The sequence below is a fragment of the Saccoglossus kowalevskii genome, chromosome 7, assembly GCF_978046115.1.
Source record: "Saccoglossus kowalevskii chromosome 7, keSacKowa6.1, whole genome shotgun sequence".
In the NCBI taxonomy this organism is placed as follows: domain Eukaryota; kingdom Metazoa; phylum Hemichordata; class Enteropneusta; family Harrimaniidae; genus Saccoglossus; species Saccoglossus kowalevskii.
This window is the reverse complement of record NC_140647.1, coordinates 14,838,858-15,081,230: the sequence shown is the minus strand read 5'-3', so window position 1 is coordinate 15,081,230 and position 242,373 is coordinate 14,838,858. Positions and strand designations below refer to the sequence as shown.

The 242,373-nt window shown below is 36.1% G+C and overlaps 7 protein-coding genes across 11 annotated transcripts; 4 read left to right on the top strand and 3 right to left on the bottom strand.

Moving 5' to 3' along the window:
• Positions 1-1,472: 1,472 nt before the first annotated feature.
• Positions 1,473-4,287, bottom strand: LOC102807485 (uncharacterized). The gene is made up of 3 exons (XM_006818457.3): positions 4,075-4,287; positions 2,687-2,808; positions 1,473-1,914 (listed from the first exon to the last, which is right to left on the bottom strand). Exons 1-3 carry the CDS (start codon positions 4,165-4,167, stop codon positions 1,512-1,514), a joined length of 618 nt encoding a protein of 205 aa, XP_006818520.1. The 5' UTR covers positions 4,168-4,287; the 3' UTR covers positions 1,473-1,511.
• Positions 4,288-4,666: 379 nt separating this feature from the next.
• LOC100371115 (uncharacterized) lies at positions 4,667-62,498 on the top strand. 4 transcript variants are annotated; one of them, XM_085501149.1, is made up of 11 exons: positions 4,667-5,275; positions 28,717-28,899; positions 42,921-43,029; positions 43,586-43,693; positions 44,252-44,483; positions 44,661-44,749; positions 45,833-46,724; positions 49,574-49,819; positions 54,114-54,278; positions 54,791-57,018; positions 57,976-62,498. In XM_085501149.1, exons 1-11 carry the CDS (start codon positions 5,244-5,246, stop codon positions 57,997-57,999), a joined length of 4,308 nt encoding a protein of 1,435 aa, XP_085357275.1. In that variant the 5' UTR covers positions 4,667-5,243; the 3' UTR covers positions 58,000-62,498. The 4 variants fall into 4 exon arrangements, with proteins under 4 accessions (XP_085357275.1, XP_077866729.2, XP_085357278.1 ...); XM_078010603.2 differs by having other exon boundaries at positions 45,809-46,724; XM_085501152.1 differs by lacking the exon at positions 49,574-49,819 and having other exon boundaries at positions 45,809-46,724.
• A 20,176-nt stretch (positions 62,499-82,674) lies between these two features.
• Positions 82,675-103,816, top strand: LOC144355212 (uncharacterized). Of its 2 annotated transcripts, none has more exons than XM_085501666.1 (4): positions 82,675-82,840; positions 90,459-90,630; positions 91,250-91,365; positions 103,222-103,816. In XM_085501666.1, the coding sequence occupies exons 1-4, from the start codon at positions 82,774-82,776 to the stop codon at positions 103,575-103,577; spliced, it is 711 nt and encodes a 236-aa protein (XP_085357792.1). In that variant the 5' UTR covers positions 82,675-82,773; the 3' UTR covers positions 103,578-103,816. The 2 variants fall into 2 exon arrangements, with proteins under 2 accessions (XP_085357792.1, XP_085357791.1); XM_085501665.1 differs by having other exon boundaries at positions 90,453-90,630.
• A 54,187-nt stretch (positions 103,817-158,003) lies between these two features.
• On the top strand, positions 158,004-182,371 carry bambi (BMP and activin membrane-bound inhibitor homolog). The gene is given in 3 exon segments (NM_001164893.1): positions 158,004-158,522; positions 165,953-166,246; positions 181,728-182,371. Coding segments are annotated over 3 exon segments (792 nt in total). The 5' UTR covers positions 158,004-158,437; the 3' UTR covers positions 182,141-182,371.
• A 13,550-nt stretch (positions 182,372-195,921) lies between these two features.
• Positions 195,922-210,436, bottom strand: LOC102807109 (mitogen-activated protein kinase kinase kinase 20-like). The gene is made up of 16 exons (XM_085501148.1): positions 210,327-210,436; positions 208,712-208,887; positions 207,969-208,056; positions 207,406-207,504; positions 205,813-205,907; positions 205,307-205,444; positions 204,562-204,648; positions 202,938-203,067; positions 202,325-202,376; positions 201,810-202,021; positions 201,080-201,282; positions 200,734-200,835; positions 199,667-199,858; positions 198,714-199,005; positions 197,373-198,359; positions 195,922-197,133 (listed from the first exon to the last, which is right to left on the bottom strand). Exons 2-15 carry the CDS (start codon positions 208,859-208,861, stop codon positions 197,374-197,376), a joined length of 2,826 nt encoding a protein of 941 aa, XP_085357274.1. The 5' UTR covers positions 208,862-208,887; positions 210,327-210,436; the 3' UTR covers positions 195,922-197,133; position 197,373.
• A 364-nt stretch (positions 210,437-210,800) lies between these two features.
• LOC100370963 (RING finger protein nhl-1-like) lies at positions 210,801-219,490 on the top strand. Its single transcript, XM_002736310.3, has 2 exons — positions 210,801-210,922; positions 216,786-219,490. Exon 2 carries the CDS (start codon positions 216,828-216,830, stop codon positions 219,441-219,443), a length of 2,616 nt encoding a protein of 871 aa, XP_002736356.2. The 5' UTR covers positions 210,801-210,922; positions 216,786-216,827; the 3' UTR covers positions 219,444-219,490.
• A 7,242-nt stretch (positions 219,491-226,732) lies between these two features.
• On the bottom strand, positions 226,733-240,028 carry LOC100378095 (kelch-like protein 12). Its single transcript, XM_006824234.2, has 6 exons — positions 239,801-240,028; positions 236,675-237,712; positions 232,775-233,140; positions 232,106-232,221; positions 229,753-229,862; positions 226,733-229,219 (listed from the first exon to the last, which is right to left on the bottom strand). Exons 2-6 carry the CDS (start codon positions 237,645-237,647, stop codon positions 228,982-228,984), a joined length of 1,803 nt encoding a protein of 600 aa, XP_006824297.1. The 5' UTR covers positions 237,648-237,712; positions 239,801-240,028; the 3' UTR covers positions 226,733-228,981.
• Positions 240,029-242,373: the final 2,345 nt, after the last annotated feature.

Below are 242,373 nucleotides of genomic sequence, written 5' to 3'. Positions count from 1 at the left end.
GGAGCTAATTTAGCCGCCATGTATCCTTTCTAATCCAAGATGGAGCTAATTTCGCTGTCTTGTATCCTTTCTAATCAAAGAAGGGGCTAATTTAGCTGTCTTGTATCCTTTCTAATCCAAGATAGAGCTAATTTAGCTGTCTTGTATCCTTTCTAATCCAAGACGGAGCTAATTTAGCCGCCATGTATCCTTTCTAATCCAAGATGGAGCTAATTTCGCTGTCTTGTATCCTTTCTAATCAAAGAAGGGGCTAATTTAGCTATCCTGTATCCTTTCTAATCCAAGATAGAGCTAATTTAGCTGTCTTGTATCCTTTCTAATCCAAGATGGAGCTAATTTAGCCGTCATGTATCCTTTCTAATCAAAGAGGGAGCTAATTTAGCTGTCTTGTTTTCTTTCTTATTCAAGATGGAGCTAATTTAGCTGTCTTGTCTCCTTTCTAATCCAAGATGGAGCTAATTTAGCCGCCATGTATCCTTTCTAATCAAAGAGGGAGCTAATTTAGCTGTCTTGTATCGTTTATAATCCAAGATAGAGCTAATTTAGCTGTCTTGTATCCTTTCTAATCAAAGAGGGAGATAATTTAGCTGTCTTGTATCCTTTCTAATCCAAGACGGGGCTAATTTAGCCGCCATGTATCCTTTCTAATCAAAGAGGGAGCTAATTTAGCTGTCTTGTATCCTTTCTAATCAAAGAGGGAGCTAATTTAGCTGTCTTGTATCCTTTCTAATCAAAGAGGGAGCTAATTTAGCTGTCTTGTATCCTTTCTAATCAAAGAGGGAGCTAATTTAGCTGTCTTGTCTCCTTTCTTATTCAAGATGGAGCTAATTTAGCTGTCTTGTCTCCTTTCTAATCCAAGATGGAGCTAATTTAGCCGTCTTGTATCCTTTCTAATCAAAGAGGGAGCTAATTTAGCTGTCTTGTATCCTTTCTTATCTAAGATGGAGCTAATTCAGCAGTCTGATATCCACCATAATCCTAGATTGAGCTAATTTAGCAGTTTGACATCCTTCCTAGTCCACGAGGGGGCTAATTCAGCTGTTTTGTATCCTTCCTAGTCTAATTTAGCAAACTGTAATCCTCCCTAATCCATGCTTGAGCTAATCTATCTGTCTGATAACCTCTCTAATCCATAATGGAGCTAATTTAGCTGTCGGATATTCTCCCTAATCCATGGTTGAGCTAATTTAGCTGTCTGTGTCTGATACCTTCCCTAATCCAAGATGGAGCTAATTTAGGTGTCCGATATCCTCCCTAGTCCAAAATTGAGCTAATTTAGATGTCTAGTATCCTCCCTAATCCAAGCCAATTTCAGTAGTTGGATATCCTCATTAATCTAAGATGGGGCTACAGTAATTTAGCAGTCTGTAATCCTCCCTAAATCAAAGATGAGGCTAATGTAGCAGTCTGATATCCTCCCTATTTGCAGATGGAGCTAATTTAGCTGTCTGCTAATTCAAAATTACAAATAATCAGATAAAAACACCTTCTTTCCTTTATTTCACAAATGATTATATCATATCATCATCAAACATTTTCCTATAAAATTTACAACATTTTTCATAAATATCCTCAATTCTTGAACTCTCTGTGGCAACAGTTTCTTTTGACAATTCAAGAAATCCTATTTTTGTAATTTTTCCATCTTTCAAAAATTGTAGTTTGTTTATTGTGCCTAGTTGCTGGTCTTGATCAGCAGATAAATCACTGGTACTGAGTGCTCCTGCTTCATTCATTTTTGTTTCTTCAACATTTTGTTCTGATTCCATGGTTACGCTCTCAACCTTAGAATGTATGCCTGTCCTATTTTCTTTGAGTTCCATTTCTAGTTTTGTAATTCTTTCTAAGAGTATGTTTAGTTCTTTTGCATCTGTGGACATCTCACTCTGAATTGATTTGTGTGTCTGAAGAGCACTGGAAATAACATAAAATAAAACCATAAAATGTAAAAAAAACAATCTTAATAAAATTCATTCAAGACAACCATGAATATTAATCATCCCAGTTTGCATATAATTAACATATTTCATTTGTATCTTTATCAAAATACATTCATGCAAGTTTTTTAATGAACCAATTTCCAACGCTTCTGTGACAAAATAAATTTTATATTATATTTCACCAGAAAAAACATTTTTTTCAGCAAAATAAAATCATGCTTTCTAATTCTTATTGCAGCTTTCCAACATAAAGTATCTGGGATGCCACAACCACATAGAATTACAATATAACATCTGTCTTTTTTTTAATATCCAAACACAAAATCTGGTGCAAAATTCTTGATACTACATTGAATTGTTTCTTCAGAGCACATTAAATCATATCACCAAAACAATTTCTGCATTTTCAACACTAGAGGGCAGTGTCATGACTGCAATCTTAAATTACCATTCAACTGGACATTAAAATTTCATCCAGAGTAAAACTAATCTACAGTAATCTGTATCTGTAGAAGCGGCCAGATACAAAGGCATTTATCAGTCTCATCTACCAGACCAAGATAAAAATTTCTGGTTTACTTGCTATGTGCTGAAATCAACATGAGCATATAAAATTGTCATGGAAATGAATGTTTTTATTCAACAAAAAGGGTATGAAAAATAAGTTTTGACTCATAAACATGTGATTGGCCACCATTGCTAAAATCCAGCAATACACATGCTATCCCACATACATGTGTGTTTACCTCACAATGCCTTTAAGATATGTAATTTTCATTATTTTTGGGAGACTTTCAGCATAACCCTTATTGAAGCCTCGTTGTAGGGTTTCCTCTTCACCTTTTGTTATACCATCTCGGTAACCCTCCTAGTTAAAGAAGAATAAATCAGCATCTTTACAATTCAGTTCTCTGTCTGGCATTAGATAGAAATATATTTGTTAGATGCACTCGTAGAGCCTATACAGAAAAGGATTTTCTTTGCATATAGCTGTAGTTCTGTAGTTTTCTTGGTTGCACAGTAGTTTGCTGAATTTCTATTTCGTTCAACGATCTCCTTTTGATAGATGAAGAAACCCAGACGATGACAACAAACAAAAGAACAGCAAAACCAAGAGAAATACAGAAAGGCAACTATCAGTAGATATCATCACGGATATCTGCATACCTTTATCTTCATAAATTCTTGCTGTTAAGCGCACTAAGCGAGCTCTATAGATAACATGTGTATATATCAAAGAATTGGAAGAAATCAATATAGCCTATTAGCTTGTAAATGGTGCATTTTCGGTTCACATGCTTCAACATTTGATGGAGTGTGTAAATATTGTCGCCACGGAGTGCCTTGGGTCACCTTAACTCAACCCAGTTTTTATTTGACTGCAATGCAATATCACAACTGGGCTGTCTTGAGGCAGTTTTGATTGTCAAAATCTTTAGGTGAAAAGTTGTTTTTGAAATTTTCTCCAACATAAAATGCAAAAGGGTGTGTTTTTAAAAAGAAATTCATACACTCAGGCTGTACATGAGCTTTGCTTGCATACATTGTAACAACGAACTTCTACATTATACGATGCAACTTCCTTTGGGAGCCCTTCAGTTACTACAGGTCACCTGTACCACCATGTAGCTCAGGCACACCGATGCAGTAAAGCGAATACACTCCTGGTTACATGTCAAGTCTGTTTTTATTATAAACTGCCTAGCTGCGCTCGCTTGCCAGGCATTGCCTGCTACATACTAGTAATACATTTTTCTTCCCCTGAGGTCGACTTTAAAAAAAGTATAGCAGTGAAGGCAAGACTTCCTTAGGGCCTCCTCACCCATAACTATAACCCTAACTCTGCCCCTCCCCCCATTTTAATTGCATATGCCTCTCTTCAGGATATGTATAGTTATGGGGGGCATATGCAGTTAAATTGGGGGGGTGGAGTTATGGAACTCCTTCCGAAGTGAAAATCAACGTATCCTTCACATATTTTAATGTGTGAATATTTCATCTTGATTTTCCTTCTCCATCTAATTCGATTGCCCTCACAGGCACGCACGTGTACAACTATACACCGTATCTCAAGGTGTTGAGGGACGGTGAACTATACATGCCGGTTGACTGCGATTGCTCTGTTCCTATGTACCTTCAATCTTGCTTCTTTCATCCGTTGCCATTCATTTGTAGCACAGTCTCTGAACTCAAAATCATCTGAATCGGACGATGAAGAACTTAACATTATCTATGTTCAAATGAAAGCTTAAATCACTGAGAGAATACTGATCTGAAATATAAATGATAAAACCAGAGACAAAAATAAACATCGATTTGGTTTCAGGGCGCAGCCATCTTTGACCTCGTGCAAGAGCTTTTTTTTTTAGACAGTGAGACACATATTTCTATATAAAATAAACACTATTTTAGAGAACTGTGCAAAATTCACTAGAGAAAAAATAATAATTGATTTACATATGATATCTTATTAAAGTCATGTTGTATCTGCTAAAACACGTTTTAAACTTAATTGACTGATTAACAGTTTCGAGTGTGCCCAAGTGATCGTTCAATACCGTAAATTGAGTATATAATTGCAGTTTTCTAATAGTTCATGTTAACAAAACAATATATTATTTTGAATTGTTATATTTAATAATAAACAGCTCAAAAAGGATTATTGTTCACTGAAAATCTAAAGGGAACGCGAAACGTTTAGTCACGTGACATTTGGGCGTAATGGCGACCTTCGAACTGTGAGTTCATTGTGGTAGACACCGGGGAGAAAAAAATCTCTCGTAATTTTACATGAATCTTTTTTCCCCCGAGTTCTGTTTACGGATCATATAGTACACCAACGTATGGGTAGTAAGTAGACAACTGAAAGCGTCAACCACTTCACGTCGTTAGAGTATTTTCGCTGGTTTCCGCTGCGACCGGTAGCTACTTTCGAGATCCAACTTCGTTGTGTTGGCTTCTCACTACCAACTTGTTTATGTAGGCAACTCCCCGGCACGGCTCACATGTTTATTTCTCGCGACGGGGAACTTTGGCCGATAATATAGAGCACGTGATGGACCTAGACTAGCTTTGGGAATATATTTTCCACGTCTTACTTGCATATTGGTAGTGGTTTCAGGAAAGATTTTCTTTAGATAGGAAGTTGTTTATTTGCGTTTATGTGGCAGCCCATCGTTCAAAATGACAACTCGCTGCTGAAAATTGCAACCCAACGACCGACGTTATATGTCTGCGATTCCGCTGTTGGACGGACCACACTTATGAAGTCTGTTAAACGTGTCCTTCTACTGTCGTCGAACGATGGATGGTGAAGTGAAATCATCAGCTCCGATGTAAGTGAACGTTTCATAATGTTTTTTTATCCTCCGATCGAATACAGCCGATTGAAATTCCGTCCGGTTTGTGTGGTAAACGGCAGTTGTCCGAACACATGTGAACCGAGACCACCATGTGTTGCCAGTGTTTTTCATCATCCATGGCATTGGCATACCTGCATGATTACATGTTATAATTATTCACATATTATCATTATATACAACTACTAGTATCACTTCTACTATAGACAGTCACTGAAAGAACCAGGGGTCTATGCTTCCACTCATCTATTTTTTGTTCTGTTTATTTTGAAATACAAGATTTAAAAATTAGACCGTATATCTGTTATATTTATGTGGCCGTATTTGTTTACAAGCCTGACCATACTTTATTATTTCTCAGGTAGATTTTTCATGTACCTCATTGTGTTGGTTATTGTGCATGTACACAAAGCAGCGTCCATTGTTAAACATTTCGACAGTGATACAGCCCAACATAGCCTTGAGATAGGGAATGGGTGTGTCAACCCACCCTACCTCTTGTATAAAAAAAACTACAAATAAAGTAAATATCGTTTCTGTCACAGTTAGTACCTTGAAATCATAATTTATATCATCCTGTATTACATGTGTAAATAGACGCCATCCAAAGCAATGATACCCTAAGGTCATTCAATCCATCTCCATTTTATTTCCCTATTATAAACTTGTCTTCAATTTTGTCAAACACATTTTCTCCGCATGAAACCGTAATTAAACCAATATTTATAAGTGGAAAAGTAATAACTGTTGGGTGCTGGTAGTATAATATCTTTGTCTGAGGTTAGCTAAGTTCAAGGATGTTGATGCAAAGAAGTTCAGTGCTGAAAATCTGACCATCAAATAATAAAATATAGCTTCAACATTTTAAATAAATTCAACCTAATTAAATTTTTCCAAGATAACCTAACCTTCAATTGAAAAAAAAAATCATTCTATCGATGAATTTTATAATATGTTGTATTTTAATCTCCATTGGGATTTAAAATAATCCTGAGGCGGTTTCCAACTTCTTTGCGGTAACTATTAAAACTTTAAGCATTATTTTTGTAACCAGACTCTGCATGACCTCACCGACCTACTACTCCGTACTTCTCTCTGTATGTTGCATCAGTTTAGAAGCATATGGTGGTAAAGTTTTGCAGTGTTTAAGAATGTGTGTATATGTTTGTATTACTGAAATCCCACAGGTGGTTGAATATAGTCACATCCTTGTTTAGTGTCCTGCATGCCACCACTATTCCACATAACTTTTCATGCTGCATAACCACAAAATTTACATGCTTGAATTAAACCAAACAGTATCCCGCTGTACCAAGATCCCTTTGTGTATTTAGCCAGTGGGTCAATGCAATAACAGATCGCAGGTCAGATCAGTAAATAATATCCTATTCTCTGAGGTCAAACAGAATGCAAAATAATTGTATTCCACTCTATCCATTTTCTTGTAACGCGCATTTGTCAATTGAGCTCCATAAAAATAATCTGGGTGATAACTCGTTCACTACAGATTGTAAATGTCTAATTGATTGAACAGTATGTAACCGCAGGGAGAATGCAAATGATCATATTCCATGAACTGCCTACATGTATTTGGTTGTTGAATACTGATACACCATAAAACAGAAGTAGGCATTGCTAGCATGCATGTACTGTAAAATGACTAATTTTCACTGGGTTTAAATTTCACTGATTTAGCATTTCAGGCATATTCAGTGGGTTTTAAATTCATGGTTTTATTATTTAGATAATGTATATACTAAATTTTACATATTACCGGTTTTAATTTAGCGCATTTTCCAGTAAGCGAAATAAGCAAAATTAAAACCCAGTGAATACCTTTTTTACAGTACCATAATGCCAACATGTGTCGACAATATCATCTCATCGTGAATGACGCGAGATCTATGCCAAACTCAAATTCAACTTGAAAACAGCTGTTGTGATTGAAATGAAAAGCAGGTTCTCTTCAGTTTGAATAATAAATGTAGTTTTCAAGTCAATTCACTTTATAGCATTCACTTTTCTAATATTAAATGTACTTTTCTACTTAGCCAATTTATAATCGTGCCATATAAGCTTTATCTGTCAATGTGTAGAGTGCTTAGTGTTTGGACGATATGATGTAGTAAAAGAATTATTATGCACTCAAAAAAATAATACAATACCCGGTAGGATCATTTCTATGACTCAATATAAAAGTAGACATTTGAAAGGAGCATAAAAAGTAATCGATTATGTTGCCTAATTGACATCTGGGAAAAAAAACAATTAAATATTAGGTCCACCATGAATTCTGTAAGCATAATGGCATTATCCTTTGAACATTAAACAAGTCTTTAAAAAAAAATTGTGTCAATGTCTAGAAGCGTTATATGAATTTGGTGGGAAGTGGTTAAAAGGACAGGGGGAGCAATAGATTTACATCTTAGAATATAGATTTAATTACAGCTTGGTATATAATAAGTTCTGTATAATCTACAAAAATAAGGTTTCATATTTAGGTATAGAATAATGGAATTACTTTTAGTTGTCAGCATCGTTAATACTTGGCATGTTTCTTATATCCACCTTACATTACTATTATGTGTCGTGTTACTACTAGTATATGATTTGATGTCTCTTGTTCACATTTCAATATTCATGCTGTGGCATCTTATTCTGGATATTGTTATGTGTTACCCAATTATGTTTGAGGATAGTTTTCAGAAGGTTCTTGGAAGATTAATCTGTATTCAGTATTTGTATGTGATAATTATAAAGTATGATTGATCTATTTCACTGAAATTGTTACACAGAGTCATGTTTGAGATGTGCCTCATACATTGTATACAATGCTGTAAAATATTGGTGTAAATTTGCTGATGTGAAATTTGAATGTAATGCGACTTTAAAACCACAATGGTCGTCACAAACACCTGTTTGAATTTTGTGTAAACAAACAATGTATTTTACATGCGTTGTCTAGTTTCCTATGGTCTCATATCAAACAAGCTGCGATGTGACGACCACCGCCTAATATTTACTATTCCTGTAAATAATGAATACTGGAAAAGCTTTCCCCTTCAAGCTCATGTAGTTGAGTGATTAAATCAAAGATATTCAGTGACTGAATTAAAATTGATTATACTTGACAAGACAGTGTTCCGGAACATAATCATAGCATTGAGGCGAGCGACTGTGACTTTAAGAAGCCAACCTATGATTTTATTGGATGATTCTATTTTCCTTCTCAAAGAATTCAACTTTGTGCTGTGTTCATTGTAGATTCTATAGAAAGTGGACAAAACTTGAGATACACCTACATTGTATAGTATTCATTGTCTTCAGATGAGGGAAGAATTTCAAGGACAGCTTAGTATCTCTCCTGTTTGTGTGACTTCCTGTCTTACATTGATATCTGATAGCATAGGTTAGTATCTTGAAAGATATTTTGAGTATTTTTCAGGCGTGAAGATTCACCTTATAAATCGTGTTTTTGATAACAACGAGAGCATTTTGCGTGGGCTCAACATCAATTTCGCCATTCTACCCTCTTGATTTCATTGTGATTGTCAACTTCGTGTCACTTATTCCCACACCACCTATGTTTACATTGTGTTGAGTCCCTTCACTGTTGGCATATAGTATGTGTTGACATAATATCCCCATCTCAGTGACAATGTTGTATTATATATATATATACCGGTATATAACTAAACACTGCAGGTAATGATTCGTAATTATAATACATGTGTACATACTGTGTGTAAGTAACCATGATACGGTTTAAAATATGCTTTCACATTAGTTTCATATACACTAACTCAATTACATGCATTTGCTTTTCTACTAATTTCCGTCATATTTGTTTTTTTGTTTTATTCCTGTTTCATTTGAGAATCATAATTCTATCCAACACGTACTCTCTCGTACTACATTCCTGTTTTGACACGCTACTATTGTTTTGAGACCATTTGCGGAGTGACAACCAAAGACAAGTTGTAGTGACACTGTTGTTCATATTCATTGTACTTTTTTTAGGTTGACCTCAATATGTTTATTGTGCAGAATACAAGGCTTCTTTTCTTCCACAGAAACTGTCTACTGTGGTGTCTCTTAAAAAAACAAGCCCCCATCTGACCTAGCCTAATAAAGATAACGATGATTTGTGTAAAGGAACAAATTGTCTAAATTCATGGGAATGTTTGTGTAGCTTCTCTATCTTAAATGTAAGGGATTCCTTAGTTACTTGTACAGTTACAGTACTTGTATATTACTTCAATAACTGCATGGGTGTATTGGTATTTTAGCAAGGTCCTTTTATGCTAATCGTGTTTGTTTTTTTCTTTTGTGTGCCTATAGCAACAACTTGTTGCCAATGTTTGAAATGCTCAGCTTATAACTTGAAATGATTGTTATGACCATTGTGTTATTTGCTCTAGAACGACTATCTCTTATTGCCCTATTTTAATGGCATTACACATTATAACCCATATTGGCAAAATTTTACATTTAATTCACAGGCAGGGCTTGAAATTAAGGTTAGTCGACAAGTAAAATTGTCATTCAGAACACTGAATAGTAACTTGCTAGCCTTAATTAACAGACTACTGGTAATAAAGTCAATATTTATAGGCAAAATATACTTCAGAATAGTGAGTTTAAAAGTTAACATCAAGCCTTGACAGGTTTTCTTGATAAATGCAAACAAAATCAAAGCACCAAGATATTATCATACAGATATATTTAATTGACAATGACGACCACAGCAAGGTTCTTTGCATGTGCGTGACTTGTTGCAACTAACATCAATAGCCACCTCCACCCAATGTCTTATGCAAAGATTTGATTTCGTCACTAAACAAACAATCTCTTCGCCTCTCCTTCTGTTGTAGAATCATTTCTTTAGAACTTCTTGCTTCTTGTTTTTTTTCTTCTTGAACTGTGATTCACTTATAAATGCACATGCACTGTTGTGATTGTTGATACCTCACACCCAATCACCACCGGATCATTGCACATTTCGTATTAATCGTAGACATCAACCCTACAACATGTCAGTTTCTTTCAGAGTTCATTTCACTCTAAGCTTGCCAGCTATTTTATTGTTGTTCATCATAATTTATTAATACTTTGCACAAGGTTCCCGTGTACTGTATAGTATTTTAAAGACTGACAGAGCATTGAATAACATTTGTGTCTTCTTAAGACCACCTATGTATTTTCACTGTGTATTTTCTTAATTGGTCTATACATGTTCGCATGAAATAAAGGACAGTGTCATTGTTTTCTTTTTCCTCCCAATCACAATGCATTCAAATACGGCATTATGACAGCAAGATAATACGTAACTATGTCTCAGTATAGCACCTTATCAATACGCCAGGGATTGCACCACTATAACATTTTCGTGTAAACAATAAATTGAAAATTCATTCATGCATCTCTACCACAAAATTATGGGACATTTGCTTGTCCCAGGTTGAAGGTTTGATGGAGAGTGCTTGACTTGTTATTGGGGGGTCAGAATTTGGAGGTAAGTCAGGTATTCAATTACCATATGATTGACCTTAGGATGTACTCCATTCATTTTTTGTAGCTGCAGCTATCTGTTACTCTGTTCAGATTTTTATTAGGCTGGACATGCATACGATATGGGTGCAGTTGTGAATATGTTTAGGCTTCAACTTTGCAGTATGTATAATCAGGGGTCAGAATGCCTGGCCCAGATAGGCGTAGTTTAGTTTGGACAGGTAAATGTATAGTCATCTTTGTGGACAGATGAATTAAAATTTACTACTAGTAACTGGCTAAAAAACTGGTACCCATGAAATATTTTTATTCCAAGTAATTACATCGCTTGCTGTCTACCTTTTTCCCCCCATTGATTTGGTATATGTCTATGGAGGCTTTCACCAGACAGTTTGTTTTGCCTTGCTAGGGACTGTGGGTACAGCACTTTTATCAAACCTCTCCAATAGATAATAGTCAATTTTTAGCTCCGCTGTCGACTTTGTCGAGCGGAGCTTATCATATGAGTGATTGTTCGTTGTCGTCGTCGTCGTCCGTGTCAATGTTTTACTTTTTCGACTTCTTCTTGAAAACTACAAGCCTGAATGCTTTGATACTTGGTGTATATGTACCTTGGGTAGACCTCTCTCAGATTTGTTCATTTCATGATGATATCTTCAATTCTCTAATTTTGATGTTTATTTTTGTCATTTTTGGTGAAAAGTGATATTTTTGACTTCTTGTTGAAAACCGCAAGTCCGATTGCTTTTATATTACATAGATATGTACTACATGTGGACGTCTGTCAGATTTGTCCCATTGCTTTTTATATATATATAGTTCATTTCTAATGATATCTTCAGTTCTTTAATTGTAATGTGCATTGTTAACAGCGGAGCTATCTCAGCCGAGAGGCTGCTTGTTTAATTTTAACCTCTGCTAATAATGTACTTTGTAGTATCTAATTTTTAATGTCATAAATCACAAAAGTATTGCAACATAGATTTTGTAACAGGATTGGACTTTATGGATTGACCTGTGTGTGTCTATATCTATATATCAGACAGGCCTTACATCATACATCCTGGGAGATGTGCAATTCCATTAATTTTACATTCAGATTAAAGATGGCCGATTGGTGGCCATTTTAATGTTAAAAATGCATAAAAATCATTTCTGCCATTCCTGAACCATATCATGTTTGTATATGAATGGATTTTGTTCAAACTTGGTACATTTAATGGGTATTATAGGACCTTGATGCATGTCAATTTGTTTTTCATATTGAACTCTAAATGAAAAAATTGGCGGCATTTTCGTTTTAATGAATGCTGTTTCAGAGCCGAGATCAAGTTCAAACTTTATATGTACATAATACATCATGTCACATATATGCGCATGTATTCATTTGATGATCAGATTCAATGTTAAAACTTTATTATAATCAAACATTTGTGTCATTCCGGAACTGGGTCTTTGATGGATTGTGTTTTACGGTAACTTTGTAATGGAATTCAGATTGGCCAACTAGCAGCTGTTTTGTTTTAATGAATGCTGTTTCAGAGTCTTGGACTGACATGCCTTGACAGATCATGTTCAAATTTTATATATACATTTTAGATTTTATTAGACATACATACATGTATGTACATTTAATCGTTTGATGATCAGATTCAAGATGGTGAAATGGTAGCCATTTTAATGTTATACATGCATCAACATCGAAATGGCTGTTCACTATTGAACAGTGGAGACTCAGGTCATGTCATATGGCATGGCTTGTTCTGTTTCAGATAGTGTGTTTTTACTTCTCAGATAACTCAGGAAAGCAACCATCATTTTCAGTCATCAGAGATGACATGTCACTCTGTATATTATACAAATGCGCTGACTGTTATTGTGTATATAATTACAACATCCTCTTCACATTGGATGCAAAAACTGTTTTACATATTAACCATTGTGGTTATAATGCTTGGGAGATAATAAAATGATTGACACATGTCTGCGTACTGAATACAGACTTTGGCAGTCAGTATGAGGAGTTGAATGAAAAATAAAACGATTCTTAACTGGGAAATTTACCGTTTTTATTGTGGGCAAACGTAATACCTAAAATGTACACGTGCACTGCGTGTTAACTAAAATGTGATCCAATTTCTTCTTGTAAAAAAAGTTAAAATAATCTTACATTATTAACAACATGTCTTAACAATTTTATTATACTGAGTGAATTAAAGACGGAATTACGTTTAAAAGTGAATCACGTAGTAGCTCACATTATATCGTTTGTATAGTAGTAATTTACTTCTCTAACAGGACAGATTAAACTATATTGTCAGTCGAAGTAAAATACTCATTTGAACGTCAGTGAGTTGACAGAATCGAAGGCGTTCATGTCTGTATTGAAATTACAATGTAAACAGTGAATACATGTTGTCAAATACACGTGTCTGTTGCACTTTTATGTTTTATTGGTTAAAACAAGAAAGCAGGTCATCTTGTCGACTGGATATCTGAACTTATATTGACTTAATACACAGTAGTGGAACAAATGAGACTGTCGTTCTATTTCATGGGAATGATTTATTCCTTTTTGGTTGTGTTTTATTTCTGTGCCTGTTTTGACTTATAACGCATGTGAAACTAAGAGGTACTGGTTCAGCTGTGAAATATGGCTCTCTTCTTCGATTTTATTATCATAACAGACTGGACATTTTAGTTGGGGTGTCTGATTGAAAACACGTACAGAAAGATGTTATTTACTGTCAATTGTTGTTCAGTTTTTATAGACATTGCATTTTCCTTGACCTAATTGATCCCAACACACTCAATGCTTAGCATGTCTTGTTATTCCTGGGGTTGGGCTACATCACTAAACGTTCCATGTTGCTAAGATGCGCATCTCTGTACCATGTATTTCTATGGGCTCTGTGTGAGCTGCTGTGAAACACCGGTCAAAGAGCCAGAGAAAACAGCGCAATCATAAGAACATCATAATCTCAACCTTGAAGTAATCCTGAACAGCCAAATTTATATATATGTTGCACATGCAGGGATAATCTTGTTACATGAACACTGTTCAGGAGTCTCAGCAACAAGCCCTAAGTATGGTTTTAGTCCCTGTTTCGGACAAAGTCAGAAATTAGGGACTTTTAATTTGGAATCCGTCCATCTGTCCATCTATCCATCCATCAGTCCGGAGTCATATCTCAGACATTCATTTACCGATCTCATTCAAACTTTACACAAAGACAATACATCATATTTTGTAGGAATGTTTTTTTTTTTTTGTTTTTTTTGAAGATTGCAATAAAAATGGCTGACTGGTGTTCATTTTGGACGTAAAATTTGCTATATTTTGATTTTTTATGATAGTCTTTAACTTTTGTTTTCATTGGTTGTGGTTTCCAAGCAGTGAAAGGCCTGAATATTCTCTCCCATAGTCTGTCACAAGGTGTGTGGTTTGAATCTATTCACATTGCTTAAAAAAATGGAAATATTCAATTTATAAATTATATACACAGTTGATCTTTGGAATGTAATAAAAAAAAAAAATTTGCATTACCAGTAATCCTTTGCGAGCCGAATTCTACTTTTGGCATCTTCCACAAAATTAAATTTAAAAAATTTGTTTGTAGCCAATAGAAAATAATGTTGATTTCTTCCAAAATTATCTCAAAATTTAAAAAAATTTCCTTTTTTTTATAAATACATAAAAATAGACAAAATGTTGCACAAAATGTTGACGCTCAATTTCTGAACTACTGTGGAATACTTTATTTTCGCTGGAATTAATTTTCGCTGAAAATTCTTTTTGGGCATTTTGTATGGAATTTATTTTCACTGATTTTTGATGAGTTTAATGTAAAATATAGGAAAAAAAGTATATTCGCTGGATTTTATTTTCACGGAACCATCCCTTCAGTGAAAATAGCGAAAATAAATTCCAAGCAAAAATAAAGTATTCTACAGTAATGTGTAATCTTTGTAATTCCTGTAATGGTAAATTATACATGTACTGCAAAGGGGTTAATTGTTCACTGGGTTTTAATTTTGCTGACTGGAAAATTCGCTAAATTAAAACCCAAATAATATGTAAAATTTAGCAAAGAACACATTATCTAAATGATAAAACCGTGAATTTAAAACCCAATGAATATGCCTGAAATAATAAATCAACGAAATTTAAACCCAGTGAAAATTAGTCATTTTACAGTACTTCACTTTGCAGAACAATTGCATTACTAGTATTTAATTTATAGACTCCTTAAATGCATACTTTCTGGGAATCATTTATTATGTAAAATATCTAATGCATGTACAACATGTGTGTTATTTTAGTCAATAACAGTTCGATAGTAGATATATGTTTTTAAATGTATCAAAAGACTTTTCAAGAGATCAGGTTACACTAACATTATTAGACCAAAGCACTTGCATAATTTATTTTATATTTACTGAATTATATTCCTACTACTTGTAATGTAACCAGCACTAAATGTCCTTGGGCAATGGAAAAAATATTGGTTTGTGGTTCTGAGATGTTTGGTAGTGATGCAATTTTTTTTTTTTCCCTGTGAATTTTTTTTGTTATTTACAATATTCTGACAAAGAAGCCCACCTTACAAACTGACATGTGCAATGATCAATTAAAAGAAAATATTTCAAATATCTTCGTCTAAGAAAAATCCGTAATTTTTTTTTCACCTTTGTATACCCCTCCCATATAAGGCCTCCTCCATTAATATCTGTTTTACTCTTGAAATAATACATGCGGTGCATTTCTTATCATCCCAATAGACACCTAGCCTTACTGGCTCATATCACAATTATCTTTCTGCCTCTGACAAGAGTGCTTCATATATCAAAAAAAAGGAATCAGAATAACGATTCCCTTTTCTTTAATGACATACTTCATTCTATCTGTTAACCTATGAATCATCTCGGTGTATATTACAGTAACTACAGTATGTATTTTATTACAAGTACACTGCCTCCTATTCTTGTAATAATTATAATTGTTGTGACTGACATTTAGGTTAAATTCTTGTCTTTTTTTTCGTTCAAAAGTGCACTATTCTTTTGGTATTTGAGAATATGCTAATAAAATACATGTTAATACAGATACTGTACTTACTCAAGTTACTGTATGTATGTGAACACACACACACACAGTAGACTGACGTAATTCTGAGATCATTATATGACCATGCCTGGTACTCTATATTGATCAACACAAGGCCCAGAGTCATTTCTGGTAATCTTGTTGCAGACAAAAACATATTCTAATCAATTCATTGTTTTTTCCCTCTATGACTTATTATAGTTATTATCATTAATTCACCAAATTTGTATACTAGATGCTATATGATAGGCTATCAACTTTGTTCAACAAGAATGTTTTTTCTGATTGGTTTGTCATGTCAGACACTTGTTAGTCTAGCCAATCAGGGACTCTCTTGTGAGTCACCTGACATGGTTGATGGTTTGTTTAATTTACATACAGCAATGTAGTATATACCAGTACATTCATTTGTGCCAGTGTTCTATACAACATTATCAATTTACCATCCTTTATAATTGACACATTACTTTTGGAAACAGTTTGTATAACGCTTATCAGCTGTCATCAAAAATGCAATACACAAATTGTTGATGTCTAAGTGGTTAAATGTTAACCTCCATTTTTTTTCCTATGACTTAAAAACAATAGATTTATACAAGTTTTCAACCTTGTGATATGTCTGGATACGTTTGTGTGTGGGCTTCTAAGATACTCAACAATGTCACTTGAGTATTGAGCAGATACGCTGATAGGAAGTATCATAAATAGTACTGGAAACTGACATTTACTGACGTATATTGTAAATTAGGTATATAACTCATTATTATTTTATTACATACATCTTTTGGTGACAGCTTTAAAATAAATCAAATACTGTAAAACCATTTAATTTCACTGGCATTTAATTTTGCTATTTTAATGCTTCGAGCAATTTTACTGGATTTTAAATTCATCAATTTAGCCAATCAGTTCTACTGTTACTTCACATATTTAAGTGGTTTTATTTATTATAAGTGGATTTTATTTATTGGCGAAAATAGCGAAATGATAAATCAGCAAATAATTAATGTGTTTACAGTACTATGCCCAATAAATCCTAGAAAAACCTTCTTCTTGACTTTTTTTTAAAATTCAAATCATTGAAAAGTTGTGTCAAATGGCTATTGGAGAAGTTCCTTATAACTTTCTTCAAGAGAATAATTTACAATGTACTTGAAATAACTTGATGTTAAGTTAGGAATGTGACTAATCACCATGGGATCTTAAATATATCACCACTTGATAGTGATCTATCAACATTTTGAATTCCCTGTGATAACTTAGTTGACATTACTACATGTATTCACTTGAACAGAAAGGCACTTAGGGATGAACCATTTGATAATTGGGAGGGTATTGTGGATGTCAAGTCACACTGCAATGGTTTGTGGATAAGTTAAAATTGAGAAAGAATATTGTATTTGTTCTGTCAGGAATGCATCTCCAATAGAAGTGCACATGAGCTACCTGTACCTGTAAAAGTGGTATTTTTTATATGCTGGATCATTAAAATATGATTGTAGGCACAACTCTGTAATTTACCTAAGTGGATGCTCTACAAATATAGCATATTGTATTTAGTTCTTTAATAACTACTTTATGGTATTCACATGATGCATGTCATGTACAATGAAGAGATTAAGTTTGACTGTGTTAAAGGGGAACCTTCCAAGCCCAGGGATTGCACCAAAGACTCATGGGACACTATTGTTTATGTTATTTACAAAGTTAATCTATCTTTTGTTATCCATTGTAATATTAATCCAGAAAGTAAATTTGTTGTGAGATTAGGCTTAACTGAAAGTGCATGCCCCTTTAAGATGATTGAATTGTCTACATAGATGTGAGTTTGATGTTATTGTTTGTTATTCAACATAAGTGTCCTGTATGTTTGCTATTAAGCAGGTACATGTATGACGTACAGTATTTTTTGTAAGGTACCTAATAATACAAACTATTGATGCATCATTGAATTTGATTTGATTTGATTTTTCTGTATTGATTAATATTTCTATTGCTATATACTGAAAGAAATGTATATTTCTAAAGATGCAATAAACAATTATTATTATTATTGATTGAAAGTAGTTGTAAAAATAAAAAAAACGAAGTTTTTCTGACTGTTTATGAATTAATTACATGTTTTTGATGACATTTGTAGATGAAAAGAAGCTTTAAATTTAATAATAACTGAAGGAAGATTATTCATAGCAGAGAATTATATCTTACTCAGTTTGTACTGTAGATTATATGTGTAGAATCTTCAATGTCAGATCAGAATGTCTGGAAAGCCAGCAGTAACTTCAATGTCCGGAAATGTCAACAAAAGCCGGGACGAGTTCCTTTTGTGAACCAATGACTAGACATATTCTTATAACTGGTTTATGACGCATGATTGTGGTACATAACTTTTTATTGATCTTGAAGTACAATAACAAGTGGTTGGAATGGTCTTGACCCTTTCAATGTATCCAAGCCCAGTCCTTGTATGTGATTGAGGGACTGTGATCCAAGCTATGCAAGTTTGGAACCATACTACTGTAGGTAAATAAATTAGCAAGCCAAGATACTTGTATTAATTTTAATATTTATTTATTAACACCTACTCGCTCCCGGAGAGAATGGCAATGGTTACAGATAATAATAAAAGTATACACAATTAATACACTAAAAAAAAGAAGAAATAAAATTAAACGAATCTACAAAATCAGAATATTAATGAAAAAAAAATGATATAAAAAATTGTTGTAATGCACTTACATACTAAATGACAGAATTGTTTTATTGCCTAATTAAGTAATATTTATCAATCCATTATACAATGATACAATTTTTGGTCTAAGCTTCTATTAGAACAAATATGGTGCACTTTTATTGAAGATGCGCTTCTAGTAGAACAAATACAGTGTGCACACTTGGGGAGCAAATTCTGGATCATTTATTGATAACTGAAAACAATTGTTATATTTAATAATTGAGGTTCATTATGGGTTAACTGCCCTCAGCTTTTCTCCAATCAGCATTTGTTTACTGTGAGCTGAAGAATAAGTTGTTTCTGGCCATGTGTTCAAATAAATGTTGAGGTGACACATTTTTTTTTTCTTTTTAAATTGCTGAATATCTTTTCTTTCTTATATTTTTATAAGATTTTTAATCATTTTGACGAGCGACTGATGCAACGTACCCCAAACTAATGTGTCGCCCAATGACCAGAACGACCGAATACAGTGTTTTTCTGTATACATGTACAAATATTGAATTATATATTCTAAAGGTACTAGTAATCGATATCCAATCATACACTTCAACTAATCTGAATGGTTGCATTGTTAGGCGTGTATGTGACTGATAGTGGCAAGAACATTCATTATTTTTGTATTGTTATCCAAATATTTGCATATTCTGTACCTGATGACCGGACTTAGTGATTTTGCATGTATCACAGCAACTTGTTAAAATAGTCAACCGCTTTGCGCGACCTCCTGACCCGAGGTCATATGCATGATGATGAAACATGTAGACCAGTGGCGAACATGGAGAATACTGGAGTCAGTGATAAAATGTTATCTGGCACCAGTGTTTTTATTTTTGATTTATTCTTTTCTTGAGAACCAGTTTGTTAAGAGATGGACCAATAGAAACTGGGGGGGGGGGCAAATTATTTAAACAAAAATTAGGAAAGGAAAAGGTATTCTTGATAAAGAGAAATAAGCTAGAGACATCTAGAAAAAATACCTGCCGAAAATGTGAGTAGGAAAATAAATTTGATTCAACCTCCCTTTATGTGCACGGTAGCTAATCAATCGGGGAACTTCGGGAACCACAAACAAGTTTATTGGTGAGCCAGTATTAAAAGCCATCAAGTTATTTGTGCAAAATTAGATCTATGCATGTTAAAGAGCGTTGGTTGTCGTGTCGCACCACACGTGTGCAAGATATGGGTCTCGTATAAACAAAGATGACGACTTTGACTGTTGCGCATACCAACGAGTACAAACTGAGCGGTTACCAAGCTTTAATTAGGTAATCTTTTTTGTTAATTGGAAGGTATGAAAGAAGTCGTCGGCGGTAATTAGTGCAAGTGACGCCAGGTCAAAACTCATAAACTTATAAACCCAAAATGACAGTTAAAAACCATCTGTTTGACATCACTAGTTCACGGGTATTTTGAGGCAGATATTCAAATGTAACCGTTATTGGACATGATCGAATTAATTGCCACACTTTATTTGGTGTAATGTGCTCTTCATTGATAGAGTGTGGTACAAGAAGGCATGACAATAGCAAATTGCAGCCTCTCATTTTTAAATATTTATAAAATTTGTAAACCCATCCATGGTAATTTGAACTGATCATAACCACCCCTCCAATTAAAAGTCGTCATCCAATGTGTAGTACGAATTTTGCATAAATAATCAATGTGTTACAGACATTGTATACATGTATATAACTATCAGTCGCATATTGAACACGATACGGAGTGACAACATGGGTTGATAATGCCTCATATGGTCTGATTCCTAACCGTCCCATTTACAAAATTATCAGTGCCTTGCAAAGCAACCATGCAAACCCATTAATAGTTTTTTGTGAATACCATTTATGTCTGTGTTAGCTGATGAAACTCTCTCTCATAATACATATGGTGCCCATGATATTATACTGTGTAGTATCTCATCAAGTCTGGTATGACTAAATATAATCTTATCTTCATGTTTGAATCAAAGCACATGGCATAATGTCATTTCAACCTTGTACTTATTAAACCAGTAGAGGTGTGATAATACTACATTGCAGTCTCTGTGGAATACACTGATAAGGTATATATCAGAAATACTGATTACCGGTAGTCTGAATTAAAACTAGGGGCGATAATCAGTTACTGTCTGTCTTATCAATAGTGTTTATTCTAAATGAGCAGCGATTATATTAGGCTACAAATATTTTGAATATGGCAATAATTCTCATTCTAAGTGCTTTGTATATGAAATTTCACAAGATTGCATGCAGCCCATACAATACAGCTAGTGTACAATACTACATGTATTTATAAGACCAAGGTGTTCATCTACCTATGGTAAAAATAAGATCTAGTATACAATAAATTTGGTTTATAAGCACTCAAATTGGAGATGCGTTTCTAATAGAACAAAGTCGGTATTAAGTCTCTCACTGTTATGAATTTATTGGAAAAATCACTGGTCATTCCTCTCTACCATTAAAATCTCATATCAGCGTAAAGTCCAGGCACCAATCCTGGCAGCGTTAATCCCAAAGATCCAAATCTCCTTTCCAACATACTGGTAGAAGTCATTTTAATAACAGCAGATTATGTATACCAGCCATCCCAATATCATTTTATAGCACAGAGATAACTTGGTAACTTTATCCACTGAAACAAAAACTGATAATTAATTGTATTGCAATTTATTATTACAACAATTATTGATACATGTTTTATTATCAAGCAACTGAATAAAAATCTGCCAAATTAAGTGTGTGCATGCAATGCCTAGATAGTATGACGTCAATGTATATTTATACCCAGACAGTGTATTTTTATCTCGCTGTCAGCTTTATCTCTGTACTTTTGTTGTAATAAAGCCCACATTTCTCAAAGCACATAGAATTAACAGAGCTGACTGCACCCTGACATTTGGATCAATGCAATGTATCCATTGAAGCCACTCAAGATGAGATGGATGTGTTCGATGTATTGGTCAGGTAACTATAGTAAATGCAGTAGTCAGTGAAACATTGCTGTGTTAATAATAGACACTATGGAAACGGATTTGTGGTCGTGCTATACTCTGAACTTTTTTATCCCTTACTAAGATTGTGTAAATTATCATATCATATTTGCTGTTAGTAGCAAAAATTGCACTTACATAAATGATAATTGTATCAATAATATTGAAAATGTATTTTAAAATCGTATGTATATATAGTACAGTTTTTGGTTTATGTTTATTTAGTACAGTTTATACTATATTTACTCTATTAGTAGCACATATGCTTGAATAAATGTGTTTTTGGGTCACTTTATGTTCTCTTTAGAGTGCTTTTAATAGAGCAAATACAATATATGATTCTGGATAATACAAGAGTTGGTGTACATTTGTGTTTTATAAACGCATGTTTGGTCAGCACACTTGTTTTCATTGTGCCTATTCCCAGGGATAGCCTACATCAAAGCATGTTCTGAACATTGATGGTGGTAACTGCAAATACGCATTCATGTAATTTAAGAATGTATGAACAACATTTAATATCTTTAATGCGCTCGTTTTGAAAATAGCTGATTGCCACATATAAATTTGAAATGCAATTAAATTCTGAGATTTGTTTACAGTCTCAACAATGGCTAAGTCGCAAGTGCGATATATTCATTCTATAAGGTTGTAATAAAGAATTATCTTATCTTATCTTATCTTATATTAATCTGAGGTCTGTTGTCTGAATTCAAGGTTTATTTTAGTTTTAACACTTTATACATGTACTTGTATGCATGTATGATAAAGAAGTTATTCCCCACCAACAAAAATATTGCGTTATACATGTATCACTCTTTTTCATATTTGATGTTTGCCTGCGGTGACTTGTGAGAATATAGAACATAACAATATTACGATCAAGATTTTCAAACACGCCGTGGAATATTAATTACATTTCTATGTACATTGATTGATGAGTGTAATGAAGTGAATATTTAAACTAAAACATCAACTATGTGAAATTACTAATAAATGTATTCTCTTCAACTTTCAAAGTACATTTATTGCTCTTGAAACTGCAATTACATGTAAATTTCGAATGTTGGCAGGGCCATCCATTTTGTGCATATTGAATTAAAAGCAATTTAATGAGCGGTGTGGAATTTCATCCAATGATTACATTAATTATCTACTTTCTATTCTTGAAATTGCGATTTGCTTAGTGTTTTTTTTCTTCCAATTGTAAGTTTAAAAAATGGAAAGCCTGTTATCATAATTGTTATTTGTACGACTAAAATCAGATTCTGACAAAATTAGTGTTTTTTATATTACTTTATATTAGTGCCCTAGCTACAAGTGCAAATATAAAGTTGACCCCCCCCCCCTCTATGTAGCCACCCACACATGATTTGGAATAGTGAAAAATGAATTAAAACAGTTAAACTTTTAAATGCACTACTGACATTTGTTGATTTGTTTTTCTTCTGTGATAAACCTGCCTTAAGCTGATCTTTTAGCAAATTGCGTATATAAATTGGGTATTTTTTTATGACTTCCTCAAATTGTGTGTTTGTTGACTGAGGTACTGTATGAAACTGTATATATCTTTGCATACCTATTAGGTATTTGAACACAAATATGCAAAAGATTTAGAGGTTTTAGGGGAAGTGGGGGTGACAAAAGTCCGCTCAAATGTTTAATGAAGACTGGTGGTCACAGAAAGTTCCGTGAAATTTGACCAGTGCCATTATATAAATCATTAGATATTTTGTTATAAAAAATAAACTATTAAACACCTAAATTTAATATCCTATTTTTTGCTCTAATCAATAGACCATACATGTAAACACATGTCATTTAAGAGCAAAAGTTGATTCTCTTTGTAGACGTTTGTCATACAGGGAGCTTTTTCTCCAAGATAGCTGATGACAATGTTTTTCTATGTCAAAGTAACTGCATGCCCGCTGTAAGTGCAAATGTAATTGATTAGTAAGAACCTTACTGATCAATTAGCAGTAACTCTCAACACTTACTTGGTGAGTAATTTTACTATAATGCAATTTGTTTTAATATTAATTGTGGCTCATTGCTTCAAATAGTAATTCTTATTGGGAGTCTTCTTTACTCAGTCCATGAGAGTCTACGCAGTCATCAGACATGATTGAATTTCATGTAAACAAATGACGTATTTTAGATGTGTTGCATGGGACCCATAACGAACACAATGCAAGAAGTGACTGGCTTTTTTATTCTGCTTTGTTACTGGTTATACAGTATCTCAAAGAGGAAAAGTCCAATTCTTGATAAAATCATCATTAGTTTTTAGTAATCAACTACCGGGTATTGTGAATAACAAAGTGTATAATTCGCTCATGTTTCTGCTTGTCACTTCCTTTTTTCTCCTTAATTGTTGTCATGGTCTGTAGTCATGTTTTATCAAAACCTTGCTCCACATTTTCCACAATATCACTTGTACAATATATATGATTGTTTTAAAATCAGGGAGAACAACCTGAAAAAAGTACTACCAGCTGCCTCAAAATGAATAAAAACATTTACTTTCATTTATTATATTTTATTAATACCTTTGTTTTATACTCTTTTAATCTCATTTAAATTTTTTTTTTTCATTGCTATACCTTTATTGTATTCTTCAATCAAAGTCCCATAGAGGATACGATAACAATAAAGATGATTATTATTACAATCACTGCCAAATGATAGCTTCTGTAAACCATTTTCAATTTTCACCTTTTTCACTGTCTGATATTTTAACTATTCATTCTGATGATATTTTTGTGGAAGTCAACTTGTCTTAGATTAAAAAATTCACTGCTACAAAATTGTTCCCTTCCTGAATCAAAATCAAAACTTATGTCTCTTGAAAATTTGATTTTGCCATCGCTTTCTTATCAAGTCACATGTAGCTGTCATGCAACTTTCAAAAATGAAAATCACAAAAGTTTAAATAAAAGCAAGATTGTTGAACGTTGAATTCATGCTATAAGATATTTATTATTCTAGTGATAAAGTTTGTTGTAACCCTTCCACCCTGTAATTTAAGATCCATTGTTGTGTTGATAGAGGGTGTAGTCACATAAAAGTCTGTCATGTGAGAAGCACATGGTTCGTGACAGGTGACATCATTCATTGAACTGATCTTAACAGGTGCTTTTCTATTGCTGGCAATGATTAAATTGGTTTACTACTTTTGGTGGGTTTTTATGAACACATGGTCGCCTGTTTTCTGATTGAAAATAAATTATGAGTATCTCTTTGTCTATAGATTTGAAATATGATGGGTGTTTTTATGCAAGCTATGACTTTTCATGTACCAAATCTTTTTTTGAATACTGAATGTAAGTTGGGGGTGCACATCATCCCTATAACCACTGTTATACTTACACATGCACACATGTCACAAATCAATGAGATGATGATGTCATTGTTAAGGGATGCCTACTAACCAGGCATTCTGCATCCAGCTCTATTTTTAAAATGAATCTGGTTTTTAGCAGGAGCATTACTCAGCTTTTCACAAAATGGACATCACTTTGAAGCACACTGGGTGGGTGGGTGGGGGATGGGGGCTGTAGGTGTATCGCATTGTTTTTGGAAAGCTGATTGACCAGTGAAAAAGTAAAATGTTTCCGATCAAAGCATTTTCTGAAATTCTATGCATGCACACATGTGAGCGCAGCGCAGGCAAAATAATCTTAAAAACCTATGACACACACCCAGTGATTAGAAACATGAATAGTTTTTTTTCTGGATCTAATTAATGATTTTGTTCACTGTCATTCCTCCTTGAGAAAGGTTGATAGAACTAACTCCCTATGCATTATATTTCACATCCTAAGACTTGTTTGTCATTGACTGGCAGTGGGAGTAAAATCCTGGGTATTAAAAAAAAATGCAATTTTCAATTTAAATTACAGATTAACACAGTCTAAAAATAGATACACTTTCATTGCCGATTCTGCTGTAATGATTTTTTGCTTCAATTAATTATTTTTTGAGCTTCTCTTCGATTTTTCCTTTTATCTTTTTATTCTTTGATGTGATAATTTGAAGTCATGTTTAGACATGCTGAAAAAATAAAAAAAATACTCCATCATGTCATCAGTGTTTATATTAGAATATTAAAATTAAAAATGATGTAATCTGGTGATGAACAGTAATTACGATACATGAATCAGATCACAATGCGTGTGCATTATTTAATAGTAGATACATCCAGCACTGAAAACAATTTAGTGTTCTATAAAACGCTTCATCTGCATTCGTTCAAAACATAGTTACGCTGTACACTTGCTCCAATATTCAAAATTGTTCTTGTTTGAGGTAAATCAGGGGATTGTCGTCACATTCAATTCATTTATTTTTCTTGGTTTACGTGACGGTAATAGAATCCTGTTACAAAACTTTAGGTTAAAATTGTGTATATCTGTTACCTTTCTTTTAAATTATTACAAGCAGTACAAGCTGGAAGAATAATAATGTTATCCTGAGAATACCACAAAGTACACGCTCAGGCAGTACAGGATCACATCAACGTTCTCAATGATTTGGTTGATACAATCGCCATACCGCCTTTGCGCATACCACCTTAGTATTAAACACGATGTAATCTTCTTTAGTTGAAATAGTGTTTTAGTGATGATTTCTCATATTGTTACATCTCATCATTTACAGATTGTAAATGTATCAGTATTTACTATCAGCAGTGAAATTACTATATTAAGGTAGAGATGCAGGTTGGGTGACTATATTTTTAATTGGCTCTAATTACTGTAATTACACAAGCAAAATATAACTAAATGTCAAAGTTATTTTTCATTCAGTATATGTGTATCTACAATGGTAAAATCTTTGTAATATTAAATCACAGTGTTAAAATCCACGTGGTTTGTATATAATCCTGGCAGCATTATATATAGCCATATATCTCCAGGTTTCATAATCTATCGGTATTACCAGTATATTGCCGACTACTTTGATAATGATGTACTGTTACAGTATTTCTCTACAAATCCTTAGTTTCACAATTTATTTTGCAGGACTGAAACAAAATTGATAGGCATCATAAAAAAGTTTGAATACTTGGTGTATTTCACATTTACATAATGCAGCTGTCCTATTTTGCATACAGTATTAATGGCAAGTTTTAGCTCTGTCACGCCCCCTCCCAAGAGAAATTTCCTGATGTATGCTTCAAGTGAGCATTTCATCGTGCTGTGTTGGTAATGTAATATAGCATTATCATAAAAATTCACAGTGCTGCATGTTTTATAGAAGTGTTATGCATCAGTAAAGCTAACCTGTCTCAACCCCAGCTATGCTGAAATCATGATTCATTGTAATGCATAATTTAAGATAACTCAGTTTGATGTTATCTTTTTAACTGGCTTGCCTGAATTGTATTATAGTGTTTCAAGGCAAGTGAATTACGATTCACTTGTCTGAATAGCAATTTTACCTGTTCTCGCTATAAGACTACCTTTAGTATCAAGTCCTAGATAAACTTGTTTGTTGATACTTGGCAGCAATTTGTATTTTTGAAGCCAAAAGTATTTAACCATCAACATAAGAGACTTTCATTTATAACTTTATTGGTAGACTGCTTTTCCAGCATGTGTGTATGTATTACAGGAAGTATAACACTTTCCACAGCGGGTGTCAAAATAAAGTAATCAGGAAATCTCCTATACCCCTGTGAGTTTCATTTCTACATTGCAATAATCTTAGGAACATTGCCAGTGGTGTTTGTCTTAAGACTTCTGTATTTTTAATTCCAACAACTCGGTGCTACTGGGCATAACCATTTCATGAGGAGATGCATGCTACAGGGAGATAACGAGGAGTTGTTGCAATTTATGAGGTATACCGTATTTTATGAGCACAGGTACCGGTAGCTAGACACTCAAAACTTAATGGTCTCTCGGTAGTGAAACACTGTCAATTTTGAATGTAAGTGGGAGCAAGATGACAACTTTTAGCATTTCAAGTATAATATTTGTCGCAGATTTTGCGAAAAAAAGTAGATAAAGATATCTGCTTGATACGCAGTGGGTACGGTTATAAACGCTGCCAAGTGCGAATGACGCATGTTCTTCTGTATTTTTTGAAGTTGAATATTGTAAAATACTTTATCTGGAATTAATCTTTGCTGAAAAGACATGTTAGATATCTTGTATGAAGTTTATTTTCATCTATTTTTGATGCGTTGAATGTAAAAGGGTATTTTTGCTGGAGTTTATTTTCACCGATTCATTATTTTAGCGTAAATAGTGAAATTGAATTATATTACTCATCAGTGGTCAACGATAAAATAGTAAAAAAAACACTGCTGTCATGGTTTCTAGAAATATTGCAATGTTGCTGTACAGCTAACTTCGGGGTAATCGGTATGCACACTTAATGGCATGGCAGTTATTGGGTTAACACTATTTACCCACTATTTTCCAGGGAAATCACTGTAAATCTTACTAGGTGCTTTGTTAGCTATATTTGTAAACTGTTTAAGTTTCAAGACCCATTTTATTTATGGCATTAATCTGCTCACGGGAATGGATTTACATTCTGTTAAAAATACTCATTCCTGAATTTTTTCATTTGAGCATTAATCAGTACACTTTTATTAGATTACTGTAATTGATCTTCAATATTGAATTCTGATCAAATTGGTATCAAATTCATTAATTTGTCATCTTGCTATATTGCTTAATAATTTAAATCAATATTTTCTTCTTTATTGTGTACTTATTTCTTTTTTTAATCTAATGGCGGGTGCATGATTGTTTAAAGGTTGACTGATGTATCAAAATTTCATTTTTTTTTTTTTTTTTGCCCTTTATTTTTTAAAATTTCAGTGTGTGGCAATACCAGTCACCACCTGTTGCTCTGTATGCTCTGAACACTGCCATCCAGGTCACCATGCATTCAACCTGTGATCTGTCACCTTACCCAACTGTAACTTTTACCCATCTAGATGTATGTAAACTCCCTGTGGCGTATTCCAACACTGTACCAATATTGTGCATTTGGCAATACTCAATCATTAAGTGACCTGTTTTCACTAATGTGTTGCGGTTGTTTTATTTCAGGCCGCCAAAGAGGCAAAAAGCTCCGCATGTTAAAGAGAGCTTAACCGGCAGTAATGGTTCGGCTCCCACCATTACTGAGGATACTATGGAAGATAATGAGAGACCCATAATTATTGATGGGAAAATTGATCTTACTGTTACACTGCCCGGTGAGAAAACAATAAATGCTAATGTTGATGCAAGGTGAGTTTTAGTGTTTTTTTTGTTAATTTGGTATTTATCTTATCATTTGGAAGCTCTTCTCTAGGAGAGGCCCATGCATGCATGTATTTCGGAATGTTTGTTTTGTTTGAATTGGAACTGTGCACCCACATACACATGCAGCATGGCTCAAAATTAAGAGTACAGATCAATCTGTTCCTGGGGACTATATTAAAAATATTATTGATGGAAAAATTAATTCAAGGCATCTTTTTCAAATGTGTTGTCATCATGAAGAGGTCAATAGAGAAGACATTTGCATGAAACAAAAATCACCAAACACCCAACTTTTAAAATGTAATTCATGTCATGCTTATTTCATGAGCTAAAATACAGAATACTTATTATCTTGCATTTTCACAAACTTAGTTAAACAAGCAGCCTGTCGGCTGAGATAGCTCCGCTGTTAGCAATGCACATGGCAATTAAAGAACAGAAGATATCATTAGAAAATGAACAAATCTGAGAGAGGTCCACATGTAGTACCTATATGTATAATATATCAAAGCAATTGGACTTGCGGTTTTCAACAAGAAGTCGAAAATATCACTTTTTACCAAAAATTACAAAAATATTCATCAAAATTAGAGAATTAAAGATATCATCATGAAATGAACAAATCTGAGAGAGGTCCACATGTAGTTCCTATATATGTAATATCAAAGCAATTGGACTTGCGGTTTTCAACAAGAAGTCGAAAATATCACTTTTTACCAAAAATTACAAAAATATTCACCAAAATTAGAGAATTGAAGATATCATTACAAAATGAACAAATCTGAGAGAGGTCGACATGTAGTACCTATATATGTAATATCAAAGCAATTGGACTTGCGGTTTTCAACAAGAAGTCGAAAATATCACTTTTTACCAAAAATGACAAAAATATTCACCAAAATTAGAGAATTAAAGATATCATTACAAAATGAACAAATCTGAGAGAGGTCCACATGTAGTACCTATATATGTAATATCAAAGCAATTGCACTTGCGGTTTTCAACAAGAAGTCGAAAATATCACTTTTTACTAAAAATGACAAAAATATTCACCAAAATTAGAAAATTGAAGATATCATCATGAAATGAACAAATCTGAGAGAGGTCTACCCAAGGTACATATACACCAAGTATCAAAGCATTCAGGCTTGTAGTTTTCAAGAAGAAGTCGAAAAAATAAAACATTGACACGGACGACGACGACGGACGACGACGATGACGGACGACGACGGACAATCACTCATATGATAAGCTCCGCTCGACAAAGTCGACAGCGGAGCTAAAAAGTTCATTTTCATATTGGAGAGAACTTAAAATGTTTCAAAACTAGTAATTTGTAGGTCATTGGTCGCTGATGAATCAAACAGATTTGATGCATTCAAAATACAGAAAGACAATAAATCCTTTTTGATATACAGTCAAACCTGTTTATAGTGGCCACCCAGGGGACATCATTCAAATGGTCTTTATATGGAGGACGGATTTGTTTTTATTTATGATTTGCCAACCATACATTAACCATAAATAACATTTAAAATAAAGAAATAATAAGATGGTACTGTTACAACAACTACAAATTTATTTGAGTCAAGTTGAAATTAAAAAATTTGTTATGAACAAAAATGCTAATCATTATTTTTGTCTCTAAACAAAAGCAAATCTGCCAAAATACTGGTGAAAAGGTTGTCACATGATAAGACAGGTGATCTTTATACTCAAGCTCATACGTTATGCCTTGGGACTGCCTAAAAGTGATCACTATAGGCAGATGGTGTTTATATTAAGTTAAGAGGGTTACTAACACAGGTTTCACTGTGGGTGTCCTTCCAAACATTGATACTGCGCTGTGTTTGTTTTGACATATAATGTGGACCAGTTCTTCAGATTTTACTGCCCATGTGATACTAAGAAACCGCTTTGGTCTCTGGTTATGATAACTATGTTGCTGATATGGGCACATGTGATTCTAATTATTAAAAAGCAATACACAAGAAGATCAGTATTTTACCTGAGAATAACAATTTAAAAAAATCTTTTACCTGTGTAAATCCCATCCAACATAACTGTCAATTTAATTTAACAAATACTGAAATATTAAAATACATCTACATTGTATATTTAGTTCTGGTAATTTAAACAAATTGTTGATTTATTTTGAACCAGAAAAATCTGTCAGATTTAAACAAGTTATACAAGATGATATATAAAATTAGAATAACATTTTTTTTATGTTGCGTAGTTTATTGTCACATGTAGGAGGAAGTCATCTTATTTTTGTTTCGTTACTGGGATTGATGTACCATGCAATGGTGACCCATGCTAACGTCACATGTTTGTCTTGTTTTACATGAATGCACTTGGCTTCGTTTACAGTAAATACAGCTGCACCTCTTACAAGACATTGAAATTAAAAGTGCTATCTGCACTGCAAAATGTATATGTAATTGTCTTTCAGGCAATAATAATTACCTGTGATTGGACAAGACATGTGGATTTTACCTGTGACAGGTGGTTACAGAGATTGTCTGTCCACCTGTACCAGACATGTGGATTTTACCTGTGGCAGGTGGTTACAGTGATTGTCTGTCCACCTGTTCCAGACATGTGGATTTTACCTGTGACAGGTGGTTACAGAGATTGTCTGTCCACCTGTACCAGACATGTGGATTTTACCTGTGGCAGGTGGTTACAGTGATTGTCTGTCCACCTGTTCCAGACATGTGGATTTTACCTGTGACAGGTGGTTACAGTGATTGTCTGTCCACCTGTTCCAGACAGGTGGATTTTACCTGTGACAGGTAGTTACAGAGATTGTCTATCCACCTGTACTAGACAGGTGGATTTTACCTGTGACAGGTAGTTACAGAGAGTGTCTATCCACCTGTACCAGACATGTGGATTTTACCTGTGACAGGTGGTTACAGTGATTGTCTGTCCATCTGTTCCAGACAGGTGGATTTTACCTGTGACAGGTAGTTACAGAGATTGTCTATCCACCTGTACCAGACATGTGGATTTTACCTGTGACAGGTGGTTACAGTGATTGTCTGTCCGCCTGTTCCAGACAGGTGGATTTTACCTGTGACAGGTGGTTACAGATATTGTCTGTCCACCTGTACCAGACATGTGGATTTTACCTGTGACAGGTGGTTACAGAGATTGTCTGTCCACCTGTACCAGACATGTGGATTTTACCTGTGACAGGTGGTTACAGTGATTGTCTGTCCACCTGTTCCAGACAGGTGGATTTTACCTGTGACAGGTAGTTACAGAGATTGTCTATCCACCTGTACCAGACATGTGGATTTTACCTGTGACAGGTGGTTACAGTGATTGTCTGTCCACCTGTTCCAGACAGGTGGATTTTACCTGTGACAGGTGGTTACAGAGATTGTCTGTCCACCTGTACCAGACATGTGGATTTTACCTGTGACAGGTGGTTACAGTGATCGTCTGTCCACCTGTACCAGACACGTGGATTTTACCTGTGACAGGTGGTTACAGAGATTGTCTATCCACCTGTACCAGACATGTGGATTTTACCTGTGACAGGTGGTTACAGTGATTGTCTGTCCACCTGTTCCAGACAGGTGAATTTTACCTGTGACAGGTGGTTACAGAGATTGTCTGTCCACCTGTACCAGACATGTGGATTTTACCTGTGACAGGTGGTTACAGTGATTGTCTGTCCACCTGTTCTAGACAGGTGGATTTTATCTGTGACAGGTGGTTACAGAGATTGTCTGTCCACCTGTACCAGACATGTGGATTTTACCTGTGACAGGTGGTTACAGAGATTGTCTGTCCACCTGTTCCAAACAGGTGGATTTTACCTGTGACAGGTGGTTACAGAGATTGTCTATCCACCTGTTCCAGACAGGTGGATTTTACCTGTGACAGGTGGTTACAGAGATTGTCTGTCCACCTGTACCAGACATGTGGATTTTACCTGTGACAGGTGGTTACAGTGATCGTCTGTCCACCTGTACCAGACACGTGGATTTTACCTGTGACAGGTGGTTACAGAGATTGTCTATCCACCTGTACCAGACATGTGGATTTTACCTGTGACAGGTGGTTACAGTGATTGTCTGTCCACCTGTTCCAGACAGGTGAATTTTACCTGTGACAGGTGGTTACAGAGATTGTCTGTCCACCTGTACCAGACATGTGGATTTTACCTGTGACAGGTGGTTACAGTGATTGTCTGTCCACCTGTTCTAGACAGGTGGATTATATCTGTGACAGGTGGTTACAGAGATTGTCTGTCCACCTGTACCAGACATGTGGATTTTACCTGTGACAGGTGGTTACAGAGATTGTCTGTCCACCTGTTCCAAACAGGTGGATTTTACCTGTGACAGGTGGTTACAGAGATTGTCTATCCACCTGTTCCAGACAGGTGGATTTTACCTGTGACAGGTGGTTACAGAGATTGTCTGTCCACCTGTTCCAGACAGGTGGATTTTACCTGTGACAGGTGGTTACAGAGATTGTCTGTCCACCTGTTCCAGACAGGTGGATTTTACCTGTGACAGGTGGTTACAGAGATTGTCTGTCCACCTGTTCCAGACAGGTGGATTTTACCTGTGACAGGTGGTTACAGAGATTGTCAGTCCAACTGTACCAGACATGTGGATTTTACCTGTGACAGGTGGTTACAGAGATTGTCTGTCCACCTGTTCCAGACAGGTGGATTTTACCTGTGACAGGTGGTTACAGAGATTGTCTGTCCACCTGTTCCAGACAGGTGGATTTTACCTGCGACAGGTGGTTACAGAGATTGTCTGTCCACCTGTACCAGACATGTGGATTTTACCTGCGATAGGTGGTTACAGAGATTGTCTGTCCACCTGTACCAGACATGTGGATTTTACCTGCGATAGGTGGTTACAGAGATTGTCTGTCTACCTGTAACAGACAGGTGGATTTTACCAGTGACAGGTGGTTACAGAGATTGTCTGTCTACCTGTTTCAGACATGTGGATTTTACCAGTGACAGGTGGTTACAGAGATTGTCTGTCTACCTGTTTCAGACATGTGGATTTTACCTGTGACAGGTGGTTACAGAGATTGTCTGTCCACCTGTTCCAGACAGGTGGATTTTACCTGTGACAGGTGGTTACAGAGATTGTCTGTCTACCTGTACCAGACAGGTGGATTTTACCAGTGACAGGTGGTTACAGTGATTGTCTGTCTACCTGTTTCAGACATGTGGATTTTACCTGCGATAGGTGGTTACAGAGATTGTCCGTCCACCTGTACCAGACAGGTGGATTTTACCTGCGATTGGTGGTTACAGAGATTGTCTGTCTACCTGTACCAGACAGGTGGATTTTACCAGTGACAGGTGGTTACAGAGATTGTCTGTCTACCTGTTTCAGACATGTGGATTTTACCTATGACAGGTGGTTACAGAGATTGTCTGTCCACCTGTTCCAGACAGGTGGATTTTATCTGTGACAGGTGGTTACAGAGATTATCTGTCCACCTGTACCAGACAGGTGGATTTTACCTGTGACAGGTGGTTACAGAGATTGTCTGTCCACCTGTACCAGACATGTGGATTTTACCTGCGATAGGTGGTTACAGAGATTGTCTGTCTACCTGTACCAGACAGGTGGATTTTACCAGTGACAGGTGGTTACAGAGATTGTCTGTCCACCTGTACCAGACATGTGGATTTTACCTGTGACAGGTGGTTACAGAGATTGTCTGTCTACCTGTTTCAGACATGTGGATTTTACCTGTGACAGGTGGTTACAGAGATTGTCTGTCCACCTGTTCCAGACAGGTGGATTTTACCTGTGACAGGTGGTTACAGAGATTGTTTGTCCACCTGTACCAGACATGTGGATTTTACCTGTAACAGGTAGTTACAGAGATTGTCATCTTCTTGCTGTTTTAGGATGTGCATAACCTGTATAATTTTATTTCACTCGTGTGTCATTTTTACTCGGTATTCAAAATTTCAATAATTACACCCTTTAATACAATTATTATTCACAATTCATCACATAATTAATTTGTAATTTTCATGAAATATCAAATAATTTCATATGACATATAAATTTGTGTACTTGTACCTCCCACCATTAATCCATTCTGTGAAACTCATTGGATATGTCTGTAATGCGTATTTTTGGTGAATACAATTCAAGGTTTCTTTTCTTAAAATTATTTAGAAAACTGAATTATTACCAAGGCATGAAAATGTATTTTTGTGTAAAAAAATATTTCTTTATTCTAGGTGATCAATCCAAACTACTTAACAAACCTTTAGGCAACTTGTTATGCAAAGGAATGTGTTTTTCTTTATTCTATTTCTTTTACTTCCTCTTTAAACAATAGAATTTAAAGGTGAACTGGGAGAGAGGGGCACTGGATGTTTGAAGTGGTTCTCTTGAATTGACCACATTTTCAGGCATCTTGGTATATGCTTTTTGTGTATGTTGTATTGATTACAACTTATAAAAATGAGGCTCAAAAAATCAGAAGTTACATAATTTTGCAATTTGCTGATATGACAGAGTGATGGCGCTCCCTTTCCTCCTGAGTTTTTAAGGAGTGCATGTACCGACAATATTGTATGGTGTATCATTAACTATGTGTGCATTAAAATCCACATAGTTGACCTGCATAGCCATCACAAACACAATTGACTGTACTGGTTTTATGGGTTACTAGGTCTATGTAATTGTTCTGTTTTTTAGTGTGAAGAACTCCATTTTGCCAGCGTTTTCCACTTTAAATAAGCCACCTTTCTACCACAGAATGAGTAAATTCCTATTGCAAATTGGGAATCCCTGAGATGGAACTTAAAAAGGCAGCAATTTTAGGTCAAGTTGTATATATGAATATATTTAGAATGTATCTATTTGAAGTTCACTTGTTATGTTTGTAGTATAAATCTACCAATGTGATTACTGCATATGTGATTGCGTACCGTGCAACAATTTCAATTCTGACCATAGCAACTTTGACCCTTGTTGACCTTACACATACATGCAAATATCCATGTACCTCGCCTTATTGACCAAAACAGGATCATAAATAACACATCGTCAGAACTTTTCCGATCGCGAAAGTATGGAGCCAGTCAGTTTTGTAAGTATAATGTTGCTAATCTTGTGCAAACTTTTAACAGTGATGAAATGTGTGAAGCACTGTTTAAACTTTGTTTGTGAAATCGTATACGTGTACCTTTTTCTCTAGGCATGCAGTGACGCATCATAAACATATTACTTGTGCTTGGAGTGCTTATTATTTGCTATTTATAGGGACCAGCTAAAGGTTTAAATGCCAGTTGTACTTAGGCTTGCCTTTGTTTCGTCTTTCAAAGTTCCTAGGTGAGGTAAATACTAAAGAAAGATATAGTTACAAAGTTACACACTGTGGTTGTTGTGTTCGTCTTAGTTGAACCCTGACCACTTTGTCTTCATCAAGTTCGGTCGCAACCTGACCCTATAAGTTTCAAACTTTCCCAAAGTAAAAATATTAGGGAATTATTGAAATTCAATGAGAAGTTAAAAATTGGTGTAAATATTTGTCTTGTTGGGTCACTGTCAAATGCTCGGTTTGTTTGAGTCTGTGAAATTCCACCATTTTAGAATTAACTCGTAAAACCTATACAGACTAATAAACTAGCTCCTCAGTCTGGTTTTCTTTGGAGACTACTCGCAGCAAGGTTCATGTTGTTGTATATTTACACTTTGCTATCGTCTTGGTAATATAAAAAAAATCTGGATCTATATAGATCTCTATATAACCTTTTATTTTAATACTTGAAATTTATTTTCGTACAATTTTATAATGCTCAGCTGTTTTATCTGTATCTTATCACAAATCAGTAAAAAATACTTTACACATTAACAACACCAGATTGTCGCTTTTAACAAAAAATAAAACACCATTGAACACAATTCTTTTCCCGCCAGACATATCTGAAAAAGTGTGTTTATTTCTCTAGTTAATTTCATGAACATGAAAAACATATGTCAGCCACGTGGTTTCATATATTCAATTACTCATATCCAGATTTTGCAATCATGAACTGATTAGATTAGGGATCATAGAATACAAAATTACCAGTATAGTTCAAATTTGTCATTACTTATTAACCTCCCAGCTAGTCATTAATTAATAGTTGTAAACACACAGCAGTAGTTGCTAATGGTGCATCATGTTTTTTTGTGTGTGGGTAAAACCCTAAATTGAAGGACCATGACATCTTGGGTAGACCTCTCTCAGATTTGTTCATTTCGTAAATTGTGAAGAACTTTTTTGATAAAAATGTTACTATCATATTCAATACTGTGGATAAGATCATAATAATTTCAGATTTATGTTTATCTTACAGAATTATTGTTTTATATGCTAATCTTAACTATGTTATTATAATTATCTCCTACATCACCCCATGCCTGCGATTCACTTCGCACACAGCATTTCTTTGTTAATATACTGTGGTACAGATTGCTTGTGAAATGACATCTTTAAAAGAAGAACTATATCAACTGATAGGGTACTTTGTTTTTTGTGTGTCAGTGTAGAGGTGAAACCATGAAATAAAATCGTAAGGACCATAAGCTGGGTTTTTTTTTATGCTGAGCCACAGTGATCTTTATTCTTATTCAAAAATCAAATATATACCAGGTAGCTGGAAAAGAATTGTTGTTCAAAAAAAAATGTTATATACCAGGCTGCCTAGTTTCTGTTTTCATGTTCATAACCAGCTGTCTAGGTGCTGTTTACAGGTTCATAGCCTGCTGTCTAGGTGTTGTTTATACGTTCATAGCCCTGCTATCTAGGTGTTGTTTACAGGTTCATAGCCCTGCTGTCTAGGTGTTGTTTATAGGTTCATAGCCCTGCTGTCTAGGTGTTGTTTATAGGTTCATAGCCCTGCTGTCTAGGTGTTGTTTACAGGTTCATAGCCCTGCTGTCTAGGTGTTGTTTACAGGTTCATAGTCAGCTGTCTAGGTGCTGTTATCCTGTGCATGCTCATTTAGTACCACAAAGATTGTTTTAAACAAATTTAAGAAGAAAAATGGTCCCAAAATGTAGCATATGGCCCCTGTAATGTTTTTCCCATCTACTAGTAAGTACTACATACATACATGTACATTGGTGACATGTGATTCAGCTTTTCAATCCCGATAAAGTTTACTTGGTGATATACATTGAAAAGTTGTATATTATTATTGACATGAATCCTAATAAATTGCAAAAAAATATAATTGTAATATTTTTCATTATATACAATGGAGGTCTTCTCCCATAATGCATTGCATATATGTGTATTAAGATGCTCTGTAGTGCAAAATATGAATTTCAATTGAATTGGTTTAACATGCACTTGGCTTTCTCCATGTCATTGATGCTGATGTAACTCAAGATCTGTTTGCTATTCTCCAGTTTCTCCAGTGTTGTCGTTTGGCAGTTTGATAACTTATTGGATGCACCTCAGTAGTTCTGCTTATGTACAGTGAATCCATGTGTGTGTGTTAACTTACTATTTGCATTACCTACATATTGAAAACCTATTATTGCAACTTTCTTCCTTACACTATAGTGACATTGCAATGTTTCCACATGATTGCATCTAGAGTAGACATGTTAATGTTATGGGTATTGTACACAGCTGCGCTATTTAAAACATGTTATTGTGATTTATTTTAGCTGTCAGTTGCATTGACACTTTCAGAAACTGTTGAAATAAAAGACAATTGAGGAAATGATCTTCTTGTCCCAATTTTGGTGCTGTCTACCCATTATTGTGAAACAATTGATTAAAGGAATAAAAACATCTCCTTGGTGTTGTCAATTTATGATCACGGAATATACAACTTCTCAAAATATACTTGGTACTGTAAAATCTGTATTAGAAGCTGCGGCTTCTATTAAAATGGTACAATGCAACAGAAGGGATGCGGCTTCAATTAGAGCATCTACACATATGAGAAATTGTGAATGTTTGGTACTCAATTGCTCAAAAAGAATGGGTGAGACTTATATTAGAGATGCGGCTTCTACCGGTAATACAAATTTTACGGTAGTTTTCCTAATTATGGAGTCGTAGCTGTATGTAAACCACATGGACACATATTGTTTTCATTTTAGGACAAACCTTCCTAAAATATGTATTATATTATACATGCATGTATGCCCATTACTTGAATACCGTAAAAGGGAAAATATTAATTTTAGTGAATTTGATATTGTAGGTATTACCACTAATTTTTTTGAATTCACTGGTTTGTGAAGAAAACAATAAATGTTATATTCACTGGGTTTTTATTGAGCAGATTTAGTTGTCAGTGAATGTAAAACCTAGCTAATGAATAAGGCTTTTATACACAGTATATCATTGTGTTTATCTGACACACCCATTTGGAGTCGTATTAATTGTGTTATTTGCCACCCACTGTATGAATAGCAGTTACTGTTACTAAATAAATATTATTTGAACATGTTATAATATACTGCAAAATTAAATTAAAATTATTTATGACATTATGAATTTTATTGATATTCAACCATGTATATGCTTCAGTTTTGTCCCAAATATTTTGCTTTTGAAAAGTTACAAAATATTCATAAATCATAGAAAACATATTTTTATAATTCACTCCAAAAAAACTATGGCAAAATATAATTTGTGAAATTTTGGTATCTGCATTGTATGATATCTCTCAGGGATAGCAACCAAGGATATAACTACTGTTAGCTACTTTAATTTTATGCAAGAACATTTTTTTGCAAATTGCACAAGTCGGTGAAAATCATAGAATGTTGCAGTAGTAAAAATTACTCTGGTGTCCTACAACACATTGTATGGTCAGTGAGTTTGGGGAAAATTTGTCCTCATGAATCAAATCTTGAAATTGCAAAAATTTCTAGCTGTGAAATGGTTTACAGTATCTCTGTAAGGTAACAACCAAACTTGTCAAAAATGAAGAAAAATGGGCTTACAAATCTCCCTCTCTCTCTCTCTTCTGCATCAAGAGCTCTCTGAGTATTATGTAGCACCCATAAAATGTCTTTTGATTTTGTTGTCATCCATTCTGTAGATAACCCTGTATGCTAGAAGATCTTTAATATATTCCATTCAATGACTAGATTAGGAATGCTATCATGGTTAATTCAAGATCTAGGAATTTGGTGTGTTAACAGTCAGTCTCCCTGCTGCCATAAATAGAATTGCATGCATTTTGGTAGAATCATCTGTAGGGTATTGCTCAAGTTGTAGACTCAACGCCTTTTCAAAACATAGCATATGGGTTTCATTGCTTATGTGCCTAGTAGCACAGGGAAGTGTATCAATGACTCTTCTCCTTAATAATTACTAAGGAGTTGACCATTATATTTGTAAGAGAGGGCAGGGTAAATTTGGAAGTCATAATCCCGAGTGAAACTTTTTGATCATGGAAAAAATATCTCAAAGGAAAAATATTAACACTTGCAATCTTCTGACTGAACAGGGGCTGGAGTGTTGCGCAGACATTCACCCTGTGATGAAAAAATAGCATGTGATTGAATATTTTGTATACCCAGTGGTGTCAAATGCTCCTTTATGTCCCTGTTATATATGTCAGCACTAACATGGTAAATCTCCTTCATAAACTTGAGGTCTGACTTTGAGATTCTCAAATTACACTCATAACCCATTATAGTTGTAATTAAAACCAAGCACCAAGTCTGTTGTGTCCTCTTAAGCTAAAAATATCACCACTTTAACTCTTACAAGTATGGAATTGAACATATACAGTGTGTTATGTCTGTGAAATTGTCAAAAGTTCTTGCTACTTTTGTGTTTTGTCAAATTAAACACATGTACTTGTGAATCCTGCTGACCATGATTGGCTGTGACTTGACACTGGTAACTAACAATCTGTCATGTCCATTTCCACTGTCAGTGTTAAAATTTAGTGGTATTTAGCAATGCCACGTTATTAATCATGGGAACTTATGGTTTAGTCTCTGTGCATCCATCTGTCTGTACTTGTACCTGTATCTCAGATATCACTAGACCAATTTTCAAATTCTACTCATAGCTATTACAGTACCTTATCTAGGACATATGTATGTGCCTTGATTTTGTGACCTAATCAGGGATGGCCAACTGCTGGCCATTCTTTATCTAAAAATGCACTAAAATTGACTTTTTGTGGGCGATGTGTTTCAAACTTGGTGTGAAAGTTCCACATGTTAAGTGTCTGATGTAAGTGTATGACTAATTTTCACTGGGTTTAAATTTCGCTGATTTAGCATTTCAGGCATATTCAGTGGGTTTTAAATTCACGGTTTTATCATTTAGATAATGTGTTCTATGATAAATTTTACATATTCACTGGGTTTTAATTTAGCGCATTTTCCAGTCAGCGAAATAAGCAAAATTAAAACCCAGTGAATAATTAACCCCTTTACAGTATTTTGATTTAAAATGGCTGACTGGCAGCCATTTTTTTTAAATGCACTAAAATGCATTTTTGTAGAACGCACTACCATACATTGATTTTTCAGTCATACCTTAAAAAACAATTCAACTATTTTACTTGTATATCATGCACTTTATATATCATGTGCAAATGCAGTCATCTGATCAAAAATTACTGCTGGCACCATCATGGTTTTAAAATACAGTAAAAAAGAGGTTTTTAAAATGTCTAAACCAGATCTCAGACATGTACTCAAGTAAAAACTCATTGAAGGTCTGCAGGAACTGTGCCATGCATGGCTTGTCCTCCAATTACTTATCATGAACTCCAAGCTAATAATAAAGTGATTCAATGACCAATTATAACTACCAGTATGTTTAGAGCTTTAATTCCACTATTGACATCAATTAATAATAGTTTTGCAACAAAACATTTTCTCATAGAGTAGCGTTGCTAGTCCGACAATGTCCACTGGTTCACAATCTGTTTTCTGTTCTAAGTATGTTTCATGCAGCAGCTCTTTCTCACAGTATATTTCACCAAAGGTGCACATAATTAATAAAGTATTGAAAACATATTCTACGTCTGAATATTCAACAGTGGCCAATAATAGCAAAAATTTAGCTTGTCAGACATTTGAGAAGTCCCGCTATTGGTTAAAATGTCACGTAGAATGATACACATGGTAAATGTACTCTGTGGAAATTCTATTTTTTAGAACCGTGTTGTATTTTCTGATAACACAACACCCTTACTTTCAGGTTCAGTAACAATCTGAACTGACATGTGTTACAGGATATGTGAATGAGCATGCATAGTTTTTTTCTCCCAAGGGAAAATCCTAGTTAATGCTGTATGTGAGAAATGCAAATGCCTGAATAAGGTATACGCACTTCGGCATTTTTAGGATTTTTTAGCATTCTAAAGTATAAAATAAAAGTGTTGTTTTCAGCGAGACTATAGAAAGGTTTGCATGGGTAGCTGTGAGAACTCTTGATGACAGAGAGATAAATAGGTACAATTCACTAAGGTGAAAAGCTTACTAGTATCTACTTGGTTGTCCATTAAATTTCAGTTTTCACTTGCATTACTTTTCCAGTTAATGTTGGGAGAAATCATTAACCATTAAGCCTCACAAAAAAATAAAATTATTTCTGGTCAAATTATTTTTTTAAAAATTGGGTGATAAGTCTTTTTGATGGGTTCATAAATTCGTCAATTGAGGTTACTGTGAAGTTGCAAAATAAGTGAAGAAGAAAAGATCAGTCACTGACCAGAAACATCATTTTTATTTTTAGGCCTTTCTGTGTGTCAACTTTCACCGAATTGACTTGAACGTACAATCAAAGAATATGCAGAAGAGAAAACAGAATGTTTGTGCATTGTGTATGAACCCATAAGTGTAACAACCAAAATGAAATGATTATATAGATGACTGCGGTTAAATTTCATTAAAGCCATTGTGTTCTCTCTCTCATGACCTACTTTATTTTCAATGTGTTAACAATACCTAGTAGGTATTTCACTAGCGTACACATAATTGTTTACCTCTGTTATGTTTCATTCCAGTATGGCTATGATGGACCTGTTGGTTCACATAGCTGCTAAGAATAGACTCAGTCCTGCAGGGCATGTGATCAAAGTACCTTCCCCTTATCCAGGTGACGATCCAATACAGGTATGCTAATTTGTTTATTTCTACGTGTCCTCAAGTTAAAATGTTGTTCAACAATATTCACACTGAATTGAATTTTGTTATTTTTGAATATATTTAAAACACAACAGGTTGGCACACTATTCAATATATGTCCTATTCAAGTTTTCCTATCATGTGTGTGAAAACATTGTTTGTCCAAATTCAAACTTCAAGAATTGATTTATGACAATTTAAATTCGTCTAATTCTATTCTATTCTATTCTATTCTATTCTATTCTATTCTATTCTATTCTATTCTATTCTATTCTATTCTATTCTATTCTATTCTATTCTCTATTCTATTCTCTATTCTATTCTATTCTATTCTCTATTCTCTATTCTATTCTATTCTATTCTATTCTATTCTATTCTATTCTATTCTATTCTCTATTCTATTCTCTATTCTATTCTCTATTCTATTCTATTCTATTCTATTCTATTCTATTCTATTCTATTCTATTCTATTCTATTCTATTCTATTCTATTCTATTCTATTCTATTCTATTGTGATTCCATTGTTTTATTTTGTTTCCTGTAGTTCAAGCCCAACACTCTGATAGGAGATTTAGGTGTCACTGAAATACAAATTGTACCAAAACGTGCTCCCGAACCTAAAGTACCAGTCAAAAAAGTGGCCAAGTTTGAGGTGAGTTTATATAACTATTTGAAAGAAGAATATGTTTAATAATATCACAAAAATGTTTCAATACCCTACAGTGCTAAATGTGCAAATGAGAAGTATTTATATATTGAATATGCAAATGAGAAGTATTTATACACTTATTATGCAAATTATAAGTACTTGTATACTAAATATGCAAATCAGATGTTCTTGTACACTCAATATGAAAATAAAATGTAATTATCATTTATACATTAAATATGTAACTTGTATATACTGAATAGTCAATTTAGTTGTACCTATTTCTCAAATATGCAAATAAATATAATATTATGCAAATAAGATGAAAGATGAAAATACCGTTTTCATTTGTGAATCGTATATCTACAGAAATTGTATACAAGTATGCTCAGATATCTCTTTCTGAATCTACAAATACAAATGTATATAATCATAATTTTTGTTTTCCCATGCGTGTTTTTTCAACATGGGCTGTTATCACGTGGTATAAGTATGATGTATCCTATTTAATGTCAATCCAATAACAATTCACAATCTGTATTTCATCTTTTTCATTTTCAGAAAACTGTCCGTTTGACTGTATACCTTTCTAAGTCTAATAAATTCCTAGTACGAGTAAATCCTGATAAACCTTTGGTTGAGTTACTGCCTCAAATTTGTGAAGAACACGGAACAGTGTCAACATTTTTTACGTTAAGACTTCTACATAAACCAGATGAAGAAATGGATCTATCAAAAACTTTATCAGATTATAAATTACCTCAAAATGAATTGTCTTTAGTTGATCTTAGAGGTACGTTTGTTTTCATATCATTGCCGTATTTAGGTACGTTAGTTTCAACATCCTCACTGTATTTCTTTATGCGTCTTTTACTGTGAAGCTGGAGTCATCCATCTGTTTTCCCAACATGTTTTCTTTATAAAATACTTTCATCTCACTGTTATACTTTTTCTTCTATTGCTGAAAAAGGACCTCAGCCAGTAGTAGCAGATATGCCTAAGGAGAAGAAGAAGAAATCGATATTTGGTTTCAAGTCTACTACAAAGAAAAAACAGAAGGTAACTATAAAAAGTTAAAAGGAAAGTTGAGGCAAACACAGCATGATGTGTCCAGGTGGAAAAGCCTCAGAAATGCAGGGGAATGCAATTACATCTTTTCTATATTTAAATTTATCTACCATTTTGATTTTCCAGCAAGGAATTATGAATAAAGTATGACATCTCAACATCTGTTGCAAAAAGTTAAGAAATTATAGATAAAATCAATTTCATCTATGATGGTGGATGAAATATACTGATGAAAATATCTAGAGAATAAAAAGTGATACAAAATAATTGTAAATTGCATTCTCCTGCATTTATAAGGCTGTTTTATCTGGGCACACTATGTTGTTAGCCTTGACTTACACTTTAAAGTACTACTGTGGAATACTTTATTTTCGCTGGAATTAATTTTCGCTAAAAAGGCTGAGTTTAATGTGAAATATAGGAAAAAAAGTATATTCGCTGGATTTTATTTTCACGGAATCATCCCTTCAGCGAAAATAGCGAAAATAAATTCCAAGCGAAAATAAAGTATTCTACAGTATTTACTTTCTGTGTGTCAGTAAACATGTTCACTTCAACATCTCACCCTTCTCCGTCACAGTTAACTTAGAATTGTTTACATGCAACCATTGTAATTTATACATCACTGATTAAAGAACACCACATTCCTCGTACTGATCATTGTACCACACATGTACACTGCACAGCTAGTCGGCATGATCCCTGTTTACATTGGTGTGCAAGCATGTCTAGTACTCGCATTATAGTTTCAAAATAAATAATTCCAAAATGTTATTCATTTCATAATTCCATTGGAAAGATTCACTATCTCAACATTGAGTATTTACCAGTTATTACATAGTGTGATTGTGTTGCCATAACTACGATTGTCATGTGCTATAGCATATCATGTTTGCATGTACATTTCTCATAGTGATTGTACTAGGTCCATGTATTGTGTTGTAACAGTGGTTCATAGCTTAGTTAACAGCTTAATGCACATAGTCACCCAGAAATAATATATATATATATCCATCTTAAATGTAGAATTCAAGCCATACTTTGTAATAGTCTTCTATTTGTTGTTATCAACAGGGAGACACGGACACAGAAAGCGTCAAGTCGGGACCGACTCAGCAACCGCCATCAAGTGGTTTAACTGTAACACAAGTCAGAGCATCACCAGCACCATCACCAAAACCTCTTCGTCCCCCGCCTCCATTGGCTGGTGCCGTGGCACTGCCTATCATTGATGGATCGCATTTAAGGAAACAACAAACTGCACCACAGCATCAAAATGCTGCACCTCCTCCAGCACCCCCTCAGCCACCAGCTAGGAAGAGACCAGCACCAAGGCCTCCCAGTGTTACACCACGCCAAAGTGTCAAGGAACCACCGGTTGAAATTCAAGTTCAACCAGTACATGTAGACACTATTCAAAAAACTACTGACAATGGTTTGCTAGAAAATAGAATAGTGATTGGTGAAGAATCACACGAGTTGATATTAGATAACACATCTGCAACACCTGCGTCATTGTCGTCTCATAGTTCACTGCCTTCATCACCAAGTCATGGACCCAACACAAGCAATAACATTGCACCAGTGAATGTTCCTGTCCACAATGAATCTGGTACGTTGAAGAAGCGTAAAGCACCACCACCGCCTAAACCACCTCAGCCTGTTACGAAAAGTGGATCACCCCCTGTGGCTGCCAAAAGGGTGCCTCCTCAGCCACCGATGAGGCATCAACGACAGACGTCAACAGGCAGTACGGTTAGTGCTGGGAGCGACTCCAGTGGTGGAAACCGCATAGACAGTTCACCTTCTGCAACGCCACCGACGACAATAGAAAGACCCACTAGACCTGTACGGCGTGATCACAGCCCGACAAGGCTGAAAGCAGTGCCGCCACCACCACCTGTTCAACCGACAGTGATACTTGACCCAAGTCTTCTTGCTAACAAAACTGAAGCGCACACTGAAGGTAGTGATATGAACTTTTATGACAATATTCATAACATTACACAATCATTTTCATCAACATATCTGTGATAACTCCCCCATCATAGATGCTTAAAATACAGGGTATGTTAACAATAACCTCAGTAATTAAGACAAAGTGGCATTAAGACAAAGATATCAGTTTGGTCATGAAGACATCAATTAATTGTCCATACTTTTGTTCAGTGTTTTATTCTTATATATATTTTATATGTAACTACGTTGCATTTTGTGTTACATGACTTCTCTGGAAAGAATTGCTGCCCTTGTTTTCTTGACATGGAAACATCAGATGTTCAGAGAGTAATTGATATCTTTGTTCAGTGCCACTTGATAAGTTACAAGGCTCTAAAACTGACCATAATTTACAATTGTTACATTTTCATATCCATATCCATTGTATTGAGTGTATTAATTCCCGGTGAGGCATTTGTAGGTACAATGTTGTATGCAGCACTGTATCAAAAGTACACAGATAAGGAGTAGGGGGTGGGGGGTCACACAATATGATTGCCTCTCTAAAGCTTGTCCATACATGTGTACTTAGATTCCTGTAGTTCTTATACATGGAAGATACAGAGTGTATAGAATACAGAGTGTACGTGGGTGGGTTCCGCAATACATTTAGATGATGATATTCGCTGTATTCAACTCCACTGGCAAACTACATGTTTGTTAGATTTGTTCAAGCCTCTGAAAGACAAAATAGGTTAAAAACTCAATTCTATTATCACCAGAGTGTCTGTGAAGAACTATCCTGTGTCCATTCGAGTAAAAAAATTGTCATAATGTCAAAAACAATCAAGAAAAATATGATTTTCCAAGATTAATCTGTAGATCTGTTTGAATAACCGATAGATAAATACCTGTCTATTTAAATTTCATAACATCCTAAAGTTTTAATTTCGTATCTAGTTATTCCAAATATTACCATGCCAACCCCCTCCCCTCTACGTTTGGACACAAATATGAGATGATTTGCCAAACCCTGGACACAGCATGAATAGTTTAACATGGTGTCAAGGTTTCATTTATACAGGGTCTTTCTACTTGGTGGCTTTTCAAAACACATATGGGTGGCCACTCTAGACCATATCTAACCTGGTAGCAAGGAATTTAGGGTATTTCTACTGGTGCCTCTGTGTAAATCTGTGAGGTGTCTTGTCTAGCATGTTTCAATGAGAGTATTTTGGGGTGAATCGGTGGGTGTTTATACTGCTTTGCTTTCATGCTTGATTATCTGGTGTGGTTTATGTTATTATTATAATTTTTACAAATATTTACAATCATATATTTTATGTTCATGGTCTTGTTTTGTATATATTTTGCTGTGAAAATTGTATAACTCTATATCATATATAAAAAACTACATACATGTAGCTTTGCATTTTCAGTCTGAGAACTGATATGCATATGGCTCTGTTTCTTCAATTGCTTTAAATTTGAATTGTGCATTTGAACCAATCACAAAGACCCTTTCATGGGGCCAGGTCAGTATAAAAACTCATCCTGATTGGCTTGATTTGGATGCATATTAACATATTGAAGAAAAAAACAGACAACAATGCATAATCATAAACGAAGCCATACTTATGTCAGTTTTCAGTCAGATTTCATTTTTTTAATACATTATTTTGTTTTTAATAATGACAATTGTTTGTACCAACACATCACCTACATTGTTATTACTTTGGACACTACTTAATATATAATATTGCAATAAACTGTCAGTATAAATATTATACAAAGTCGGCTCTTGCACACTTTCAACTTAATTTTTTACTTACTGCAAATCTCATTTTGATTAGCTAACATTTACATATAAAGCGCTTAGTGTACAATATCAATATGACTAATATTATCAATAACAAACTAAGTCCAATACAACCATTATGTTCATTATTGTATGGCACATGAATCAATTTCTCACTATAATTACCCAAACCCCATAGACGACAGTTAACATACACAACACATGTAAGGCAACACTTGTTGCGACTAAGACTTTCCTCTAATTGTGCCAGTCTGTCATTTTAAAACCAGTTTATTTTTGCAAAAATTCCTCCCAATACGCTTTGACTTGGTTATTCTAGTATCATATTCAATAAAAAAAAAAATGACATTTGTGGGTACTAAATTGTAACCCAGCATCTTGATACAAATTATAAATGTGGTGTGAAACTTATAAATACAACTCCATAATTCTACAATCCATATCCATCATTTTATTTCTGATAACGAATATATTGAAAAAAGTTAAAAATACATTTCTATACTTTTCAAGAAACCAGAGCAGCACCTAAGGTGTGCTCCCAAGTTAACATACAGTGATCATTTGGATGAATAATCAAATTGATGTGGATCCACAGCTAGGTGACAGATCTATTTAACAAAATATTCTCATTTTATCTAAAAACTGTGGTTGGTTGTTGTACTTAGTAAATATCCTGCATGTGCCATACTAACAATGTAAGGTGTCATGTTTGTTTGTTTCACAGCCAAATAATTAGATTTCACTGTTAATTTGTTTTTTAAATTAATAAATGCCATTATATGTGCACAAAAAGCATAAAATAAATGTTCATTCGCTATTTTTTTCATTTAAATCAGTATGCGCTTTCAGAAAGCTCAATGGCATTTTTCTACCATCATTGGTTGAGTCGCTTAGCTATTGATCTGGGATAAAAACTGAATCTTTATGTTTCTTCTTTTTCTTTAGTTTGTTTGTTGTTTAGTATTTTTAATGCATGTTGCATGGGTTGTGTTATGTCCACTGCATTTGGCATGTCACTCTGTCTCATCAAACGTATATTTGTCCACACAAATTTCTAGGTGTAGCTTACCGTAAAAGATCATCCAAACCAACAAAACCGCCACGACCCCTGACTTACGCAGGTGAGGTGCTCGTTGAGAACACAAAAAGTAGACGACCCTGTTCCTTCATTGCACCCCCTCCTCCAGAAGAGCCCCCATCCCCAGAGACCGTACCTGAAGACATAGACAAACTCATCCAGGAGGGTCGGCTCTCTGTGGCCATCGTAAGGGATGATACAGGTGCCGATACGGAAGACAGTTCTGGTAAGAATACATTATACGAATAATGCACATGTGGTCTTTGTTCACTGTGTACCTGGCACCTGCACCTCCAGTGAATCGCACATCTCTCATCGTACGTAACATGTCCTCATCCCACACCCCCATGAGTATAGCGTATTGAATACAACGCCCCTTCCCATCTCCCAATGGTATAAATTATACCATACATGTACCTCCTCTATATCACCAGATATGATCATTATCAGGATTGAATATTTGTTTACTATCACTGTCATATTGACACCAAAACAGCTGCTACATTGTCAGCGAAATTTCTGACTTAGAACTAGAACCGGGTAGATCAAACCATTTTTACAAGAGTGTACCATCTGGCTAAATTCATATAGTGTACAAGTAACAGAAATTCTATTCTACTACCTTATGCCACTCACTAGCGACTGTGTCCTGATATACAAGACTTTGTCAGTACATAAATTTTCTATTTGTCATAAAGCAATTTATACGAATTGGTGAAAAGTTAGCCATCTTCTGTTTGTTCCATGTAATGATTTTGGGATAAATACAGCAATCCAGACAATTTAGCTGACAGTGTTGATGTTCTGATGTCAGAAACAATATGGTGATGACAGTTGTACATTTTCAGCACAAAAAGTGGTATAGGTCAGAGGTCAAGCAGTGACTTTATAATACACGTATTCAATGAATATTATTGGTGGTTGCATTCATTTACATTTTCGATGCATGCGTGTGTGCAGTGACTGGGTGACATGATCCAGTCATTTGCATCCAAAGATAAAATAATGATGTTGTTTACTACTGGGATTAAATATTCACGTATGTGTGATGTACGACGTGTTGGCAAAGTTTTACAACTTTGTAGCCAAAACTGGAGTATGTTTGATTATGCAAATATCCAATACGTCACCGACAGTGCCTGGTGGCGAACTCCAAAAGTGAAAGCAATAGTTGCGCTGACCTTTTCTTTCTAACCTCTGTTAAAAGATGTATAATAATGAGGTTATTAACAAAATACCAAAATTTATGTCTCCTGTGACTATTTGATTTGTATACCATTGATCAGGTGATAAGATCCAAGGGTTCACAAGGAGTGCAATATAAACACAAGTGCAGAAACAAAATTTATTTAGTGCTCAGCCATAAATTATGTCATATACAGTAGTGTGTAAATTCATGACATTCTTGATTGATTTCGCTATTTGTTTGTTTGAGGACTCAATTTCACAAAAGTCACTATGGTCATGGAGGTACATGTATAAACAGACTCTGTTTATACCGCAATGCTATGATTATCTAGGACCCTGGTTAAAAGTCATTGCAACTCACTAAGACCACATGGAAGTCGACTCAAAAGTACCCAAGTGAAATGTTAACCACTTCAAAAATGTTCTTAACTTGAAAAATAAACATTGATCTTGTGGTATTACTGTAAGTGACAGTAGATTGTTAGGACTCTGCTTTACAGATTTAAATAATGGTATTGCCTACTCTTAACTCTCAAAACGTTTTCTTCTACTTCTGAAGTTGAAAAGTGGCACTTGTGAAATCACTCAAATTTAGCATTGATTTTATATGTTGTATGCTTTGCACATTCACATCAAACTCAAACTTGATGCAGGGTCCATAGCGTTGGGAAAATATTTTGAAAGTCTTTTTTTGAGGTCTGGAAAGTTGTCTTTAAATTACAGGAAAAATAAAAAAATCTTTGAAAAGTCTTTAAATTTCTTCATAGTTATTAATTTATTTTAGAAAGGCCCATTTTCTCCAGAGAACTACCATATCCTCAGAACTTTGATGAGCTTTGATGATGATGTTGGCCTGAATTAGGGGTCAATGTCTTAGGGAAAAATGCAAGAAAGTTTGGGAAAAGGTCTGGAAAAATCTTGGAAATCATTTGGCTCGTGTTGCTATGGACCCTGTGATGGTAACCGCTAATGACCAAATATGCTTAGCTTAGTTTTGTTGTCATTCTTGCAAGCAAGTATACGATAAACATCTTTATACAGAGATTTCAGAGTGCCTATTCAGTTTTATTGTTGATTTTGTTTTGTAGGCATCCAGGCTGGCTTTTAAAAGTTAGGAAATATTCATAAAATACAAGAAACATATTTTTTTTATTCATATGCACAAAGCGGGTCGAAATGTCTTTTGTGATGTCCTGATATTCACTTGTACATTTCAAGATATGCAAGGAAATCAGCGCAGCACATATGAATGATTATAATACCGTCATCTTTCATGGAATCGTCATAGGTGCCCGCTAATTAAGTAATGTAGTATGCAGAGAGCCAGAACTCCTCTATTATATTTTGGAAGTGAAACCTGACCCGGCTAAAACAGATTGAGCAAATCACAGCTGTGTGTTATAAACCACTGAAAAATACAATCACCTGTATGGTCAGTGACTACTAGAGGCTTCATCCCTAATTTACATAAATACTACATTTAGAATCACGTCTGCAATAGATGGAAGGTACAAAATGTACATTTATTGTATGTTGGATCATAGACGCCATGGAGCCTTCGGCTGGATCATTAAAATGACTTAATTTAATCATAGACGACCCTCTGACATTTACTTATGCAGCACATGTGCCACTAACAGAGAAAATATTGTCATTTGCATTGAACATTACATAAGTTACATCTTGGATTACACAAGATTTATGGTAGCTATTAAAATTAGCTGAATTATCCAGATAGAAAAATTAACTGAAATAAAGTTTGTTGAATTAAGTGATATTAAGTTAGCTTGGCTACTTCAATTTATAAACTTAATAAGGTTGGCTAAATTATGAGGTTAAATAAATTCATGTAATTAACTAAATGGGTTTAGCTTAATTAGCTATAATAAGTTTATCTATAGAATAAGCTGAAATAAGCTGATAAATTGGAAATTACATATGTTTCGCTAAATTAGCTGAAATAACAGCTAATTTTGATGGAACAACAGCCAAAGTAAACAAGATAAATCTAGCTAAATTAACAGAGATAGCAAAGTTGCCTGAAACTGCAAAGTTGACTAAATTAATCGAAACAACAGATTTAACTAAATTAACTGGTTATAAAAGTTTGCTATATTCATAGTAAAATAACATGGTTAAACTGATACATCAATGTGACAGCCTACTATCTATGACTCCATGTGGTATGATTCCACTGTACACTTGTGATCCATGGTATTGTCACAGTTACTAACAGTGGTACTATGAACCTTTGCCCCCTGAAGCGGTTTGTTGACATAGTTGAAAAGATTTTATTGACTCCCAGACCCTGCCATTCAGTTGATAGTATTCTAATACAGTAGAATACTTTATTTTCGTTATTTTCGCTGAAGGAATGATTCAGTGAAAATAAAATCCAGCGAATATACCTTTTTTCCTATATTTCACATTCAACTCGTCAAAAATCAGTGAAATTAAATTCCATGAAAAACTAAATCCAGCTAAAATAAAGTATTTTACATTACTATCTAAACTCTAGTAACCTCTACCCCAGCAGCACATTGTCAACACATGTGTTGAAATACCAATAATTGCACTACAGAAATTCCACCAGCAATATGTCAGAATACCAGTAGTAATTATTGGTGGTATAGCTCAACCCTTGGCTTTGGGGCTCCACCCTCTGAAAATAACAAAAAAAAAAGTATGCTGTATGTGGTGCTACTTTACCCTAAAAAAGTAAGGGTAAGTTCATTGGGCATTATTTTAATCGAAAGCTGTCCGATAGTACAGCATTCAGTTGTATTGATGGAGTGTTGGATGGATGGGAGTGAATAATTCCATATTGACAAACATACAATGTAATGTAATTTTTGTGTACTATTTAACTTTGTTAGTTCAATAACTTTAGGTCTGGGTTTTAATCGATTACTCCCTACATTGCTGTGTCCCAAATTGACTAGCCTGGGTACCTGACTATTATTACATGACATCACTGTGTGTGATCAGCTTTATAACACATAGGGGAGGGGGGCATACAACTGTCATCCATTGTTTGGGGAAATTATCATATTTAGATTAGCAGGCCATATTTATTTATCAGTTACTCACTGACAGCAGATGCAAAATATTGGTTGCCATTCAAGACGTTGATAGGTAACCAGTGGAATGTTAGTTAGGTACACGTTTTGTTCCTTGGAGCGGTTTCAGTCCATGATGACGAAAGACTACCCTGTCATATGATAAATTTCCAAAACTTCTAGATCCACTTTATTTTCACCACCATCCATCAATACAACTCAAAATGAATGTAAAACAAGCGTCAATTATATTGTGGTAACTCTCGTCCACAGAATCTGAAAAGAGTGCCTCATTGTCCCTGTCATCTGGCAGTACTCAGAGTGCTATCAGCAGCTCGCGTAGTGATGAACACACTGAAGATCAAGACAGTACTAACAAAGAAAAATCACAGATCACCGAGATGCTGGATCACATGATTAATGCAGAGGAAATAATAAGTATGTCATCCAAGTAAATACTGAATCTGGGATTTGGGAATGATAGGGCGCCCTCTACCTATGACTATAATGTTTAGCCTCATTCTGGTATTGGAAAAAATTAAATGTCTACATATATGTCTATGTGCAATTGCTGTTACTTGGTCTAGAACAAATGAGGTGTGCCTTGATGTACAAATGAAATATTTAATAGTGTCACTTTGGGATTGGTAATTAGGGTGCCCTCAAAATATTGAATAAGTGCCCTCCATGTACTAATTAAATATTCGATATCACTTTGTGAATGTAAAGCCTGTATAAAAGATTTGAATATTGTCTTGTGTTACTTTGGTGTTGGAAAAATAATGTGCCATCTACTAACAAATTGGAGTTGAAAATAGAAACAGAGTGAATTGCCACACTATATATTTGTATGTTATAAAAATAAAATGTCGTTTATATATGCTTTAGCTTTTATTTAACAGGATTTGTCTTGCATATAACTAAATATATTTTTATTTTCTTGATTGCAGAAGTTACTGGATCTACTGACGACATTGAGGCTGATGATGACAGCAGAGATGATTCAGGTATAGTGGAAGCATCCCCACCTCTGGTCTCTCCACGAAAGTTGAAACAACAAAGCACCGACGACAGCGAAGATGATGAACTGACGGAAGAAGAAGCCAGAATAATTGCTAATCTGGAGCTGGAAGATGACGAGGATGAAGAAGTGATCGAAAAAGATAAGAAAAGTACAAATGAAGGCGAGTCATCTGCAACTGAATCTGAGGATATTGCTCTGAAGTCAATGATGATGAAACTTAGTATAGAAGACATTTCAAATGATACTACGAATTACTCGCCCACCACTGAACACGAAGAAGAGTTTATGCTAGAGGAGAAGTTAATTTCACAAATTGCTTACAAAGTAGATCGACATCCCCTGCCAGATTCCCATGGTATCAAGGTGCAGAGAAGTGAGGAGTTGGTCAAGGAGAGAGACATAACTACACCGGAACCTGAATCAACAGAGAGTCAGCTCGGTGAAGAGATGGAGCAAAAGGAGGAGAAAGAGAAGATGGTACCAAAAGATGATGTGATCACAATCACTAAGAATGTAGAAGTTGAGAAAAAGTTAGATAAAACAGAAATCAAGCCTGTGGAAGAAGAGGAAATTAAGACCAAAGATGATGCAGTGCCTGTAGTAACTACTACTGCAAGTACGACTGCTGGAACAGCACAATCAGAAGGCCAATCTAACCAACTACAAGAACAATTTGCCTTGTTACAGCAACAGTATGCGGCCTTGCAGCAGCAAATGATTACCAGTCAACAAGCCGTATTGCAGCAACAACAGCAACAAATTGCTTCTGTCAGTCAGCTACCCCCCCAGGCAACTGCAACTATGTCGGCTCCAATGATGATGCAGCAGCCAGCTGTGATGATGCAGCCAGTCATGACTCCACAACAGCAGCAGTATCAGCAGCAGATGTTGATGCAGCAACAAATGATGCAGTATATGGGTATGCAGCAACCGATGATAGTACCTGTTGCTTCAACTCCACAGATGATGACCTACCCTCAGCCCATTGTCCAGCAACCAGTTATGATACCTCCTCAGTCTTCACAGCAACTTGTTGTTGGATCACCTCCAAGGGTGGTGCAGCAAATGATGGTTGGATCACCGCCTCATGCGATAGGTTCTCCTCCTCAGGCAACCCAACAGCCTGTGATAGGATCACCCCCGCAGGCAACCCAACACCCTGTGATAGAATCATCCCCGCAGACTGCACAACCCATTGTAGTTTCGTCTTCTCATTCCAAAACTACTGGGTTTGAACCAGAGGCGGATTTTGTTGAAGTAGAGTCAGAGATAAAATTCCAGGAGAAAGAAATTAGTGAAACACCAAAACAAAGGCGTGAATTTGGTATGAACCTTGATTCTCAGGGCAACATCATCAGAAACCCAAGACACACTGTACACACTTTAGATGATTTGGATATCAGTAATACGTGGTTCGGTTCTCGTAATAGATCATCATCAAATCCACCAGAGGTCGACGATGCCAAGGATTCCTTGGTTAATAGACCACGTGCTGGTACCATTGAGACATCGTCCCCTGATGCACCAAAGACAAATACACACACAGAGCGAAAGATAGTTATTATTAATGCAGCAAAAAAAATGGAAGAGGAAAAACCAAAAGATGTGTTAACAATTCAACAAACAAAACTTAAAGAGCCCGATAGGCCAAAAGTGATTATTCAACCTGCAAAACCAAAAGAGGAGGAAAAACCAAAAGTCATTATCCAACAAGCAAAATATAAAGACGAGCCCAAAAAGGGCTTCATCATTGACAGTAAACCATTACCAAAACAGACTTTTAGCAGACCCGCAGAACCAAAGAAGAAAATTGTACTTGTGGAAAATACTGCAGCAGAACCAACTGTTAAACCTAAAGATGTTAAACCAACCAGAGACATTTTAATCATTGAAAACAGTACTACATCTGCTCCAGCACCTGCTGCTGCTGCCACTACTACTGCAACAGTCACAGCATCGACAACGACACCTCATAATCCAGACACGGAACAAAGTCGGCCCGGATATAGCAAATTTGCAGCTCATGCAGCGATACCTAAAGCCAAAGTGCCTCGCTCTGGACATTCTGAAGTTCAAATTAGACATTTGTATTCACCCAGAGAAGATGAATTGTTAGCAACTAGAGAAAGCACCAGTGTATCAAAACTGAGATCGGTAAGTTGGGTCTTTTTATTTTATACAAAAAGTGTACTGCATTAGTTATGGTGGAAAGGTTGAAATCATTTTCTTCGGTGCAACAAATATGAAAACGACTACAAACTTAGGGAGACAATTCTATATTCAGATGAAGTTTGTTTGTTGTACAGAATATATTATATATTTTAGACCCCCCAAGTTGTCAGTGAATATGCAGAAATCATTATAGAATGGTACATTTAATTTATTTTAATTAATTCCCAATTTGTTTTCACTATTATGCTATTTTAATCTTTCAGTGAGATAAAATAAATATATAAACTACGATCTGTATTTGATAATTTTGCATAAAACATTAGAATTGATTGTTTCATAAAAAGCTGTATTCTTATTTGCTCCATAATTTTTGGGGGTAAAACTACTTCACCAACATTGAACATGTTCCAGATTAATGTCACATACATTGTGTACATTGGATATACAAGTCTTGGAGGTTGATATGATCCCTATACTGTCCACATGCATGTATTGTGTACATTGGATATACAAGTCTTGGAGGTTGATATGATCCCTATACTGTCCACATGCATGTATTGTGTACATTGGATATACAAGTCTTGGAGGTTGATATGATCCCTATACTGTCCACATGCATGTATTGTGTACATTGGATATACAAGTCTTGGAGGTTGATAATGATCCCTATACTGTCCACATGCATGTATTGTGTACATTGGATATACAAGTCTTGGAGGTTGATATGATCCCTATACTGTCCACGTGCATGTATTGTGTACATTGGATATACAAGTCTTGGAGGTTGATATGATCCCTATACTGTCCACGTGCATGTATTGTGTACATTGGATATACAAGTCTTGGAGGTTGATATGATCCCTATACTGTCCACGTGCATGTATTGTGCTGTATCCTTGTAATAATCAGATATCATCTTTCATTTGTCTCTCATTTCAGATGTTTGGTGGCAACAAGTCATGAAGTTTGCTTTATTTAAGATAACTGTAATCAACTTCGTGTTCAAAAGTGTTAATATTTCTTTCACAAACCACTGAAGGAAAAAATGCAATGAGAGATTCAATAATTTGAAGAATAGACTTTAAAATTGATACTGCATGGCTGACTTAGTTTATGGATTACTCTTCTGCAACTAAATTGATCGAGGAACTGATGTGCCTGAAATAAAATACAACACAGATCTGTGTATGTGCACTAAAGCGCCAATGGATATTTACAGAAACATACTGGATTTACAACAGAAGCAGAAACATGCACCTTACAGAGTGCATCATGGGACATGGAAATATTGCTTTGTTACCTAACAGAGTGCATCATGGGACAAGGAAATATTGCTTTGTTACCTAACAGAGTGCATCATGGGACATGGAAATATTGCTTTGTTACCTAACAGAGTGCATCATGGGACAAGGAAATATTGCTTTGTTACATAACAGAGTGCATCATGGGACATGGAAATATTGCTTTGTTACCTAACAGAGTGCATCATGGGACATGGAAATGTTGCTTTGTTACCTAACAGAGTGCATCATGGGACAAGGAAATATTGCTTTGTTACCTAACAGTGCATCATGGGACATGGAAATATTGCTTTGTTACCTAGCAGAGTGCATCATGGGACATGGAAATATTGCTTTGTTACCTAGCAGAGTGCATCATGGGACATGGAAATATTGCTTTGTTACCTGACAGAGTGCATCATGGGACATGGAAATATTGCTTTGTTACCTAACAGAGTGCATCATGGGACATGGAAATATTGCTTTGTTACCTAACAGAGTGCATCATGGGACATGGAAATATTGCCTTGTTACCTAACAGAGTGCATCATGGGACATGGAATCATTGCTTTGGTGCCTAACATAGTGCATCATGGGACATGGAAATATTGCCTTGTTACCTAACATAGTGCATCATGGGACATGGAAATATTGCTTTGTTACCAGACAGACTGAATCATGTGACTTAGAAATATAACCAAGACACATCTACATCTGTGCTCGTCACTGGGCTTCCCAATTAACTTTTTTTTTCAGTTCATTTAGCAAACATTTTATGAATAATAATTTAAATAATGAGTACCCTTATTGCAATTATTCAGGAACATTACATTATTATATTTATCGACAATATATAGAATCTTCAGCCATGGATGATATGAATAACAATCATGTAAAATTATGATAACTGTATCTGGGTTTAAATTGGGATAATGTGCCAAACTTGAGTTTTGGGGTGACCTTGCTTCGTCAGACTGTACAACTGTGTACATCACAGTCTAATACTGTCAAAATTTATTGTAGTGGAAAATAATATTTGAAATCTCATTTTGTTTCGCAGAGTATTCACATAATATAAAAGAATCGTAATAATAGAATCTATGTGGCCTTCCATTAATGCCTAGGTACAATGCTTGTAATATCTTATTACCTATTCAGATTTATGCAGTTATCACACTATGGAAAGACATATGCGACCATTACAGTACTACATTTTTCGTGGTCAATTTAAACGTAGTGTACAGGGTATTTTACCCAAGATTGCTTATCAAATTTTTGGTTAATGAATAAGAATTTATTACAAGTTTTGTTTCTAGTGGAATGACACATTTATTCTACCTTTCACTTCAGGATAGGATGTGATTTTCAACTACTAGTATATAGTTAACAAAACATATTTAGCTGAGCTGCTTTGACACAATCTGAGATAAAAACGTTGTCTAGATTTAATCTACCACAGCATGTGTTGATTTCACAATGGGTCTATGAATAGTCCAGTATCACCATGTAACAGTACCGGTAGTAAATGTCTCGCTTTTTTGTCTAACATCGTTACCATGTCAACAACTGACCATCCAAATCAAACCTAGCCACTTACAAATTAGTAGTCACAGTTTGTAGATTCTGTATCTGCAATAGTTTTCCTGAAAACAGCAGCAGCAGCAGCAGCTGTATTTCCTCACTGAATTGTCATTTATGCAAGACAAAGCATTATGTGAGATAATTTCACTGATACAATTCTTATGGCAATGATTCAGTTATCTACAGTATCAAAGCAGCTTTTGACAGATCTCCCATAAATATCCAGAATTTACTTTGAATTTCATTTCTTAATATGAATATAAATTAAACAGAAAAAGGACACAGCTCTTTTTACACAAATCTTCAAATATTAGGAACCTCCTCTGGTCACCTTGGCAACTAAATGTGCAATTTGTTTAATGGGTAAGGTAGGACACAGTACGGCACAGCAGGGAACGGAAAGGTTTAACATTCAACGATTCATTTCACATTCCCAAAACATTTCTAGTTTTTTGTAATTAACACTATTTACTAACATTCCATTAATATATCATTCGAACTTGACAAATATTTGAAGTTGGGTCAAATTTTAATGAGTTTGATGGCAGTCTGCTGATTAGATATCACAAACAGATTACAAACAAAAGAAATTGCTTTTTTGACCACTAGATGGAGTTTCTGTTTTTGTACTTTTGGTTATATGTGGTGCACTTCCATACATTGACTAGTACATATTCGGGAAGGGGGTGTTTAAAAATTTGTATTTACGTGTACTTAAATATGCAATCCAGGAAATTGTATTTTTTGACAGATGCATTGAAAGCCAATCATGCCAAATTAAGGATTTCTAGACAGAAGAAATTGCTGTACCCAATGAAGTATAGTTAACCACAATTCAACTATAGCTCCTAGATAATGTAAGATCTAAGATTCAACACATTTTATTAAATTATGATGTCAAAAATTTGAAAAGGGCTACAGTATATAATTTTTGGTAAAACATTAGGTTGCTATATAGTGTATTACCCGGGCTGGTTATATTATTGTAACATTTCCATTTTGTTTACTGAACTATGACCTTCTAATTTGTCTTTACACAGGAAAAAGGGACATGAACACAAAATATATTGTAGGCGTGTTTGATGTTTCTCTCTGTGAAGGGCACATGACCTGCCTCATTCATTGATTGGTGTATGGGTCATGGGGGCATATGCGGCTGGGTTAGTTTAATGGGATTATATGTTGGGGGGTCGTGGGGGGGTCAGGGATTATGTTGTCATTAGTGTTAATCTTTAAACTATGCATCTTTGTATCTTTCATCACTTCAGTACTAATTTGCACAGTTTTTTTGTTTTCTTTTTTTCCCATGTTTAACTATTGTGATGTGTGTTTTTGTATAAGGGCATTACATGTAACAATCAGCTGATTAAGTACAGTTCTGTAATTGGTAGTTGTTTACTTCTATTCTGTGGTGCTATTGTCAATGCAGTAACCATTCTAGATTGCCAGCTTACTGAATTCTGGTCAGCTCTTCCATACACTGGTACTTGTCCTAAGATTCATGTTTGAATGAATGACTTGACAGTGATTATATATAGCTTTATATGTATCTGGCAGTAACCACTTGTGTCTGCTGACATTAATTTATCAAAAAATATTGTGGGATTATATATAATGGCAGCCTGGTTAACTCTGTGAATACACTTTGACGGTGTTGGACAACTCGGCATTTTTCTCCAGTCGTTGGTTCTAGGTTGCCCTTACAACTTTTTGCCTATTCACTGTAATAACAATTGTCACAAGATTAAGTGACCATAAAGTTTTCCTTATTTGTGTTTGAAAGTAGAAGATTGCTAGACAAAACACTGTCTGCCAGATGATGGTAGTGGGTGTGTGAAAAGAAGCTTAATACACTGTAAAATTCATTTTAACTGTGATTATTAGCTTGAGGAAATCTCAGCTTTCAGCATTTACTGTTTACAATGAATAATTTATCTACTTTTTCAGAACCGTTGTAATTGCTTAAATTAATTTCCTTTCAAAATGTAACACAAGACCATAATAGAGAGTTGCACTTAACGCAGCTTGTAAGACGACCAAGGTTTTCAGCAACTCTTACCGTAATCGTGATGAGTAATTGTTGTTGAGCAACATGAATAAAAAAAAAACATAGAATCTGAAGGGAACACTGAAGTAACTTTATTTTACAATGGCCCAAGCTAAACATTGTTTAAAAAAGAAATTGTAATTGTAAAATAGTCCTTTTATTGTGTGCTATCAAATTAAAGGTTCCCTTCTCCGTGCAATTTGTGCTTGCCTTCGTACTGTATCCAAGGTAAGAAGACCTTTATAAGTGTGTCAATCTGTTCCACAGTTCAGACATGTACAAATCTAAATATCTGTTGAATATATTTAAAATGATGAAGTAATTAATAACACTAAGTAATATTCAAAGCATTGTAATATATTATGCTTTTCAGAGGTTTTTGGTTGTATTGTTTTTTTTTCTGTGATGCTTGCATAAATTTTAAGCTTGTATGCATTATCACATTTTTTTTTTGAATGATTGAAAATTATTTTTGTTATCCATATGCAATTTGTATTCCTGATTTACAAAAAAAATAAGAATTTTGGAAAATAAACTGGATGTGTCTCCTGTAATGTTTGTCGTGTATGCATGATGTCATTGTCGTTAAAGTACCGGTGCAATGCCCACCCTCACGTTTCCCATTTTAGTTCTGTGTCCCACTGAAATGGGCAGTTATTGATTTTTTTAAAATACACAAAAATAAAGTTGCCGTAGACTGAGTTTAAAACATATTTTTTCACTTAAAAATAATAATTCATGCTTAGAAACATAAAAATTAATAATATTTATGTATCAATGGATAATTTTAGGCGTGAAAATAGCCATTTCACAGGCACTTTAAAGCAAAGCAAACTTAGAAAGCAACCCTGTGTGAAGTCATGTGAAGTTGAAATTGTATTTATTTAAAATGAAAAGTTTTAGATTTGCCCTTTTAAAAAAAAACTATTGGTTTATTATGGTACTGCATTGATTCAAATTATAATATTGACAGAAAACCCTAGAAATATTAAAACCAAAGGAATTGTTCATCTTTGGTTTGTAGTCATGTTTATGGGCAGGGCACCTATGTACCAAGCTTCATTGAAATATGAGTGGTAATTGAGATATTAGAAAATTTGCCTAAATTATGCAATGATTGAATAATGTAAACAAATCTTGGAATTATCCCTATCCGATACAAGAACTCTAGAGAGTGTCATGCCGCCCTCTCTGATAGTAATCTCATTTTCGTTTATTTATGTCACCGTTGATGGCGCTACATGCACGTTTCTGGTAGGTCCGAGACCCGGGGGGTCACTCAATATTAAAACCTTACACCACGTGCGTTCTTGCTAAAAAATAATAGGCCCCTAGGGCTGGCAGCACAATGACAAACCAGTAGTTTAAGCTGGACTATAGGGACGACCATGAGGGCGCTGTTCATACTCGGATGCGATGACGTCATACGGGGTGGGATGACGTCACAATGGGAGGCCGTGCATAGCTTAGCATAAATAATGACGTCACAATGGGAATTCGTGCATAAATTAACATAAATGAGGACCAATGCCGTAAAGGGGATCATTTGAATGAGGATGACGTCACAATGGGATATTGTGCATACATTTGCATACATAAAATTGATGTGAATACGAGGTCGTGTCGAGGTCATCGTGAATAACATTTGCATAAATTACCATAATTTTTTTAATTATTTTTTAATTTTTTTTTTATTTAATTATTATTTTTTAATTGAATGTTTTTTTAATTTTTAATTGGACGAGCGTGGACGAAAGATTTTTCAGAATGTATCGTAGAGGGCGCTCACACACACACACACACACACACACACACACACACTAATAAATACACGTCATTTTGAAAACTAACAGAGTTTATTACATTTATTGCACAAAAGAAGTAAACAAGAATGAAATGACATGGAGTATATATTTATGGCATGGAGTTTTTATTTTTAATTTTTTTTTAACGTAACAAAAAAAACATACGATGCGAGTAAGGAAAATAGTTGCGTAGTATATAAATGTTTAGCGTGATTAAATATTTCTTAATACCTCGAAAAATACGTAGATACATGTAAATGTGTGGCGTGGTTAAATTTATATTTAACGCCACGAAAAATACGAGTACATAAACGATTCGATTAAAAACACGGAAGAGTAAAAAGTCAACAGTGAACAATCAAAAATAATTAATTCTATATATAAATATGTTGTTCATTGTTTATATTTCTTACATATTTGCTTTTTCTTTCGAGTAAATTATTTTTAACGGCACGAAAAAAATATGAGTACATAAACGATTCGATTAAAACACAGAAAAGAGAAGCGTCAATAATAGTAAACAGTGAAAAATAAATAATAATTCATTCTATATATACATATGTTGTTTATTTTTTACATTTCTTACTTCCTTTCAATGAGGCAAGCAGTCTGTACACTTTTTTTTTTCTTATTCCATCCCTCTAATCAGAATCGCTCATCTGTCATAGAAGAAAAAAGAGAGAGAGAGAATAATATTAAAAACCGATAGTTACATAAAGAGGGTTATGTGTTGGAAATTATGAGTCACCTCGTAAAATTGCGGTCATAAACCGCTAAAATGCAAAGTATGCAAAATCGGTTGATCGACATACAGTTTGGTTTTCCAAAAAAATGGCGGACTGTGCTACTATGAGTTAAAATATATGTTTACCTGATTGTTTCACAGAATAACTTTGACATACAGTTTGGTTTTCCAAAAAAATGGCGGACTGTGCTACTATGAGTTAAAATATATGTTTACCTGATCGTTTCACAGAATAACTTTGACAAACATAATCATCACACGGAATGAGTTTACGCTGTAACGTAGCAATTTTCGTTTTCCCTTGGCGAAGAAGATCTACGCAACAAGTCATACAGAACGTATTGGCCACACAAGGCTTGAAAGTATTCGATGATTGTAGATTCACGTACGAGAAATCTTTTAAATTCCGTGACATGACTACCGTACGAGTAAAAATAGTCATCGGTGTTTAAGCGATGTGTATTACTCCAAAGCACACTCGTGAATGCCAGTTTGAACTAAATCACACGATTAAGTTTAAGGCATAGGGGTTATTTATAACTCGCTCGTCACAAGTGTTCCCAACGTGAAATAGACCTCCCACGTAGATGATAAACAACAGATGTTGGTGTATTTGTATATTTATGTTATCTAAAACATGAACACTCGCAAGCAGGGATATTGAATAGAGTTTCAAGTTTAAAGCGTCACCCATATGCATGAATTTCGACCTGCGTGTATTGAATCGCGCCTGGACATAACAAACATCGAGCAAACAAACCTAATCTCGTTTATGGCGATTAGTTGTATACTGTTCCGTTCGTGGCAGTGTGAATTACTACAGAGTTGAAATTCACCATGAATGAAAGTCGAAATACTCACATATTTCTAACATCAGTAACTTATAACAGGACTTGACATTCTGTTGACCCCAGGCGCTATCAGTCAATTCACTTATTCTTATCGATTAGACTTTGCTAAAATACTACCGTCCTTTTCGACACATAACAAAAACACATGGCCCACAGTGGAGGGATTTGATCTCCCAAATAAATGAAATAAAACACGTACGTATGGATATTGTTGAAGCGTTTAATCCCATCGTTTTTTTCTTCAGATTTGATAACGTCAGACCCCTGCCAAAATAATCTCGTAAATAAAATGACGCGTTCCCCATGCCAATGTTACGATTATACTCCAAATTATACAATAAAAACTGGGTCAACTTGATTCAGTCAACATGAATCTGACCCAGGCAGTATGATGGTTCCAGTCCGTCACCAATTCACTTGTCTGAAAAGGCACACCCCAAGAGTGTATGACGCCTTGTCTCAATTCAGACCGAATCAAAGACTGTGCACGCCGTCGATCTATATTTGTGATCGGTGTAGATGAGAAACATTCCACCACTCTGATCGTTTCTATATCATCGGTAATTCAGTGTACCGCTCGAATGTAATGCATCAATCAATAGTTTATTTTTGAAGGTTTATTTTACAATGACTGGAAAACCGACCGAAATCGCGAAATTTTAGGATTCAATCTTTACTCAGTCAACCATCAAAACTATTCAGTTCATTCTCTCTTCACTAATGAAATGGCAGTAATCAGCAAACTATCATTCATCGTTTTTTAAACATCATTTCGTGTATCCACGATTTCGAAATACTAGAAGAGGCAAGAACGAACGTTACATTTGAATGGTCTAATGACAAGGGGCTGACCCCGCGCGAACGTGCAACAGAATGTATTAAATACATTGACCCATTTGAAAGACAGAGTCAACCTCAAAACATTGAGAGCCATAGCCGATGCTTCAAACAGCGAGTTTCTCTTTAAATGGTTCAAAACCAAATTAAACGAAGCACTATGATTCGTCACAAATTACGCTGACATCCTTAGCAGCCTGGCAAAAGAAATCACTCAACTAACCTCACCACCAGATTCAAATTTCCACGATCAACGACAAAAAAGAAACATTATAGGCGATCTCCTGTTCGAGGTAACGAGCTTGGCTTGGCTACAAAGAGACAATTGTAGTTACTAGCTCGCCAAATTGACCACTTTGAAACGAGACATTTAGGCGATCATCATCATCAAGACATCGGCTCAGATACTGTACGCCTCGGCAAAACAGCCAATTGACGAATTCGTAGACTCAAATTCCAACAAGAACAATCCTGACATAATACTTAAACTACGTTCCTTGCAAGAACGTGTAGACGTCAACACAACATTTCTGGAGACCCACGAGATGAAGGACACAATTTTAGTGTATCTGTTAATTACTGTTGATAGAACACATTTTATGAATGAATTGGTTTTCCGATTTGAAAAACATTGAGTACGTATTCATGCGTTAATTAATAATGTTCAACACATTGAATTTGTGTCTCACCCAAAAAAAAAAAAAAAAAAAAAAAATCAGAACAGCATTACTAGACATCTCCATATTTCTAAGACAAAATTAACCAAATTTTGAAATTATACATATTTTAATACCAAACTTGCTATTTTTACCATCAAACTACTGAATCACTGTACGGATAATTACGTATACCATTGACAAATTCAGACTCCGCTTATAAATTATACTCGATTATGTCTTTACCAATCATTACCCCGCCCATCATTCATGATTCGATTGACCACGTTCTGAATAATTCGTACACACAGATAAACGGATTTTTGCGATATACATGTACTTCTTGTTTTCAATACAAAACTTACTGCTTATTTGATCCCTCAATCAAAAGCTGTTTTACTTGGGATTGACGTTTCCACGTTTCCACGTTGAACTGATGTGACGACATGTCGGTTCATCAACGTTTTTCAGAAAGGGTGACTGTCGAAAAGTAGGACACCACTAATTTAAAATAAACAGTTATATTGGAGAGAATGAGATGAAATGTTATTATTATCATTGTAGATTCAATAAGCAAACTGGAAGCGGGTCAAGAAATCGTAAATGATTCATATTATAGAGATGGTGCGTAGTTCTTTCTTTGACGGTAAACACGTACGCATTGCATACAGAGTATTTTCAATGGCGAACATCGACCAGTAATAATGCCATACACTTTGTATGCTAATTCATGTTTAATAAAATGCGCTAAGTTTTGATTATTGCCAAGATGTACAGGGAGCACTCGCTTATCCATTAGGCAGATTCCATTATACAATTATAATATCCTGACCGTATTGTTTACACTCTCGTAAATCGACTGTTTGACGTGACTGGGGCACCGGTGGACGAGGAATGCGAAAAACAATATCTTCTCAATTGTAATCTATACAAGAAGAAAAAAAAAAAAAAATCATGATCAAAATATTAAATACAATAAAATCAACTTTAGGACAGATGATGAACACTTAACAGGTATACTAAAAAGTTAAAATGACAAAACAATCATTGAGCTAAGAACATTCGTCCACATCTGTTTCAGGGCACGATAAGAAAAAAAAATCCTAAAATGCCAAATTCCTAAACCAACCACCACATATTTTTTTTTTTTTGTGATTTTTGTGATTTTATTATTGTTACACTTTGCTGGTTGTTTGTTACTTCGTTGTATTTCCAACCAAGATCCCGCGCTTGAATACGGTTTCAATTTTAATTGTTATTGTGCAAATTAAGTGGTTGAATATTGACATCATGGTCAGTTTACCACCTCAGTTATCACATCGTGCTTTGTAAATATTTGACAAGCTCAGTGGTCACAGATAGTGTTGCTAACACAACACACGCACGCACTCTTTCGAAGGGGGAACTAGCCATGTTGTGTACGGCCGCAGTGAGTTGAATTGAAAAGCCCGCATCAAGTTGTGTACGTAGAGTAATAGATTATTATACATTATATTAGACATAATCATAATCGCAATCAAGAAGCAGATCTTTCCTCGCCGATAAAATAGCTACGTATTGCTGACCCGTATTTACCATGTTGTTAGCACAATTTGATTCATGGCATTATTCAATACAGGAGTTATGAAACGCGATCAGACCCCCATTACAACAATATTACGCCTCATGCGTTACTTCAATAATAACACCCAGCTGATTTGAAGACTATATAGTTGTGTCTTCAATTATTATTTCAAAGGCGAATATCTTTCACGTACACACTATAAACATTACAAACGGTAACATCGGTGTAAAAGTATTTATTTCGAGAGCAAGCCAACACTGTTCATAATGAAAGAATCGACAAAAATGGCAAAATAAAACAAATATCTAATCATTCGAACTACAACGTGCATACATACATACAGTATTCTGAGAATCGTCGAATGATATTATGCCATATTGCAAATGATACTATTATCAATGAAAGTGTTGACGAAATGTAACGTGCACGCACGCATTCCTCGTCCACCGGTGCCCCAGTCACGTCAAACAGTCGATTTACGAGAGTGTAAACAATACGGTCAGGATATTATAATTGTATAATGGAATCTGCCTAATGGATAAGCGAGTGCTCCCTGTACATCTTGGCAATAATCAAAACTTAGCGCATTTTATTAAACATGAATTAGCATACAAAGTGTATGGCATTATTACTGGTCGATGTTCGCCATTGAAAATACTCTGTATGCAATGCGTACGTGTTTACCGTCAAAGAAAGAACTACGCACCATCTCTATAATATGAATCATTTACGATTTCTTGACCCGCTTCCAGTTTGCTTATTGAATCTACAATGATAATAATAACATTTCATCTCATTCTCTCCAATATAACTGTTTATTTTAAATTAGTGGTGTCCTACTTTTCGACAGTCACCCTTTCTGAAAAACGTTGATGAACCGACATGTCGTCACATCAGTTCAACGTGGAAACGTGGAAACGTCAATCCCAAGTAAAACAGCTTTTGATTGAGGGATCAAATAAGCAGTAAGTTTTGTATTGAAAACAAGAAGTACATGTATATCGCAAAAATCCGTTTATCTGTGTGTACGAATTATTCAGAACGTGGTCAATCGAATCATGAATGATGGGCGGGGTAATGATTGGTAAAGACATAATCGAGTATAATTTATAAGCGGAGTCTGAATTTGTCAATGGTATACGTAATTATCCGTACAGTGATTCAGTAGTTTGATGGTAAAAATAGCAAGTTTGGTATTAAAATATGTATAATTTCAAAATTTGGTTAATTTTGTCTTAGAAATATGGAGATGTCTAGTAATGCTGTTCTGATTTTTTTTTTTTTTTTTTTTTTTTGGGTGAGACACAAATTCAATGTGTTGAACATTATTAATTAACGCATGAATACGTACTCAATGTTTTTCAAATCGGAAAACCAATTCATTCATAAAATGTGTTCTATCAACAGTAATTAACAGATACACTAAAATTGTGTCCTTCATCTCGTGGGTCTCCAGAAATGTTGTGTTGACGTCTACACGTTCTTGCAAGGAACGTAGTTTAAGTATTATGTCAGGATTGTTCTTGTTGGAATTTGAGTCTACGAATTCGTCAATTGGCTGTTTTGCCGAGGCGTACAGTATCTGAGCCGATGTCTTGATGATGATGATCGCCTAAATGTCTCGTTTCAAAGTGGTCAATTTGGCGAGCTAGTAACTACAATTGTCTCTTTGTAGCCAAGCCAAGCTCGTTACCTCGAACAGGAGATCGCCTATAATGTTTCTTTTTTGTCGTTGATCGTGGAAATTTGAATCTGGTGGTGAGGTTAGTTGAGTGATTTCTTTTGCCAGGCTGCTAAGGATGTCAGCGTAATTTGTGACGAATCATAGTGCTTCGTTTAATTTGGTTTTGAACCATTTAAAGAGAAACTCGCTGTTTGAAGCATCGGCTATGGCTCTCAATGTTTTGAGGTTGACTCTGTCTTTCAAATGGGTCAATGTATTTAATACATTCTGTTGCACGTTCGCGCGGGGTCAGCCCCTTGTCATTAGACCATTCAAATGTAACGTTCGTTCTTGCCTCTTCTAGTATTTCGAAATCGTGGATACACGAAATGATGTTTAAAAAACGATGAATGATAGTTTGCTGATTACTGCCATTTCATTAGTGAAGAGAGAATGAACTGAATAGTTTTGATGGTTGACTGAGTAAAGATTGAATCCTAAAATTTCGCGATTTCGGTCGGTTTTCCAGTCATTGTAAAATAAACCTTCAAAAATAAACTATTGATTGATGCATTACATTCGAGCGGTACACTGAATTACCGATGATATAGAAACGATCAGAGTGGTGGAATGTTTCTCATCTACACCGATCACAAATATAGATCGACGGCGTGCACAGTCTTTGATTCGGTCTGAATTGAGACAAGGCGTCATACACTCTTGGGGTGTGCCTTTTCAGACAAGTGAATTGGTGACGGACTGGAACCATCATACTGCCTGGGTCAGATTCATGTTGACTGAATCAAGTTGACCCAGTTTTTATTGTATAATTTGGAGTATAATCGTAACATTGGCATGGGGAACGCGTCATTTTATTTACGAGATTATTTTGGCAGGGGTCTGACGTTATCAAATCTGAAGAAAAAAACGATGGGATTAAACGCTTCAACAATATCCATACGTACGTGTTTTATTTCATTTATTTGGGAGATCAAATCCCTCCGCTGTGGGCCATGTGTTTTTGTTATGTGTCGAAAAGGACGGTAGTATTTTAGCAAAGTCTAATCGATAAGAATAAGTGAATTGACTGATAGCGCCTGGGGTCAACAGAATGTCAAGTCCTGTTATAAGTTACTGATGTTAGAAATATGTGAGTATTTCGACTTTCATTCATGGTGAATTTCAACTCTGTAGTAATTCACACTGCCACGAACGGAACAGTATACAACTAATCGCCATAAACGAGATTAGGTTTGTTTGCTCGATGTTTGTTATGTCCAGGCGCGATTCAATACACGCAGGTCGAAATTCATGCATATGGGTGACGCTTTAAACTTGAAACTCTATTCAATATCCCTGCTTGCGAGTGTTCATGTTTTAGATAACATAAATATACAAATACACCAACATCTGTTGTTTATCATCTACGTGGGAGGTCTATTTCACGTTGGGAACACTTGTGACGAGCGAGTTATAAATAACCCCTATGCCTTAAACTTAATCGTGTGATTTAGTTCAAACTGGCATTCACGAGTGTGCTTTGGAGTAATACACATCGCTTAAACACCGATGACTATTTTTACTCGTACGGTAGTCATGTCACGGAATTTAAAAGATTTCTCGTACGTGAATCTACAATCATCGAATACTTTCAAGCCTTGTGTGGCCAATACGTTCTGTATGACTTGTTGCGTAGATCTTCTTCGCCAAGGGAAAACGAAAATTGCTACGTTACAGCGTAAACTCATTCCGTGTGATGATTATGTTTGTCAAAGTTATTCTGTGAAACGATCAGGTAAACATATATTTTAACTCATAGTAGCACAGTCCGCCATTTTTTTGGAAAACCAAACTGTATGTCAAAGTTATTCTGTGAAACAATCAGGTAAACATATATTTTAACTCATAGTAGCACAGTCCGCCATTTTTTTGGAAAACCAAACTGTAGGTCGATCAACCGATTTTGCATACTTTGCATTTTAGCGGTTTATGACCGCAATTTTACGAGGTGACTCATAATTTCCAACACATAACCCTCTTTATGTAACTATCGGTTTTTAATATTATTCTCTCTCTCTCTTTTTTCTTCTATGACAGATGAGCGATTCTGATTAGAGGGATGGAATAAGAAAAAAAAAGTGTACAGACTGCTTGCCTCATTGAAAGGAAGTAAGAAATGTAAAAAATAAACAACATATGTATATATAGAATGAATTATTATTTATTTTTCACTGTTTACTATTATTGACGCTTCTCTTTTCTGTGTTTTAATCGAATCGTTTATGTACTCATATTTTTTTCGTGCCGTTAAAAATAATTTACTCGAAAGAAAAAGCAAATATGTAAGAAATATAAACAATGAACAACATATTTATATATAGAATTAATTATTTTTGATTGTTCACTGTTGACTTTTTACTCTTCCGTGTTTTTAATCGAATCGTTTATGTACTCGTATTTTTCGTGGCGTTAAATATAAATTTAACCACGCCACACATTTACATGTATCTACGTATTTTTCGAGGTATTAAGAAATATTTAATCACGCTAAACATTTATATACTACGCAACTATTTTCCTTACTCGCATCGTATGTTTTTTTTGTTACGTTAAAAAAAAATTAAAAATAAAAACTCCATGCCATAAATATATACTCCATGTCATTTCATTCTTGTTTACTTCTTTTGTGCAATAAATGTAATAAACTCTGTTAGTTTTCAAAATGACGTGTATTTATTAGTGTGTGTGTGTGTGTGTGTGTGTGTGTGTGTGTGTGAGCGCCCTCTACGATACATTCTGAAAAATCTTTCGTCCACGCTCGTCCAATTAAAAATTAAAAAAACATTCAATTAAAAAATAATAATTAAATAAAAAAAAAATTAAAAAATAATTAAAAAAATTATGGTAATTTATGCAAATGTTATTCACGATGACCTCGACACGACCTCGTATTCACATCAATTTTATGTATGCAAATGTATGCACAATATCCCATTGTGACGTCATCCTCATTCAAATGATCCCCTTTACGGCATTGGTCCTCATTTATGTTAATTTATGCACGAATTCCCATTGTGACGTCATTATTTATGCTAAGCTATGCACGGCCTCCCATTGTGACGTCATCCCACCCCGTATGACGTCATCGCATCCGAGTATGAACAGCGCCCTCATGGTCGTCCCTATAGTCCAGCTTAAACTACTCAAACCATACCCCCTATTGCGGACGCAATGTAAATGTAGTACCTCCTAAAGCAGACATATTGAAGAAAAATCACCCCCTATTTCAGACATGTATTGAGAACATCCTACCCCCTATTGCGAAGATTCTCTGCCGTTTTTTTGCACTGAAGTGGAGTGTGATCAACTTAAACAAGTTACTGTGTATGCAACTCCTGTTGGTGTCATTCGTTGTTTGATGAAGAAAGATCAGAACTATTGACATGATTGTGAATATGATCATTTATTTGATAGTTTAATACACAATGCACACAACTTTTACAGGATTCTTATTCCATCAGATACCATTACGCAATTTTATGTTCAACTCCGAGTGACTTTGGCATGATACAGGGCAGAAAACCCAGAGAAAGGCAGGAGCTGAATGCGAATGAGGCCGAGGCGCGAAAGGAGTTTCGGAAGTGTGGATGACTCGGGATGACTTTCCGTATGCGGTTTATTGTAATCGACGAAACGAAATCATGAAATGGGATGAAACACACATAATGAAAATTAAACTGTAGTCAGTGAAAATGGGTTTTATACGCACAATATTTACAAAATATTTGCCGAAAATAATAATATTTAATACGCATATGGCTCGTTTCGCTAATTGCAGATAATCGAAAATCTGTAATAAGCGAAACAAGGGTCGGACAAGTACAATATTCACAACTGTCGGACGAAACTTGACCTTTCAGTAGTGTATATAACTAGATAAAACATTTGCCGAAAATAACGGGATTTTAATGAGTGAATGGTTCGTTTCGCTAATTATAGATAATTGTTTTATACATTACTGAAAGGTAAAAATACTGCTAAAGTTTCGTTCGATAGTTGTGATTATTGTACCTGTAAGACCCTTGTCTCGCCGCGTGATTGGAGATTTCCGATTATCTGTAATTAGCGAAACGAACCGTTTACTAATTAAAATCCCGTTGTGTTCGACTGAAAGGTAAATATATTGATAGATTTTTGAACAGATTTCTTATTGATGTCATGAATTATAGAAGAGATTATGTAAATTAGATTTATTTCCTGTATTTACTTTAAGTGAAAAAGTTTCTAAAAATTTTAATTATGTGCTTTTTCCAATAATTTGATTGTAAATTTAATTTTGTAAATATTGTGCATATAAAACCCATTTTCACTGAATACAGTTTAATATTTATTATGTGTTTTATTCCGTTTCGTTTCGTTACTTCGAATACAATAAACCTCCGTATGCTTGTGTTGTAAGTGGCGGGAATGTCCCGGTGGGAAAGGTCAGGCGGGCGTTTGCGGCCTGGTCGGGGCTATGGGTCCGCCAATTCGGGGCTATGGGTGGTGTATGGGAGTGGTTGTTGCAAGAGAGGGCCTACAGCGGGCTCAGCAACCCTGTGAGTTTATTTCTGGGGGCCTATTGCAGACATTAGAATTTTAAAGGGGCCTATTTGCTTCCCGCGCGAGCCCGCTTTAGAAGGTGAAAAACACCCCGCTTTCCCGCTAAATTTGGAACGCACATGGGGGTAGTAACAGCATATAGCAGGCCCGTAGTTTGGAGGGGGTTCGGGGGGTTCGGTCGAACCCCCTAAATTTTGGAAGTGAATAGATTTGTGATCGTAGATTAGAACATAATAAAACAAACAGTATTTTTTTAAATAATTATCATTGTTTAAATCACTTGACTCAGTGAGGTAACTATCAGACTCGGTCGAAATTGCATAGTAATGAGCATTTAGGTGGAAACGAGCTTTAAATGTCAATCGTGAAGTTACGCCGTCTCAGCTCAACAGCAGCCAATCAAAACAGGTTGTTACAAGAGAACTGGTGATGGTTGTAGAACCATAACTGCCTCAGCTCAAAGACTGTTATGTAATACAAGGGAATGTAAAGGGAAATGTATTGTAGTGTTACCTCTGTGTAATTTACAATATATCTGCATTAACCTTCACTGTGAAGGACAATATGGGAGTAGAAGCAAGGCTACGCAAATTTGAGAAATAGTAGTTAGTTAGAATTACCAGACATTGTGGGATATAAAGAAGTGGCATATTAACCCAACAAACATACTCGCACATATCCATACATGTCTTATTGTGTGGGGGAAAGCTGTCATGTACACTTATTCATAATAACTGGAAATGGTTTCACAACAGAAAACAAGTGTTATTGCTGTAAATAATTATGAACAATAAAAACTGAAATTTAGAAAAACTATGAACAAAAAATAATGATAGTCTGTGATTTTCTGCACAATTTCCAGGAAATTATTAACCGAACCATAACATTTATAAAAAGCACAGTGCTGAGATTCACTTCGAGTATATCAGAAATATAATCTTACAATTGCATACGAGTCGTCAAAACGTACAGTTTGGTGACATAATTCAAATTTTGTATAGTTCAATATGTATACAACCACCCATGTACTAGTACATTTTGACAATAAACCCCTCTTTCACATTGTGCAAATACAAACAAGACATTAAACCTTCCTGACAGTAACATGTAAGCGTTGTATTAACCCGAATGAAAAGTCTTGAGTCACGGCGAATACTTCTATCGAGTCGCCCATTTAAAAACCGCTTCAACTAGCCAAGGCCAATCAATAATCTGCGGGGTTATTAATTAATTAAATAATATTAATTTTATTAACACTTGCACATTCCCCGGAGGGATTGGCAATGGCTATAAATGTTTAAGAAAGAATAAAAGGTTAGAAAAATTAAATAAATAATATAATATAAAAACATACAAAAAACTAAGCTAATACATTACTGTAACAGAGAAAGAAAATATTAAGACTAAATTATTATACAATAAAAAGATAAAAAAAATGCAAAACTTAACTGTGAACGAAAATTATCACTGGGGCTGCCGTCTTATTTCAAAACACGTCTTTAGGCACCTTGCTACAGGGAGTGTTAGACCACTATTGTTTAGCAAGGCTATGAATTGTGTCTTTGGTGAAAAATTTGGTTTTTGCCATTTCAAATAAGACATTTTTATCGGAGGTACAACTTTTGCATGACATCATTAGGTGATATTCATTTTCTACTTGATTCTGATCACAAAGGTTACATAATCTATGAGCAAGGGGTATTCTGTTGTGTCTGTCAGTCACAATATTTTGCAGGGTAACAAGGTAGGTTTCAAAAGCAAAATTGTTTTTTAATTCCCTGTATGTTCTTAATTTATTTATTTTTCATTTTGGTTTGATTAATTGTCGTTTTGTAATTCACTTTTTCAAGTTGATATAAATGATGTTTATATATTTTTATTAATTTGTCCTAATTGCCTTGTTGTTAGAATTTCGTTGTTGTCAACCAGGTTATACTGGTTGATGTTAATCAAAGGGGGGTCTACCATTTACTATTAATTTCTTAATATTAATAATTTACTATTAAACTCAAAAACATCGTAATGTTATTACTTCTACACCAGGCAACACCAATTAAAACCAACATCGATTTAGAATTACTGTGGTCAATGACATTGACATTTTTTGCTTTTCCATAAAGCAGCAGTTTCCTATTTTTAATAATCAAAACTACCCTTGATACCCTGGAGAAGTATGCCCATTGTTTCACAACAACGACTGTCCCAAGAGATTTTCGTCTTCTCAATTTCTCAAGATAAACGTCCCAGGGTTGTTTTGTTTACTAGGAGGAAATGTCCTTTGACAGCATTGCTTGAATTAATTTCCATTGCACAAAAAGCAGCAAAAACTCTTACTGAAGCACAGAATTGGCATGATTTTTCCCGGCCATTCACGCAAACTGCAAATCAAGACTTTTACCGCATCCATAGTTGTTGACAGCCGATGGATGATGATGGATATATTGTGACGTATTTTGACCCCCGGATTCTGACCTTGCATTCTTGCCACATTTACTTTCATACCCGTTCAATTTCCTTTCATTATTTCATCCAGATTCCATGATATTTTATATTTAAAACCAACCTTATAAATAACCTCGCTCCACAGTCACTTGGGGGCTGAAAATCAATAAATACTATTTTTTTTTTAAAAAATCATCCGCTATACGTATATAAATAAACAAGTTGTGAAACACGGCACCTAGTAAATCGACACCCTGTCGGTTTCAAATGTCGATTTCTTACCTTAAAATGCGAAACAAAAAGTGCAGAGGGGGTCAGGTGTTACGTTAATAACCATTGTTCATAATCGCTAACTTGGTTTTATTCAAAACTGCACAAATCGCGAGTTTTCTGGTGATATCTGACAATTTCATGATCGAAAATGGCCAGCAGCCAGAATCAAGGGGGATTCGCACAGAGTTCTGGGTAAAACAATGTACAAACAATGTAGCGATGTTGGACGAATGTGGAAGGCTGCCATTATACTGTGGTTATTTCAAGCGTTGTCTCTTATATTGGTTAAAATTAAATAACAAATAGCTGGAACCCCAAAACATGTTATATCATGCTTAAACGATTAGACAAGACCGACAGACTTACTTACTTGGCCCGGGGAAACCCACATAAAATCACCTGTTCAAATATGGTTTCGGCATTGCCTGGTTTGGAAAACAAGTTGCAGATACTGCAAATTTCTTAGGGATATTTACTTAAAAAATAAAAAAAATATTGTTGTCAGCAAGAATGGCATGCCTCAATTTCACAATCATCCAGGCTGTGTACTTTTGGAAAAATTAAAGTAGTATTATAACCTGGGAGATTTATTGGCAAGCAATTATAGACTAAAATATATACTGACGAGTTTTCGCTGTTTTGGCCATGAACATAATGTTGAATTAGGCAGACACACAAAAATACAGTTAGATCAATAAATTTTTAGTTTTTGCAGTGATACGTTTGAATTTAGCATGGTGGAAAATGAAATTCACTTTGTTTTTATATGTCCATTTTATAATGATCTAAGGGCTGATCTTTTGTCAATAATTTTATGCAATTATACAAATATTGACAGTCTGGGTTTACTTCGTCGCTACACAAACTGCCACACCATATATCAACTAGCTCTGTATTTTTTAAAAGTTTTCAAGCGACGAGATGAATATGAATTCAGGTTAACTTAGTACCATATGTTTACATGGATGTTGTATTGTGTTTAAAACGTGCTATGCACTTTTCTACCCTTTACATTTTGTACGTTGTGGTGAGGCCCTGTACAGAAATAAAATTACATATTTGACTAATACTAAAATGAATAATTGTAGACAGATTTCGACATGAAATTGTGTCACTTGTATGTGCGTTAACATCTGTGAAGAGCGAAAAAGCTCATGAGTAGCATTCTACGTTAAAATGCTTGGACAATAATGCTAAGATACGTACTGTCTTGTCTTTTTTGTGTACAACATTTTGCCGTAATGGATCAAGGGTGTGGGTGTGTTTGTCTGTGGGTGGGGAATGGCCTAGGATTCCTTCTCTAAAATGGTAAAATAGTTCAAAAATGTTATGTGGAATAACTTACCAACGTAACACAAAGTAAACCAATTGAATTTAAAACCGAGAATATAAAAATGTATGTAACAGAGCTCAAACACACTTTTTGAATATTATAAAATTCACCCGTTTCACATCAAATATATCATTTATTGTTGTTTTCGAACCCCCTATTCAAAAGTGCTGGCTACGGGCCTGATATAGAGTGACCCCCCGGGGGTCCGAGATAGCCCAGGTGGTATCACTACCGGAGTAAATGCTTATACTCGCCAGCGTTCCTGTTTTCATGGAGAGGTGGGGCATTTTTTTTGTCCGTTAACTCAGAAATAGGAGACCATTTTCCAGAAATTGTTATCCAAACCTTCCATTGTCCCTCGAAATTCCAAGTTTCATGTTCAGAATATTCAATCTTAGAAATAATATACTGTCCAACTCCTAGACTTTCAAACAAGATTGTTATCACCCGCATTTTCTCCCAGATTTCTTATAAATGTTCTGCGAGACTTTTTTGTGAAAATCAGGACTGAGCGTGGATACCCATAGAGTGCCACTGCGGGGTACAACACATGTATCGAATAAAATTCGAGTATACTGGCTGTTCTAGGATATGAAGTTCAACCCATCATCAGGAGATGACGATGCGATTTTATTGATGCTCGAAGATTTCCGGTCATCAGATTAGAAGCAGAAACCAGAACAATACATATGAAATTGTCTGGGTGATAGATCAATAATATGACATGTATCAATCTGATCAAGGCACATAACAACCCTGTCCTAGGGTTCTCACAGAATTGACGATATATAATGTCAGTAACAATTACAATATATTATTATTATTATTATTATTATTATTATTATTATTATTATTATTATTATTATTATTATTATTATTATTATTATTATTATTATTTGTTTATTTCAGATCACAAAAAATCCATAGCAAAAAAATACAAGTCAAAAAATCTTCTTCTTCCATAATTTCCATATTAAATGAATTGAAATGTACAATGGGGTTAGATGAAAGGTGCAGTCTACTCATAAAGCTAAATGTCTTTTTCCGAAGAATTTCATCAAAAGATCTAATATAAACATTAACAAACAATGCTCTATTACTCTGTACAACAGAATGTGAATACCCAGATAATTTACGAAACACATGTGAGTGTGCTCTCCTAATACAGTTAAAACTACAAAGTGTAAAATTAGACCACAAAAATGCACAATATGTAATATCACAAAATACAGAAAATAAATGATATTTAACAGCTAAGGACGCAAATTTAAAATCGCGAATAATCGCGTTGCCTCTCACATAAAAGAGACGAGATTTGGCCTGAATGTCAACATTGTCATTAAGGTCACTAATGATCAAGTGTCCCAGATATTTATATACAGTGACGTAATCAAGTAGTCTACCACTTAAATAAATTGACACATTCCTTAACCTTCGAAAACGAGGCTGAATTAACGTACATACGGTTTTTTCTCATTAAAAAAGATAGAGTTAAGTTTGCCATACCGTCCACAAGTATCAACTAGTAATTGTTGACCATACGCTCCTGTACTGAATACTACAATATCGTCAGCATAAAATAAATGATTAATTCTCTGACTCCCTATTAAACAACCAAATAGAAGGGAGGATAGTTCATTACTGAGGTTATCAAGATAAACTGTAAAAAATATAGGTGAAGAGATCCCACCCTGTTTCACACAGTTTGTCGAATGAAAAACATCAGAAAAACAATTATTCCATCTAACAACAAATGTTTGGTGCTTGTATCAAAAAATTAAAACTTTCATTAAATAAATCTTAACACCCCTAAGTAATAACTTTTCAAAAAGAATTTCATGACGAACATAATCGAATGCTTTTGAGGCATCCATAAACGTAACAAAAACAGGTGTATTCAATCTCTTATAATATGACAAAACTTCATTTAAAACGAAAATAGACATGTAAGTACCATGATCTGGCTTAAACCCAAACTGATAATTACTAGTAGAAAGGCAATCAATGCATCTTTTGAGCCAAACTTTCTCTCTAACAATTTTGATGACACAGTTGCAACAGCAACCGGACGAAAATTAGACTGGTCACATATATCGCCCCCAGGATCTTTTAGAATGGGGACTAAAACAGTACACATAAGCTGATTAGGTACAAAACCATGGATCAAAATTGCAGAAAAACAAAGGGAAAGCAAAACATAAACCCTAGGGGGTGTATATTTAAAAAACTCGATACTAACACCATCAATACCTTGAGAAGCTCCTGATTTTAACTCTTTTATCATATTCGAAATTTCTTTCGGGGAAACTATAACATATCTGTAGTAAAATCAGAAGTGGGGATTTCAATATTAAAATCCGCACCTGTCTTAGTAAGTAAGTAAAGACTTGTAATGACGTTGCCTTCAATTTGATAAGAATGGTTACCAAGTTTCTACTTAGTGACCATAATTTGGAAATAGAATAAGACAGGAGAAAATTCCCAAGAATTAAGGCAAACTACAGATTGTGTAAAAAATGCAACACATGTACTGTAGAACATGAAGAACATTTCATCCTTGACGGTTGCTTCTTCACTCAAGAAACAAATACCCTCTTAGAAGACTGTAAATTAAAAATGTGTAATATAGCAAACCGAAATTTAATATTCACTTGCAGGAAATAAAAACGGCATTTTACGTTTTTACAGGAAATAAAATAAAAGTTCCATTTACAGTAAAATAGAGGTTTTTACACTTTACAGATAAAGCAAATTCCTAATTACATTTTATAATATTTTTGATAATTTGTGTTTAAGAATCAAAATTGAAAATTGTGTACGAATTACGACATTTAATTCGGAAAATGTTTTATACGTTACAAAAAATAATATCTTCGTACAAATTACGGACGAATAAAATAGCTGATTACATTTTACACCTTGCCCATGTCTACAAATTTACGTTTTTTATTTATTTAAATTACATTATTACGATAATAAAAACAATTGATTACAGCTTACGAAAATACCCCTTGCCGACCCTCATGATAGTCATAGCTGTAGATAGCAACCAATAAATGGACTTTTAACATACTATGCTTTTATTTCATAATGTTGCTTACATAATCCCAATAAAAATGCATGGTGATCGACCTACTTGAAAATGAAAATGATAAATTTTAAGCCATTTTCCATTCAGTTGGTTCATAGTAAAAACATGTCGCCTTATCTCAAAATTTGGTTTTGTTAAAAAAATTATATGTAAGATGGTTTCTCATGGTTGTCTCGAATTGATAGGAAGTTCTGATTCAGTATCCAGTTATAGTTAAACTTTAAGAAGTATAGAATGAATCTGTATTGAAATAGTTACACAAGGCCCATTCTGTGCATATTTTCACACAAAATATTTTGTACCAGATGAAAAAGCTCGCAAGCTGGCAACTTGTTTCTAAATCAACAGAAAGAAAAAGATGTTTTCGCTATTTGAATATCCGCGTGCTACATTTTCGTTTTCATGATATTTATATCAGTCATATACTAGCAATGAATATATTGTACGCACAACGGTGTAAAAACAAATTGTTTTCTAATACTCGACGATGGTGGCGCTACACCCACTGGATTTTTAATTTATTGTCATGCACATCTAAACAGTTTATTGGTAAGTATAATAAATAAATCGTTGTTTGTTGTTGTGTGTCAGTTTATTTCACCGTGTCTGAATGGCCGCGATTGTTTTATTGCTTTTAATTTTTAATAACACAAATTGTGTCGTAGCTTGTGTCACCTTACTGTAATTTATACAAGGAATAAAATTGGGACATCACTCCAACAATATTTAAATATAATCTTTTTACTAGTAATCACGCTGGACTAGTTTAGAAGGAACTAGCCGCTTTTTAGACATCGGCCACCCCTATTGTTAAAATGGTTTGGCCAACTAATTGGTGTAAATAATCAGCCTATGATACCAAAACCCAAGATGGTTGCTAGCAGGTAGGGGTTTGTGTTCAACAAGCAGAGATAATTTCTTGTAAAAACGGGTTAAATTTCGCCACCAGCAAGTGGTTTGTGGCAAAATGTGTGCGAATAGAAGTGGCTGCCTTTTGTTGGTCCTTGGAGCGGTGTTTGCAGTGCAAGTAAACGGTGAGTACCCCCGATTCATTGGTCGTCTGCTCTAGTATGAGCGGTCGACAGTGCGTGCGGTCACGGTCCGTATTCGCCCTTAAACTTGCTGAGCTTGTTTCAGAATAACCGCAATTCATCATGTGTCCAAAACAGTGTGACGTTTCACTTGAATACTTGTGTTGTTAATAACCTTACTCCTTTCTAAAACAAAACGGGAGACAAAATAGGTTTATCGTACATGGCCTTGGATGCAACACTATAGTTCGTTGAGAGAATAGCCGTCCACGGCCTGGAAAGTTTTTGTTTCTGTCTCAATGTATTGGGGTCTAAACGCGTTTGTAAAACTACAAGTTTATTTTTACACCAACGTGGCAGAAATGATGCTAGTATTTTTTAGCGTACTGACAGCATCTCTGAAATTTCAACAGTTTCAAGGGATGAGCCAATGTCAGGTCGTGTTAGAATCAACAACCACAACCGGCACGGTACGCATGATTTTCCTATCAAAACATAACACGGAATTGAAAATATAAACATGACGCCCACAACACTCGGGGGGGGGGGGGGGGACAGTATAGCTGTTTATCGCACATTTTTATGTACAGTTTTCTTTTATGTGGACATAAAAATGATTAAACCCTGCTGTAAATACCAGCAGAGTAGACAGGAGTGAGTTCTCATTCATTCATTTTTTAAGTGACTGTTTTACACAATAGTGGTTCTTTAAGGCTTTGTGAACTTTGGTAGTTCAGTACATCATCTAAATGCATTGCCAGCACTTGCCATTATGAAGGAGTTTGAAGTGTTGAAGTATAAAAGTAGCTTTCAGGCTGCCAAGAATGCGTTCAACCAAGCATAGACTGGCGCTGCATGATATGCCGTCTACATATTTCTGTTTTTAAAACTGACTCCATCCGATATTCTGTGGAAGTCTTTTGACTCAAAGTGTTTTTTTTCTATGAAAGAAATGTTTAATTGAGGTGGCTTGCTATGAGGTCCCTGTAGTTAGAATTGTTTTTTACTCTGATCACAGTGTGCATAGTCCCAAGAGGGAAATTAAAAAAGGAGCATTGTCCAAGGTAGAAATGGCTGGTTGGCTTTGCAAATAAACTATACAGTGTGGTAATGCAATTGTTGGAGGCCATGTCAATTCAGAAGGGAATTGTTAAGTAGCTAGGATTTCAGTGTGAAACATATTTACATTGTAGAGTGAAATCTTATTTGTAAGTATAATTTTATTTTTTATCATAGTGGGTTAATCTTTTCAAGTTCACCACCAGACTTTTTTGCCAAAATTTTTCTGCACTTTTTGCTTATAATTCTTCAATATTTTTGGAAATAAACCCAAACAGACACAATTTGAATCAATTTTCAGTTTTTACTCAAAAGTTTTGGCTATGTTTGTTCCAATCTGCAAATAGAAAGTGCATACAGGACTACTTTTGTGAATTTGTGGTTAAGAGAGAGAACTGGCAAGCATTATTTTATTTGAGACTTATTCAACATTTTGTAACTAAAAGTTGTACCGGGGGATAATTGTAAACGAAATAAAAATGTCTTTAAAAATAAAAATATCTACTGTATTGTGGTTTCTCACATCAGCTATGAACTATCCAGTGCACTTCTGACCAAGCAGCCTGCATGTGAGTATTGTGACTGGCATTCACAGTATGTGTTGTACCTAGTGTATGTACCTAAACGATAAACCAACAAAAAATTGTGCTGCAAAATGTTCTTTATTTGCCCCACAGCACAATCTATGATAAAAGTGACTACATCTGCTCTAGATGTATTGCAGTCTAGTTTTGGTTTCAACATTTGACTCATCTTTAGATGTATCATACATTTTGAGTCTGACTTTGTAGTTTGTGTAGTAGTCTGGTTGATTAATTTTCATCGGTTAACTTTGGTTAATTTTAGTATTTGAGTCTGGTTAGTTTCATCAGTTTGCTCTGGTTAGTGCCAGTATTTAAGTCTGGTTAGTTTTCATTAGTTATCAGTAACTCTGGTTAGTGTCAGTTTTTGAGTCTGGTTAAAGGGCAGTGGTCGTCATGCAGTAGGGATTACAATTTGTATTTTTCATCAGATAGGGTCCATATTAAATAGAATGGGACGACCACTGCCCTTTTAATCCAGAATTGGCATCAGGCTTACTTTCACCATAAAGTATGCCTCTAAGCATGGTTTTGTTAGTTCCATCGTTCAACTTATGGGGTTTGATTGTCTTAATCTGTTTAACTAATTTAACTTTATTTGTTCAGTATGCATAGCACAAACAGTTGAGCCTCAAGCAACATATGGTATGGTGTCGCTCCATTGGTTTTATACAATAACACTTTTTTTAGCAGTCAGTTTCAGGCAGTGCCCTTTGCAGAGAAAAAGTAAATTGCTTGCTTGCTTTTTACGAACAATTATGGAATCTGGCTAGAATTTTTGTTTATGAACATGCGTTATTGGAAGAATTATTAGAATTAGCTTAAACAGTTGAATCAAATTCACTGATAATTTATTCATTAAGAAGATGCTGAAGCATTCTTTAATGGATTACAAGATTAGTCAGGTTAGATTTAGATTTAGTTTTTAAAGGCCCACCCCATTTCACGAATGAAATCAGATTGCACATAACACAGACATACATTGTAATCACCTTGGCTAAGAGGTTAAAAACGTTAAACACTTAGTACCGTCTGTAAAGAAACAAATACGAGCTAAATCTGATCTATTTTTAATACCTGATCTAGATCCTTACCATGGGCCAACAAAGTGTGCATGAACGCTGGTGTTATTTTTTGTGAATCTGTTTATACTGGCATGAAAATGATGGATTTTACAATGGTGTAAACTGTCTGATCAGACAGCATTAAGACTTTAATGTGTGAGAACACACACATAGTGGTCTTTAACACTTTCTATTAGACTATTAGGCTCATGTATCCATTATACATGGATTTCATGGACATTTGACCCATTTTTTGTGAGTACAGTAGTTTGGTGACCATATCTGAGTTTGTAAACAACAGTATAATATAAAACTACATTGTGAAAATTAAAAAATCCGATTATCTTGTTTTAATAGTACATCTGTTTCAATAACAATTCAGTCTTAATACAAGCAGTTTATGTTTATATTTAGACATTTTTGGAATGTGTATTATAAGAGAAAGATTGTTTGACTTTAAAGCACGTTCATGTTAAAAATAGTTTCTAGTTGATATTTTAAAATCATTAAACAACATTCTTTACCATAACGTTTGTGCGACTTTGTTTCAGCCGACCATTCCTGTCATTTGCCAAGATACCTGATCCTTTTACTGTGAGATTGTTTATTGTACTTTTTAACATATTGTGTATGTTACATTGATGGAATCTGGATGTTGGACTTCGACCAGTGAGCTGGAATGGTCTGTTTTTTTTCAGTAGAATGAATACATGTTTTCAAAATAACATTCTGTCATTAATTAATTATGCAACTTTTTAAGACAAAGCGTTTTCTGAAATTAGCTGTGTGTGATATCTTGCCGGTTTATGTTAATGAAGGGATTAACTCAAATCTTGTTAGTTTCATGTACCAACACTTTTACATGTTAATGTCAGAAAGTTTTACATTATGTTTGCCATTATGTTGATCTTTTCCTGCCAATATTTTGATTTTTTTGATTATGATTTTTTTGTTCATTTTGGTTCAAATGAACATAATTACAGTTATTATTCAATTTTTTTGTGAAAGATGTACCATTCTCAGCATTTTTGCAATTTTGTACAATTTTTTAAAATATTATAAATTATTAGAAAATAGTATGAAAACTCAAATAGCAGCCATTTTGAAATAGAAATAAGTGAAATCAGGGACATTTGTTAAACATGAAAAAAAAGATCAATAATAACCCTCTGAGCAACTGGCCATGATTCATTCATTCAATATAAATAGCTGAAATAGAAATTCTCAGTTGACACATTTATCATACTGCCCTATAATAAGTTCCTTGACACAAACACAGAAAATAGGCGTAAATTGATATATAATTTAAAGGTACTAAATCAATTTACACGTATCCTGTCATGTAGCTAAGGTAATGCAGATTTACTGTTTAATTCATTTAGTCCTAACCATGTTGTGGAATGTGTCACTGTTGGCCATAATGCACTACTATTTCATGGCCATATTACTTGAGATTGTTGCTCCTCTATTTAACTATTATTTACACTGCCTAATGTCCCTATCAGAGGGCTGTGGTGAAAAATAGTGAACCTTACAAAACATTTGATTTGTTCTTAAAACTCAAAGTGTTGTATATTTGGATGAAATTGTGTGTTTTTTCAGTGATTACAGACTGCGCATGATAAACTCAACTCTCAGTCCCTAGTACAAGTAATCAGCATTGATTGTATAGGGGTGCATAATAGTCATGACCTTAATAGTCTTACCATATTTTTATTACACACAGGTGCTATTGCTCTAGGCTAGAAAAATAGGGTTAGAGAAGGCTCAGGGGTCTATATAGTGCAAGGGATTTGGTTAATTTTTGGTGTAAATTTACCAGTGTTGTATTCAAAATGGCAGCATGTATATCAAATTCCTTGTCAATGTTCTGCACTAATGGCATTAGGCAAAGGCGTGAACTTCATTCACTCAATTCCAAGGCCTTAGACAGGCTAATGATGAAGCCAATATCTACGTATTTTGAATGGCTTTAAGGCAGTCAAGAAGAGGGTGCATGTACCACTACTGATATATAATGGTGACATGACAGATGAAGTGTGTGTTCTGTATGTAGAATAATTTGTTTGTCTTTTTTTATTATTACCTATTTAATTAGAGTTTTTAAATTTTGGCATATGAGCTGCATACCTATTTTTTTTCAATGTAAAATATGTTACAAAATAAGAACATGTACTACTGGTAGGAAAATGCAATTAACTGGAAATTTTTAAAAATATCATTTGTCATCAATCTACGTGCTGTTTGCATACATGTAGCATCCTAATTTATTCCATTTAGTACCATAAAGGTCATTTTGACTCCGTGTTACATGAGTTAGAAAATACAAAACAATGCAGCCCATAGCACTTTAACACCTATTCAGCAAAACTGTATGTGCATGAAAAACAAATTGGTTGATTAAATACCATATTTTCTCCATTTGCGTACCTATTTTAAATAAATGACTTGTGTCGCTATGATCAAAATAAATTTCATTATAATGGTCAACCAACATACACATGTACATTCTATTACATTTTTGGTTCATGAACATTCTATTAATGAATACATTATGCCAAAAATGTTAGTTTTTGTATAAAAAATTAATTAAATAAATAATCTATGTACGTTTCTGATATTAAATGAAGATAATGAAGATAAGGTTGATGAAGAACTGATATAAATTCTTACAAAATTTGTGAGTATCGTAAGTGAAATATTAAAAATGTTATTGCAAAACAATTTCACCGGAGTCCAATGGAGTCACAGATTTTTTAAAAATTTAAAAAAGAAATGTAATTGTAAATGCCATTAAATCATCAAATCACAGCATGACTTGAGTATGAGTACTTATACATGACACTGCATCCTGAATATAATATCTTCATCTAATTAGGATGAAGCCAGTGTCAATTTGGGTCTGTAAATCAGATTTTGTAATGTTGACATTAATAGTTTCATCATCTAAAGCTAAGAACAAATATTCATGTTTCTCATCACACACGTCAGATAAAATTGCGTCACAGCTTTTTTTAGAATTTTTGGAAAAAAATCTAAGAAATTTTCAGTTCTCGTAAAAATTCTAAATAAAAACATTACTTTAATGGCAATATAAAAATAAAATGCCAGGCACATTCATTGATTTTGGAAAACAAATTGATCGGAATCTTTATTCTGTGGTAAGTTCAGTCACATAAGTGTGTTTATAAGCTGTGAACAAAGTAGCTTCTTGGAGATACTTGGATAAATGAATTATATTATTTGTCACTGAATTTATTGAACCTTCTGAAACCTAGAAAAAAAGTTACTAATAGCTAAAATGGAGTACCAGTAGTCCCGCAGGTTTATGATAGTGCAAAGGTAGGTGTGGTAAATTCAGTTGACTGGGGAAGCAAGCTTAGATAAACAAACTAAACAGTTTTAAATGACTTGAATGACAACATTGATTAATGGGGCATTCTATACAGGAGTCCACTCTGCAAATGAAACATTAAAAATTAACTATTAGTTGACATTTGGAGTATATCAAAAACAGCTACTTAAAGTCAACATAGTTTTCACACTAAATTTAAACACATACCTACAAAATACAGTCTGTATCAATAAACTGTAAAAACTGAATACTGTAGATTACTTTATTTTCACACTGAATTTATATGTTTTCTGAAAGAATGAATCAATGAAAATAAAGTAAAGTCTTTTTTACTTATTTTTTAAATTCAACTCATCAAAAATCGGTGAAAATAATCTTATACAAAGAAGCTAAAACATCTTTTTAGAAAAATTATTTCAGAGTAATATATAAAACTTTATACATATACTGCTTTCTTATTCCAGATATTAATGATCATCTAAAGCATAAATTTTCTATTTTTAAAATGATACTTCCCAATGCACATATATTTTTTTTACCAACTCGAAATGGGGTCAATTTGTTTTGTAATTTTCAATGAATACAATCGTATTTTTGGATCTAACAGACAAAACTGTGATATTACTTCTAGTTTTTGATCAAAAAATTTGTAAGATTTGTTAACTTTTTCTGTGGAATACAGCAGAAGTCAATAAATAAAACTTTTCTGTGGATGGTGCCTGAAGTTAACTCAGTGGGTTAAATCAGAGAATGATGCCTGTTGAGGAATCAAAACATATGACATGTTACGGCCAAGCTTCATGTCACGTCGCCCACCGTACATGACCCTAAGCCCTTCTAATACTAATTCCATTACAACCATATAAAGAAATCATAGCAACCTTGTCAGTGCACTATTTTTTCATATAATCAATTTACCGGTATATCCAAATTGTGCAAAAATTAAGCTGGCTTCCTTAAAAATTTCATTAAACTATAAACAAATGTGTAGTTTAAGTATATATGTGTATATAAATATAAATTCCTTTTGAAATATACATGTACATTGTACTTGGCAAAATTGGCCTTACCAGGGTATATGCACAGTAACCTGCAGCGTTTAAATGTCAAAACTAACATTTCCTGCTCGATCCATTGAAATGCGACCCTAAGGTGTAAGTTTGGGTTGCGAATAATTTAATGTTTTAATGTGTCAATTTTACTATTTAATTGCTGTATGATCTCAAAATTCCGTTCATTGCATGCTAGATCATTGAACTATGACTTATAATGTGAGGAAGGAATGGTTTATTTTAGAATAATGGGGAGGAGGTTTTGGAAGAATCAAGAAAATCACAAATTTGTCAGTGGAAAAATGTGGCCGAAAATGGGCTTGCAGTTGCATTTTTCGATAGTTGTTTGTATCGTCCAAACACAAAGCTCACAAATGTGTTTCTAAGCATGATGTTTTCTTGGGGCAAAGCCTTAGCCATGAGTTATGTGTGACGAGCTGTTTTAAAATAGCCTCATTCCAAATTTTATATTAATTATTTAATCCATTAATACCTTTGTTGCAGATATAGGTGGACAAACTATACAGTGTGCATGTACAACAGTAGAATGTATGTTATTGAATACCAAAGTATGCAACACATCACAGCTTTGTTATTCCCAATTCTTGGAGACATCGGATAGTATTAATCCTATGACACGAGGATGTATAAACAGTGCGTCTACTTTGCTGTGTGAAAATAGGTAAGGTTCTGATGCTGTAAATTGAAAAAGTAATGAAATTAAAAATTTTTCTTAACAAATTCATCCATAATTTTCATTAAGTCGAGATACAGCTAATTAAGACACAGGAAACTTTGTATATACCGGGGTATTATAGTTTGATGAGAGATTTGAAGGATGATGCATTTTAAAAATCTGTCATCACAATTTGTTCTCACATTAAGCAATACTGTTGTAATTACAAATGTCACCAACAAGTCACAGTGAATTGCTAAATGCTTTCATGATATGTAACATTTGTATATATTATTGTTTGATGAAAGATATGAGGGATTTGAATGATGATGCATTCAAACAATCTGTCATGACACTTTATTCTCATGTACTCTTCAAAATTTTCATCAAGTTGTCATCTAAATATTACAATTTTTAACTGAGTGTTGTCCTTGAAATGCCAAAAAACACACACATATAAATCCACACTGTGGGGTGGGGGGGGGGGGTATCAGAAAAAATATAATAATAGTATTTTCAATACCTATCTGAAAATACAATTAGAAGAACATTTTTTTTATTTATACTGATATATTTATAAATATAATTTATATGATAAATATTTAATTTATTTATTTCATTTTAGAAAACCAGAGACACTGGAATCCTCATGGCCGGTATTACATTGTTGTAGTGAGCCAATGTGCAATGAGGGTGTAATTCCACCGGTGCCGTCATGGCATCCAAATACTATTGAACAAGGTAAGTTATTTCAATTTCATTTAATCTATGAAATACATTTTTGTGGATTAATTGCCATGGTGAAAAACACTATGCTAACAAAAGTCAGATTTAAACTATTAAAACATCTGAATCTGGTATGTGTTTACATTAAATATCAGAAATATAGGGTTCAGTGATTTTTATTTGTAATTCCTCTGTGTGGCGCATAAATACCTGTATGTTTTAGCATTACAATAACTGGAATAGCATTACAAAAACTGAACTCTGCCTACTTGTAGTCATAGTGCTTTGATAATATTCAGCCTCAGTTTGAGGAGTTACCGGTATATGTGCTAGAATATAATGTATGCAACACTACTCCTAACTACAATGGTAGTAATATTTCATTACCCATTCAAATTTATGCAAAAATCGTGAATATTATGGGCTGTCATAAAAAGAATCAGTTCAAATGCTCTTATGATTGACAGTGTTATCATTACTAGTTATTTGAGTATAGAACATATGACCTGACATTGTACTCCTTGTTTTCTCATTTTAGAAAAGGGTCATTTATGTAATAAAAAAATTACCATTTAATAATTGTGCTTATTTTTCAACAGATAAGTTGAAGTTAATAATCAGCTAATTTAATGTAACTAAATTAAAATAACTTTTACTTGTAAGTTGTAATTTTAAACCTGATATAATGTAACCACTTTGCTTTTAGGAATTTTTCATTAGGCACAACCATGAATATTGTAGCATTGAACATTTTGTTACAAATTTTTAAAACAGCAAGTCACAAAGTCTAGTGCAAAATGTTGTCCCTGCAGATGTCCTCAAAGTATCATATACCATATACTCCAGTTATTATTGGTAGTAGGTTCGGTCAACAACATGATTGGTTGAAGTCTAGTGTGACCATTTGCAAACCAAAATGTAAAAATGCTTCAGATTATTCACTTTAGCCGTTACACCTCCCTGCTTTGTATGTTAATCTGGCAAATGAGGGTCCAAACCTGGGCCAGTACATATGTACAAGTTTGTTATGATTTGATGAAAATTCCTGAAAATCTTAACTCAGTGTGAAGTTGTAAACAGATAGCATGCTCTACCAGCCTTATATTATAATCTCCTTAATTATCAGAGTGCCTTTGACATTCAATCTCTGGCAGCTGCTGTGTAGTTATCTTTGCTCAGTTGGTTGATTGGTTGGTTGTAGACGGATCTGCTTTGGAGAAGTCCTCACTGTTTTGAGAAGGTTTGCATTGTTGAAACATGTAAGCTACCCAATTAGTGTCTTACCTTATACAGCATCATCTTGGAATCACCATCGCCTTGTAATCTGATGGAATTTTATTAAAATTATGTCAGTATCTGTTAGTGAAAGGTTTAACACAGTGAATAATTCTCTACTTTTGTGTATGTGGCATTTAGATCACAAGCTAAAAAAGTTGAATTAAAAATTATTGTTGTCGCCATAGCAATCAATGTTTACGCAGAGAGTGAATGAAATTTTGATTTTGATTTTAACTCATACTCAAGTCATAGCAGTTGACCATATTGTTGTCATGCGACTGGTCGGGGGTTGGTTTCAGAATTATTTTCAAAATGATATCATTGACAACACACATCACTATTTGATAAACTTTGGGACAAATAACCTCAATACATTCTCAATTCTCAAAGTAATTAAAATTCATAGCAATACACTGATAAACACCTAAAATGGTTCATTGCTCTTCATTGCCAATGACGCCAGTAGCTGAAATAACCAATTACATTGCTGAAATAGTCCTATCCATTCTGACCTATTAAACCGGCTTAATAAAGAAAACATGTTTGACAACACTTGGTAGGTGGGCATAAGATATTCTTGGCAATATGTCATGTTCAAACCTATCTTCTCCCCAATTAGAAGGCTAGAAATAGACCATGTATATACTACGCTAGGTCAATCTAATCATGCAACTAAATTCAACTAACCACAATTGTCAAATAATGTATGTCAATTTAGCTGCTAAGTAGTTTTTCACACATATCCTTAATTGATTGGTTTCCATAAAAGTGGGTCAGTGGATAGAGGCAACCATTGGCTCAGTATTCAATAGAAGTTATATCTCAAAATGGGTCACAGTTTTTATTTTGTACATCAATGTATTCTTTATACAGTATAATTTATCTCAAGTTGCCCATTATTTCATTAAACTGCTACATTCTATGATACATTTTCACTGTGTTCAAGGCTGTTTTGGGGATAATTGGCAAATTTCCTGTTACTTGGTTTTCTAGGATACAATAACATATTTTTTTCCTGAGGTATCCTCTTAATAACCTCATCATTTTCTGGAAATTTGTAATTTAATAGCATTCTGTAATATAACATGTCAGTTCAGAAATGGGACCAAGTTCAGGTCATGTCCATTTGTAACACATTATCAAAAATATGTGATTTGTTTTGTACTATGCTGCACTGATTATCAAGTTTGTTTAGATCACTATAAAAACAGTTCCATATTGATATTGAAAGCAATTGTACTTCATGCATGAAATGAAATGAATCAATCCTAGTCTATTAAAGGTCATTTTCACATTATTTCTCAGGAACTGAAGCACTAGCTACATTATTTCGATGGACCACATGCCTGTTAATTATTTTGTTGATGTCACATTTTTTGAATGGGATGACAAGAGACAAAAAAGACTCAGTATTTTCTTTAAAAAATGTATGAAAACACTTTTTCTGTTGTGGGTATTGTCACATTTGATACCAGAGCTAGAGGAAAAAATGCTTTTCCAAAGCTACTATGCTTATTTTGTATGCATTCGAGATATTGATAAATTCATTAATGCACACTTACGGTAAGTGAGTCATGTGACTATACTGACTTGAACATGAACTGGCACTAAACAAGCCTAATAGGTCAGGATTTCCAAAGTAGCCAAAGTGGTTGAAGCCTGCTTATATGTAAATTTAAAGACAGTACACACATATGAACATACATGTAGTCATTTTAGATCTATTCAAAGCAAGAATAAGGTACAATGATGACTTGTGATTTGGAATTTATGAATTTCCAAAATGAAATACAATAGTTTTGATAACACCAGGGAATTACACCGCATGCATTACATGTTTATCTATCACTAATCTGTCAGTCAATTATGAAATTAAATCAGCAGTCATCAGATTATTATTATGTATACTGACATATCGACCTTATTTGACCTGACCTGACCCGACCCGACCAAACCTGTTTCATGTTAGAAAAAGTGATTTATTACAAGCAATAATTATCAGTATATTTGGTGATCAAATAACACCTGTCTAAACTCTCAATTCTTACAAATAGGTGTTTACACATGTCTGCGAAAGTTTCACTATTAATTATTATTATACATCTGTCATCGTAACGCCATACGTTACAGCGTGCCGTAATTTTGCGGTATTTTACGAGGTATTTTCATCCTACCATATTAGGAAATGCTAATTCCAAATAATAATAAAAACAAACATGGCTGCCACAAGGGTTTGACCGGACTCCATACAAAGAAGTTCGCTGATTTCGGCATTCCCATGATGTATCCTTGGCAGGAAAAGACAGTACGCTGTCGCATCGACCTCCGCTGCGCGACAGTCGATACTGTTGCTGTACTGTCTTTGTGCATACTTTGGGGTATCTTCGTAATAACCTTATATTATCTCTATAATTTTGCAGTATCAAATTGAGTATTTGCATCCTACCTTATTAGAGAATGTGAATTCCAAATAATGACTAATCACATTATACATGTATTTCCAAAATGATAGGCATGTTTCAAAACAAAGTTTGTAGTTTTAATCTCCACTAATTTTCATAACCTTGCTCAGTTTTGGATTTCATATAAGAAGAGGTAGGAAAGTATGATAATAAATTTATTGAAACTTTGAAAAGTAGTAATATGAGTTTATTACGAGGATACCTCAAAGTATGCACGACTATGTACTGTCTGAGTGCATACTTTGAGGTATCCTTGTAATAACCTTATTATTATACATCTTTTTTTTCCAAAATGTTTAGAACAGAATCAGCCTACTTCTTTGTGTGAAGTCCGGTCAAACCCTGGTGGCAATCATGTTTGACGACACTTAATCATTTCATTACCTAATATGGTAGGATGAAAATACCCTGTAAAATAACGGAAAATTACGGCACGCTGTAACTTATGGTGTTTAGGTGACAGATGTGTAATAATAATAATTACAAGAATATAGTTTTTAAGTTTGCACATAGACAGTATGCAGTTGATACTTCTACTGTACATGTATGCACTCATTGTTCAAATTCGTCATGTAAATAACTGTACTGGTATCATACTTCATATTATGACCTTTATAATGTTGATACCAAGGAATGATGTTTAGGGCAGTTTGAACACAACTAAAGATGCCATTTAAAAAAAATTAACATTAAAAGTAAAGGAATGTATCTACAATACATGGAATATATGGTAATTTTCTCTGAAATGTAATCCATGCATATTAATTACCTAATTTGCATGATAATTAGCTGATTTTTAGCTGTTCCATGACTGTTCCACTGATATCTAAAGAACCACTTATTGGATTTTGATGAAACTTTTTAGGGTAATATCAGTAGATATTAATTACCTAATTTGCATAATTAATTAAATTTCAGCTTTTGATATTTCAAGTAGTAATCATCACATTTCAATGAAACTTGGTACATAGATGTCATAGGACACTGCTCAGACCTGATAGTTTTTAGGGTAATATGAGTACATATTAATTACCTAATTTGCATAATTAATTAATTTTCACCTTTTGATATTTCAAGTAGTAATCATCACATTTCAATGACACTTGGTACATAGATGTCATAGGACACTGCACAGACCTGATAGTTTTTAGGTTAATATGAGTACATATTAATTACCTAATTTGCATAATTAATTAAATTTCAGCTTTTGATATTTCAAGTAGTAATCATCACATTTCAATGAAATTTAGTACATAGATGTCACCGGACACTGCACAGACCGTATAGTTTTTAGGGTAATATGAGTACATATTAATTACCTAATTTGCATAATTAATTATTTTTCAGCTTTTGATATTTCAAGTAGTAATCATCACATTTCAATGAAACTTGGTACATAGATATCATAGGACACTGCACAGACCTGATAGTTTTTAGGGTAATATCAGTAGATATTAATTACCTAATTTGCATAATTAATTAAATTTCAGCTTTTGAGATTTCAAGTAGTAATCATCACATTTCAATGAAACTTGGTACATAGATATCATAGGACACTGCACAGACCTGATAGTTTTTAGGGTAATATGAGTACATATTAATTACCTAATTTGCATAATTAATTAATTTTCACCTTTTGATATTTCAAGTAGTAATCATCACATTTCAATGACACTTGGTACATAGATGTCATAGAACACTGCACAGACCTGATAGTTTTTAGGTTAATATGAGTACATATTAATTACCTAATTTGCATAATTAATTAATTTTCAGCTTTTGATATTTCAAGTAGTAATCATCACATTTCAATGAAACTTAGTACATAGATGTCATCGGACACTGCACAGACCGTATAGTTTTTAGGATAATATGAGTATATATTAATTACCTAATTTGCATAATTAATTAATTTTCAGCTTTTGATATTTCAAGTAGTAATCATCAAATTTCAATGACACTTGATACATACATGTCATAGGACACTGCACAGACCTGATAGTTTTTAGGGTAATATCAGTAGATATTAATTACCTAATTTGCATAATTAATTAATTTTCAGCTTTTGATATTTCAAGTAGTAATCATCACATTTCAATGACACTTGGTACTTAAGATTTTAATGAAACTTTTAAAGAGAACTATGCAGAGACGCAATTAGTTTTTGGTAAATATTTATGCTTATTAATCACCTAATTAACATAATTAATTAACACTGATATCTCAATTACTGATCATCACATTTGAATACAATTTGGTACATAAATGCTCTAGGACAATAGACAGGCCTGATTAATTTTGGGTTAAAATTTGTTCATATTAATTCTCTAGTTAGCATAATAATTCATAATTTTTTTTTCTGTTCTGTTCATATTAGTTACCTGATTTACATAATTAGTTTTCAGCTTTTCCATTAATATCTCTTGTACAAGTAATTTTGAATTAATTTTTAATGTGTCTTCAATACTCTCAGCACACAGGAGTTCTTTCTAAGCTTTGTTTGATTTTAGTTTGTAACTATTACATTGGGCTTCATATTACTAATTGCAACAATATACATTGTACATGTATTTCACTTTCAACTCACTTCACTGAGTAACATATCTAGATATACTAAAACACATCTTCATGAGAAACTGTTGCAAAAACTAAAAGATTCAAAAATTACACATATTTTTGAAAGTGTGAGTAAATCTTATTTCAATTAATTTGATTCTTCTCAAAAAATTCCTTGACAAACATAAAATCCATCAAACAATTCGATGGAATATTGAATGAAAGTTAACTGTTATGGAATGCAGACTGAACAACAGATGTGTTCAATATGTCACATTTATCACATAAGCTGTCAGATAGGTTTTAATGTAATTATCTGAAATCGTTTTTCTCAAAACTTGAAATGCATAACAGGAATGTTGACACATATCGTCTGAACAATGTGATCAATAATGTAGGCAGATTTTTAGTCCCCGTTCGGATAACGGGGACTTATAATTCAGTCTCCATCCGTGCGTCCGTCCGGAGTCATATCTCAGAATCCCTTGGAACGATTCCGTTCATTCTTTGCATGTGCCTAGTACTGTATGTGGGACATATGCACATGCAGTGGTTTAGCGATTCAATTCAAAATGGCCAACTGGCAGCCATCTTGTTTTTTGAAAATGTTGTATTTTGGACATGCTTTGTCAGTTTTCATTCAAACTTGGTACATAGATTATACATGTTAGGATACATGTCCATGACGATTTATTTCGCAATTGGATCAAAGATGGTCGACTGGCAGGCATGCAGTATCTTGAACATGCTCTGTCAGTTTTTATTCAAATTTAGCACATACATGTACTTTATACATGTTAGGATGCATATCCATGACAATTTGTTTCAAAATCTGGTCAAGGATGGCCGATTGACAGTCATTAGACTTTTTGGCCTTACTACACTATATTTTCACAATTTATGTACCATTTTCATTCGTATTTGGCACATACATCATACATATCAGTGTGTTTCATAATCAGATCAAAGATGACCGAATAACAGCTGTTTTTATTTTTGGCCATATTACTACTACATGGAACACGTGCTTTGATGTAAATAAACAATCTGTTGTATACGCCACTTGGAACTCAAGTTTTGAAGGACAGGCTCGCGACAACCCCTCCGCTTTAATATGATGAGCACAAAGAGAACTTTCGAAAATTTAACGGGGACTGTGTCATTTTCAATGGCTTGTTGTATTATATGCTGTGAAAATTATAGTGTAACCTTGGTAATATGATACCTCGGCCTCATTGGTAATTGCCAATGTACATTTATAATAGTTGTGCAACTTTTGACTAGATTAAACATTATTCTGTGTCATTAATTTTTGCTTTTCAACAGTTTGCTTTTTCATTGTGATCTTACCAGTCAGTTCACATAATCTCAAAGCCATTACACATGCATGTGCAGTTTATTTGTTATTGTAGCTTTTTGTATGTATTTAAAAAAGCATCAACTGGTCTGATATAGTTTCACTCAGGGGAACTTTATTCATACTGAAATTACAATGTTATCACAAAATCAATTTGAGTCACCTGTGGCCTGATGGTACAAAATATGCAGATTTTTCAGAATGAGGTAATAAGTTTTGTGACAAGTAGCTTGTGAGCCAATCACAGAATAGCTTTAATCAAACCATGACCTTTGCATCGTTGACCTTGTGGTCACACCAAAATCATTTACAAGATCATGCCAAAATCATTGACCACAATACCACACCAAAATCATTTACAAAATCATGCCAAAATCATTGACCACAATACCACACCAAAATCATTTACAAGATCTTGCCAAAATCATTGACCACAATACCACACCAAAATCATTTACTAGATCTTGCCAAAATCATTGACCACAATACCACACCAAAATCATTTACTAGATCTTGCCAAAATCATTGACCACAATACCACACCAAATTCATTTACTAGATCTTGCCAAAATCATTGACCACAATACCACACCAAAATCATTTACAAGATCTTGCCAAAATCATTGACCACAATACCACACCAAAATCATTTACTAGATCTTGCCAAAATCATTGACCACAATACCACACCAAAATCATGTACAAGATCTTGCCAAAATCATTGACCACAATACCACACCAAAATCATTTACTAGATCTTGCCAAAATCATTGACCACAATACCACACCAAAATCATTTACTAGATCTTGCCAAAATCATTGACCACAATACCACACCAAAATCATTTACTAGATCTTGCCAAAATCATTGACCACAATACCACACCAAAATTATTTACTAGATCTTGCCAAAATCATTGACTACAAGGTCTTGCCAAAATCATTGACCACAATACCACACCAAAATTATTTACAAGATCATGCCAAAATCATTGACCACAATACCACACCAAAATCATTTACAAGATCTTGCCAAAAATCATTGACCACAATACCACACCAAAATCATTTACTAGATCTTGCCAAAATCATTGACCACAATACTACACCAAAATCATTTACTAGATCATGCCAAAATCATTGACCACAATACCACACCAAAATCATTTACTAGATCTTGCCAAAATCATTCACCACAATACCACACCAAAATCATTTACTAGATCTTGCCAAAATCATTGACCACAATACCAAACCAAAATCATTTACAAGATCTTGCCAAAATCATTGACTACAAGTCCAAACCAAAATCATTTACAAGATCTTGCCAAATCATTGACTACAAGTCCAAACCAAAATCATTTACAAGATCTTGCCAAAATCATTGACCACAATACCACACCAAAATCATGTACAAGATCTTGCCAAAATCATTGACCACAATACCACACCAAAATCATTTACTAGATCTTGCCAAAATCATTGACCACAATACCACACCAAAATCATTTACTAGATCTTGCCAAAATCATTGACCACAATACCACACCAAAATCATTTACTAGATCTTGCCAAAATCATTGACCACAATACCACACCAAAATTATTTACTAGATCTTGCCAAAATCATTGACTACAAGGTCTTGCCAAAATCATTGACCACAATACCACACCAAAATTATTTACAAGATCATGCCAAAATCATTGACCACAATACCACACCAAAATCATTTACAAGATCTTGCCAAAATCATTGACCACAATACCACACCAAAATTATTTACTAGATCTTGCCAAAATCATTGACTACAAGGTCTTGCCAAAATCATTGACCACAATACCACACCAAAATCATTTACTAGATCTTGCCAAAATCATTGACCACAATACTACACCAAAATCATTTACTAGATCATGCCAAAATCATTGACCACAATACCACACCAAAATCATTTACTAGATCTTGCCAAAATCATTGACCACAATACCACACCAAAATCATTTACTAGATCTTGCCAAAATCATTGACCACAATACCAAACCAAAATCATTTACAAGATCTTGCCAAAATCATTGACTACAAGTCCAAACCAAAATCATTTACAAGATCTTGCCAAATCATTGACTACAAGTCCAAACCAAAATCATTTACAAGATCTTGCCAAAATCATTGACCACAATACCACACCAAAATCATGTACAAGATCTTGCCAAAATCATTGACCACAATACCACACCAAAATCATTTACTAGATCTTGCCAAAATCATTGACCACAATACCACACCAAAATCATTTACTAGATCTTGCCAAAATCATTGACCACAATACCACACCAAAATCATTTACTAGATCTTGCCAAAATCATTGACCACAATACCACACCAAAATTATTTACTAGATCTTGCCAAAATCATTGACTACAAGGTCTTGCCAAAATCATTGACCACAATACCACACCAAAATTATTTACAAGATCATGCCAAAATCATTGACCACAATACCACACCAAAATCATTTACAAGATCTTGCCAAAAATCATTGACCACAATACCACACCAAAATCATTTACTAGATCTTGCCAAAATCATTGACCACAATACTACACCAAAATCATTTACTAGATCATGCCAAAATCATTGACCACAATACCACACCAAAATCATTTACTAGATCTTGCCAAAATCATTGACCACAATACCACACCAAAATCATTTACTAGATCTTGCCAAAATCATTGACCACAATACCAAACCAAAATCATTTACAAGATCTTGCCAAAATCATTGACTACAAGTCCAAACCAAAATCATTTACAAGATCTTGCCAAATCATTGACTACAAGTCCAAACCAAAATCATTTACAAGATCTTGCCAAAATCATTGACCACAATACCACACCAAAATCATTTACAAGATCTTGCCAAAATCATTGACTACAAGTCCAAACCAAAATCATTTACAAGATCTTGCCAAATCATTGACTACAAGTCCAAACCAAAATCATTTACAAGATCTTGCCAAATCATTGACTACACGTCCAAACCAAAATCATTTACTAGATCATGCCAAAATCATTGACTCCAAGTCCAAACCAAAATCATTTACAAAATCTTGCCAAATCATTGACTACACGTCCAAACCAAAATCATTTACAAGATCTTGCCAAAATCATTGACTACAAGTCCAAACCAAAATCATTTACAAGATCATGCCAAAATCATTGACTACAAGTCCAAACCAAAATCATTTACAAGATCTTGCCAAAATCATTGACTACAAGTCCAAACCAAAATCATTTACAAGATCATGCCAAAATCATTAACTACAAGTCCAAACCAAAATCATTTACAAGATCATGCCAAAATCATTGACTACAAGTCCAAACCAAAATCAATTACAAGATCATGCCAAAATCATTGATACAAGTAGTCCTGTAGCTTTCAGATGGGACTAACACAGCCATGTCATTTAATATAACTGTTTAAAGCAGCCTCATATGTTCTTTGCAAATATTTTTTGTATTTTGTAGTCTATGTGAAACTAAACCAAAATTACTTTAAGTTGAGTGAACAGATGGTATTATGTTATTTCACATAGCATATATTTATGTTAGTTTATACATGCAAATTTCTTGAAATGAATAACAATACTTTTCCAGCTGTCTAGGTACAGTTTACATAATATACATGTAGCATGAAAATACTAACATTTCCCCTTGTGTCTATTAATTTGATAACACAAAGTTTATTTTAGCTCAGTTTCACATGTATCATAGCCTTTTGATAGGGCAGAATCAACAAGTCATTCACTCCAACAATGTTATGAAATTCTTATGTTAAGCTTATTTATAGTATCAGTATTAAGACAAACCAACAAGTACTGTAAAATCTGTATTAGAAACCGCAGCTTCTATTAAACCATCTTGCCAAAATCATTGACTAAAATTAAAATGGTACAATGCAACAGAGGGGATGCGGCTTCTATTAGAGCTTATGAGAAATGCTGAAATTTTGGTTCTCAAATATTCAAAAATAAAGGGTGCGACTTCTATTAGAGATGCGACTTTTAATACAGATTTTACAGTATGTGTCTAAATGGAGGGAGGTAGATTTTGCTTCATAATAACAACATTTGATGTTTTTTTAAATTTGTTCATTTTAAAAAATTAACTTACAGCATTGTGCAGATTATTATTTGGATCACTTTGTTTTTACAGAAAGAGACCCAGAAGACAGAACATCCGAGTCACAAATCAATATATTTAGAGCTGAAAATGAAGTAGAAAACACAGATGATGAAACAGGAACTGAAGATAACAAAGATGAAAGCGGATGGATAACGGATCCACTGTATATCGCTATTGCTATTGCGGGATTGTGTTTAGTTGTACTTATAGTTGTACTTGGACTGTTTTTTATCCAGCAGAAAAGGATGCAATATCAAGCTGCCAATATCCAGGAAGAAGAGTTCTATAGCGAGAAAACAAGCCACTCAGGGTTACATCGCATGATGCATAGTAAAGAGTGTGCAGGAGATCCCTACATTTGTGAGAAATTTTTCAACTCTGTTTAAGTGCAAAAAAAAAAAAAATTATTTTCCTGGAAGAAATTTAATTTCAGGATTGTTTATGTGCAATGTAATAATCATGCATCTATTTTAACAGTTTATATTCCAAACCCCTTAGAGTGGATTTCCAAGGGAAGTGAACTTCAGTGATGTCACTATGCTTTACACATTGCTCTAAAATTGAAAGAGTCAAACGTGAGTTCTTTCATGAAAAAATATGATAAATATATATTTAATAATTATAATATTAATCCAGTCATTTTTTATCAGTGATTTTTTTTTTTAATTTATTGAAACACTTCGATGTACTGCCCTCAGAAATAACTTTAAACTGACAGATTGTAGAATTGTTTGTGATTTGGTAATTTGACCACACCAAAGTATTACTACAAATGACTTGTGTGTTCACAGTGAATTTTGTGGTTTAACATAATACGTATTCTTACCCTTTAAAAAATACAGAAAGGGGATTACTCTATTTATATAGAAAAATTAAAAGTTCTTGCCAAAAATGTTCATGCCTGAGTTCTGGTGGGTGCCAAAATAAACATCTTGAAATGACCAAGCACAATCTTTTCCATATTTTTTCTCTGACAAATTTTGATAAAGAACTGCAGACGATGTTAAATTCTGTCTTTTAAGTTGAATATTAAGAAATAATTAGGTAAAATATGTAAAAAAATTAAACTGCCGCACCAAATTTTGGTTGGGAAAATGATGAACAGGTCTAGTAGTCACAAGATGAATATATTGATTTGGATTACTGAATAAAAAAGGTATACTGAATGTATTGCTCTTATAAAATACATTTTCATTTAAGTTTTGTAATCAAAGCCCAAATAATATGATATGTTATTTCACCAACATTGCCTTAAGACTCCATAGCAGATGCCCTTTTCTTTTTTGACATAAACTAGGAGTCATAAACTAGGATCATAAATCAGGCATAAATCTTAATACAGTTTCATTTTAATTTAATATTGATATATTATTTACTAACATGCTGCATATTTGTGTGAAATGTAATGTCCTATACACATAATACGGATATTCATTGTATATTCAATATCAATCAGAGTTTACTAACGTAATTAGTGGCACTATTATCTAATACTAAAATCATACAAGGTTTACAAATAATATTTTTGATTTAAGAATTTGTTTTAAACCTTGCTTGCATGTGTGAGATACAGTAATACTATTAGATTATATATGTGAAGCATCAGTGTTATTTTGTTTATTTACTGCATTAAATTACTCACCAGTAGTAGACGTTCATCTTGAAACACTCAGTACAGTGGTGACATTGGTCAAACAGAATACTGCACTGAATGATGTTCAAGGACAATCATTATTATATATATCTTTTGAGTGCAAAATATGTAACAAATATTATTTTGCACAGTATTACCTCTGCACAGTATAACTGGTGACTTATTTGCATACATTCCCCGAACAAACAATTTCAAATTTTGCTGAGATATGCTGAGAGGTAATACTGGCATATGTTCAATGTGTTTCAGGTCAAATGGCATCCAATAACACTTGTCTCACAGGTCAAATGACATCCAGTAACACTTGTCTCACAGGTCAAATGACACCCAGTAACACTTGTCTCACAGGTCAAATGGCATCCAATAACACTTGTCTCACAGGTCAAATAGCATCCAATAACACTTGTCTCACAGGTCAAATGGCATCCAATAACACTTGTCTCACAGGTCAAATGACATCCAATAATACTTGTCTCACAGGTCAAATGGCATCCAGTAACACTTGTCTCACAGGTCAAATGGCATCCAGTAACACTTGTCTCACAGGTCAAATAGCATCCAATAACACTTGTCTCACAGGTCAAATGGCATCCAGTAACACTTGTCTCACAGGTCAAATAGCATCCAATAACACTTGTCTCACAGGTCAAATAGCATCCAATAACACTTGTCTCACAGGTCAAATGGCATCCAATAACACTTGTCTCACAGGTCAAATGACATCCAATAATACTTGTCTCACAGGTCAAATGGCATCCAGTAACACTTGTCTCACAGGTCAAATGGCATCCAGTAACACTTGTCTCACAGGTCAAATAGCATCCAATAACACTTGTCTCACAGGTCAAATGGCATCCAGTAACACTTGTCTCACAGGTCAAATAGCATCCAATAACACTTGTCTCACAGGTCAAATAGCATCCAATAACACTTGTCTCACAGGTCAAATGGCATCCAATAACACTTGTCTCACAGGTCAAATGACATCCAATAACACTTGTCTCACAGGTCAAATGGCATCCAGTAACACTTGTCTCACAGGTCAAATGACACCCAGTAACACTTGTCTCACAGGTCAAATGGCATCCAATAACACTTGTCTCACAGGTCAAATGGCATTCAATAACACTTGTCTCACAGGTCAAATGACATCCAAAAACACTTGTCTCACAGGTCAAATGGCATCCAATAACACTTGTCTCACAGGTCAAATGGCATTCAATAACACTTGTCTCACAGGTCAAATGACATCCAGTAACACTTGTCTCACAGGTCAAATGACACCCAGTAACACTTGTCTCACAGGTCAAATGGCATCCAATAACACTTGTCTCACAGGTCAAATGGCATCCAATAACACTTGTCTCACAGGTCAAATGGCATCCAATAACACTTGTCTCACAGGTCAAATGGCATCCAATAACACTTGTCTCACAGGTCAAATGACATCCAATATCACTTGTCTCACAGGTCAAATGACATCCAATATACACTTGTCTCACAGGTCAAATGACATCCAATAACACTTGTCTCACAGGTCAAATGACATCCAAAAACACTTGTCTCACAGGTCAAATGGCATCCAATAACACTTGTCTCACAGGTCAAATGGCATTCAATAACACTTGTCTCACAGGTCAAATGACATCCAGTAACACTTGTCTCACAGGTCAAATGACACCCAGTAACACTTGTCTCACAGGTCAAATGGCATCCAATAACACTTGTCTCACAGGTCAAATGGCATCCAATAACACTTGTCTCACAGGTCAAATAGCATCCAATAACACTTGTCTCACAGGTCAAATGGCATCCAATAACACTTGTCTCACAGGTCAAATGACATCCAATAATACTTGTCTCACAGGTCAAATGACACCCAGTAACACTTGTCTCACAGGTCAAATGGCATCCAGTAACACTTGTCTCACAGGTCAAATGACACCCAGTAACACTTGTCTCACAGGTCAAATGGCATCCAATAACACTTGTCTCACAGGTCAAATGGCATCCAATAACACTTGTCTCACAGGTCAAATGACATCCAATATACACTTGTCTCACAGGTCAAATGACATCCAATAACACTTGTCTCACAGGTCAAATGACATCCAAAAACACTTGTCTCACAGGTCAAATGACATCCAGTAACACTTGTCTCACAGGTCAAATGACACCCAGTAACACTTGTCTCACAGGTCAAATGACATCCAATAACACTTGTCTCACAGGTCAAATGGCATCCAATAACACTTGTCTCACAGGTCAAATGGCATCCAATAACACTTGTCTCACAGGTCAAATGACATCCAATATCACTTGTCTCACAGGTCAAATGACACCCAGTAACACTTGTCTCACAGGTCAAATGACACCCAGTAACACTTGTCTCACAGGTCAAATGACATCCAATAACACTTGTCGCACAGGTCAAATGACATCCAATATACACTTGTCTCACAGGTCAAATGACAGCCAATATACACTTGTCTCACAGGTCAAATGACATCCAATAACACTTGTCTCACAGGTCAAATGACATCCAATAACACTTGTCTCACAGGTCAAATGGCATCCAATAACACTTGTCTCACAGGTCAAATGACATCTAGTAACACTTGTCTCACAGGTCAAATGACATCCAGTAACACTTGTCTCACAGGTCAAATGACATCCAATAACACTTGTCGCACAGGTCAAATGACATCCAATATACACTTGTCTCACAGGTCAAATGACAGCCAATATACACTTGTCTCACAGGTCAAATGACATCCAATAACACTTGTCTCACAGGTCAAATGACATCCAATAACACTTGTCTCACAGGTCAAATGGCATCCAATAACACTTGTCTCACAGGTCAAATGACATCTAGTAACACTTGTCTCACAGGTCAAATGACATCCAGTAACACTTGTCTCACAGGTCAAATGACATCCAGTAACATTTCGGTCATAAAATTGCATTCAGTAATACCAAAGTCTGGTGGGTGTAGTTGAATCCACAAACAGTTAGGTTAATGGTTTAAGTTATTATAGGAGCAAAATTCATATACCGTATTTGCTCTTTTTAGTAATGCATACATTAATACGTATATGACGAGATGCATCTATGAACAAAATTCATATTTTAATGATCCATTGTACAATAAATGCATTTTTGAGTTTATGTGCGCATTTATTAAAGATGCACCTCTAATAATGCACATATGGTACATATGTTCTATTAGAGGTGTGCTTCTAATAGAACAAATACGGTCGACATGTAAGTGAAATTAGGTGTAGTGTCCTTATAACCACATTCTATATATAACATTCATTTGTGACTAAGATGCTTTTAACCCTGAAGCAAATACTGTATTTATGTTCTGTATACACATGCACATCAGTTTCAGCTTATTTATCAGAATATTTATTGCATTAACAGCTTGGAGATAAAATATCCAGTTAAATGTTGGGTCAATAAACATGGCTGTACGTGATTTCCATATACCCTATGACGATAGGGTCATGTATGCGATGGGGGGATGTATGCAATATTGTACATTCAAAGAAGATTTTGAAATATCACCCTAGAAACACAAGGTTATTATTTGCCACAATTTGGGCATGGAGTATTCATTAGTAGGTATTGCCCGTGTTCCAATTTCTGTGTAGAAAACTCTACCTAAACCTCAACTGTGACTTAAAATATGCCCACAATTAAGTTGATTTTCAGGCAATTTGTCAATTTCTTGCATGATAATACTTTAAAGAGGAATCACCATAAATATTACACATTGTTGCATATGTGGGTGTGGCGTAATTAAAACAAAAAAGGCATATCAGTTTCTTAGTCAGGGAGGCAGTTGTTATACTGTATATTGCATGAATTACATAAGCCAAAGATCAAATGTTTTAACACACTGAGCAGAGGAATAAAACATTTCAAAAACTGGCAGGAATGTGAAAACTCAAAAAACAGATTGTGTTCCTGCCACACATTGTGAATAATTTAAGAAAATACCATCAAAACAAAATTCCTGACACACACACTACAGGATTTTGTGTGTGTGTTCATATGTAAAAGGTCTATTATTCAGTTACTGTAAAATACTTTATTTTCACTTGAAATTAATTTTCGCTATTTTGGCTGAAGGAATGATTTTACATTCAACTCGTCAAAAATCAGTGAAAATAAATTCCATACAAAACACCGAAAAAGTCATTTCAGCGAAAATTAATTGCAGCTAAAATAAAGTATTTCACAGTACTATACATGCTGTGAATGGCAGGAAAATTCCAACAAAATCTTTTTCTCTATTTGTTTAGTTGCCCCATATATATTAATTTGTTACTGCAAAGGTAAATATTTGGTATTTTACGAATTAAAAATACAATATTGGCCAAATTGCAAGTTTATACTACTTTGAATGTATCTTTCTAATAGAAATTCAAGAGTTTGTCAGGTTTTGCTGATTATGTGTATTCATTCAAATCACAAGTATATTTGATACTATCAAGGATCCAGCATTTACTAACAATGAGCCTACTTAGTTCATCTTAGATTATGCTGGATATACCCATCAGAAAATGGAATAGTTCATTGATGATTTTTGTCTCAGAGCAGTTGATCTATTCCTTCACATTGCATGATATATGATTTATAATACTGTCATTTTGTCACTTGTGGACTGTTCTAGAATATGATTTCCTAATTATTGCCCTCGCTTGGAAAGCATGAGTTTCAACCATGTGTCTTCAAAAATATTGAAATCATTGTTTTACCTCACAAAATCTTGTCGATTTTATAATTCAGACCTAAAAACCTTAACTGAAATATGCTATCATCACAGATGCAGATTATGCACATGACTGGAAATTTTTGAGTGATCAAATTACATAATATGACTTTTTCTGCTTGTACAAGCCTTAGAAATGATGTAAAATTCTGATGTCACTGAAAACGAGGGGTTTTTAAGATATTCGTCATGATGACACTATGATCCGAGATGTAAACTCTGTAGTTTAAGCTTTCAGCATTTTATAATAAGTAAAGCTATTTTCAATTGCCAGCCTGATTTAATTTTTTTGGAAAGCTTTGACACATCAAATGATGTGGTGATGCATTTTTTCTGTGTTTTATTTAAGATCAATACCACAAGATATATGTCCAATATATAGCGTTATATAGCATGCTTTCTAATGCATGCATTAAAAGTTGATTTGCATCAACAAAATGAAAACAAAACATTTCCCCATTCTATCATATGTGGTGCGCTTTAACAAAATTGCAAACAATTTGTTTTTGACCTGACCACACTTATATGCTTATTGCCTATCAATAATTCTCACATAGTTGCTTATAATGTTCACTGTATACTTGTTGGGCACATAACATGTACATGTTTATTAAGATGATTACTGGCATCTGATCATACATCCTTCAACCTTTCTTTCATCTAGTGTATAGCGCCCTCTAACGGTTATTCGAAAATTCTTCTGTTTTGTTGTTACACAAAATGTATAAAACTTCAGATTTTTTAGAAAATGCTGATTATTTAACCTGGTGATGATTATTGTCTTCCTATGGTTTTTAATTCATCACAGGTCAATTAATTTCATAAATATCATCACAGATCAGTTAATTCCATAAAAATCTTATACATGTACATTACAAATTTTCTCCTGTCGCTTCTTGAATGTCGAAAGGTGAGGAAACATGGGTTAGTGGTCCTACTACTGGTTCCTACTACTGTTATAGCTGAATTTCATATCCTACCTTCTATATGATAAATTGCCAAAACATACAACATCTAAGACTATACACAGTGACAGGCAAATTTGAAGCTTCACAGTAGTTCAGTCAAATTTCTTGTAAAATGCTGTACCTTGAGGAGATGACTGTGGTAATTTAAAGTATATGTCAAGTAAATTTAACCTCATACTCGGCACAACAAACGCATTCCCTTTATCTTCATAAATATTTATAAATTTCACAAACTGAAACAAGAAGTTTATATTGGCCGATTGAATAACTCCGAACATTTCCAAATGATGACATGGTGCACTGTGCTTATTGATTATCTGGTTTGATTTTCAACTGCCATTTGTGAATTGTGAAATTTTTGAATATCAATAATGATAAAGGAATGTCTTAGTTGCACCAAGATTACACTGTCAGCTCAGGTAAGGCATGTTTATACTTGTTTTACTTATAAACATACTTATGAAAATTTATAAACTCTTCTGTTTCCATTTGAAATCTGTATCATACTGCTTGTGCAACTGCCATTTGAGTTTATGAATATTTATGTTTATATAAGTTTTCAAAGTACAAGTCTTATCTGATTTTGGTATATATTGGAGTCAATGAACTGGTGTTTATACAAAAATATGTACTTACAAATATTTATAAAACTAACAGTAATTTAAAATCAGTAATGTTCACATTCAAACAAGACATTGGCTGATCAGGCAATCCTTTGGCTTTGTTGATTTCTGTGTAGTTTGTGAAATCAATGTTGTGAACATAAAATAAGTTATAGATTTGAGTAGCGTCCTGCTGTTGTCATCATTCAAGGAGCAGACTCATGAGATGTCTTTGGCAGGTTTCATTAGGAACTAATGTTGTCCTTTCCATATACTAGTATATATCACCATGAACAATCAGGCCCTTACTGAATAATACTACCTCTACAATCTGGGAAATATATAAACAAAATTATTATGTATTTACAATATTATATTTACATGTATGTAATGTATTTTTAGGCCAACTATTTTTCATAGTCAAGACTGAATGTATTTTTGCTAGTGTAACTCTATTATGTAATTAAAATGTTTCACAAAGTTGATCAGAGTATAGTACTGTATTATCATACAATACAACAGTAATATTGGAATATGTTAGTATTCCTGTAAGAATACTATTGGAATATGTTAGTATTCCTATAAGAATACTATTGGAATATGTTAGTATTCCTGTAAGAATACTATTGGAATATGTTAGTATTCCTGTAAGAATACTATTGGAATATGTTAGTATTCCTGTAAGAATACTATTGGAATATGTAAGTATTCCTGTAAGAATACTATTGGAATATGTTAGTATTCCTATAAGAATACTATTGGAATATGTTAGTATTCCTGTAAGAATACTATTGGAATATGTTAGTATTCCTGTAAGAATACTATTGGAATATGTTAGTATTCCTATAAGAATACTATTGGAATATGTTAGTATTCCTGTAAGAATACTATTGGAATATGTTAGTATTCCTGTAAGAATACTATTGGAATATGTTAGTATTCCTGTAAGAATACTATTGGAATATGTTAGTATTCCTATAAGAATACTATTGGAATATGTTAGTATTCCTGTAAGAATACTATTGGAATATGTTAGTATTCCTGTAAGAATACTATTGGAATATGTTAGTATTCCTGTAAGAATACTATTGGAATATGTAAGTATTCCTGTAAGAATAATATTGGAATATGTTAGTATTCCTGTAAGAATACTATTGGAATATGTTAGTATTCCTGTAAGAATACTATTGGAATATGTTAGTATTCCTGTAAGAATACTATTGGAATATGTTAGTATTCCTGTAAGAATACTATTGGAATATGTTAGTATTCCTGTAAGAATGCTATTGGAATATGTTAGTATTCCTGTAAGAATACTATTAGAATATGTTAGTATTCCTATAAGAATACTATTGGAATATGTTAGTATTCCTGTAAGAATACTATTGGAATATGTTAGTATTCCTGTAAGAATACTATTGGAATGTTAGTATTCCTGTAAGAATACTATTGGAATATGTAAGTATTCCTGTAAGAATACTATTGGAATATGTTAGTATTCCTATAAGAATACTATTGGAATATGTTAGTTTCCTGTAAGAATACTATTGGAATATGTTAGTATTCCTGTAAGAATACTATTGGAATATGTTAGTATTCCTATAAGAATACTATTGGAATATGTTAGTATTCCTGTAAGAATACTATTGGAATATGTTAGTATTCCTGTAAGAATACTATTGGAATATGTTAGTATTCCTGTAAGAATACTATTGGAATATGTTAGTATTCCTATAAGAATACTATTGGAATATGTTAGTATTCCTGTAAGAATACTATTGGAATATGTTAGTATTCCTGTAAGAATACTATTGGAATATGTTAGTATTCCTATAAGAATACTATTGGAATATGTTAGTATTCCTGTAAGAATACTATTGGAATATGTTAGTATTCCTGTAAGAATACTATTGGAATATGTTAGTATTCCTGTAGGGAGTGGCCTATTATCCCATGAAACATACTCACGCATATCCGTACATATCACCCTGTCTTAATGTGTGTATGTGTGTGGGGGGGGGGGGACCATGTACACAATCATAATAATTGGAAATGGTTTCAGAACGGGAAACTGTTTTATTACTGTAAATAATTATGAACATTAAAACCTGCAATTTAGAAAAACTGTGGACAATAAATAAATAATGAAAATCTGTGATTTGCTGTACAGTTTCTAGAAAATTATTACAAGTCTCAGAAGTATTTGGACAGCCAATTTGCAAACTCACTAGCGAATTGGCAAACTGCTTGAGATGCTGAATTGTTCGAGTTACGGACATCGAGTTACGAAAACATCGTGTTACAGAAATGACCACGCCCATATTTGTGAACCACGCCCAAATTGTAACTCGATATTCAAACATTATTATTAACAGAACTTCGAGTTACGGGCAACATACATTTTGGTTTGTGTTGCACGTCCACATTCAGTAACTTTCAAATTTTGTAACTTTAATTAGCAGTTACTCAAATTCGAGTTGGTAACTCATGTGCGTGTCTGTAATGTCGCAACAATGTTGCTGTTATTACTGCAACAAAACGCGCCAAAATCGAGTAATGTGAAGATTTGAAAATATGTTTGCCTGATTTCACACGTTGAACTAGTGACACGGAAGACATTCGTGGGTTTTTCAATTTACAATGAATCGTTACATAATAAAAGAGAGAGAGTCTGAGATGATGAAAATATGGAATGACGCCGATGAGGAAGTATCACGACTCTGGCCTCTGTAAATTTGTGAAGATGTACAGGGACTAAGCCCAAAAGTTGAAACAAGCAATCTCATTGCGTGGTAAAAAATGAAAGACAGTATCTGGATGAACAATAACTACAATCTACGTTGCTTACTGTTAATTACAATTCGAGTTAAAAAATTAGAAAGTTAAACAAAACAAAAAATATATGTTGCCCGTTACTCGAAGTTTGATTAACTGTTATTTAAAGTTCGAAATGTATGGTGCCCGTAACTCGAAGTTCTGTTAACTGTTAATTGAAAGCGTGGTGGTCGTATTTTACACGCGTTGTATACGTCGCTATGAGTCCCATATCGAACAGGACGCAACACGACTGTCACACTTGAACATCGAGTTACAATTTGGACGTGGTTTCACAAAAGTGGGCGTGGTTTCAAAAACATGGGCGTGGTCATTTCTGTAACTCATTGTTTTCGTAACTCGCTGTTCGTAATCGATGTCCTGATGGCTACCTTCAAAACGACGAATGAGGTCGAATATTATTAGCGGTTGGATGTGAAAATTTATGTTCTCCTTCTTTGTAGGAAACTGTTTTTCAACTTGTCTCTTTATTCAAACTGCGTAAAAGCATTTCATATCACCTAAGCAATATGGACTCGCCCCGAGTAGACGCGACCACAAATCGGCGCCAGCGAGATTCGAAAGCCAAGCAGTTAGCCAATTCGCTAGCGAGTTTGCAAATTGGATGCCCCAATACTTCTGAGATTTGCTGTAACAGAACCATAACATTTACAAAATAAACGTTTTGTTTACTAGAAGGAAATGTTCTTTGGCAGCATTTCCTGTGTTAATTTTGAACAAAAAAAGCAGCAGATACTGTTACTGAAGCACATAATTTGCATGTTTTTTTCCCGGCCATTCACGCAAACTGCAAATAAAGTCTTTTACTGCATCCATAGTTGTTGTCACTTTGCAGCCGCAATGATGAATGCATTGTGACGTATTTTGACCCCCGGAATTTGACCTTGCATTCTAGCTACATTTACCTCCCTTTCATACCAGTTCAATTTCCTTTCAGATTCCATGACATTTAAAACCAACCCTTATTTCACAGTCACTCTAGTTTTCACTTTTCTAAAATTATTTTATTGATCAAAAGAATTTTCACTCCCATCATGCAATCTCCCATAGTACTTCCGCAGACACAGAGGCGATCGCCAGCATATCTACAAATAACCTCGCTCCCAGGAGCTGAGGAATATAAGTGTGGGAGCATGTTTCAGTTGCTTTTTTGCAAAGAATATGGTTGCATGTCCCAGTCCCAGTGAAAATATCCGATTGGTATGCTGAACAAATTGCCACATTTATAAAAACAACAGAAATTGTATTGAGGGCGCCGTTAAATGTTAAAGAAGACAAATAATGTGCTACCCAATTTAATACTATAGTATTGCTGTAACTAGCCTTATAATACTTACCCCCCGGTTTGAATAACAGACCCTCACGACAAACTTAAACATGAAAAGAGGTAATAACCCGAGTTTGCTTTCGACATGTTTAGAGATTAAAGTATCCAAAATGGAAATACAATCAGTGGTGCGATGGTTTTGCTTGAAAGCAGTTTATGATAATTAGTCAATCTGCTATTTAAAGACAATTGTAAAAACTATTACACAACGCTATACCACGATAATTATTAGAATCTAGCGGATTACCCATTTGAAAATTGGGATAATAAAACTACAATTCCACAATCATTATGTAGGAAAATTACCTTTCTTTTTCTTCGTAATACAACTTAATAAAAAGGATGCACCCTTTTTAAACATTTCGTTTAGAATCATGTCACAACCAGATGCTTTGCCTGACTTGGGAAGCTTAATGTGAAACAACATTTCACCATGTCACTAAAATCCTTATCAAGATCCACCTTACCTAAGACACTGTAAACATACATGGTTAATTCTTTATCACCAGTATTAATATTTGAATTTAGGGATTTCAAATGGTTAAGCCACGTCAAACCACTTTTTATTTTTAGGTTTAATAGTTCACTTTTTAATTCTAAGATAGATAAACTTATAAGATTTTCTAGAAGCTTCAGTCGGAATACTGTAAAACATGTCTTTTTTGCGAGCATGTCTTTTTAGCGAATTTAGCAAAAGAACTGATTCGCTAATTCAAGATGTTGCTAATGACTTTATTTTAAATTCAAAATGGCCAAGATTTGGGTATTCGTATAAAGTAATCCGGAACATAAACATCTGGGCGCTTCCTAATTACACTTGACAGGTTTTCTTTGTTTTTATGGAGGTGATAACTGCGCATTTGTTTTGGCACGCGACAGACAAGTTTTGTGAAAACAGGAAATCAACAATGACAAGAGAGATTTGCTAAATCAACATTTCGCTATTACGTCATTTGACCACAATTCGCTAAAATTACATGTCGCTTTTTAAACATCTTTTACAATGTTATTGAATTTATTAACAGCTTTGTTGATATCTTTAAAGTTATAATTTTGAAAAATATTAATTTTTTCTCTAATTGAATTACTTCAAATGTCCCAAATGAAGGACAAATCACCTTTTCATCCTAGATAAATTACCTCCGGTAAATGAGACAAATTGTCACTGCTATAAACAGCAGCACGTTGGAACTTCACAGCAAGAGAAAGTGAAATTGGATGATGATCTGAAAGGTGATTCAGAAGCCTAACTTTGAAATATTGAATACAATAAAACAGTGAAGAACTCATAACTCCATAATCTATAAGACTCTCTCTAAATTGATGACTAGTGAATTTACCCAGATAACCTTACAACTTTAAATTAGTCAACTAGATCAACTAGAGCCGCGCCATCACTGTAAACATGAGAATCCATATTATTCCTCTTATAGTGATAATCAATAGACATGGACATTGGCACTGGAATATATTTATTACTATAATTCTCAATAAATCAGTAATCCCCTAATTAAAATGTATCAAAATTGATGATGTCACTTTCTAATTGTTCATTAATATCCAAACCAGAAAGTGACGATTTACTGTAAATACTTGACCCTTGATACCATGAATGTTCCATGATGCAAGCTACCGGTAAAAAGCTACTGGTAGTTCATATATTCAGTTACTTCCCCCTTGCCAAGAAATTACTGCTTTTTTTGTTGCCAGTCAGATGCACTAACCCATCTATGATTGACTTGTCTCGAAGTTAATATAAACCAGTTGTATGGTTCTTTTCCTCTGAGCTCATGACATCTGAATGAAAATGCTTGATGTTTACAATATTATATTGTAGTAGTGACTGTTGTATATTCGACACCTCTTTAATCATCCATCTTCTCTTTAATATTTACTATGCTGTGGTCTTCGGTAACTTCGGTTTTGAAGCCATTCATATCTCCGCTTTCGATTATCTAGTCTAGATTTGAATTCCTTTGATTTATTCAGCTGACATCGTCTTCAACTTGCCAATGAAATTTGCAGCAAGAGCACTTGTTCCTTCGTCATTTAGATGGAGTCCTTGTGAGATTTCTTGAATTGAACAGTGTGTGGTGATACAAGAATTCAACTTTAGATTCTTCATTACAGAATGATTCTATCTGGTTGTTGATGATATTGACAAGATAGAAGATATAATAATCACTTCTTTGGCATTGTTAATGAGAGATTTCTTCTTCTACATCATTGCCATTACGTCATTTACTTCCTTCATGAACAAAAAAAAAAGATGATTTGGTAAACCTGATTTTGATCAGTGAATTGCCAATTATAATAATATCATCCTTCTTATCACATGGTAGAACTGTACCGGTAGCTCCCTTGTTATTAAACATTAGAATGGTTAGAAGTTTGAACAGGTCCTTCATCACCTATTCATCCTCTACTGGTAATACACTGTGTGTATTACTGGAGAACCATAGGGTCACTTTCACTTGCAGGTCTTGACTTCAAACGTGAAATAGATTCGTTTTCTGGAACAGTGTCAGTGTGTAAATTAGCATTCTTTACTGCTAAGAGCTCAGCAGTTACTAGGTCATAGCTGAATTGCGTTTCTCTTTCTTCTAGTTGCGTATTCATCTTGATAAATATCTATCTTTTTCTTTTTATGTCTTGGCTTCTTCTGACAAGTTTCATCATATTTCATCATGATATCATATTTTCTCTGTAATTCACTTAGACACTTCTCTGTAATATTACCTTTATCCAGATCATCGATGATCTGAGAGTATTTACTGTCCAGGCCATTTATAGTGCTTTCCACTACTAACATTTTAGACCAGAGCACAATTAGTGTTTATAGTGTTGTGCCATAGGGTGTTTTCTTCAAGGATTGTGAGTTCTTCACTGCTGACATCAGATCACAGGCAGTAGAATTTGCCAATGAAGGTGATTCGTTTATATTAATAGAAGATGTAACACTTCACTACCAGAAAGACCATCAGACTGTGTCAATGGTTTCTCATTCTCAGATGTGTCAGACTGTTTAAATAAGTCATTAACTCTGCCTCTCAGTTCTGTAAAATCAGAACTTTTCCAATCTAAAATCCATTTGGACCGAACAAGAACACCACCACTAATGGCACTATTGAATCTAAAACTTTGTCATTATTCACGTCTATTCTAGCCATTTTACTTTATGTTCTTTGCTCCCAGTGAATGACCTCTCTTTGTTCTGTGCAACAGTTGGTTTATATCTTGATCTTGAAAATTCTTCTACCTCAGACTACTATAGTAGTCTCAACTTCTACTGATTCACTGACTAGGTGATTTTCCGAACAACTGCGAGATCTCGCGAGATGCATGAAAGACGCGCGTCGAACGTCTGCTGCAAAAATCGAACGATTTGATTTTGAACTAGAATTTCTTTATTTCGCAGCTTACATTGACCGGCCGATCTTCGACAGAGGAATATTGCTACTCTTACTTAATCAAAATTGCCTATCATCAAATGTGGACAGCACATTATTAAGCATGGAAGTGTCCCCGAAATACTTTCGCGTTTGTCGAATCCCACGCGATGTTTGACGCGACTACGACGCTATGACCTTTGTTTGTCCTGTTTTTACGTTCGATTTCACGCATAACGCGTGATTCTCGCAGTGAACGGAAAATGGTCTACTTTTACCAACCATGTCCCGAGTTACTGAACTTCTATCGCATTACTCATGCCGCAAATAGAGGGCGCAATTTTAAAATGTCAACTGAATGATAAAAAAAAGCTGCTCCGAAACAGCGCCACCATTAGTGTGATAGGTCACAAAATTATATTGTCCTGGCGTTATCGTGTGGTGGCTTTAAAACAGTATCACTACGATCTTTGTTAGCGCAATAAATTTAGGACTTTTAACTGTTTCGCAAAGCTGATAGAAAATATTGTAATATACTGTACAATGTTGACCGTGAAAACATAAACAGCATCGTCGCAGTTAGAACCCATCTTAATCCCTGTATATGTGAATGTGTGAAACTGTCGACGCAATTCATGTGATAGAATAATGAAATATCAGTAACAATTAATATTTTACATTATTCCGCAAAAGTCAATTCAATGTACTTTCCCGCATTTGAGTGAAACATTGTATTGTGACCACTCCTCATTGTGTAAATGAAATCTTGTTACGGGGATTGTTAAAATCTCCAGGGAATGCCTCTCATGCACCATGTGACAAGCCGGACATCTTGTTTACACGCGACAAAACATGTACTATTCGAGGTAGGGTGTAAATTAAGCAGGCTGATATTCGGAGGGGATTTCAAAAAATCGGTTAATGTAACAGGGCTGATAATAAATTTTCAAATGACATTCAAGCTAAATAATAATGCAATTAACTCACGCGTGGGGCTGAAATCGATAAAATGCCTTGTTTTAAAACCAAAATTGGTGACGTGTGTCGATTTTGTGGTGCGATTCTAACATCTGGGATGTGTATTTTTAGAATCACTTTTACCTGGAAGCTGTATAACGTGTTACGATCGTATAGCATATTCATGTGACAGTAACAAAGAAGCGATCGAGAAAATAACTGCACCGTCTGTTGTTTTTTCAATATCACTTACAACAAATACTCTGAATACTGAGAATCGTTTGTTTGTTTGTATTGTCGTATTCGATATACACACTCACACAGTTCTTGAATGGTAATAACAAGTTTGTTCATTTAATATTGATTTATTTGTTATTTATCTTGATCTCGTCATTTTTGTTGAGCCGTATACGGTATATATCTAGGTTAAACCGAATTATCCGCACAGCCGTCGATAAATAATTCCAGTATACGACATAAGCCCGGCATTGCCCTGGATGCAATAAATGAGTACTGTGTTAGATTTCTCTTTCTACTAAAACAAATTCTCATTGGAAAGCCATAAGTCGCCATCTTTAAAACGTACAATATCGCATTGCATCTTTTTGCTCAATTTCGTGATTTTGTGTTGTTTTCATTCGCCGTACCTGTTTCAACCTGTACGCTGTATTGCATTCAATTAACCCGAATGAACAACTAATAATCGTCTTTGAAGTAATTGTTTCCCCGATATTGTAGGCATATCTGTGCATTCAGCGGCCCGATTCATTCAATTTGTATTTCGGCGTTCCCTGATAATAAAAAAATCGGAAATTGACATCGGAAAGTGAACAAAAGCAAGAGAGGGGAAATTAGAAATCGTTATTTCTTAATATACCAATAAGCGAGCACATATTTTTGTCCATTGTATACATTTTTTGACAAATCAATTCGTACAAACCGTGAGTATATTTTTATTGTTCCTTTCCAGAGCCTGGCGACGTGAGATGTCTGGTGCGTTAATTGCATTCGATGTGAAGGGCAGAAAATTGGTGAATTATTTTTTGAGAGTCGATAATTGATATTGACAAGGTCGGCCAATCGATGGCTAACGTTGGCAATTGCGAATGGGTTGTACATTTTCAATGGGTCTCGGCGACACTGTGTCTTGTACTGAGGACTCCTCAAAGCAGCACTCACAATGACACAGACTCTCGCAACTGACATGCATCCTTTGTCAGCCTGATGCAACATAATTCTGTTTTTAAAAGCCCTCACAATCGGGCGAAAACCGCACGCATCACCTGGGGAACGACTATACGTACCGGCAGAATGAGGAATGGATTGGAATCATTGTTGGCCTATCACTTCATTGTTTTCTCAGTGATATAGATTAGAGAAATGTCACGATGACAACAACAAAAAACAAAACAAAAACGACAGACCAATATGATTGAGAGAAATGTGAGTTTTGTGTGAATGATTAATCGAGTAAAAGTTGAAGCATAATCTATTGTTGTTATCCAATATACGATATTTAAAACGACATATGTTATGATTCGCATAAAACCGATTGCCATACATCGTTGATTTTGTTAATATAGAAAAATATGCAATAGATATTGAATAAGATGAATCAGTTTACTCGTCGATGTGCCTGTCGGGTAGTCTGACTTCAATCCGTATTGATTCATATTTACGATCGCGTCTTTGTGATTTATTCACAGTGTCAAGGTTTATAAGATATCACATCAATTCCTGGCTGTATTTATTTCTTTGATTATCATATTGTCATTTTTTTTATATCGTTATGGCAACCAATGCTGGCAAAGGAGTATCAAAATGGCCAAGGGGTCCCTTTTTACATGATATTATTATCCGAAAAGTCGATTTTCAATTTGGTTAAAGATTCCTGTCGGCGATTTTCTCCCAATTTCGATCTGACACAAATCGCGTCGATGAGGTGTTTTTTTGAGAAATGTTCCCTTTTTTAGCCAGATCATTATTCACATACACCTTAAATATAAGAAGAAACTTGTTTTCTTTGTAATGATTATAATTTATACTGATAGGAACCCGATTTTGACAACGTATCGCGGGATTACCTCTTACTGGGGTGTTTGCATATAACACCGATTGTAGTTACCACCGTACTACGATCATGGCCAACGATGGTCATTTCGGTTGCATTTCACGAGGGCACTGTTATACGAATAATCAAGCCATCAGCATTCCCTGGAAAAGACGACCCCGTCTGTATATCCTAGGCCACGTCACATCACGTTCCCGTCTTACCATCTCTTGTCTGTCAATTCGGGTTATTTCATCCCCATGGCGACGAGTCGGATCATCATCACTGAAGTATATTACGACTGGTGTCCATCGACAAGTCTAATTACGATTTTCCTTCGATAATTGTGGTTATTATTCGTATTTAATCGTTCTCTCTACTCCAGCCTCAATTTTTCATCATTTTCCTGTCTATGCGGAAGACAACCAGTCGCCTTGGAGATTTTAGCGATGCGGATCTGTAATGAGATGTTTCAGACAGAATTCCCGATTGCAGCATATCGGCGGCAGTCATCGTGGCTGCTGTATTTGCATCTGCCAACGGTAAAATGAACATTAGATGTGACTGTCGTTATGCCCCCGTTTAGCAGATGATAAACGGCATCCTAAATCAGTGACGTATTTTAGATAATTGTTTAAAACGAGCTGTTTATATAATAATAGCATCTACATGATACCTGCGTATTTTAGTGTCTATACGAACGCAGTTCCTCGTCGTAATTTCTCGGGGTCAAGCAGTGGGAATAAATTACATGTAAGTGGAAATTGCGTGGACGATGCGTGTCGTTTCACCAACGTTATAGGACTTTCTTGAACACAACTTGTAATGACGATCACCGACCTTTATCGCAAAAAGCAAAAAATAAATAAATAAATAAATAAATAAATAAATAAATAAATAAATAAATAAATAAATAAATAAATAAATAAATAAATAAATAAATAAATAAATAAATAAATAAATAAATAAATAAATAAATAAATAAATAAATATACGCTTACGCTTGCTACATTGTCACCATGTTGGTGATATAGCTGTGTTTCGTCCTCCGGTAAAAGAAATTTAATTTAATTAAACTTGCTTGGTTTAATTGCCTTTATTTAAAAGATCGTATTATGAAAATTGATAACAAAAGTAAAAATGGTCGTGAATGTTGCCTTTTGTGTTGTAACGAAATTAGGCGAGGACACCAGATGTTTTTGTTCAACTAGCTACTTGCAACGACCCCGTTCTTCCATACAAGCCATATTGTCACAGTAACAATATTGTATACAGTTTGGTTACCATGGGAATATATATCGACGACGACATGCATACTAAAACTGACTGTTGTTTGTCTGAATTGAATTTTTCATCGTAATACGATGACATTTCTTTTCGAAATATAGATCTCATACGACGAGTTTTTGAATTGACTTTTTACTGTGTTCACTGTGACGTCGGTGTTTATTGTGATGTCAGTGTTCACTGTGATTTCGGTGCTAACTGTGATGTCATGTCATGCATTCACTGTGATGTCAGGTCAGTATTTAGCTGTTCAATAATTAGCCCGGAAAAGAGCGTTAAAGGGCCGTGGTCGTCGTGCCACGCAAGCGCGGGATAAGGGACTCGTATGAACACCGGTGGCGACTTTGACTGTTGCGCAGACCAAAGAGTACAAACGGACACGTTGCCAAACCTTTAATTAGGTAATTTGTTAGTGATTGGGAGGTATCGATGGAGTTACTGGCGGAAATTAGAGCACGTTGCACCCAGATCAAAACTGATTTTCATTGAAAAAACGCATTGGATTGTGGGAAAATCAATGTTTATCGACACAAATGTCGCACATGCGCAGCGTGACGACCATCCCCTTTTAAGCACCAGGATTAACCTGGGTAACCCGGTGTATCCAATACACGCATCATATACTGGCATGACTTATCGAAGTCATTACAAAACTTCAGATACATATTTTTGAGAAAAATAAATAAAATAAAGTGTCAAAAATAAATATTGAACAGCATATATAGTTGAACAGAAACAGGACATGGAATTATCATTTTTTACCGTAATTGTTGTTCAGTATACCTATAACTGAGACAAGGTCTCGTCATTATGTCCCATCTTGCATGAGTACCTCCAACGCACGCCGACGTGCCGATAAGCTCACCTCATTCGCAGCATTAGGTTTCCCGAATATATCACGTGACAAGCCCACATGGTACAAAGTAACATCAATATTCAATTGTCGCGAACAGCGCTTCTCTTTGATCTCGTGTTTTGTCCGCGATCAACAATTGTCCACGTTAAGCAGCTGTCAATATCATATTAATATTGAACATTGGAAGCGACAGTGCGACGCCACGACACAAACTAATCATAAAAAGCACGGAGTACTCTTCTCACCAGCCCTGTATATTTAATGTATATGATAATACAGTCTTTCCTTCACATTGTCGCTACCAATATCATAACAATACCAAAGCGTCTCCAACGCCGATAGGTAAAATGAGCCTAATCATTGATTATTTTCCTTTAGAAATTATAAAAGAGGCCAGAAAAGATAAAATGATTCTTTTGAATTCATTTTTTTACAGCATCGCAAGTATCACGTTCAAGGCTGAGTAATTCCATAATGGCCCTTTGATTATTGTCGTGCGCAAGCTGTGAAGCCGATTTCCCGACGTGTCACCAAGAAGAGATCCACATGCGTTCTCAATTTTCGCCCGGCGGTGTGTTATTAACGCCTTCACATCGGCGCCACCTCACACCTTGTTAGAATTTGTGCCAGTGGAACGCAGTCACTGAATTCTATAGTGATTATCAGGGTTGCACAGACTTGCTGTAAATTTGGGGAAGAACATATGGACGAATGAATCATGAAATTAATAGGAGATATGTTTGTTCGGTAACAAGGTCTCAATATAATTCAATGTTCAATATTCGATGTTTATTCGCAGCAAATATTAAACAGTTCGACCATAATAGATTTTCCACATTATAAAACAAAACAAAACATTTTTTGTCTATGTTATCTTTCGTATCGTCTAAACATTAGAAAGCTTGTTCTGACTACACTGTAAAAGTGTTTTAAGAAGACATATTTTTGTCCCCATTTTAAAAACATTTTAAGTGTTTTATAATTAAACACATTAATAAGTGTTTTTTTTGAAATCGCAAATGTGTTATTTTACAACACTACTGTTTTAAAATAACGCAGTTTGGAAGAAAAGTGTTTTTGTTACTCTTATGTACCTGTATACATGTTATATGCGTAAACACGTATAGTATATTGTCTGGTGTTTTAGATTAAAACATTGCATGTGTGTTTGTTTTAGGAAGAGCTTCAAGATGAAACAAATTGGTAAGTTTTCAGTTACTCTCATGGACACAAATGTGTCTTATATATTAACACTTTGTAAAACATTTATAGTCTGGTCTTTTGGGGTTGAAACATCGTTGGTGATTTCGTTTATATCACAAGTGAAATTTAAACCACCACCAGCGTTCTTCCAAACGCAGAGCATTTCATTCTTTAAATCATGGGGTACTTTGTCACGTGTCTCAATTTCCTATTGTACTCATAGGTTGGTAAGATCATACAAGAGTACATACAATTAATTATTCCACAACCTGGTGCTTAGGATGGTGGTGACATGTTGCTAACTCATGAAGAATTTGAATTTAATAAAGTCGCAACATCCTAAAAAATAAAACTGCCGTCAACTTGTCATCTCATTATGCGTAAGTTAGGCCAATGGCATATACCATAATGTTTACTTACGAGTCACCAGTTCGAGTCCCAGGCTATAGTTTAATGCTCTTCACTCAATTTTGTTAGTATTGCTTGCATACAGTTGGTTACATTAATACATACAAGTTTTATCAATAAACACTTTAATTACACGTCAAAAAACTCGGTGTTTTATTTTGGAAAAGTGTATTTTTGTGTGTTTACAAGTTTCATTAAAGAGTGTTTTAATTACTCCGAAAAGTTGCACTTATCATACTATCCGATTAAACAGAATTTAAACAAAACAATTTGTTATTACCTTATCTGTTATCTCAATTTTCTGAACGGTTGGAATAACGCATTTTTTTTATCTTTTATGTTATGTAATGTTGTTGATAATTCCTCTTATAATATGTTATAACTTCCAGATCGCGTTTCAAAAATCTGTAAATGAATTCCCGAGAACATCGAGAGGCCTCAAATTGTACTCTTTTTACCTTTTCCGTCTCTGTTTACTTATATTTCATCCCTATATTCATTCGCTCCATTTCTAGTTCAGCTTCATGGTAGTCGAGGTTGTTTAAAGCGGGAGGGTCGTCACCTGCGCACGCGCGTGAAAAACGCAAAGGCTCATGGGTAGACGTTTGTTTGTAAACAATGACACGCTATGGCCATATGACGCTTGCGCAGGTGACGACTCCCCCGCTTTAATTTTATTGTCATCTGTTTGTCCATTTTCCGCAGATGACAGTATATCACTTGTATGGTAATCTTTCTAGACCTTAAGTCTGCGGATGATTATTGCGACAATTCAGCGGTGATGCGTCTGATTATTTTTTCAACAACTCCTTGTCATTTTATATGACATTATGACGTCAGTTGATTCACTTACTGTTCGTATTTATGTAGAAGAGGACGAAATCAAATATTCACACAATCAGCATGACCCTTGACCCCTAAAAATAAACTTTATTGATATCAAAATATTATTTTGATTACGATGAAATAAATCAGGTCAATTATTAAATAGAATTAATATAACAAATTTGTTATTATATAAAAAACCCAGAAATAACACTGATACAGTACCAGTAACGACACAGTCCATGCAGTAATTGTAATTGGCTGGCTTGTTGTTGCAGCTGCTGCATGTTAATACAGTGCTTTCCTCGGACAGGGTAGTCACTTAGGCGGCGCATTAATAATCACAAATTTGTCATCAGAAAAAAAATAACAAATCCAAACCCGTTAGCTAATATTTCACATCATTCAATGTGGAACATTCAAGTAGTAGCATTAGTGTTTATTATATAGTAACAAGAATCGTTTGAAAAGAGAGATTGCTCAACTGTTCATCATACAAAAAAAATAATACTCCATACAGTTAATCAGAAACTTAATATAGAGTGTTTTTGATTTGCATTATTTACTGAGAATAAACTTTATAGTGTGCCACAGTCACTTACTCGATCTCTATTACATAACGTACATACTTCCATTAGTCAAATTGTTCTGCTTTATGCCTCCAATGTATTTCATCCATTCAGTTCATTCCAGTCAATGAATCTGTTGAAAGTACGCTATTACTGCGTTTTAGTCATCAGGTGTTATCAGCGTACGTACCTATTCATGGTGTCCACTAACACGGCTACTACGTCGTGTAGTAAAAGGCACGTAACAATAAGATTTAATCGCAATTTCCATAGAGTATAATGAGCTTAAAAATGTTCTCAGAAATTAAGCTTCGTCTTCTCCTTCGCTTCTGTGGATTACATGACATATTAAATTCAACAAATTTACATAATAAGCGAGCATATCCATATTTTGTATGTTGTTTTTGTACTAACGTTGTTTATGTAATATTAGTGTTTGTAAACTTCGTTGAGATGATATTGTTAGTTTTTTGTTTGTGTGTACTATTATGATTTGTGTGCCTTCGCTTTCAGTGTTTTGTTGTTGTTAATGTACTATTGTTTATGTGTAATGGTTTCGTTAGTGTATCATCGCTGCTAGACTTGTACAGTTTGGGTGATTTATTTCTTTTTAAAATTTAAATTAAATAAAAAATATCGCGAAATCCTCTGGTTTCGCGTTCACCCAAAATTTCGCAAAACTCTTTTTTTTCCAAGTTTGTTATTATTATAATTTAACTGAAAAAAATCACCACAGCTGGGCCAGTCTACATCGCCGTGTATACTATCGTAACGTTCGTTGGAATTTATCTTATATTTCAAAGACAGACGTTCTTTATTTCATTTTTTTTAGAATGTTCTGTGATCTATTCAGTATAATTGTTATATAATTAGTTTCATTTGTGAACAGATGTATCCTCATGTTTTTTCATATAATCGTATTTAGACCGACTGAATGTAGCGTTGTTTACGGATGTTATTAATGTATGATGAAATTTGTAATCCCGACTTTCAGCGTGTCGAGAACAATACGCCTTGTGGCAAACAGTAAACATGAACGAGTTGGTCATTATTGCCCAACTCAAACATTGCTGAGTCTCGCAGCGTGAACCTGACCTTGTCTAATTAGTTCTCTGAGTATCGAAGGATAATTAATAAATCATCCTTTTCTAATAATTAACAAAAAACATTCTACAGCGTTCACCAGAGATCGTGGTTTAATGAGATTCCTTCCAAATACTGCAACGGCCTTCTGGAAATAAACAAGCTGACACACGTTGACATTCATTAATGAGATACTAGTAGTTCTGAAGATAGACGGTACTAAAGATTGTAGCATGGCGCCAATGTGGTTATTCTCGTGATAGCACTCGTTTGTAATAATATGCTTTTTGTTTCCAATAAAGCGAATTCCCCCCCCCCTCTCCCAGTCATCAAGATCAAAATAAATAAATGAATCATGTACAGTCAGATTTGATAAATGACTCCTTCACATTATTTTTTTTATAGAAATCTATGTCGAGATTCGTCTGTTATTTTTTTTTAGCTTTACGAAGTTTATTATATATATATTGCTGTAACGTAAGTGGGGAAACGAAACAGTATTTGAATATGAACATATTAAATAACAAAATATGTTTTCCTTCTTGGCACAGCGGGATTATTACATCGTTATTGCGTTGATATAGCGATTTTGATTGATGAGAAGAGCGTGAGTTCAATGTTGACGGTTACATAGTTCTGAAGTAGCTGGGATTTGTGACGAATTGTTTGAACTCAAGCGACATATTAGCCAAATGGTTTGCGCTAAGTCGGCCACTAAACGCACGTGTGTATACGTTCCACTATTAATGGTATGATGTCAATAATATATTTCAATTTGTATGACTTTATTTGTTATATCTTGAATATATTAACCACTTTTTTCGGAAGAGACAATACATATTTCAATTGTGGTGATATATTTTCGTTTCTTAATGTTGTCTTGTCACAAGACTGAGTATAGTTCGACCCACAGTCCCTCTATGACCAGGCGACGTGTATACTTTTGTTTGATATATCTCGAAAAATACAAACGTGTTGATTTTTGGAATGACAATACATATTTGGAGATTTTATTTTCACTCCTAGCTTTGTCTTGTCACCAATATACATCTACTCTATAACATTTGTATTGTTCTATTTCTATTTTATATCTAAAAAAATAAGAGAATAATATTACTCAATAGATATTTCCTTTGTAGCGATGCATTTAACAGTGTTTCTTGGCGTGCAAATGGTTAGTAAGTATAGAGAAATACGTACTTCGTGGTTGTGTTTTATTTCATAAAACAAGCATAACAAGTGTCTGTATGATAAGATTTATTAAAGTGCCAGCATAAAAGAAGAAAAGAACTAAATATTAAAATACATTTGTCATATACACTGTAAGAATAATGGCGTAATACATTTAGACTGGAACAGCATTTGACTTCATTGAAGTGTCGTCACGTGGCGCCTGGAACATCCCTTACGTTCCATCCATGTTGCCATCGGTCATTCCGGCAATTTGCCCTAACCATGGAACTATGTCGCAACACTATTTTTTCGAGGGTTGAAAAAAACAAGAAGTAATCAAAACACAACATTGAAAATGATGAAAACTCACCGAAAAATACGCTAACTCCGACCTGTTGCACGACTTCCGGCAGACTGAAGGTCACCCTTGCAGACCGACTTGTTTGCGCATGCGTAGTGAGCGAAATATTTTACTGCGCAGATATGAAATTTTTTTTTCAAGTTTTTCGTTTCCGGCAAAGCGGTTGATATCGGCGTATCGGCGGCAACTAACATGGAGTTTGACTAATGTTGTGGAAACAAAAGAGAAAGCACCGTAAGATAAACTAAGACAAAGGTTTTTTTAATCCTCTTAGTTTCGTTGTTCTTCCTGGGGTTTATAGTTCCATGCCCTAACTGACGTTCGTATTTTTCCCGGTTATTTGTATTAAAAAACAAAAACAAACAAAAAAGCACCGCTGTAATCATTATTAACCATACGTGCCCGATCTTTCCAATTTTGGCTGATTACTTATGTTTCGCCTTGTTACTTCTTACCAATTTTTCGTTTATTAGATTGTTTTCGTCGGTGACAGCTCTGAAAAGCGCACCTTGTAATCCCTGTAAATATTTATATTGGCGGTGTTTTTAATTTCGGCTTTATTACACATTTGTGTACGTATTTTCATTTCCCACGTGTTCAGAGACCAGTCATATGGAAGATCTGTGCACTTTTCAGATGCACATAATGTGTTCTTTGCGAAAATTAAATAATGTCGTTATTTTTTGACTAGATATTGGAATCCCCGTCTGATAGATCATCCATAGTCTTCACTGGGAAATGAGCGAACATACGGAGTTGACTGGAGACCATTCCCCGTGTACCCTTCATCTAGTATGCTATTTCTTAAAAGTAGGGCTTTCCAGTAATAACAAATCCAAATACGATCTCCAGCATGGTACAGACTTGTATGAAACTATACAAAACAGGGCCTCCACGTAATTTATTGGCTGGTAACGATTTTAATTCGTCAACCTGTACACGTGTACGGTCACGAAATTATCGCCTTTTGTTTTGCGTAATTTCGACTTTAATTGTTCTCCATTATGTGTTGATTTTTCGAGACAGCGTATTCTTCCCATAGACTTCGTGTCTTGGGAGAACGCAATTTACACGCCAGGGAAAGACATTCTTTTGTTGTTTTATCTTTGGACTATCGGCGTATTAATCAAAACATTCAATAGAAATCCGGCGTTCTATTGTTATTTGTAAATGACTATCAGTCTGGTGGGCGGGGATAATGGCTGGAGATACTTCATTGTTCGTATCATCGCATCAATGAACGACATACGAGGCATTTTAGGGGTTGACCGCTGGAAAGTCGGAAGATGGTAAAATTGTAAAAAAAAAAAATGCACAGAGAACATTTTGAAAAAATCTACTATAACGGAGAAATGCAGGGGAAATATATTGATAAAAATGGCTCATAATCTTGAAAAGAAAAAGAAAAATAACAAAATTACCACAACATCGTCTTGGGAAATGTTGCTCAAAACTGTCTAAAAGGAAATAATTTGCGCAGTAATTCTACATTCCTATCCATGGCATTTGCCATCCAAAGTTTCTAATGGTCAACCCATTATCTGATAGTTACCGGACCCAGAGAACAAACAACTTGACGGTCACGGGTGTTTTCCTGGTTGGCTGGTTGGGCGGTTACTCTTTACTCATTTAAAATACAACTGAGGAACTGGTGGCAGAACTAGTTTTTTTTTGTAATTATTATATCCATATGATGCCTGATGACTATTTGTACAATCACTTTTTTCCAAATTGATTTATACATCATTAGTCAGTAACATTGCATTTGCTGTCTGTGTGTCTGTTTATTCTGTTACAAATTGGAATCTAGACTCCTAGTTTTCAAGTGCGTTAGCCCGTTAAGCGAGTAATGTTCTATCCGTCACCGCCCACGATAAGACAATTGCTATTTTCGAGAACAATTATCTCTGTGACAGTCTTTGAAATCATTCTAAGTGCGGTAATTTTTTCGTCGAAATTATATTTATTCGTGTACATTTAGTCATCCATATTCAGAATTGTACAAATCAGGCAAATACCAATATTCACATTCAATCACAGTCACCGCTGGCCGTGATTTTAAATCGACGTGCTTCACGTCGCAAACTTTGCCACCATAAAATCTCTTTTAGACAAAACCGCAGGTAAATCCGAGCAGGATAAGTGTCGGTTTAGTATCCAAAGTTTACCCATGGGGGGCAATATCGTTCACACGCGTCAATTAATATAAATAGGAATACAAGTATACGATCATTATTATTTTTGAACGTGCCGTGGATGACGGTGACGAGACTTACGGTGTACCGTGCTCTCTAAGGCGTGAATACCAATTATGATTAATGTGTTGGTTCATTGACCCCTAACAATTTCCCATACAGTCAGTATCACCGAAAATCACCGTATTGTAATCATGAAATCGCACGTTCATCTTTATGATTAATTTCATCCTGGTGATTTCAATGAAATAGTACAACCTAGTTTAGGTTATCCATCGATATATGCGATAATAATATTATACTCGTTATAAACACGAAAAAAAACTGTTTTCTATTGTGTATGAACTAATAATACAAGAACATTCCATAATGTGCACGCTCGTTTCAGTTCAACGCTCAAAAGTATTATTTAACGAGTAATTGTACATAGGCTCCCCAGTCCCTCGCTGTTCATGCAAGCATTTCCCACAATGCAATGTGATAATGACATCATTGTTACCATGATAAAATCCGCGCTCACGGTTTCTCGTTGAATGTCGATTTCTTTTCGCGAGAATCGTAACGAAGAATGCTGTATACGTATCGGTCCGATTTTTAAAAATTAAACATAAACAACTTCCGGCTGGGAACCCTTCAGTGAAAATGCAGCAATCCAGATTGCACCCCGTGTAACACATTTTCCCATTTACGTCGGTCTCCAACTGTCACTGACGCAATATAACCTATCTGTCGATAGCTCGACTGTGCGTGCAGTCGATAAAAAAAATAATTGTCATGTGTTGTTCATTGTACGTCTCTGCATATGGTACACTTAAGGCGGGTCTCAATATATTTCCGTTCGATCATTACTGAAATCGATAACAACCAAGAATGAGCATTCGTTTAATGCATATTAAATATCTTGGTACGAGTCATTCGTAACACATTAATACAATATTACACAACGAAATAACGTAAGTTACGAACGAACAATTTGAACGAACGAACATGGTTGCTCTCTAATAAGCATAATTTTTCCCGCTAAAATGACTGTTTTGAATGTATGCAAAGTGAGGAATACTCAAATGTTTCGGCCCGGGACTAACTGGTACATCGACTATGCGATCCCAGGCAACTAGCATCGATATTTAAGGATTTTTTTCAAAGAATATCGTAAAAATGCGTAGTATATTGTCACGTGATACATTATCGCGCGATTGCATTCCATATTGCACACACCAAGATTCGAGGAGAGAGGAATTAACGTGAAATCGAACGATATGCAAGTGCATTCGTATCACATTGAGCTGACCCTCCTTAACGCGACTGTTGCCATGTAGTCTCATCCCATCACGTCCTATACAATATTCACAACGCGAACTTAATAACATTAGGACAATATGTCTGCAAACCGTTACATTTTTTTCTACTTTATACGCCATATTTCGCGTTTAATTTGTATCACACCAATGCGTTCCCTTGTTATTCATTTCGTCCAGCCGCGTAATTAGAATTTTTTTATAAACATGTTGTGCAGAATTGTCAGTGAGAATTCTTATTTATACCGCTACATTAGTTCAGTTGTTCGCATTTTCATCACGTGGTCGTCATATGAGTTTCAACCCTGCCAGTGAATATGAATATGTGCAGCTGCGAGTTGGTCTGACGAACTTTTCAAGCCGACATTTCACTCACGTATTTACATTTTACACGCACATATTTTTTTTTACCCCATTTTTCAAGTTTCAATACATGTTATAGAAAAATGAAGCATGATGATGACGGTCAAAGTGTAATGATCATGATGTCTTGTAAGTGCGATAATGATCATGCGTAAGTGCGATAATGATGACGTATATGTGCAATAATGATGACGTATAAGTGTAATTGTGATGACGTATAAGTGCAATAATGCTGACGTGTATGCACAGTCGTGATGACGCGCAAGTGCAATAATGAATTGCTATATGGGTAATTATCTGAAAATATAGTCTCGGTTTGTTTCCCTTCAAAAATCGACAATCAGGTAATTAGAAATAATACAGAAAATACATATTTCGGCTGTGAATTGTTAATTCAACAAAATGTTCGGTGTTAATGCTGCCATGTACAATTACCACGTGTCTATTAGCGCAGACTTGTGTGTGTTAGTGGCGTTGTTGTTGGTGGTGGTGGTGGTGGGGGGGGGGGCTCGGTGCCACGCTACTATTGCCTGTATCATTTGACGTGTGACTGACTTCAACAACATTATAGGTCAGTGAGTGGTCAACTAAATGACGTATCGCAACCTCACCTTACTCTTTTTAAACAGGGCAATTCATTGGCACCCACAATGCAACGTAACGTTGACGTGGATCACCGAGAACGTATATCATGCGGTTCCATCGTGAAAACGCACGTCCTCTATGGCGTCGCAATGAAAACGTAAATTTGGCTTCCAGCAGACTGCTCAGTATTTCACAAGAAAAAGGTTTTATTTGAATACTTGGAAGCTGTGTGATTCGACTGGCTATAATTCTTTTGTCTATTGCCCATCGTCACAAATGTGGTTAGTATATTTGTCACAAAAAAACTGATAACATAATGGCTCCATGCCGTTCTATTGGGCCCAGACTCGCGCGTCTAGACTCCTGACAAATACCGCGGAAGGATCACAGAATCAGAAAGAGAAAGGACACTATTTCGTTTTGTATACCAAACTTCGTGCTGAGTATTTCAGGATGAAAAGTTATTCAGAAATCGATAGAAAGCTGGCAACACAGGCACAGCAGTATCGATAAATATGGAAATCAAAAGAAATATTTTTGTCGCTGCCATTCATATTCAAACGCAATTGTTATAGATTGTATTCAAAACTGACGTCACAACGAATCCTTCCTCAAATAAAAGTTAATTAACAATAGCGGATACGAACAGAAGAAAAAAAAGAAACAAATAGCTATTACTAGCGGAACCATGTTTCATTTCAGTGACTTCAATGGTCTATTAATGAAACATATACTTGTGCAATTATTACGATTAATGGTGAATATATTGTACAAATATAACAGTTATTACGGAAAATGGAATTGGAAAAATACAATATTGATCAAAGTCTCGGGGATAGTGTTCATATCAATCTTCAATTAATTCATTTCTCCACGAGCGTCATTCTGACATTATTAGACTATTTCATAGTATAAAAGGCTTTCCTCTACATTGGCTTGTTTGCGACCAAATTATCCGTGGCGACGATAGTTACACCTGCTCCTGGGTCATGTGACAATCACGTGGAAGCCCGGTGGCGTCACGACTAGATTCGTTGTAGTATTTTATATGATTTATTCTCACGAAGACGATTTTTTAAAAGTACAAAATATATTTAAGAAATCGGAATTTGATGACATAATGGAGTAAACAATCTTGTAAGTCAACTTGGAAAGAAGAAGGGGTTGTATTTGTTTTCCAACAACGGTGTCGGGTAATTAGTCTGTTTACCCACGCTTTTGGCACGTCAAAATGGCCACCTTCAGGGTGACAGTGTGACGTATGGTGAAAATACAAAACCATGGATTCTCCGGTGCTCCATCTTTTTATTTGCATTGAATTACTGGCTTCTTTCTAATTAGCCGCGAACTACGCTCAACATTCAAAAACGGTGACGTCAACTCATACAAATTTGCTTATTTATTTATTATCAAATATATTACTGGTGTTTACTATTAATTTGACGCGCATTACTGGTACGTACTATTAATTCAAGTGTATTACTGGTACGTACTGTCAATTTAAGTGTATTACTGGTACGTACTGTCAATCCAAGTGTATTACTGGTACGTACTATTAATTCAAGTGTATTGCTGGTACGTACGATTAATTCAAATATATTACAGGTACGTACTATTAATTCAAGTGTATTACTGGTACGTACTATTAATTCAAGTGTATTACTGGTACGTACTATTAATTCAAGTGTATTACTGGTACGTACTCGTAATTCAAGTGTATTGCTGGTACGTACTATTAATTCAAATGTATTACAGTTATGTACTATTAATTCAAGTGTATTACTGGTACGTACTATTATTTCAAGTGTATTACTGGTACACACTATTATTTCAAGTGTATTACCGGTGCGTACTATTAATTCAAGTGTATTACTGGTACGTACTATTAATTCAAGTGTATTACTGGTACGAACTATTAATGCAAGTGAATATGGTACAGAATAAACGTTTTAAAAATTATACAGCCATACTCCATAGTTTCCTTGTTTGTTGCAACGCAGTGCTTCAGTAGGCAGGCTAAATATTATTGAGTTCGATAGACGTTTACGTATTGATCAATTTGATACGCATTTCAGGGCGACCTGAGGGCAGAATATTTTGCCCAAATATTAGTATCACGTTTGAGTACTTTATAAATATATTAAAATCGGTACAGACGCAGCTTGCTATATCGAACACAAATAGGCGTTAGTATTACTGGTGCGTGTTTTGTTTTGACATTTTTAGACGTGGGTCGTGCCTTGAGCCCAATCGTAATTTTCGTGATCATTCCATTATTTCGCACTTTTGCAATTTTCAGGAATTTCCTCATTTCTTTTTTTCATTTTCGAAAAAAATCAATAAGACTTGTGAGCAAGTCTAACCCCGGCCGTTTGATCTAATATATGTATGTACTGTCCGACATATTATGCGTGCTGCTTTTTGTCCATGGCAATACTCGTTGTATATTAGTATTTCACACGCCATCAACGCAGCCGTTCTTTAGCGGAATGAGTTTATGTACACTAAACGTACACTTATTATTGATCTGATCATTGCATTATTGTTTTTTTTTTCGGAATCATACTGCCACAAACCTTTAAATTTGAACACACCGTTAAAACACAGTGACCACTTCGTGTAATTGTTAGTATTAAAACGCACTAAATATACTTTGCAAAGACGTGATCTGATACTCTGTAGTGAATATTTGCAATACTAATGCGGGAATCAATTCTTATAAAATATAAGTACTTGAGTAAAATAAATATATTCATATATCACCAAGTTGAATATAAGAACATAGGTTAACATTGGTAATCGAGTATGAAATGAAAAATGTGAAATTATTAAGGTACACCTAACAATCACTCACAAAACTGCAGTTGAACCTGACCTATCGACAAATGTCAAGGATGATGATGATTATCGTAAACGTCAAATAGGTTAGTCACGTGGTGTTTTGCCCGAGCCTTCTTGGCGTCGGCGGCATCCGAACTGCTTTCCATTCTAGTCAACGATTTTTTTAATGCATCGCTTCTTGTATTATATTCAGTGCTTTCGACAGACGTCACATATAGTGACTTGTTTCTATTCCAGGAAAACAATTCCAAATGTCCTGGTGCCCTTTGGGGATATTTCGGAAATTGATTGCCGAGCTGGTTCAGTGACGTCACTCACAGGGGCGGCCCCCGCGGAGCCGGGACCGTGTGGCGGATACACAGAGGGCGGCCTCCGGTCATAATTCCATTTCATTTTCATCACGCTTTGCCATCTTCACTTTTCCTTATGACGTATACGATGCATAGGTGCCACTATGTCGCTGCACATCCTGAGAACCAATTTGTGATCCTGTTTTGCATTGTGCTCATCGCTGGCTCTCAGCCGCGGGCGTAGCAGTGGTTCTGATGGAAAAGTGTCTTTTACCCAGCTCAAATTGTTATTTGTGGAGACAAATCCATTCCTCGTTGGCATTCTGCATTCTAAAAAATCCTCTCGATCTTTTATTTAAAGGCATTAATAAAAATGGTATAGTGGAGTGATTAAATCGACATGCATTATTTATTCTGTACACTTCATCGCTTCTAGGGGTTCGTGTTTTTCTCAAATACTCTCTCTCTCTCTCTCTCTCTTTCGCCTTCAATCTACACTCCCGACCATACAACAATTCGTAGTGTCCTATTATCACGTACACATTTTGCTATCATCGTGAACAAGGCAATACTCACTAGACACAATCTCACATTGCGATCATTATCTGGAAAAATTACTGTCAAAATGATTGTGGCATGTATTTTATTTTATTTCTACACGACGAGTTTTATCAACCATAATTTGAAGTAAATTGTGGCGGACAATCGGTTTTATCAAGCGAGAACACACACACGCTGTCCGCATCTTATCAGTATGTGAGAATGCATACAATTCAATGCATCGAATCTTTTATATTTAAATAAATATCATGTTTATATAACGCCGAGGTAGTGAAATGTTCAGACATATAGCTAATATATAAGTGACCGTGGCGGAATTCCAAAGTAGCGTTTCAGTGGTGGCGTTATATTACAATTACACACTCCATGGTATATCAGGTTACGAAGAACGCCGTGGGGGAGAGGATTTCTGCAACAGTGCGACATAATTTGGTTCTTTCTGTTCTGCCGTCTGTCCGTCCGTCTGTCTGTTTGATTTATGTGGCTCAAATTCAAGCATGCAACCGGCTGATGCAACGCGCACTAAATACTCTCATGCAGAAGCGATGTCATTTGCACACAACAAACCCGTGGCTTTGCATTCGAATAATGGAATAGCGACGAAACAATCTTGTGTTATACATTTAATTGGGCAAATGTCATTGATGGATTTTTTACAGACAACAAAGCAATTTGTTTTTAGGAAAATTGACATTGTTGGAACATTTTTCATAGTAAGATACAATATCATGTATATTTATTATAAATACGGTTGTGTGATATTGGTAGATATGCATTGAAGTGTGATTTATCATAACATGAAGACGCTGTTCTTGTTCCATACATCTGAATTTTGTTTGATGAAACAATTCTCTACGTAAATGCACTGGTTGTTTTGGTACTACAATAACAATCACTGCACGCGCATTAGTGTCTTTGATTTTTCATCTTACGAATACTGTTGCGTATCTTCCGAGCGCAACATGTTCAGTTTCTGATAAAATCTGAGTTGGACTACAGTATGGAGTATCCTATACTATTAACAAAATGCATGTTTTCATTCATACTGCATCTTTAAAGCATTATTTCATAAAACGACATTTTATTATGTTTTCAAATGTTGTTTTAGTTTCAAGTGTTAGTGTGTTTTAAACATTTTTTTTTTTTGCTTTTTTTTTAAAAACTATTTGCGAAGTCATTCAGAATTATTTTCTTTCCGATTCCGCTAGTGTACATTCTGAGTGTTAGTATAATGTGATCTTGTATGTTTCGTAATCTCACAAAGCTATTTAGTGTGACTGATACCGATATATGTAGAAGTGTGTTCATCACAGTGATTCATGTTGTGCACACCACAGTCCCTCTATCAGAGGGACTGTGTGCACACGTATGTAAATGTAGAGGAACTTGTTTTCATTGGAATCTTGTCGGTACACCGTAACTTATATTTGTTCGGGGTGCAGTCAATCCCAAATGTAAATATTATCCTAAAACAATCACGTGACGTACACATGGTGATACAGCGATATGATAATTTCAGAGCAACATCACTCACATGATTCAATTACACTAACTCGTTACTATGCCGACTGAGCATATCGCTAAGAAATGTAATCAATCAGAGGATCATCGAAAACCTGAAAACCATCGGTGCCGGCAACTACAAATTCGCGTATACTGGCATGTGCAAACGTTATTGTAAAATTAGCATATGATTCGTCGTGGATAATTACAATTTCTTCATCTTTTTAGCATTCGGACACGGTCATGTGATAAAAAGATATCACCCGATATTACTTATTCGTTGCGCCATGCGTTACCCCCAATGAAATCCCTCGTATTAACTTCTAGGAACAAGCGATATAATGTGATATCAACCTCACATCTAATACCTATCACTCCGTGTCACGAGACCACCAAACGGGAATATAGCAGTTGTATAACCTCGGACAGTCTATGGCATAAGTAAATACCAAGCTACACAAATGCTCAGATTTATCGCGCGTTGTGCAAAGCTATATATTACCTGAGTGCCCTTTGTCCAATATTTCACTGCTAGATCTAGGGTTCGAATTGAGAAAACGATCCACATACTAGTAATCAATTATTCAGAGTACGCCCACGGCAGTCACCTATGAATGTGACCGCCAATTCTCGTTTTTTTCCAATTCCACAAGCCTCTCAGAATTGAGTTCTTCGAAATACCATAGTCGTTCGATATTTTTTTGTAGTAGTATTAGTATTATACCAATGGAATCAAAATAAATATGTTGGTGTTTTGATATCGTCGCGCTGTCGCAACATTAGGCCAGGCTGTCGTTGATTCGCACGCTTTACCAACCATTAGTACATTTTAAAACATGTGTCACCATTTGTGTTCAATATGTCGCTGATAATCTGCAGTTTAGTTTGCAGTTTTGATTGTTGTAAAAATGACTAAATGCAAATATGTTGCCCGGCAGTATGAAATCCTTTAAAAAATCAATTTTCTTTATTACCATTATTTGGATTTATAATAGAGGAAGCTGGTTGGCTTCGTTATGTAATAGTCGATGCGCCCGCAACATCTGAGAGTGCGTCTTTTAAAGGTCACAGTTTTCCAAGCACTGGTTCAGTCATGGACTATTTTCATTGTCGAACAGTGAGTATGGTAGCTGTGACACTTCCAAAGACGTCATAATGAAATGACACAGATGTGTACCATTTTGTTCGAAATGGGATTACGTAATACATTATAATAATTAAAAAGTAAAGTGTGTGGCCTTTGTAGTCAGTCGTTTCTCTGCCCACAATGCAATTCAAATACTAATAATGAATACGTCGTAATTACGGTAGTTGTGGCTATCTAATTATTAGCAAATTACCCGTTCCAGTGTATTATCGGCGCTGATTGTTCTCTTGAAATGAATTACTTTCTCTTTTGTTTGCGGTTTGTTTGATATCTGCATTTACTTACAATAGAGGGTTTTGACCACATTTATGCACTTAATTCCTATTTCCATGGGGACAGAATGATGTGCGATTGTTTTTTTTTCTTTTATTCGGTACACGATTATGTTTTGAATTTTCATTCAGAGCAACACAGCGTAAAAGCCAACTATTCACCGGAGAATTCTTATTAAGATGTCTTCCTAATCAGTCATGTTTTAGTTGACAGTTTGAGACGCAGTTTGTTTGTTTGTACGTCTGTTTACTCTAAACTAGTTCTTCATCACACTCGAATGCGTTCACTTATTTTATCATATTTCCAGCATTATCAAAATAATATTCAAGTTCTGAAAAGAATATAAAAATAAACCAGTCATGAAAAAAAAGATCAATTTTACTGATCGAAAGAGTGGAATTTTAAAAATTGAACGTTTTTTTATTATTTTTAACTGGGATTTGACATGAAATTGAACAAAAATAAAGTGAACGAATTGTTAATATAACTGCATTCATTGCATTTCTCGCGTTTATGTATTACCAGATAGTTCGTTGGTCGATTCAACTTCAACGTCTGTAAAAGTCAAAATAGACTCCCCAGCGAACCTTTGTTTTGTAAATAGAGGAGTGATATATTTTTAAATGAATAAAACGTCAGACACACAATAATGCAGCATTTACATCGCCAAGTCTTCTCAAGTGCTCTGATAATGAATAGAAAGTAAATTTAGCAATTTATTTTTCTCAATTAGTTTCAGTGATATAGAATGCAACAAAATTGACGTTGGGTACGTACATTTAATAGGCTTCGAAATGAAGAGGTTAATTCCATCTCTAGGGGTTATTTTAATTCAATGACATCCTATTGCACTTGTCACTCATGTACAAGGGTATGCACTTCTGAATGTCAACCACTCAGAATTTTTGTTCTTTTTTTATTTGTTACTTTTTGTTACGTTTTGTACAGGTTTCTATATAAATTGATAGATCAATATTCAACTTCATATGAATACCGATATCAAAACAAAAACGGAGAACACTCTGACTCGCACGCAGGGGCTCTGTGTGGCAAATGAAAGGACTATAAATACACTTAATGTTGGTGAGATGTATTCACTTCGAAATTGAAGCAGACATGAACTTCAACTCTAGTGGTGAAAATATTAAAATAAAGGGGTAAAACTGATGCATGTCATTTGCAAAATCGGTTGTTTGTTTTTTGCAGTGGTTTACTCAGTTCAAAATTCTGAGGCCCTGTTTATATAATTGATAAGTTAAGGCTATACTGTCATATGGTGTGGCATTTTTAGTCAAGGTCCGGGAAACTGGAATTGAAGGCCCGTTCTGTCATTGTGACGCCATTGTAAAGACCTCTCCGTCACCCGACCTATGGTTCCGCCGATCTAAGTACTTAAGAGACTGGGACACTATTTGAGAAGAGAAAGCAAGTCAATATTTCTATATTATATAAATCTTAGGAAGCATGGAATAACAGATAAAGGCGTCCACAATTTCTGAATTTAGGCTCGGAAACTTATCTGACTGTTTATGTTTGTTACGTCATTATCTTATAGACAAACTAAAATTAATGTAATTCATTCAAATTAATTTATTTTCTTTATTTTTTCTACCTTTAAAATGTATAAATCGGAATTTATGGGTTGTTTGATTGACTGTTTGCTAGTTTATTTATTTATTTATTTATTTATTTATTTATTTATTTATTTATTTATTTATTTATTTATTTATTTATTTATTTATTTATTTATTTATTTATTTGCAATACCACATACGAGAAGGACCGATATACGTTGTTAGGTATTAGATTCGTATTACATATTTATGTATTCGCTGAATCATATCGCGGTTGTTTTGAGTGAGGAAAAACAAATGTAATATTTATAACGCAGAAGCGTCATTATGCAATGGGGAAATTACAAACACATATTGAGGCCAACTCGGAGGCTCTCATTTTTGAAAACATTATAGGCACATATACTTCATCACAGCAGTGACGTAATATTTAAATAAAATCTCGATCTTGTGATTTCCATGCCGAAACTGAATACTAGCATGAGATAAAGATTTGCTTTAATATTAATAAGGGGTATACATTACATTTATTTTATTAATTATACCTCGAAATGTGCATCGAGATTTAGGCCGGCTACACGCATAGATGTCCACATACCTCGAAATTCAAGTAGGGATCTAGGCTATACGCAGAGGTAGATGTTTCACATACCTCGAAATGCACGTACGGATCTAGACTATACGCAGAGGTAGATGTTTCACATACCTCGAAATGCAAGTACGGATCTAGACTATACGCAGAGGTAGATGTTTCACATACTTCGAAATGCAAGTACGGATCTAGACTATACGCAGAGGTAGATGTTTCACATACCTCGAAATGCGCGCAGGGATCTAGGCTATACGCAGAGGTAGATGTTTCACATACCTCGAAATGCACGTACAGATCTAGACTATACGCAGAGGTAGATGTTTCACATACCTCGAAATGCGCGCAGGGATCTAGGCTATACGCAGAGGTAGATGTTTCACATACCTCGAAATGCACGTACAGATCTAGACTATACGCAGAGGTGGATTTTTCACATGCCTCGAAATTTGCGTAGGGATCTAGGCTATAGGCAGAGGTAGATGTTTCACATACCTCGGAATGCGCGTAGGGATCTAGGCTATACGCAGAGGTAGATGTCTCACATACCTCGAAATGCGCGTAGGGATCTAGGCTATACGCAGAGGTAGATGTCTCACATACCTTGAAATGCGCGTAGGGATCTAGGCTATACGTATGTTTCACATACTTCGAAATGCAAGCACGGATCTAGATTATACGCAGAGGTAGATGTCTCACATACCTCGAAATACGCGTACGGATCTAGGCTATACGCAGAGGTGGATTTTTCACATACCTCGAAATGCGCGTAGGGATCTAGGCTATACGCAGAGGTGGATTTTTCACATGCCTCGAAATATGCGTAGGGATCTAGGCTATAGGCAGAGGTAGATGTTCCACATACCTGGGAATGCGCGTACGGATCTAGACTATACGCAGAGGTAGATGTCTCACATACCTCGAAATACGCGTACGGATCTAGGCTATACGCAGAGGTGGATTTTTCACATACCTCGAAATGCGCGTAGGGATTTACGCTATACGAAGAGGTGGATTTTTCACATGCCTCGAAATACGCGTAGGGATCTAGGCTATACGCAGAGGTAGATGTTTCACATGCCTCAAAATGCAAGTACGGATCTAGATTATACGCAGAGGTAGATGTCTCACAAACCTCGAAATGCGCGCAGGGATCTAGGCTATACGCAGAGGTAGATGTTTCACATACCCCGAAATGCAAGTACGGATCTAGATTATACGCAGAGGTAGATGTCTTACATACATCGAAATACGCGTATGGATCTAGGCTATACGCAGAGTTGGATTTTTCACATACCTCGAAATGCGCGTAGGGATCTAGGCTATACGCAGAGTTGGATTTTTCACATACCTTGAAATGCGCGTAGGGATCTAGGCTATACGCAGAGGTAGATGTCTCACATACCTTGAAATGCGCGTAGCAATCTAGGCTATACGCAGAGGTAGATGTTTCACATACCTCGAAATGCGCGTAGGGATCTAGGCTATACGCAGAGGTAGATGCTTCACATACCTCAAAATGCGCGTAGGGATCTAGACTATACGCAGAGGTAGATGTTTCACATACCTCGAAATGCACGTAGGGATCTAGGCTATACGCAGAGGTAGATGTTTCACATACCTCGAAATACAAGTACGGATCTAGATTATACGCAGAGGTGGATGTCTCACAAACCTCGAAATGCACGTAGGGATCTAGGCTATACGCAGAGGTAGATGTTTCACATACCCCGAAATGCAAGTACGGATCTAGATTATACGCAGAGGTAGATGTCTCACATACATCGAAATACGCGTATGGATCTAGGCTATACGCAGAGTTGGATTTTTCACATACCTCGAAATGCGCGTAGGGATCTAGGCTATACGCAGAGGTAGATGTTTCACATACCCCGAAATGCAAGTACGGATCTAGATTATACGCAGAGGTAGATATCTCACAAACCTCGAAATGCGCGTAGGGATCTAGGCTATACGCAGAGGTAGATGTTTCACATACCCCGAAATGCAAGTACGGATCTAGATTATACGCAGAGGTAGATGTCTCACATACATCGAAATACGCGTATGGATATAGCCTATACGCAGAGTTGAATTTTCACATACCTCGAAATGCAAGTACGGATCTAGATTATATGCAGAGTTGGATTTTTCACATACCTCGAAATGCGTGTAGGGATCTAGGCTATACGCAGAGGTAGATGTCTCACATACCTCGAAATGCGCGTAGGGATCTAGGCTATACGCAGAGGTAGATGTTTCACATACCTCGAAATGCGCGTAGGGATCTAGGCTATACGCAGAGGTAGATGCTTCACATACCTCAAAATGCGCGTACGGATCTAGACTATACGCAGAGATAGATGTCTCACATACCTCGAAATGTGCGTAGGAATCTAGGCTATACGCAGAGATAGATGTCTCACATACCTCGAAATGCACGTAGGAATCTAGGCTATACGCAGAGGTAGATGCTTCACATACCTCAAAATGCGCGTACGGATCTAGACTATACGCAGAGGTAGATGTCTCACATACCTCGAAATGCGCGCAGGGATCTAGGCTATACGCAGAGGTAGATGTTTCACATACCTTGAAATGCGCGTACGGATCTAGACTATACGCAGAGGTAGATGTTTCACATACCTCGAAATGCGCGCAGGGATCTAGGCTATACGCAGAGGTAGATGTTTCACATACCTCGAAATGCACGTACAGATCTAGACTATACGCAGAGGTGGATTTTTCACATGCCTCGAAATTTGCGTAGGGATCTAGGCTATAGGCAGAGGTAGATGTTTCACATACCTCGGAATGCGCGTAGGGATCTAGGCTATACGCAGAGGTAGATGTCTCACATACCTCGAAATGCGCATAGGGATCTAGGCTATACGCAGAGGTAGATGTCTCACATACCTTGAAATGCGCGTAGGGATCTAGGCTATACGTATGTTTCACATACTTCGAAATGCAAGCACGGATCTAGATTATACACAGAGGTAGATGTCTCACATACCTCGAAATGCGCGTAGGGATCTAGGCTATACGCAGAGGTGGATTTTTCACATGCCTCGAAATATGCGTAGGGATCTAGGCTATAGGCAGAGGTAGATGTTTCACATACCTGGGAATGCGCGTACGGATCTAGACTATACGCAGAGGTAGATGTCTCACATACCTCGAAATACGCGTACGGATCTAGGCTATACGCAGAGGTGGATTTTTCACATACCTCGAAATGCGCGTAGGGATTTACGCTATACGAAGAGGTGGATTTTTCACATGCCTCGAAATACGCGTAGGGATCTAGGCTATATGCAGAGGTAGATGTTTCACATGCCTCAAAATGCAAGTACGGATCTAGATTATACGCAGAGGTAGATGTCTCACAAACCTCGAAATGCACGCAGGGATCTAGGCTATACGCAGAGGTAGATGTTTCACATACCCCGAAATGCAAGTACGGATCTAGATTATACGCAGAGGTAGATGTCTTACATACATCGAAATACGCGTATGGATCTAGGCTATACGCAGAGTTGGATTTTTCACATACCTCGAAATGCGCGTAGGGATCTAGGCTATACGCAGAGTTGGATTTTTCACATACCTTGAAATGCGCGTAGGGATCTAGGCTATACGCAGAGGTAGATGTCTCACATACCTTGAAATGCGCGTAGCAATCTAGGCTATACGCAGAGGTAGATGTTTCACATACCTCGAAATGCGCGTAGGGATCTAGGCTATACGCAGAGGTAGATGCTTCACATACCTCAAAATGCGCGTAGGGATCTAGACTATACGCAGAGGTAGATGTTTCACATACCTCGAAATGCACGTAGGGATCTAGGCTATACGCAGAGGTAGATGTTTCACATACCTCGAAATACAAGTACGGATCTAGATTATACGCAGAGGTGGATGTCTCACAAACCTCGAAATGCACGTAGGGATCTAGGCTATACGCAGAGGTAGATGTTTCACATGCCTCAAAATGCAAGTACGGATCTAGATTATACGCAGAGGTAGATGTCTCACAAACCTCGAAATGCACGCAGGGATCTAGGCTATACGCAGAGGTAGATGTTTCACATACCCCGAAATGCAAGTACGGATCTAGATTATACGCAGAGGTAGATGTCTTACATACATCGAAATACGCGTATGGATCTAGGCTATACGCAGAGTTGGATTTTTCACATACCTCGAAATGCGCGTAGGGATCTAGGCTATACGCAGAGTTGGATTTTTCACATACCTTGAAATGCGCGTAGGGATCTAGGCTATACGCAGAGGTAGATGTCTCACATACCTTGAAATGCGCGTAGCAATCTAGGCTATACGCAGAGGTAGATGTTTCACATACCTCGAAATGCGCGTAGGGATCTAGGCTATACGCAGAGGTAGATGCTTCACATACCTCAAAATGCGCGTAGGGATCTAAACTATACGCAGAGGTAGATGTTTCACATACCTCGAAATGCACGTAGGGATCTAGGCTATACGCAGAGGTAGATGTTTCACATACCTCGAAATACAAGTACGGATCTAGATTATACGCAGAGGTGGATGTCTCACAAACCTCGAAATGCACGTAGGGATCTAGGCTATACGCAGAGGTAGATGTTTCACATACCCCGAAATGCAAGTACGGATCTAGATTATACGCAGAGGTAGATGTCTCACATACATCGAAATACGCGTATGGATCTAGGCTATACGCAGAGTTGGATTTTTCACATACCTCGAAATGCGCGTAGGGATCTAGGCTATACGCAGAGGTAGATTTTTCACATACCTCGAAATGCGTGTAGGGATCTAGGCTATACGCAGAGGTAGATGTCTCACATACCTCGAAATGCGCGTAGGGATCTAGGCTATACGCAGAGGTAGATGTTTCACATACCTCGAAATGCGCGTAGGGATCTAGGCTATACGCAGAGGTAGATGCTTCACATACCTCAAAATGCGCGTACGGATCTAGACTATACGCAGAGATAGATGTCTCATATACCTCGAAATGTGCGTAGGAATCTAGGCTATACGCAGAGATAGATGTCTCACATACCTCGAAATGCACGTAGGAATCTAGGCTATACGCAGAGGTAGATGCTTCACATACCTCAAAATGCGCGTACGGATCTAGACTATACGCAGAGGTAGATGTCTCACATACCTCGAAATGTGCACAGGGATCTGACTATACACAGAGGTAGATGTCTCACAAACCTTGAAATGCGCGTACGGATCTAGATTATACGCAGAGATAGATGTCTCACAAACTTCGAAATGCGCGTACGGATCTGACTATACGCAGAGGTTGATGTCTCACATACCTCGAAATGCGCGTACTGATCTGACTATACGCAGAGGTAGATGTCTCACAAACCTCGAAATGCGCGTACCGATATAGATTATACGCAGAGGTAGATGTCTCACATACCTCGAAATGCGCGTACGGATCTAGATTATACGCAGAGGTGGATTTTTCATATCCCTCGAAATACGCGTAGGGATCTAAGCTATACGCAGAGGTGGATTTTTCACGTCCCTCAAAATGCGCGTAGGGATCTAGGCTATACGCAGAGGTGGATTTTTCACATACCTCGAAATACGCGTAGGGATCTAGGCTATACACAGAGGTAAATGTTTCACATACCTCAAAATACGCGTGGGGATCTAGGCTATATGCAGAGGTGGACTTTTCACATACCTCGAAATGCGCGTAGGGATCTAGGCTATATGTAGAGGTAGATGTTTCACATACCTCCAAATGCGCGTACGGATCTAGATTATACGCAGAGGTGGATTTTTCACATTCCTCGAAATACGCGTAGGGATCTAGGCTATACGCAGAGGTGGATTTTTCACATACCTCGAAATGCGTGTAGGGATCTAGGCTATACGCAGAGGTGGATTTTTCACATACCTTGAAATACGCATAGGGATCTAGGCTATACGCAGAGGTAAATGTTTCACATACCTCGAAATACGCGTGGGGATCTAGGCTATACGCAGAGGTGGACTTTTCACATACCTCGAAATGCGTGTAGGGATCTAGGCTATACACAGAGGTAAATGTTTCACATACCTCAAAATACGCGTGGGGATCTAGGCTATATGCAGAGGTGGACTTTTCACATACCTCGAAATGCGCGTAGGGATCTAGGCTATATGTAGAGGTAGATGTTTCACATACCTCCAAATGCGCGTACGGATCTAGATTATACGCAGAGGTGGATTTTTCACATTCCTCGAAATACGCGTAGGGATCTAGGCTATACGCAGAGGTGGATTTTTCACATACCTCGAAATGCGTGTAGGGATCTAGGCTATACGCAGAGGTGGATTTTTCACATACCTTGAAATACGCATAGGGATCTAGGCTATACGCAGAGGTAAATGTTTCACATACCTCGAAATACGCGTGGGGATCTAGGCTATACGCAGAGGTGGACTTTTCACATACCTCGAAATGCGTGTAGGGATCTAGGCTATACGCAGAGGTAGATTTTTCACATACCTCGAAATGCACGTAGGGATCTAGACTATACACAGAGGTAGATGTTTCACATACCTCAAAATGCGCGTACGGATCTAGACAATACGTGAGGTAAATGTTTCACATACCTCGAAATGGGCGTAGGGATCTAGGCTATACGCAGAGGTAGATGTTTCACATATCTCGAAATGCACGTAGGGATCTAGACTATACGTGAGGTATATATTTAACATACCTCCAAATGCGCGTAAGGATCTAGACTATACGCAGAGGTAGATGTTTCACATACCTCCAAATGCGCGTAAGGATCTAGATTATACCTAGAGGTCGATGTTTCACATACCTAGAAATGCGCGTAGGGATCTAGGCTATACACAGAGGTAGATGTTTCACATACCTCGAAATGCGCGTACGGATCTAGGCTATACGCAGAGGTAGATGTTTCACATACCTCAAAATGTGCGTTGGGATCTAGGCTATACGCAGAGGTAGATGTTTCACATACCTCGAAATGCGCGTACGGATCTAGACTATACGTAGATGTAAATGTTTCACATACCTCGAAATGCGTGTACGGATCTAGACTATACGTAGATGTAAATGTTTCACATACCTCGAAATGCGCATATAGAGATCTAGGCTATACAAGAGGTATATGTTTAACATACCTCCAAATGCGCGTAAGGATCTAGATTATACGCAGAGGTAGATGTTTCACATACCTCGAAATGCATGTACGGATCTAGGCTATACGCAGAGGTAGATGTTTCACATACCTCGAAATGCGCATTCGGATCTAGGCTATACGCAGAGGTAGATGTTGCACATACCTCGAAATGCGCGTACGGATCTAGGCTATACGCAGAGGTAGATGTTTCACATACCTCGAAATGCATGTACGGATCTAGGCTATACACAGAGGTAGATGTTTCACATACCTTGAAATGCACGTACAGATCTAGGCTATACGCAGAGGTAGATGTTTCTCATACCTCGGAATGCGCGTACGGATCTAAGCTATACGCAAAGGTAGATGTCTCACAAACTTCGAAATGCGCGTAGTGATCTGACTATACGCAGAGGTAGATGTCTCACATACCTCGAAATGCGCGTAGGGATCTAGGCTATATGCAGAGGTAGATGTCTCACAAACCTCAAAATACGCATACGGATCTATGCTATACGCAGAGGTAGATGTCTCACATACCTCGAAATGCGCGTACTGATCTGACTATACGCAGAGGTAGATGTCTCACATACCTTGAAATACGCATACGGATCTAGGCTATACGCAGAGGTAGATGTCTCACATACCTCGAAATGCGCGTACTGATCTGACTATACGCAGAGGTAGATGTCTTACATACCTTGAAATGCGCGTACGGATCTATGCTATACGCAGAGGTAGATGTCTCACATACCTCGAAATGCGCGTACGGATCTAGACTATATGCAGAGGTAGATGTTTCACATAACTCGAAATGTGCGTACGGATCTAGGCTATACGCAGAGGTAGATGTTTCACATACCTCGAAATGCGCGTAAGGATCTAGACTATACGCAGAGGTAGATGTTTCACATACCTCGAAATGCGCGTAAGGATCTAGACTATACACAGAGGTAGATGTCTCACATACCTCGAAATGCGCGTAGTGATCTAGGCTATACGCAAAGGTAGATATTTCACATACCTCGAAATGAGCGTACGGATCTAGGCTATACGCAGAGGTGGGTTTTTCACATACCTCGAAATGCGCGTAAGGTACTAGACTATACGCAGAGGTGGATGTCTCACATACCTCGAAATGCGCGTTAGGATCTAGACTATACACAGAGGTAGATGTCTCACATACCTCGAAATGCGCGTAGGAATCTAGGCTATACGCAAAGGTAGATGTTTCACATACCTCGAAATGCGCGTACGGATCTAGGCTATACGCAGAGGTAGATGTCTCACATACCTCGAAATGCGCGTACTGATCTGACTATACGCAGAGGTAGATGTCTCACATACCTCGAAATGCGCGTAAGGATCTAGACTATACACAGAGGTAGATGTTTCACATACCTCGAAATGCGCATAGGGATCTAGGCTAAACGTAGAGGTAGATGTTTCACATACCTCGAAATGCGCGTAGAGATATTGACTATACGTAGAGGTAGATGTTTCACATACCTCGAAATGCGTGTAGGGATCTAGACTATACGTAGAGGTAGATGTTTCACATACCTCGAAATGCGTGTAGGGATCTTGACTATACGTAGAGGTAGATGTTTCACATACCTCGAAATGCGCGCAGGGATCTAGGCTATACGCAGAGGTAGATGTTTCACATACCTCGGAATGCGCGTAAGGATCTAGACTATACACAAAGGCAGATGTCTCACATACCTCTAAATGCGCGTAGGGATCTAGGCTATACGCAGAGTTGGATTTTTCACATACCTCGAAATGCGCGTAAGGATCTAGACTATACGCAGAGGTAGATGTCTCACATACCTCGAAATGCGCGTAAGGATCTAGACTATACACAGAGGTAGGATGTCTCACATACCTCGAAATGCGCGTAGGGATCTAGGCTATACGCAAAGGTAGTTGTTTCACATTCCTCGAAATACGCGTACGAATCTAGACTTTACGCAGAGGTAGATGTTTCACATACCCCGAAATACGCGTACGGATCTAGGATATACGCAGAGGTAGATGTTTCACATACTAGTACCTCGAAATGCGCGTACGGATCTAGGACTATGCGTAGAGATGTTTCACATAACTCAAAATGTGCGTAGGGATCTAGGCTATACGAAGAGGCAGATGTTTCACATACCTCGAAATGTGCGTAGGGATCTATGCTATACGCAGGGGTAGATGTCTCAAATACCAAGTTTCCTCTTACAATTTCTTTTTACCGTGGAACGTATTAACAATACATGCTTTAAACATATAGCGACGGCGTTGTCACGGTACAATCCGCACCCTCCGCGAGATACTTACGCATAGCGCCTGTGTATGCGTTCAACGAGAGAAACCCAAGCACGGGATTCCGATTCTATTACAATTTACTTATTACGACACAGTTCATTTTGAAGTTGTTGTTTTTTATTACACACCTATATAATCACAATCATGTCACGCGTGCTGCGTGGCAGTCTTCGTCGCCGCGATATCGAATAAATAACGCGCCTCGAACGTATTCTAAGTTTATAATGGAATGGCACACCAATCATTTCGAGTGCATCTGCCAGGTGATAACACTTGGCAACATACCAATTTCAAATTTTCACAGGCCAGACCGAAATATGAAAAGAGCGTTGAAAAGCTCTCATATATATACTATATTCTGATTGGTTCTGACGACAGCTCCTCTTTCTTAATAGATAGACTGTTTTGACGAAACAGCCTGAGACCCACGTTACGTTGTACCGTTGTACAAGGTCGTCATTTATTTAAAATAAATTAATACACGACCTATATTTTCGATATTATTTTAGGAAAAGAATATATGATATATAAATTATTTAATCTCTTCGTCACTAAATGATTCATATTTGTGACTCACATTTGTTTTTATGCGGTCCATACTTATTGTATCAAATTAAATTTACAGTAACTTCGTGTTATGTCCAGTCATGTTGTCATGTTCAAAAGTACATTAAACGTCCAAATTTATAGCATATCACTGCAAAGTATAGGGTTAAATATGTAGTCTGCGTTATCTGGGTGTGAATGATGAGTGCTCCTCCGAAACACACAAAACAAACGAATAAAAACGTTACTTTTGTTAACCAGTCGCGTCTGAGATCTTGATCCAGATACGTGACTTAACTGTTCAAAATATCATTCGAAGCTATGAGTGGACGGCAATAAAAAGTTCTGGGTTTTTATATGTTAAAATAAAAATCTGTTAAAATAACAAGAACGGTGTCGCTATTTCGGACTTTCGAGCGTTAAAGTACTTCCGACATAATGAAAGGAAACGGAACAAAGAGCCTGAATAGAATATGGAAATATCCGCGTTGAATTGCTACTTCAGAGAAAATAAGGTCGTAATTTATTGATTTCAAGTGAAACTGCAAATTTCCCAAACGTTAATCGAGATATGTAAAACAACCCGATGGTGGCAGATAAGCGAGCCGACAACCTATTAAGGCATTAGATGGGTTTTTCACAGTTCTATTCTCGCTGTCAATTTCAATATGGCGTCAGAAGAGTGACAGCATACTGGATGTGACGTAAAATGGAACAAGCAATTTCAACAAAAGGTGGATGACAGCGCGGTAAATTGCCGCAAGGAGAACAACGTCGATTTTTTGGGCCTAATGAGGTTTCCCAGTGAAAGAAGCCACAGCCGCGATGCTAGTAGCGAACACAGCCGACTGCTGTCAGGATCCTGGCGTCTCAATTATCCACTTGCCATGTGTTCTCCCAATTTACAATGATACTGGAACTAAAAACCGTTCTTTATACAAAGCATTCCCGCTGTGTCAGAGAAAATTGCTCGAAATTTGACTTCGAATTGTGTTTAAATTAGTCCAATTTGAGGTGGGATTTTTGGCCGAATCGCGAGTAAAGTGTTTTTCATAGGCGATTAATTGGTTTGTGGTGTTTTTTTGTTGTTGTAGATGTAATAGCGTATAGCGATTAGGCGTCTCGGACATGCTGCATACATGCCATATATCAACGTTCCCTGTCTAAATGAGTTTGTAAATCAAACCTTTGATAGAAATCAGACCTTACACGCTCTCTCTCTCTCTCCCTGCCTGCCTTGGCATTTAACAACTATGTATGGAAACTCCATCTCGGCTTTTAAGCGAGGGTGAAATGTATGAATCTCCTTGTACCCAAGTCCATTAGTTCATTTTTTTTCCTGTTTTTTTAAAAAAATGAGGACAATAGTATAGTGTTCCGTTGCCATTGTTGTGTGGTTCTCGCAACCATGTTGTGACGTGAGTAATACAATATAATCTGCAGACAATGGGTCGGGAAAGTAACCCGTAAAATAGGAGCACGTATGGGGAAAATGTTACCAGGGGACTGAATAATCGCGTCGTCTGTGTCATTTTTTTTATTATATTATTATGTCGATAAAAATGTGCACAAGTAGAGTATAATTTGCTAGCGGGCTGCTTAGAATTCTTGAAGATACTAGTATTGAAACATCTGAAGAGCGCCACCACTCGCATCTGCCAGTTCAATTCGATCGGTGATATGGGGACTTGGGGGAGAATATGGATATTTGCGTGCGAGAGTAAGACTCATTGAGGACGGATATCTGTCATACGATCGTCGTCACCGAATGTAATAATTGCCAGACGTTATAGCTTTGTGATAGCAGTGGGACGCTGTTATAGATCATAATGGCTGTGATCAGGTGCTGCGTCCCACATGCGGGAACAACCTGTGACCTCTCCGTCACCATGGGATTTTCCTGGATGGATGAAGTCTGTTCGTCATAATTGATGTTATTTTCGACAATGTTTCAATATCAGCTCGTATTTCCCGCCTCGATGATTCCGGCAAATGTATCAACAATTTTTGGCGTCGTTCGACTGCGAGGCTCGTATGACGTCACACTGCGTGTCTATTTCGAGAGTACAGAGTTATGCGTCCTCGGATGCCGGATGGCGTCACAAAATATCGAATTGCTAAGAATTTCAAGAAATAACGCAGCGAGCATCTAAGAAATATTCCCTATTCGACCCTGAAAGTTGTAACATGCTAGAGGCTAGACACCGTCTCGGGACTGTAAGAATATACTTATTTTGCCAACTCTCTTATATTAGGTAGTTGAATATTGTATGATGGTATTAAGTCGGATACACGGTCATTTAAATTATTATACAAATATTTGTCGTCAAAAGGAATGATTTAGGGAAATAATTATCGAATTATTGTCTACAAAATTAGAAAACTCGAACGCTCTAATTATTTTTTTATGGTTCTTTTCAACTTTCTTTCCCAAAAAACATTTTGTCGAGCCATTCCTGCAAATTCCGTTTTCCGTTGCAACTCTGGACGATAATACAGCACACTCAAGCGTGTTATTTTCATCGTGTCCAATGCGTGGGTGGTGGTGCCTGATGGATGCTGCAACATTTTATAATCTCAGTAAAGGGGAAATTGAAATCCGAATATACCATGACGCACGAACCGTGTTTTTTAATCCATTCTCAAGGAGCTTGATACCTTATTTATTCTATAATTCGTGCGAACTGGTATGGACATTCAAAACTGTGTTCTAAAACTACCGAAACGCCAACAATGAACTAACATTCCCCGGGAAAATATATTTATGGTGATCCCTTAAACAAGCACAGTATCGCCTTTGGGCTGAATATTATCAAACTACGGCATTTAGTTGACTGAAGTGCGTGTAGCTGTGCTTGCTCACACTGCTGGAAATAATGTTTCCAAGCTACCTCCCGTGAGGTAAAACTTACGATAAGAGGGGAGGGAGGCACCATGTATTGACTTCATTAATTGTAATAAGCGAAGTCGAAACGAATGTTGTTGTTTTTTAATAATTTTAATGCTTTTAATGGCATTTTGATTTACTTTTTCTGAAGAATGTATAATTAATTTGACCAATGCATATCTGATGTGGCAAACTATACCGGATGTGTAATGTCACGTGACTATATAAATATTCCATGTGCAGCAAAATGTTCTCTTCGTGCAATACGTCATAAATATCTTTATTTTGTGGATTACGGTGAAATGGTGAAAATCTCAACCACGAGGCAGAGTTCACGGGTTATTATTAGTTTCTGTGTGTGTTGACCTGTTTTTAAACCTCATCGATGGTGCCACGATGCCGCCATTTGTTACAATACCGTCTTCAGGTGTGCGTGAATGGTTAGTGGATAACTATGATAACTATTAGGTCACCTTTCAAGGTTATTCCCTGCTAAGCGCTTTGTGTGTTTTTTTTTTTTAATTTTGTTTATCGAAAAAATAACTGAATACATGATCGTCAATCTTAACTTCCAGAGCCACCCACTCCGTATTACCATCATTTAGATCACCCCAGACCTTCACTCTAGACTTTCTGTCTCGTTCACTGTTCTGTTTTGTAAGAGGGTCAAGTAGATTTTTGCAAAGGATCGTGTGTTTCGACACATCTTGCATACAGGACGGCAATATTATTTTAATGATCACGATAGAAACTCTAACCAATCACTCGGCAGTACGTTGTGGTATCAGCGACCCTATAGTAACACCCCGTGCAGTGGTCAGAACATTGACTCAAGAAGTTCGTCGCCAGCAACTGATGGCGATCTAGAGTGTTGTATGATGCTTTCCGTATTAAAAGATTACTTGCCAGTTCAGGGTCAAGTTTATTCAAGTTGCACGTGACCTTATGCGTCAATAGTCTTACTGTAAATATAACGGCCTTCAAGCCAGGGTATCTCTGGACAAGTATATATATGTGTGTGACTCTTGTGTTTTAACATACTGTGTCAACTTTGTCTGTGGTCTTAAGATATTCTCGGCAATGTTCCAAGGCAGCTAGAACCGAAGATGCGAATAAGTGTGTCCACAAGGATTGTTGGTAAATAAATTTGGACTGACAGAACGCGTCCATGCGCGAAACCCCATAAAACCACCCGCAGTTCGATTAAAATCTAATTTACATGGCCGTGTCAACGAGGTGCGAAACGAAGACTCGTTAGCGGGACCTGTAGCCACTTGCTTGGTAACCGTGAGCCCAGGGAGAGGGGCGCAATAGACGTCAGAACACACGTCCTAAGCAAATATACAAGATGTCGCCTCCGCTGTGATTAACCACTGAACTACACAGGCGAGAGTTTAGTAATCCGATACACAAAATGTTTTAAACATTTTGTTGTTGCGAGTTATTTTTTCTTGGGACGGGCTCCTGTTGAGCTGGAGTCCTGTCTCACAGTGTGTTTGAATAGAAGGGTCTGAGTCAAGGAGTGCTCGTTGTAGATCCGTTCTACTCCATGGCATTCTGGAGTGGGTATCAGTGTCTCACTACAGAAAAGAGTCTGTCTTTGAGAGGGGCAAAGGTATTCTAAATGCTATTATTCTACCGTTTTGCCAACCCATTGACAAGTCGGCGGTACTCAGCGCCGATATCATTGAGAAGGACAACGAAGAACAAATTAGCATGAAAAACGGGCCATTATGGATTCATACCTGTTTAATGGTATGTTGCAACACTGTTTTCCGTTTATTTGCCATGTCAACAGTCCATTCACACAGCTCACGCCATAACTAAACACAGTCGAAGCCTTATCCATACATGTCATATGAATGTCAATAATTATGTATTAAAAAGTACTAAACTCCATGTCTCTAGTGAATCAATAAACGGTTGAAGACAACTTATTCTCTAGAACGTATACTCCAGAATGTAACATTGTCGGCGTATTCCTCTTAGGTATGGCCTATATACAAATTACATTATGTCGATCCTTATTAAATTAATTATACGACAATGTTTATCTTTGAAATCTAATGGATAATAATGGTTTGTCCTAGCTCAGCTGTGCATTTAAATGTTCACCTCTTTCTCTCCCTTAACAACATGTTATACATTCCACACTATTTACCATGCGTCTGCTAGTTGTTTTGTCCACCGAACTGTACGTAGGGGGAGACATTCATTTCAATCGGGGGGGGGGGTTCCCAGCGTCTGAACCTCGCCCACGACTCTTGGTCAGATTAGCCGGACTTGTAATATATTCATGAAGAAGACAAATATACCCATGAGGCTTAGTCTGGCAGTAGACAATGGTCAGGTTGATCATTACATCAACAACATACACAGAATCAACATCGGGGTGATGACAGCTATTTGGAATGTAAACGCCCGCGCCCGCGCGGCGCCTCTTAGCATTTAACTAGTAATTAGGTGGTGGCTAAACGTAACGCCCTGTCCCCGCCTCCCTTATTTTAGACTCGGAGGGGCGGACTAGGCGCCCATTTCGTGACGGGGACTCATGAGTGACTGTACGTCGGTTCGGTTCGCCGTTCCCCCTTAAAACTCATACGAATACTGAAACGTGTCATTCGGTTAGAGTCGCGGGTGGAGGTAACGTTGGCGTTGGCGACGTGCATTAGACTTCTCAAGTGTGTGTAAGCGGAATACAATACTCAGTGTAACAGTGGATAGAGAGTGGTGGATCGAATATCGCTCGCATTCAGTGTGTGGGGCTACAGCGGGCAAGATGGCCACCCATCTACGCTCTCCGCCTTGGACTACCTCAATTATACTGTTCTACACTGTATTTAGCAGTCTTCAGCTGACTTACGGTAAGTTTACATAGCCTACGATCGTTTCATACAATCTTCCATGTGTGTTCTGACCTATATTGCCTGCCGCCGTAAAGTGTAGATCATATAGTGACATATGCATGTATACACTGAGCTGTGAGTTAAAACGTGTGGCAGTGCCATTGAGACGTTGTAGCGTGTCGGTTGTCTGGCTCTTTGTAGGGTGCTTTTTAACGTTCAAAACCGTCCACGGAAGCCCGTCCACGTCTTAAAAACTAAATTTTGAGTTGTTTTGTTGCTGTATTTAGTTGTTGACTCCATTGGTGTAGCTTAAATCGTGCATTCTGCATACTTAAGTGATCAGCTTCATTGCAACTATTTAAGTTGTGTGTGTATTGTTCCAAGTTTTGGTGTCCCATTTCCAGTCTCCACTTGGCTTGGAGTCTCCGATCTTTAACGTGCGGTCACCACCATGCCTTTTTACGCCACACTGACTGGTAAATGAATAACCCCCGAAGCCGATATATGTGGCACCCGGCTTGGGGGTCAACCTGGCATCCTGGTCAATTTTTAAGCATGAATTCATTCGCTCACATCGTACGATGTTATTAGTTGCCTGTGGGTCTACTGGTGGTCAGTCCGACTTCAGCTGTATCTACGGGCAAACAACGCCGAGGAATGAGTTACAGTCGAATATTCACATTTCACTCCGATGTTTTGCGCCTGTATGATTTTCTGTTGTGTTTCCCTGGCTTTAACGCCTTGCTGCCGTGTACTATAGCATACGTAGAGCGTCTCGTACTCGGTGAATATTATTGACTTAGTTTGTGTGATACACAGCGTAAAGAATGGCCGCTGCGATAATAGTTTGCCTTTGAAAGGGACACACAAAGGGGCACAGCGAGCAACATTCACCGAACTACACTTGACAATAACGTGTATGGCGTGTACCCATCACTGCTTTGCCTATTTGTTGACGAGTAACCCCGCAGGGCGTTTTAAACCCCTCTTCACCTTGCCATGTTTCTCGTGCCATTCATGGTTTCTCCTCAAGAAAGTCATTTGTTGTTTGACAACAACTAATGCTATTTTCATCTAGGTATGATAGTCCTTGCTAGAACATTTGTGTGTTTTTGATGCATGTAGTAGGCAAATGTGAATAAATTCGCGCGAATAATAAAGTCACCACGTTTCGCGATCGTGCCGTTCTATTTCGTGTCACCGCAACTCGTATTTCTAAGTTCAAAGTGAAATTCAACTAATGATAGTTGACACGAACCGCTTCAATCTGACCCGCACATAGCCTCTATTATTGTCTACACGTTTTTGCAAAACTGATATAAACTTCAATGTTCACGAAAATCAATATAATGAGATGAATGCTCTCCCGTAAGCAGTTCCGTGGCCTCCTAATTAGCCACAATCAGACGACTGGGCACTGATACAAGAGAAAGTTATTTGGAGAGATCTATGGAAATCCATTATCAGCGGGACAATCAACACCAATGCGGTTACACTAAACAAATACAAGCTCCCAGACATAAAAATAGAACAGGACCCTTTACATTATAATTTTTTCCCCGTATCTCTTATTACCATCTCGGCATTACATGTTGAATTCGAGTATCCATATTAAATACTGACGAAACTGAGTCTTGCATTTACTGTTTACTGGTGAAAAGGTCAATTTTATGTTCGGAGTGGCCTTTGGGCTCCAGTGGGGCTAGTATATATATCAAGTGAGCTTGAAGAAAAGAACTAACAGCGCTCAAGGCAATGTTTGTAATTAAGGCAGAAAAGGAGACACATTCGATTGGTACAAAATATCGGTCGAGATTAAATCGAGAAAACTAATCTGGTCTATACCCACTGCTACAATCTCTGTCTAGTTTTAAGATTATCGGTATTTTTGTTCTTGATGCCCTACAGACGGGGATAGGGATTTATCGAATTAATTAGCTTGCACTTACACTGTGTGTGTGCGAATGGAAGCTGTATGGAGATGGGAAACATGCGCAGCCCACTAGCCCCTGTTGGCTGACAGTCGTCATTGTGTAGCCCTTACCTTTAATGCTTTAGTTCCCCTCATTGTAATTCAGAGCGTTCTATTCTACTTGCTGATGGGCCTTTGAATAAGAAAAAAATCAACTGGCTACTATAATAGGTGCGCTTAATCATTGATGCTTTCACTAGTCTGAATAGGCTGCTATGCACTGAAATGCCTCGCTGATCAGTTCAGAAAAAAACAAAAACCAACAAACCTTTCTTTATTGACTTTGGCGGTATAATGGCTGAAACTCTCACCGTCATCTAGTGGGTGATGGCATGGAGTGAGTGGATATGTCTTGAGTCACTTTTGAAGTGCAACTTAAGACACTGCACTCATAGGAGTTTTAATTAACGTTCGTCTCCACACTGCGAAGGTCGGGAAAAACCGCCGCAGGCCCGAGACGAAAGGAATACGTCCGTTAATTCACAAGAAAAATTAAATATGCGATTCTCCTTTCAGTGTTAGTTTAAGAGCGACGTCCGCCATCATGTTATGAGTTTCACATGGTGTAGACTTTGGAAGCGTAATTGAATATCTTTGTTTCATCCATACTAAGTCTACTGACATGCTAGCCTATAGGATTTCGGTGTAAAGGGATACCCAACAATAATGTCCCATCCATTCCAAGTTGGCAGGCTGTTAGCCTAGCCCGGTAAGCACTGTGATTGGACACGTTACCCCCACCCACCCACTTGCAGTTGCCTCTTTGTGTGCTTTACTCTTCAAAAAACGATTTGATATTTGCGTGCCAGCATAACATACGGTTACGGGATGTTGAGATAGTGAGCACTGGACTAAAGTGAGACGGACCCAGAAGTGAACAAGTGTTTCCTGTTCACATTGTACTACACCAAACACGTCCACAAAACATGCCGGCTCCAGTCCCCTTCACATATTGTGCGGTGGTTTGTCTTGAATGCTCAGCTGCGGGTCAAGAACTTGGAATAAATAAATGGTGTGCACACGATCTGAAGTATGTTGGAGTGCTTGTCTACCAGCGAAGCTGACTTATCTTTATCAATAAACCTGTTTGATAGCCCAGCCGTGGCGCCATCATGTACATGAAACGATTTTGTTTTCAAATAAGAAAAAATACATTTTCAAACGCAGCTGAAAAAAGCAAGAAACGCGAAACTTGATGGAATACCAGTCTTCATGGTGTTTGAGCTCTTTTATATTTAGATGCTAACATTTGGCAGACATTTTGTTGGGCGTTGATCAACAGCTGAACTCTTTGTTCGAGCAATGTCAAATTGTGAATGGTTTCAAAGATGGGTATCATAGGGTCCACTAGTTTTAAATGTCGCTCCGATGAACTGAACCATAATGCGGCGAATGGATGGTCCAGTTGACTATCAATTGAGTTTCATTGCACATACATTAAAGGTCGCTGGCCAGATGGTGCAACGCCATCGTTGTTATATTTAATTTTAACAGTATGAAAAGTTTTTTTTTCTTCTTTCTCTTCCCATCTGAGATTTACTCTTAAATCTGATTTAAAATTATCAGGGCGTGTTGTTGGCATGATACTACGTACTTCACGTGTGCAAAGTCCATGTTTGGTTTAGACGGCGCCTCAACATTTCATCTATGAAAGAAAATGGCCGTCACGGTGAGATTGAAAGCATAACTTACAATTGTCCCTGGGGGCTACCTGTAAGATCGTAATGTAATTAGGTAACCTGCGCTCACTGTGTCATTCCTAGAGACTTGTCTGGTAATTTGATTTTAGGCATTAAGCGCTGTGTTCTCATACCCAACATGTCATAAATCACAAAAAATGAGGTTAAAACAATGCGGTGTACATTTTTTGTCAAATAAATCCCAACGTACCGTTAAAATAAGTCTCGGTAACGTGGCAACACATACAAATTACAAAGACAAGTTTGGGTCCCGACAGGCTCATGTCGCAATCAGTCGCTCAGGTACTAGATTTCATTGAAGTCAAAAGGTAAAATAATATGGCAGACGAAAAATTTGGTACCTTAGCAACGAGGAAGAGCTATAAATTTGTAGCGTCATTTTTGTCTCATTAATGTCATTAACGATGAGTGATGAGGCTTGAGTCTCTATCAGTCACCAATCTTATCACGGTGGACACCATTATATCCCAAGCAAACAGACTCTTAGCCTTGGAGGACATACAAATCGTCAACTCAGTTTCTAAAAACAATTCGACGGCCATAAATGCATTACTAAATCACACGAAGATTCGTCCTTGCCCATGTTCGAGCAATATTATCAACACTCAATATAAGGTTTTCGAAATAGATTCTCGATACAAAACAAAGCATACTGGTTACAGACCGGAAGCATATTTCTGTGTAAACGTCTAGTTTTCTAATTCCCTCTCTAAGCACATTCTTGACTTCCAGGTCTCCGACATGTATGCTAAATATCACAAGGAGTTACAGAACAGTGGCGTCGTCGTACCGTGTGGGACACTAAATAAATCTTCAAAATCTCGACTAATTATGCATTCTGGCTTTCCCACAAAACGAAAATTGTACTGCTGCGATTATTAAAATAGTGCCTAGTCGAGAGGACAAAAAGAAGATAAAAATTGTGAAAGTTCTTGAATTATTATGTTTTGAGTGGCGGATTGAATCATTTTCATTTGATTTCGAGACCCCTTTGTGTACATGCTTGCAACAAGACGCCAAGGGGACGCGAAGGGAAAATCGCCAACAAACCATTGTATACTAATTTCAAGAATCGGGACGCGAAAAGAAAGAAGGGCCGGGCATTACGGTTAATTCGACTGCTAAATGGCGTAAATAGCGTGCGTCTTTTTAGTTGAATGCAGACTTAATAGGCTCGTAAACAATGAATGCCTGTGTGTATATATGTACGTATGTATTTGACTACTGCTCTGGGACCAACATGTTCTATCACTTTTTAAACCTCGGACTTGCATATCCCGCGGTCAATCGAAAACTGGCGTGTATTAAAATATACGGACTGTTCTAAGCGATGGTCGGCAATTTAAACGCCTGGTATTTGCAGAGTGCAGGATCTGGGATATCTCAGACGGTGTTTATCGCCTAAGTAAGACGGAAGGAATGCAAAGTGCACATTCAATTAGCAATTTTACTGCACTATCTGCTTTGTAGCCTGGCTTTTATTCTATCCACATTTATCATTTGAACCGAGATAGATAAGCTAAGATGAGTGATGGTAGGGTGGTGGGTGATTCTCCTACATCGTTTTGATAGTTGCAGCTCGATCGGCGACCTACATCAACCCCCTCTCCCCCTCTCTCTCTTTTCCTTTCTCAATTTTCACCAGCCAGATGTTGACTGACACAGAATACATACATCTGAACTTGTGCCTTTAAACAAATTACATGGTTACTTTGTCATAGTCCCTATGCCGTACAACCCGGCGCAATGAAGTAACGTTTGGCCGTTAAGTGGGGATCTCCTCGCTCTCTGTGGGAGTCTCTTCGTAATGCACAGCTAAGCAAACAAACAAGTAAACAGATAATTAGCTCTAAAACAAACAGTGATGTAGAAGAATTCGCAGTGTACCTAACCCGTGACACGTATCTGTCAATATATACATATGGGGTTGCCAAGTTGACCCAACGCGTTCATATTACACACGTGACACGGTTACGTAGTCGTATTTCATATTTTCACAATGAATCAAATGTACGCTACAACATCTTTCCCGAAATGTGCCGGAATACCGATCGAATCAGACAACTAATAAAGTTGTTATTAATTGTCCGAGGCTCGACCGACTTTCTGGAAATTCTAAGCCCACTAGTATATCGTCCACGGCTACGGTGAAATGGCGTTGTCTGCGGATTTTCGTCGGTCGTCGCACCGTGATTACTTTATAACTTTATAGAGGTCTCGCTCACAGCTTAGCAACGGGATTGGTTCATTTTCCATGCCTTTTCTACGCAGTACGTAAAGAGCGTTACAACTTAGACTATCATAACAATGAGATTACATAATCTCATTTCAACTGAACGCATCTTGCACCTCGGCTAGACATATTATAACATGTTGTCTTCAATCGGGCATCATATTCGAATCCTCCGGGTTAATCCGACGCGATGAAGGCGCGTATATCTCAAATTAAAAAGAGTGGCATGTGATTTATTAACATTTTATTTTTGAATAAACGTACAAAGACGAACTTCAGAAAAGTAAATAAAACATGAGCTTCTTTCAAACTATATATTGATCGCAATTGTGAACTGCAACTTTTACAGATATTCTAAAGTACCTATATGGTTGTTAACATTTGTATTAGTTTCAACAAAAACATATTTTTAATATGAGATCAAATGTTTTATTTATCATTAAGGCCCGTGAAATGTCTCATTCCAATTTGTCAGTTTTCTTTCAAGTGAAGACACGAGAAACGTCTGTCTACCGTTTGTACCCCTCCCCACGCACATTAATTACAACCATGGTGCATTACCAATAACGCCGTTGCGGTCACGGTGTGCTCGACAAATTGAAGGAGCAGACATTGCCCATTTGTAATAAAAACGAAACCAAGTAAGTGAAGAATAAAAAGAAAATCGCAATGGACGTGTATTGTTTATTGGTATATATGTTGTTAAACGAATTTCTAAATGATGAATTCCCTGTCCCAAATAAGTTTTTAAAAAAATGTCACGATATTTTTATAATATTAAAACTGAGAAGTGTGTGCGATATTTACTTGATGGTCAACCTGACGTTTCTAACGGGTCACACCACGAACATTTCCCTGACACGGAGTTTGCCTCCATGCATATAGCAATTGTTTTATTTCCAGTCCATACGCACCAGATGGACGTCTATTATCACATTACGGGTTTCACTATGTATACTTTCCATTTGCGAAAGTTTGTTTTTCTCGCCGTTTTGGGACTCTGCAAACTTGCCCCCGCTCCCTTGACACGTGAGCTTGTGTAGCTCCATTTCACCACGCATACTGTTTTATAAACTGGTCTGTAATATATCTGCTAACACGGGCTTGTTTCCACTTTTACTTTACTTAAATCGGTACGTGGTGCACGGTGTCCGGCTAAACTATCGCTTCCAGCTTTCTCACGCATGGGACAGACATGCGCAGAACAACACAATATCTACAGTGACAGGTGCATACAAAATTCAGTACACTGAGAAAATAATTACGAAAGATATCTGTCCTATCAATTTTTCTATGTGAAAATGATAACGAGACTCAATTAATAGCCCAATCCGGGCCAACTGAAAATCTGTTTTCCCTCGAAGTGCGATTATTGTAATAAGTTCATTCCGCATCGCGACGTCTCCATGGAAACAGTATGGAATAATTATAATGTGTACATATTTACTGCCAATCTAATCATGTAATTTATTCGATTCATTTTGATATTATTTTATTTATTATATCAATAATCGTTTCCCAATATTATATTTTTTATCCCCAGGCTTGATTCGTTGTTACTGTGATTCCCCAACTTGTGTTGGATCGGGATATATGTGCAAGTCGAATACCGGATGCTATTCGGAACTCTATGAGGAAAATGACTCAAATGACCGACCACTCAGTCCACATGGCTGTATGGAGTCGGTAGACATTGAACTATGTGAAACAGGAGAAACGGCGGGAACACAACCGCCAAACAGGACAGCTAATTTGTCGATATTGAAATGTTGTAAGGACGACTTGTGTAACTACAATAGATTAGACAACACGGATATTATAGCGCAAAATTCAGAAGGTGAGTCCGATTTTTTCCTGTTTTCATATATATTTGAGTCAACATATGTTCTGCATACGTTAGTGAAAAAAAAACACTTCTTTGCTTGAAGGTATTTCATTAAGCGAGTTTCCATCAATTTTATTTAAATACATCTCGCGTGAACGCCTTTGAATCTCGCGTGACCTTATTGACTGACCCTTGTCGATTACATCAGCTTCATTGCTTGTCTCATCTTAAAGTACCACTCCCACTGGGATGCGGAAAGCAGCGGCGCCATGGCTTTGTTGTCTAACATAACCGCAACGAATCAGATGAAATTTGCTGGAGTACAGGACATCAGCATGTGTACAGCTTCCAATGATCATTACAGATGCTGTCATTAGAGCTCTGGTTGCTATGACTCCCGCTTGTGCAATTTATTCGATAACTTATTGCCTCAGAAATTGATTCCCGAGTTGTATTCATGGTTATATTAATTTCTGACGGAGACAGGAAATCCTTGACATGGCTATATTGAAACGATGTGCTGTTGTCGGTATTGCTGGCTCCAGCCTTGCTAGCGTAATATAAACCACATCCAGAAAGTCTATGCTTGATTACACATTTACTTCGCGAGCGAGAATGTGTGGTTGCTTCTGAAATTGTTCAAGTAACACTCTCCAAGATTACAACTCGTGAATATGTCATGTATTTCGGAACGAGTTCAACAATCTGAGATAATAAGCGTTGTTTTCTTGTAGGTTTGCTATAGAGAGGCCCATGAAAGCTTGAACAAACGACTTCGAAGCAAATGAGGCAAAATTACGATTCCCTTCTTTGAGAAGTTCCTAACTTATGTACTGAGTAGCTAAACCTTCCACGGAATAGACAAGCCTTATATGGTGTAGTTAACTTCCTTACAGTGTAGCCAACCCTTCCACAGAGTACCGAACCCCTCTACAGAGTAGTTAATCCTTCCACAGAGTAGTAAACCCTTCACAGAGTAGCCAACCCTTGGATGGTGTAGCCTATCTTTCCACAGAGTATCGAAGCCCTCCACAGAGTAGCCAACCTCTCCGTGGTGTAGCCAATCTTTCCACAGAGTATTGAAGCCCTTCACAGAGTAGCTAATTCTTCCACAGAGTAGCTAATCTCTCCACAAAGTAGCCAACCCCTCCATGGTGTACCAATCTCTCCACAGAGTATCGAACCCCTCCACAGAGTAGCCAACCCTTCCACAGTGTGGCCAATCCCTCCACAGTGTAGCCAATCACTTCATAGAGTTGCCCCCCCCCCCGCAGTGTAGCCAACCTAATGTGCTGGAAGGCCAGCAATGCTCCGGTTCCACTCATAATTTTTCGGTGTAATCTTTTAAATGGCTAAGGATCTTATCACATTTTAGACTGAGCATTTCAATCAGAATTCCGACTCTGATATTAGCTCGCTGCAATGTGCATGACAAAACCCAGGCGTGACGTAATAAATAAAGTCCATGCTCTCATTAATTCTGTTCTAATAAAATGTGGCCTTTTCAGAAGAAAAAATGACTCAAATAAAGCTTGTTTCATTGGCCACACCTAGCTATATTCTGAGTATGCGTTGGCTAGTGCATTACTATTTATATATATTAAATAAATGATACCAAATAGGCACTTCCCATTGGGATATGCATTTTTAAATTTAATTAAGCACGTGACTTGGTGACGTTCATGAGTTGATTCCTAGAGTTGTAAGTCATCATCATTGCTGTACAAACTACACACACTCTTGGTATTTTCACAACTCTCCTTCTGATCTGATGACTTCTGATGGTTACGCGTTTATAATGAAAATTGACAAATTAAAATAGCAAGGGTTGCTTTTCCTATATTACATCGCACTTGCGGGAGCGAATGTTTCAGCTACAATTATGTAGGTCTTCTTCTTGATCACTTGGGAATAACTTACACATCGTCGCTATGCAACAAGGTGGGTTACTACATCCATGGTTACATCATCAAGGTATCCCCATGATGATATTGACCGGGTGTGCCATTGGACTTCCTCAAGACCAAACGTCCTTCTAATGAACTCATTGTGGATTCACTTCTTTGCGTGTGTAAGAATGTCTGTCCGTCAGTCTGCCCGTCAGTACGACTGACACCCGTACAGAAGATATTTCGCATATCCATAGAACATTTAGTATATTTTAGCAAATTATATTGCATACCACAATACTGATGTATTGAATTTATCGACTATACACTATGCAATGTTGTTTCATAAGTTCAACATTTCCCTAACATATTTAGCTTTTAATTTATATGCTCTCAAACCACTCAAACTTGTTGATAGGAAAACATAACTTTATTTGATCCAAGATGGCCGACTGGTTTCAAATTTAATTGTTATTTTTGACCCATAATAGTGAAACCATGAAACAGTGTGATTCAGAAATGGCTACATTAAAACAAATACAAATTCCAAATATTCAATGAAGTAGAAACGGTCGATCTTTTTTTTTATTTGAATAATTAGCAAGAAGTCACAAGCTCGGAGCTTTCAGGATCGGATGTTACGCATCAACTTGAAGGCTATTGGACAACGGCATTCAATTTGATTTAATGAAGGGGTATGAAACGTGGAAGCCAGATGAGAGCTTTACGAGGATTCAGCTTGTTTGAACTCTCGCAAATTACGACAGAGCAGGTTTTATCGTGGGGCTGTAAAAACTCTGACATTATCTAACTTTTTTAAAAGGCGCCACTATTCATACTCACAATAGCTCAGCATTACAGATTTCAGCCAAATTACGATACTATTCATCAGACCGACGGCATCTTAGCGTACAACTCTCAGATGTGTAGGCGGAATTCAGTCGCTTGATGGTTGCTAGGGGCGATTAATGGGCATGGGACATATACACTAAGTGTGAATGGGTAGTTATGAATTTTTTAAAACACCCCTGACTTGGTTTGTTAGATTTCCTTAACCGTACTTGTACTTTTCGCAAGTCTAGTCAATAATGGCGACCATTTTTAATTTTTCCGTAAATATGACCTGTCGTCGTTGTTGTGGTCGTGGTCGCGTGAGATGTTAAATGCGCTTGATCGAAGTGGTTTGTGTATATTGTGAGAAACATATGCAAAGTTTAAAAAATGTAAATCTATGTATTAATAAACTATTGCGAGACTGGAGTTCTCGAAGGCAGGTAAATGTTAAGCAAAATGTTCCTATGATACGGGTCCAAAACTTTAAAGTAAACGTGGGTGGGTTAAAGTGTCAGCTGGTATATGAAGTGCTACATGCGTCACGCAGCGCAGCGCGAATTGCGCGTGAACAAACAATGTATTTTACACACGCTGTATACGTTGCATAACATACACGACGCGGTGCGACGGCTATCGCGCTTTAATACAAGTCAGTGCGTTCTTTAAAATTATAATACATTTACCGGTATATGCAATTTTGAAAAAAAAAATGTAAACAAACATTTATGTTGTATGTATGTGAAACGATTTCCACACTATTTCAAATGTGGCCAGCCTGTTTACTGTTTCAAATGAAAGTTTTTCGGACATTTTGTTGAGTACCGTTATCTAACCTAGTAGTTCTATAAGTCTGAAATTCTAAATGTTTCGTCAGAACCACATAAATAGTATTTTTAGCTAGCCATAGTTATGTGAGCATCCCCTTACATGGTTTTCAAATTGTTTGTTGTCTAGCGTGAATGCACTTTAGTGCGGCACAGCTGATACACATTCTGGTTCAAGTAACTACTCATATTGACGATGAGTTGACGTCACGAAATATGCATCCAAATACATGAAAAGAAGCCAGTTTTCTTTATTTTTCACATTAAAATAAAAATAGAGACCCGACGTCACCGGCCACGTGGTTTTATCATCGATTCCTGGCGGCTGTTTTCCTGTCTCAAAATCCGTGTCGTCGCGCGCTTTTTACTTTGGCGCCCGAGAAATCGAACACATTATTTACATGGGATGGAGTGCATATTTAGAAATGGCCACATAATTCTAAATATTTGTTTACCTAGTCACAAAAAGGACTATCTGAAAACAGGTGAAATCAGAAATACCTGCGACTCGGATAATTAGTGCAAATAATTTTGTGTGAGAGTGGTTTTCTGTGAGCAAGGGCACAAAAAGGGTGGATTGGAAGACGTCGCGTTCGTGAAGACATAACTTGCTACTCGTAGTACACGCTATATCGCCAATTGAAAAAAATGCAGAAGTACTAAAGTTACCGTCTCTGGAAACCACCAGATGCCCGCTTTAAGCATTGTTACTTGATATTTTAACATCGTTACACTCACTGAATACGTAATCAGCAGTAATTCAACCGTTCTTGCTCACTCACCGTAACTATACGTACAATACATACAGATTTAAAACGGGGGAACTTCTCGGATTTAAAATTATCAGAAAAAAATAATAACGAGGTTTATCCCTTCCCGGGAGAAATTGGAAATAATTTACTGAGCTATTGTTATTAATTTGATTTCAATACTTTCCGAGCAAATTTTCACCTTCGGGCCGGGCATCGCACGCATGCGCAATTTCTCAGCCTTCTGTTGGGTTCAGTCATCTTTAGTGCGCACCCGCTGGATAATACCGCGTTTGACGTTAACAGGAGAAGATGTCAAAAATCTCGTCTTTGAAAAATATATGATGAATATTGACACGAAATTGCTACCTTCAGAGCTCGCGTTTATCCATATCATGACACTCCTTGGCCTATCGAAATTATAGGTTTTCGCAGACTTCTGTGTTTGAAGACTTAATCGCCAATGACATGTGGGTCGATTTCCACGCCACGCGGTAATGATTTTACGTCGAGAACTCGCGCGTGGAATTTAAAACGATTATAGTGACATCCTTGCACATTTTGCTGGAGCTCAATAATAATTTCTTGTTGGACAAAAACTGTAAAAATCAAGTAAAAATGTATATTAATGGATTCATTCTAGAGTGATGGTCTCCCCCAAATGTACATTTCACACTCCAGTTGAGCGACTGTACCCCCCCCCGGGGGTAATCATTTGTTAACCTGGTGTGATATCTCGACAAATGGTGCTACAAGAAACGGTGCAAGTGCTGATGAAAATTGGAATCACGTCTATTAAGAAAAAAACCGGCTTCCCCACGGAAATTGTATCTGAATTTATAGTGTATTTTTGGTCGCCAGTTTGTTTTGATGCTGCTTTACGTGGCATTTAAATGGGTTCTTCCTTCAGTATGGGTTCCTCCCATACGCTACACTGATATGCATTAATATCCCCTCCCTCTCTCTCTAATTGCTCGGCGCAGTTTTTTCCGGTGTAAGGTAATTATCTTTTTTCCCTTTACAAATACACAAATATCGCATGCCAAAAAAATGTAAAGGAGATAGCTAATCAGGGGGCACGGTGAGTACCTCAATAGTGTTTGACCGAACTGAAATCACCAGAAAAGGGGAATATTCCAAAGAAAGTGTAATGGCTAAATGGTTGCCTTTTCTGATTTTGACGTGCAAATGGTGACTGATTGGTGAAATTACGGCACCCCTTTGTATGTGTGCCTTTTTAGCGAAACCTATAGAGAGTGAGCCTACCCCAACGACGCCATTTCACAATGGTACTACACAAAAAAAAAACCAACAAAGTCAGTGTACGAAATTTAATTTAATATTGTAGGCCGATGGCTGGGCAGGTTCTTCCCGCTTTTCACAATTCAAACGGCGCAATTTAGCGAAGCAGGCCACAACAAAGACCGAGTCCGCCTCAGTCAGTACAGCCATTGAACTGTTTTTTTTGTTTACGCCATCCAAAGAAATGGCAATTGTTAAAATGCGGACAATTTATAAAAGCCTGGAAAATGTCTTTCTGACATGTGAGTCCGGCAAGAACATTATTTCTCGTAATCGTTGCTGAAACTCGGACCATTCTTATATGAGAGATATTCTTGCTGACTGGGTGAATAATACACTTTATAAGTAAATAAACTCACACAGAGATTCAGTTGCCTTGTTTTGAACAACGCTGTGAAACTTTTCAACACTGGCATGCTTGTCACATGCACAGGAGAACGTGCATTAGACAATAGTTCGACTTCAGCCTAAGCTCGTTCGTTACAGTGCCGTCAGCGTTCAAGAGAGGCACATCGTTCTTAAATCATGTTTATTCGAGAAAATTAACCCATGACCATATATATACGAACTTCTCGATTTACCTTTCGTGGTAGAATGCTTTCATGTATGCGAACTGCGATTACGGTAATAGTTTGGATACAACAACTAGGTGAGAATCGTGAACAAACACGATCAGAACACACTGTTCTATTCAGCTTTACCGGACCCGCGGGCGATTATTACTCATTCAGAAAAGGTAAAACAAATAAAACATCGTTTTGCCCGGCAAGTTTCTAACACCAGCGATATGGGCAGATGAGTCGTACGTTTGTAATCGGAGAACGTCTCGTCATTGCGGATACGGAGCAAGGACGGATTGATACCGTCGGTTCACCGCATTTACAGGAGCGTCTTGATACATCTTGTTACAGTAACAAAACCCTGTGGAGTTGACGGCGCCGTCGCCAAATGACACAGTATTATATCCGAATTGGAAATTTATTTTTTTCCGCTAAGAATATCGAGTGGATGTCCTCGGCGTAATCAATCTTGTAAAGACGCCAACGAGTCGCAAGATTTAGATTTGCATTAGTAGTTTCATTTTGCTGTCCCATTCAGCATTTAAAATTATAAATACAACTGAAAATGGGAGAATTAAAAATTTATACGCTGAAAGCCTGGACTAATAACTATAGAGAAAATGTCGTAAGCCTAGAAATTATACTAGAATTAGTAGTATAGTGTTGCACAGAGCGAGACCTTTGTGAATAATTAAAATAGTATGAGGGATAAACCTAGGATAAAAGGAAGAAAAGCGCCAATATCATATACATATCCTCGTTCCAGCAATATTTTCAAGGCATAGTTGTTTTGAAAGCAATATCTGAAGTGTTTTCAGGCTCGGTGGCGTATTTTCTACCTTTACACGAGTAGAATTGAACCTTGACGGATCATGAGTTCGTGTTACAAGTCAGCGAATTGTGATCTCGTGACGTGTGAACCACTGGCGCCAGAGATACTGCGCAGCGTCACCGAGCACCGTTCGTCACGCTGGGGGAGTGTGGCTGCTATGTTGAAGAGACAACAGCTACGGGGGAATAGTTACGCAGCATGCATCGGCCCACTTAATTGCCGATTGCTAATGCTGAGAAATCTCCACATAAAATTGTTAGTGTATTAGAAGCTGTTACACTCAATAAGAGTTGTTCCTGCCAGGCATACCGAGATTCCACGCCGAACTTGTTATCTTGCCGACTGGGCGGTTTGCGCGTCTTTGCTCAGATAGAGTTATTTCTAAGTTTAGGTTAACCTTCGCAGTATGCGAGTCTAATCGCCCGCATGGCCTACTGTATCCCCCACTTTGAATGACGTAACTCTATGTATCATCTATTTGACTTGTAGTAGTTATGTTACATAATGGAACAACAATTTGTGATTATATTTGCAGTAATAAATACGAATTGTAATCGTAAGCTATCAGAACTTACTATATAGGTAGTTTACTACAATATGTAGACAAATTGAAATATGTATTAAAACAACAAATTCCGATAAACTTTAAAAAACGTCAACAACAATTAACCGACTGCCATGTATCTCAGTGACGTGTTCCGAAGACAGTGACTTTTAAGCGTTTTCAACACTAGCTCTGTAGCTTTATTCTGGATTTGCAATACTGATTCGTGTGATTTATGATTCACACAGTCTTTATAAAGGGGCGAGTTTACTCTTGGGGAATCGGGCAACATCGATGAAGCGTAGTTTGTTTACATAGATAAAGAGCCGGACGCTGGAGAGTCAAATGATTCAGCGTACCGTTTAAATGTATACTGAAACGTATTGAAGGTGACATTTAGGGGTAGGGCATCTTTGCATGGCCTTCCTATACCGTGGTGATCAATACTAACACTGGATTCGACGCGGAGACAGCAGATTGACAGTCGTCAGTCATTCATTCTTCGGCGATAAGGCTTTGTAGCACCCGACAACTTGAAGATGAATCCGTGCGACGCCACTACCTGGCGGCTCTTCGCAGATTAGTGGATGCAATTAAGACCAAAGGGAATTAGCGTTGAATCTTATTTCGGACACATTCATGGTTGATTGTTCTTTTAGACAGCCATTCACATTTTGTGTGGCTTCTGAAAGTGATCTATTCCCAAGGGAGTGTGGGTAACGTCGCTTGCACCAACCTCGAGCCAGTCCGATAAATAAGTCGTACAAATTAAAACAGGCAAAACCGCGTAGATTTTTTATGCGCGCGATATGCACTGCGCTAGAAGGTTCTGTTCTTCCTGTCACGTGTCCCAGCTTCCTTTTATGAAGTCTGTAAGTCTGACCCTAAATCTTATGATATTCTTAACCGGACTTCTGCTGTAAGACATTGAGGTTTATTACCTCAGTATTCGGATAATAGACGGAGGAGACATCTGTTTCTACTGGCGCACTAGTGTCGCTGTTTGGAAGTGAATGCTCCTCTAAAATACGAGAAGTACTTTTCAAAAAGGATGATTCTGATTGTATTCGTCATGCGCGTGCATCGGAAAATGTTTGACGATTTCCGTTCAATCAACCCCAGTGACAAAATATGTTCGCATTTAATAATTTCAGATTTGGTTTTAGCCATAGTTTCTTGTTTGATATGATTAATAATGGCGTGGCATTTGTTAACCGATTCAATATCGAAATCGACATGAAGTACGCAAGCACTTGGTGCTATGTTTAATCTTGTATGAAGTCTCGTTTTAGCTTTACGATGGAACTTAAACTAGTTGCTTATTAAATTGGCTACTTGCGGATTTCTGGTACACAGAATATTCTCCCCCATTACGCCAAATTTGCTACAATCACCGGGATTTCATGGGTTCGCCAAAACAATCATTTATCTGACGCGTTATGAGTATTTACTTGAATGACCACGTGACACTGAACCCTCAAATAAGAAATGAACAGTACCACAAAAATCCAGTATTGGATTCGCATAAGTACCTCCAGTCTGTGAGCTCAATTATATCTAGTATGCATGTTCTTGTCTGAAATACATGTTTTTTTTTTCGTATCTAATCGTCTCAATTCCTATTTTAATCTAAATTATGCCATCTTCAAGTTGCGTGATTGGAAAATCCTCGTAGCGTAACGAAATCTAACACTTTTGAGAATTGAGCTAGATATGTGAATTTAACTAGGAGTATGACAAATGACAAGGAAAATGTCAATACCCATACCCCGTCCGTTACCGTGCCCTTAACTCCTTACAAGGACCATTTAATCTGTCCCCGCATCCACAGGCACCCGAAGATCATTTGCAATTTCGACTTCACGTTCTTTGGCACTCCGACTTGTTTTGTTCCCCATTGTCGGAATTGACTGAAGACTCAATAGATTCTAAATATATTTATTAAAAGGAGTCGGCCACACGGTTAATCTGTTTCATCTCACTTGTTTGTTTGTTTTTCTTTTCTTCTATAGCTATGGTTTATTTCCTAGCTCCTGGCTTCTCAGGACTGGCGAGATTATGAATCGCCACTGGGCCGAAATACAGATAATAATGATGTTAGTTCATATTGTGACATCGTTCAATTGGCTGGCAGTGGGGCTTCTATACATGAATAAATGGGGGCTTGGTGGATGAAATAGTTTTTTTCTCGGTCGCTACTTGATATCATTTGACTCTACTTGGCGATGCTATGCGTTACTGTGCTGCCATGCCGAGTTCAGTCCAGTGCATGCGATTGGCAGGAATAGTGGTTGGAATCAACAATTCTTTTTCATCCACACTAAATCAACATATATCAGAACATTCGAATTCTACAATAGTTCGGCACGGGAAGAACGTGGTTGGTGGCCCGACTTAACATCATTTGAAGTGCCCTTGTTCCGTTCCTGTGCACATTTTGTGTTGATCCTCAAAAATACTGCTACAGTGATTGGTATTAAATAGAGTGCAATAAATCGTTTAAAGGGCGATTGTCGTTGCGCTACGCATGTGCGACATTTGTGTTAATAAACATTGATTTTCAAAAAAATCCAATGCGCTCTTCTAATGAAAAGTACGAGGTTTGACTTGGGTTCGACTTGCCCTAATTACCGCCGGTGACTCCTTCCATACCTTCCAATCACCTAAAACAATACCTAATTAAAGCTTGGTAATGTCCCAGTTTGTACTCTTTGATCTGCACACCAAAGTCGCTTCTTTGTTTAGACCCATATATCTCGCGCAATCGTGGCGCGATGACTACCGCCCTTTAATTTCTGGAAATACTATATGTGTATATTTTGAATATAAACAATCATACAAAATATGAACGAACATCGTAGTAATGACCTGTTTGATTGCAACAGCCGTTGAAACACTGATTTACACATCATGTTTGGTATATGGATGGCACAAGAGCGTCATCATTATTTAGTCAGCATTTTTAGTCAGTTGATTGGTTGTCAGGCAGTGTGGTCTGTGGCGGGAAGATAACCACTCCAATCCAGCGCTTGTGCTAAACGATCAACGTTTATCACATCACTATATAGGACGACCTTGAAATGAGTACTGAAGAATCCAAACTTTGGGGCTCCACCAGACCTTCTGATAACAAATGGATCACGATATGATGATAGATTGGATTTGTCATCCCACCAATTACATCAATTTTAAAGCCCATCCCTTCATAGATGGAGGGTAATTGATTTAATTTTTATGTCAATGCCAGCTCCTTAATATGCAGTGGTTATTAGACGCCCCATCAACTGGAAATGAGCAACCTCGTGTTTTATTTTATAAGCTTCATGACTCATATTTAAAAAAATAAAACAGTCTCAATAAAGCATTTCAGTCACTAGAATACAGTTTTTTTCCGTATAATTTTTGTTCATCTCTTGTCGATTCGAATGCATCTTTTATAACCGCGCTATCCATATGGGCAAGGTAGTAATATAATCGATTACATGATTACTAGCTTTCTCATGGCGTGACGGTTCGGCGGCAGGTGACAGGGGTCAGGAAACATGTAATATTACGAGTCTCAGAAAGCTAGAATGCAACTGATGACAAAGTGTGGGTTTTTTTCTATATTGAAGCGTTACGAGAAGATCGTGCTTCATGCTTAACTAAACCACGTGAATTCGTGAACACATTTTGTTTCCACGTGCCCGATTGCTCCCTGTAGCCACAGGTCAATGCTTTGGTAGTTGCACTTCTGTGATTTCTACGATTTACTAGGCGACACACGTTCATTCGATATTGATTGTCATGGCGACGTTGAAGCGGGGAAAACGATTTGTGTGTGTGTGTACGTGTAGTGTGGCTCGCCCGAGGTTTTCGTGTTCTTCTTCAGCATCTTCTGCCATTTCGGGATTGAAGTTAAAATGAAATCAATAACAACTGACGTTGTTTAAACGTTGGTTAAAAACAGGGATAAAACGTTTATTTGTAAAGAGTGCTTCAAAGAATATTTAATTCATATGGCCTAGTTGTGACCAATAGTGAACCTTATTCGAGTGCGATACTTATCGAAAGATGAACTACAGACGATCCAGGGGGTGGCGACAAACAGGCGTCGATGTTTTTCCGTAAAAAGGTTGGCAATTTAAAAGTATGGCTGTTATCCCATGGTTGTATCGCAAAGATTAGATAATCAGCTCCATAATGTCAGATTGCGTTCAAATCAAAACTTATTCTGAAATATGAGAAGCGCCTGAGGGCGAACATCGGTAATCGACTGACATTGATGACAGAGAGAGACGCTACCTGGGTGGACTGTTTACCGCCAAATTTCAGCTTTGTGGTGGCCTTTCAAGGCAGACCGTTAGCTGCGATTAATCCTCTCGTGTATCATCTGTAGCCAGCTCGTGCGCACTTCGAGTGACTTGGTTTAACAGACCGTACCTCGTTAGCACGGCACGCCAGCCAGCCTCGTATTGCTGTATAGACTTTATGTCGTCCGTTAATATACTATTCACTCATTTTTTTTTACCGGTTTCAATTATTTATTCTTCGGAAGGTAGTTTATGAGAAGAATATTCAGAGAACGCGCCGCCATGCCCAATCAACATGCGGCGCTGAGTCGGGATCATTACGGTTCACCGTGAAAAGATTGAATTAGACACCCTCGATGTCCCTACTGAGACTGCGCCTCAGAATACCGCGGATTCGTGGCGTCGAAATCGGCAATTTTCATGCATTGACTTTCCGCTGTTTTATTGTTAATCGCTAATAGGAAATCAAATGTTTCAAATATGGATCTAGTTCAATTAATTCAGATAATTTAGATGTCTGTAATATTTAGATTCGGTTTCGCATACACGTCGACTAACCAAGTGTTCTTGTTGCCAGTTCTTGAAGTCATTTATAGTCAAAACCATTGGCTTAGTCATGAGTAGGACCGAATATCGCTAATTCACAGACGTTTATTCTTATGTTTGGCTTGTTTGACTCATGGAGAAAGGGTCTGTTGTCGGCTGTATGGTCGCCGGGAAGGCTAAAAGCCTTCGATCCTTGCTCAGGCTTAATGCGCACAGAAGTTGAAAGCAACTTAAAAAAAAACAAGGATGGTTGAAAGCTGCATATCAAACGGCATCTCAACTGAAAGTGAATTATGTCGTGTCAGCGACTGCGCTCTAGAGTGGTAATAAGCTTACTTGTGGGCCATCATCCGCTTATTTCAACCGCCCCAGGCGTTATTGTAATTCGTTGACACTATATTGCTATGACAACAAGTTGTAGCAGTTCCTTTTTACTATTTGAACTCTAGATGTTTCTATGTATTATATAAATAGAAATACTAGAAATTCTGCAAGCATGTTCTTAAAAATGAATTAAGGATAAATATCATCATGATATTCAGCACTGTGACATTTTAGCGATAACGCAAAATAGTTTGATAGTTTTTTTATATAAAATCCTTTTATCTCTGGATACTAATTATTTTTTTCCAACAAAAAATAATAATAATGCCCATAAAAGGTTGCTATGTAACTAGTCTAGCCGCGTGATATTAATTTGATGTTATATTGCGTTACGGGGTATTGGAAATAGATGACTGTATAACTATCACTTATTAAATAAATAAATAAATGGAAGTATTGTTGACTTGTAACATGACGTGCCCGTTGTATAGCATGAATCGGTTCCACCACTGTCATCGGGTAACTGAGCCGTGACATGAAATATACAAAAGTGAGGTTATAGAGTTTAATCAAAAACACTATATCTTTTTCTAGTGTCTTTGGTTTAATGCAGAAAGTCTTTTTCGTGCCAGTTCATTAATATATTCCCTATATGACAATTCTTCGTCATAGTATTGGTCGTTTCAATCCTTGTAGCGAAGGGAGTTTTCGATGTTACCCAGGGTAATTAATTAACTACGTAAATTCCATTCGTGTCATCATACTTCATGTGCGCTCGTAATAATCGATTATATGATCGTTCATAAAAATAGTTGACACTTGAAAAGATCTTTCAAATATCAGAAGAAACGAGCTTGGAGGCGACACTGGTATTTTTTCGCACCGACTTGAGGCGATCGTATGTCGCCTTATTAAGTATGGGCGATACACGTTCGTGCGTTTTAAATTTAGTTTAGGAATCAAATATACACATAACTTCATTAGATCGGCAACATTTGTGATAATTTCGACATTTGTATACGCAAACAGTTGGAATGGTGCGATTGTGTTGTTGGGTGTACGTCACTTTATTGCCAGACACGCTGCCGACATAGAACGCGACATAAGAGCCACTCGAAGCTCTTGATTGACGCGATAAAGAAATGAATCATAATTCTACATCGCTGACTGTCTAGGCTGCAGTCATGACATCGGAGCTGTGTACGGCGTATTCTTCTTTTACACGCTGCACTAATCGATGAAGGTCAGAACACGGGGCAGCTCGTCGCCAACTCATCACAATCCTGTCTGCGAGCCGAACAGAAGGCCATTCCATTTTGTGACAAATCTAATCAAAATAGATCCTTAAAACTAAAAATTCACAGGTTTTGTTATTTTGTGCGTTGTCCATTATGTGAGCAAGTCCCCTGGCATCTAACACCCAGACAGCCGTGCGGTGCCAATTCTATGTGTGTAATATGGCATCGAAACCCCTTTAAATCATCCCTTGTACTACTATCATGCATTCTACTGGGAATTTATTAAATTGATTTTTTATTTCAAATAGCCGGTGTAACTAAACCAAGTATTGGGTCTCGGACTTCAGACGTCCTGTATACTAAGTTTTTCTTTTGTGTTTGCTTTCTTTTTCTTTCAAACAACTGTTATATGTTGGTCACGAAAAACACTAGCAATCGAGACGGTGCTCGCTTTCAAGTCGCGGAACGTTGTTACTAGTGCCCGTATTTAGACTCCGTCGACCATTCAACTGTCTGAATTGTGTGAAAAGCGGCGCGACACCGGCAGGTGATGCTACGTTGGCAGGGGGTGAGATGATAAATAAAATATTTAGGACACTCTCAACGTCAACACTAAAAAAAAACCGTCGTCTTTGTGAGACGACGAGTCGTCTACGTTGTTCTTTCTCAGATACCGCACAAAAGATGCCAAGACAAAAACGAAACTGCTGGTAGGGGGCTTCAGCGTGTACGGTTGCTTCATATTACATACGCTTAATATCATCGACATTGTTGTCGTTGCTGGTTCACCTGCGGGGCGGGCAATACTAGAGGAATAGAGCACGCCATCTGTCAGGCCCCAATACACGAGGCTGACCCGTATTCATGAGAAATGCAATGGGCGTTGGTGTAATCACGAAGCTCGGTGGCGTAATACGGGCCTGAGCCAATCACTTTTGTCTACGCCAACTTTGTCTCTGCTCTATACACAATCAGTTAGACGTCCCTTCGAAAAACTGCAGTGTTTTGATTATTATCACCAAAATTATTAATTTGTAGCCCGTGCACGCAGACTTATATCAGCATTGGTGTATCTTTAGTTTTTCTGTAATTTTAATAACAATCTCGATATAGGGGCGTAGAGATATCCTTGTTGTAGGCTAGACATGCAAATGCGTATCTTGTTTTCAAATTCACTCGATGATATCTTATTGGATTATTACATAATATTATCTACAATATTCTCAAAGTTGTCGCATTTGACGTAGAAGTTCTCGTTACGCCACTGCGACTCGATTATGTGTCAACTTCTCAACATGCGCAAACAAAAAGAAAGATAAAAATGAAACTCCCTATTCCCAAAACCACGTCTAGCCAGTCAGTAATATATTTACATAGCGTGCAGGCACACTGTCACCCCAGAACAATTATCGAAAATACTTTTGCGTTTTTTTTTTGTTCAAAGAACAGCGTTAACATTGCCAGCTCAGTGCACATGGCTTAGCAACTGATCTGTAGATGTATTTTTTTTATATAAATCACATTCTATACGTAATTTCTGCTTTTGTTCTGTTTTGTAGATTTTCCAGACGCACAAATGGATAGCAATACGGCACATGATCTGGTGGAACAGTCCCGAGCCGTCTGGTTCCGTGCAGCTGTCATCGCCGTGCCCATAGCAGGCGGATGCATACTAATTCTCCTCATCCTGCTGGCCGTGCGCATGCTCAGAAACGAGGAAAAAAGGTTTAAAAGACTGCAGGCGAAACGGAGAGACACGTTCACTGCTCTACATAGGGGTTGTTATGACAACAGGAACTTCAAAAATGTGCACATTAACATTGAGAATAATTTACAGACTAAGGGCGGCCAAGATCTTAAACCGTCAAAAGTTATCAACATGGAGGTGAAAAACGTAAACGAGCTCCCCAAAAGTGTGCTCGTCGTTCAATGGGACAAACACAACATAAACGAGAATGTGGACGCTGTGTAGCAACGAGTCACTTTCTTTCTTTCTGTCTTTCCTTATTTCTTTCTAATTATCATGTACATAGCATATTTTGCTTCATTATATATATTTAAATAACTTAAGGACTCTATGTGACTATTTATGAACAACAAAACAAAAACATATAAATGTTGAAGTTGATAAACAATTATTCACGATTCTAGAGAATAGCTTCTCCACCATGAACTGTTGTATCCATGCCAACCAGCTCTTGAGTTTATGAATTGAATTTGTGTGTGGAAGAAAAATGCTTCCCCGCTTTGGTTCATGTGACCACTGCCTATCACATGACCAGTCTGCTACCCACCTTCAGAAGATTACCTGCTTCGATGTGATATCAAGAGATCCATAGTCATCAGTCACCGTGGCAGCCGAGATTAAAGCGGGGAGTCGTCACCTGCGCATGCGTCAGATGGCCATAGCTTGTCACTGTTTACAAACAAGCGTCTACCCATGAGCCTTTGCGTTTTAACGTGTTGTTATCGTCGCTTGGGACTCAATTCCCGCGCGTGCACAGGTGACGACACTCCCGCTTTAAACATCGCGCATGTCATGTGGCTTTGAAAGGAAACACATGTTAATTTGCATATGTGAATATAAATTTCAGTGGAAATGCCAGTGACCATGGCATTGATGGCACTGCTTCAGAGACTTAATATATGTGCATGTCCAAGACATTGCACCCTAACGAATGGGGGTCTGTAAATTTAAAAACGCACTATAAATATGATACCCCCAGCAGAGTTAGGTGCCGAACATATTGTTGTCACGTGACATTGAGTGATGCAGTTGAACTTAGTGTTGTGAGACCTTATCAAATAAGACTTCATTGGCACGATGATTTTTGAGGACCATAAGGACCATATATTCATCTACAAGTTTTTTTTTTCTGAAATGTACAGTGCGTTTTTTTATGTATTGCTATAAATATAAGATTTCGAGAAAATTTTATTCTGTTGTGGACATCGATAAAATAATGTGTGTGTTGTGTGTGTGTATGTGTTCATGGGCTTGTCAACATACGGCGAAGCCCAGAATTGGAGGTACGAGAATGGAGGACACGGCTTACCATGATGATGTCACGACTGGAAAATATCCGGATAAAGCTATAAACAATTTTATTTCGAAAAAAACCATCACATGATCTAAACTTGAATTTGTTTCGAAAGGCAGCTTCGATCAAATCATTTGGTGATAAGCAACAATTAGTACTTTTCTTGACTGTAAAGCATCTTTCTCAGTATACCAGAGAACTGTCACATTCGTGTATGCCTGTATTCGTGTATGCAATGCATGTCTCAGTACCTGTATTCAGGTCTGCAATGGGTATTTATACTTGTATGTATTCAGGTCTGCGATGGGTATGTGTACTTGTATTCTGGTATGCAATGCATGACAGTACCTGTATTCGGGTCTGCAATGGGTATGTATACTTGTATTCAGGTCTGCAATGGGTATGTATACTTGTATTCAGGTCTGCAATGGGTATGTATACTTGTATTCAGGTCTGCAATGGGTATGCAATGCATGTCTCAGTACCTGTATTCAGGTCTGCAATGGGTATGTATACTTGTATTCAGGTCTTCAATGGGTATATATACTTGTATTCAGGTCTGCGATGGGTATGTGTACTTGTATTCTGGTATGCAATGCATGACAGTACCTGTATTCGGGTCTGCAATGGGTATGTATACTTGTATTCAGGTCTGCAATGGGTATGTATACTTGTATTCAGGTCTGCAATGGGTATGTATACTTGTATTCAGGTCTGCAATGGGTATGCAATGCATGTCTCAGTACCTGTATTCAGGTCTGCAATGGGTATGTATACTTGTATTCAGGTCTTCAATGGGTATATATACTTGTATTCAGGTCTGCAATGGGTATGTATACTTGTATTCAGGTCTGCGATGGGTATATATACTTGTATTCAGGTCTTCAATGGGTATATATACTTGTATTCAGGTCTTCAATGCGTATGTATACTTGTATTCAGGTCTGCAATGGGTATATATACTTGTATTCAGGTCTTCAATGGGTATGTATACTTGTATTCAGGTCTGCAATGGGTATGTGTACTTGTATTCGAATCTGCAATAGGTATGTGTACTTGTATTCAGGTCTGCGATGGATATGTGTACTTGTATTCTGGTATGCAATGCATGACAGTACCTGTATTCGGGTCTGCAATGGGTATGTATACTTGTATTCAGGTCTGCAATGGGTATATATACTTGTATTCAGGTCTTCAATGGGTATGTATACTTGTATTCAGGTCTGCAATGGGTATGTATACTTGTATTCAGGTCTGCAATGGGTATGTGTACTTGTTTTCGAATCTGCAATATGTATGTGTACTTGTATTCGGGTCTGCAATAGGTATGTGTACTTGTATTCAGGTCTTCAATGGGTATGTATACTTGTATTCAGGTCTGCAATGGGTATGTATACTTGTATTCAGGTCTGCAATAGGTATGTGTACTTGTATTCGGGTCTGCAATGGGTATGTGCACTTGTATTTGGGTCTGCAATATGTATGTGTACTTGTATTCGGGTCTGCAATAGGTATGTGTACTTGTATCCGGGTCTGTAATGGGTATGTGTACTTGTATTCGGATCTGCAATAGGTATGTGTACTTGTATTCGGGTCTGCAATAGGTATGTGTACTTGTATTCGGGTATACAATGGGTATGTTTACTTGTATTCGGCAATGCTTGTAAAATACAGTTTTCTTAATACTCTATAAATAAATTTGAACGCGTTCTGTGTGGTGACGGTGTGTGGTGCTTCTAAAGACCCTGGTGATATATTTGACCTTAGAAAGATGCATATTCCAAAACTGATTCGCAGAAGGCACAATCTTTCTTTCAGATGACATGGTCTCAATAATTTAACTCGGGTAATTGGTCATTAAAAAAACATAATGCACGGTCAACATCCGGGTACTTGTTGGGTATATATTAACTATCAATGGGATTTTCTCGAGTATCTCCCAAATGCAAGCAGTTGTCATTCGAATTCTAAAATTGTTTTGACATGGCAAAAATTGGGGTTTAATATGAGGTCATCACAAGAATACTACAAATCGTGCACGAAGATAGTATGGCGATGATATTGTATCGTAGGCGGAAGTAGCGGAAGTGGATGCAGTCCCGTGCTGTCTGACTCTATACCTTTTCAATCTAAAAAAATACTGCAAAAACTACTTGCCTCATTGGATTTAGAGTTTTGTATATTCTTCTGCATACAAATTACCAAATCTGAATATTATATGCTTATATGCAAGTAAGCAATTATGCTGCTATAGTTGTACAACTATCTGATTTTAATTAGTTTGTTTTTCAACAATATAACTCGGACACAATTGGCCGCCAAGTTCTCACTCGAAGCGAGAGACCCGCGAGATTTTATTTCGCCCCACAAATTGTGTTTATCATGTCCACTGTTCCAAACAAAACATGATTACAAGGGATTCTCTACCATGCATCCCTGTGCACACGATGGATTACATAGATCATGGGGACAGTGGACGCGTTGAGGGGGGAGAATCGAACACTGTTTGAGGGGTAGAAAGTATCGTAGCTCTATCACACTTTTGGTGGGATCAGGGGGACATTTTAATTAGTTTATCGACCCTTTGCAATCTCTATAAAAATATCTCGTGGCGGTTTCTCGATGACGTCATATTCAAAAGATCTATTCAGTAAAAGTGATATACGAATTTTGTTTGGGGAAGCTATATCCAAAGGCTCTGAGCTATGTCGCGTCCTGTGCGCTACAGAACTCGTAGCGATGAACGGGGCTCTAAGTGACGTACACAACGCGTGTAGAACACGGTGTTTGTTTACAGGAAATTCGAACCCTTGAAATGTTGCCACCGGTGAATAAAATATAGAAGTTATACCGTAATCAACAATTGGTTGAAAACAACCACATGGTCGATGACGTCAATTGTTACGTCCAATAATAACTGATACAAATACAAATCTCGTTTGTTAATGTTACAGTAATAAAAAAGTGAATTCCCATACAAAAATATACCGTACAGTCGTAGTGAACATTATCAAGCGCCATTCTTCTGGGAGCAGACGATAAAACACCATGTTACTAAATAAAGCAGGGGAAGGAAGGCATTGCTTTTTTATGATGAATTATTCATTCCTACAAAAAAAGTCTTTGGTTACAACTATTGAATTCAGTTCTATCACAATTCGTCCGATAACGATTTTTAAATAGCCATGATTCATTAAGTTCAGATTTTACAGACGGAACGCTATTTTGACGACATTTTATAAACGAACGGTAACTGGTACTGAGGATTTCGCGCGTAGTTGCATGGCAACAGAAAATGTTAGTGTTTCCCAGAAACCTGCTCATGTCCGGCTCCGTCGCTCCCCGGCGAACCATTACGGTGGCGACAGGATTCTGTCCAAACTACTAATACAAAATTATACACGGGAAAAATCAACGTTCGAGATTTTAGTTTTGTTCATGTTTAATTGTTCAACTGCGTCTCCAAACGTTGAACGTGGAGTAATGAGGCGGCAGTTAACAGGCATTGACCGAAGTTATCAGTATTAATCTTATTTATATTTTAAATTTATTATAGAAATAGGATTACGATTATTCTTTTTCAAAAATGCGATGGAATTTTGATAATAATAATAACATTATCATTCTGAATTGCGCAGATAAGAAAATGACGAGTTTCCGAAAGATAAAATAAAAACAATATATTGATAAAAATCGGCGAGACTGTACATTATTGACAAACAATTGATAATTTTACGTATTGAGAAATGCAATATACTACACTGGAATCATTATTCTGACATTTCGAGTCGTTGAACTGGATGATTACGTAGCGAAGTCAAAGTCTTTGGCGAAAAAAGATGTACCTGCTAAAAGTCATTCAATGTATTTGTTTTAATTCAATCGCCATTTTATTGAAACCACGTGTTACTGAGTCTGCGAAGAAAACTTAAATAGCTTTTGCTAGTGACTGTATCAAACCGCTTTTGATATTATGAAACATGCTGTTTGTTCTGTCACTTGAGAATGTCACGTGACTGCACCCGATGTCAGTACGCCGTTATCAACAGTCGCCCTATTTGTAAACAGAGGCGCCCATCGTCCGTGTCCAAATATACTAGTAGCTGTCATAGTGTAGGTTTTCAGACTTCGGGACGAGGGCGCTCAGCAATTGAGGGCCATTGTCGTTTTCGCGCGTTCTAATTAATGATTTTATCTTTTCGTCTGGGCGAACTCGCAAATTGTTGCCGATTCGAAAGAAACAGTTTCCTTCCCAGCAATAAACTTAACTACCCTGTTGCGTGCAGATTATTCGGTCTGTTAGTTTGGCTCGTATTATTCGGTATTTGTCGACTTGAGGTGGCTATTACGATATGCCCAGACTTACCGACGCCTCATTTGGCAGAGGCTGGAGGGAAGGTCAGACAGGTACGATCATCCGTCTCGATGGCTTATTTCACCTAGGATAAATTCTGAGTGCTATCATTTAACTCAATAAATGTTTGTATTTTGAATTCAGACGTTGATCCATTCAAAATAAATCAAACAAGTTTGGAAGCTGCGATAGTAAATTAGCGTGTGTGTTTTCGTGTTAGGATGAATGTGTTGGCGAGGGGGGGGGGTATAATCATTCGAATGCTCACAGAACCTGACACATTTTCTCGGCTATCGTAAGCGTGATCTTGGATGTTTAGCCACCCAGAACGTACTTACAGGTGTGCCGACCCGGATTCTAGACCGCAAATCTTATCCCAGAGAAACCATACTCACCGGCATCTTCACATATGATTGCCTACGTATTGCTTTGTATACCCTCTGCTTTCGAAATCCAATTACAGTACAGACTGGACGGTGCGTGTGTCCCATGCGACGGGGGCTCCCATGGGAAGGATGCAGTTAGTAATGTTAAATATGAAAGTGAATATAAAAAAAATCCCGAAACATATAATTCATATTTATTTCAATATTTTCGGCGCAAATGTGTAAATTATTGCTCTAGACATTCTATTCCAAACCCAACATGTTCCTTTAAACAACGACATTAGAAACATTCTGGGTTTCATTCGCAGTACCTAACGCCACTTGCTAATGGGGAAGGAGGGGAGGGGGTTCCAACGCTTACCTATTTACCGAGAACTTTTTCAAGTAAAACCTAAATGTAATGTATTTTTATTTTTAAAGATCTTGATATTGAAAAAGACGATGTTATATACTCCCCAATGTTCCCAGTATCTGCTACTGAGCACCAGTAGTGATATACAACCCCAAATAATCCCGATATTGTTTTATGGAAGAAACGTGAATGCTTCCAGAGGCGCCTGGTTGCTCTTAATATGGTGTGTCTGGGAAAACTTTTTGATATCAGTCTGTCAGAACATGCTAATGGGTCCAATGACATTCACGTGGTGGGCCGATAAACAAACAGCGAATCACTCGATTACTCTGTGAACTTTGAAATGTGGGTCACTATATATAGTTTCAATCACTTTAACCAGAAATTGTTTATGATTCTGATTTTCTAGTTTCTGATGATTCAGCTTTGAGTGAAAACACACGCACACTTCCAAACTTTAGTACGCGACGTAAGTGTAACAGCAGAAAAGTTTGGCAAACGGTTAGATTCCGTACACAATGACCGATGAGATGTTGTACGAAAAATTGGAACTGAGTGAGAACGCTGCGACAGACCCGACTACACGCCGCCTCGATCGTCAATTCAGAAGACACAATAAAAAGAGCCTTTTGTCGTCAACAATATACATTTTTACGAGTCTTTCCTTGCTGCAGGAGATAATACGTGTTGGTCGTCCATTCAGTTATATACAGAGAGTAGAGTCTAGGGGGAGTGGCTCTACCCTCTTTTGTGCGCGGCACTCTCTAACCGACAAACCGATTCAATATGAAGCGTCGAATGATGAATCTAAATTACATTCAACATTTTGAAACAAGCAACAATTTGGAAATGAGACACATGCAAGGTGACAGTTAATTGTTTCCAAACCTATATATCTCATTGGGGATTGCATTTCACCTCCCACATGTTGTATATTAATTTTTCTGTTAGCTATAATCGAAGTTTCCAAGAATTTAACCTATTTTTCGAATACAACATGCTTTTGTTTTCTATGTCCTAAAATTATGGAACATGTGGAGTGAGTATTATATCTCCAAATTGATACTTGAGTAGATTTAGAAAAATAGAATGTCATGGTTTTCTTTATTTCTTGCCGCTTTTTTTAGCAAGAATCATGGGAAATGTCGACCAGTACTAGTATTTTTGAATAAATTACAGATTCGCGTTCTCTTCCATCTCAGTTTAATTAAGTTTACCCAAAATTAATTATTATTATGCTTACATTTCAGAAACCTCGTTTTAGGTGATGCTGACTTAAATTAAATGTTGATTTTCTCAATAGCATAGGAGAATAGTCAGAAAGGACTAATTTGGTGCACAAATATATGCCAAAATATCAACATTTTTGTTTATTTTGGATGTATTTAACCTATTTTTTGTGTTTCCTATGAGATAGTATATCAAAAATCGTAGGCACTAAAGAGAACTGTATGTAGTTATTGAAAAGTACAGTATTTAATAAATTTAAATCGGAAAAATCATATGAACATTGTAGACAATATTTACAAGGTTGGCATCTAGTTTTCATGACGTATTTTGTTCTATATTCAGTATGGCTCACCTGAGTTCAAACGGATAAAGGTTCAAAGTGTGCCTTTAATGCCGATTTCATAAAGACGTAAGAAAAGATCTTCTACCCGCCGAGGGCGCCTTCCATTATTGTCGTGAGAAAGTAACCTAGTTCAGAATATGGAAGTATGTGTGCGTGAATATGTCACTAAAATCCAACAGTTTTGTTCCTGTTCAAAGTGGATCGCATCTTTTTCGTATTCTCACTGAGTTCAATTAACCCATTATGAAACGAAATAAAGAAAAAAAACTATAATAAAAAAATGGGAGCAATGACAAAAATAACCAATACAACTGGTAATCTCTTTCAAAAATCAATAACTTTGAATTCAACGTTTCGCTTTAAAACTAAAGCTTCGTCGGGAATTCTAGACGAAGCACAATAAAGTCAGGATAAATACTAAATAACTATACAAGATAAAGATGTAAATAACAACGAGAAAAAAACAACATAAAATAATAGAGGGCGCTATAGCTATACATTTTAGTTAACAATATTATTTTTTTTGTAAAGAATTACCGATTTAATGCGTGATAAGTGACATTCCATTTTAGCAAAAATATTTATCAGGAAACTATTATTTCCACCGAGGTGTAAATCAAAGTGAAATCCGAAAAATACAGATGAAAATGTAAGAAAATCTAAAAACAGTGAATGGCCCTAACACGCCACCGTAGATAAGGTACATATTTTGTATTTACCTGTATTCAGCCCGGATATTCAGCGCAGTGAAGCCATAGTGGTTGCATACTTCACAATCGTGAAATAGTATTCGTCAACTATCCCTATGTCTTCATCACCTATTATCTTGCCTTCATCATTTCTTCATCACGTCCATCACGTCTCCCACTGTCTTCATTTCTGAATTGAGCTGAAATAGCCCTCGCATAAACTTGAGACACATTTATTAGGATCAACTGTGCATAGGGATAATGCCAAAACTACTATAATACTAACATAACTCAATATAATGGGGAAACCTTGCTTAGTTTAGTACTTTGCCTAAATTCTTCACTACACTCATATTATTCAGTTAAACAGCACATATATGTGTCCAAGTAACTAAAAACACAACCAGGATGCAGATAATTCTAGTAGCTCTAGTAGTCAAAGTCTCTTTGATCACCGCATTTCATTATCTCACCTTTCCGACTTATCTCTACTGATGAAGTTCATAAAATCATCAAGCAATCACTGCTCGAAGCTTCATACCTAGATCATATCCCAACAGCTCCACTTTAAAGGTTCTTGGCAAGACAGTATAGGACATACATAACAGGAACCCGATAGAAAATAAAAATGACGTTTGGTTTGTAGAATCTTCAAAATGAGAATCCATCAATTTCTACCAATACATAAATAAATATGTACACAAATGTAGTAGCGTTGCCAATTTTCTACACATATAACACTGTATTCTGTTCAGTATAGTCAAGGTACATTCATTTTTAGAAAGCAATATCTAACAGTAACAATATTGTCAAAGTCACAATTAGTGGTATATAACGTACTTGGCAAGTTACAGACTATATTTTCCTAATGTGAAAAAACATATTTTCGATTTGTGTTCTTCGTTCTATGTACATTCTTTTCTATCCCTCTATGCCACATTTTCTCTACCATGTGGCTAACATAGAACGAAATGCATCCTAAACAGTGACACATATCAAAGAAAATATCACCGTTTGAAGATCAGGTAGAGGTGAGTCATGTCAGTGGATGATGTAATGTGTTTATAAAAGAGTTGGTATGTTCAAAGTCACACCAAGATTAGTATCCTATTTATTGTTGCTGTTGCTAGTACTTGGATCCCTTCAGTCACCCTATGAGCCACATCACGTTGCATGCGCTGGCTGATTGGTTGGTATACAATTCTGTCCCGATCCTTTCAGGCATATACTGCGAAAATGCCCGAGCTGTGGGTTCTGGCGAACTCACTAGTTATCCACGATGGCGCCTCCATTGATCAAATGATAAAAGCAGGCTATTGGAAATTCAAAATACACATTTGTTTCCTGTTATCGAGAGATCTGTCCTGATATATCTGGGCAGAGTAAGAAATTCTACACACAAACACTGATTAGCTTCTGACTGAACCACTTCCACATCCCCAAAAAAGGATGCTTAATAACTGAGTTTATTACGCACAGAGTGTGAAACCTATCCAACGTGACGACAATCCAGGGAATACAGCAATGCCATACATTGGGGGAAAGTCCCTCATATCTGGTTGTACAGATGGCGAAACTCGCAAAAGTAACGGCGCAGCATAAATAACAGTAAGTAGTATTAACAAATGTAAACTCTTAGTAACTGTCAACATAGGATGTAAAGCTCAGAAATAACACCGAACACTGAACAATTGGGTGTCCCCTCAGTCGGTAAAGGGTGTTGTAGCTTCTACGTGTTCTAAATATAATTCATTCAGCAGTCTCTCACAGTATCTAATATTATATTTAATTGACACAAAAATATAGATGGTCATTTGTAGTTGCATCTCACAACACAGAAATATAGATCATTACATTTGACTTTACTATTTATACTATACGATGAGCTGCGCCCTCTGGTGGTGGATAGTGGGTTTGTAGTCGTATACAGAGGGACTACTTGTGTGTTGTTCAGATGTTGTGGGCGACATGAACAGAAACGCAAATTATGCAACTATTCAATGTAATGTAATGCCTTATTTCAGTCAGGGTAATTAAAATCCATTTACACAAATGCTTAATTTGTTAAGCACAATACATATTGACTTTATTACGGACCATTAAATAGTAATTCATTTTTTTGTTCTGTTCTCTAAGAACTCAAGGCTTTATAGTACATCAGTACAATTTAAAATGTTCTATTAAAACCCTCAAATATCAAGTAAAACAAAAATATTGGTACAAAACAAATATATGCTTGTGGGAGAAAATGAAATTAAAATTTTTGGCAGAAAAATCACCATCAAAGGCACTTGGACAAGTTTTAAAAACACTGAAAAAAAAAAAAGTATGAAAAATTACAAACTCAAATTTTATAATATTTAATTTACAATTAATTTACTCTTGAATTAAGATTTGATTTGATTCATCCAACCTACTTTTCTACAAAATATAATCTCTGACTATGTTGAAATGGTGAAATGTGGCAATACACAATGAGCAAAACCAATGAAATCATTGATGTGTTTAACGATAATAAAACACTATACAAAAGAAGTTATATACTGTAGAATACTTTATTTTCGCTTGGAATTTATTTTCGCTATTTTCGCTGAAGGGATGATTCCGTGAAAATAAAATCCAGCGAATATACTTTATTCCCTATATTTCACATTAAACTCATGAAAAATCAGTGAAAATAAATTTCAAGCAAAACGCCCAAAAAGCCTTTTCAGCGAAAATTAATTCCAGTGCAAATAAAGTATTCCACAGTATTAGAATTTCAATCTGTGATAATTTATAGAGCTTTATTGGAGTCAAGGAACTAGTATGTGAAATATATGATTCTCCAGGATTCTGCACGGCCGCAGAAATTCTGAAACAGAAGCAAATCTTGGAACACTATTCAAAATGTGCACAAAAGATATTAGAACAGACAATCAAAAGCTGAAATGAAATCCACCATTTGTATGTGCTAAAATATAGAAATTTGAACATTTAACTATATATAACTCACATTCCCAACAAATTGAGACGATCAAAGATGTCACATAATAGTTCCAGGGCCTCTATAAAGCTCTATGAATGTATGATCTCAGAGAATAACTTTAAAAGCTGAAACAATGTATCAATAAAGATCACAAATAACAAGTCTTGACAATACAGTTTCTGCATTTATAAGTTAAACAGTAAAAACAATAAAAATGAAATGAGTCAGCCATTTTGAAATAAGCACATGAAACAAATTACATGATGTATAATGCAGTTGTAAAGTCTGATACGATCATTCAATGTATGTCAGATACATTACTCTATAACAGAATTTTCATTTGGCCATTTTAAATCCGATCTGAAAAAAACATTATGGTTCTGTTACATATTTATATGTATACATGTTTATTGTATGTATCGAGATGTACAATATATAGCTATACCGGTATATAACGAAGATCTTGGCCTAGAATGGCAGAAATAAATTTTTAACATTAAAATGGCTGCCATTCGGCCATCTTGAATCAGATCGTCAAACAAATACCGATATATGTGCAACATAATGTATGATGTATCTATAAAGTCTGAACAAGGCATGTCAGAGATGGCTCCAAAATAGCATCTGTTTAAAAAAAATGGCTGCCAGTCGGCCATTTTGAATCCAATCTGAAAAGCAAAACAATCAATACAGAAAGACAGAAATGCTTGATTTTGATGAATTTTAAGCATAAAAAATGGCCACCATTCAGACATCTTGAGTCAGATGCTGAAACGAACGTATATGTATCCCAAGATGTACTATGTACATGTGAGGTTTGAATGTGAATGCACCGACACACATAGGCAAATCCATAAGTCCCTTTATTTCGGACTACAGAGACTAAAAAGTTACAAATTATGCAAAACATGTTTCCTACAAGTATAAAGGGCTTCCTTTAGCGATAAGAAGCTACTGTCATGACAGGTCACAGGAAAATCATTCAAAGCATAAATATTGTTTTGATATGAAGTTGTGCATCAATAAAACTTTTCAAGATTTCCCGTATTATATATGAAGAATGACTACACAACCAAACACCCATCAATGTCATTTTGACCAGATAAAAGCCCTGTCATCACTAGAAGGCACTAGGAAAAGTGCATTCTCCTGTTGTATCTATTTTGCGAGTATTTCAATGACGCAACAAATGAACATACTGAGACCAAGTACAAGAATTTAAAAGAAAAATGGGACAGAAAAATACAAATTTGCATTGAAAACAAAAAATACAACGAATAAAAAAAAACACTAGCATACAATTGTCAAAAAGCTTGCTTACTACCGGTAATTATTTTTTGGCTTGATGTGTGTATTCTGTGGTGGCACTGACTGATAAGACATGGATAAGAGGTCAATAGGCAAAGTAGATATCTAGCTGCACAAACAGTTTCAATTCCATTCATTTTCAATGACTGCAGTTCGAAGAGGCAAATAAAGCTGGTGGCTATCATCCAATATTTACAGTTTATTTACTTATTTATTTATATACTGTGACATATTTTTTTAGCTGGAATTAAAGGGAACCTCAATCCAAACAACATAATGGCCCCTAAAGAAAAAGCTTCACAAATGTAGGAGGATGAAATTTACAGTTTTGTTGTATCACTTTTCATTCTCTAGATATTCCACTTTTCATCAGTATTACGTAGTCAGCCATCTTGATTTTCAAGCAAAGGATTATGGGTAAAGTATGACATCACAGAATCTGTTGTCAGAAATTGAGAAAATGATTTCATCTATAACTTTAAAAGTTGAACTTCAAATTGACTGAAAGTTTAGAAATTGGTAGCATACACGTACTGGTGCCATCCATGCTTATAAAATAGTTGTCATGGAAACAGAACTGAAAATATTTATTTTTATGTTTTTCTACCAAATGCTAAAATTTCCTTATATTGTATACAATTTACCAACGTCAGTAGGTTATATAGGTGATATATCACATGTTGAGCACAAAAAGGGGACAAAAAAGTGACATTCTATATTTCACAACTAAAATATTGATTTTTATTTTTTTAACGTTTTAAACAATATCTTCACTTTATGTGTATTTGTAAAATTCCAATTTCCATTACTATAATTATATACATGAGTAATATGCACAACGAAAATTTGAACTAATTCGCATCAGTATTTCTCATGTTATAGATGAAATAATTTTCTCAATTTCTGACAACAGATTCTATGATGCCATACTTTACCCATAATCCTTTGCTTGAGAATCAACATGGCTGACTACATAATACCGATGAAAAGTTGAATATCTAGAGAATGAAAACTGGTATAAAAAAAGTGTAAATTGCATTCTCCTACATTTGTGGAGCTTTTTCTTTAGGGGTCATTATGTTGTTCGGATTGAGGTTCCCTTTAATTTTCACTGAAAATAGTATGACGTCTATTTCTATGTAAAATATAGAAGAAAAAAAGGGTATTTCCACTGATTCATCCTTTCACCCAAAACAGTGAAATGTAGTGAAAATAAATTTCAAATGAAGATAAAGTACTTTATAGAATATTTATAACAATTTGAACCCTGAAACATGTCTAATAATCTTGTCTTTTAAGCATGATAATTGAAATGTAGTGTAGTGAATATTTCTTGATGTTATTCCAAGTGTTTCCAGTGTTTTTGTTGATGACAGCTGAGGTAACCACCCCTACTGTGTGATACGCAATGCCTGTGTTGTAGCACCCACCCATACTGTGTCATATGAAATGATCCTGTTGTACCGACCACCTCAGTTGAGGCCACCATCCCTACTGTGTCATATAAAATGCCCCCATGGTAGTGACCACCTCAGTTGAGGCCACCATCCCTACTGTGTCATATGATATGCCCCAATGGTAGTGACCATCTCAGTTGAGGCCACCATCCCTAGTGTTCATATGATATGCCCCAATGGTAGTGACCATCTCAGTTGAGGCCACCATCCCTACTGTGTCATATGATATGCCCCAATGGTAGTGACCACCACAGTTGAGGCCACCACCCCTACTGTGTCATATAAAATGCCCCCATGGTAGTGACCACCACAGTTGAGGCCACCATCCCTACTGTGTCATATAAAATGCCCCCATGGTAGTGACCACCTCAGTTGAGGCCACCACCCCTACTGTGTCATATGAAATGCCCCAATGGTAGTGACCACCACAGTTGAGGCCACCATCCCTACTGTGTCATATGAAATGCCCCAATGGTAGTGACCACCACAGTTGAGGCCACCATCCCTACTGTGTCATGAAATGCCCCAATGGTAGTGACCACCTCAGTTGAGGCGACCACCCCTACTGTGTCATATGAAATGCCCCAATGGTAGTGAACACCACAGTTGAGGCCACCATCCCTACTGTGTCATATGAAATGCCCCAATGGTAGTGACCACCACAGTTGAGGCCACCATCCCTACTGTGTCATATGAAATGCCCCAATGGTAGTGACCACCTCAGTTGAGGCGACCACCCCTACTGTGTTATATGAAATGCCCCAATGGTAGTGACCACCTCAGTTGAGGCGACCACCCCTACTGTGTCATATGAAATGCCCCAATGGTAGTGACCACCTCAGTTGAGGCGACCACCCCTACTGTGTTATATAAAATGCCCCAATGGTAGTGACCACCTCAGTTGAGGCGACCACCCCTACTGTGTTATATAAAATGCCCCCCATGGTAGTGACCACCTCAGTTGAGGCGACCACCCCTACTGTGTTATATAAAATGCCCCCAATGGTAGTGACCACCTCAGTTGAGGCGACCACCCCTACTGTGTTATATAAAATGCCCCCCATGGTAGTGACCACTTCAGTTGAGGCGACCACCCCTAGTCCATCCTGTGGATTTATCTTGATATTGCCCTCTTGCAGCACTCTGATTAGGATTTCTTATTTGGTTGTTGTGGCTTGCTTGTGTGTGTCTTTGTTGAGGGCAGTGTTCATGCACACTGTTTTGAACTTGACGTTGATCTTTATTGCATTGATCGGCATAAAAAGAGAAGGAAGAATTGTTAGCTTCACTGTGTCTACTATTTGTTGTCCAATCAGAGTTCTCAGCATGTCTATTCACGATCACAGTAGCTGGTCCACGACCCCTGTGAGGTCGACGCCACCCTCTGTTTCGCATTGTGTGTTGCTGCATGTTGTAGTCAGAATGCCTCCTGTCATTGGAATCCGTACTGGTGCCAGAACTGATCGCTCGCACAAAATCTTTCCCTTCCTTGTTTCTGTGTTCCTGCAAATGATGATCACTTTGACTACGCTGAAAATAGTTCCCCCTGCCACGTCCCCTGCCCCGAGAGCCAAAACCGGCACCACCGCCCCTTCCTCTGGGTCCCCGTCCTCTAAATGGTCCCCAACGTCTTTCTGGTGTCTGAGTACCAGAGTCAGTTCTAGTGTCCATATTTCTGAATTTCTCTCGGCCCCTATTCGTACTTGTAGTTTGGTTTCCATATTGTTTCTGGTGATACAACTCCCCCGGTGTTCTGTTACCAGATGTCAGTTTCTTTTGGCCTTGCTTTAGTGCATTAGCATAGCTAGAGGTACAGGAATCAGCTCCACCATTGTTACTTGTAAATGTCAGTGTTGAAGCATCATTGTTCGTGACTTTGGCAGTAATGCTTTCATTGTCTTCTTCATCATCAGATCCAACAGCAAAATTAATCTTGGAAGACGAGTCATATGATTTCCTCCTGTCAGAGGCGTACCCTGAATTCTTTTCACACCCTGCAATTGGTGCTGGGGAATTCCTTGATGATTTGGAGACTACGCTGGCCCAAACACCAGAGTCACCACCTTACAAGGAAAGATGAAAAAAAAAACAAGGTTGACAAATATCTTGATATCACAAAAGTATCATTTGAAACAATTTTTAATAATTACATAAGTAATCAACCCATGTTCTGGCTCTATGAAAATCTATGACCTTGCTGTTACGTGACTGTGGGCCATGAACGATATACAATCATTCACCAGTGAAGGAGAATTAGAGCCTGGCAGTTATTTTCAGCCAAATTAAACAGGTATCAGTAATCTGTCAGTCAAAACTTTGTAAAGAGGAAAACAAAACTTTAAAAAAAATTACATATGGGTTGGGGACGGGGGATCCTCCAGTCCAAAATCAAGCAAAACAAACAAACTTTGACCTACTTCCACTTCGCTCACGGAAGTCCATCGATGAGAGTGCGTGTACGAGAGATCGTTCACTCCAGACACCTTGCAGTAAGGGCGTACTGATTGAATGCGATAAACCTTTAGCACTTCTACCATACTGAATCCCGGGTGAAGTCAACATGGACTCTGTAGGAGTGTTACGTCCAGAGCTACCACTACCACTACTAGTAGATCTGCACACCAGCTTAAGTGTTTTCTCACTCACCCCACCACCTTCTTTGAATTGAATCTGGTGCAGATGTTTGGTACTTCGCTGCTTAACATGAGACTAGGAAGAATTTACAGGATAAAAAGCATATTATTAACAGGGATTTTTTTAAACAAGGAAACAGGGGCACAGTGCCCTCATGTCATGGCCATGCGTCCCCTTCCTGGGGAGCAGATCCTCTGGCAACCATAAAATTCTGATTGACCAGGGATCACATGTGGCCACAGTCTTCAACTGTGACTTGCCTGATAGTAATTTTGGAAGCCATAGAATTATCAAAAACTCCACACCCTGGTAGGGAGAACCCCCCCCCCCCCGGTGGTGCCGCTAAATTGCAGTGTAACACAAATCCTAAAATGATCACTAAAGGACAAGACATATGTATATTTCTAGATATATTAATACAAATGAGTGTTCCTGTAAATAAACTGGTTAATAATAGTCTCATGCTGTCCTTGCTTAATCACAAAGTACGTTTTTCGAAATTTTTCGTTTTTTAAGAAGCTCTTTAATCTTTTTGTTCATGCAACTTAACATTTCAAACCAACCACTGTGTTCTGTGATGTCATGTGATCATGTGTCATGCAAGGTCATGTGATCTTCATCACTGTACATAGATGTTAAAGTATCATACAACTATCCTAATCTTATAAATCCTTATTTTAATATAATATATTCACTAGGTATCACAAAATAAATGACACTCTTGCTAACATATTACCTCAAAACTGACAACACACTCTATCTTCATAGATTCTGTGGGTCCTTTGTGCCAACTTTCCTCCACGAAAGGTGGATATGTCATTCGCATCATGTCATATGGCGGTGATTTGGATATGAACGTCACATCCTTGATGCAAGTTAAAGCTGATGGGTCTCCATCTATTTCTAAATACATTTTCCACTTGTGTTCCTTTGGGGGGTAGAAATCAATGAGATGTAAGTGGCCAAACTAAAGTATCTCCAAACTATACTGAGCAATATTCAACATAAACTAAGTACTGTGAAATGTTCAACATAAACTATACTGAGCAATATTCAACATAAACTAAGTACTGTGAAATGTTCAACATAAACTATACCGAGTAATGTTCAACATAAACTAAGTACTGTGAAATGTTCAACATAAACTATACTGAGTAATGTTCAACACAAACTAAGTACTGTGAAATGTTCAACATAAACTAAGGACTGTGAAATGTTCAACATAAACTATACTGAGCAATATTCAACATAAACTAAGTACTGTGAAATGTTCAACATAAACTATACTGAGTAATGTTCAACATAAACTAAGTACTGTGAAATGTTCAACATAAACTATACTGAGTAATGTTCAACACAAACTAAGTACTGTGAAATGTTCAACATAAACTATACTGAGCAATATTCAACATAAACTAAGTACTGTGAAATGTTCAACATAAACTATACTGAGCAATATTCAACATAAACTAAGTACTGTGAAATGTTCAACATAAACTATACTGAGTAATGTTCAACATAAACTAAGTACTGTGAAATGTTCAACATCAACTATACTGAGTAATGTTCAACATAAACTAAGTACTGTGAAATGTTCAACATAAACTATACTGAGCAATATTCAACATAAACTAAGTACTGTGAAATGTTCAACATAAACTATACTGAGTAATGTTCAACATAAACTAAGTACTGTGAAATGTTCAACACAAACTATGTACTGTGCAATGTTCAACACAAACTATGCACTGACTCAAGTTTACCATCAACAAATTACAATGTTTAACATAATATACAACTCACCTGTGGAGTGGCCCCCATCCTACAGTGATTGCCAAATATCAATGTCAAACTAACTATCTTCTGCACTGGGGATGATGGCGGTTGTTTTGTCTGTCCAACTGCCTGTAAACAAGAAACAATAAAAGTGAGGATCCCAGAGAATAACAGTTAGTTGCATGATGTTAACCCCCCCCCCCCCATGAACTCTGTCAAATCACCAAACAGGAGAATTTTACAGTGTTGGGAAATGTAATGTTTTTATGTACTAAAGTAATTTGAGGATTTGACTCAATTGGATGGAACCATTATAAATATGGGTGGGTCAGAAGGTATAATGAAGGGTATTAAGGAAGCATGATTAACTTACCACTGAAAGCGGCGGAAAATGCAGTAATCTAAGATAGCACATTTTTAAACGATCTATTTCAGTAATTAAATCTACCCTGTGTCCAACAGATACAATGCCCATAGCCTTCAAATCATCTTCAGTCAAAAGTAGCAATCTATGCCCATTGATATTATTCATTCTGAATATACTAGCATACTTTGTTAGATCACTTAGATAAGAGCCTGTTAAAATAATAAAATAAAATAAAATATTATAAATGACACTGAAAGCTGTATAATAAATATGAGATTATGCCCTATGCCAACACAAATAGTTGTTTACTAGAATTAATCTTTTAGTTACCCACATAGAAGATGACATAAAATACACCGATCAATATTTTGTAATTTGCAGTGGAAGACAGTGGCATTAGGTGTCTGACTAGCAGAAGTAAATAGGAATTTATTCAATATTTTGGCTACATCAGAACTACCGATAATGATGAGGACAAATTGCAGAAGACACATTTCAATTAACCAATCTAATTTACAATCAGTAGCGGACCATGACTGCATTCATTGGGCATCACTACTATGCAGTTATCATAGCCCTTTTGGAGAAAACCCTTAAATTATAAGTTACACTCAAGATTACAGTGAATGGTAAAAACTCAAATCAGGCAGTGTGGAGATAAAGTGAAGAAGAGGAGAAGTCTCTGACAGAGGTGAGAGAAGTGTAGATGACAATTGCGCTGTAAAATAGTCCTCACCGTCAACTCCCAGTTGTAACATCCAATCATACACCTGCGCTTCACTCCAGGAGTTGAGGTCATGATCAACCTGGTGACTGTTGAAGTGATGCTGCTCTAGAATCTTCTCTCGTTCCAACAAAAGTTTTTCTCTTTCCTCCAGCTCTTTCTGTTTGTCACTCAGATGCCTTTCCATGTGCTTGAGTCTTTCAAAAGTCTCGTGAATCTCAGCCCTATCAAAATGAATTTGTAAACGCAATTGTTTTGGTCATTATTTGTTATATAGGTTTTTGAATACAAATGCGTTTATCAGGGGAATACCACAAAATAAGCATACAGGCAGTATAGGATTAATTGTATGTACACGTTTTGCTAAGTGTCGGCACATGCAATCACCGTCCTGACACCATGTAGACCTTGAAGTACTGTACTTGTGCGATAATCTCATCTCAATAAATATGCCAGACATCATTGATGAGATGCATCCACTTATTAACACAACATGACATCATTAATGTAATCAGACGACTACTAACCTCCATTCCTCCTTATTATCAAGAAATGAACCAGTTTCTTCAGATAACTCACCTGTGTTACAAATCAAAATGATACAATAAATTTATGCAAACAAAGTAGCATCATTACGAGAAGTTTTACTGCACTTATGTCAAGACGTTGGGCATAACCAATCTGTGAATGCGTTATTGATGGCCAAACACTAAGCTCTAACTTTACTTGACTCTTGAAAAGCACTTAACTCACAACTGCTTTATTGAAAAAAATGGCTTAGACTCTTGGACAATTTTTATTATCTATATGGCCACCAATCGGTTCTATAATGACTTTCAACCTTTGCACGTGCTGTCCATGGTTGCATGTTATATTGGACTTTGCCACAGAGTAAATGATATCTATGTAATTATGATAATGGTAATCATTTATTACCGGGTAACAAATTTTTATGATGAAAATGACTGCCAGTTGATTATACATAGTTTGGATCACAGTCTATTTAGATAAACATGTCAAAACAAGTTTTTTTTTATTAACAATTCAGTTTGCCAATATGTATCACTACGGGTAAACTTTTCTATTTAATTATTATAAAAGCAGATGACCAGGAAATATCATCTTCATTCTCTCACTCACCATCTTCTCTCATTTCTTCAATTTTGGCTAATATTTCTGGAAATACCATTCTTTTCTTAGGATTCACATCCCAGCAATTACTCATCAATTCAGCAAAGTGGTTTGGACAACTACTAGGTATAGTCAGCCTCTAAATTAGAAGTAAATACAACACTTTTCATATGACACACATAAAAAATAACAACAAATGTATGTTGAACAATAAACTGAATCAAAGCAAGCTTAGCTTCAGTGTGCTGAAGGTATTGGAGGCATGAAGTACAAATAAGGAATACTACCAGTAATACAGTATTTACTACATATTTACAGTAAGCACATATGCTTTAATTAGAGCAAATATACCATTTAAAAATATAACTGCAAATAATGATCAGAGTGGTTCCAAGTAGCTATGTTTTAACTATTTAATGAAATAATGACCATATATGATGACTTGATATTTTGGTCATATATCTTGTCAGACAACAAAAGTATAGCACCAATTGCATGTCCCTATCTGCAACAGTACTTAAGATATTACAGTTATGCATATTATTAAGGTCACATATCACATTGATCTCACCAAAAACTAAACAGATTGGCGCATTATCCCAGAGTATCTATGTACCTACTGTTTCATTAAAATCTGTTGAATGGTACTTGAGAAACAAGTGAAAATGATTACAACTTGGTAAGGTGAGGAATATGCACTGAACTTCAGCCCAAAACAAAATCAAGTCTGTGCATTATCCCAGGGCATCCATTTACCAAGTTTCATTTAAATCTGTTGAGTAGTACATGAGAAAAATGATTTTGGCTAATTGTTATGCAAATTAGGTATTTATTATATGTAATTAAACCCAAAACATTTGATTACATAAGATCGTTGCAATGTCTTAGAGTATTTATGTACCAATATCAGTGGAAATGAGATATCAGTGGAAAATTACCTAATTATTACGCATGGTTTTAAACCAAAACCTAATCAAATCTGCACATTAGCTCGGAGCATCTATGCATAAAGTGTCATGAAAAACCAATATATAGTTCTTGAGACAACAGTGGAACAGATGAACACACACACATATACTAACTGCAAAGGCTTCCATTGAGTCAAAAATAAATGGTTGGAATTACACTCAGTTTGTAAGTCTTGGAACACATAATATGCACTGAGACAAAAAAAAAAAACGAACACACAATCGATGTGTGTAAATAAGCACTACAAATACAAATCAATATTGTAGATGTGTGCTGTGACCGGGTATCATCTCTTTTATTTACATCACGGTATTGTGAGAAGAAAACACACCACATACACTCTTTCCATAAGAGGGTGCCCTTGCAAACAATGATGTCAACATCATTGTGGAAAAACAAAAAACGAGGCCAGTGCAAAAAAAAACATGCGATCATGGGTTGATCGTATTATAGTTTTGTTAGGAAATAAAGTTTTGTCCCGGTGGCAACGCACAAGAACATAGTAAACGATAGACATTGAATAATTTCTGACTAACTGGCCTTGTTTTTTTTTGACTCAATGACGTTGACTTCATAATTCACAAAGGCGCCCTCCATCATGAAATGAATTTATCAAAGCAAATAAATGGAATCAAGGACTACAGTAATGGGCTGTGTTATTTACCTCATTCTTATCAACTACAAGCCATGCAACTTGTATTCCTTCCAATCCACGGAATGGAATCTCTCGTGTCAGTAATTCCCATAAAACCTAGAAAACAACAAGTGGTTAAATATTAATAATTGTTCTACTAATAGTGCATCTCTAATAGATATGCGTATTAAATTTATTATATACTGCAGCATTAAAATAAGATTTATTTTGTCCATAGACATTTACATAGACCAATACATTACTACCGGGTAACAGAGAAAATATGGCACAGTGCTGAGCAATACATGCAAAGCAAGCATTAAATGGTGACGCTTTCAGCACTACATACATTTTATTCCATACACTATAAGCAGCATACCACTCTATGGCTCTACGTGTTAAAAATTAATCAAGAAAAAAAGATAAATTACATGAATGTATTTATCCCAACAGTGAAGACAATATAATAACTAGTACATGGACTTCATAGATTTGATTGGCTGTCAAAGCCAGTATACATGTACAGATGTGTTCTGATTGGTTAGAGGATTAATTATTCATGGTAGGCAGCCAATAGTAGGCCTGTATAATATTGGAATTCATTTGACATTAACAATATATTTACAAAACTTCAAAAAACAATTTAAATAGTTTTATTAGCATAATCAAATTAGACACAGCTAATGAATTACTGGCCTCTTTGTAGATTTTTCTCATAACCATATTTTCATTTTTAATTTCACAGAGATATTGGAGTGAAGTTAAATCTACTCACCACTCCGTAAGAGAAAGTATCAGCTGTTTCAGATACTGGTAGACTTTGAATGACCTCTGGTGCCATCCATGGAAACGTTCCAGCTAGTGACATCTTGGTTGTGCTACCCATAAAACGAGAGGCACCAAAATCACATAACTAGAAAGAGAAAGTAAATGATGAAGATACATTTTACTAAATAAGCACATATCTGTGCTAACAACACCAACACCATGTGTGTAACATACAGAAGTCACAGTTGTGACATTTTCTATAGCTTAAATTTATGGCAGGAATTTTAAATGATGAGGAATGTAGCAACATCTTAGCTAACTCAACCACCAAACTTAACCACATTCTGACCCCCGTGAAAATGGCTGAGTCCAGGAGCATGAAAATGAAAGTACAAAAGTAAAAACAAACATTGCTGATAATGTTCCTAGAAATATTGCCATGGTTTATTTTGGCAGTCGCTGTAAACTGTCATGTCATTTAAAATACTGGATAAATTCAAACAATCCACCTACCTTTATGACATAATCAGCATTAATCACACAATTCTTAGACTTTAAATCTCTGTGAATTACTTTAAACGGAGCTTCATTATGTAAATAATTCATACCTGCATGCATGAATAATAATAAAATAACAATAGATTGTTATTATTATCAAATTGGTTTAGAGTAGAGTTGATTGAGAATACCGTACTTATCCGGGTAAGAGCCCATGCCTGGACAAACGTCCACCCCCAACTTTTGACACAATAAAGAAGTTGAGGTCATATCCGGGCACACGCCCAGGGGGTCTTTTTCTACACAAAAAATAACAAAAAACTATTTTCTATTCGTTGACTGTGGTTGTATTAACAGTTGACTTTCTTGAAGTCTGTCGAGATTTGTGCTTCCTTAGAAACGATTCAAGCAAATTCGGCTTTAGCGTCGTCGACAATGAAACCAATGTTGCAATATTGTAGCAACCCGTACCTGGGAGAGTGGTTGAAATCACGTTATTTTGGCTTTATGAAATATTTTGTAGCAGCTTGCGAATCCATAACTGGGGCCAGCAATTTTGCAATGTCACGCCAAAGACTTGCGATCTTTCATCACCGCTATTGCATTTCTGTCATGAAAACTATTCTTCTGTTGTTAGATAAAAAAAACTTCCTATTTCTAGTCCATTGCGATATCCATATAGTGAGACATTCCAACCGCTGGAACTTGACCTTTATGATGAAATACTAGTAGTGATGTCATTCTTAGCCAATCAGTAAAGCAGATGCATAAAGGTCAAAGATGATTGCATGACTGTAAACAAAAGCATCGTGTGCCATCGCAGCAGAGCGACCCCATTTTTCTTGTCTCTTTATTGTGATTAGACATGAATGAAAAGTGCCAAGCTGACAGACTGCGAAATCCGTAGATTAAAAGTGCTAAGTCCAAATTGTGTGGGACGATATCGACGAACTTCAGGAAGAAGTTGTAGGGATTTTGTTCGACGGCTACAGTGACACCGACTTGGACTTTGAGGGTTTTGAGTTTGAAGAAGATGGCAATGAACGTACAAACAGCTATGAATTTTTATAATTTTTACAGTGTAATTTGTAAATTATTATTGATCTTGTATGATTCGTAATTTGTCGAGACCGGAAATCATTTTACGCAGTTTAACCCCTGACATTTTAATTCATTTTGAGTTCACACGTATTGGTTGTGTTTGTCGGCGGGAAAATCCTAATTCAAATGATTCCTCACTGTCAATTTTTATTATTTCTGGTTTATTTGTCACATTATAATTATGCAATACATTAATTTTGTTTTACTTCTAGTGTTGCATATTGTTCATTTATTTCCGTTGCACGTTTTCATTTGCCATTCTATTCCCTGTCGCAGTTCGATCTGCGTGTTGTCAATTTTCGTGGTTTTTTTTGCCGGGGTAAATGCCCACCCCTATTTTTTGGCAATTTTCCATGTTCAGGACAATGGGCTTATACCCGGATAAATACGGTAAAACTGTTTATTAAACGATCTAAAATGATTTATTTAACAATGATCAAATATTTACAGTAACAACATTGGTGTACAATATAATGTAAAGACAGTCACATTTGAAATCAAACTTACCTAAAGCAATATCCCTGGACCATGCAAGGATATGCTTGAAATCTAGATTGTTTTTGGAATCAGCTAAGTAGGCATATAAGGACCCCCTAGGGGCATACTCTGAAATAAAGATGGTATATAGTTTAAAATAACACATAGAATGTGATAACAAACTGTAAGTCACATGACAAGTTTGACAGTCTGTATGAACAAGATTTCAGGACTTTATGGCATAAAAATAAAATTTCATGAAAGTCACTGACACCCGTGACAGAAATTGTCAATGCTCAAACATTTTTCACTGACTCACATGTTAGAAATCTCCACCCAATACAAATATCACTCTTGAGCATTTCAAGAATCACTCAGAAATTGAAATCTGACAAATTTTGTTTTGGACCAATATTGAATCCATAAAAAAAACTGACATATGTATGTGACATATTAGGACCATCTTTGAACTACACCTAACAAAGCGTGGCCAAGAACTGGCTGGTAGAGAATGGCCAGACAGATGGAACCCAATTCATAAGTAAGATTTTACAATCAGACTGGTTTTCTATAAAGATAAGAGCAATACCTACCTGTAACTAGACAATAGTTAGGTTCCTGAGTTACTGCACCAAAAAATTTTATAATATTGCGGTGACTTAGTTGACTTAGAACTTGAGCCTGAGAATAATAAGAGTAATGAGTTCAGCTTTGAGCTTGGAATTTGTTTTCTTTTTATAGAACAATGATGTTCAAGATATACATGTTTATCAATGTACAGTTATTCTGATGCATCAATTGTGCGCCAAGGAATTCGCACCGAAAGCGACAGAATTTGTCAATCCATAAAAAAGTAAAACATATCAGGACTCGTTCCAAAATGTATCAGCACTCATTTGAATATTTCAATTTTCTCTTATATGGCATGAAGTACATCACCAACATTGATGCGTTTAAGGTTATTGACCTTACATTCAAACACTTCCCATTGGTTTACATTGGATACAGAATCGCTACAGCACGCAAAGGAAATAGAATCCTGTCACTGAATGTAGCGAAAAACCATTTTCATTGCGAATTCAGGCTATAATCTCTGAATAAATTAATATTACAAGTAGGAAAATTTTTTATAATAATATGTTATTTCGAGAATACTACAAAGTATGCAGTCAGGCAGAACAGGGCCGCACCAATCTCTGCCGTATTGCCTTAGAGTATACTTTGTTTTGCTGTATTCTCATGATAACCTTATAATAAAATATACATATACAATATAAATTAATATAAAAACATTTCATGAACATTGTTTCATTTCAAAGTTATAATGTTTACAAACCTCTTTTTCTAAGACAAGTAATTTCTTGATTGCCACTTCCTTGTCGTGTGATTTCCATCTTGCTCGGTAGACACTTCCAAATGTACCACCCCCGCATCGTTCAAAAAATTCCAAGTCATCAAAGGCAATCTCATAGAATGAGGATCCCATCTTGTGGGCATCCTGATTCACAAAGCCTGCAAGAAATATTGATTTGTGAATGCAAACACATTTTTATATTTCCTAACCACCATATAATAATAATAATAATAATAATAATAATAATAATAATAATAATAATAATAATAATAATAATAATAATTTCATTTATTACACCATAATGAAAGTTATGTTATATAATAAATTTTAAAAACAATAACAAAAATAAAAGTCAAAGAGAATTAAGATAAATGTAATTTAAAATGGCAAATTAGCCTGAGATAGTGTGGTGATATACAATTATGTATGATAAGTACATGTCTATGTGTCATGTTTCTTGAAACAAAGTTTTAAGTATTTAGTCACATGCTTGATTAATTTATGTTCTTTTGTAATAATAATAGTTTTGAATTTGTTTATATTGTTTTCTGATTGAAAAGTCAGGAGAACATTTGTGAATTCTGTATAAAGTATTTCTCTTTCAGTATTATAAAAATCACACCCTGTTACAAAATGTATTTCATCTTCAATTTCTGATGAAGTGCATCTGTTCTATTAATGTCACTAATCCATGAAATCCATATATAAAAATTGTTTTATTTAGGGTATTATCATGAACTACAAATGCTTGCATATGATTAATTACAACTAAGGTTCAGAATAAAATATAAATCTACATTACAGCGAATTTCATCGTAAATTTGCAGTGAGAACTATAAAATGGGTTGGTCCTTCATATACCCTTCCCCTCCACTAAATTAAAAAATTCACAAAAATACATCTCTTGTGAAATTAGATCAGTGCATATTCCTTGCATACTGACAGTAATATAATTTAGTGTTCCATCAGGACAATATCACAGGCAGGTTATATATATATATATACTATTCAACTGTAACAATATACTGTACTGCTAGTAGTCGCAGGGGGAAACCCCTAGAATTGCATATAGGCCTCATTAGCATACTCTCCAAGTACATATACACATTACTTTTGTTACAATAACCTTGAAAAAAATAAAGACATGTCTATTAATCGGGGAAAAAATCATACGATCGATTATTGTGCATGTCCAGTGCCACAAGTTATCTGGCATATTACAGTCCCTCAAGGTGTTGAAGGACTGTGGGCATAGTAAGTATCAAAACGTCAGGGTCACGATTTCATTCAAAAAATGACGCGAGGGCATGACTATGATGGTGGTGGTCATGGTGTTGCTGTTGAAGGGTTGTGAAAATGAATATAGTTATTTATGATGCCGTAACATCAAATAAATGCATTCACAATGTTTGTAAACAACGACGAAATAGTGACATTTTTTCTGCTTCAAGAGAGATGTTATCGTCATCCAGTGATCGGTCGCCAGACATGTAGACAGTCACCTCGATGTGATGCAACACAATTCCCAAATATGAATGTGATAATTCATGCCAGTTCACGATGTCTGAGAAGTGTAAAATAATAAACAAACACTTACCCGCCGTTTTGTTGACGGCTTGTGATGTCAAATAGACAGACACAACAAAACACTCAACAACCAATAACAACACGATTGTGCATCTGTGTCTGTGAGTCTTTCTAAGGTCATGCCGCAAACAGTGCTATTTTAAAAGAACTGGTATTTACACGCTGTGTAATGTATATACTAATATTCAAACAAATAATCAAAAGAAAATTATTCATTTTTTTTGCATTCCTTTATTTAAATATTTCAAACAATAAATTATTGTTACCCTTTAGTTGAAAAAGTGTATTTACGACGAATAAAGTACCCTTTTCCGATACCACCTGACGACACCATATTCATCCGCCCCTACAAAACGTAATTTGGTAAACATGTAAACACATTTTCGTTCTATTTTGCTGATATGCAGTGCAACAAATTATGTATCCCATCATTTTTCACTGTTCTTTTATTTTTTACGTAAGCTGCTAAGAAAGTCTATGCTGGCGGATATAGTACTATTTTTTATACTGACGTAGTTTTACTAGTATTTGTAAACAACAACTGTGGTGTGAATTGTTTACTGGGATTCCAGATTTCCGCTCCGTGCGTGTTACGAGTTTTGGCAAGTAAGTAGCAAATCTTCATTTTACATTGGCAATGCTGATGTCGGAGTTTTAATTGAAAAACTGATAATGGTGTCTTGCAGTTGAACCATATCGCTATCACACCATGCCAACGGCTATATTTGACAGAATTTCAGAAATGTCAATGCCAACACGATGTTCATATTTTAAATTTCATAGTAATATTCAAATGCAATTATTTGAATTAAACGTTTTAATCTGACTGTTTGTTTCCATAACTGCGTGAACAAACTAGTAATTTATTGAAATTTATACTGTTGCTATAACAACTATATACAGATATCAAATACAGGAAATGGATGAATATTTAATGATGTACATTTCCACACTAACTACAGGTTGCCCATGGATGGGTTACTGTGAACGAAAAAGCAAACCAACCAGCAGAATAGCAATATCGCTCACTGTTTTGCTGATAGTAACAGTAGCTTTTTCGTTCACAGTTATGGTAAATTATTAAAAGTATTTAAAAATGTAGATTCAAATCCAAACAAGCTCTTCCGACTTCTGTATAACACAGATAATTTCAAAATAATAGTATCAGTATACAACATAGCTCTGAAGCAACTCACACCTTTGAGCTTAAAGCGAGGTGGTCGTCAATAAACAATATATTTTACAAGCGTTGTATACATCGCTATGAGTCTCATATCAAACAGGACGCGGCATGACGACTGCCGCCCTTTAATTTTTTTCTCCTATTGTAATCCTTATCACTCCTTGTGAGAAATGTTATGTGTTAATAAAAATTATTATTATACATCTGTCATTGTAATGCCATAAGTTTTGTGGTATTGCACTGGGTATTTTCATCCAAATTAGGAATGATTACGCGCATAATCGTCCTCTAATAATAAAAAACAAACATGGTTGCCCCCCGGGGTTTGACCGGACCCCACACAAAGAAGTTCACTAAACATTTTGGATTTCAGCATTCCCATGATGTATTCCTGAGAGGAAAAGATGTATAATAATAAGGTTATAACAAGGATACTATGCACTCAGACAGTATGCGGTCACAGTGACCTCAACTGCATACCGATCGATACGCCCGCTATACCATCGTCTGCCTGCACGGTGTTGTTCCTCCCTCTACAACACCGTGCGGTAATTCCATTCATAACCGTGTATGTCACGTGGTTGCGCGATAGAAAGTTTACCGACCAATAGAAAGCTTTGTTACAAAGACTGCCAGAAAGCGCTCGGAGCTCTGCATTTCTGATGTTTTCGGCTTCATTACTGCCGATATGTGTTGCAGTGATATCACGAGCTTTGGGGTATAACACCTACTCTTCTATAACAGTCAACAGTGGTGACAACACTATTACCACTATTACCGGTATTAAGTAAAGCTTGAATAGCTTTGGTCTTAATATCAGTGAGTTGCATGATGTATGGATATTGTCACTGTATCGCCTCGACATCCAAGCCAACACAGCTTTAGCTGTGCTCAGCGACATTTATTCTCGGGTCAGGCATTTTCACCGCCTGGCAACCATCATGGTGAAACAAAGGCCAATAAATTCACAGAAAACGGTATTTTGGGATGGTTGTTGTCACCCCCTACATATGCAACATATTTAAATTTGGTTGGATTTCTTCAAAGTTAAGTTTGTGCTGTTTTCTCGATTTTAGCTATTTTCACCGACTTTTTGATCAGTGCACAGCAGCTTGCGCAAAGTCCATAGAAATACATGGTAGAGTGGTGCGCGTCTTAAATAGCAATGTGGAGCGTTTAGTGACTTAGCTCCGCCTCGAAGATTTTGATAACTTGGCCAAGTGCGTTGAAGAAAGAAGTAATATGATTGGCTGTTGTTAAACTGATTCTAAACTGTGAGGGCATTGTCACATACACATAGTCCTAATGAAATACTTCAAGGTGATAGTGGAGTGCTTCGCCGGAACATTCACCTTGAAAATTCAAGATGCCGCTATACTGTCTTAGTGCATACTTTGCAGTACATGCATGTCCTCATAATAATCACATATTATTATTATAGCGGTCGTTCAAGGACCTATTTTGGCGGTCGCAGATGCATCTGAGTCAAAGGATGGTAAAGACTGGTAGTGAGCACATGTCAAACTAACTATTTTTGAAAACATTAATCTTTCCACTCACGAGTACCATCATTTCAATATTTTCCAGAATTAATTGCGGTTACATAGATGTGTGAATGGCAGCTTTTTCTAGCTATGAAAACATGAAATGTTTCCAATTAGTGGAGCAAAACTGCTAATAATAAGTCAAAACATCTATCAGGTGATTATTAGAATGTAGTCTAGCATCATTGACTCCCATGTGCGAAGCACAAAATGGGAGTCTTTGCAGTTAGTGTGTCTGTATGTGTGTATGTGTGTATGTGTGTATGTGTGTATGTGTGTATGTGTCTGTGTATGTGTGTCCGACTGTTCCACTGCTATCTCAAGAACCATACATCGGTTTTTGATGAAACTTGGTGCATAGATGCTCTGGGCCAATGCGCAGATTTGATTAGGTTTTGGTAAAAATCCATGCTCGTTAATTACCTAATTTGCATGATAATTAGCTAATTTTTAGCTGTTCTATGACTGTTCCACTGATATCTAAACAACCACTCATTGGATTTTGATGAAACTTGGTACATAGATGCTCTGAACTAATGCTAGGTTTTGATTAGTTTTTGGTAATAATCCGTGGATACTAATTACCTAATTTGCATAATGATTAGTCAATTTTCGTTTTTTCCACTGATATCTCAAGTACTAATCATCACATTTCAATGAAACTTGGTACATAGATGTCATACGACACTGCACAGACCTGATAGTTTTTATGGTAATATCAGTACATATTAATTACCTAATTTGCATAATTAATTAATTTTCAGCATTTGATATAAGTAGTTAGCATTACATTTCAATGAAACTTGGTACTTACATACTCAAGGATTATGCAGAGATTGATTGTTTTCGATAAATATTTGTGCATATTAATCACCTAATTTGCATAATTAGTTAATGTTCAGCTTTTCCATGGGTATCTCAAGTACTAATCATCGCATTTCAATGAAACTTGGTACATAGATCCTTTAGGACTATGCAGAGACCTGGTTAGTCTTAGGGTAAATAATTGTGCATATTAATTACCTAATTTGCATAATTAATTTTCAGCTTTTCTACTGATATCTAAAGTACTAATCATCACATTTCAATGAATCTAGAATTATGCAGACCCAATTAGTTTCCGGTAAATATTTGTGCATATTAATCACCTAGTTTGCATAATTAACCAACTTTCACACTGATATCTCAGGTACTATACATCACATATCAATGAATGTACATGGATGCTGTAGGACAATAGACAGACTTGAATAATTGTGGGTTACAATCTGTACATATTAATTACCTAATTTGCATAATTAACCAATTTTAAGCTTTCACACTGATATCTAAAGTACCGTAAAAACTCCAAAATTTCGACCGGTTTTAAATAATTGGTGTTAGAAATGTGACGTGTTTTTAGAGTCAAAATTAAGGTGCATTTTCGGACGGTCGAATTTTTCAGAATAGAAATCAGCAAATGAAAAAATGGGGATGATAGACAGTGTGCTTCATTAGTTTTTAAAAAATGCAATGTCCGTCAATTGACGTAAACTTCCTCATGTTTCACGGTAAAAGCAAAGGTCGTGGCCGAGTTGTAACTCAAAATCTAAACAAAGTCATCAATCAGTGAGTATTATGACAAGCAAAACAAAACATCAAGACGTGGAGAAGAGGTCAGCACAAAACTAATAGGTCAAAAGACAAAGCTGTCTCGCACTACCTAGGAAAACTTGCGAATGTTCGAAGTACAGGTACCCATTGGACAAAAGATACATGGAAGTTTAGCAAACTATCTCCCCGACCCAGTGCAATGTATCCGGTTAGAATCAAAGCTCACGTGTCCCTTATTTGAGGGACCAAATTCTGCCGTAAATTCGCCCTTGGAATAAAAAATAAAATGGGATTTAAGAAAATAAAATGGGACTTTTAAGGTGTATTTTGGCGTCATTTTTCGGACATTTCAATCAATCCTGCCGGCTAAAATAGAGTAAGTTTTACCGTAGTCATTGACGTCTGCCTATTCTGTACACGTGTATGATTTTTATCGTGACTAGCGTGAGCGGGTAAGCTTCTTTTCGAGAATGAGCTGTTATCACTGTGAACAATGTTAAATTATTCTTCAGATGACCAGTTTATTGTTTAAAAACAACTAATTTTTTTATTTAAAAAAAATCATGCCGTTTTCGCATCAAAATCCAAGCCAAAATATCGTACTACAACATCAATCTCTTCCGCATTGCGTTCAATAACATTAACATATTTAAATAAGCTATGGTAATTTGAACACGTTGGCATCATCCAGCTTTTTGATTGGTTAATTAGCGATTTGACCTATTTGACCTAAGAGAACATGGCGGATATCCTACAGCATCAAACGTTTATACGAGACCGGAATCATTCGCTTACGATGAAACTAAGTTGACTTTTATTTGTATTTCATAACCATTCAACAAATTTATTTTGTGTACATTATTATAATCACTACTGAGTACAGTAATAATCAACAATTCAGAAACGCAGCATGCCGAGATTTTTGTGTTCGTTTTTATTTGAAACTTTGTTTATTTAGAATATATTTTCGTTACCAATAAAATAAAAATCTCTCAGTCAATCAGAAACCCGGATTCATGCCTTCGAGGAAGGTCCCGTTTGAACGCTCACATCGGTTTTTTTTTTATTTGGGGGAAAACTAAAACTGGTCGCAATTTCCGAATAAGAATGAGTCGGCAAGTTTTAGTGGAGTCGAAAATTTGGAGGTAAATAAAACACCGAAACCCGGCAAATAAATAGGCGGTCGAATTTTTAGAGGGGTCGAAATTTTGGAGTTTTCACGGTACTAATTATTCCATTTCAATGAAACTTAGTACAAAGATGCTCTAGGACAATGTACAAACCTACTTAGTTTGGGGTAAAAATCTGTTCATATTAATTCCCTAATCAGCATAATAATTCATAATTTTTTGGTTCTAATCACATTTCAATTAAACTTGGAGACATAGATTTTCTGTTACATTGCGCAGACCTCATTAGTTTTACACTCAAATCTGGTCATATTAATTTTCTGATTTGCATAATTAGTTTTCAGCTAAGTAATTTCGAATTATATTTAATGTGTCTCCAATACTCTCAGCACATGGGAGTTCTTTCTAAGCTTTCTTTGATTTACTTACTTGAGGTGACTTGCCACAATATTTTTGTTTCTCCCTCCAGTTACCTTTGGCAGTTCATTTGAAATGTACTCACTACTAGTTTTTACCATTCGTCTGATCGTCAAAATGTCACCAGGAGCGACAAAACCATGGCTATTTCGCACTACTAGTAGTGACGTCAAATTTGCTGACATGCAAAGTTGCTGTGGTTGCAGGTCAGACAGTTTTCAGCTGCTGTTTTGAGATTCTGAAATGTTCTTTAAAAATTCATAAATTACTTTCAGTAGCATCCATTGTACCTGAAACCATTGTATATTGAAGTCAACAAACAGTTGTTTATATCTTATTTATTATACACTCAGGTATAAATTAGGTGTGTCTATTCCATACGTTAGTGTATTTTATTGATTTTTGGTTTGTGCACTACTATAGGAAATTTTTAATATGATATTGGAAACTTAAATTGAAACCCTTGCAACATACAGACCTACCATGTCCCCAACCCCTACCCTAATTTCTAAAATTTTGCTCTTGTATGTTTAAAAATATACCATGATATACCATGTACTGATGTCTGTTTCTAATTATCCATATGAATTTTTCTTCCATAGATGATTGAAATTGATAACTTGTGCGAGTAAATCTACAAAACCATGGCCGTACAAATCGAGGAATTGCTGAACTGTGCTGTGTGTCTTGAGAGATACAACAGACCAAAGATACTGCCATGTCAGCACACATTTTGCCAAAGTCCATGCTTAGAAAACCTTATTGACATCCGTGTACGAAAACTTAAATGTCCAGAATGCCGCATGGAACACAGAGTTCCTGGCAACGGTGTTCGAGGCTTTCCAAACAATGTGACAATAAGTAGATTTCTAGACATCCCCGCTGAGGCTCTAAGTAGTACTATAAACGGTGGACGAAACATGCAAGGTGGTGGGAATTTTCACCAGTGTGGCACATGTCAAATAGGGCTCCAAGATGGTACCACGTCGCAGTGTACACACTGCAAAAGAAACTTTTGTGAAAATTGTAAACCTGGTCATGCAAATGAAGTCAAGTTGGACATTGGACGGTTTATAAACCAGCTGAGGAGGAATACGCCTAAACTTTCAGATGGATTAACCATGGTTGAACAGAGGAGGAGCAGGCTGGGCCAGCACTGTGAGACTGTCAAAGCTGAAATTCAAGGTCAAGTTGAGAGAATTGTGAAGGAGCTGAGAAACAGGGAGCAAATGCTTCTCAGTGAAGTTGAAATGTTTTTATTATCCGAGTCTAGATCATTGAATATTCAGAAGGAAAGTTTAGAAGTTGATTTAGTTAGTATCAGTAGTCATTGTGATGCCACTGAGAGACATTTGAACAATGCGCCAGAAGACATCGGCCTCCATGAGTTAAGCACTCTGTTTTTGCAGAGCATGGATTACATACAAAAGTTAAGAAATTTAGAAGTGAATCCCGCCGTTAACCAAGACAAGAAAGTTAAATTTTCAGAGACAAATAGGCATGAACTTTTCTCAAGCGTGATGTCTTATGGTGAAGTCAGTGTATCTGACCAGAGCAACCAATCAAATTCTAGGCCAAACTCGAGGGGATTGGGTTTGTCAAGACATACACCACCCCTTCCATCGAGCAGTGACTATATCAGCTTACAAATCAATCATGCGAATAATGCAATGTATGGAAACCATCGGGGGATTGACCTGGAATCATCTCATACATCCCCTCTCGGCCGCCGATCGTCGGCGAATGATGTTCGAAATCCCAGCTTGATGTTCAGGGATATGGAAGATCTTGGTGGAAGTATCAATATACCACAAGTTAGTAGGAGTGCAGGAGGAATTGGTAGGGGTAGAAATAGGAGACGACAGTGGGACAGGCCAATCATGGGCACTGGAGCATCAAACGATTTAGTAAGGATCTCTGAAGCCAATGACAATCAACTGGATTTCCGAAATCCAGCTGGTAATTCGACAATTGGTGAAAGAACAAGAAACAGAACAAGGGACTTCCATGGAGAAGGACACATTTCACTCATTCCAGCTGCAAATCACGCTGTTCGAAGCAATAGCGGGAGACTAGAAGATTCCCCAGTTGGATCAACTGAAGGGCATATTTCACTTATTCCTACATCAACCAGTAATTCCAGAAGTCCTGTTGTGAATGGAACAGGTAATGATCATTCTACTGAACGTCCTAGAACAAGAACAATGATGCAAGAACATGCCCTGACTGTTAGTACTGAATTCAGAAATCCTGCTGGTAATTTAACAATTGGTCCCAGACCAAGGCCGCGTAGATTTGATATACGGTTGGATGATAATAGTGATGAATTCATTATAGTTGAGGACAATGATAGTGCTGCTGTTACCACAGGTCGGAGAGAAAATACAAATGAACCCCGACCCTTTGTCAATTACAATCAAAAAGGACGATCTCGTTTACGATTTGGCAAAAAAGGCACGACTGATGCTTGTTTCTCATGGCCAAGGGGAGTTGCTACACTTCCCGATAATCAGATTGTAGTCGCTGATAGTAGCAACCATCGAGTGCAGGTGTTTGATGAATTTGGCCAATTTTTATGCTGTTTTGGTACTCATGGGACAGGGGATGGGCAGTTTGACTGCCTGGCTGGTGTATGTACAAACTCAAGAGTTCAAATCATAATAGCTGATAGATACAATCACCGTATTCAGGTTATAGAACCTAGTGGTAGGTTTGTGTGTAAGTTTGGTCAGGAAGGTAGCGAAGATGGAAAGTTGAATTATCCATGGGGAGTAGCCTGTGATAGGGCCGATAATATTTATGTATGTGATAAAGATAATCATAGAATCCAGGTGTTCACGGTTAGTGGTACATTTATCAGAAAGTTTGGTCGATTAGGTCACTCCGCAGGCCAGTTGGAAAGCCCACATTATGTGGCAATCCATGATGATAAAGTTTTTGTCAGTGATAGTGGAAACCACTGTGTCCAGGTCTTCAATCTTGATGGCCAGTTCCAGTGGAAATTTGGTCAAGAGGGCAGTAATTACGGCCAGTTCAAGTATCCCCGAGGAATAGTAACAGATCCACATGGGTATGTCCTCGTCGGTGATAGCGGAAACAACAGAATCCAGGTGTTTCGTCCATCTGGTACCTACATGGCATGTTTCGGTACTTTTGGTGCTGGGAATGGCCAGCTAAAGGGCGTTGAAGGTGTCGCAATGATGTCTAATGGAAACATTGTTGTGAGTGATAGAGAGAACCACAGAATCCATGTTTTTTAGATGACCTGGTTGGCACCACAAACTTTCATGAATTCGAAATAGAAAAAGATTATGATGTTTTTGGGTTATAAAGTTTTTGTGTGAATCTTTTCATCACCAGATCCTCCTGACAAAAATGTTTTCACATTTATAACCCTTTTTTTACTTCAATTTTGAATATTTTGGTAAGATAAAAAGACCATATAAAGAGGATTATTTTGTGGTTTTAAGTTTAATAAGTCAACTTGGGGATAGTGCTCTGCAGTAATCTTCTTTGTTACCACAGAATATCTATGAAAGTAATAAATCACAATCACTTTAAACCATGCTGAGATTAGTTTAATCCTGATTATATATTTAAACAAAATAATATAATTAATAACTGATAGCTTATGGATGGTCTGTACTTGTGTTAAATTGTTACCTGTATGTAACGCTGTAGAACAGAAAATGATGATCGGGGTAGTCTGCATTTTTACTCATCAGACAAGTACTATTGCATATTATAAATTAATCATCAATATTTTTAGTTTTGCAGCTTGGCATCTTTCCTTGCGAATCAAGTTATTTAATATGTGTATGTACTTTTATAGCCCCTTCTGGACAAAGTTAACATTGGTGAAGTTTTGTTCACAAGTTCATGTTATCGGATCAAACACTTCTAGTGTTTTCTTAAAAAAAATACGTTTCTTAGTCATAGTTTCCAGTCAATGGTAGTGTGTTACCATAGCTACCCATTGTTCCTACCAAATTTGTGTCTGATACAGTGGCAGCATTCACTTTTGATAATTTTACACAAATCTATTAACTTTGATTTTAAAAGGGAAAAAAAATCATTTGATAAATTCACATTAGATGTGTATGAACAACAATACTGGCCGTGTGGTTCATAACTTTATAAATCAGAACCAAGTGAACACAACAATCTGAGAAAAAATGTTTCCTAGGTGTAATTAGCTAGAGTTGTACAGGGTGTTTCCGGAACACATAAATACATGGCTTGATTACATGTCTATATTAATACTAGGCAACAATATGACAGATGTTTTTCTCGCACCTTGGCATTTTCAGAATTTAAAAGACTTTGTAGTTATTATTTATATATATATATATATATATATAGACGAGATCAGATCTCAATCACACGGCTGTCACAGGGTTTGATGATATTTACATGAAGGTGTGATAATTTAATATATGGATATATTTTAAAATCAAAATTATGTGTACAAATAAAATGCACGGTATGCTTTGTAGAAAACCTGATTGTTTGTGTTATTGATCACATGGTGACCGATTGACAATGTGCATGAAATGTGAGAGTGCTACACAACATTGGATTTTAAGAAAAAAATGAATTTGATATCAATTGAAAATGAAGTATTGTACAGTAATTGATTTTTGTATCTGTGAGAGAAAAAAATCTTGAACTGTCAAAAATTAGTGAAAATTTTCATTTTAGTAAATTTTTAAAATCTGTTCATTCTGGCAACAATGAGTTACCACTTGAGTAAAAATAAAATGACATCGTAACCTTATTAAATTTTGCTGTTTGAGATGAAGTTGCTTGGTGTGTGTAAGCGCCCTCTATACGTTGTTCTGAAACCAACTGAGGGCGCTCTACAAACCGTGCCTTACGATATGATTCTCTGGTGTCCAAGCTAAAATGATGTGTGGGTGTAAAAAATAGCGTTATAGAAACAAAGTGCCATATTGCATTGATTGAAAAATATGTTGCCATATTGTGTTGGTTGTAAAAACAAATGTGCCATATTGTGATGGTTTTAGAAAATGTGGTACCATATTGCATTGGCTGCAAAAAACATGGCACCACATTGTGTTGGTTGTAAAAATATGGTGCCATATTTAATTGGTTGTAAAAAAAATATGGTGCCATGTTTTGTTGGTTGTAAAAATATGGTGCCATGTTGCATTGGTTGTAATAAAAATATGGTGCCATGTTGCATTGGTTGTAAAACATGGTGCCATGTTGCATTAGTTGTAAAAATATGATGCCATATTGCATTGGTTGTAAAAATATGGTGCCATGTTGCATTGGTTGTAAAAATATGGTGCCGTGTTGCATTGGTTGTAAAAATATAATGCCATATTACATTGGTTGTAAAAATATGGTGCCATGTTGCATTAGTTGTAAAAATATGGTGCCATGTTGCATTAGTTGTAAAAATATGGTACCATATTGCATTAGTTGTAAAAATATGGTACCATATTGCATTGGTTGTAAAAATATGGTGCCATATTGCATTGGTTGTAAAAATATGGTGCCATGTTGCATTAGTTGTAAAAATATGGTACCATATTGCATTAGTTGTAAAAATATGGTGCCATGTTGCATTAGTTGTAAAAATATGGTGCCATGTTGCATTAGTTGTAAAAATATGGTGCTATGTTGCAATAGTTGTAAAAATATGGTGCCATATTGCATTGGTTTTAAAATATAATGCCATATTGCATTAGTTGTAAAAATATGGTGCTATGTTGCATTAGTTGTAAAAATATGGTGCCATATTGCATTGGTTGTAAAAAATATGGTGCTATGTTGCATTAGTTGTAAAAATATGGTGCTATGTCGCATTAGTTGTAAAAATATGGTGCCATATTGCATTGGTTTTAAAATATAATGCCATATTGCATTAGTTGTAAAAATATGGTGCTATGTTGCATTAGTTGTAAAAATATGGTGCCATATTGCATTGGTTGTAAAAATATGGTGCCATGTTGCATTAGTTGTAAAAATATGGTGCCATATTACATTGGTTGTAAAAATATGGTGCCATATTGCATTGGTTATAAAAATATGGTGCCATGTTGCATTAGTTGTAAAAATATGGTGCCAAATTGCATTAGTTGTAAAAAATATGGTGCCATATTGCATTGGTTGTAAAAATATGGTGCCATATTGCTTTAGTTGCAACAATATGGTGCCATGTTGCATTGGTTGCAAAAATATGGTGCCATGTTGCATTGGTTGTAAAAATATGGTGCCATGTTGCATTGGTTGTAAAAATATGGTGCCATGTGTTAGTTGTAGAAATATGGTGCCATGTTGTGTTAGTTGTAGAAATATGATGCCATATTGCATTGGTTGTAAAAAAATATGGTGCCATGTTGCATTGGTTGTAAAAATATGGTGCCATATTGCATTGGTTGTAAAAATATGGTGCCATATTGCATTGGTTGTAAAAAAAATGGTGCCATATTGAATTCGTTGTAAAAATATGGTGCCACGTTGAAATGGTTGTAAAAATATGGTGCCATGTTGCATTGGTTGTAAAAATATGGTGCCATATTGCATTAGTTGTTAAAATATGGTGGCATGTTGCATTGGTTGCAAAAATATGGTGCCATATTGCATTGGTTGTAAAAATATGGTGCCATATTGCATTGGTTGTAAAAATATGGTGCCATATTGCATTGGTTGTAAAAAAATGGTGCCATATTGAATTCGTTGTAAAAGTATGGTGCCATGTTGCATTAGTTGTAAAAATATGGTGCTATGTTGCATTAGTTGTAAAAATATGGTGCCATATTGCATTGGTTGTAAAAATATGGTGCTATGTTGCATTAGTTGTAAAAATATGGTGCCATATTGCATTGGTTGTAAAAATATGGTGCTATGTTGCATTAGTTGTAAAAAGATGGTGCCATATTGCATTGGTTTTAAAATATGCCATATTGCATTAGTTGTAAAAATATGGTGCCATATTGCATTGGTTGTAAAAATATGGTGCCATATTGCATTGGTTGTAAAAATATGGTGCCATGTTGCATTAGTTGTAAAAATATGGTGCCATATTGCATTGGTTGTAAAAATATGGTACCATGTTGTGTTGGTTGTAAAAAATATGGTGCCATATTGCATTGGTTGTAAAAATATGGTGCCATGTTGCATTAGTTGTAAAAATATGGTGCCATATTGCATTGGTTTTAAAATATGCCAAATTGCATTGGTTGTAAAAATATGGTGCCATGTTGCATTAAAGATAAAAATATGGTGCCATATTGCATTGGTTTTAAAATATGCCAAATTGCATTAGTTGTAAAAATATGGTGCTATGTTGCATTAGTTGTAAAAATATGGTGCCATATTGCATTGGTTGTAAAAATATGGTGCTATGTTGCATTAGTTGTAAAAATATGGTGCCATATTGCATTGGTTGTAAAAATATGGTGCTATGTTGCATTAGTTGTAAAAAGATGGTGCCATATTGCATTGGTTTTAAAATATGCCATATTGCATTAGTTGTAAAAATATGGTGCCATATTGCATTGGTTGTAAAAATATGGTGCCATATTGCATTGGTTGTAAAAATATGGTGCCATGTTGCATTAGTTGTAAAAATATGGTGCCATATTGCATTGGTTGTAAAAATATGGTACCATATTGCATTGGTTGTAAAAATATGGTGCCATGTTGCATTAGTTGTAAAAATATGGTACCATATTGCATTAGTTGTAAAAATATGGTGCCATGTTGCATTAGTTGTAAAAATATGGTGCCATGTTGCATTAGTTGTAAAAATATGGTGCTATGTTGCAATAGTTGTAAAAATATGGTGCCATATTGCATTGGTTTTAAAATATAATGCCATATTGCATTAGTTGTAAAAATATGGTGCTATGTTGCATTAGTTGTAAAAATATGGTGCCATATTGCATTGGTTGTAAAAATATGGTGCCATGTTGCATTAGTTGTAAAAATATGGTGCCATATTGCATTGGTTGTAAAAATATGGTGCCATATTGCATTGGTTGTAAAAATATGGTGCCATGTTGCATTAGTTGTAAAAATATGGTGCCAAATTGCATTAGTTGTAAAAAATATGGTGCCATATTGCATTGGTTGTAAAAATATGGTGCCATATTGCTTTAGTTGCAACAATATGGTGCCATGTTGCATTGGTTGCAAAATATGGTGCCATGTTGCATTGGTTGTAAAAATATGGTGCCATGTTGCATTGGTTGTAAAAATATGGTGCCATGTGTTAGTTGTAGAAATATGGTGCCATGTTGTGTTAGTTGTAGAAATATGATGCCATATTGCATTGGTTGTAAAAAATATGGTGCCATATTGCATTGGTTGTAAAAATATGGTGCCATATTGCATTGGTTGTAAAAATATGGTGCCATATTGCATTGGTTGTAAAAAAAATGGTGCCATATTGAATTCGTTGTAAAAATATGGTGCCATGTTGAAATGGTTGTAAAAATATGGTGCCATGTTGCATTGGTTGTAAAAATATGGTGCCATATTGCATTAGTTGTTAAAATATGGTGGCATGTTGCATTGGTTGCAAAAATATGGTGCCATATTGCATTGGTTGTAAAAATATGGTGCCATATTGCATTGGTTGTAAAAATATGGTGCCATATTGCATTGGTTGTAAAAAAATGGTGCCATATTGAATTCGTTGTAAAAGTATGGTGCCATGTTGCATTAGTTGTAAAAATATGGTGCTATGTTGCATTAGTTGTAAAAATATGGTGCCATATTGCATTGGTTGTAAAAATATGGTGCTATGTTGCATTAGTTGTTAAAATATGGTGCCATATTGCATTGGTTGTAAAAATATGGTGCTATGTTGCATTAGTTGTAAAAAGATGGTGCCATATTGCATTGGTTTTAAAATATGCCATATTGCATTAGTTGTAAAAATATGGTGCCATATTGCATTGGTTGTAAAAATATGGTGCCATATTGCATTGGTTGTAAAAATATGGTGCCATGTTGCATTAGTTGTAAAAATATGGTGCCATATTGCATTGGTTGTAAAAATATGGTACCATGTTGTGTTGGTTGTAAAAATATGGTGCCATATTGCATTGGTTGTAAAAATATGGTGCCATGTTGCATTAGTTGTAAAAATATGGTGCCATATTGCATTGGTTTTAAAATATGCCAAATTGCATTGGTTGTAAAAATATGGTGCCATGTTGCATTAAAGATAAAAATATGGTGCCATATTGCATTGGTTGTAAAAATATGGTGCTATGTTGCATTAGTTGTAAAAAGATGGTGCCATATTGCATTGGTTTTAAAATATGCCATATTGCATTAGTTGTAAAAATATGGTGCCATATTGCATTGGTTGTAAAAATATGGTGCCATATTGCATTGGTTGTAAAAATATGGTGCCATGTTGCATTAGTTGTAAAAATATGGTGCCATATTGCATTGGTTGTAAAAATATGGTACCATGTTGTGTTGGTTGTAAAAATATGGTGCCATATTGCATTGGTTGTAAAAATATGGTGCCATGTTGCATTAGTTGTAAAAATATGGTGCCATATTGCATTGGTTTTAAAATATGCCAAATTGCATTGGTTGTAAAAATATGGTGCCATGTTGCATTAAAGATAAAAATATGGTGCCATATTGCATTGGTTTTAAAATATGCCAAATTGCATTAGTTGTAAAAATATGGTGCTATGTTGCATTAGTTGTAAAAATATGGTGCCATATTGCATTGGTTGTAAAAATATGGTGCCATATTGCATTAGTTGTTAAAATATGTTGCCATATTGCATTGGTTGTAAAATATGGTGCCATATTGCATTGGTTGTAAAAAATATGGTGCCATATTGCATTGGTTGTAAAAATATGGTGCCATGTTGCATTAGTTGTGAAAATATGGTGCCATATTGCATTGGTTGTAAAAATATGGTGCCATGTTGCATTAGTTGTAAAAATATGGTGCCATATTGCATTGGTTGTAAAAATATGGTGCCATGTTGCATTAGTTGTAAAAATATGGTGCCATATTGCATTGGTTGTAAAAATATGGTGTCATATTGTGATGGTTTTAGAAAATGTGGTACCATATTGCATTGGCTGCAAAAAACATGGCACCACATTGTGTTGGTTGTAAAAATATGGTGCCATATTTAATTGGTTGTAAAAAAAATATGGTGCCATGTTTTGTTGGTTGTAAAAATATGGTGCCATATTGCATTGGTTGTAAAAATATGGTGCCAAATTGCATTGGTTGTAAAAATATGGTGCCATATTGCATTGGTTTTAAAAATATGGTGCCATATTGCATTGGTTGTAAAAATATGGTGCTATGTTGCATTAGTTGTACAAATATGGTGCCATATTGCATTGGTTGTAAAATATGGTGCCATATTGCATTGGTTGTAAAAATATGGTGCCATATTGCATTGGTTGTAAAAAAAATGGTGCCATATTGAATTCGTTGTAAAAATATGATGCCATGTTGAAATGGTTGTAAAAATATGGTGCCATATTGCGTTGATGAAATGAAGATAAATAATCACAACTGTACGAATAAAAATATGTTTAGATTTATTATTTCCTGATTATTACATCACGATTGTGAAAATTAATAAAATTCATCACTAATAATTCTCATTTGAAATGTGACATACATGTCAAATTAATCACTTGTTACCAAGGCATCACTGATGCAACTCCTACAGTGAAATAGGTTTTCCAGATTACAAATTAATTCTCTTGTATACATTATCAGTAAAACAAAACATTTGAATGAATCAATCAATGTTTTGGTTTCGGGGTTGGGTGGGGTGACCCAATCAAAAAATTCATGAATAAGCCCCCCTTTCTTCTAACATGGCTCATCCCTGAGTCAAGTGTTGAATCGTTGGAACTTGTCTACATAGTCCACAAATACAAAAAACATTATGCGTAATACCAGGTTTTCTGTTCATATGAAAAAACATTTTGAAGTTTCTATACCCATCCTATCCTATGGCAATTTCAACATTGGAATCATGTCAGGAACAATGCTGTATAAAACAGTTCAGTTCAAACAGGCATGTTGTATGACTGATTATCATCAACATAAAAGGGCTACATTTTTTAATTTTTTTTAAGTATTAATTGTTCAGCCCACATGCCCCATGTGAAACCAATGAAAACACACTTAATAAGCCATTTATATTTGTTATAATTGCCTGCACATATATGGAAATTAAGTTTTTTTCCAACTAAAATGAATTTCCAAGTTATTTTGGTGTTGTTTACATGTATACATCCAAACATTTACCCTGATGTGTGTGTGTACTTAGTAATAGCGTAGTCAAATAACTTAAAAAATTGCAAAAAACAGCCTAATTGTATATTAAAAAATAAATATCTATACAAAAAGAGAATAAGACGGCTGTATAAACTATTAAAAAAGTAGTAACCTTTCACCAAGCTGCGTTGCGTTGCGTTGCGTTGCGTTGCGTTGCGTTGCGTTTTGGCCACAAATTCCTACAATTTAAGATGAGGTGTACCAGATACTGTAACTGGATATGGTTATCAGTAGTGCACATTTCAATTTGGGGAGAAGGTTGGGTTAAGGGGTCAGGGAATCAGCACCCAATTTACTTATCATGTCTTCGCCAGAACAGTATGACCATCACACAAATCAAATTTCAAAATGATATGGTGTTGAATTTATATTTGAAGAGGAATAGAGTAGAAGTTTTGACCACCTTGTAATATATGCAAATGAGCATGCAAATCACACATTGTTTCTACCAGAATTATATAACAATCCCACATACCAAATTTCAAATTTAAGAGTGCCGAATTTCTTTAGTTATGACTCTGTATGTTTAAATCTATGAACAGACGAACACTGGTAACCACTATAATAACTGATTTACCTAAAATAACTTGACAATTCCTTAAATCCTCAAATTGCATTCTGAGGAAATCAGTGAATATGAGGATGCACAAGGCAATTGGAGCGCACACAAGGTTTAAAAATGCTTTTCGCTAAATTGCTCACTATGTGAAAATGTTGTAAAAAAAAATCTAGTACAACCATGAGGGTAATACAGAAATATATTCATTAATAAATCTAGCCACTAGCTAAATAGTAAATAGGTAGTAGGAGCCCTGTTAATGCAAACTAAGATTTTATGGAATTCCTTCTTTAAGTGATTAGTTTCCAGATTACAAAATTACAATTTTTTCATTAAAGACTGGAATTCATAATAGTCCATTACAACAGTATTTAGCAAAACTATTCTTCAAGTGGTTAGTGTCCAGATTACAAAATTACAATTTTTTCACTAAAAACTGGAATTCATAATGGTCCATTACAACAGTATTTAGCAAAACTATTCTTCAAGTGGTTAGTGTCCAGATTACAAAATTACAATTTTTTCACTAAAAACTGGAATTCATAATGGTCCATTACAACAGTATTTAGCAAAACTATTCTTCAAGTGGTTAGTGTCCAGATTACAAAATTACAAATTTTTCACTAAAAACTGGAATTCATAATAGTCCATTACAACAGTATTTAGCAAAACCATTAAGCATGAAATGTACAGTATACATTATAAAAACTTTTCAAATCTGCTAGAGCTTGAAAATTTGGTATAAAGTCATTTTCAAGGGAAATCCACTGCAGTGAAACCTAATGCAGATGAAATCGTTTTTGGGCACTATATAAGAATCGATTAGTTCAATTTAGTAAGTTTTAAATCACTTCATTTTCTAATAATTCCCACAACAGACTAGGACGTAATGGCGGCGACACAACCACTACCATGCGGTGATTTAGCTGCAACATCCAAATCTTCTTCTGCAAGTTTCCATACTAGCCACTTCAGTCCACTGATCCTTCACCACATTGTACACTTCCACCGTGTTAAGATAGTCCATACCATCGTAGCCACCCAGGGCATATAAACGATTACCCACAGCTGCCACGCCCACACCGTTTCTGGGCCGATTCATTGGACATGCTAAGCTCCAGGTGTCTGATGTCGGGTCATACACTTCAACACTTGCAAGGCTGCAATAAAAACAGTCATGTGTGCATCAATAGAGGGAATGTAAAAGGGACACTAGCATCATAGCATGTCATGAGGGTAAAGCAAAAGAAGACTCAATGTGAGTACGAACCACTACACACAACTTGCAGACATATTGCAACATAACGATGAGTGAGAAGTACGTCAGGTTTGTATCACATGATTTCAGTGAGTTCTTCCTCACATACCACCATCAATGGTTATCAAAGTTGCATGCCCTTATCTTTATCTACCCTTGATATTATTTACATGTACAACAGTGGCATGTCAAATAGTTCTTTAGTCAACTTCTGTCACAAAATAAAGCAGACATAATTTTTTTTCATATTTTTTCCTAACTTTTGATCAAGACATGTAGCCAATAGGAAATTATGTTTACTTGGTGAAAAATGATCAAAAATATCATTGAAAAATATTTAAAAATATGCAAAATGTTAAAATATGGTGTTTTAAAATCTTGTGTTGTATGGCAATAAACATGCTAATTAGTCTATATAGTGTTAAGAAAACATACCATAATGCTCGTTCACAGCCACCCGCTACGTATATCTTGTTGTTCAACACCGCTGCCCCAAGCATGGATCTACACGTCAACATAGGTGATACACTACTCCACTCTTTGCTCTGAAATGGAAAAATACGATGATCAGCTGAGACGGATTGAGAGCTGAATGCTAACAACACAAATTTGAACACTGATCCCTTTATACCAGCGTTTCAAATACACACATCACTCTTTGAACGTTTCGTTAACCGCAATACGTGAACAAAAAATTGATTTTATCACAATCAAACATTGGAATAGCGTTGACAATGTGTGGTGGTCTTCATTGTTCTCTGTTTTATATAAAGTTCACACATAGTTTTTGAATTGCCAAATAATATAATATCGCAGTTTATTCAATCAAATAATACATACATGTACATATTTTATTTTATTTATTTATTAACACTTACTCACTCCCCGGAGAGAGTGGCAATGGTTACAGATATTAGTAAAAGTATACAATGTTAATACACTAATAAGGAATAAAAAAAAAAAAAAAATAAATAAATAAACAAGCAGCCTATCGGCTGAGATAGCTCCGCTGTTAGCAATGCACATTTCAATTAAAGAACTGAAGACATCATTAGAAAATGAACAATATGAATAGTATCAAAGCAATTGGACTTACAGTTTTTAACAAGAAGTCGAAAATATCACTTTTTACCAAAAATTACAAAAATATTCACCAAAATAAATTAATTAGAGAATTGAAGATATCATCACAAAATGAACAAATCTGAGAGAGGTCCACATGTAGTACCTATATATGTAATATCAAAGCAATCGGACTTACAGTTTTCAACAAGAAGTCGAAAATATCACTTTTTACCAACAATGACAAAAATATTCACCAAAATTAGAGAACTGAAGATATCATCACAAAATGAACAAATCTGAGAAAGGTCTACATGTAGTATCTATATATGTAATATCAAAGCAATTGAACTATTGTTTTTTAACAAGAAGTCAAAAATATCACTTTTTACCAAAAATTACAAAAATATTCACCAAAATTAGAGAATTGAAGATATCATCACAAAATGAACAAATCTGAGAGAGGTCCACATGTAGTACCTATATATGTAATATCAAAGCAATCGAACTTGCGGTTTTTAACAAGAAGTCGAAAATATCACTTTTTACCAAAAATGACAAAAATATTCACCAAAATTAGAGAATTGAAGATATCGAAATGAACAAATCTGAGGTCCACATATAGTACCTATATATGTAGTATCAAAGCAATACATCAGCCGCTGTATCAAACAGAACACTGCGTCTATTTCTGTATTTGGGACACTCCACCATAAAATGAAATTCATTTTAAATGGTATCTTGGTTACACATGTCACAAACCCTGTTACTAAGTGGAGTACAATTGTGTCTTCCAGTCTCAATCTTGAGGGCTTGGTCACTCAGACGGAACTTAGCCAGACTCAAATCAATGTTTTTGATATTGATGAGATATGATTCCATACTGATATTGAATTTAAATGTTCTGTAAGTTCTGAGTTTGTTTTTTCCCTCAGACTTTTCACGAATATCACTATGAATTTCTTCTTTCCAATGGGATGTAAATTTATGCGTGAGGTTGGACTTAATGACATTTATGTCTGTTGAAGTTAATTGAGTATTGAAAGTAGATTCTCAGTATGAAGGTTTTCTAGTGGTTGACAAAAGCAACATCTTGGTCTGTCCGAGTTTGGTCAGAATGCTCTTCGAATGACAAACACAGAACTATGTGAAACATAGAATGAAACAAGCAATGCAAAATGTACCCCATGCAATATGCAACATGTCTTTATGTATAACCATTTGAATGACAGATATTTTTCTCGCCCAAAGTTCATTGCAAATATTTTCACATTTTGTAAAATTGTCACTATTACCGTATATAATCAAATTTCATCATCATTTTGGACCATAAAGACAGTATCAGATGTTGTTTTTACTTTTTGATCAAAAGGTTTGTTTTTAAATAAACATTTCATGCAGACTGTACAAAATGGTTTGTATAGTACACGTGTCATGTTTACGACTTGGTTGCAACACGATCAAATTCTCTCGCTTCAAAGTGACAGTCTGTACAAATGACTGATGTGTGACTTCATGTCTGTACTGATAGATGTGTGTCTTGACATGCAGTATTATATATTTATTTATATATGATTCAGGTCGAGACAAAAACTATAAATTAGACAGATAACTTTCTATTCCTGTACAAAATATGTTTTTTCATGATAATACACATTCACATACTGACTAAAAATAATATACAACATTATAACAAACAATAGAAAAGTTTAAAGACCAAACCTACCACAGGGTTGTATTTTTCCACCGTGATGAGGTCATTAGCGCCATCATAACCACCAATGACATAAATATGGTTGCCTAGGGATACCACACCTGCCATACTGCGTGGTGTATTCATATCTGAATAATAATAATAATAAATAATAAAAGGAATCAATGTGTTATGTTGTCAATGATTTTTAAGACAATTTTGCAAATAAATCTGATGGTTTAGGTGAGGTCATATACAACGATGATAACTGTACTGAACTGCCAATTCCAGTATGCGATCTAAGCTAATTTGTCAATATGAAATTCATCTCAAAAACCACCTTGTATTTGATTACAAAATTCACAAGATAACGACCATCGACAGAATATGTAAATCAAAAAGGCATGTGACCTCAGTTATACTATCTTAGCGTTTTGTTTCATTTTGCCGGTATAGCTTTCTAATTTTAGGTGTATCATAGTTTTTACTGTAGACCACTTGGCGAGATTGCATAAACACTCATACTCATGTTTTTACTTTGCGTTAATAAGGCTTACAGAGGACACTGCTGTATTATTGAAGACGCATGTTCAAGTGAATATATCAATAATATAATATAACTTTCTCCCACAAAATGCACGTTCTAATTTTCTCTTACTCTTCTAACAGAGATAATAGTGAATAAATTTTAAAATCACTAACCCGGTAGTAGTGTCCATTCATTTACGCTTGGATTATAACTCTCTGCTGTTTGCACGCTGGTCATCCCATCGTAACCGCCGAACGCATATAGATGATTCTGAAAGGTCACGACCGCTACACTACTACGGTGGGCAAGGAGTGGGGCAACCATTCTCCAACAGTCAGTCTGTGGATCAAAACACTCAACACAGTTGAGCGCATTCAAGCCATCGGAACCGCCAACAGCATAGAGTACATTTTGTAGTGTGGCTAAACCGACACCACGGCGAATGCTTCTCATAGGGGTGACCGAGGTCCAGCGGTCAATCAGAGGGTTGTACCTCTCAACGCTGCTTATAGTGCACCGTCCTGGAGCTGTTTCACCACCTGGATAAAAACAAAATTCTGATTGGTTACAGCGGGGTAGTCGTCACTTGCGCATGCGTCAGATGGTCATAGCGTGCCATTGTTTACAAACAAGCGTCTACCCATGAATCTTTGCGTTTTTAGCGTGTGTTGTTATTGTCGATTGCAACTCAATTCCTGCGCATGTGCAGGTGACGACCCTCCCGCTTTAAACACCGTGGTGGATTCAGTTATCTACGTTCAGTGGAACAATCATAACAGATGCAATAGCCACAATTACATAAACAACACACTAGCATTGTCCAATGTAATCAGCAGTCACAAAGCTTTAGGAATTTCATGCAAATTTTTGATGTCTCGTCCTAAGGACCCCAGTGAAATCTTCACTGTGACTCTCTGACTTAAGGATCCTACTTGCCAAAAGATCACCTTTTTTATGGTTGTTTTATATAGAATGCTACCGGTACGTGTGCAGTTTTGACATGTGTATATATTAGTGGATAGCAGTGACCATATTTCATGTCAAAATATTTTTATAATTAATTGTTTTAGAATTAGTCAACAGTTTGTGAACTTTTTTGGTTTACAGTAAATCGGTTTTTGATGAAAACCGTAAAATAATGTATATAAAATGCCATTTTATTGATGGTTTCCATAAACCACTATAAAAACACCTTTTTCTTGTTAAAAAATTCAATATTTTCAGTTTTTCAATACTTCTCGACATCACAAACATACTTTGTAAGACAATATATACGGTATCTCTTTTTTCACCATATGTCACAGTCTGATTAAAATAAGATTCTAGTTTGGGCTTTTTTTTTTTTTTTTTGTTAAAATAATATCATTCATATTTTTTTCATATATTCTATTATTTTTTTTTAAAATTTGTTTGCTGGTATTTTTTTTAAGTTTTGGCTTTCGCTGTTGTCCAATGTTTGTACCAATTTTAAACAAAATTGGAATATAAGAAATGCTTGATTTTGATGAATTTTTAACATTGAAATGGCTGCCATTCGGCCATTTTGTATTGGATTGTCTAATGAATACATGTGTGACACATGATGCATGGTATATATTATAGTTTGCACATGATCCATCACGGCATGTCAGAGAAACAAATCTACACAGCATTTGTTAAAACAAAATGGCCGCCAGTCGACCATTATAAAAAACAAAATGATGCGCATCATGGTCCCGTAATGTTAAGTTCGAATAATATTCGTCTTCACACGACTGAGAACTGAATCCGGAATGGCAGAAATGCTTGATTTTGATAAATTTTACTACAAAATGGTCACCATTCGGCCATCTTGAATGGGAATGTGAAACAATGAACATGAATATACGTCCCAAGATGCATAATGTATGTAAGAAGTTTGCACACAGAAACAAACAGATGCACATAGGTCAAAACACATGATAATTCTCGTTTTCAGACTTCATGAGAACAGAAACTACCGGTAATATAGACTAATGAATTTGAGACTGTGGACTGCTATTCCAGTCTCTTGGAATGTGTGAAACAAACAGCGTGTTCTAGCATGTTTGAATACATCTGGTAGTGAATTGTACATGGTACATATAATTGTCAAAGATATCAAAGCATGTGAATAGAAATTTATCCACAATATCTTCTATTATTAGTTAACTTTTACTCCATGAAAGAATGGCAGAAACTTCTGGTCAATATTTAATCAATTCTTTTCTGCAGTTCAATTGACCATGTATTTGTATACAGCTGTTGCCCTGGATAAATGCATTATTAATGCATAATAAAAACATTTCTGTTAACAAAAATCAATAAATAATCAATATTAGTGATCAGAACACTTTTTAACAATTTGAAAGGTTTTGACAGTTGTCTCTAATTAGTTACAGAAACAAGTTAATATTAAATGATCCATAAGTATGTCCTCATATTAAATATTTTCAATAAATTAGTTTACTTGCATTCAAGTAAGAGCAAAAAATTAATCAATTTTTGTTTCAAAAGTGTTTAAATCATACAAGATCATCGTCAATATTTTTATTGAGTCTTTCTGAAAAACAGCATCACCCTTACACCACCAGTTCCCACTTCTCATCACAAATTCAAAAATGGTCCGCATTTTCCTTCAGAAGATTGAGAGTAAAAACTAAAAATTTACTAAAATTTTGTCTGTAGGCTCCAAAATTAGGGTTCATCATGTGATCACTGACATCATGTCACCTAGGAATGGTGTAAAGCAGTCACATTTGTGAAAGGAACATGTGAAACCATTTTTATTTTTGCTGGTACCTAAATTAGAGTCAAATTTAATTTGTTGGTCCATGTGACCAGCGTTTCTATAACGAGCTGTTATCACTGTAAATGGCGATAAATAATGTTCGGTTTATGTTCCTATAATAATAAATTTCTTGTTTAATAAAAAAGTATCTTGTCTATGGTTGCTGTCTCAATCACAGTCGATATAGCTTTGCAACAAAAACCATTCACTTAGGGACGACGTCAAAAGATCGATGTCGGATAAAAAACTTATTTGCTTTAGTTTGGGGTGGGGGGGTTTTGACCTCAAAAAGTTTCCATCCTACAAAAACGATTTTATTTTTTAATTAAGTCAAAAAAATCTTGGAGTATTTGTAGTTCGTTTTTTTTCTATCCAATCATGGACAAAAATAACAAAATGAAGAAAACCCCATCCAATACGAGAAAATGGTTTGGTCCGAGTGTAAAGTCTTTTTACACCCACCCGACAACCAACTGATATGCCATACTACTGTCCGATTATCAATTTGTATTTAATGGAGAATGTAGTCTGACGCCATGGTCAATATTTATCAATTAAGTTTTAGTGGGGGGTAGGGGGGGTTTTGGGAAAAACTAAAGGAATTAAGTTTTTTATCCTACATTGAACTTTTGATGTTGTCCCTTACGATGAAACAAAGTTGAATTTTACTGGCATTTTATAACAAACCAACATTTTTGTTTTTTAGTATTATAACATACTGTAGAATACTTTATTTTCGCTTGGAATTTATTTTCGCTATTTTCGCTGAAGGGATGATTCCGTGAAAATAAAATCCAGCGAATATACTTTTTTTCCTATATTTCACATTAAACTCATCAAAAATCAGTGAAAATAAATTCCATACAAAATGCCCAAAAAGCCTTTTCAGCGAAAATTAATTCCAGCAAAAATAAAGTATTCCACAGTAGTTGAATCTAGCCATCTGATTGGCTAAAGAAATGTCTTATATCTGGCACTAGAAGACCTGTGATCCTGCCCAAAACTGAATGAACTGTCTTTAATATCTAACTGAATCTAGATCACACGACTGAGATCACTGTTTGATGTGGTTGTGGGTATGTGATCTAATGATCAAAACAGGGAAACCTTACGCTCTGTTATTATCTCTCGTCAAATATGCTTATTTTATCCAGAGAGGTGTTATATCTGCTAGCAAATACCCGCCCGTCTCAATTACAACCTCTAAATAATCAACGTGTATATGTTCTCCAAAATAAGAGTTATTCAAGAGTGAAACTGACGAGTGACGCAAATCAGTACCTACCTGCAGCATAAATATATTTGGCTTGACAGAATGAATCACGTGGTAAAGACCTCACATTCAGTTCACCTTGCAGCTGTGGATGAAATGAAGACGCAAGAAAACGCTTTGCTTCATTGTAATATTTCATGCATATTTTACTACCAGTAACTAAGTTGTCATCGGCAACCTTAGTCGTCAGAAATTCCCACGTGACAAGCGGGAGACGAACATGCTCTAGAATAGTCGGCAATTCCTCAAGTCTGCTCTCATGTTCGTGTTTGATCCACAATACAACAGCGCTATATACTTCTTCTTCGCTTTTCACGTTCAACGTGTCCCGGTGAATCAAACCAATCAAGTCATCGCAGGAAAGTTGCAGGAATTCTTCGTTTTGGGCTACTTTGGAGAAATGCTGTTGAGTGTATGTATCGGCAGCTGTCTGCAAATCAAAGCATCCATGTAGTTCAGCAAACTTACGTATGCCGAGACAGTTTGAGGGGTCAAGCTGCGACTCTAGAAATTCACAGCATGCAGTTTGCACAGTTTGAAGCTGAAGAAGGCTACTTGCTTTGAGTAATGCTTGTACATTGTCTTCACTTACGTGTACATCAGCCGTGTATGCGAAGTTGATGATGGCCTCGACAGCATTCGGTTCCAAATCCTGCAAAACTATAACCGTCTCTCCCTTTTCTCGCACCTCGCTTGTGAACATTGCATTAAAATATGGACTGCATGCAGCCAATACAATGCGATGTGCAGGGAAACATTTACCCTTCACTGAAAGTGTAACGTCACATAATTCGGCACGTTCCCGCAGACCATGCATGAAAGACAACATACTGACGGCATGCCGCTGCAGTTGGAGCACTCTGTACTGATCCATATCAGTGCTGCTCACAACTTCATCTTGCACGGTTGTCCGTTTGGTTTCATTTCCGGAACCACCGGCATCTGGGAACATCTCACCTCCACCAGCTTGGTTTGGGTCGTCCATGGCGATAAGCAATTGAACCTTGATTTTCACAATTTGGTTATATAGTTCATTCCATCATCAACACTCTGGAAGCAATAATAAGAATAAATGAACGAACAAACAATTAAATGAATTGATGGGAGGCAATTCTAACAAGAAAATATAAAATTATGTATTGAAATGTTACATAGTACAATAAACACAGATAATGGGCGTCAGAAAAACCTAGATGAAGCACAGCTACAGTCTATGATTTGAAGACTTTAGGTCTCCTCAGACTGCACTCTGTGGTACATATCTTGGTTTTCTCATTACAAATATTTGCTTTTGATATACACCAAACCTTGAAATAGTGAAATAAAACAAACACAAAACTCAGTCCTCAGTGTCCTTTTGTATGTCATATTTTTTCATGCCAAAATTTTGCTGAAAAATGTTGCCTGTTTTTATAGATTTTCCTATATTTTTTTTAATAATTTTGGTTAAATAGATATAAGAGTCTAGATCTGAAAAAATAATGCAGGTTTATTTGTTGAATGATGTAAATTGTTCACTTTTTTGGTCAAAGAATATTTGTGTGAAGCCATAATATTCGACATGAATTTAAAAACACAAATGGAAACAAAACCAATTCCATTCACACGAGTTGTATTATATATCATAAATTTGGTCCAGTAAGCCATTCTATGTGATTACAAGCTCACAAAATTCAGACCTTGACGACAGTTGTTGCTTGGCTAATCCAGCAAATACCTTGTAATTTAGTTGGTGCACAAACAGATAAGCATGACTATAATTAAATTCTGTAAATCATGTTAATTTGTAACTTATCATGGATTTCACAGTAGGTGATAATCGTAAAACTTAACAGTCGTAAATAAATCACTTGGAGACCTTTAAGACGGAGAGTGACAGTGACTTTAATCACGAAATTTCTTCATAGTAAAATATTCCAGTGGCCAAATGTATACATTTAAAGTATACTAAAATAACCATGTATCTACTCTCCAATGTTGATAAAATCTACCAGATATGTACATAATAGATAACAACTTTTCACATGTAAAAATAAGCGACAAGGAAATCTAGATTGATCAGTGTTCTGGCAATTTCCCAGCATGCACCTATGACAATATATATCTGCTGAAAACTTGGTATCCTCGGGGACGGAGCTACGTCACAAGACGCTTCATGTTGCTACGACGCACACCACTGTACATGCATTTCTATGTGCTCTGTGCGCGCTGCTGTGGAACGCCGGTCGAGCCGGTGAAAATTCGAGCAAACAACACAAACTCAACTTTGAAGTAATCCCGAACAACCAAATTCATATATGTTACACACGTAGGGCTAATCGTGTTACACTGTTCAGAGGAGTCTCAACAACCATCCCAAAGTACCGTTTTCTGTGAGTTTTGGGCCTTTGTTTTCACCGCCGTGGGATTGCCAGGCGGTGAAAATGCCGGGATGTTCGCCCTCGAGGATAGTGAGAAAATAATTTTTGATGTAAACTGACCGTCGTATCTTTCTGAACGATCACAATAGTTTAAGAAAATGATGAACAAACAAACCATGTCTTACGTTTATTAGTATCTTATCTGCTTTTGTTTTTGAAAAAACATAAAAAAATAAAAAAAAAATAAAAAAAATAAAATTAGAATTGTAATTTTTTTGCAGGATTCAATTTTTTTAAGAAATGACAATAAACTGAAAGATACACTTTTTTTTTAAGTTCAACTACAACAAGATGTTAAACCACGGTTAATAGGCGTACGATCTAGTGTCAAGTTTATACAGGGTCATTGCAAGTTCAGCAGCTCTGATTTACCCTCAGTTATGGAGGTACTAGTAGTACTGGTGTACTCGCAACTCTAGGCAGAGTACATGCCGAGTCCTTGGCCGTACCGAAAACCTATCAAAAGGGCCATCGGAGCATCACCAACTCGAGCAATCGTGCGACGCCGATACCAATGGGCGCGGCATGCACCGTGGCCATACTATCACAGGTACCTTCACCACGCCAAATGCCCGCACAAAAATCCACACGCTCCAACACAGTCTATAGTTAGAATAACATAATGGTACGTCGAGAGTTGCTAAAAGGGAATACAAGCAGTTTAACAAAAAATAGTCACAGTTTCTCTAGAACTTATTACAGGAGAGTATCCATTTACCTGAATGCTGGATTTGGTGTACTGTACTCCTCATCCCGCCCATTCGTCGCTGATGATGATCATTTCAAAAACAAGACACAGTACAACTTATGACAAATACAAGACATGCTGGCGTCTGACTTCCTGGATTCACCTACGGTAGTATACTACAAGAACATTTAGGGTGTACAGGGAAACTACAGAATAGGAAAGCGAAAGTAAAGCGTGTGCAAAATGAGTGTCAGCTGTGAATCGCGCCACCATCGTCAGGTCACCGTTTTTTCTTTATTCAACTGCGAGGGCGCTCGTTGATAAAATCAGTCATGTTTATGCTTCACAAAACTAATTTCAGTAACTTGTCAGTTCATAGTGATTTTTTTATATTGTCTTGTAGTTTTCAGTGACCTTACTAATTTACTAGTACTTTCCAAAGTCAGTGTTGTACCAATACATAAATGAAATATAGTTCACTGGTACATTATATATATTTATGGTACACTGGGTATACGATAAATCTTACTTTTAAAAAAACAAAACATGATCTTCTTAGTAGAAAACTACCTCTCCCAACACCACTGAGGGAACAACGGAGCATGCTCAGAATAAATAATTAGCTTAGATTGTAATGCTAGGGTTTTTAGTGATGTCATGACCTGGCTATGACCTTGATCTGAATCTGTGACAGATGGGTTGTACCATTACCAATCTCAGTGGAAACTGTAGAGGGGTGTCAGGACAACATTTTGGTGAGAAATATAGTGATGATACTGAAATAAACCCAGGTCCTGGTAATATACACAGACCTGAATTAACAAAGAAGTCAAGTTGTTATTAAAGGTACATCAAGGTTTACTCAGATTTATGAATGCAGTTTCTTGAGCATGTATGAGACATAGTTTGGTTGCACTTGTGCACTCTGAGATTTCGGGACAGGGTCAATGAAAGTTTTCAGTTATCAGATTAAGGGAAATCACTTTATGATGAGTTGTACCCACATAGAGTACATATTAATTCAATTGTTTGCAGATGTTCCATGTATTATTTTAACATGAGTATTTTATATTTAAATAACGGGGACTGTGACATTCATATCTTGTTTTTTTAAATTGTATGGTTTTATTGTTAGACTTTCTAATAATTTCACTGAGAAGATTTTTTTGAAGATTTTTTTTAGAATTTTTACAGTTTTTGTTTGAAAACTGTCTAACTGTAGGAACCATATAGATAGGTAAGTGTATCTGATTTCTACTCATTCATTCATTCATTCATTCATTCATTCATTCATTCATTCATTCATTCATTCATTTATTTATTCATTCATTCATTCATTCATTCATTCATTTATTCATTCATTCATTCATTCATTCATTCATTCTAAATTACAGTTTTATTATTTTTCATATCACAGTGTAAAAAAACATGCAACTATGTTGTCTACTAAAATGTTTTTTTTTTTATTAAATCAGTTTTACAAGACATTTTAAGTGAGTAATGAAATGAAAATGAAAACAATCGAGGAATTCACAATTCAGACTTATTATCTGTGAAGAGTGACTGACACTGTGTCTTTTTTTGAGACTAGTGTAAGCTCAGTTGAATAAAAGACAGTCTATGCAATGAACTGTTAATGTATGAATATAATGTTGGGTTATATTCCTGTTACTGGGATTTAACTTGAATACTTTATTCAAAAGTGAAGTTATACAATTTATTGTGTTCAATACAACTTGGATATTTTTTGCGTTTCTTTATTGGCATTTTTACAACATGATAAATAATTTTAGTAATATTTATTTAGCTTGTGTCTGTAAACCACCTTCCCTTTTTTATATAAGGGACGCTAAAACACTATATTCACATATCAATTACAGATGTTCTTCTTACCAAAGACGAAGACGATAATTATGCACATTTTTATGGTGAATCTCAGTCAACTCTGTGATATAGAATAACGCAATTATTTTTTGTTTTGATGTTTCTCTTTTGAAAAAAATGAACTTGATAATTGTTGAAATACTAGTATTTGAAAAATAATGTTGGGAACGTTTTACACAAGCAGTACATATGGCGTCATAGTTTGTGTATACGGCGTTTTACAAACAGTGTGTGGAACTTGAACGGTCAACTCTCTTGCCGCTGCACTGCGACCTCGGACCGACTGCTTCGGGTGAGTCACCTATGTCCTTGTAATAACAACAAATACTGTTGAGGGCAGTATAACAAACAGAAACCATGGCGACAACCACTGTAAGATACCTTTTTCCTATGTTTTACATTCAACTCATCGACAATAAATGTCATACAAAACAGCCAAAATGTCTTTTCAGCAAAAGAACTATTTTCAGCTAAAATAAAGTATTTCACAGCATGTAGTCGCGGGCAGAGACATTTTTAGTATAGTCACGGTGCATATTGCCAAAATGAATGTCACGTGATGAAGAATCAAACGGGAGTCAATTTAACTTATAAAAACATATATCACGTGATAACATTATTACTCAACAAATGTTATGATATGCAATACTATTACATCAGCTCAAGTTAGTGAACATACTCTGAGAATTATTCGGACAGTCAGTTAGCAATATATCTTG

What these genes read in the sequence shown, in the direction of transcription:
- LOC102807485 (XM_006818457.3), bottom strand. Translation starts at nt 4,167, where the DNA reads ATGTTAAGTTCTTCATCGTCCGATTCAGATGATTTTGAGTTCAGAGAC. An exon ending in TGAAAGAAGCAAGATTGAAG is followed by an intron (nt 2,809 to 4,074) that starts GTACATAGGAAC and finishes TTCTTTAACTAG; the next exon opens with GAGGGTTACCGAGATGGTAT. An exon ending in TATCTTAAAGGCATTGTGAG is followed by an intron (nt 1,915 to 2,686) that starts GTAAACACACAT and finishes TGTTATTTCCAG; the next exon opens with TGCTCTTCAGACACACAAAT.
- LOC100371115 (XM_078010603.2), top strand. Translation starts at nt 5,244, where the DNA reads ATGGATGGTGAAGTGAAATCATCAGCTCCGAT. An exon ending in AATGCTAATGTTGATGCAAG is followed by an intron (nt 28,900 to 42,920) that starts GTGAGTTTTAGT and finishes GTTTCATTCCAG; the next exon opens with TATGGCTATGATGGACCTGT. An exon ending in AACTGAAGCGCACACTGAAG is followed by an intron (nt 46,725 to 49,573) that starts GTAGTGATATGA and finishes ACAAATTTCTAG; the next exon opens with GTGTAGCTTACCGTAAAAGA.
- LOC144355212 (XM_085501665.1), top strand. Translation starts at nt 82,774, where the DNA reads ATGTGTGCGAATAGAAGTGGCTGCCTTTTGTTGGTCCTTGGAGCGGTG. An exon ending in GTTTGCAGTGCAAGTAAACG is followed by an intron (nt 82,841 to 90,452) that starts GTGAGTACCCCC and finishes CCTTTGTTGCAG; the next exon opens with ATATAGGTGGACAAACTATA. An exon ending in TCCAAATACTATTGAACAAG is followed by an intron (nt 91,366 to 103,221) that starts GTAAGTTATTTC and finishes TTGTTTTTACAG; the next exon opens with AAAGAGACCCAGAAGACAGA.
- LOC102807109 (XM_085501148.1), bottom strand. Translation starts at nt 208,861, where the DNA reads ATGGGATCCTCATTCTATGAGATTGCCTTTGATGACTTGGAATTTTTT. An exon ending in TACTTGTCTTAGAAAAAGAG is followed by an intron (nt 208,057 to 208,711) that starts GTTTGTAAACAT and finishes TATTATTCTCAG; the next exon opens with GCTCAAGTTCTAAGTCAACT. An exon ending in GGATGGGGGCCACTCCACAG is followed by an intron (nt 199,859 to 200,733) that starts GTGAGTTGTATA and finishes TACCCCCCAAAG; the next exon opens with GAACACAAGTGGAAAATGTA.
- LOC100370963 (XM_002736310.3), top strand. Translation starts at nt 216,828, where the DNA reads ATGGCCGTACAAATCGAGGAATTGCTGAACTGTGCTGTGTGTCTTGAG.
- LOC100378095 (XM_006824234.2), bottom strand. Translation starts at nt 237,647, where the DNA reads ATGGACGACCCAAACCAAGCTGGTGGAGGTGAGATGTTCCCAGATGCC. An exon ending in TGGAAAAATACAACCCTGTG is followed by an intron (nt 229,863 to 232,105) that starts GTAGGTTTGGTC and finishes TTTCCATTTCAG; the next exon opens with AGCAAAGAGTGGAGTAGTGT. An exon ending in GGCTGTGAACGAGCATTATG is followed by an intron (nt 229,220 to 229,752) that starts GTATGTTTTCTT and finishes TTTTTATTGCAG; the next exon opens with CCTTGCAAGTGTTGAAGTGT.